A 209,797-nucleotide genomic window follows, 5' to 3' on the forward strand; every position below is an offset into this window, starting at 1 on the left:
TATTTTTTATTTTCCTTCCACTTCACAATTATGTGCCACTTTGTTTTAAGCTATCACATAAAATCCCAATAAAACACATTTACGTTTGTGGTTGTAATAGGACAAATTTTTTAAAAGTTCAAGGGGTACTTTTGCTAGACACTGTATCTAAAAAAAAAAACATTGATGGCATCCAATTAAATCTAATACATAAATATCTACAGGTTTCCACTCCGGTCCTGAATAATCCTTTATTTTATCTCTGTGAGAGACAGATGGTATAAGAGTTGAAGTTTTTTGGTACCCAGTCTGAATTGTCGAATTAACCACATACTGAGCAGAGCAAGTAACACTCTGCAACTTCAACTACAGCATCATGCTGAGTCATCTAGTCATGTATGCAGGCAAAGCTCATAACCAAACCATGTAGTTCCCTTTTCAAGTCCTTAACATGTCAATCACAGACATAATATTCATGGTGTCCTGCAGGAAGTACCATATACACTAAAGTTTATAAGAGCCGGCCTCAAGTAGTTCCTGGAGAAAGGTCGTTGTTTTTGGAATAACACAACGGAGCAGCTTTTGGCCAAAATCTTGTATTGACGGGAGAGTCAAACTATTGCGTAAAGTTTTCTCCAGTACTCCAGCACCAAAGGCTTTTAATGGGATAAAGATCAGGACCCATGTAAAAAGGATTTCTCATGCTTCCAGAATCACTAATTCATAATTTGAGCTAATTAATTTTGGCACTGCTATCCAGAACCTTTCCTGTGCCATCAGGCAGGGAAAAACACATTCATTCAGTACATTCAGGTCATAGCTGACTTAATTTTACTGCCACATGACATCATTGTGACTAGACCTGACCAACTTAAGCATCCCCAGATCATAACCTTGCCTCCAAAGGCTTTTACTCATGTATGATACTCACTGCACAATGCATGATGGGTGCAGTTAGTGAAACTAAGAAGCCGCTTTCTTATGGCCACACTGCTGTTTAGACCTAATCCTGTGTGCTCATCATGTTGTCTGGAAGTGGTCTTATTTTCACGATTAAACTTGGCTATTAATTATTTATTGCAACTTAGCAAAGCGTTTGTGATGTCCATGGATGATTTTTTCCCCCTGAAATTTCTCCACTGATTCTGACTCTTTAGCTCTATATGTCCAGGTTGTAAAGTTGTATTTAAGGATTCTTTAACTAAATTCTAGTATAATTAACTACAATATTCATAGTTGTTTTCTTTGCTTAATACAACGCAATGGTGCACTGTTTTTTTTTTTAAAGGGCTGGCACTGTAAAAACATAAGGTTGGTTGGTTATCTAAGTGTCTATCTAGATTACAAGAAACAGACTGCTTAACCTGTAACATAAGGTTATTTATAACAAGCCAGGTGCAGTCAGATTGAATCAGTCAGAGTTAATACTTGCCAGACTAATCTTTTTATTGGTATGGGCAATGAAGCAAAGAATATATGATTGTATTCATTAACCTGGTAAATGTAAACCTTCAGACATGAGAGAACCTTAGTTCTAAAACTCTAAGAATTAAACCAATGGTTACTAAGAAGCAGTTACACTGGATATGTGACAGGTCTGTCTGTCTGTTCTAGTGCTATTGATTTTTAAGCAAACATCCAAAATTATAATTTTCCAGTTAACTGTCTGTAACAAGCTTGTGATTTTCCAGTTAACTTTCCTTTAATGCATCTTAATTGTATTTAACACCAGTGCATTGTACATGATAGCTACTGTAACCACAAATGCATCTCCTTCTTAATTCAGTATACAAAGTGTTCAACCATAAACATCATAAATGCAGTCACCCCATTAAATGAATTTATATACATAGTCTATTAAAAGTTTAATTAAACTGACCAAAACCTAGCATAGGTTATTTAATATTATGATGGATTGTGTGGTACCACAATAGCTACTTTTTAAGCCTCACAGTAGTCTGCTTAATACCATTATAACCGTAACCCTGTCCTTTGCTGGCAGTGTCCATTCTTGAACTCACATCATGTAAACCATTTCTATTTCAGTCAAACATACCTTGAATGAAGGAATGTAATTTTCCAAAATGCATGAAGGAAGGACTACTACACAGCTCAGTGTAAAGAAAAGTGCATGCTAGTCAATGATCTTTAATCCTGACTCAAGACTATAAAGAAAGTCAGATATTTAACAATACTTATGATTATAATACAGTAATAAAATATAATACATGATACAAGAGAAATAAGAGGTAAAGATAATGTCAGTTCATTGACAAGAAATTAGAGGGACAGGCTCATGATTTGGAAAAGAGTAAAAACGATCAGAAGGCAGTCAAAATAAAAAAAAAGAAAATGGGTCCAGTCCAAAAACATTTTATTAAGAAAGAAACTGGGAAGAGAGCTCTTGAGGCGAAAGCGTCCATTGGTCCAGTCATGAAACCTTCAGTTTTTGTTGCCTCTCACACAAAATATTTTTCAGGCACAGAATTAAATTAGTCCCAACTATAATGTCAACTGAGATTTCCATTCTTTAAACACTCATGATTCTGAGTCTTAAAAAACCTCTCCATCTCTTGGGTGGGCTTTCTATCTGCACTCGCCAGTCTTGTTCATGATATTCTTGAAATATTGCGGAAAAACTGCTGAGAAATGTATGGCTTGTTATGGATGTTTATGGGGTTTCTGGCAATTAGAGGAAAAACTGAAGCTGTCAATATCGTGAACTGGCCCCTAGTTTCTAACAAAGCACAATAAAAAAATATTTTGTTCTTTCTCCAGCACCTCCAACCACCATCTGTAAAAGATCAATATAGTTTTAAATCATGTTTAAGAGCTACAAAATAGTATTAGTCTTCTGAAACACAAGATTTCCATATTAAAAAAGGGGACCGTAAATTTCCAGAAACTCACCTAGTTGCCATTCACTTGAGATGGAGCAGGGCTTCCAGTATTGTTATTGGCAGCCCTCTCTCTACTGCGACTCTCCCTCTCCTCATCCTCTTCATCCCGCTCCTCATTTCCACTGTGATTCTTACAGTACAGTCTATTTGTGGAAACATGCAAGTCATTTAACTGCTTAGATCAGTGTACGCATTATTTATTGAATTCTGACAAAAACCTTTATGAGTACAATAAAGGCAGGATTACTTCAAGTTACAGCATGTTTTCAGTAAACTGTGGTGGCCCATGGTAAATGTACAGTTAGGTCCATAAATCATTGATCATTTAAAATGTATAATTTTTTTTTGGAACATGCATCACTTAAAGTTAAGAATCAATGAGCTCAAGGTGCAAACTTGTAACATTTATTTAAGTGACCTTGCCTTTTTAATGGTTTTAAAAGGGTAATACATCGCTCTCATAGCCAGGTCACATGACCTTCTTGGCAGCACCACCCATATTGGCTAGTGACCACTGAACCCGAATGGCAGGTTTAGGACAGGCACGCAGCCAGGTTGGTGTGGTGCTTCTTTTTTTTTGTGAAAGACTGCTGCTAGACTGAATGCTTGCTGACTTAATTTATTGTGTATAATCATTATTTCTGAAATGTACCTTGTACAGTTCAGGTGAGTTTGTTGCCCAAATTGTAGCTGGTGCAAAACAGGCTTGAACATGCTTGGAACACACATGGATAGAATTCCAATTGGACAGGATGCTATTGATGGTTGCGGCTTAAACTAATCAGCTGGCAAAGAATCCACCTAGCCACGCTAGCTAGCCATTATGAGCTGTAAGGTTAGCGTAGTAACAATATACACAATGTTATGAAGCGCGGTTGACCAAAAAAAGGACAAGAAAAAAAGGGGGAAAAAAGGCAGCATGTTCATGAGCCAAGCTTAAAGCTTTTTACAGCTTCCCAACGATAATGGTGTTCCCAGTATGTTATGACATCATATAAGAACTATGTATTGTACAACTGGCTTATCAACTAAGGGCCTGTCCACACTGAGACGCGTTTCGCTGTATACGTATAAATTTGTTATCATATTGCCGTTTCGTCCACACGGATCCGTCGTTTTAGGAGACTGAAACCGTTTTTTTTTTAAACCGGGTCCCAAAGTGGATAAATCTGAAAACGACACCCTTGCGGTTTCGTGTGTACAGCCAATCCGCATATTTTGTGAAACGATGATGTCATCACATCACATGTCGGCTGCGTCACATGTAACCGCAACAACGATAATGGCAGACAGCATGATTGTGTTCGTGTTGCTACAAAGCTTACTAGCTTTATTACAGCAAAATCTATTGCTTCTATGGAACTGTTATGAGCAACAAGCGATAATGGACACCACCATCTTGGTTCGTATACAGCGCGAAGGTTATGCGCATGCTCAAAGTCTTCTTCTCCGTGTATAGTGTATCTCTATGGCAGAATTACAGCGCCCCATACTGGTCTGGCATACATACTACATCGTTTTCAGTGGTTTCGTGTGTACGCAGATATTTCGTGAGACGACGCCGTGTTTACGAAAAAAAAATTATCGGATAGGGAACGCACCGGCTTCGTGTGGACTAACCCTTAACCATGTTCCCTCATTATTTGACCAACGGGTAAACAGATGAAGGTCTTAACCTTGAATAAGACTTATCTGCTGGATAAATTGGTGTAAGCAAATATTTGTAAGAAATTATTATAATTCTTAAAAGAAAAGAGCATTGGTGAGCTCAGGAACACAAAAGGCAGAAAACTATTGTATTGGTCAAGTAATTCTATTTTTGGTGAAAAAAGTACTTCACCACCATTGACCAGAATAAGAACTTCCTCCATGAGGTAGACGTGTCAAAGTCAACAATCAAGAAAAGGCTTTACCAAATTAATACAATGGGTTTCACACGAGATGTAATCCTCTGGTAAGCCTCAAAATAGGAAGGACAGAATACAGTCTGCTGAAAACAGATCAACCTTCGATCAAAGTTCATTAATGATGGGAGAAGTTTGGAGAAAGGAAAGGAACTGCTCAAGCATAGATCAGCGTGATCTGAAGCATACCACACCACAGCTTTGTGGTTGTGTGGGCATGCCTGATTGTCAAAAGCAGCAGGATACTTTCTTTATATTTTATATCATCTTTAGAAGTTTATATCATCTGCTCAGATTTGTCCAAATGCTTAAAATTTAATCGGGCAGCACTTTACAGTGCAGATGGTCAATAAGCAAGCTGAAGCATGCTTTGAAAGCAACTTTAAAAAAATTTTTTAAGCAAAGTGGAATGTTCTACAAGGACCAAATGAAATCACATGACCCGGAGCCAATTGAGCATGAATTTCCCTTGCTGAAACAAGCAAGAACTGAAGACACTACAGTAACGCCTGGCAAATCACCACAAGAGATGAAACACAGTGTCTGGTGTGATGTCTGTGGGTTTCAAGTATAAAAAAAATTACTTTTGGTATCTTAAAAAGGAATAAAATAAAAACTGTCCACCAAATTCAGATGTAAATCCCATCAAACTAAAGTCAAATAAAAAACGGTTTAGAACACAACTTAAAATATTTATGGACCCAGTTTATATGCTTAAGGCACAATCAACACCAATATGATGAGTCTCACTCTTCTATTCAATAAGTGGAAACAAAGAAAAAAAATATTTACTTGTAAATGCCTCTGGCCATGTTTTCTATGTATTTGGCCTTGTCTTGCAGACCGCAGTGGTAGTGGTAGGTTTTCACACATGCTTTTATCTCGCATCCAATGGTAGCGCCGAGCTGACTGCACAAAGTGCATTTCTAAAAGAAATACATTAAGTTAACATCACAAGATAAATATAACCAACATGCAAGTACCTTATTTAGACAATGGATATCCCTGTATTATACAAAAGACATAAAAAAATCTCTATGAATGTTATAATATACAAGTTACACCTATATTAATTTATTCGAAAGATAAAGAAAAATACAATAGAAGCTGTTGCCTCTCAGTGGTAACTACTGAAAAAAGCTTTAATCACGTGCAAACAATTCTGCATAGAAAATGCTACGTTCTGTTATGCGATTTTGCTTTAAATCTGATTTTACACAGTTATTAATTCATATAAGCCACCAACAGTGCAGCCCAGAAAAATAACCAATCAAGTTTAAAATGCACCTGCAGCATCTGTAGATTAGTTTGATGTGTGGTTAGACACGTTCTCTGCTGATGGCTATTGGCATTTCTGTGCCAGTCAAATAGTCTAAAATAGTGACACTGACACAGAATGTGAAAAGACTAGCCATCAACTATTACTGGCTCATTAGTAAATATTAATAGTGCGTAACACAGGTGCACACAAAGTGTTCACATACACACAAAAACACACATAAATTGGTAATAAAGTCCATGTTTCCAATATGAATTAATTGAGAAATTGTACATGTTTTTTTTATTACATGTACAATTAGTTTCAATTAATTCATATTGGAAACATGGACTTTATTCAGGAAAATTAAACAAAACTTGTCCACACTCTGGCTGTTTTTTTTTTTGTTTTTTTTTTGACAATACAATAAAACACTTCCGTTCTCATCTTTCCAAACGTTTTACATCTCTTTATTTAAAAAAAATGTTTAGGCTAAGATGCTAGCTAAAAATGCACCTCTCTGCTCTTCATCATCAAAAGTGAATCTTCATCCTCATAGAGCTGCTTTCAGACGACCAAAGAGGTGAAAGCCTGGTGTAGCAAAATCAGGACTACAGGTGGGATGCTTTAATACCTCAAAACAAAGTTTTTGGCAGAAGTGTGTCGACATGCATCGTCATTCAAGATTGTTTAATCCAAAGTTTAGGCTTCGGCTTCGGCTTCTAATAAGCATCTTATTACAATGAGCACTGTTGACTGTTAACCCTTTTATTCCTTGAGAATTCCATAAAACGGTACGCATCAGTTTTCCAGGCCACTGTTGACTTTTGAACTGTTTCTTGGTCGACGACTGCGGATGTTTCCATTCCATACTCCACTGTTTACCCTCTGGCTCGTAGTGATGAATCCATGTCTCGTTACCACTCATGACTTTCTTGAAAATAATTTTATCTGTTTGAGGGTATTGTTCCAAATTGTGTTTACAAATAACCGAATGCTTTTAATCATGCACTTCTGCGAGTTGTTTCAGCACCACACCCTGAGACCACAAAAACTCAATCACTGCATGCTGATCTTTTGTGCAAATCATAATACAAATAAAGTGATGCAACATGTTCACACCTGCACACCAGGGACTGGCGAGGCAGTAGACTTGAACGTAAAGAGCTTATAAGTGCGGATAATTTTTGACATACCCTCATCCATACCCAGTACGTTTCAGTAAAATTAAGCTGTACTAACTTTAATTTTTTTATTTTAATAACACTAAGTAAATACTTTTTAGTACATCAATACTAATCTGCCATACTGCTGGCAACAGCCCTGAAATCAATGCATCCTGACTTGGCATTTGCTGCTCTGAATTGGATTTGCCCTGGACAGAAGTACAGCACAACCCAGCCCACAACACTGTCCTACAAGTACCTCTACAAGACAGAGATCTAAACCATGCACAGCGATACATTAGATTCTAATAGCTCTAAAAATGAAAAAAGCTTACCATTCTTTTTCCCCTCTTTATTTCCTGAATGACTGTTTTAATGTCAAAGTTACCAAATTCTGCACGTGACGTGGTAGTAAGCTGGACAGTCCCTGAAGAGAAAAGCTGGCCAAAAAAAAAAAAAAAAAAAAAAAAAAGGTTACCCAGTATAATTATTTTACATTTTTTAAACAATTATAAATCAAAAAATAATGCATCAATACTTCAAAGTAGTTTATCTTTTAGATCTGATTTAAAACATTATTAAGTTTTAAATAATGATGTTTATCTGAAAAGGGAAACATGAGCCACAGTACAAACGATTGTGCTGACAGGACTCACCATGCATTTATAATGGGCGGCGACCTTTTTTGCGTTATCACAATGGAGAACCCCTCGGGTCTGATTCTCCTCGTCACCGGCGTGGCAAAATCCACAGCGAAGGCCTGACTCACTGGGGCTGCCCCTCAAAGGGGACCGGTCCCTCTGCAACCACAACCACCACACATTAGCATGCAAAACACTGCCTTTTCTGGTACATGCTAAATGATTGGTTGATACAGTCAGGAGATCTTTTAAATAAAAACAAGACAATCATTAAGCAATAGATCTGCATGATAGAAACCATTGCTTTATCTCTTTAGGTAAAACACCAAGTAAAGACTCACAAAAAAAAAGAAGAAAAAAAAAAACAAGCTCCTACATTCGAAGAGCTCTCCGTTTCATCTACGCCTTGTGAGGAAGTTGAGCGGGTGTCTTCCGACTGGCCACGAGGTACACCTCTTATCCGGCTCTTCTCAAATCTGCCACGCCCTCTGCTCCGAGGTGGGGATGAATCTGAATCATTGGCCGCGACTCCTTGATCCTCTGACAGAGTGTACACATGATAAATATTTAACATATAATAGCATTTACTTGTAGCAGTTAGTACAAGGGCCATTAAAGTCAAACTGTGACTTTTGCTAACATTTTTCGTAAATGAGGGCGTGACATTTACAGAAGACTTAAAAAGCACAATATGGTGATGAGACCCTAAGGCACAGTAAAACAAACCTGAAGAGACGCATCACGTCATACCATAAAAACCACCCAGTTTTACAGATACCTTGTGGTAATTATGTTTTGTTATACGTGATGCATTTTATTGTATTTTACAGCTAAACCGTTAATATAATAGGTTAGCAAAAAATTGTGACCCATAGGAGCCATCCTGCAATAGTACAACAGTCCAGGTGTGTAAATTCATATATATATATATATATATATATATATATATATATAGTTCAAAAACAATGTTTTGTAGAAAAAAAAGTAAAATTAAATTAAAAAAAAGTATTGGACATGCAGCAGTTGTTGTGATAATATGATTGAATAATACAAATGAAATAATTATAATTGGCTAAAAACATCAGATGAAAAGATACATTTAAAATGTTAAGATAATTATTTTGTGAAAAACTAAAAAAAAAGGATAATTATATTATTATTATTAAAATCCCCAGACTTTTAGTCGACTAAAACTTGACTAAACAATAATAGAAGACGACTCAGCTGGGAGTTACTGCCACATCCCTCATACAGTCCTGACCTCACTCCAAGTCATTTCCACATGTTTGGGTCATTAAAGGAGTTCCTGAGAAGCCAATGATTCAAATGAGCAAACTTTCTACCTTGATGGTATCCAAGCACTAATGAAATGCTGGGATAAGTGCATTACTGTAGCAGGGGTTTATATAGACAAATAAAGAGATTTTACTTTCATAACTGTTATTCTGCACAGTCAAAAATCCTGGTTTGACCTGAATGCCCCACACACTGTTCTTTCACATCAAACCATTTCGATATTGGTACTGACTGTTAAGTTTATAAAATACAATATGAAAGATGTTTCCTTCAATAAATTAAATCTAGTTATTATTACCATCGCTGGCATCTTGGGAGGCATCACGATGTTTACGACAGTAAACGCTGAGGGGGGAAAAAGAAGATTTTTATTTTTTGGAATAAAAACTGCTTTAAAAAAAGAAAGATTGTGAAACATTCCCTTACAGGTAAATGCCTTGTGAAGGGTTCTCCTTGGTCTGGGCTTTGTCCCAAAGGGCGCAGCAGTAGTGATATGTCCTCCGGCATGTCTTAACATCACAGCCTATAGTAGCTCCTGGTCGATGGCAGGACGAGCACGTCTGTTTACACAATGAAAAAAAGATCAGAAACAACATTTACATTCATTTGTTTTAACGTTATCGGACGCCAGATATTTTTATCTAAAGCAGGTTAGATGTGCCTGTCAATTTGCCAAACATATTACGGATAAATCAGTAAAAATTGTAAACAATTATATACTAAAGATGTTAATAGTAATCTTTGTACTTCTAAGTAACATCACCACACTTGGTTATCCCTTACTAGGGACCATGGAAGCCAATGGTGACCATTGTATTTATTACCATTTTATGAATGTGGTAGGACTGCCGGTCCATGTTTGGATTTTACTGTGCCAAAATCAAATATTAATTAGCTAGCTAATGTTAAATACCATATTGTGTGTAAAATACCTTTTTTTTAAGAGATACTGAATTCAGCCAATTACAATATTTCACATCATCATACAGCCAATAACATTGCCTTATTAGCAGGTGCAGAACACAAGCACATCCCGTTCCTTTACTGGCAATATGGAGGTCCTGGCACGAGTGGCTAAATGTGCAGTAGGGCTGGGATTCAAACCTGGGACTTCTGTGTAGCAGACAGGAAGCTGCCACAGCACCACCAGCGCCCAAAGCAGTCAGACGTTTAGAGTAAAACACCCATAATTTTAACCACCAGTTTATTCATGAGTCTCCCACAGAGCTTATGACACTCCATGCTGAGAGTCATGCTGATGTACCAATACATTACTCATTGCATTTGCTACTATAAACTCTACCTAGAACCGTGATTTTATTTTGTAATGTAACCCCAAAACTAAACAATCACAAAAAAATGGGCTGTGTCATAACTACTGTATGCTTGCCTGTGTAATGAATTTTACCAAATACATGTCTGGGTGGTCCTGTTTTTAATTGTCATCTTCTGCACCATTTCTGTGAATTATCTATATTGTTACAATTGGCTATAAATAAAAATTTTGAAAAATGGTGTCTAATAGTGGCTACGTGAAAGCGCACATCGACTTTCCTGAACATCTGAATTCTTAAAACCATGCAAGTATACATGATACCTACAGAAATATGTATAACAGTATTGGATTTTTTTTTATAACTTTGTACACACAAAATCTTAACTGTCTAACAACGTGCATATACCCTTTGTAATATATAAATGAATGTAATTCATTAAAAAAAAAAATAAATAAATAAAAAACTGATGCAACCTGAAAGCATTACATCTGATGTGCAACGGGTGACACTTGCTCGCCACTTACCAATTTGTTTCCTCTTTTGATCTCTTTTTTTACATCCTCGATAGAAAATCCCCCAATGTTTTCACTGTCTGAGTGAGACGTTACTAGGGCTGATGAGAAAAGCTGCAAAATAAATTTAGAAAGGTTATTTTAACATTGGGGGGGGGGGGGGGGGGGTAGTATGTAGTTAAATACTGTAGGTGACACATTGTCAAAAACCTTTTCCATATCATTTCAGGTTATGCACTAGAATCCCTGTAAAACTTTCTAAGTTTAATTCAGTAATCAAATTTTACATTAACTGCAAATTGCTGAAATAAGTTGAATTTATTTATTTTTTGGTACCGTTAAACATAAAATCTCACAGCTTGTAGGCTGTCCACTCACCATGCATTTGTGGTGGGCTGCCACCTTTTGGTTGTCTGATATCAGTAGCTGACCACATTCCTTCTCTCGGTTCGTTCTACAGAAGGCACATTTTGGCAGACGCGCCGAAGCTCCTTTCCTTTGGCCTGACATGGCTAGCAAGTTCCACTTGAGTTGATTCCTCTAATTAGCAACGTTGTAGTCAGTAAACAGACCTATGCAGAAAGGAATGTGAGGGTCAATTATCCTAATTAGAATCTTATTTTACAAAGCTGATTAAATTGAAATGATCTTGTGATTATAAATCTTAATGGTGAGTTACAAATTGGTACTTAAACCAATAGGGCAGGGATTGTGGACATACCTTTTCAAGGTAATCTTTAGTTACTTCAGTTCAGTTACAATTTGTGATTAATCATGATTAACAGATATAATAGTGTGATTAAAAGATAAATGATAAAACACTGTGTTAACTAAATGGACACCAAAGTTTATTAAAGTAGCCATCATTGTAAGTTACAAAACATGTATGGCAGACAAATATTGCAAATTCTATAAATAATAATAAAAATGTATGTTTCAAGAAATTCTTAACATCATCTCCTGACTTTATCTGATATCTAAAAAAAACAAAAAAAAAACACTAAAGTCAGTATTCCATACATACCACCACTCAAATAGTAATTTTATCGTGGTAATTTTAGGAGTGCATAAACTAACTGAGTGAGCGCATGAATAATTATAGGGGAGAGAGAAAGAGAAAAAAAAAAAATCGATTTAGTGATGCATCATTTTTTTGGGTGGCAGTTGATGACTCCATAGATTTCTTTTTTTTAAATATATAAATAAAAAAATATTTCTATGTTTGCATTTGAGGTGTTAAAACATGGCAATTCCCCTACAATCCTGCTGATGGTGTGCTCTAAACTTCACACATTGGCAGGCAGCAGAGCATCCTGTCTGGCAGGAGCTACGTATTAAGTTTATTATTCAGTTTGTTTAAAATTGTAATGAAATCCAAAATAAGAAATCATATCAAACCGAGATATTTACAATTTATGATGCTTATAGAATTGCAATACAGATCTAATCGGCACCTGGGTAATGTGATTTCAACGTATCGGGTCATCCCCAGTGATTACCATCCCTAATATCAGTACAATATAGTTGAATTAGGCTTTTAGTGTATGTGACAACCTCCAGCTCTTTACATTAACTAAGAAACAAGGTCTATAGAGGTGAATTTCTAAAGTGTGTTTTTTTCTGCATGTCTATTTTTTTAACAAATAACTCCCAATATAACAGCTGACAGCCACAGAATTTCCCTATGGGAAAGCAGAATTATTATTATAATTTTTTTTTCTTCTTACACCCCAGGTCAATTTGCGTCAACTTCTCGCCACAGGAAGGAATGCCTCTGACCATTTAAAATGCAGCTTGTTGGAAAGTCACTCAACAACATTCAAAAAGTGGACCAGCTAATGCAGTTCTTCACAATAAAAAAAAAAGCAAAAATTACAAAGACGGTACAAGTACAAAGACAATGCGTGGAGACGAACAGCTAAGTGCTTCCTTATGACAATGGTGTGTTTATACCTTACTCAGTAGTTTTTAATTCCTTTAATGTTACTGTATACAGAGTACCAGTCAAAAGTCTGGACACAAGTTTGGATTTATTTTCTACATTCTAGAGCAATACTGTTTTTTTTTTTTCCTTTTCAAAACTATGACATTATATATATGACATTATGCAATTAAGTAACAACAACGTAAGTAAGTAAGGTGGTCAGCTGTTCAGAAGAAATTCTTGCAAAAAAAGTATTGTTAAGTTCAATTCCAAAACCCATCAAGCACTAGGATAAAACTCTAGTGAAGACCATCCCAGGACAGTAAGACCAAAACTTACCTCCTCTTCAGAAGAGAAAATCATTTAGAGTTACCAGCCTCAGAAATTAACAGAACCTCAGATTCGAGCCGTTATGAAGGCTTTACAGAGCATAAATAAAAGACATCTTAATAGCAACTGTTCAGAGGAGATTACTGCATATTTTGGATACCTTCAGAATTACAGCATAGAAATAAATTTACAGCATAGAAATAGATAGAAATCAAAAAAGTCCATGAAATTAGAAGGTGTGTGTCTGAACTTTTACTAGTAGTGTACTTATATTTTTATCTTTCTATATACCTGTATACAGCAATGTTGGCTTGTTATTTAAATTATTAGGTGGTCAGTCTGAGAGTAGTGTGCAATGATAAGCAATGTACGACATAATGTTAAAGTTTAACATGTATCTGAGAATCATGACACAATAGAGACATCATTTTTTTTTCTGTTAAAACAGAGAGATGCTGCATTTACTGGATTTATACCCTGCATGTTGAGTGTGTTTGCGTGCAGTATAGTTAAGATATAGAGTTGTAGTTAACGAGGTGAAAAGACTGGAACAATGCGAGAGGAGTGAGAAGGAAAAGAGAGAAAGAGAGGGGAGGATGAGATGAGGAGTGGCCAGGCAGGTGGATGAGCCTGAGGAATCTTTTATTTATTTATTTGTAACGCGACTTTTTATAGCCTGGGCTCACACGCTCGCGCCGCGTTTTATTCGCTTTTTCGTGCCGCTTATTTTGCGCCGTCCCCGGAGTATAACGACATGACTTATCGATTTTTTTTTTTTTTTAAGTTATGTGAATACAATAGGCGAGTGAAATGGGCTAACGTACGCACATCGTAGTGATATGACTCATTGAAACTTTAATATTAAAAGAAAATCTCTCGTAACGACAGTGTGAAAACAGGCCTGATAAACTAAACTCACAATCTAAAGTGAACACAACGGGCCCATGTGTGGATTAAAAACATTTCGTCGAAATGTTTAACTTATCAAGCATTTTGTTTGTAGATGGTCTGTATTTAGGCTAAATTAAGGTTATAGTGAAGAGACTTATGAAATCCCCTCCGCAAAAACGCGCGAAAGTGAAACTGAAGCGACCGTCACTGAACTCACGCTATTCCAGCGTACAGAGCAAATTATTAAGGCTTAAACCAACTCCAAGTAAACATTTTATTTCATATTTTCAGACAAAACGTGAAGTGAAAACAGTGGCGCAGCTGGTTAGCTCACTTTGGAACTCAAAGCCAGGACAGAGCTAACACACAACTACTGAACAAAATCTGCCGTTGCGTTGAGGTAACCTTGAGGAGTTTTTTCCGTCTGTTATGGAAACGTTAAAGCTTTTATTGCACAAGTTCAGCTAAAAGCATGACTAGTTTTTCGTTAAATTCTTCCTCGGTTTTGCTTTAGCGCTAGCAGGCCTGCTGCCATGATAAAGCTGAGAAAGGCGAAGCGGCGGCGGCACAAACACAGAAACACAACACAACGTGCAGAAGTAGCGTGTAGTAAACATCCAAGAATAAGATCTCGGAGTCTCAATGAAAAGTAGAGCAGAAAGCACATCACCACCGTGTACACTTCTTGTGTCGATAAAGGTGTGGAAACCTAGGCCCAAACCCTAAAGCTGACATGACGGCTCATATTTAAACTGTTTAATTTCTGTGTATTTTACAGTTTGTTGACTCTGATGCAAATTTCCAACGGAATGACACCTAATCGGTAAAAAGATAGAAGTAAATATCAGACATGGACATGAACACTCCGCTAAGGCCCGAGTTCCACGAGGCCAGTCATTTCCCGAAGTATTCATGTCAACTTACTTTTTGTATATTACTATGGGTCAGACGCGGAACATCTTCACGTTTGATAGGGTTTAGTCGGTTTTCCGCGCGCCCCATGTTCAGCCCGCCATAGGCGTTACATCAAACCAAGCGCGGAGAGACTAGAAACATTACTGTTCCTCACTTCATCACACACTCCCTCTGTAATCTGGCCTCTAAAAAAATGTCATATAATCAGTCCTTACCACGGATCTGTTTCGATCACGTTACTCTAGTATGGATGGGAAGCAGAATGTTGGTGGCGTGAACCTCTTCCGTCTACTGAGCACTGAACGGCTGCAGCTCATTTCCAGCCATTGCAGGGCATTCAAGTTACGTTGCATTGGCTACTGCAAAAAGCACGTTTGTTCACCACGGATGTTGAGGCCACGCCCCCTAAAGGTGGCCGCGTCTCATTACAATATTATTCGGCCTGTTTGTGTTCCCTTTACTACAGGTTCTCTGATTTTTTTAGGAAGTGTGAAGCTGAGTATAAGCGCAAAAAATTAATGAAGCAGTTTAATTTTAACTTATATTTTTTTACACGTACCACACTGCACTTCTCACAATCCTCCATAGGCTGTGTGCCAATATTATCTTATGAACCATAAATTCCCTTCCCTGAACTGGCTTTTCATTACAACTTCCTTCAACTGTGATGGAAAGAAGCACAATTTAAAATGCAATGCGATCAATAGAATTCTTTTTATATACATTTAGAATTTCCTTATTTATTATTATTATTATTATTATTATTATTATTCATACTATATCTTCTTTATTTGGAGGAAACCCACCAAACACAGGAAGAACAAGCTAACTCCACACACACACACACACACACACACACTGACCCGAGGCAGACTCGAAACCTGGCCCCTGAAAATGTGAGGCCACAGTGCCAACCACTACGCCACCAAGCCACCTTTGTTTCTTTCATATGTATGTTTAACAGTCAAGTCCAGAATTGTGGCACCCAAGTGCATGTGTTTAAATAAATAAATTGCCATAAGTAATATTCTGAGCTAACTTACTCATTGTGTATACAATTTGATCCTGTATAAAGGATCTCAGGGGGCCTGGAGCCTATCTTAGGGGACTTAGGACAGACTTAGGACTCCATGCAAACAGGCGGGAATCAAACCCTGACCATGGAGGTGCTAGGTGACAGTGTTAAGCCACCGTGTCACCATTCTGAGCCCAATGGTCTGAAAACATCATTTTTCAAATAATTAATGTTTTCCAGAGCAGGTAAATTTTTAATACAGCATACATGATTGTAGCATCAAACAATATTTGTTACAAATGAACACTACTCAGTGTCACTACTCGCAAAGCATTTTAGGTTTCTGTATATTTGTAGGGTTGTTCATTTCTAGTAGTTTCATTATTTAAGACTGAAGCCAAAATTACCTCTGCAAAACATACATGTTGATTTGGATTGATAATTCAGCTAAATATGTTTTAAAACAAACATACACTCAAGTTCTAACCATCTGTCAACAATGTTTTAAAATGAAATATTTGTTTCTTTACCCCAACACCTAGGGCCATTACCTGGAGACCTGTGCATTACATTTTACTAAGATAGACAAGTTATATAGGGGGGTGACAATACAACCCACTTGGCTTAAAATTTGTTACATGCACACAAGATATCCAGTTGATTCTTGCACTCCTGGTGGTTCTGTGGCATCTAATAAAACAGAGATACATATTTAACTAGCGCTTAAAAATTCAATTGTGTCTTATATAAAAACATGTTTTTATACAGGACATTTATAAAAGCAGAAGTGGTTTAGCTACCAAGCTAGTAACCCTTTGCAAATGGCCTAACAATGATTGCTAGCAAGGTAGCAAATTAACTAGAACTATTCATTTAAAGTGCAAATAGATGACAGTAAAGGTGTTAAAAAGGGGTTTGATTACACCAAGTGGATATTTGTAACAGTGGGTTGAATAGTCCGATTGCCTCAGGGAAGAAGCTGTTCCCATACTAGACAGTAAGACAGCTGGTCAACTGGTTTTACCTGTTCTACAGTCATATTCAATAGTTAGTACCCTCTCTTTTAATTCCATGTGTTTATATGCAAAACATAATAAATCTCCTCATAGTCAGTCTTAGTATTAAGCAAATACAACCTCAGATGAATAATAACATCTAACTTTTTTCACTATGCAAAAAAAAAACAAAAAACCTGCGAGCAGTACTAAATACCCGCATTATTCAATAGCTTGTAGATCCGCAATAACTTGAAATATCAAGTTTCCTGTATGATGTTATCAGTCTCTCACATCATTGTGGAAGAATTTTTGTTCATTCTTCTCCATAACGTTGCTTAAGTTTATTTAGGATTTTGGGAATTCACTTAGCAACCAAGATGCACTAAGTGCGGATGGTTTTTATTATGTTTTTACACAAAAACACATTTTAGTGTCTAAAAGAGGGGATACTAACCCGTATTTGCTATGTAGGCATTGAGTATGACCTTGATAACTTATGTCACAATATCATGAGAAACCAACATAACAGATAGGTGCATAGAGAAGCTCACAATATCTGATGAATTCATTGCTGCCATTTGATCCAATTGGCCATTGCAGACTACAATACATGCAAGACAAGTTTATTACGTAATAATGTAGTTTTCACATTCTTTTTTTTACCAAATTGTTTGCTAAAAAGTCTCCTTTTAAAAAGACTTAAATTTGGGCTCTTGGATACACTTATAGGGAGGATCTCAAGGAATTCCTTTTCAAAGATGAAATCCCACATTGGGCTTTTAAGGGAATGTGGTAGATGAATGAGTGTTGATTCAGGCTGTGACACATGTGCACATGTTTAGAAGTTTCAAGAGCATAGAAACCAAGACTGATGCACTCGGAGCTCTTGCAGTGTGTCGTACATGGCCTAGCTGATGGTGACAAATATTTTTTTTTAATTGGTATAACACACATATTTACGGACAAAGATGACAAATGCATTCTGTTCACTGCTAGGATCACCAATGCAAAAGGAAGCCATTAGGCAAACATAAGCAGGCTTGTGCAATGGGACCGGAATCAGCAGGAGAGGCAGAAATGCCCATAGTGAACAGTGTGGCCAATCAGCAGCTAGTGCATTCAGACCTAGTGGATTATTTAGCCCAGGAAGTTGTTCAATCTACAGTGGGGAAATTTGGCATCAGAAGATTGGGTCCACCTATGGTGTCTGAAAACCAGCAAATAGTATTTCGGGGATAAATAGACCAACATACTGGGAAGACTGTGTGGAAGCGGGCATTCTCAGTAAATCTACCTTAAAAATCTGAAAAATCTTGTGGCTATTACCCCAAGTGCAGTAAAATATGCAAAAAATGGATAAGGTGTCATGGTTGATTTGCTCTATGGTTGGGACACATATACTGTAAGCTAGTTGTATAAATAAGGCTATCCATATCCTTAGTAGGGCCTAATGGGCTAGATAGAATGGAAAAGACAAAAAAAAAAAATCTGCTCTAGCCTTCTGAGACACGAATGTGCCCATATGAGGACATGTAATTTTCTCCCAACTACTGTATATTGAGTGTATATTCTTGTGGAATCCTCATATGGGAAAAATTGGGTAACATTCTTTCGCCAAACTTCTTTCTGTTTAAAGACATCAATTCATTTAGTAATTATCAGGGGCAAGTTAAAAGAAACAGTGAGAAGAAAATGCAATGTACACAACAACAGAGTCTGGGTCTCAGGAGCCTAGGGTAATGGGACCAGTGGTGGCACAGCATGAAGAACATCTGATTACCTTGGAACGGGCTATGCCACCATTCTGCAAATTGTAATTAAACAGACAGTTTGTGTCTTAAAGGACTGAAAAGGTAAAAGAGGACTTATTTAACAGCAGTTAATGCAGGAAATAAAATCATTATACTGTATGAAGAAATTTTGCTTAATGGAACGAAGCTACTGGCAGAGGTGAACAAATGTGATGTATTTTATTTTCATTACATTTATTTTGTGCATATGTTGATAGAAATTTGAATGTGTTGCATACAATTTGTATATTGCATGTATGTTGCATACAATTTGTACATCCAAATACTGTATGTTGTAGTGCAGTGGTCCCCGACCTAGCACACATGACTTAATTAACCAGGTAATAAGCTTTTCTTTCAATGAATACAAGTGAGTGTGGTAGCACTGGAATAAACACTAATGCAGTGGCGTCCGCTAGGAGGAGGGTTAAGAAAAACTGTTGTTGTGGATGATACATCACTGTTGCTTACGTACAATCCCTGATCAGTTTCAGCTGACAAAATGCTCCTTGCATTAAAATCAGGGATATAAACCTTAAACAAGCAAACAAACAAACAAAAACAAATATCTCACCTATCAATGACTTGCTCCCATTGATATACTGTCAGTCATGAGTTGTTGGTGCATATGAGAACACTCTTCAGCTTCCCTGATAGAGCTGTTCTTCGGTTAAGCTTTACAAACTGCATATGTAAAATTATTTACATTTTTTAAAATTATTTATATTTTATGTGCTGTTTTTTATTATAATTTTTATTTATGTTTTAAAATAGAGAATTTTGGTGTACATAATAATATAGACATAATAAACATATACAGTATAACAATTATAATAATTTATACTAATGACAATATGGTGCCTAAGACTTTTGTATAGCATAGTACTGTCATGGTGCTAGATGGGTCATGCAATGCACTTGCCAATACTGTTCATGCAGGAACTTTTTTAGGACAGCTGACCTTTGTGTCTTAAAATAACAACTAATTGTTATTGTTGTTGTTACTTAACCACCTAATATCCTATGTCTTCTTTTTGGAAAATATTGTTTAGCAGTATTGTTCTAGAATGTCAAAAATAAATCCAAACCTGTGTCCAAACTTTTGACAGATCTCTCTCTCTTTCTGTCTCAGCACTGTTGCCTTGCACCTCCAGGGTCAAGGGTTCAATTCCTGCATCAGGGCGGTGTGCATAGAGTTTGCATGTTCTTCCCATGCTTGGTGGGTTACCTCCGCGATCTTTGGTTTTCTCCCACAGTCCAAAGACATGCAGATACAGTGTTCCGTACTGTGTATGTGTGTGTGTGTGTGTGTGTGTGTGTGTGTGTGTGTGTGTGTGTAGAAAGTGAACTCTCTCTTTAGCCCCAGCTCTGCCAGGTTGCCGCTGTTGGGCCCTGAGCAAGGCCCTTAACCCTGTCTGCTCCAGGGGCGCCATATCATGACTTAACCCTGTGCTCTGATCTCAGCTTAATAACAAGATAACAGGGATAACTACAGCCTTGTGAGGCTTGTGAAATGAAGCCCGTTAAAGAATTTAGGTGAGATTTACAAGGAGTGGACTACAGCTGGTATCAGTGCTTCAAGAGCCACCATGCAAAGACGTATCCAGGACATGGGCTACAACTGTCACATTCCTTGTGTCAAGCCAGTCTTGAAGCATACACAACATCAGAGGCATCTTACCTGGGCTAAGGACAAAACGGACTGGACTGTTGATCAGTAGGCCTTTTTTTTTTTTTAGAGGAAAGTAAATTTAGCATTTTATTTAAAAAATCAAGTTCCCAGAGTCTGGAGGAGGAGGATCAGGAGTATAGAGAATCTATGGGGTATTGTGAAGAGGAAGATACAAGACACCAGACCCAACAACTCCTCAGCAGTGCCACAGACATTTTGGGTTTTCATTAGCTGTAAGCCATAATCAAGAAAATTAAAACAATAAACACTTGAAATATATCAGTCTGTGTGTAAATAATCTATATAATATGAGTTATATATAGATATAACCTAATATATATACGCATATATTGTGTACAAAATCAACCCATGGTGTAAAGGAAATTTTGTGCACATAACTATTATCTCTAAATCGGCCTAGACTGGATTCCCCGCAATTTATTACAGTAATTTCTAAATTCCTTCAAAAAGTTGCTACTATATTCCTACTCACCTTTGTGGATCTATTCAAAATAATAGCTGATTAGCCAATGTCGTGCTACTAGGGCCGCACAGTATGCTGATTGGTCACGTTAGTGGTGATGTCATTGTCACGTCGCGCTCACGGAGATGGTACAGGCCTTTATTTGGACCCGCCCCTTTCTGCCCCACCACAAGCTTCGCAGTCATAAGTAAGGGACTACAGTGAGCTACGGTAGATAAAACGGGTAACAGGAAATCTGACAGTTTTCTTCAGCGACAGCAAACATTTTTGGGACGTGACTAGCATGTACAAAATTGAATACGTTGACTTTTTATTTCCTTTTGCTACGAGTTAACGTGTTCTTTCGACCGAGCTAACTTGTCCTGCGAGGTTTTCTAAGTCGCCGTGTGAGCAGTAAATGTGGTGAGTACCCCACTCCAGCTCTCTCACAACTGCCTAACCTGAATCGGGCTCGTGCTAGCCAACGTGGCTGGTCAGAGTAACTGAGACCCAGCCTGCTCTCGTGTTCTTCGCACATCCATATTTATTTCCGTGTTCAGTTAGCTCAGCGAGTTTGTGTTGATGTGCGTGATCAGTTGCGTTAGCTGGCTGTCAGTGGAAAAGTTCACTGCTTGCATGCATTTTGCTTGTGGCAGTGTAAAAAACAAAAACATTGTTCAACCTGACTAAATCCCTTTAAACAAGCGAAAACACGTGTACAATCCCAGATAAATCTCTCGTCTAGCATTTTTGTTTTAGAGCCAGCACCCTTTAGCTTCCTGCTAAAGACAGGAAATCGACTTGAGTTACCTGGTGGGCTAACGCTAGCTAGCGTAGAATGAGTGTAATAGAGCGGAAGTTATATCGCACAGGTTATGAGTACTTTAAAAAGCAACATTACGCTCGAAAGTGAGACTTTTTCAAAATAAATTAAAAGTCGGTCGATACCTCCTGTCTCTGTCAGTCATTTTAACTGGGTGTGTTGATCAATAGCTGTCAGGCATCATTTTGTTTGTCTAATAGCCTAGCCCGTTCAGCTAACTACCCCTGACTCGGTTAGAGAGCACTACACCAGAGCGATTCATTATCATCATCACCTCATGACTTCGTAGCTTGATCACAGAGCTTTTGCAAGACTCCCGTGGACGTCTCAGAAATGCCATACAGTGTAATTTCATAACATTCACACTACATGCATGAAAATCCTATAAACTATTAGTGCAATTGATCACCAATAATTCACTTAAATCTTAACTTTTTTTTGTTAAAACTGTAATTTAACACACCTTGTATTTTTCGTTCTAACTTTGTATGGAAGTGTTAAACATCTTTCACCTTTAAAATCTCGTTACAGACCCTTTAGTTTAATAAATGAAATGTCATCTCGTTTTTGTATACTGTTCATGGTGATTGTGTTTGTACTGTACACCAAAAAAAGTCAGCATTGTTGCTTTTGAGGGTAAAGAATGCTAGAAATGTAGACTGGTGAGGTACTAAAAAAAAACAACTAAGTTTTGTAGGTAAATGGACAAATTGTACACAGATCAGCCATAACATTATAACTGCTTAGGTTTTTTGCCAACTCTTAGGGCATGATGCCGCGAGACCTTTAGAGGTGTGCTGTGGTGTGTGGCACTAGGATGTTGGCATAAGATCCTTTGGGTGTTGTGGATTGCAGGTTGGTGTCTTCCTTTCATGCCCAGCATTGACCTTTTCTGCAATTTGTGATCTGTCGCGGTGGCCATTAGACAAACATGGGTGAGCCTTAGGTATATATGATCCTGACCCCAGTTTTGTGGTGTAGAGTTGGTCAGAGTCAGTCTTGTTCCGATCAACTGGTGGTGGTGTTAATGTTATGGCTGATTGTTTTTCATTCCATATGTAATCAGCCCAAGTGAAATCTATTATATGACTTTCTGGGCTGGTTCATGATTGTCACCATGACTGTAGACAATACTATGGAAGTTAATGTAAATCTAACAAAGGTTTTTAAAATAGTCCGCTAATGAGGAAGCAGCAACAGGATACAGGTCAGAGGACTTTTTGTAATATAATGTTAAAGTAAACGTTTCTCTCGACTCTTGATCCTGTCAAATAAAACATGAGTTCGATTTGGGTAAAAAAACAAAAAAAAAAAAAACGTAGGTTCAGTGGCATGGTGCAAACTGTACATTATTTGGACTGTACTCATCCTGCTATCAGGACAAGGAGAAGTCTCTACTTGCCTGTCTGTTCCCTTCTGTGTTCTAGCATTCGCATGTTCTTGCTCATACGGGCCACGTCTGTGTGTTTTGGAGGTGTGGTTTTGAGTAAAGACAGAAGACTGAGCTTTATCAGGCATGGCAGATCACTAGAGACAAGTTGCTGTGTGAAATATGAATGGGGCTGTGTATAATGGGGCAGTGCCTGAATTACGGGAAATCCTGCCCATCAACTTATCAGTATAAGTATATTCATAATAAAGCTTGTCTTATCAGATTCTTACATTGCAGATATAACAGCTTTTACAACAGTTCTGACTGGTACAAATGTTATGAAAAGCCTTGTAATAGATTTTGCATTAAGTTCATTTGAAATCAGCAGCCAGACCTCATAACTGACCTGTTCGCACAGTATTTGTAATGGTCTATGTCTGTTAAAAAAAAAAAGCGCAACTAAATTTCAGCTCTGTATTTCATGACAAGCAGTCTGTTTAAATAGTAAAATCTTTTTGGGTTAAATTGACTGAATATTAAGGATGGTGTTAGCCTGTTAAGAGAAGTGAGAGTTGGCAAGATTAAGACAGAAAAGGCTGCTGACTCTTGGGCTAGAAAGGTGTCCTGTACTTGGCTGGTAAGTTCATAAGCATGTACAGAGTCAAACACTAAGTTAATCGTTTTAAATCACAGACCTACAGTAATTAGTAATTAAATAAATGGAAGTGCTGCATTTTTTTTCTCATTTGGTCTTTTAAGTAAAAGGGGACAATGCAATAAGTGGGTTGTGAATGTAAATTAATACATAACTTAAGTTATAAAGCACTTTCATGACAGTTACCTTACATTTACTCACATCTAACTGTAGCATTACTGGCAGCATACCTGTAATGCCTTAGTCAGTGAGTCCTCCCCACCCACCTATAGCAAACATGTCTCTGTAGAAACTTAATGTAGGTTTTAAATGCAGTCAAGTATGATGCAATGCCTGGCTTTAAAAAAAGGGGGGGGGGGGGGGGGATCATGAATGATTATGATTATTTACATTTAGGCATTTGGCAGATGCTCTTATCCAGAGCGACTTACAAAAAGTGCTTTAATGTTTTCATCAGAGACATCAGAGATCACTTAAATGTTTAAATATTCATTGTAAAAAATTAACAGTGGAAATTACAACCATGATTAATAGTGAAAGTAAGGGCATTTCCACTCACAGTGTGATGGAATGAGAGCTCACAGGATGGAAAAGACACTTTTTAGTGAGGCAAGGATTGAATTTGAAGAATTGAAGATTAGACTGGAGCAAACTGAAAAAGGTCATGTGATCCTATGAGTCCAGATTGACCATATTCCAGAGTGATGAGCATGTTAGGGTGAGAAGGGAAGTGCATGAAGTGCCCATCATGCATGTACAAGCCTCTGGAGTTGTGTTGAGTGTTATGATCTGGGGTTGCTTCAGTTGGTCAGGTCTTGGCTTAGTTATGTGACGAAAAAAATAAAGTCTGATGATGACCATATAACCTGATCAATCAGTACATTCAGATCATTATACTGTCTTCCCTAATGGCATAAGCCAGGACAAAGAGTGGTTCTAGTAGCATGAGACATCATTTTCATACATGGATTGACAACATTGTGCTTTTTTTTTTTTTTTTTTTTTTGTTCAGACGGGTAAATAAATGTAAAAGAAAAATGCACCAGCCAGTTGTTCCTGAGAAAAAAAATATATACTACCTGCTAAGCACCTCGCAAAAAGAAAAAGTGAAAGGTCCTAGGAAATGGTCCATATAAATTAATTATATAATATAATTATAACTTATTTATAAATTGTATAAACTTGTTTCTACTTACTATTAAGATATTAAAGTAAAACTTTTCAGAAAGTATTAATTATTGAAAAAGTACTGTTTGCATATTACTGTGATTTCTGTAATTGAACCAGCCCAAAGATTTATTCACTTAAAGGATATTATTATTTATGTATAATAAAACATCCATATAAGGAGCTTTTAAAAAAATATATTATTTCTATTTTTGTCTTTGCCCTGAGATTTAAATTTGTACTTGTTTTGCTGCTTAAGGAAGGAAATTCGCTTGGTTAACTCTGATGTGGCTTATGTTTGAAAGACTGCCAGATTTGAAATGAAAATGTGGCTTATGTTTGAGAGACTGCCAGATTTTGAAATTGAAATGTAGCTTACTTCTTTCAGTGAAGCTAAACACCTCTTTGCCATCATTTGTGACGTACTTTGTGATGTCTGCAGACAAAAAGTTGCTAACTTTGAATGGCAAATCAATGATTGAGAGAGCCTTTGACAGTCAAAGGGGAAAAAAAAATTCTGGCATGCGATGGTAGACTCTATCACCTTTCAAGTTTTAATTGCTCCACCCTCTACACGGCACAAATTTAATGAATATTTTTTCTGATCTTTTGACTATCAGTTTAAATGTCTCAGTTTAAACAGGACATTTACTGTTTAACTGTGACAGCTTGAACAAACACATATACATTTGAAAATCTATAATAAATTGCAATAAAGGGTGTTACTTTATGGAGCATCTGGTGGATTTATAATAACTAATAACTAATTAATAGATGAGCGTCAGTAACTATTCCATAATCGATCATCGGTTTGAGGATAATCAAATTGTAGTCCGTTTTACCTGTATGTTACAACACTTTTTGCACGCATTGTGTTTCCTGAAAATCAGTCCCCTTATAATTTACTATTAATACATTTACTATTGTTAGTACATTACACATATGTACATCAAGTAGGATTACTCGCATAAGCCCTTATTATACATTAACGTTACAAACACAAGGCACCTGTCAAAGCAGAAGTACACTGTCATTGTAAGCCAATGTGTTTACCACTGTACACACACTCCTTGTGACAGATTTTGCATATCACATACTTCATGGTAAAATTGTCCTTTGTTGGTGGTTTACCTGTATAATTTCTCCTGAAACAAGTTTACACCCACACCTGGAAGCAGTTTTTTTCCCCCAGGAAAATTGTGTAACAGGTTACTGTGAAAAACATTATCCACCATTTTACACAACAGTGTTGTGAACATGCGGAGTTACCATGTTTCTGCTACACCGGGTGCGCAGAAAAACCATGCAACATAGTGCGTTTTATGAATTTTTAACAATTAAAATCAGTTGCCGTTCTTCATAATTGCAAGAAGTTGACTGATCATTGACTATGATTCATGGTCTTCCCATCAATAATGATAACTGTCTCTAATGTATTGCTTGACACATTTTGGGCCTACATTGTTCAGAAATACATGGCACTGTTTTGTATACATGTATTCACTTCAATATTAGATCCTCCCCCCCCGCCACCTGTTTGGACCTATTTGTAGATCTACATTTGAGATTACTAGTGTTATAACCAGCCGTTGAAGAGTAAAGAGTTTGTAGAAATAGTTAAAAGGTTAAAGCTAAAAATAAGTTGATCAGCATCTGTCACATAACCGCTCATAACTTCCCTTCTACTCAACACTTTGATTTAATCAAAGGTGGCGAAAGGTTCAGTTTCCACAGACATGAGTAAATGCAGACATACTGACAGAAATTTTTCTAAGACTTTCTGGTCCTCCAATGTATGAAATGTAAAGAGATAATTGAATGAGCGAGCTCTGGCCAATGTTTAGACAAAACCTTTCATTTATTTAAATTGATTGTTTTTTCCTATGCACCGTTTGTGTTGATTAATTATCTAATTTTGTGTTACAATGTTCTTTGGGTTGATTGTCTACCCTGCAATGACATTACAGTCTTAAATGTTCTACTCGATTCTGCCTTATCTTATCCACACACACATCTTTACAACTACTAATATCCACTGAATTACAGCTGCCATGTCTAGCATCATGTACTTGGGAATAGTGCAGTTGAATATCTGGTTAGTGCTGGACCCATGGTGGTACGTTTATGTTGTGGTTTTACACACAGCATCGCTGACAAGTTGTACATGGCTAGTGGCATACCCCCAAAGTTTACCTCTATGGTAGACATAACTGTCCAAATTTAGCTACAAAGTAGTTACATAGAACTTTGTTTTTGCATGTTTTTGTATTCGCTAAAATATGGAAGATATAATACTTAAACTGAAGTCATGTATTAACATTTGTGCTTTTATTGTTGGCTCAAATAAATATATATATATATGTTTTTTTTTTATATATATATATATATCGTTTCACAGCAGAATTTGTATTTTTGTTCTACAGAAGGTGAAAGGTTTCTTGCTTCATCCAAAGTCAAGCGCACCATTTAAACAACATGCCATTCCCATTTGGGAAGTCACAGAAGAGTCCAGCAGAGATTGTAAAGAATCTCAAGGAGAACGTGGCATGCTTAGAGAAGCTGGAATCATCTGACAACAAGAAGAGTGAAAAGGTAAACCACTGCAATGTCTGTGTGTGTATGTTGTACAGCGATCTTTGTATTTAAAACAATAATGTAAGTTTTGGGGCTTGAAATCTTATCAATGCATGCAAAGGCTGTAGTGATGTGGGTGGTAAGCTGACATTTTTTTTTTCAACAGGTTGCTGAGGAAGTTTCAAAGAATTTAGCCTCATTGAAAGAGGTGTTGTGTGGTACTGGAGACAAGGAGCCTCAAACAGAAGCAGTGGCCCAACTAGCACAGGAGCTTTACAACACCAACCTCTTCATCGCCCTCATAGCCAACCTGCAGAGGATCGACTTCGAGGTGGTTTTTCAGTTTGGATTTTTTTTCCATTCTTTTTATTTAATTAATTTTTTGTATTTTTATTTAGTGCATTTAATTTTTTTGTGTGGAGATTAGAAATCTAGTTGCTACTGGTGTATTTGCGCTCACATGCTTACAGATCATCTGTTACAGCAAATGAGGGCAAAAAATGTTTTTTTTAATTTTTAAATTTAATTTTTTTATTTACCCGTGAATGGCTGATTTTATGTGGTTATTCTTTACTAATGCTAGGTTAACCTTGTTCATGTGTTTCGTTTTGTTGTATTTGTCATTTGTACTTAATTTGATTTAATTTTGCTCCCTAAAGGGAAAGAAGGATGTGGTTCATCTGTTCAGCAACATAGTGCGGCGTCAGATTGGCACCCGCACACCCACAGTCGAGTACATTTCCTCCCACTCTCAGATCCTCTTTATGCTGCTGAAAGGGTGAGTTTTCCAGGCCTCAGGGCACAGTCATGATCAGCGCTTTCTCCAAAAAGCATTGATTATGCTGTCAGTTCCAGTTGCCATTACTGATGTGCTGTTCTACTATGTTATAGCTACAGAGTGTACATTTCACTAGTTTTGGTCTTAGAGCTGCAAGCACTCCGCAGCTTTTCGTGTGTGTGTAGAACATTAACATTAGTGGTAAACACATTTATTGCTTGGTTATCTAATTCACATGTTCAACTAATGTTCTGGTTTATTTCTCAATCCTGCTTCATTTCAACATTCTCACAAACATATATAATAGTAACCAAATGGCTCCACCGACCCTTAATATGAGTACTTATTTGATTATTTTCAGTTGTTTTAGTGTCTCTTGCCTGTAAATACCTTGCTGGTTAATCACTAATGCTAGTCATTCATAGGTGTGTTGGTGAGGTTATTCACACAGAATTTTGCATTTGGCATTATACTCTAGGCAAATTTAGATGTGCTATGGTTTACATTTGTGGCACCTCAAACTCATGTACTGGCTTTATTTTAAAATTAAAAAATTTTAGCTAATGTTTGGGAAGTGTGTGGGAACTTACTGGTGATCACCATGGAGTAAAAACTTTCTATATAGTCCAAAACTACGAAGTTGATTCCCAATAATTGCATAATTTGGTTTATTACCAAGTCACTGATCAGAATCCTATTTGCAATATATTTTATGTAGACAGTGCAGCTTAGTAGCTGTTTAATATAATATTATATGTCATTAAAATAGATCTACTGACTCAGCTTGTGCACAGTTTATGCAATGTATAGTTTACTTGGTCATGGTTAGAATATCTAGGTCTTGAGCTTTTTTAGACCAGATTCCCTGGTAAGGTAAAATACTGTAGTTATAACCTTTGTATCTCTGGAGTTTTAAACCCATCTGGGGCTGTAGTTATATTGAGGGCCTAGTAAAGCCTAAATACATGTTATGGCAAGAGAAAAACTGCCTGCATCAGCTGAGTCCGCGACCAGCTTCGTGGTCAAGAGAAACATGAGATGAAGTGTGAACTTTACTTACAACAGCATTACTTAACAGGCACACATCAGAAAATCCTGTCCCACCTGAATAGTGCTTTAGGTTTTTGGCTAATACCGGGTATTAAATGAGTTATTTTTAGTTTTTTTCTTCAATACGAGAGAATATGAGAGAGCTGCCTTCAGTCTATAATCTCGTTTTTATTTTAGTCTATATTGATGAATGAAATGTCGCAACTGCTAAAATAAACCAACAGATTTCATTTGTGAATCTAGGTTTTTACTTTTTACCGGACAGTAATTAATTATCCTTCAGAGTCGATCTTCAGCAGTGGCCATTTATTCTCTGATAATTGCAGTTATGAGACTCCAGAAGTGGCTCTGAATTGCGGCATGATGTTGAGAGAGTGTCTGCGTCATGAGCCCTTGGCCCGCACTGTCCTCTTCTCTGAGGACTTCTACCGCTTCTTCCACTATGTGGAACTTTCCACTTTCGACATTGCCTCAGATGCCTTTGCTTCATTTAAAGTAAGTTAGTATCTACAATTGTTAACATGAGTTCAGTTAAAAACAGTTTAACCGACACATGTTTTGTATGGTTTTCTTATTTTTAGGATCTCCTAACAAGACACAAAATCATGTGTGCAGATTTCTTGGAGACAAATTATGACCGGGTAAGCATCACTTTCCTTAGATTTCTATAATCATCTACTTTATTGATATTATAATTCAATCAATTGGTAAAAGGGTGATCCACAAGGTTTTTCAAAGCTTCACAGAAGATATTTTGACATTTGTTAAAACTGAAATATTTTGACAATTTTCCAGGTATTTACAGAGTACGAAAAGCTGCTGCATTCTGATAATTATGTCACCAAACGTCAGTCTCTAAAGGTAGGAATACTTTTTAAACGCTTGTTGTCACATGTTAACCACGACATTAAGACCGATGCTTATCTGTTTAGAGAGAACACAACATGGCTCTGTTAGAATCTCAGGTTGCATTTTGTTTTTCCTTTGTGACTGGAATATCCACATATTTGAAGAATTTTGTTTTAAAATGGAATGTCCTATTGTTCTTTATGTATTTATCATTAAATTATGTTCAAAATAGGTTGCTGTCCATATTTTAGCAGTTCTGTGTTTAGAATAAAGGTTTTTGCATGGGTGTCTTGATCTGCACACAGTAGAGCGCTGTGTTTAGATAATGCTCTAAATTTGGGTAAGCCAATTTAAGCATCAAGTTAGATGAACAACATTTCAAACAAGTATGCCCCTATAGTGTGGACATATGCGGTTAGCATTGACTTTCAGAAAATCACATTTTGTGCATTTGCTTAAAATAGCTTTCTTAAAGACTCTTTCTTTTGTATTTTACACACAGCTCTTGGGAGAACTCTTGCTGGACAGACACAACTTTACAGTCATGACCAAATATATCAGTCGAGCCGAGAACCTGAAACTGATGATGAACATGTTGAGAGACAACAGCCGCAACATCCAGTTTGAAGCTTTTCATGTCTTTAAGGTATGTTCCTGTTAGCACCGTGCTGTCTCTCGTGAGAAGAGACTTTCTACTGTCTAAAATACAGATTTTCAGCTATTTATGACAAATAAGTAACTGAATATTTTAAACTTAGTTTAATTTTAACATATTCTGACATCACTTGTTAGAGGCATGTAGCAAAACGTTCCAATCAGCAAACAGGAGGCCGTTGCTGTCTTTTTATTCAGCCAGCAAAAGGACTGTTGTACTAAATATCAGCACGGCTGATTACTATTCAGCCATAGATGTGAGGCTGCAGGCAGAGTGGCACAGTTAATTACAGCCACATCTCTTACTGATAGCCCATCTGACTGACATTCACTTTAAAGCTGCATCTGGATTTCTTCATCATTGTCTTCTTCTGAGCATTCATGCACTGCCTGGCCAAAAAACAAGTACCAATACTTTGTTTGGCTTCCTTTAGCTTTGATCATGGTGCACAATGTGGTGGACCATTCATGTGTGAAAATGATTCCTTATGCTCCCAGAACTACTCTTTCACAGTACGAGTCCTGGAATATGCCTGTCATCAAGGACGAAAGAGGGGGGCATTGCTTGATGCGCTCTTCTTACCCTGACCTCATAGGGTCAATCTGGACACATCAGACCACATGGCCTTTTTTTTTTATTTCTCTGAAGTCCAATCTTGTATGGAATCTGTATGGTTCTTAGAAAACTGAAGCCCTTTTTTAAGTAGCCCCACTAACAAGTGGTTTTCTTATGGTCACACAGCTGCTTGACCCCAATTCTGTAAGTTCTTGTTACACTGTGTGTGTGTGTGGAAATGTTCTTACTTTGACTGTTAAACATAACTAAAATCTGCTGTCAATTTTTTTATACCCCTACAAGCATTTTTTTCTCTCTTCCCTATAAAAACAAATTAATCTGACCAGATTTCTTCCATAAGTGTGACAGTTTATTACTATCCTTCAATATCTTTGTTTTGCTGCAAATCTGCAAATCATGCTGATCAATCTTTGTTTGCCGCAAAATTTGACCCTTCTAAAACATGACACTTTATTTAGCCAGGCAGTGTATTTAAAGTTATATCCATCGGAAATGTATGGTTTGTTACATCCACTAATGTCATTAAATAAGATATTATCTTTCATAAGATAAAAAATATGCCGGAGTTTCACGCTCTTTGAGTTTGTCTTTTTCGCAGGTTGGAAGCGGCAGTTTATTTATTTATTTATGTATTTTATTTTATTTTTTTCCCCACATGCTGCTGTAGCCACAGATTTTGCACATCTGAATTCAAATTCGCATACTCGTTGAATTAACTTGAAGGGAGAACACAACACTAGGCTACTTACAGGCTTATTTTTGCCATGCTGTAGTGTTGAGAAATAATGTTATGAGAGATACACACATAATCAAGATACAAATGTTCTGGTTACTGTTCAGTTGAGAAAAAAGTAGACTGTATTAAATGAACATCTGCTTTTTATCCTCACCGTTAACATTGACAACTCCTCATAATTTGAAAATTCATGTGTTACCTAACTTGAGTGGCCATTTATATCCCAAGGACAAGAGGGTTAGACTGTGCTTGCACATGCCAGCAGGAACAACCGATTTAAAATGACTCCTTGGTACCATTTACTTGCTACAGTCTATATCTGTCTATTATGTTGCTGTTACTGGTCTTCACTGGGGTCAATTAACAAAACTTACTTGAACTTGTAATGTTATGGCCCTTAAACATGGTGACAAGGATTGTTCCACATTGAAATTACCAATTTTGTAAAGGCACATTTAAAAATCAATATTGGAATGCAGGGTTATCGTGGGTAATGTTATATTCATCTTAGCTGCTGTGTTGCTAGGTTAAATAGCCTCCACTTAAACAAGCTTTTTTGTCTGGTGTGTTCACCAGGTGTTTGTTGCAAACCCAAATAAGACTCAACCTGTTCTGGACATCCTGCTGAAGAACCAATCAAAACTGGTGGAGTTCCTGAGCCAATTCCAAACAGACCGTTCGGAGGACGAGCAATTCTGTGATGAAAAGAACTATCTCATCAAGCAGATACGAGATCTCAGGAGGCCCGCACCACCGGAGGAAGCATAAAGAAGAACAGGACTAAACAGTTGCGGTGGTGACATGTTTTATGCAGTTAAGGAAATAATGAAAGTATGACAACAGGCCTCTCTCGGATCACATTTCTTTGCAGCTGTCCTCCAAAATGTACAATGTTATAGGCAATATTTACAAACTTTTTTGTTTTCTGTTTGCTTAGGAAAGAAAGTGTGAATTTGCATGAGGGACACAAGCACTCTGTTGAAACTCTAGAGCATTTCTCCCTTATGTGTGAAACATTTATTTGATTTTGTTTTTTTGAACCTTCTGCTTTTTTGACATTAGTCTATCTGCAGCTTCTAACTGTGAATAGTGTTGTTGTTTTTTTTTTTTAAATGAAGCAGGAAGTGAAGGAAGTCATTTCACGCTGTCATTTCTACTACATTTCAAGACTTAAGTAGGCTCTCAAAGCTGTTTTAGGGGTGTACTAAAAGCAAATGTTAAAACGTTTGAAGCAGAAGGTGTGTCACAGGTATGTCATGAATTTAGAAAGTAAAGCAAATGTTTTAAAACAAGGCTATCAAAATCATTAATTCATTTCCATTCTTTTTAAAACCAATTGAAATTTTATTTCTTTCATAGAATTTCACGCAACCCTGATTATAAATCATGACTTGCAGATTTTATAGATTTTCTGTCTCATTTATGACCATGTGCTTACTTTCCAGAGTGCTTCCATTATTTACAAATCATTGATTGTTTAAATCTCCCACAACGCGTCGTCTTTATACTATTATTCTGATTTAGTTAGGTCAGCATGTTGTTTAAACTGGATGCGAGACTATTTATGATATAGATTTAAAAACTGGGTGTTGGATTTATTAGCTGGGAAACTAAATCTGGTTTGTTTTCACTGATAGATGCATAACATGTAGAACCATAACCTCTTCACAATCTCTGTAAAATGGTAAAAATGATTGCACATCCATGTTTGATGCTTCTTAGGTGCTGTGTTTTGAATTTCAGCCTACGCACATGAATCTAGAGACCGCTGAAGCCTTTAACAGATGACTCCAAATGCACACAAAAGCAAACACCACATTTAATACATTTTCCATACCATGATCTGTACTGTCAACCTTAAATTAATCAAAACTGTGGAAATATGTTCTATCTCAAGATTGTATTTTTAGGTTCAAATTTATTTTACATTTTTCCATAAATCTTGGTTATTGGAATGCCTCTTTGCAAAACAGGATTCTACAGAAAAGCCTTTCTAGGATTAGCGAGTGTATTTTAACTTCAACCTTCTATTTAATGTACTTGTTTGCACAAAGTCTATTTTATATACCTCATAGGATTTGAGTTGCTTAGGTGTCATGTACTTAAGTGTCCTTTCCCCCCTTGTGACCAGTTTCAGGTTAGATTACCTGAGTGGTCAATTATGCAAGATAATGTTAAATCTTATAACAAATTTTGCCCTTCAGTTGCTGAATAGGATCCACAAGGGAAAACGTTAACTGTGATCTTTGCTGATATGGTACTCTTGAATGTAAGCGTGCTGATATTTTTCTTAGTGTATGTGAATGTTTTAGCTATTTCAGTTCATGGAGTAATCCCTTTTTAAATGATGGTGCCAAAACAAGGAGATTTGAACATCAAGTAGAGTTTAATAATATAAATACACCGTCTTTTTACAAATGAGATAGTGACTGTGAACCTCCATCATATAATGAATAGTCCTATACAGTCAGCACAAGCTTCTATTAGTTTATGTAAAGTTTAAATCTGTAAAATAGTCCACTACATGAACAATGGGTCAAAATTAGTTTAGTTGTTTAGCTAAGTAGTTTATATTAAGGGTGGGCAGTTTTGGACAGGTTGCAAACGCCAGCCTTTGTCACTAAGTTTTAATAGTGAACGTTTAACAAGAAGTTATTGAGAATTATAATGTCCAATGCTTGGAAAAATTACTGTTTGGGGTTTCTGGCTTCAGAATTAGGCTTAAATATGAAGTGCTTTTTACTCCACTTTCAGTTTTCTTTTGGGATTGTATATTTACTTAAAGGTTTATTTAAAAAAATGAATGTGAAGACATATTTGAAATAAAAAACAACTTTACATGGCTAAATAATCATTAAAAAGAGTGAATTGAAAAACAACCACATGTCAGTTTTAAGAGCCACCAGAGATCTGGTTAAGGTATTAACTTGTACTGTACCTCTTTGTCAAACATGTGAACATATTTTTGAACAGTAACTCATAAAAAAAAACTGACCTGGTTCAGAAGAAAAAAAAATATTTATAGAGGACATGGAACTGTAATGCTGGATTGAGTATGCACACACTGTCTCAGTGTTCTTTGCTCTCAGTCCCACAGACCTAAGTTTTTTTTTTTTTTTTTTTAACAGTTTAGACTTGATTTTTATTTTTTCTGTAGACGTGTGGAAGCATATGCTACAGTGATGTGGCTTAAAGTTAAAAGGATTTTCTTGTCCTTTGGCAGGTTACTTGCCCCAACGTGCCACCTTCTTCTTTGACCACAAATAAATGTAGTCAAAGTTACAGCAAATGTTGTGACTTTGGAAAGGAAGTCCAGTTCTTATGGTGCTATAACAAACAGCAAAATATCTTCCTGTTAAAAAATGTCACTTAACCCCTTATGCATACATGCAGTAAACATCGAGTCCTAAGAAATTTCCTGCAAACCAGACTTTTATTTTTAGAAGTAGCAGTTTCACCATATCATCTCTGATGTGATCACATTGCCTGTAGACATGTTTTTATAGAGCTTGCCAGTTTTTTTGGATTCTTCTAAATAACCATGCCTTTGATTGACATGCAATGCTCATATCTACATATGTCGATGCACCTCATATGTTGCAGTGGAAATAAAAAAAAAAGGCACACTCAAGTTTACACCAAGTCAGTTGCGATGTATATGCTCTGTGAGCTTCTGTGCACGGTTCTCCTTCTCTGCCCTGAGTTGTGCTCGAGTCTCATCCAGCTCTATCTGCAGCCTCACCACAGCAGCCTCATGCTCTATCCTGGCTGCCTGCACTTCCATTGCACACACAATCTTCTGTTGCTCCTTTACTCTCTTCAATTCTTCAGTTAAATCTGAGCACTCCTGTCTGACTTGACGATATGCAGCATTGGCTTTTCTTACATCAGCCCTTAACCTGTTTGCCTCTATGTCCTTTTCTTGGCTCTGCACAGCAAGCTCCTTTAACTGAAGACTCATTTTGTGAATTTCCATCTTCAAAGTCTTCACTACCAAGGTTTGAAGTGCTGCCTCTTTCCTTGAGTCCTTCAGCTGCTCATCAAGTTCCTCCAGCAGGCCATGCAGCTGAATCTTCTCCTCTTGCTTTTTGCTCAGGAGTTCCTCAGAAGTTTTGAGCTGCTCCCTCAGCCTCCATCTATCTCTTGCTATCTGGTTCAAGGTCTCTCGGAGGGCTGAGATGTCCTTCTGGTTCCATATGCACCTTGTGGTATTTGCTTTGTCACAAAAATGATTATCCAGTCTATCAGTTTGATGATCATGTATATCCACTGGACTGTTAGGTCTGATCATTCTCTGTACCAGGTTTCTTCTCTTGATCGTCTCTTCCTGTTGTACGCTTCTTAATACATTTTGATAGATTTGCTTCTTAGACTCTGCCCTATCAGAGATCAGGTTTAAAGGTAAACAGTCGAGTTGTGGTTCTTCAGCATTGTAGACTTTGCCTTCTAGCAAGTTTTGAAAAGTGAAGTGAGGAGGAAACAGCTTTTCCACCCAGTGCAGACTGGAGTCAAGTTCCTCGTGCGCTCCTGCAGTGCCTTCAGTCATTTTTTCTCCCTCCAGAACACGTTAATAAAGACTACGAAAAGAAAATCAACGGCAGATCTGAACAGAAACAGCTACGTGTTCGAGAGCGAGAAATGGCACTTTCCTTTGTGTGTGTGTTTACATTAGTAACCATGGAGGACTGGAATACGTATATTCAACGCATATGTAACGGTGATGACTAAGCTCGTTTTGTTAGTAATATTACTGTTTATATTGAAGAAGAAGAAAACAAACACGGAAACAACGGCAACGTTTTGCACCTTTTATGAAACCTTCCCGTTTGTAAAATATTGCCATCTAGTGGTGAAGCTGCTATCTGCGCTTTCTATACCAACAAAATATAGTTGACGTACAGTACATGTTGTTCTCTGTGATCACACTGCTCCCTACTGGCCGAACCTAGGAATAACACTTCCAAATATTGAAACAATAGTCAGGAGGTCTAGATAGAGACCAAAAAGCAGATTTATGGATGTAGTGAGAGAAGAGGATGCAGAGGAGAGGATAGGGTTAGATGGAAGCAGATGATTCCAACAGCCGAAAGACAAAGAAGAAGAAGACCGAGGCGCTGTCAGTATGAATGTTCTTCAGGATAGCTTGCATTAGTGCATTTTTTTTATTTCTTTTTTATATATATCAAAATCATATTAAATTTTTATAATTATATGTATGCTATATTTTATAAAAAATATACAATGAACTAAACTTAGCATGACATCTAATATAGTATCTAGATTACCTTTAGGACCTTTTGTGCATGGACAATGGTGTATGGCTAATCGTATGACAATATTACACATTATTATTATTTCTTACCAAATAAATCAAACCAAATGATCCACCATATTTATAAATACTAAGTACAGATAAGATATACACCTATGTATACCTACAGAATAACCATTAGTTGATAAATAGGAATGCATCTTGTAATTCTTTAGGCGAGTTCTGACAAATAAACACAACACCACTAGCAGTAAATAAGCAGTGGTAGTTGGTGGGGCTGGTGACCAGAGGAAAATCCACACGGGAATGTTTAGGGAAAACTCTGCTTTTGATGCACAGCACAATGGCCCTATAGAGTTGTGGGGGGTAGGGTTTACACAGGGCAGAGGTCATTTCAGCCTTCCTGTGGATTTCCAGCTATTCGATAAGGCGCCTAAACCAAAAGGAAATACTTCAGCAACACACTGTGTTTAGCCAACTCTACAACTAAGAGACATTTTCTTACACAGTGTTGCTCATTTAGGATTCCCCCCTTAACTTGATTTCGTGTTTAAATTATTAATTTTTGGTGCACAGTCTTGTTTCCTTTTGCTCTTGCCCAACCCCCAGGAAAAAAAGATGCTCTTCAATTACATGCTTGACATAACTTTTTGTGGTCAACCGAGAACAGGCGACATGGCTTCAACATGAAACATCTGCGCACTAGCTCTCTGCAAAGAGTCCCAAGATTAGGTTTTGTGTATGATTTTTAAAAATCTCGGCACAATAAGATGATTTTTTTAGGCTATAACTTCAAGTAAGACGACAACACAACGAATAATAATAATTACAAAGACTATTTGAGATTTACTGCTTTATAATCCCAACTATTTTTTGGTTCATTGTTGCTTTATTTTTTCAAACGATCAAAGTGGATTAGTTATCAGGATTTTAGGTAGTTGTTTAAATATTTAAGTTTATTATGATGATAGAAGTTATTTAAGACTATTAAAAGGCGTAACGTGGTGAAGCGTATCAGATTGTGTTCATTTGGCTTAATAAGCAGGAATCAAAGACAGAAAAGCCGCAACAATTATGCAAATTGAATAGTAGCGGATGTTGTCGTGCCCTGGGTGCAGGGAATTTTGTGTGTGTGTGTGTGTGTGTGAGAGAGAGAGAGAGGGAAAGAGCACTTTGGGGAGGCGCTCAAACCCGACACATGACCAGACGTTCGCGCCTCTTTTGGATTCTCGAAGATTCAAAACAAGTTTTCGAAGAGGTAACTGATACATTTAACTTTTATAAATGTTGTATAAATTGTTCTTTCGTTTGATTTCATTTCGACACACTTTCTGCTACTTTTACATTTTGTTTGTGAATGCCCGACTTGAGTATGTGTCTAAAAACTCAGTGTTTTCGTTGGAGAGGCTTTTGTGTGACAACCCACAGCTTCCATTATAGAAAACTTAACCAGAGTTAACATGTAGTTAATATATTGCTAAAATGTTTTCACTGTGTTCATGATTTAAAAAGACTTGTTTTCTCAGTTTTCGAGAAATACGTCAGTTCTATTTTGACTCCTATTTAAAAAAATATATATATTAATAATAATAATAATAATAAAAAAAATCATAATAATAAAATAAAATAAAAAAAAATCAAAACTATTACCTGTTTAAATTAACACCTAAAGCCTGAATTAACCGCTAAATATTAGGAAGTAGAAACAGATAGTGTGGGGCATGACCAGACAGTAACATTTAAATCAAGTTAGCCTTCACAACATATTTGTATTCATTATTATTTTTTCAATAAATTAAAATAAAACGTGTTTTATTGTCCACGTTTTCTCAGTTTTGTTATTCCCACGTATCGGGTCTAATGCGATATCTTTGTTACTGTGTTGATCTCAACTCAGTGTGTTTCATAGGTGAAACCCAACACTTCAAAATCTGGAGTTCCTTCTACAATCCTCATAGACCTATTAGGGACCCGAAGTGGATTTACAGCAATATTTCTTAACTTTGGGCAAATTCATCAGTCAAATTTTGGTTACTTCATGAAGCTTCTTAAAATTGGGTTATTAAATATTTGAACTGTATACCCTACTTAAACGCCCTGGGTGAGTGTAGAATATATGTGGATATTTGAACATTCTGTTTAGTGTGTGTGTATAGTCGACTTTTATATCTTTCTAAATTTTACACCAGCAGTTCTGGAGGTAATTCGAACTCCCCTTCCCCCTTTAAACGTGTTTGCTTTTGGGTTGCAGGTGGCCTAAAACACATCTCAGTCTCGCACAACTTTAGGCTTACCGGTTGTGCTGGTTTATCAGCTTTATATATTCATTTCTAATAACTATGAGACCCAACCACGAAATCCTGCCGAAGTTTCTGAGAAGCTGATCGTCTTCCACGGGTTCTTCATCTACAACAATGAGGAGGCGTTAGGAGGCCTTTCTACTGCTATTTATTTATTTATTTATTACACTGAGGTCACGAGGGAAATGTCATGTTTATAAGTTGTTATAGATGTAGTTTGAAAATAATAAACTAGATCCTATTTTTGGAAATGGTTTAGGTTTTCGGGTTGGTTGTACTTTGTGTTGGTTTTTGGTTGGTTCCTTCCGTTCTACTCAATGGAGATCCTCCATTTTGATGATGAATGGCGCGTGGACAACACGCTGCCTGAAGAACTCAGATAATTAGCTTAAAATTCGGTCTGCTAAATTTAACTTTACATTTCAAATACAAAACCAGAAAATAAAAGTTCCGACACGTAACCTAAAATTTCATATTATGTTTGTAATAAATCTTTAATGGTATCCACTAGGGATTGGGAAGGCCACGTGACTTACCACCAAATTCCTCCCACATTGAAGTAACCCAGGTTTGGATAAGAGTTTATGATGAAGCAATTTTCCGAATTAATCGTGTGTATTAAGAAAGTCTGATATTTAAATGGATATATACAAAAACAGCAGTGCATGTGCTTGGTTCCCGCTTTGTAGTCCTCCATTAATCTGCTGCTCCAACAATATACTTTATTGGGTGATTAAGAAGGCCACGTGATCGGTCATCAGACTCTGTTGTTGTTATAAGTTATATTTAATATATTTTTTTATGTTTTATGCTAAATTATATGAATTACTTATTAACTTTTTGGGTTATGAAATTTATGTTGGAAATTTTAAATTCAACTGGTAACATGCTTTCAGTTAATCCACCAAAGTGATTAATGTTTGTGATAGTGATCGTAATCCATCGAATTTGAAATCATGTGCGTTTATAATTGTTGCAAGTTTTTTTTTTCTCCCCCGTGTCGAGTTAATCAAGTTAATCGGTTTGTTTTGGGGCTTACTTTCCCAAATGATCGACCACGTGTTTCATTCATCATTAATTCTGTCATTTGGGATTATTGTAATTTAATTTGATGTTTTTGTTCTACAGGGTGTTGGAAAATTCCCGCGAATCCTGCTTCCTGGAAAAGCACTTTAAAACCAATTCACACTTTTCTTGCTAAGGTGCATCTTGTGTAGTCAGTGAATTAGTGTAGTATCTACTGCGCTAGATGCTCCTTCCGGCAGGAGACAGTGTATATTAAACGACTGGACTTGGCCTGTGTGAATCGTGTGTAAACCTTATTGAATTATTAACCACGCTTTCTTATTTAACACACTCTCCAGTGGCACTTCGCGCGTGTGGCTTGTCGTCCTGGCAGTTCCAAAGTGCTCACAGTGCAGGTAGTGGCCGCAGATCTACTGCAGTGTGTGCACTTCATGTATTGCCGGTCATCTGCATCAGGATATTTGGAGCAGCTCTGGGAATGCTCTGTTGCACGGCGAGTTTTGCAGGTTTGCATCCAGCCTTAATATAATGTGCTGTGCAAATCCATGCAAAACTGGCGGTTACAGAGGAAAACTTCATAAAAAAAAGGGCTAAAACTAAAATTAGTCATCACAAAGGCAGCTTTTGGGTTATAATTACCCTGCTAAAGCTTGTATGCATGTACCTTTTTGGGAAAGGGTGTGTTCATTAATTTGTTTTACTAGCTGATTTAGGCCACATACCCTGGCTTATTTCTTTATTTATTAAATGTAATTATTTATGTATGTATGTCACTCTTGTTCTAGCTGCATGTAAATTGTCTTGCTGTTTCCGGGTGGATGACTTTGCAATTTTAGCAATACTTGATTTTTTTTTTTTTTTCCAATAAAAAATTGCACGGTATCCATCTGTAATCCGCTAGATCACGCGACCCCCCACACAGACTTTTAAAATATATACTTGTGGCGATTACTTACACTAGTTTTAAATAGTATCATCCTCTTTATGTAAATATTAATAAATCAAAATACTCCTGTATCTGGTGTTAAATCATTTTTTTTTGCCACTTACTAACACGTACAGAAAGACCACGAGATGGCAGTGTAGAGTCGCGTGAATACAATATAATTTTCTGCAATATTTAAATTCTACTGATCTAAAGTTATCTCGGCTAAACGTGCAATTAGTTCATTTGAATGGTAAAACAAAATGCTCTGTGAATGTTAATTGTAATGACTATTTTTTGGATGCATTGCATACAATTCTTTCCCCTGACTTTTTAAATGCCTGTTGAATAATAAACACATTTTACAAAGATAAATAAATTTTATTTTGTTGTCTCTTCCTGCACTACTTTCAAGAGATGGTTATTTTTGTGATAAGTGGCATAGGTCTTACACAGTGAGCAAGGGTAGCGTAACATTTAATAAATAGTTTACAAAGGGGAAGACAAACGGGGTATTAATTATTTGCGTTGTTTGTATTAAAACATTGCCGTTTTAGTGTTTGCATGTTTTTATTTGCACTTATTATTTGTAATGCTTGAAGATGTGTTCGCTTATTTTTATTTTTTTAAATAATTAAAATCAAATGACATTTTAAATACATGTTAAAATATAACATAGTGCACCCTTTGTACAACATGGGACATTTCTTTAAAAAAAAAAAAAAAAAGCAGTAAAAACGGGTAGTTTTTCAATCTTGCGAATATTTCAAGACCTTTTCCCGAACGATGTGGAAAGGCGATCTTAATCACGTGACTATGGATTATACTGCTATTTAAGAAGGGATACTGACTGATAAGATGTATAGGAATAAGATATGCTGCCAAACATACCAAACACTTTTTAATCAGAGGAAAGTTCACAATGTAAATAATTTAGGGAGGTTGACTTTGCATAGCCTAAATCTAAATAAATTAATCTTAATTCTCAATAGTCCTTTGTTTGGTTTGTGCAATAAAGTCTACATGATATTTAGTTTGTACCTTTTACTATGCCAAAACAATCTGCGAGAAAATCGCGCGAAAATCTTAGTGGGTCAAAAATGATGCGATAATCCGAATATGTCTTTAAATGTGAGGTAGTGAGCTGGTGACTGATCCCGAGTGCACACTGGAGGGCGATATTCTAGCGCACATGTGCGCGCCTCTGTACAGACCTGGCAACCCTTCAGCTGTGGATGCCGCCAATGGAAGAAGAGTTTCTAAAAGAACACATCGGCAGCATGAAGGCTGTTCATGTCAACTGCAGATCTGCTGTATAATACTCCTGATAACAAGGATCCCTGCTGATCCGGAGGAGGATCTCCAGGAGGATAGTTTGTGTCCTAAACAGCGGATGCTTTAGATTAAGGTAGACTTGGCGGAATCAGAAACAGGACGCGGTTCATCAATATCTACTTTAATTAAGTACGGCGATCTTTAATTATCACATGAGCCTTTTGTCAGTGACCATGTGCGGAGTGAACTTTATCGGGTGGTGGGTTTTATGCGCTTTGTTTTTGCCGCTTTCTGAGCCGAGCACTCAGCTCCTAAAGTGCCACGAAGTGCGCTCATCCTTCCAGCTCCTGTACCCGGGCACCAAGTGGGCTCCGGAGAGCCCTGTCTCAGGTAACGCGGGAAAAGACATCTGTAGTAGTATTAATATTGTTATTATTGATAACTACAGTCTACTACTAATCTAAACAGCTGTCATAAATATTCCTTCTTAAAGAGTGAAAAAAGTAAAAAATGTCTGCAAATATGAGTTTGCAGACCCACATTCTTTATTATTATTATTATTATTATTATTGATAAGTCAACTAACAAGTCATTATCAAAATGTTTACTTTCTTCTTTCTGAAAATTAATGATTTCCCCAGCCTTTTCAGATTACAATTGCAACTGTGTTTGTGTGTGTGTGTGTGTGTGTAGGGATTTCCAGTATTGCCTGGGGAGAACTCTAAGTGTATTCCTGTCTAGTATACACTCTCGGCTGTAGTAGTAAATTTACTTGGGCAGCCACATTTCCCACTAGAGAAAACTGAGAAGTTTAGATAAACTAACGGACATGGTGGTTGGGTGACCCCCTGTTTAACATCTCCCTCGCTGCTTTATTTCGAAAAACAAAAAACTGAGTGAGTTAAGTATTTGCACCATTTGATGATAATCTGACCTGTGCTATTTAACCCTTTCTTTTTAATGGGCCACATATGACGTTGGTTTATTATGGTGAGAACACATACTTTCTGATAGTGGCATTTGATCAACATAATGTCCTTCAGAATTTTGTAAAAATTCTTTTCATTTGCAATTTAAATCAGGTCCGGCAAATGGGACAAAAATGCTTTCATAGCCTAGCATACTCTATTACCCTATTACCTCAGAGGACTGAATATTAACATATGACCCTCACCGGGGTTAGACTGGAATGAAATGGAATAACTTACAGGAACAGGAAACGAGTATCCGAGTGGTCCTACATGCTTGTCCTAAAAGCTTGTCATGTATTATGCATCATCTTGTTCGAGTGGATCCATCAAATATAAATCCTGATGTCTCTATGCACCTGCAGTACAAACTGATGTTTGACTTGTTACCACAGGGGATCGAATGGCTTAGGGCACAAGTGCGATGACTTTAAAGTTTAAAATATGTCAATACATATTGAAAATGAATTTGATTTCAAACCTGTGGCTACAGTTAACTTTCTGTTTATTATTTGCATTAATTAAGTATTTTACCATCATTGTTCATTAAATTTTGTACATAACATCACTACAACATGACTTATTTTTGGGTCCAGTCTTGTACTAACTGTAGTAGCTATTTTAGCTCCACAATGCCTTTATTACTTTCCACTAAGGGGACTAACCAAATGCAAGCTTTGGAGAGTTGTGTGCCACAGGCAATATAAAATAATACTATTTCTCATGAAGCAAAGTCACAGACTCAGAGTAGTTATTATTTGTCCTTTTACTCGGGTTTGATGTCAGACTATGTAACAGTGTGAAGCTAATAGCACTGCCCGTGTCAATTACGAGTGCAATGACACTATGATATAATACACAAAGTACAAGCTACAGAACTGATAAATAAAGGAATAAAGGTATAATTTTTCCAACTCAACTCCAAGCTCTTATAACTCATACTACCAGGTTTGTGAAACACTAATGGTTGTGTTCATGGTTTTGTGAAACAATTCATTGCCTCCCGCACATAACCAAGAAGCATGGGTCAGAGTGTTTCAGCAGAATAAACCGCCATCGCCAATGAAACATTATGGACGTCTGGCATTGGAGTAGTAAATGACTGCTGTTGCAGACTTTTTAGTGGAGATGTCGCTATCGTAGGCTTCCATTTATTCCTTTGAGACTTTAGCACACATCAAGCGTTTGTCAGGGGTTCATGCATATGCGTAGATTCGTCACTATCTATACTAATTGTTACAGTTTTTATTAGCGAAGTTAACAATCCAATAAAAAAAAGAACACAAAAATGAAAGTAATGTTCAACATGGACCTACTCTTTCCAAGATTGTGTTTCTGATTTTGCTGTTGTGTTTTTTTTTGATAACGTGGTTTGTATTCACACTACTACAAATCTCCTTTATCCAAAAGTACTCAAGCTTAACTCTGTTAACTTTGCATTTGCTTCTTGTCTCAGCCCTTGTACTGACTGGAAGCTGTGTAATCATGATATCATGTTGAGATACACTGTTCTTACATGTCTCTCTGGAATATATATTCGAACTAACTCCATAGCTATTATTCCGGTAAACCTGAACCCATGTTGCTATGTGGGAAGATTAGTCATGGGTATAGACTCACTACTTTGTCAGTACTTTTGCCAGCTGCTGCCTCCAGTGGTGTTTGTGAGCGGAATGAAATGTAGTAGTTTACGAAAACAGGCGTTTAACTCTTCTGGTGGTCATGTTTGAGAGCTCTGTGTGCATGCACGAGATAGAGATACGATGGCTCAGTGCTTGGGCTGTGCAAGAAGAAGAAGAAGGAGGCTGTTGCATAGACACAGCAAGATTGAGCTGAATTTTAATGATGCTGCATCTGGTGCCAAGGGGCACAAAACCCAAAAAGCCAGTGTGGATTTTTTTAACCTTTCCTTTGCGTTACGGAAGCTTCACGCGTTCCAGCCTCCCTGCCCATGAGGAGAGGTTTGCACATATTAATGAGAGTTGGATGTCAGAGCATAAAGGACAAATTGCTGTCCTTTCAGGCTTAACGGCTTGCACCCACACAAATACACATTGGCTTAACAACAGTCACCTTTCTGTCATTTCCTTGCCGGGAGCCCTGGAGACAGTATATAATTTTCCTAAAAACAGTGATCATGGCTGAAACTAAGTTCCCTTACAGACATCTCGGACTAGGTTGCATTGCTTTTTTTTTTTTTTTTTTTTAATGATGTGGCCTCCTAAAAAAAATGATTTCATTACTACTGTACCAAGGTCCTTTCAGTCTTTAGTAATTAATTTGTAATTGAGTAATTAGTAGCAGAGGAGAGGAGGTCAACTCCAGCTGGAGTCCAGCTGTCCTGGGATCCATACAGAGGAAAAGGAGAAGAAGAATCATTTAGCTTCGAGTTGTACTGCACTCTCTCAGAGCAAGCTGTGTCATTAAAAACAAAACAAAAAAAAAACGGTGAGTTATTATCCATCTGCACAAATTGATCAAACCATTAGGACATAACTGACCTCAAACAAGCGGATGTTTTTGTTTTAATGGCTTTAATTGTGGATGGAATTACTACAGCTCATGTTGCTCTCGAACGTAGAAAGTATTCATCATATTTAGAGAAACAGTGTTGTTTTCTAGGACATTGTAGCAACAGTGACGATGCTTTAATATATTTTATGCATGTATTGGATAATTAATTCCCCACTGAGGTTAGTTCCGCACAACAGACAGAAAGAAAACGCTTTATGTCATTGGATGAAAAAGAGAAGAAAAATTGGAGCAAATTGTCATTCTTGTGACGGGGTGCTGGAAACAGCCCCGTGAGTAGCGCAGTAGTGTCAGATCATGCTAAATGTCCCTGGAGGTTCTGTAATTACGTCGTAATGATTTGGGCCAGGCTTTCAGTGAAATCGTTTAGAGATGCCCATGTGAAGGGGATAGATCATAAGCCCTGGCCTGGCTGTTTTTTGTTTTTTTTTCTTTTCTAGTAATGTTTGAAACCAGACTTTCAATTAAACTATAGATCTATATAGATTTTCAGGACTTAATCTGATTATGGTGAGGACTGAAAGAAGAAAAATGTCTAGTCTGTCTCCTGTGCCCTGATTCTTACTCACTGCCTGTTCAGACTGAGGTACATGAACGTAAGACGTTTTTGTTCTAAAAAATTCTAGAATTCAAATTTTAGTTTTGGTCCTTTAGAAATGCAATGTATTTTTTTTTTGACATAACTGATACAACGATCCCCTCATTCCTACTCATTTATTTTTTTTGTATTTTATGGCCTTAATGTTAGCTTTGGAAGCATTGTATACATTTTTATAACATAAAAAAAAAATCGCAACTGCAAATAGTTAATCAGATTTACCATGAAATGTTTCTCAAAAGACTGAAAAAATTGTAGGCTTATTAAGCTTAAACCAGAATTAGATTTATTTTTGCACTGTATCTTTGATTTAGTCCTGTGGGTTTCATATGTTTACGAATTTCAACCAGAGTAAGTGTGGTGAGTGTTTTCTTGATTGGCCTAAAATCTTTCAGGGTAATTTGATATTTCTAAATGGCTCTCATTTTGGTTTGTTAAACTGTGAAAGTCCACCAAGCGCATTTTCATTATAGAAAAGACCCACTAGCCTATTATTGTTGATAAATGATATTATTGTATTAAACTGCTGCAGAAGGGTGTAAATATATAAGTGTGCAAAGCCAGTCAGCTTGCAGGTATTACGCCACTGATGGGCAAAAAGTTGTACAGAAGTATCAGGCATTTTGTCAGCTATGAACAGAGCCTCTGAAACTGAGACAGCAAAATGAGATAAATCAATTTTACAGTTTTTTTTAGATGAAGCAAGAAGTATTGCAACCTGAGAAGAGAATATTTACAAAGAGAATATTTGGTGCACAAATTTCCAAAATATTAAGTCAAAATTGTTTGTGGTTCTTGTGTGATTTTTTTTATGCTATACGCCCACCTCCCACAGTTCTAGCACAACAGATAGATCAGTCTGCAGTTGTGTTTGTGATTAAATTAGTAATTAAGTATGCAATATAATAGCAGTAATATGTTGGTTGATTTTTCATAAACTATTGCAAACTCATGCCTTGACTGTAATTGTGTAATGATTCAGACAGCAAGTAGTACTGTAGCAGCAAATTAAATAGAGGAAAAAAGTGTGGAGTTTTATTGCAGACAAAACCTTTTTAATTACAAAGATTGTTAAAGATCAAGAAGAACTTTATAAGCAATACTAAAACCGCAGTTTACAGCATCATCATTCTCCTCCTTTAACTGGGTTAGTTTTATTTCAGTACATGATATCTCCTTACAGTATGTCAGCTTAATGTACAGCTTCTCACACTCAGTGCATACACCCCATGTCTATTGTACACATAACGCTTGTGTAGATTGAACTTTTAGAAACATTATTTTTTTGCTTCACACTACAGTATTCTACATAACTTGTACTGTATATAACAAGGTGTTCAAACCACATCCAAATTGTATCACAGACGTAAACCTGTCTATCGTATGTCACTTAATATCTGCAAAATGTTCAGTGAATAAGGACAGCATGCAATTTGGATGATGTTTGGACATCATGTTATACTGTATACTTTACGAAGCTATGTGCTATGTTGGATACTACAACAGCAGTAAGAGCGTAAAATTCTTTTACTTGCCTAACATTCTCTAAAAAACCACTGAACACATTTAGTTCGCTCACAACAGCAAATGTGTTGCAAAGGAATTATCTTCACTTTGCTGATTATGTGACAGAAAGAAGCAAGCAGTCTGCCTTGCCATTCTTCTTCTTTGTCTTTCGGCTGTTCCCTTTCAGGGGTCGCCACAGCGAATCATCTGCCTCCATCTAACCCTATCCTCTGCATCCTCTTCTTTTACACCAACCAACTTCATGTCCTCTCTCACTGCATCCATAAATCTCCTCTTTGTTTTTTCTTTAGACCTCCTGCCTGGCAGTTCCAACCTCAGCATCCTTCTACCAATATATTCACAATCTCTCCTCTGAACATTACTCTGTCCAAACCACCTCAATCTGGCCTCTCTGACTTTATCTCCAAAACATCTAACGTGGGTTGTCCCTCTGATTAACTCATTCTTGATCCTATCCATCCTTGTCACTCCCAAAGAGAACCTCAACATCTTCAGCTTTACTACCTCCAACTCTGCCTCCTGTCTTTTCTTCAGTGCCACTGTCTCTAAGCCGTAGAGCATCGCTGGTCTCACCACTGTCTTAAACACCTTTCTTTTCACTCTCGCTGATTTTCTTTTGTCACATAACACACCTGAGACTTTTCTCCACTCGTTCCAACCTGCCTGTACCCACCTGTTCACCTACTTTCCACACTCTCCATCGCTCTGGACCGTTGACCCTAAGTCCTGCACCCTCTTTACCTCTTCTCCCTGTAGCCTCACCGTTCCACTTGGGTTCCTCTCATTCACACACATGTACTCTGTCTTGCTACATCTGAGTTTCGCTCAACATTACACTTTGGCTTTTGCTCAAAACACTGATGGCTTGTGTGATGGTTTGCTCAAAATGTGGAAGTTTCAAGATAATAAAGGGTATCAATAATAAGGGTATACAGAAAGTCCCATAAATATAAACAAGTTACGTTCCAACAGCTCGTTGTAAGCCCAATATGTTTGTAAGTCCAACAACCCTTGTCTTGGTACTAGAATACTAACACAATTGACTAGACACAATATAAAACTAACACTTTCCATGATTTTGTCCTTGTTCTTTAGAACAGATGGTTAAATGATGCACATTAAAAGAATGTGCAATAGCTGGGATTTTAAAATTTTGCTGGAATCTCTCACTGATTTTCACTTTTTCATCTATTATTTTCATTTTCGTCTCTATTATTTTCACTGTTGTCTCTTGACGCCAGCTACGATGCCAGCCACACTGCCCCAAATGGTGCAAAGCACAGTGCTATCCGCTCCTTTCACTTGCGTGAGCTCACAAACACCCATGATTGGCTGTAGAGCCAGGAATGATGTGATAGCACTAAGTGCCTCCCATCCCATCACTGGGGAATCGAACTCGCAATCTCCGGAGGATAGGGTGAGCAATTTAACACTGAAAAAATATGCATGTTTGTATCTTTATTGAGTTTTTTTTGTAAAGTTTACAACTCAAATGTTCACATGTAGGAGACTTACTGTATAGTGGTTTTCAAATTAAAGGTTTTGTTATACAAAACAACTGTCAGTATCAGTAAAATCCAAAAATCATTTATTATCGTGTTTTGCTGTCAAGCTGGTCACATACTGCCAGTTTGTGTTTCCCCTTACGGCTTTAATAGTGGTCGTATTTTAAAGGTCTCAATGTGTTTCAAGTATGTTAATAGTAATGAGCTAGATAAGCAAACACTTGGCCCACAGCCTTATCAGTTTGAGCTCTTGCTGAGGAAGCAGCTGCAGCTCTTGGAGATTTATATGGAGATTGAAGAGAAGTTTTTACTCTGTGAATTTTATAATAAATTATAATACGTGCTCTTTAATAGCAGTTTAGAGTATTTATTACTTTGCCTATAGAAGCTACAGCGATAAATGTCCAAGCATGAAATATAAATCGACTAATAGCGTAGGTTTATTTTTTTTCTCATTAGCAGTCTAAGACAGATAATTATAGCTTAAGCACTATTAATATTGCCTTGATGTTCAAAATATTATCCTGTCTTACTTTACCGTTCATTAGTATTCATAATGCCGTGCCTCGGTTTTCACATGGCTCTATTCCCAGGTAATTATTAATATTTTTTCACAACTAAAAATCTTTTAGGTTTTGTTATTACTCCATGCTGAGAGTTGCCGAAGAAATTGGTTATGGATAAAGTTTGGTGGTATTCCATATCTCCCAGCTGGAAGGGAGGAGTAGCTGGATAAGATGTGTGCACTAGCCTCAGGAACTGGAAGTGCTGTGCTCATCTGGGCTTCGCCGAGGTATTTACTGAAGACAAGATTGCAGATCGCACAGCAGGAGGAAAGGCCACGGAGGATAGAAGTGTGTCTTTTACAGCGAGTGGAAATCATTGGTCAGAAGGAGTTGTAGTGAACTTTGTTAATTAACTTTGACAGCTAGGTTTGCTGATTGGCCAAGGTGGCTTTCTTTAATAATGCATCCACATGCACATGAAGCTGTTTTTATGCAGTGTAGAGACAGGGAGTGCTCACGGGGACAAGTCGCTCACTGTGGAGAAACAGAAGGTGGAGGGTGATTAAAATAAACCAGGGGAAGAGTGCTGTGTCACTTGCACACAGACTGCTACCTGACTGTGTTGGTGTCCGTAGAAGGAGCAATGGAATACTGTACGGTAAACAGAAAGTATAAAAGCTTGTATAACACGGTATACAGTGAACAGCGGGACAGTATGATTTATCTATAAGGCTGACGTTTTCTCCTTGCCGTCTACGTGAAGTTTCATCCTTTACCATCAGTCCCCACGAGCAGGCTTTATTTAGACAGTATGATACAGTCTTTGTTCATGTGTCTCTGTGGGGAATAATCTATCCCCATAGGCCTTCACTTTTCCTCTCTGCTCCAAACTTTTCTAATGAAATACATTTATCATCTCCACACGAAAGACAGGGGAAATTGTCTGTTTTGCTGCAGATAATTACAGAATCTGCCTGCTTTCTTCATCCTCTCATACCTGTGCTTTCTCTGCTTGTGATTTGTTATTGACGGCTTAATAAATTTGCACTGGGATCTGGAATTAACTTGATCGTATCTGTCACCAATCTTTTGCAAGTATTGATTTAGGATATTAAGCCTGTCAGTGTGAGAACAAAACTCAGTAGCTGCCAGCTTCTCCTTTCCTGTGTATGTGTGTGTGTTACCAAATATATTTCAGTAATTTAAAGGTGGGTTTGTAATGATTTGATGGTAATAAATTTATTCACGCATTTAGTTAAAAATTATGTTAGTATCCAAAGTTCCAGGAAGATCTTTTTTTTTTCTTACAATTTTAACCAGGCCACTTTTTATAGCTGCCTGTTCTACACTTAGATTCAGACTTAACCTTTGTTGGGCCCCAAGCAAAAACCTGCTAAGGAGCCCTTCTACCTGTACCATAAGCCCTTTTCTATTGACACACAATAGCACCTGACACTCCCTCTACAATCCCCTCTCCTCTAGGACAGCAAATAGACCAATACAGCATTAACAACATTTTTAAATGCACGGTGGTGTAGTGGTTAGCACTGTCGCCCAGCACCTACAGGGTCAATTCCCGGCCAGGCTCGATTCCTGTCTCTGTGTGCATGGAGTTTTTATCTTCTCCCCGTGCTTGGTGGGTTTCCTCCGGTTACTCCGGTTTCCTCCCACAGTCCAAAGACATGTAGGTTAGGTTGACTGGCGTTCGCAAATTGCTCATAGTGTGTGAATGAGTGTATGTGTGTGCCCTGCGATGAATTGGCACCCTGTCCAGAGTGTACCCCGCCTCGTGCCCTAAGCCTCCTGGGATAGGACGACCCTGAATACAGGATAAAGCAGTATAGAAGATGAGTGAGTGAGTGAGTAAAAATATTCAGTCTGTCTGCACACTCTGATGAGTTTAAATGATGCTCTTGCCTAGTGATGATATGACACTAGAAATACATTATTTATTGTATTTGACCACAGCATAATTCAATCAGTAAACTGAGTCATGCTTTTTTAAAGTTTCCACTATGCTACATAACTAAACCTTTAATGAGCGACAAAAAAGATCTAATCATTGTTTTATTTCAAAATTAAGTTGTTGCTAGAAAGCACATTTTCGGTGCACACACACACACACACACATATATATATATACAATATGTGACGTATTATGTGGTTATTATTTTAGAGCTGCAATCTCAACATTGTTGCCAGTTGGCGTTTATCAAGCATAGTGAAGTATTGTGTGTATTGTCTGGGTAAGGCTAACACGCTACCTAGCAATACTGTATGGAGGCAGATTAAGAGGCAACTACCCAGCTAGGTTAGCAACTAAGAGAGATGCGCACTCCAATTCAACATCTGTTATATCTAACATTAAATTTAAAAAAATACTGCTTTTACCAGACAGCTGTTCCTTTAGTTCGCTCTTATGGAGTTCCTTTTCTCTTTTTTCATGTCTCAGAAAATAATTACGCTTCATTCTCCTGAAATTTGTCCACTGACAGTCTCTTTGACAGTCTCTCTCCACCGACAGTGTCCAGGGGGACGGGCTTGCTTTTTTTCTTTTTTAAATCCGGTATGTATAAAGTCACAGATAGCTTTTTTACAGTGGGGTAATAATTAGACTATTACACATGTAAAATGTGCTTTTTTTTGTTACTTACTCAAAATTATCCTGTTATCAATGGCAAGGATTAAAGAAAAAGAAAGGCATGGGTGCTGAGAATGACGTGTGCTGAATTGTCTGTGAAAGTAAACGCTTTGCCATTGTTCTATAGTCTATATGAACGTTCTCACCACAGACTGTAGGATTCGGGAGGTCCTCTGGGTTTTCTTTTGGAGTCTAGAGCCTGGGGCTGCTTCTGCTACTCTAAAGCCCCATTCAATAACTGATAAATTAGTCCCGCAAAATTAAGCAAATTAACTTCCCCATCTAAATGAAGTAATTTGCCTGATAGACTGGTGCTGGTAATTTTTTTTTTTTTAGAATGTCCTCTTTTGTTTAGCTCTTTCTTTTAACTAGTATGTGAATAAACAGATAACTCAGCTTAAAGTTGTATTGTAAGTGTTTAGCAAATCTGTATATTCCCTTATTCTCCCTTCCATTGGTTTCACTGTTTTTATAATATATAAAATGTATGCCAACTTGAATAACTATCCAATAAGCTTGAATTCAAGCTGTTAAAGGTCATTTTACAGGACTAAATTGTATTCTGTAGCAAGACACTGAAATACCCATTTTTATCATTTAGACCTGTCCATCCATCATTCTTACACTTGTCCATCCATCATCATGCTGCCTGTTGGCATCTGTCAGCATCAGTCAGTTACGGTGATAATCTCGTGTCAATGTGGCCCCGTGTGATCTAACTCTAGATTTAGTTACCTGTGGTGGTTTTCCACATTTCTTCATACAGACTCCTGCATAGTATCTCGTTTATTGTTTGTCTCTCCCTAAACTGTGTCAATGCCCCCCCATCCCTCCAACCAACTGTCTTCTTTCATACCCCTGCTTCATATCGCTATCTTCTTCACCCCCTGTGTGCACTGTGACAAATTTTGACACATCTTATGGTTGTTTATAGCACCATTAATCAGTCTAGTTCCATTCCCTTAGCAGCTCAAAGACACAGAAGTCACCTATCTGCAGTTCAACTCTGCGGGAGAAATATATGCTATGCAAACATTAAAAAGTTTATCAGGATCATAAACATTTTATCATTATACAGTTGAGATTTTAGTCATTTACCCGTTCAGAATTTAAATTCACATTTTGTTATTTGTCCCTGTTTGAAATAAAATCCATCTGGGAGGCTCCTCACCTTTTAAATGGGTATAATATAAGAAACAAAGCTTTTGTTAAAGTGTTGTCTCGTTCCCAAGAACCTTGTAAATCCAATTATGATATTTAAGTAGATATGGCCACTATAATGGCTTCCAATAAATCAGCTATCACTGCTATCAGTGAGGTAATCCATCTGCATTAGATCTTCCTTTCCCGGTTCTCCACTTTCTTTTACTAAGCAGAAGTCAATAGTTTTATTTTCTAGGTTTGTTTGCTTTTTGACGAGTATCTGCAAGGACATGACATTGTTGCCTTTTGTGTATTTGTAACTGACATAATACATTAGGGCAGCCTTCAAGCAATCCTCAGGTTTACAGCAGTGTGTACTGTTCTTTCTGGTCTCATTGAGCTTAGAAAATTTCTCATTTATTTTAGAACAGGTTTGATAATTAATTGACTAGTGGTTATAAAACGAATGGTGAGAAACCAGATCTAATAGGAAAAACACAAAGCCCTGAGCGGGATCACAGCATTTAATGCTGAAAATCTAAGACTTGAGAACAAGCCTTGCAAGAAACTAATTTAGTTAATTTATTTTAACTGGGTGTGGTTCTGGCACAGACCACAATTCTGCTGTAGAAGTGTAGAAGACACTAATTATTTAGAAACAATGCTGTAAAACTAGGCAGTGCTGCATATAGAATTAATGGTCTGTGACTTCCAGCTAAAAGGAAATTAACAGACTAAAAGGTAATTAAAACATTTAAATTCTGCCCATTTTCACTGGGTCTGAGCCATGCAATTACCCAAACTGATTTGAAGAAAGAATAAAGCATGACTGGTCTGTGTGTTTTATTCCTAATACTGCTGTTTGGTATGATTTTTCACTCACTCTTCGTCTGTACTGCTTTATCCTGTATTTAGGGTTGGGGGGCCTCGAGATTGTCCCAGGAGACTTAGGGCTATCCATCGCAGGGCACACACATATAAACACTCATTTATACACTACGGGCAATTTTTATTTATACATTTAATCTCTCTCTCTCTCTCTCTCTCTCTCTCTCTCTCTATATATATATATATATATATATATATATATATATATATATATATACACAACATTATGAGTGACATATCACATTTCAAAAAAGGACAAATTGTTGGTGCGTGTCCTGCTGGCACACCTGTGACCAAGACAGCAAGTTTATGTGATGTATCAAGAGCCACGCTATCCAGGGTAATGTCAGCATACCACCAAGAAGGACGAACCACTTCCAACAGGAGTAACTGTAGATGCAAGAGGAAGCTGTCTGAAAGGGATGTCTGAGTGTTAACCCGGATTGTATCTATGTAGCTGCCCAACTCACTGAATGTGCACCTCAACTCTTCTGTTTCTACCAAAACTGTTTATCAGAAGCTCCACAGGATCAATGAACATGGCTGGGATGCTATAGCCAAAACCTTTGGTCACTCATGCCAATGCCAAACATCAGTTTCAATGGTGCCAGCAGCGAAAATCTTGGGCTGTGGACAAACTGAAACATGTATTGTTCTCTGATGAGTCCACCGGTGTGGAGAAGCCCCAAAGAAGCGTAGCGCCCAGACTGTTGCATGCCCAAAGTGAAGCATGGGGGTGGATCAGTGATAGTTTGGGCTGCAATATCATGGCATTCCCTAGGCCCAATACTTGTGCTAGATGGGCGCGTCACTGTCAAGGACTACCGAACCATTCTGAAGGAACATGTGCACCCAATGGTTCAAATATTGTATCCTGAAGGCGGTGCCATGTATCAGGATTATAATGCACTAATACACACAGCAAGACTGGTGACAAAATGGTTTGATAAACATACAAGTGAAGTTGAACATCTCCGATGGCCTGCACCATCAAGTGACCAGATATTATTGACCCACTTTAGGGGAGCGAGTCAGAAAAGATTTTCCCCCACCAGCATCACACAGTGATCTGGCCACTACTCTACAAGAGTAATGGCTCAAAATCCCTCTGGCCAATGTGCGGGACTTCTATATCTGTCAAGACGAACTGATGCTGTATTGGCTGCAAAAGGAGGCCCTACACCATACTAATGAATTATACACACACACAGTATATTATATAACAATAACTAGGCTCTGGGTAGTCAAGTGTACAATAGCTATAGGGTAGATAATGCTATGAAATTTAAAAATAACACTGTTATAATGGAAAAGCTAATTTATATTAGAGGTATGAGCAAGTATTATTCGTATAGAGTGCACACTTATTATTATGTTTTAGATGTGATCTTTCTTTAACAGTGCTTTAACTTACTATAGCGGTACCCTCTCTAATGGGGAATTATTCTGCAGTAGACTCCATATGGACCCTTTAATAGGAAAATCAATTCGGGGCTCAGATTTAACCATTAAAGTAAGGGTGTACGATATGAGTAGGATATGATCCCATCATCAGCTTCCGACAACAAAGCTAAAGCTACTCTCGTGAAATCAGTTCATCAGTGACTCTACTTTCTGTGGAGGCTACGAAAGTTTGGGTTCTCCCCCAAAAAACTGTGTCCAACATCTACAGATGAAGCACAAAGCGGATCCTGACTGGATACATGAGCGTTGTTTGTCTGCTTCTCTCTCCATAACTGCAATTCCTTCAAAGAGTCATGAGAGCAGCTAACATCATTACTGGTAACAAACTCCCAGCCTTACAGGATATCTTTCATGTCTGAGAAAGGCTTACAAAATCATCAAGGACCGCAATCATCCGGCACACAGACTGTTTACCAGACTGCCATTAGGCAGACGGCACCTCGGCATTCAATCCAGAACCAACAGGCTGAGGAACAGTTTCTACCTGCAGGCCATCAGGATTCTGAATAAACCGTAATCCAGTCATTACTCCTTCTCTCACACATTCACTCACGCCTCAAATACCTCCTACACACACTGGTCACCTCACTGTCAGCTCTGACACACTCATGCACATCTCATCACATGTTTCTGTGACTTTTGGACTCGTAGCACTTTTTCTACGGGCACCATCACCACATAATTGGCACTAAGGATTAAGCCATACAGTATGTGCAATTTGTTTATATATTGATTGTATTTATTAATTATTAAAATCAATCTACACAAACTACTACTTCTAATTTTAAGTTAACTGCAGAGAGCTGTTATTGTTGTATATTATTATTTTATTACCTTTTGTTCACATACTGTGACATCATTTATATATATATGTTTTGTTTGTACTGTATGTATATTGTATTTGTGAATAATCTCTTTGCTCCTCTTTCCACTCTCTCTCCACCCTTTATTTTCTGATGTATATCATTTTGTGCTGCACATCTGTAGATTACCTGACCTTTGAAACAAGCATTTCAGTGTAAGCAATGACATTTTGTGTACGTGACGAAATTTATTTTAAACATGGGCATCAAATAGTGTACTACACTCAGCACATATATTATAAAGCACTAGAATTTACCTCTTTGCAACCCCTATTCCTATTTATTTAATAGTTAGTATTTTTACTGTATATTTTATAATTCCTTGAAGCATCACAATATCCAAACCACAGTCATGGATCCAGATTTTCCAATTGAGAACAAAAATAGAATGTTAACTGTAAGCCAGTTTTTCAAATCTAGATTCAGAGATCACACAATCATTTCATGACATTAATTTATGCCTTGTTTTGCTTTTATGCATAGTAGATTTGCAACTCTAACTGTCTCTCCTTAATTTCCACAGTAAAGTGCTTTTTTTTTGCAAGTTATTGTGGATCTCATGGGACTATCTGCCTACCAGGCATGCATGATTTGGTTTACAATTAGACCTTAGTGGGTTGATGCAAATGATATACAGTGCTATTTTTTAGAAAATTCATATGGATTGAGTATGGATGTGTACTTGGGTGTTTCTGTATCAGTAAAGCTAATGAAGAGACAGTGGTTTAAGCGATATGTGATGCCGTGGTTGGACCTTTTTGCAGAAAGAAAACAAGAGAAATGACCTGCGTACTTAGTCTACTCTTTCAGGAAACCCTTAACATCAATCCCTGCTATCCGTTATCACACAATTGAGGATGGGTTCCCTGTTGAGTCCGGTTCCTCTCAAGGTTTCTTTCTACTGCCATTTCAGGGAGTTTTTCCTTGCCACTGTCGCCCTCGACTTTCTCATCAGGGACAATCTGATCATTTTAATTCATGCACATTCACATTTCATACAAACTTCCATAATTCTTTTGATTGTGTAAAGCGCTATACAAATCAAATTGAATAAAATTGAATTGAACATGCATAATTTGTACATGATATAGGTGTTATGTGTGAGAATGTGGAACTACCTGTATACAGTGTAGAACAAAAGTCTGATTTCATATCTGATACATTATGAAATGTTTCATGTTTTTGTATTTAGCATAAACCCAAGTGCTGCAAAGTCAGAGGCAGACATTTTTGCTCATGGTTCCAGCTCGTATAATTATGTACAGTATATGGGTTTAATTGATGAACTAACATTTAAAATGTTTCCTTTATTTGTTTTGCTGTGCTTTAACGTACACCTTTAAGCATTTGGTTCTTTTAAACAACCTATTTACTGTTGCTCTTCTGCTCGCCCAACTCATTAGACAAACCCATTCTCAGGAGGATTGTACAGAACACTACAGCAGCAGCGTCTATTTACTTTTTTTGAATGATGAAATGCAAACACCAAACATCTCTCTCCCTCTCCCTCTCTGTCTATAACAGGCTCAGACCTGCAAGTGTGTCAGTCGAAAGGCCTCACTTGCTGCTCCCGCAAAATGGAAGAGCGTTACCTCCTCACCGCCAAACAGAACTTGGAGTCGAATCTGCAGGCGAGCAGCGCCCAGCTCAAACTCCTCATCATCCAGAATGCGGCCCTCTTTCAAGGTCAGTCAGCTCGGCACACAATGCAAGCAGCAAGGGATTGCAGAATAGGTTAATGCACACAAGAACACCTTTAATGGATCCAATGACCTGTCACTTAAACAAATTGTCTTGTTTGGTATGAGTCGGTACCCTCAGGTAATTGCTTTATACTAACAGTGTTAGAGGCACTGGTGGTGGCTGGACCCATGTCTACTTAGGAATGTGGTTCAATGCAAATTGGTTCAGTGACAGACCTGGAAAAAAATTCCCGAGCAGGCCGGGGGAATCTCTAAAACAGCTTCTTATCTCTTCTTTTTCGCCCCAGCACCATCCTTTAGGGAATAGCAAGTGAGCCTTGCTTGCAGTCTTCTCTTCTTTCCCTATTGCTTTTTATCTTTTTGTAGTTTTTGCTGTTTAAACAGATCAAAGGGCTTCCCCTTTTCTCCTCAGCATCTTCTTTACTCTCTCGTCCTTCACTCCCATGAGCCCCCGCTGCCCCTCCCCAAGCCAACCTGGCTTTTTTCATGCCGACGCAGAACACGGCTAAAGGTTTATTCCTTTGAAGTCAACTTTGTCAAACAATCATAAAAGTTAAGAGGATCTGTCACTGGGACCTTCCCATGGATCTGATGACAAGTTGCTTGCATCATGGCGCACTTCTGAGCACAGCTAGTTTTCTTAGCTCTTCTCTTTTCCCTCTTGTTGGATTCAGTAACACGGTGTCCTTTATTGTGGATACAACATATAACCCTCAATTCAAGATACAGTTTGGTTTGCATGTTCTATTCTCTTTGTATGGTACTACAGTGGCTTAGCGGTTAGTACTGTCGCCTTGCACCTCCAGGTCCTGGGTTTGATTCTCGTATCGGGTCTGTGTGCATGACAGCTTGTGGCTGTTGGATTTCCTACAGGTTCTTCGGTTTCCTCCACAGTCCAAAAACATGCAGATTAGACTAATTGGTGTTCCTAAATTGCCCGTAGTATGTGAATGTTAGTGTTGACCAGAGGTGGCAGTGGCCTCCACGCTCCCTAGTTGGGCTACAGAAGTACCTGCATGGATGGATTCTCTTTATACAGACATAACACAGGCAATAAAGAAAAAAAAAAAACAGCTGAATATGTAGTCAGACTGCATTCAAAGTAAGTCTTAGCAAATATTTTCTTTTGCTAATTGCATAGTTGTACACATAACACGGTGATTAAACCTTTATAATCAGACTCAAATACTGATAACTGTCTCTGATGGTTTATACATGCATACCACTGTTATAGTGCCCTAAGGCAAGGTTTCAGACTTCAATTGGCCTACTTAATTAGGAGGACCTGGAAAAAGGGAGCTGTGCTCAGAGCTCGTAGAAGCTCAACAAGGACACGCTTTCACAGGATTTTCTGTTTTTCTGTGCTTTATCTTCTTGGGCATATTTAGAGCAAGAGTAAGTATAAAGAAATGGTGCAGTCTGTCATATAAGCTGCCTGTTGTGTTCTTACCATTGAATTCCTAATTGTTCAGCTATTTAATAAATGCATATTTTCTGTACATTTCCAGGTGAATGGTGTTTGTTCACTTACTGGGTTTAGGAACAAAAACATAAAGGTTATTTTAAATCCTACATAAACAGAAAAACATGTTAATTGTTTATATGTTCATGTTATATGTTGAAATTGCAACATGTTCATTAAAATAAGTGACCTGGAAAGAATCTTTAATGGCGAATTTGTCGTACCAGAATTACTCCAATACTAAAGATCAAAATCCTACATGTCATTAATAGTGACTGACAGCTTAATTAATGTGACTGAGTCTGGGAGGATTTTTTAAAGCTACTCTAGGCTTTGTTCAGCTGCTTAAAGACAGGACTAATTAACACCTTTTCTTATTCATTAAAAGAAACAACAAATTAGCATGCAATTCCCTTATAAAGGACCGTAATATAAAGCAAATTTATAAAATATAAAGTATTTTTTTCTGCTGTTAAATGTTCTGTGTTTGCACTGTTTATGCTGAGAATACTTTATTAATACTAGATTTGTCATGATTTCTTGTGGCATGAATGCAAGCGAATTGGGCAGTGGGCGTTCAAGTGAAACCGGGACTTGGGTTAAAATTTCTCATGAATGAAGGAGTAAAAGCAAATGACATTTACGGATTGCCTCAAGCACAGGACAGTGAAGAGACCCTTAACTGCAGTAAAACATTTAAATGGTGCAACTGTTTTAAAGGAGGCTGTATGTCCATGAATGACCATCGCACGCAAGGTAGCTAGGAGCCCACTGCAGTCGTTCCCGTGAACACTTAATTGCATGGTTGCACTCATAAACATGGGGACATCACCTGGAGTGAGGTCAGGACAGTACAGGGGACATCACTTGGAGTGATCTCCCGATGTTTGGGCTATTAAAAGAGTTCCTGGGAGGCCATAATTTCAGACATGAGGCAATCTGATCATGGCACCAGCGTACTGAGAAAACTTTCTACTTTAATGGTATCTGAGCATTAGTGAAACGCTGGAATAAGTGCTTTGGAGTAGCAGGGGATCATGTAGCGTAATAAAGGTAGTTTTTACTCTTGTAATTGTGTTCTTCGGCACAATCAAAAGTCCCGGTTTAAAAGTGGTGCGCCAGATGTGTTCACCCACAGCAGGACTCAAACTAAGAGCTATGTTAGTGGATCACAGTTCCAACAATTACACCGTTTGATCCCAGTTAATTTTTTCACATCTCGTAATTAACTGTAAAGGTGTGCAAAAGACTATATATGGAAGAAATTATTACAGGCCAGAGTGAAAAAGCAAAGAACTGGATGCAACTCATTTTAGAGTATTCCTCAAACATCCTAGCTTAAATCTGACTCTGTGTCATTTCACAAGGTTAGCTTTGTATTAAGGCTTCAATTAAATTGTAATAAATTTTGAAATTCCTATTTCTTTACCTAAAACTTAACTAGTATTTCACACTATATGACAAGGTTTCTAGACACCTGAGCATCACACCCATATGTCATATTTGAAACTTTCCAGGTTTATTTCTCCCTCTGCTCTTTTAAAAACAGTCATTCCTCTGGGAAGGCTTTGTGCTAGAATTCCGAACATAGCTGCCCATAGGCAATTTGCCCATTCATCCACAAGGGCATTAGTGAGTCAGACAGTGATTTTGGGCGAGGAGGCGGTCTGTTGGGTTGAGGTCAGGGCTCTGTGTATGCAATTCAGGTTCTTTCGTTTCCAACCTTGTCAAACCTTGTCTTGATGGACCTCCATGTGTTCACAGTGGCATTGTCAAGCTAGACCAGGCTTGAGCATCTTAGTTCCAGTGGGGGAAATTTGTAATGCTATATACAGTGGTGTGAAAAACTATTTGCCCCCTTCCTGATTTCTTATTCTTTTGCATGTTTGTCACACAAAATGTTTCTGATCATCAAACACATTTAACTATTAGTCAAAGATAACACAAGTAAACACAAAATGCAGTTTTTAAATGATGTTTTTTATTATTTAGGGAGAAAAAAAATCCAAACCTACATGGCCCTGTGTGAAAAAGTAATTGCCCCCTGAACCTAATAACTGGTTGGGCCACCCTTAGCAGCAATAACTGCAATCAAGCGTTTGCGATAACTTGCAACGAGTCTTTTACTGGAGGAATTTTGGCCCACTCATCTTTGCAGAATTGTTGTAATTCAGCTTTATTTGAGGGTTTTCTAGCATGAACCGACATTTTAAGGTCATGCCACAACATCTCAATAGGATTCAGGTCAGGACTTTGACTAGGCCACTCCAAAGTCTTCATTTTGTTTTTCTTCAGCCATTCAGAGGTGGATTTGCTGGTGTGTTTTGGGTCATTGTCCTGCTGCAGCACCCAAGATCGCTTCAGCTTGAGTTGACGAAACAGATGGCCGGACATTCTCCTTCAGGATTTTTTGGTAGACAGTAGAATTTATGGTTCCATCTATCACAGCAAGCCTTCCAGGTCCTGAAGCAGCAGAACAACCCCAGACCATCACACTACCACCACCATGTTTTACTGTTGGTATGATGTTCTTTTTCTGAAATACTGTGTTACTTTTACGCCAGATGTAACGGGACACGCACCTTCCAAAAAGTTCAACTTTTGTCTCGTCGGTCCACAAGGTATTTTTCCAAAAGTCTTGGCAATCATTTAGATGTTTATTAGCAAAATTGAGACGAGCCTTAATGTTCTTTTTGCTTAAAAGTGGTTTGCGCCTTGGAAATCTGCCATGCAGTCCGTTTTTGCCCAGTCTCTTTCTTATGGTGGAGTCGTGAACACAGACCCTAATTGAGGCAAGTGAGGCCTGCAGTTCTTTAGATGTTGTCCTGGGGTCTTTTGTGGCCTCTCGGATGAGTTGTCTCTGCGCTCTTGGGGTAATTTTGGTCGGCCGGCCACTCCTGGGAAGGTTCACCACTGTTCCATGTTTTTGCCATTTGTGGATAATGGCTCTCACTGTGGTTCACTGGAGTCCCAAAGCTTAAGAAATGGCTTTATAACCTTTACCAGACTGATAGATCTCAATTACTTTTGTTTTCATTTGTTCCTGGATTTCTTTGGATCTTGGCATGTAGTCTAGCTATTGAGATGCTTTTGGTCTACTTCTCTGTGTCAGGTAGCTCCTATTTAAGTGATTTCTTGATAAAAACAGGTGTGGCAGTAATCAGGCCTGGGGGTGACTACAGAAATTGAACTCAGGTGTGATAAACCACAGTTAAGTAATTTTTTAACAAGAGGGGCAATCACTTTTTCACACAGGGCCATGTAGATTCGGAGTTTTTTTCTCCCTTAATAACGTAAACCTTCATTTAAAAACTGCATTTTGTGTTCAATTATGTTATCTTTGACTAATAGTTAACGGTTTTTGATGAGCAGAAACATTTAAGTGTGACAAACATGCAAAAGAATAAGAAATCAGGAAGGGGGCAAATAGTTTTTCACACCACTGTATATATATATATATATATATATATATATATATATACACATTCTATACAATAGTGTGCTTCTAACAGTTTGGCAAAGACACACATATGGATATAATGTATGTTATCTGAACTTAAAGATCCAGGCAAACGTTTTGAACCTAAAGAACCAGTAAACTTTCAGGTGAGAATCAGGTAAGAACAAATAAGAATGCTCTCAAATTATATAAGCTACTGCTTGTCTGCCATGACAAAATGCGGGAAATAATTAAGTGAATTAATTTAGCAAGTACATAAGGTTAACCCAGGCCTGAGGCAGAATAATACCCCATACGGTGTGTATACTTATTGTGCCTCTCACCCAGTCTTAGATACTGGATCCACTGACACCATGCAAATGTTACTACAGTAAATGCATAAATTATGTTAACACTACTATCAGATGTGAGCAGGTTGTAAATGCGGCGTAAACAAATCTGTCCATTTCAGAAAACCTTACATTTAAAAAGTTTAGATAGATAGATAGATCCAGAAGGAAATATCCCGCAGCAAGGATAGTAACACAATAGACACCTAGTTTCAACTGGTTCATACTTAAACAGAAGTAAGTAGTAGGAAAACAGAATATAATATATAACATGATATACAGACATATAAATGCATGTAAAGAATCAGTAGTGCCTATCAGTATAGCAGTAATGTCGCATACTGGGTGGCTAAGCAGCAGGGCTGGAAGAAGGAGTATTTGAACAATAGGGAGGTCATGAGAATTCCATAACTTTATTTAGAAAACCTTTAGACTCTGCAGAGGGTATTTGAGTAACCCTTGTGGATATTATTTTATATTGATCTCATTAAAAATTCCCATAACCAGCTAACACCGATGACCCTATGCCCTCTGTCTGAATAGGCTTTAATTACTAGAAGCATTTACTTCATGCGCTCAACATGTAGGCGCAGTAAAGCACACGTCTTCCAATTAGACATCTTCCCTCTCAATGTTAATGAGTTAGTAATGATCGGAACCCTAATGCACAGAATGTTCTATCCTCATTTGTACATGTCCATAAGAATAGTCTTTTCCTTCTTTTTTGGAGTTGTTGCTCTTTAGCAGCTCTGCTCATGTTTGATACTGCCTGTCTCACTCAATCACTTTAGTAATTTACTTCTCTGTGGAAGTTTTGCCATAACCTAATAACAGCCAGACATGCAGCGGTTTCTATGTTGTTGTCTCATCGCCTGGGGCAAATTTAATCGCTTAATGATGGTAAAAGAGGCAGTGTCATCTCACAAACAAGCCTTCCGTGCATCATTTGCCTGATGAGCATGAATAGACTGGTCATTATCGCATCTTTCGCAATCAACTTATAATTAGTTTTCCAACTCTGTCGCTTTATGGTTGTTTTTGTGGCTGGAGACACCTCGACCAGGCTGAAATGTTATCCATATTGCAATAAGCCAAGCTACATAATAAACATAAACATTGTATCGTGATACATTTACTGTAGGTAGGTTCCACCCAGGATTCTAAAGGTTCTTCAGTATGTCCCTCGGGGAACGGCTTTCCTTTTCAGACAAAAGAATTTCTAAATAGAACATTATTGGAGATGTAGAACATTTGATCAGAGAACCAGTGAGGAGCCTTGGTTTCTTAGAGTATAGTTTACTTTATGCTGATGGGGGGAAAAAATCAACAGAACTTGTCCTTGTTCAGATAACTTATAATTTTCTTACTTTATAAATTTCTTATTTGTCCAGATCCAGTTGTAATATACAGAAATTTATTGACATACAGATATATTCATGCATTCATTGAACATCAGTGACATCTTTGTTTTAGTTATGGATGCCATGTATCTTAGGAACACTGGGCCAAAGACAAAATATACCCTGGATGGGATGCCAACCCATATCAAAATATCAGAGCCATATTTCCTGTATATGTTTATTACAATGTTAAATATACACTATACAGTATATACTACTAAGCCGTGTGCACAATCCACAACTCAAAATTGCTAACCTGCTACATGACTTCAATTATTTGTTATCAGTTTTGGAGGACGTGCAGTAGGGGTGTGCATGCTTTAAAGTGGCTCACAGATGGACTGACACATTAGATGAGTTCTGATCACACTTGAGCTTGCTAGGTCATGAAAAGAAACATGAGAGCTATACAGTATACTATATTACTTTGTGCCACGCCACTATTTTGTATGAAACAAGAAAAAGAGAAGAAATAAAGGAAAAATATGAAGAATACTTGTGGGGGGGCGGTTGCAATGAGAAGTGGACCTATAGTCATCAGGAAGCATTTATTCTTGCTGTTCCTAATGACTTTTTAAGTACAGTATGATGTATAAAGGATGGTGCTTCCATTTTGCCCTCACTCCATGCGAATAGATGGATAATAAACTGGATTCAGGAATCCGCTGTGCATTACAGCAAATGAGTTTGATTTTCTCCTTGCAATTCTTTCCCTGCACCGTTCTTTTGCAGATGGGTTTACATTGCATGATTTATTGCCAATGCCTGAAAAGATTCCAGCTTCAGCACTAGCTCATACACTGATAAGTTCACACATAAGTGGCCGCTACAGGTGCATGCAGCAAGTAGTTGTTAAACAGAGGGCATACACTGAGCCCCAAAATGAGTCTGTGACGGGGAAATCGTGGCTAAAATAAAGAGTTCTTCAGGGGTTCTTTTGATTAGGTTCAAATTACAGCCGAGCAGTTGAAGGGTTAAGGATCTCGCTCAAACAGTGGAATGGTGGGAATGATGAAACATGAACCCCTTACCATCATGTAGCCCCAGCTGCTTAATCAATGAGCTTTCACTGCCACCTGTTTTCTGACTTGATTTTAAATAATTTATACCGGAATGGTTGCAACATAGAACATTTAAGTGTTTTTCCAGACATCCAATAACTGAATGATCCTCAGGGTGTCTAGATTGTTCCTGCTTGTTCATGCCTGGGGATATTCCTTTTTTCAGTACAACCTAGGCAATGTGATGACTCGAATTTTATTTCATTTAAAACAACTATATAAACATGACTGAGGACTGTTGTTTTCAGCTGTTTCTATGACTACTAATAATAATAATAATAATAATAATAATAATACGGATTTGGCATTTTTGCAACATCATGACCATATTCCTGTAGCTGTAAAATTGACAGGTTTTGATAATGTGATTTAAAAATGTAACTTAGGGTCTACCTGACATATCTGAAAACCTGTAAAAAGTTTGATGTCCGAAGCTTTCCCTGTCAACACACACCAGTATAAGCAGTTACTTTCCATATAAGCAGTTTATTTTAGATCGGTCATTGCCAATGCTTTGTTGTCAGCATGGATGCAAGTCTCTTAAGTCAGGAGTTGAAGTCATTTTACAATACATACTATATTTAAAGTGTTCACAAGACAAAAAGTCGAACACTTTAATTGTTCTAATTTTATGGGTAAAATAGAGGTAATTTTGGAACAAATAAAGCACCAGTTAAATTTCAGTTTTTTTTAATGCTGGCTGGAAAGTTAATACTGGAGTAAAGGTGGTGGCATACCTCATCTGTCAGTCATGGTGCTCGTCTGTCTGAATAGAATGCTGTTTGAATGTTTGCGGCTGGTGAATGAGAGGGAGCAGTGGAGCAGGGGATTGGAGTCCCGATGAAGCAGATGGTGAGAGTGAGCGATGGAGTAAACCCCAGAGACACAGCCGAGAAATCCTGCGAAGCTGAGGGCAAATGTCCCATGATACAGGAAAATGCTCATTGCTCCTGACTTTATGTAGATTAGCTCCGATACACACCTCTGCTTCAAGGACGGCGCAGGAAATCTTCCCATGGAAACTACCTTACCGTGTTTCTGTTGTTCAGTATGTCCCAGTTCTGTCACTGGATCATGTAGTGGTGGCCATGTTACAAATCCTCCAGCAACACTTGTAAATTCTCCATTAACACTATCTGCTCCTTCCTTCTAAGTTTATCTCACCTGGCTATCATCACATGCTTTATGATGCGTAATATTGCAGTTTGCATGGTGGGGCTGCAAAAAAAAGAAAAAAAGAAAAAGAAAAAAAAACATACCCACTGTTCTGTGCATTTTGTGTGTTCGTGTGTGTAATTGTCCGTCTGTCATTCGATTTGGTCCATTCTCTCTAACTTCAGCAGCTGGCTCTCTGTTGATAGTGCAGCGAGCACTGCATGCGGTACATTAGCATTTCTATTTAAACTGTAGCTCGGGAAAGGTACACCAGCAGCCAAATTATCACACACCAGAAAGGCGAAAGCTGAGCTCCTAACTACAACAATGAAATGGTTTATAGTGATGTCCGAGCTAGTGGAGGAAAAAAAAAAAATCAGACAGGAAAGGGCAAACAGGACACATTAGCTGATGTAGCATGGTACTGTATATGCACAACAGACTCCGACTGCTCACAGTCACACCGTACGGCATTGCAATGTATGTTCTGTGACTGGCTTATCATGTTTCTGAGGGCTGAAACGAAAGGAAATGTGATGCTAATTATTATTATTAACATTTCTTGAGGCACTTATTTTTAATCCTGCTTGTTTATGCTTTATCCCACAGATTTTAAGGAAAAAGTGTTTATATAATGGAGTTGTTTATTAGACTGTAGATGCACTGGATATTGGCTTGTAATCTTGTTTAATCCAAAATCCTTTTCATTTTAATTAAAATGAAGATTTAGCACTCTGTATTTAAGCTTTTCACCAAAATTTTTTCTATTAGTTTTTTAAATCGGTTTTCCAGTATTATCATGGGTAAAATGTTTAACTCTATTATTGAAGTTTAAGGCTATAAAAGTCTCGGGTGTAAGTGGTCTTACACCTATAATGTACATTTTCACACTATAGGTATTGCCACCCTTAATGGTGGATGTTTGTGCTCGTCGTCTTAACCTTGGCACCGAAAGACTTCTCTTGCCCCTGAACTGCCCATGTATTTAAAATCTTGTCGATGTATTTTTCATTCCGTACCTTACATTATTGAGCAGCTTATGCAACAAACATGTAAAGCAGCCAGTGTCCTGAGACAACGGTGGAAGGGAATCTCTTTCCTCTTTTTCATTCGGTTTGAAAAGACGAGTCAGGCTGTTTAATATGTGCTTGTCAGTTTTCCTGCCCACTCTGACATTGAACTAAACCTCAGAACTAACTGGCATGATGAAGGCAGCCGATCGCCATGCCCGATCAACCTCTGTCTTCATGATCCTAGCCCCTGACAGCAGCAGCCAGACACCTTCACTGATGAATGAATACCGCTGCATGTATAAATGGGAAGAGGTTGAATAGTCTGCTGCCTTTTCTGTCCTTGTTTGTGAAAGCCTGCATTGTATTCATGAGATCGAGTCCCATTGAAAAGCAGGCATCCAGCTGTTTGTGACACTGAAAAGGCCGGATAACTGCTTGATGCTATCACAGGGTCTTATAGCTAAAGATGATGATGTGTGTGCGATGTGTGTCTGAGTTTGTGTGCATGTGTGTGGTGAAGCGAGCTGGCAGACAAACACGGTCCCCTGTGCTGGTGCAGTTAACTTGAACCATGTTAGTATTGATTTTGTCCAGATTGAGTGCCCTGTCATTCATAATGCATTTCGTGCTTGATGTACACAGATTATTTTTTGTTAAATATGTATATACAGTAATATGTACACGTCAAGTATATCCTTTGCCTTTTGATACTTTTTATGCATTCTTTGATTCACTAGCTTTCTCATAAACATTGCCAAAGCAAGGTTTTATTTGAGAATTCTGTGATTTAATGATTGAGACACACGCCGAGCAACCATAGCACCAACACCACCGGTAGGTGAACTGAACATCACACCCCCAGATGCCCCCTAGATGCCCTGCAGGGCCACGTCCCCAAGGAATCAGGTGGCAATAGTGAAACAAAGCCTAGGCGTTTTTAATGTTATGGCTGATCAGTGTAGATTCAATGCAATGTCCAATATTTCTATCTTTTTTTTAAAATTATAATTAGGGAAATAAATATATGTTTGCTTTTTGATTTTAAGGTGTGCTACTAAGTTAGTTAAAATGCATATACTGTACTGTAGTATACTGAGTCCGATTGTTTTCAGTTCATGAACAGAATAAATAAATGAATGAAATAATAAATAAAATAATTGCTGTGGTGTAACAAGAATAAAACACTTTGTAATTTTACTTTACATTTACTTTAATTTTTATTTTATATCTACTTTGTAATGTGCTATAATTGGAAAACAAACACCCTTAGGGTATCACAACCTTGCCTTTGATCATTTTCTCTCATAGCTACACAATCTATTATGCTACTGGAACACTAGAGATAAGCATTTAGCATGTTCTCATGGTGAATCCTCATCATTAAATCAAGTCCTCTGCTTTAAAAATGCTTCACATTCTCACTTCAGGTCAATGGTTACTAAGGGCTGTTTACAATAAGGGTGGTCTGAAGGAAGTGTTGATGGTGTTGACTGTGGTCAGAGCTCTGGCCAGCTGGGGGAATCTTCCTTCATTTATTATTAACGATCTCTGGCCACTCTAGCTGTTTACCGAGGCTGAATGTGCTTCTGGGCTCCCCTGAAGAGCTGGGAATGCCGGTGTTCACAGGATCATCCTGTCACTCATTCTCACACATTCTCACACTTGGGAGATGAGGGTGATTGTGTCACTTCGGAGGTCAAGTGAAGTCAGATTTTTAAGGTATTACTTGACAGAGCAGTGTTAATGCAGTGGATGGTGAATAGTGGTTACTCTGGTGTATAGGGTATGATGTCAACCAGCTACCCGCACCGACTTTGCTTTGATATTCGATCCGTTACAATCTTAGCAGTGATAAGAAACAAAACAGGACAATTCCTTGCTACAGCGCTTACTGAGTTCACTATGGTAGCTACTGTAGATGTACTGTATGTATACGATTCTATTTTATTCATCATCCTAGTCGTGTCTGTTTGAGCCACTTTTACCATATCTGCATATTTTTATTATACAGTATTAGGAGTCGCATAAAGGTCACAGGTTCATGTAGTTTTAATGACACTAAGATTTTTTTTAAAAAGGCATGACGTGAGCGAGTCACATGGGAAACTCCAAACTAGACACTTGCACTCTTAACCTGCTGGCTGAATTATTCAAGGCTACTTTGGAGAATGAAATGGCGCTGTGCATTGACTATGGCATGACCCTTTTCCTCTTTTTTTTTTTTTCCTGACATGTTCTTCTATTCCTATCCTGATGTCTTTTTTTATTTTTCTCCCCCTTTACTCCTCTGAATTTCCATTCTTCCTCACACCCTCTGCATCATGTTGAGAGCAGACCTGTTAAAACATTGCCCCATGCATCCCCCCACTCTATTTCCTTTCTGTTAGTGGCTTTGCGATTGGTTGAGAGAGGCCACGGTTCCTGTAGCTGTGAGAAGAAGCTCAGCGTCCTGCCGAGTGGCTTCTGCTCTGTTGTGTCCATGCTGCTCGAGGCTGACTGGCCATCCTGTTACCCGTCATGCTGCTTGGTCTGTGCTGGTTTCCACTTCACCATCTGTTACCTACTCCATTTTCACACGTTATACACTACACACACACACACACACACACGCGCACACACGTCTCACACATACTCCACATTTCACCTGGCTCCTCTAAGGGAATGAAGTTGTTTGAAAGTGTGATGTGTGTAAGTGCCATCTGCACATCATCTTACCTTGATCACCAGGCAAAGGCAGTGAGTCATGTCATTATGTACTTGCTTAACACAATTCAGTGTGTGTGTGTGTGCGTGTGTGTGATTTATGGTATTGGATCTCAAATAAAAGCCCCTAGAGAGCACCATACTGCATTTTTTCAGTGGGTTTGTTTGCACCAACCCTCACACTTTTCATTTCTTTCTATTACTTCATTGTTTTAGTGATATCTCCCACGCTGACAGCTCCAGTGCTTAGCTTTGCCTTTTTGGCCTTTGTTTGTAAAAGCAAGACAACAGCAGGGGGAATTCGGTGCGAAAGCTTGAGTTTTCTGTAAAGATGGAGAGATGTTGACTAAACCCTCTGGCTGTACAAGATGAGTGGTGTTGGTGGAAAAATTTTTTCCCACTGTTTCTCGCCTCATTAGGGGCAGATTTGTGACCTCAGGACCAAACATCTGTGACCATTTGTGCCTCAATCGCCACTCTGCTCCTTTAGTAAGGTGGAAAGGGAAGCCTTGATTGCGAACCTTCAACACTAGGAGACATAATACGAAAAACTTTCAAAAGAAGGAATTGAATGCAGCAATGGGGGCTTGTTCACTATCCAGTACTATAATTTTTGAGTTTGCCGTGACTACCCCTGAGTAGGCTCGGAGAAGCATGCAGAGTCTCGCAGAGTCTGGGAAGAGTTAGGAGCATGCACACTCCTAAGAGCGCATTGTTAATGAAAACCAAAAAAATGCCTCTCAGCATAATTTTTTCTCTGAGTGTTTCTCAGAGAAAAATCTATTAGCATGCCTTATCCGGTGCATGGAGTGAAAAAGGGTTTTTAAATGTAGATTAACAATTAAAAGTAGAGCAAGGAGTAATTCTGCAGCTATATTTCAAATTAGCGTTAAACAGAATGGTTAGCAGGAAATTTGTTGGAAGTAGTAATGAGGTTTTATATCGGCTTTAGCTGGAGACCAGTGGAAGAGCCAATGAATTCTCTACACGAGTAAATTTATGTTGCAGTTTACGCCGATATGAGATGGTCCTGAATGAGCCTCAGCATTTATAAGAAAACAGGAATGTTTAGACTGAACAGATAAATGAAAAGAGAAAGCGAGTGTTGCTAGAGGGACAACTGATTTCCTCTTCATCACTGGTGCTGCTCACTGACTGCCAGGCCTTGAGCTGGTTCCTCCGTTGATGCTCCTTCTTTGGCTACAGGCTGTGTTTTGACTGTATGCTGCACTGTCCGACACGCTCAACCTTCCTCTCAACACTTATCTCGCTGTCCAGCAGCTTCACATCTCTTCAAGCATGACGGTATCTTAATGAAACCTCTGCCTTTTCCCAGCTTTATTTTGCTCACGTTCTACCTCACTCGCACTCCTGCTGTCACTCACTACCTATCTGCTTTTTTTTCTTCCTTTCTTTCTCACTATTTTCTCACATATCTCAGCCATTACACCGCACAACTTTATTATGAATTTCCATCCATCCGTTATCTATATCACTTATCCTGGGTCGGGTTGTGTAGAGCCTGGCGTCTATCCCAGAGAACTTTGGGCGCAGGGCAGGGCACAGCCTGGACACAGGACACAAACAAACACACCCAATCATACAGCAGACTATGGGTAGGGCTGGGCGATATGACCTCATCACGATTAATTAAGTTACCTCGATTATGATTATTCTTGGACCCCCCCCCCCCCCTCCCACTCATCTATCAAAGCTATGAAACAGTTCTCCTCCATGTTGCTTCCATGTTGCAGACTGTATGGGATCATATCATGTGACCCACCCAGTTCATGAACACACATGCACGCTTAGTCACATTATTAAGGCAACTACATCAGACTTACTACGTCCACAACCATCTCAACATCTACTCTGGCTCTCCTCTTCCTCTTTTTCCTTTTTTCCCCCTTTCACTATTTTTGCTGTTACTTTTTTTACAATTCATTTTTTCGTGGAAGACCATGGTTGTCATGGTAAGCTAAAGGAATATTCAAAGACTTGAGCTTTGTGTGACTGCCAGTGTGACATTAATTTGAGTATTAGCCAGCACTGGGTAGCCTTGCTGCCACACTGCCCAAGGGTCTGAGATTGAATCCTGAGGTTTCTCGCTTTCATGTGGGTTTCCTCCAGGTTCCCTCATTTCTTTCCACTGTCCAAAAAACATGCATCTAGACAGATAAGCTGTGGGGTGTCATGTAATAGACAGGTGTTCGAGGGGTTGAATTCTCATACATCGCAATCAGTGTTCCAGGATTAACTCACGAGAATAAAGCAGGTGGTGAAAACGAATGATAAGTGAATGAGTTATTTTTGGCTAGGTTGCACCTAGCTCCATTGATGGTAGATTGACGGTAGCATGTACTTCTGATCAGTGATACTTCTGAATCTTCTGATACTAAATGCATCGCATTCACACATAACTTAAGCAGAAGTCTCCCAGTGTTTAAGCGAATGAGTCAGCTTTACTGCTGTGTTGAGGAGGTGACTTAGTGCCAGACTCCAGCTGATCATTAGACAGCTGGGAGTTCACTCCTCTGATTAATCTGCCACTGCCAGACTGAGCAGGTGCTGCTGGGCCAGATTTCTCTCAGTACATGACTATGTGCTGGTGTGATGATGGAGTACTGGGATTGATTCTTATGACTGTTTGAGTGTGTCTTTTTGTTAGTTGGTGACTAACACAGGATCTGTTTACTATCCTAGACAGTTCCATCTTGTCTAATTAACCTGCCTCAGACAGCTCTGTGTGCCAACAGGTGGTCCGATCAGGGAAGCCGACTGACTGGATCACAGCCATGCCTTATTACACAAGCTATGTTTTTTCGTCTTCCTTCTTTACATGACATCTTCTGTACATCTTCTCAGTTCTCACACCACCACAACAACAACAGCTAATTTTTATGACTAAGCTTTTGCAACAAAGAAACATCTCCTAAACCTGCTCGGTTCTGCAATTGGTGCTCAGAATGACACTGGGTTGTAAGTAAATGATTGCTGAGCTGAGGTAGCGCATTAGGTTGGAGTATCGATCTGTTTCATCGATGTGCTACTCTCTCGATTACTCTATGTGTGTGCACCGTGGTTGAGTGAAATGTCCAGCAGGAGGGATCCGGGGGATTTTGACTTTGATCGTGTTCTGTCTGGGCCAGAGTTGCTTGCTGAGATTAACATTTCTCTGTCCTTATTATTGCTCGGCTGTGAAGGAGGAACAGGGACAAATAAAATAAAGCTCTACAGAGAGCTGATGCTCATCGCCTGTGTATGAATACTGCAGGTAATTTGGAACTGAAATCTTTTGATTTGTGAAGTGTGTCAAATTAGATGTTTACTTGCTGCCCACATCACATCACACCACAGTAAACAATATAACTCTGATTATATTAACGATTTGTATATTCTTTTGATTTGTATGTCACTGGTGATGCACTTTCATGGTGATACAACATGCAAACTTTTTATTTGCTTAAGCAGCATACACTTTATTTTCACTGTGATAGAGACGACAAGCTTTAAAACAGTTAAAGGATACTATTTGTGATATAAACTTCTCTATCAGGTGTTCTACAGAAATAAAGACAGAGGAAGAGTATCAGATTTATGTTTGGAAATGGATACAAATGTCCTACTAGGCTCTGCTGGAAGCTGGAATCATCATTGCAGGATTTATCTATTACCCAGAAATGCGTTCTCTCCTGTTCTTGGCAGTCAGTAGTTTTTTTTATTTATTTTTTTTACCCCAGTTCTCTGTATTTCAACTGCTCTGATTGAGACCTACTGCAGCAGATATTCGCCTCCTTGATGTCTGTCAGCATCCTTCAAACTGATTTTAATCTCCAACTTCTTTCTTATGATTGCGATTTTGGCCTGCTGCTTAAAAGGATTGTTTTAGGTCTCCCATTCTACCTGGTGGTTTAGATCACAATTATGTGCATGTACAAGTACAACCAGATCCCCGCATGCGGGTAGAAACTAACAAGACAAGTTTGTTAACAAGTCTGTTAGATTAAGCCAGGCATGGGCATATTTTCTCTGTCTGTCTCTCCATTGCTTTGGAAATCCCCTTGCAGCTGTCTAATGGTTCACCATGGCACACTGCGATTGAACTGACAGCAAAGGAACAAATTACTTCCAAAATGAGGCTTGTGGATGGAACTGTGGGCATGGAGAGTGCCTGGGAGGTATCCTTGCATAGTTTGTCGGACCTCCTACTGATTCCTGGACTTGGTTGTGGAAGACATAGGGTTTTAATGTAGTGTTCCATCCTGTCTGTGGCATCTGGTTGATGTGTGTGTGTATAGCCTTCATGGCTGGCTATGGCTTCAAATGCATCCTGGCATCCTTGGGGTTTTTAGCTTTAGGTTGCTGCTGTTCAATCTTTGTCTGAGCGACAGGGAGACTGGCAAGTTGTTGCCATGCATGCACACACACACACACACACACACACACACACACACACACACACACACACACACACACATACTCACACCTAAACCCCCTCCCCACCCCACCCCCACTCACACACACATTTGTCAGTCAAATATTTCAGCACTATGGACAGTTCCAGATGTGGTACCCAAGGTCTATCATTTCTGCCTCTCTCCTTTCTCGTTGCTCCTTTCAGTCTTTAAACTTTCTCTCCCTCGTCCTTTTCATCTGCCAAAGATGATACTTTATAGGTGCCTTTGAATTCCTTTGACTTTTACTTTTATATCAGCAGGTCTTTTTCAGCTTCACACCCTCCACCTCTCAGTAACATCAGTGTATTTATATGTGCCAGTTTGACTTTTTCTCTCTTTTCATCAGCTTCCCTCTTTTTTTAATGCATAATATGTACTATAACTTTGCATGAGAACCTCTCTGAAATTATAATTAATATATTTAAAGTTTGTTTTCCCCAAAAGATAAATCCAAAGGATATATGAGATAAAAGGCATCAAGGCTTGCCTCTTTTGTTACAGTGCAATGGTCGTATTGCAGTCTGTATGAAGAAGTTAATCGCCACTGTTTCAATAAATGAATCCCTATAATCTGGGAATACAAAATTTATGTGATATGGACTAAAAAGCTGATTCGTTTCTATTTGGAATCAGTATTAAGTACAACAAGTCTGAAAACGGTGCTTGTTCTTAAACCTGGTGTGATTAGGCTTCTGCTTCACAGTGTGTAGGTTAGATGTAAATATTCAGCTTTCCAGGGTCTCAGTTGAACTTGTCACCAGAGCCACTGCTGATGAAACAAAGAAAGTGTCCAAAGGTTGATACTGAGAAAACAGGAACTAAATCAATGGAGCATTAAGTCGAGGGAAGAGCAGCAAAGAAACCCACAAGGCCTTTGGGCAAGCTTATACCAGTTCTGTCTAGTGTTCTGTTGCTCTATATTTAGCCAATAGAGATGATTGTATTTCCTGTGCTGCAGGAGCCAGAAAACCTGTGGGAAGCTTTTGAGTGTTCTGTTTCAACACCTTCTGGATGAGTTGTGAAGGTTCTGTCGAAGTTCTTTGTAGAAATGGGTCAGGCTGCTACATGCAGGCTTTGCTCTTTAATCAAAACGAATGAAAGTATTCAAAGAGTAGATCTTAGCATTGGCCTTTGTGTTTTTTTTTCCGTTTTTTTTTTTTCCTCGTTAAAAGGATTTGTTGAACATTTTTGTGGTTCGTGAGTAGCAGATCTAAATCGGTACATAGTTGAAGACAGTGTTGAGGTCAGTGAGGCACAATGCTGCAGTGTGAAAAGGGAATTCAGAGCCTACCTACCTGTACACAAAGGAGCCAGAGTGTATGCATATTAAGGTAAATTATAATCCGAAAACTGTTCCTTTTTTAATATATTTTTTTTTATTTGGTAATAACCTTTTTTTGAATCTCACCCCGCCTGAAAGCTTATAGTATAGACTTTTATTTTACAGTATATGTTTTGTTTGTTTACATTAGAAGATAAAAGTTATATCTGGTAGCACACTTTGGCACTTTGCCTGTCAGGTTTTTGAAACCTGTAATAAAAATTCTCTTTTTCTCTTAGTCTTTCTGATTCTCTCTTCAGCTCTGAGGGTTGATGGCACCAGGAAAGAGTTGCAAAAGTGCATTTTTTAGACTATAAGGAGTGGAATACTGGGCTACTTCTCCTGCAGAAGGACACGATGACCTTTCTCCTCCTTTCTTCTCTTCTGTTATTATTCTCTGCTTCTGTATAGCTTGAGGTGCTATTCTGTACAACTCCACCGAAGGAGATGACGGATATAAATGTCGCTGTAAAAGAACGAAAATCTGATGTGAAAAAGCAGGAAAATAATAACAGGACAATAACGTCCATTCATCCAATAACAGGATAATAACATCTGTTGACTGTGTTGGTGTCTGACATGGTCCATTCAGTGCAGTATGTATTTTCTCTCTGATGTTTAAAATTATGGTGTTATCAGTAGAAGGCTACAAAAGTTTGTGGAATATTTAGGATTGAGGCACGGTGTCATGTGGTTTATCAACAGGACATTGACTTTGATAAATATATTATCAGTTAGATTAAGGGGATGTCAGGATTAATTAAATATTTTTTCATGTTGATGCTGTTTAGCATCAAAAAGTACAATGAGTTCACACACTCTTGACGTTGCCACATACACTCTGTGCTTTCCAGGTTTTTTTCTTCCTTGTACTCAGGCTTAAAATGCATGTGCCTTTTTCTTGCTCTTTCTAAAAGATACTGCATGAGGGGCTTAACTTTAAGAAAAGTAAAATATATCATTAGAAAACCCTATTCTCTCTGACTCATACCTCCATCTCTGTTGTTTCCCAACCCTGTTGCTATTCCAGTCTGCTCTATGTGGGTCACTGCACTTGTCTGCTGGGATGGGAGACAAATGGGAATATCCCGGCATCTTTTTTTTTTTTTTTTTTTTGTGTGTGTGTGTGTGTGTGTGTATGTGTGTTATTTTAGCAAGGTTTTTGCCAAGATTGGCTTAACTTCCCGTATGTCCAGCAATGTAAATGCAATGCAAATCTTGTAGATGCAATGCTTGACTTTACTGCCTAGTTTGTAGTGTGTGTATGTATACATAATTGTTTAACATGATGAAAATCCTTTCTAAGGAAGACCAAAACAATCTCAGTTGCCAGTCTTCCTTTAAAGCACACGTTCCACTATTTCACATTTAGAGGAAGACTGCCTTTTACAGAAGGTTGCAGTTGTCATTTTAAAACAAATGACTCTCAGTGAGGTGAACAAAAAGAAAATGTAAAACCAGGGCGGTGATTTTTTTTTTTTTTTTTTCAGGCACGGGACAGCCATTGAGCATGGATAGATGATTCGAGCCCCAGAGTTCCCCTCAATGTAGCAGGATGGGGCTGGGAAGGGCATATTCGGCATGTCTGAAGGACACGGTGGTTGCGAGGGCAGGCGGATCACTTACCGTTTCATCACAGTATTACGATGCTGTACTGATGAAGGGAGTAATGCCATGCCGCGTGTTTAAGAATAGCCCTGTGAACGTTACCCTCCCCCTTAGTTGGGAAAGGCTGATGTTGAGATTTGTGTGTATGTGCTCGGAGGTCAAGGACAAACTGTTATGCCTCGCCTCTGGCTGCTCTTCTGTGTACCTTTGTGGCGTTTATTTAAAGACCTCATCAACCTCATTCCTCACACACATACCAGTATACCCAGAGTGTCCTGCCTCCCAGTCTGTTGGATTAATTAATCTCTTTTTCCGTCCAGATCTAGGAGAGCGGCTGAAAACGGCCTCACGTTTTTTGCCGGTGGGCGTTCAGATGCCAGCTCTCACCCATTCATCATCATGACTTTGGGGAGTGCGCGCGAGAGAAGGAGATACGATGTAAAATGCAACCCAGAAAGGGTTAGGGAGGCTCCGTCCCTCCTGACTGCTGCTATGATTAAAAGGAGAGATGTAGTTATTGTTTGTGCTGAGAGCTTTCATGAAATCTTGTGTATAGTGCTGACGTGAGCACATGAACCAAAGATGTACAGGCAAGTAGGAGCAGTGTGCTTTTAATTAAAGGTATTTCAGATAAGGTATTAATACCTACTATGACTGACTACTTTAGCTTTTACTGATGTTTGTACTGTATGTTGAAGTGCTCATGTTCCATTCACTAGAAGTAAAATATACCATAATATTATGAAGAAGATATAACGTATAATATGAGTACGCATTGTAGTGTAGTTCACATAAGTAAGAAGAAATGAGATGTTTTCATGAAAATGAAAAACATGATGGAGTAGAGTGTGTTGTGGATCTTTGATCAGAATGACAGCTAAAGAGACAGCGAGTTTTAGGGGTGAAGTCATGCGTGGAGCGTCTGCGCTAATGCTATTCCTATCAACCTAACAAGAGGCAAACAAACTAACAGAGAGGTCTGCTACACCAGTGATTTCACAGCTGTGTGGGTGGATCAGATTTTTCTTATCCTGCTCTCTCTCTCTCTCTCTCTTTCTATCTCTCTCTCTGTTTCTGTGCACTTTTTTTACCAGCTACCTTGCAAGTCAGAATTACACACGCATACACACAGCCTCGCAGCCAATATTCCTCTTTTTTGGGATACTCATTCAGGCGCACAGGAATTACAAAGATCTGCCCAGCTTGAGCATTTTTAATCAGACGTGGTGGAAATCAGTTTCCTGGAGGGATATGGGCAAAATAACTGTAAACACTTCTCCAGTTGTGCCTGTAAATAAGTGTGACTCAGAGGGGGGATTTTTCATGACTATGAAGAGCTTGCCAACCGCTAGGTGAAAATTATTCTCCGCTCCTACAGAGCCATTGGCATTCTCTTATGTATGAATGCACAGTACGTTTAAAAACGTGCCCAGCTCGAGCAAAAAATACCTATTTTAAAGGATCACCTCGTAAAAAAAACTTGGTTGAAAGCACGAGTGGCCTCACAGAGGTACTTAAAAGTGACGGCAAACTTTTAATCACACCGAGCAGCTGTCTTTGCCAGGATATAGAGCCTTTAGCAGTTTTATTGTCCCTCTTCATCACCTCCTTCCACATCTGCACTGTCCAATTTTGATGACCAGACCCGAGCTCTGCTAACTGGGATCCACAGTCGGATTGCGGCGCTGCACATACAGCTCAAAGTTGCTGTTATTGAAGCAGGAAATTCGGTCTTTTGATCCAGCCCTACACCCCCAGCGCTTTCTACGCATGCTGCATTTATCACAGCTGACAGTGAGACCTGTCAGAGCGGCGCTGAGATATGGATCTTACCTGACTGGCCATTCGCACTTGAGCAGTGCTCTGCGGCGCGGAACTAATGTCCTAGTCAGCCGGGGGATCAGCTCCCTCCAGGAGCCGGAGGGGCCGCGGATCAGAGCTCATAACGGCAACGCCTGCCTTCCAACTAGACAGAATCTTTCAAAACCGCTGCCCGCTCCATCATCAGAGGCAGGCAGTGGAGCTAAGTCCGATGACAATCTGATTTAAATGCCTACCCCAAGGCACCGTTGTGACTTCTTGCACATTTGATTTTAATGCCGTCTGTTTGTGTAGGGCTGAATATGGCATTTAGAAATCTGATTAAATTTAAAAGGCTTCGCTTTTACTTTTGAATGTCCTGTTTGATGGTGTTTCAACCAGTGCAAGCACCAAAGACAAAGGAGAAATCAAATATAACGGTGCGCCATAGTGAGCCGTTTAAAGTGTGCTTAATAATACTGAAGAACATTCTACATTGTGAAGCTTTTATGGATGGTAAGAGTAGATGGCGCGGCCTCTCCTGAGTACATGTGGAATATAATACATGTCAAAAATGCTGCCCATTATCCTCCGTGCACAAGATAATGGGCAGCATTTCCTCATGTATCATATTGCACATGTACTGTACATGCATGTTTATGGTTCACAACTATGACTTTTGCTTTTCTTTCTTTTGCTGAAATGATGAATTTTCGAATCATACATGTTTTACATTGCACACCTACATCTAGCAACTGTTTGCCAATGAAAGAATGTTAATTAGGATCACACCAGACTGAAAGCTGATAGTCACGCTTCCTTCCACATGGTTGATGTTGATTATCATGCAGGTAAATCTGTCCTACTTGAGTTACATCGCCTCAAACTCATGACTCTGGAAATTGAGGTTAATCATATACAGTACAGTGAAGGCTGAAAAAGTGAACAGTGATACTTTTTTAGTTTTGGCCCCTATATCCTAAAGCCCTATTCCCAGTATATATAATATATATATACTTTATAAAGTGAAGTACAGAATGTTTGCCTCTATTAAACCATTTTTGCCATTTATGCTCAGAGTGACATGTAAGAATAACAGCCCTTTTTTTGTACATTATTATCCTTCTTAGGTGGCGAAACAGAACTGCATAATCAGCTTCTTAGATAGTTCTTGGCCAAATATACAAATTACAATTTTGTCATATTTATATACAAAAGATAAAAAAATTGATGAAATTAAAATGTGAGACTTACATCTGTTTTTTTTTTTTACTGTTCACACCATGACCAAATAAGTGTTCGGTATAAATTTTCACTAAAGCATTCAACTTTAAAAAATAAACTCATTAATGAATTACAATGTTATAAAATTTAACAGAATAAAATATACCCTATACTTTTACATTATATCAACATAATGCACCACAATATATCACAGTAATGAATGACCAAAGAATACATGCGGAAATAAAAAAATAAATGCAATAAAACATTTTCAACCTTTTCTGTTACAAGTGCAGCATAATGTGATCATCACAGACAAGAATTTGTGTTAGTTACTTTGCATGGATAAAATATCCATCATGAACACTAAAATCTCACTAAAAACTCTAACAACACATGAGATCAGGAAACATTTTGGTGACATACATAATTTTGTCGAAAACGTTGACAAATTGAGGATTATATTGTGGGTCAGCAGCTTCACCAGCACTGCCACAGTGGTCACATGGGTCTCCTTGAGGTTCTTTGGCTTCCTTCCTCTGTCCAGAAACACGCAGCTAGGCAGTTTGGCTCGGCTCGATTGGCCCTAGGTGTGAATGTGTGTGTGTGTGTGTGTGTGCTTGTTGGTCTGGAAATGGACTGGTGTCCCATCTGGCATAAATTCTCCTGCCTTGCGCCTTGTGTTACCGAAACAGACTGTATTAGAATAGACAGGAACCCTGATCCGGATAAAGAGGTTATTGATGATAAATGAATTCTTGAGTCAAAGATATTTGCACAAGATTTGCTCAAGTATTAATCCCCAGAAGTACATAATCTGTCCCTTCACTGACAAAACTATGAGAACATTGAGGACAAATCTTTTAAAGAAGGTCACATGTCAGTGAATGACAATCCCAGCCGAGGTGGCTCAGAGCTCACTGCAGTCATGAACATTCATCAAATGGAACACCTTGAAAATCAATGGATAACTTGTCTACAACTTGCAGAGGTCTGTGGGAACTGTACACACAATCATTCATGAACACCACTTGCACATGACACCTCAAAAAATGGTGAACCTTGCAGGTATGAAATTTTGCCTCATCCACCCCCCCCCCCCAACCTTGCACCCAGTGACTTCTTCCTCTTCCATCACTCGAAGAAACCATTTTGTGGCAGGCATTTGATGACAAGGAGGTGATTACTGAGGTGGAACTTTTCCTCAAGAGCCAAAAAGGTAGGCTGCTTCAAAGATGGTCTCCACCAGCTCGTCCTTCGTTTGGAGAAATGTGTCGCCTTATGTGGAGGATATTTAAAGAAAAAACACGCTCAGGACCAATGTTTGTTTTCATCAGAGTATTTTTCCTATAATTAACTTCCTATAAATTGTAATTATTTTCCAATAATAACAATTTTATAAACGTTCCTCATATATAGGGAATTAAAGAAAGGCTTTGCTCTTATGACCATGTATTCTGCACAAACAAAAGTCCTGGTTTGACTTGAACACCCTTCATGTGCGTGAAGGATGAAAAAAAAAATATGCGAGAGCAATTGTAAGAACATTACAATTGTATTTTTGTTTCATTTTAAAGTATTTAGCTAGAGTGTAAAGTTTGTCATTTTAAATTCTCATAATAGTTTTCAGACTCTATTTGCAAACTTTTACAACTGCCCTTAGAATTGAGTGTTTGATAGAGAGAGAGAGAGAGAGAGAGAATATGATCTATGGAATATGCTGTTAGAGATCAAAGTGTGAAAATCTAATTTATTAAATACTAGACTGCATTTAAAAAAAAAGCCTTATGGATTGACAAAATGAAAATAAACTTAACACGATTAAGGGGGAAAAGAATTCTGTGCAATAAGCGATAAGAAAACCAAACCCATTGTTTGAGCAAAATGCCAGCATGTTGTTCTGGTATAATTGTATCGAGCGTCTCATTGAGGTTGTTCTTCTCTCAGTTAATTTTCATGACAATACTGTAAAGAAACCTGATAATAAAATGTTGAAAGAATCCCAGCTCTATGTTATGTTGTGTGAGGAGGTCAGATATATCAGAATACGGAAATAAAAAGCATAAATATTCTGAGCTCTTTACGTCCACATGGACGGACTGAACACCACAAGTGGCTTCTTTTTTTTAATTTATTTATTTTTTATCTGTGTCTCTTCTTGTATTTTTGTCTGTCTTCCTTCTTCACACTTTCTCTCCCACTGTCACTTTCTCGGTGCGCTTACATCTGTGCACAAACACTTCAAAACCTGTCTCGATCCCTTTACTGCTCCGCTTTTAAATTCAACACCATGCTCTTTAATCTGCCTTCAAAGATCTGCTCCAGAAAGGAGGCAAGTTTTCATTCATTATCACTTCATTACTCATACGAAAGCTCTCCATTAACATTAACACACAACACACACTATCCTAATATGTGTGTTGTAGTACTAAATAAGACCCAACCCAAAAATAAGAAACGGTACTGTGTGTAGAGAGAGTATGTGGATGGATGGGAATGATCTTTAGGAATAGCCGAACCAGGAAGAAAGATGAAAAAGGTCTAGGAGATGTGTAGGGTGAGCTTTTCTATTTATTTTATAACAAATGCCATCCTTCGAAAGGTAGGTCAGAGAGCAGATTCAAGTCTTTCTGTCATCTGGTTTCCTTTGTGGCGATATTTCTTTTTGACGGACTCTCTCGTCTTTGTGTGTTCTTTTCAGAGGTGCCGTCTAGCTGCGTGTAAAAGCGTAAACAAAACACAATGCCATTGAACTGCTGCATGTGTTCATCAGACGCATACAGCATGAAACATGGAAGGCATTCATAGAAAAGGACTTTGAAGAAATGGCTGCGACTCAAGTTTTATTGAGTGTTTCATGTGACTGTGAGATTACTATCACTTGGCTCTGGCTGCCTTTGATTAGGGTTTCAAAGGCTCTTTGGACAAGTTCTGGCATGTTTTTGAACCAACATGTCTGGCACGTTTTGAGCCTCCTGGGTGCATTGTAATAATAAAATGCATATGTGAGTAAAAGGAAATGGGAACAGCTATAAATACATTTAAATATACAGTACAAATACAGATATACACATAAACACAGCATACATCTTTACACGCTGATATCCACGTTCATGTATACAAAAAAGTCAATTAAAATCTAACACTAAAATCTGAATGTCTATCTAGCTAAGGTATGTTATTTTCTTGAAGGATAGATCTGTATAGTTAAAGTACCTGCCAGATGGTAGAAGACCAAAGAAAGTGAGGCTATGAAGACCGGGGAGCTTAATAACACTGTGTGCTTTAGTCCCAAAAACGTCCCAGATAGAAGGGAATTTGCTGGCGTGTTTGGACTGAATTGCACACTATACCTCATGTGCACTATGCTCTACTTATGTGTTAAAAAACATTTGCGCTTCGCTGTTTTGCTCTGTTTTGGAGAGAAATACCGTATGAAGAAGTAGGAAGAATCTGCTGCTGTGTTCAGGTCAGCAATCCATCTGTATATAGCAGCCCATTTGTCTGAGCGTGATAGCAGCCGGCAGAGATGAGCGATGGCTTGGGTAAGTGAGTAACTTAATGCCCTCATCTGATGAACCGGCGTTGCGTCGGTCTCTGGCCTGAACGATGGTATTGCGCCCTTACCAGAACTCTGTCTCCTTCCTTACTGGAAGCACCAACCCCCTCTCAGTGTGAGCTGTGTTCCCGCACAAATCTCTGCAGCACCCTGGTGGTCAGATGCAATTCACCTCGCGCTGAACCCGCAGACGGTCCTCCACAGGTGTGTCCGATGTCTTCTCAGGTTACTCTCAAGCTCTAAGTGATTATATGCCTTCCATCATGCTTTCTGCTTTGCATAAGCTCCTTGCTTCTAATCAATAGAACCAGTGGAAATGAACAGAATGTTTAGGTGATATATGAAGCGTGGCTCTCATCTGGCAGGTAGTGACTGTATTAGTGGCGATGGCCAGGTGGCGCCGCTCCTCCTCATCGCTCTCCCTGGCGGCTAGAGGTGACACTCCATCAAGGAAATTGATTGTGCTCGTTGCACGGCTAATTTATTGATGATCCGCCCCTAGCGGGGATAATGAGTTCATGGGCTTCTGATTGATGTCCGAAAGGTCTGTGTAGCAGAGCTGGGATTGCCATTGCATGTCTGTCAGCTGGGACAAGAACCTTGTTTAGATGAGCACCAAGTACATGGGCAAATCCATCTAAATTAATATTCCCGTTCAGGTGTTTATCAAGGCAAAATGAGGTGACTAATAATGAGACAGAAAAAACCCTGAAATGTCTATCTAGCCAAGGTATGTTATTCTCAGTGCCTGCAAATGATCATATTTATCAAACAACATGAAAGTATCAGAGTAGTTGCCAAAGTAAGATCATCAACCTGGATGCTTGGATATTTAACAGTATAGAAGCGGAACACAGCGAACTTATGACCACAACTTGGTAGAGAGTTGTCATACAGTATATACAGCTTTATCCTATATATATATAAGGGGTCGTGGTGGGGGGGTCTATAACAGCTAGGGTACACCCTGGACAGTGTGCAAATCTATTGCAGGACACACACACGCATACACACACGCAGGTGCTCATTTAGACTCTACAGGCAATTTGGGAACAGCAATTAACCTCTGGAATATGGGAGGAAACCAGAGTACCCGGAGGAAACCCACCAAGCATGGGGAAATCACATGCACAGAGAGGTAAGGTGGGAATCAAACCCGGAACCTGGAGGTGCAAGGAGACAAAAAGGTGCTGACTCCTATGCCACCGTCAAAATAATCATGTATGAGTTAGCACAAAAAGAGAACCTGGAACACGAAAACAAAGCTCAGAGTTAGAATAACAAATGCATGATAATACTTTTGTGATGAGACAAAGAAATAGCAGGGTATAAATAGACAACCTAATTAAGGACTAAACACGGAACAGCAGAGCACATTCGTATAGCACGCTTATGACAGAACAGGAGAAGAGACAGGACTGGAACAGAAACAAAAGCAACTGGGATTGTAAACAAAAGTACATCATGTTAACGTGAATCAAAAAAGCAGGGTTCATCGCACATTGAACTTTTCTAAGTGGGGAAATTTGCAACAAATCTGATCCCCCTCCCAATAAAGAACGCTGTGACAGCAAGGTCTAAAATTGGTCCTGGACCACTGGGCAGAACATGTACAATTGACATTGCACCTCAAGGCTGATATTGCTTGGGGAAAAATTTGTGATGCATAATAATGACTCCATACAAACGTGTAAATGTGGCTTTGTCAAAGTGTGTTTCATCACATGATATGAACGACCATAAAACATGCAGAGGGCTAAGTAGATTTTCTTTCTAAAGAATATTACTTTAATGTTCCTTTATTGTATGATAGCATAGCTTGATCCTGTTCCTATTCCTATTTCTTAATATTATTCCTTATTAATCTAGATATTAACTAATATATTACTGTATGAATCATTTCTGAGACACAACAACAGTAGTAGATTTAGATATGGGCAACATGGGCAACTACCCAAGGTGGCATCTTGCTGGGGGGCGGCACAGAGCATGCGGGGAAAAGAAATGTTCAAAATGATAACATCAGTTTTCTATTGCTCGATTGTAAGTCACATTTTTCATGTCATCTTGTGGGTCAATTAATGTTGCTGGTGCTGTGAGCAAGGCGGGGTACTGACTGGCACGGTCTCCCACTCAGTTGTATGAGATGGGGAGGGAGGCAATGAGGTAGACATCATCATGGCTCTCCCTACTGGAAGCTTAACTGTGGGGGGGGCGGGGTTCGGAGCAGGGAAAAAGTCTTACATTTAACTTTTTACAGCAATGCAAGTAATAAAATTAATCACACTACCAACTACAGTGGACCCTTGTTTGCGAGTGTTCCGCAAGACGAGCAAAGATTTTTTATAAATTTTGACTTGGAAAATGAACAAGTCTTGGTTTACGAGTACCAAGTATCATGTATTACGCATGGGCTTCTTGTTTTGATGCTGAGCGTCACGTGATCACAACTAAGTCTCATTAGAGAGGATAAAGATCCATTTTCTTTCTCTGTATTAGCCTGCTCTTTGTGCCACCCACACACACAGACCCCTTCTATTTTCGCCTTTACAGACACACAGACACAAACACACACTTTTTCTCTTTGCTATACAAAGAAACACTGCTCTGTTCGATTCTTTTCAAAGGTAAAGTGCAGGTTTATTTGTTTTATTTTTACTTTACAGCAGTGATTCCATTAGTGTGTCGCTCAATCGATTGTCATTAGAGATATTTCTTGTTAATTTTTCCGATAAAACAGTGTTTCCATTGTGCGTGCACGTGCGTGTGAAAAAAGTGGAGAAAGGGTAACTGTATAAGATGAGAAGTGGAAGGGGGGAAGGGGCTCTTTACTTTAGCTTCACACACACACGCACATACACAGCGCCTGCGCGCACAAATGGAAACACTTATCTGTTGGGATTTTTTTTTTAAAGGTAAAGTGCAGGTCCATTTGTTTTATTTTTATTTTATATTTTGTATTAATTATTTTTTATGTAATTATTTTTTTAAGCTGTGGAACCAATAATTTGAGTTTCCATTATTTCTTAAGGGAAAATTCGATTTGGTTTATGGGTGTTTTGAAATATGAGCCCGCTTCCAGAACAAATTATGCTCATTATCCACGTTTCCACTGTACTACCAAATAAACTGCTGTTATACTGTGAATATACAGACCTACTCTACTCTTGACCTTTGCAGGTATATAAAATTCTACGGGTTTTGTGTGCAAAATCATTTAGCGTAATATACTGTATAACACATCTACAGACCCCCAAGGTGAACTGGTTTAGTCTTGATGGTTTTGTCTTTAGCCATTTCTTCAAAGTCTTGACTAATTGAAGGTGGGTAATGTCATGATGCTTGTTACAGAAAAGAAGAAGAAAAGGTTAAAGCCATTAGGTGCCCCGTTTCGAAAAAAAGAAAAGGAAACTAGGGGAAAAAAGACAAACCATGCAGCCCTGTCCTGTTCCTGTGTTGCAAGGTTGCTAGCTTTTATAACATTGGAATTTCCTTAATAGTAATAAATGCTATGATTGGTGTTCAAGTCATGTTATGGGTTCTCAAGTCAAATGGGGCTTTGGATTGTGCAGAAAAACAAAACACAGTTACGAGAGTTAAAAACGACCTTTATTTCTCAATTTCTCTAAAAGCACTCCAGCTAAATTTTGGTCCCCTGTGAGTTTGTCTCGTAGAAAAAGTTTATATTGATATTCATTTATGGTAAAATCACTGAGCTCAAAAGGTGTTTGTGTATGCCAGCTATTATAGCTCCTGACTGCAAAATAATTTCAATATAATTCTATTTAAACAGTATATAATATATACCAGTGTTTCACTAGTGCTTGGATACCATTCACGTCTGAAATGCTGGCCTCCCAGGAACTCCTTTAATGACCCAAACATGAAAATGGACTGTATGGGTGATGTTACAATATCTTTCAGCTTAATTTCTGTAATGTACAAGTGATGTTCCTGAATGATTATGTGCACAGTTACCTTGATGGATGCATCTCTTCCACAAACGTGTCGACAAGTTATTAGTTTTTAAGCATCAGACGTCCCACTTGCTGAATGACCGCAGTGGGCTCCGAGCCACCTCGGCTGGGAACGTCATTCGCGGACGTGCGGCCTTCTTTAAAACATTCAAATGTTTTACTGTGGCTAAGAATCTCATTACCACACTCTGCTTCAAATCTACTCTAAATGTCAGCCAGGCTTTACGCCTTCATTCATAAGAAATTTCATCACACGTCCCGATTTGACTCGAAAGCCCCCAGTATAATGCCAATGTTTTGGTTAATTTGATGCTCTTCCATAATGCACATGCTCACAGTTTAAAGGTCAAGCTGACCAAGCATTTATCTGCTATGCTAGCAGTTAACTTTAAGTCTAACCATTTTGTCCATAAAAACATTGATCCTTGAGGTTCGCAGTATCACTGAATGAAATGAAACAGAAGATTTGGATAAGCTACTCTCCTTCAGTACATTGTCTCTTCTATGATGCAGGTGTTTTAAGAGCCATGTTTCCCTCTCAATGTAAATCCTCCCCATGCACAGATCAATCGACTGTATATCCTCCGTCCATCATAGAACAGATTTTTCTATTTCTACAAAGAGCATTATTGGACAGAAGCTTTCTGCTCAATGAGGTCAGGGCACAGCAATGCCCTGGTAACGGGGATGTGTAATCCATTAGAAAAGATAAGAGTTCTCTGTTCGCTACATGCCCGTGCTGTGTCAGGCAACTTCGCTTTCTCCATTAGCAGATACCTGATATGGGACCTGCCGGTGGATGCAGACCCCCCGATCTAAGAAACGATAGAAAAGCGCAGAACATTGCACAATTCCCCTGACCTGTGTGACCCTTTTAATAAAATCAAACATTAAATAAAGAGAGACTCTCCTTTTCTCCTCTTTCTGCCCCCCGTCCTCTTCTATTGCTCATCTCCAAGTGATTCAAATACATCATTAGCTTTTAGGTTTCAGACGCATATGTGTACATACAAAAGAAAATGAATTGAGAAATTTCTTTTTGTAATACTCCTGTATCTCGGAAAGTACTAAATATAAACAGGGCTTCGTGGTGTGACTTTTGTCTGTTTTACTGAAATGAAAGTGTGATGAGAAAAAATGCATCAAGATGTGTTGGCACATAATTAACACTGCCAAATATAAAGCGATCAAAATGGGCTGAAAATCATCACAACCGAAAAACTATGGCTATCAAAAAAAGATTTAAAATGCAGAAAATTTAAAGGGAGACCAGAACCGGTGATTTTATTAGCAGCACTTCATTTGGTAAGGGTAATATTAACATTTTGACGGATGATTTATATCGCTCTGTACTATAGTGGCTCTGAAATGCAAAAGATATAAAGTCTTGCGAAAGTGTAAACATAACTAATTTCAAAATAGCAACAAGTGCAAAACAAAACAGCAACAGAGAAAATAAAAAAAACATATATAAAAACACAAAATTAAAAAGTTAAGCGCGAATTTGAAAACAACAGGAAAAACAAACGATAAGAGCAAAAGAAAAAACACAGGAGGATAAAACAACACATTGCAGCAATTTCAAAAACAAAACAGCAACAGAGAAAAAAAAAAATATATATATATAAAAACACAAAATTAAAAAGTTAAGAGCGAATTTGAAAACAACTGGAAAAACAAACGATAAGAGCAAAAGAAAAAACACAGGAGGATAAAACAACACATTGCAGCAATTTCAAAAACAAAACAGAATAAAAAACAGCAACAGGAAAGAACAAAACATTGCAGCAATTTTAAGATCACAACAGCAAAAAGTCAGACACAAGAACAAAAGTGAAAACACAACAGCAAAATCAAACAACACAACGTTTACTCAGAATGGAAAAGGTAAATCCTTATTAAACTTGTTAATCTTGTGCCGGTTGCTGATTGGCTACGGCACGGATACGTCCTGAAAACAGGAATTGTTGCAAACAAGGATCATCAGGCGGATAATAAGCATAAATTAATCGATTTATTCTTTGTGTTTATTTTCATATGATTTAATTTTGGATGTGCCACACACACACACACACACACACAGTTGAAATGACAAATATTTAGGGCCCAAACTGACATCAGTCCTATTATGTCATATTGTGTGAAGTGTGCAAGTGGTGCGGTGCACCCAAGCAGAGATGTTTTTTTGTAGGTTTAACACCGCAAAAGACAAACAGTTTGTGCTGTGCACCTGAGTGTCGATGGCGCAGGGTGCTCTGGCTCGCTCATCGTTCCTTGCAACTATATTTTGCTGTTGTGTTTTCACTTTTGGTGTTGGATTTAGATTTTTTTTTATTTGTTTTGCACCTCAGGGGCATCGTACTGTGGGTAGTGTGGCAACTTCATCAAAAACACAAATTGTTATGTTTTTGCGTTTACTGGTGTATTTTAACTTTTGCTGCTGTGGTTTTGCTTTTGCATTATGTATTCACTTTTGCTGTTATGGTTTCTATTGGTTTGTGTTATGCACTTTAGGGACATCATAATGTACCATTCAGAAACCGCATTGTTTTAATGCACTAAATCAGTAAGGCAAACACTGGCTATAATGGACTGGGTCGAGGGCAGAGATACAGCTGTGAGAACAAATCCAAATTGAGTGATAGACAAAAAGTCAGAATCAGGGTTGAAAAAAAAAACAACGATGATAATATGGCAAAAACTTACCATAAATGCAAGTTTTTGTTTAAAAAACAGACCAAAAAAAGTATGAAAATGTTTGCCTACGACAATCTGCACTCAGATATTCTGCAAAAGTTTCATGAATTATCATTTCCATTGTATTCACATGCACATGTTGGTCAACAAGAAATTGCAAAGCGTGTCACCGATACAGCTCATTCTCCTTTACCGATGCCCACAAAATCTCCATAAAAGGTCAAGCGCTCAGATGGCTGGAAACACGCGATGACTACTAACTGGTGGAAGGAGAGGCAGAAGATGGTGTAATTTTGCAGTGTAACATCACCTGAAAAGGTCAGAACCTAGAGACAAGTTGAACTGGGTGTGAATTTCATAAGAGGTGACAAGAAAATAATGTGAATAGAAAATTGAAAAGAAGAAAAAAGAAAAAAAAAAAAAACAAGTGCTACACTAATACCCAGGTGATCTGGACACCAAGCACATCACAGAGGGAAACTAATATTTTAAAAAGTGGATATACTGGAAGTGTTGCACAGCATTAAAAGACGATAAGGTGACAAACAGAAGCGAATTAAAATCCAGCCTCCATCCCGATGTGCATTGAATCTTTTTGTCAGCTTAGGCGTTTGTTTACAGCTTATGGCTCTCCATAGACAGATCAGCCTTTCCTCGGATTCTACAGTGGCACTTTCTTTGTTTTAACTGAATAGTGCTAGTTTAACTTGTCTTAATTAATGGGTTTGTATTGATTTTTAGGATCTGACCTACATAGCATGGGGGATTTCTTAAATTGAAACTACCAAGACACATAAATGCTTTAAAGGTAATTAACATAACCTATTTAAACTTGACATATATATTTAAGTATAAGTGCAAATTTACTCACGCGATACTCCATGGAGTTTCTTAGACTTTTCATGTTTTCTTCTGCGCTTAAAATAGCTACAAGATTTAGCTTGCGTCTCGATTGTTAACTAGCATGACGTTTGATGAATAATAAATGACTTGATTGATCATGTGACATCCTTTGAACACTATCCAGTAGGAATGCAGACTAGCTTCAGGTCATCTGTATAAGGTCTTTATATGCCCTATACATGACTTCAGTACTGTATGAGGATTTGGAGTGAATATAAATCTTGAAATTAATTTATAACACATCTAAGTGGATTGATTCGTCCTCAAGACGTCCCCAATACTGTAGGTATCTAGTTTGTATGGTCCTGCAGTGCTGTCTCTGCACATTCAATATGTTGTTGTTGTTTTTTTGCAACATGGTCATTAGAAACTTAACCTGTAAAATATTACTCAAGCTTATGGAAACAAAAGATGTGTTTCATAAGCTTCAGCTCTGTATATGAAAATTAATATACAAAATCACAAAGCATATAAAGGCAAAATAGTATTGTGTATTTCAGATCCATCAGTTAAATACACTGTGACATATCTATAACTCCTCCATTTATTAAACAGAAGTATTAATTTGGGTGTGTTGTGTATTTTTTTTAAACGTGGAAATATAAAGTGATTTGTACTCATTATATACTGGATTTTTCTAATGTGTGCATTTTTTTCATAACTGATGTGTTTGCGTGTGGGTGGATGTGTTTAACATTGTGTGAGTACACTTAGTTTTGTGTACAGTGTGTATGTGTGGTCCTTATAAAATGGTCCTTTTGAGCAGTTGCTGCTTTGTGAGCTCGATGTTTGAAGGAAGTGTCAGTCTGTCTGAGGCTCAACGGGTCGACTGAGGCTGAGTCACAAAAACTCCAAACAGACTATTATACCTTTACCTTCATGTTTCATGCGTGTATAATACAGAGCAACGTACTTCCACTCCATTTCCACAATCATCATGGCATTACACTTCAGGAGCTATTATGAGCCAAAAGCTAGCCTTTGGGGCATTTTAGGAACTATTATGTCTAATACAGGTTCTTATAATTTCTTTTAGTTTTTTGGAATACATGAATATTTCGAGCTATTTTTCTGATTACCTACTTTCACAACGTCCTCAGGCTGCAAAGGAAAATTATGCAATTTAGTATCTGCTAAGGTGAGCATAACAGGCTGAAAGTTTTAGGGTCTGACCTGAGGCTTCATGTGCTGTTGTGTTTCAGATGGAACATGTTTCCAATTTTAAAAGTAAGTTTTTTAACCAGGTGAGGAACCTTTCCAAAACTTGGACCAGCCTTTATCTTGCAACCACGGCAACAGGTTTTAGCACCTTTCATAAGCAAAGGAGCACAGACTTGTACTCATACAGCATAAATAACACCAACCTGCAAACTGGCTGGATGAAAAGGCGACCAAACTTGTTTTTTGTTCGTCTTAAGTCGGCTTTAAACCTTTCACCCTTCCACGGCTTAGCGATTTCTGTTACGACTCCATCAGTGAATGTTATAGATTCATCCAGCTTGTGTTGATTTAGTAACAGCCTTGGCCCCTGACAGCGGCACTCGCTGGTCGAGATGGATGGCGTAGTTAATGATTGCGGCTGAAAAAAGTCTGCTTAGCAGCATGCTGATGTCACGGCACTCCAGGAGCGTGGCCTAATTAGAGTCTCCACTCTTTTGGATCACCTTCAGCCTCTCTGACCTGTTCATTAACGATGCCAGACTTTTCATGGATACCTTTCCTGACTTTTCTCTTCTTAGACAAACTCTCCAAATTGTTTCACTCAGTTTAATTCGTATTCATTACGAAGTTTCCTTTTTTGGAATAAATACATTTTTTGTTGTTTAATTTATTAGTGTTGAGAATTGATTGATTGGTTAATATTGCTACATCAGTAAATAGGGAACAGTTTAATTTGTAATCTTACCATATAATTGTCTTTTGTGCAGTTAATGACTTTGGTCCAATCATCCACTAATTGTTAATTTTAGTAGGCCACCGTAAGGCCCTTGACCAGATGGTTTCCAGCATAGCCATGACACGATCATAGTTTGGTACAATTACGGGATGTCACTGTCAAGGTTAGGGATAGCCACCCAACCAAAAATATCCAATTAACAGCAGCTCTGTGCCGAGATACTGTCATGGTGATAGAATAGATCATGATTAACACGCATTGGGCATGGAACTACTCTCAAACTCCCCCTACACGGTGGAATAACAGAGAAGGTGTGTCTCATTTACACCCAATAAAACCTCGCTCATCAATCTTTCCAGATGATGATCTCGAGAAATGCTGATTTTTCTTCTGACGCCCACAAACCTCCATAAAAGCTTGCACAGCGAAAATGACTATTAAAGCACAAAAAAGAGTAATATATTCATGCTAATAGGAATATATAGTATATATTATTTAACAGTGTAACAGCACCTGATAAAAAAGCCTGGAGGCGAGCTAGAGGATAATTAAGGGAGGTGAACAAGTTTTCGCTTAACATAAAAATACAGAAAGACTGTACCTAGGTGAGTTTTGAACCCCAAGCAAATCAGGAAGGGGAAACTTTTTTTCCATTCATAGCATAACCGGGCTGGACGTTCGCCTAGTCTGGCTGTATTTAGACTGTGGGAGGAAATCGGAGTACGGGGAGGAAACCCACCAAGCAGAGGCAAACTCCATGCACACAGACCTTGAGGAGGGAATCGAACCCAAAACAGAATAACAAATTCAAAACCAAATGAACGAAACCGAAAACAAAATAACTAATATCTGACTGGCGGAGAAGGGCAATACAAATTAACAAAACAGAAAACAAATAACAAAACAAAAATACAAATTAACAAAACAGAAAACAAAAAACAAAACAAAAATACAAATTAACAAAACAGAAAACAAATAACAAAACAAAAATACAAATTAACAAAACGGAAAACAAAATAACAAAAACAAAACAACAAATCCCCCCCCCCCCCCCCCCCCCAAAAAAAAAAAAAAAAATTGTTTTGGGTTTTGTTATTTGGTTTTGAATTTGTTAATTTGTTTTCCGTTTTGTTACTTTGAATTGCACTTCTCGGCCAGTCAGATTATTAGTTATTTTTGGGTTTTGTTATTTTGTTTTCAGTTTTGTTCATTTGTTTTGCACTTCAGGGCCACCGTAGTTTCCTCTGCATTAATGGACACGCACTCGGAAGAAATGTTTTTCTAAAGTCATAAAATTTTCATGAATACATAATTTCTTGTGTGGATGCTTCTGTGAATGAGTTATGAATAAATCCGTCTGTGATGAAGAGCTACTGTACATGGTGTTTCGCTGCGAAACTGCTAGACTCGATAAACTCATACTAACACTGTGCCTGCTGTTTTTTTAAGAGACTTATCCACTCCTTTAATATCATATGATCAGTGCTAGTCCATTTAGTATGGAGTCTACAGGCTAGGTGGATTTATCTGGCTAATAAAGAAGCGACTGAGTGCATGTACGTGATAAAGCATACTGTACATGCAGTTATATACTGAACACCAACGAAATACTGCATACATCTTAATAAGTGACTCGCATGCTTGCAGTGATATGCCTCGCTCATCTAACCCAATCTTATTCCCTCTTTTCATGTTCCTAAATCTCAGCGTCTCCTCTCCCCTGCTCGCTGGTGTGGATTTGGAACGGAGCCCTTCTATGCTTCGGCGCTGATAAGACTCCACTGAGAGCTTTCATATGCATCTGATTATTTCTGAGGCTTACAATTTGTGCCGTTTTCTTCTCTCAGCATCTTTGAGGCTCAGCATCTCAAACAGCCTCCAGTGTGGATGAATGCTCTCCTTTTAAGTCTTTAAAACTGTTGAAAAGCTGCCTTTGTTGTTCGGGAAGGTCACTTCTGAAAACTGTGGTTTCCAATTGCTGTGGGAATAAGGGATGCTTCGGATTCTTTCTGGCTGTCTGTCATCTGCAGAGCGTGATGGACTTTACTAGATGTTTTCTGATGTGTAATATACTGGTATTAAATCTGTACATTAATGGGTTGTAAACATTTCAAACAGGATTAATGAGGCATATAACACGAATAACTATATCATTATATTCATATAACTGTTTCTCTCTCTCTCTCTCTCTCTCTCTCAGAGGCCTTTGACATGGTGTTGCGCTTGGGCCGAAACTCTACTCTCACCCTGCTGAGGGAGGAGTTCCCAGGCCTGGGTAGTGGAGCCAACGGTGCCGTCACCCAGCTTTTCCTGGACATGTCTCTCTACATCCTTGGTTCCGATGCCAACGTGGACGACATGGTGACCTCCTTCTTCTCGCGCCTTTTTCCTCTTGCCTACCGCCGCCTCTTGGGCAACGGGGCAGCGTCAGGAATCTCAGATGAATGCTTGCACCGGATGTGGCGTGACGCATCAGCATTTGGCTCTCACCCTAAGCTAATGATGACACGCCTCTCACGTTCACTGCTGGCCACGCGTTTTTTCCTTCAGGCGCTGAACCTGGGCATTGAGGTGGTGAACACCACGCAGCACCTTAAGGCGGGACGGGAGTGCGGTCGGGCCCTGCTCCGTCTGTGGTACTGTCCACTGTGCCAAGGGCTGCTGGAAGTGCGACCATGTAAGCCAATGTGCCTGGTAACGATGGGCACCTGTCTTGGGGGGGCAGCTGAGGTGCAGCCACATTGGAGGACCTACGTGGAGGGACTGGGCACTTTGGCAGCTGCCATGCGAGGAGAACAGGACATTGAGGCGGTGGTGCTCAGGCTCCATGTCACCATCCGGATGGCTCTCAGACACATTGTGGGAGCCAAGAGCAGAGTGAACGCCCAGGTCAGTTATAACCAGGCACCATTCTTCATGTTTTGTACATTAACATTAACATTTTTCCAGTTTCTACTGCTTTTGGTGTGCATAAGAAATTCTCCGAGCCATCCTCATAGTCTTTCTTCTGTTCCCAGTAAGAAAAGGTGTTAAACATAGTTATAGCTTTCATCATTTTAGCTCAATCATGCCTATACACGTCTATAGGTCATTTAAACATAATACATGCATTAATGGAATTATGATCAATCATTTTAACACATTATTTCTCTGTGCTGAAAAAAGAACTGAAATTGGTGCTCCCCGGTGTCTGCCCTTAGACTACAAGTATAAGTGAGTGAATTTCCCGTTATTTTCTCAGTGGAAGGAAACAATCAATTCCTCTCAATTCCTGACTGGTACCAGGACACACACTACTGTAGACAGAGGTGAGGTTTGAAAAGCACTGGATCATTCCATTAACTTCTAAAGCCCCTGAGTGAAAATGAGTGAAAACTGGTTTACACATAGTTTTTATTTAAAAAAAAATATATATATAACTGCTTAGAAAGCTTTCGTTTTTGTTTCGTTAACCCATGCACTACATGCCGTGTGACTCTCCAGCTCGGAATTGTGTATGCAGCACTTTCTACATGTACTGTATAAAGCAGTGCCTGACAAGCTCCCGAGTGCATCTCATCTCCCCGCACAGTGCTGACCCTTTCAGTGAGGCACAAGGAGTTAAACAGCAATAACACACTCCAGTTGCTCCTGTTGTATGAGGGCAAATGCTCATGAAATATTAAAAAATAAGCCCTGGCTTTGTATCCGGTTTCTCCATGGTGGTGTCTTTAACACTTACATGCCACTCTCTCTCTCTCTCTCTCTCTCTCTCTCTCTCACACACACACTCAACACACACAATATTTGTCTATTACTTATATTAAAATCCCTGCTTATCCTCTGCTGTGTGTGTGTGTGTACAAAAGCACTCTGAGAAGTGGCTTCTTGGTCCAGGCTTCAGTTTCTAGAGAGCACTAGATGGAGGCATTTCATACTGTATGTTTCACTTTATTTCAGCTCCATGTTAAAGTGTGAAATGTCAGCAGGAAGCCACTTGCTGCAACAGCATTTTTGATTTCATCTATAAAGTGGTGTGAAACTTGGATGTCAGACTCGAGACTTGAAAGGGCACACACTGCACATTTTCAGGCTTTTTCTGCTTTAAAACACCTGATTCGACACATTAGGTAATTATCAGGACCTACATGAGTTGAAGTGGGAGAGACGAAGCGAGGTTTAGCAACCAAGCAGCAAAGTTTGGATTATTTCCCGCTATAATCAATGCAATCTGATCCAGTCAATAGAGAGGGTAATTAAGTTTGCGATATAAAAAATGAAGTCAACATGGGAATGGTTGGTGTGGTTGGCTTGAATGACATTATTCATCTAATGCTTTATCTTGGTCCTGGTGGATCCTGAGAACCCTGGGCAGAAAGAATAATGGGACACCACACAGATATGTTATACAATTTCTCAATTAAACAGTCTGTAGATGTTCTAAAAGCCTATATCTGTATTCGGATGTAATCAATACAGTCATGTTTGAAAGTTAGTATCCCTCTTATAATTGTATGTGTGTTTTTTTAAATACATTATAACTATCATTTAATTGTATCTAGTCTTAGTATTTGGCAAATACAACCTCAGACGAACAATAACTTTTATCACTGTGCCATAATTTATATTAAAAAAGGCATAAAAAATGGTAAAATATGCTTGACGCGCTGCGATATATGCAAAGTTCGCGAAACGTCACTAAGGTTTTGAAACGGAGGAGGAGCCTGTGCATATGCTTCATTTACCAAATACTGATTTCTTAATGTTATTTAGCCTAAATGAGCATTAACACAAGGCCGTGTGCTTTTCCTCTTCCATGTCACCAGCGATGTCTTCTTTCCACACGCGTTCCACCGGAGAATAACATTACGTCATTAAGCCACGAAGAAGTCACAGTTTTAATGATGTACTGAACACAATGCCTCAGGAAATCCGATCTGTCTGTTTACACGACAATCACATTAGCACATTTCTGATTTATATCTGATTTATTTCCACATATGAAGGAGACCTGAAACCGATCTCAAAATATCGGAATGCATGCGTTTTATTCCTGTTTACATGGACATAGAACATATCCGATATGTGTCACATATGAGCAGAAAAAAAGCGGAATTGGGTCAGATTTACCCGACAGTGTAAACGTAGCTTAGGTCATTCCAAAAACATGCTTATTTCCTTTTTCAGACATTCTGATGTAGATTTACTGGTGTGCTTCAGATCTTTGTCCTGTTGCATGACCCAAGCTTTCAGTCAGGACAGAAGACTTCATACTTAAACACAGGCTGATGATTAGCAGCACCTGGCTACAACCTACCCACTTAAACCCTGTGGAAGCAGTGAGGGGGGTATGTAGTAATGTTGTATTGCCCACTTTTAAAAAATAATAATAATAATTGCGCAGTATTGTTGTTCATCTGATGTTGTATTTGCCTATTATTGAGACCTGCTATGATCAAATTATTTTCATTACACTAATAGGCAAAAGTTTGGACAGACCTTCTGATACCAAGGTCTTTTCTGATTTTTATTACTTTCTACATTTTAAAAACAATGCAGCAATAATCCAGCCGAATTGCAGCTGTTATTGTGAAAAGCAGGATTATGCATTTTCCTGTTTGTACACCAGACTCTGAACATAGGGTGTGACAGAAAAGGAAGTGTCTAGTAGACAGCTGATGAAGTACTGCAGGTTTACTGTGGAAGAAGCAAAATAACTGCAGTTCTGGTTTAATGAGATTGAAAGTAATTTCCCATTTCACAGGACTATTTATTTTAATCACGTTCAGTCCAACGATATTTTATGGCTACTATGAATATGGGAAAGATTGCTTGGTAGTAGAATGTGCTTTAAATGATAAATAAAATTGTTCCATCAATGATTCTACTGACTGGCATCCAGCTAAAATGCATGAGGGCTTTGGAATATAATTGTCCAGTATCCTATGATTTTGCTTAAGTATATGTCTCGTATATGTCATCTCTTGCTTAAAAACTATTTTTGGCTATACCACTTATAGTAATGTAGCCATGTTGTTGGTGGCATGGTGTTTTCATGCAATCCAAGAAATATCCATAGAATATGTTAGTTTTTAAGTACAAAAAAGATACCTAATGCCCAAATAAACTTTGTCACCTTTAGGGATTAGGGAGTAGGCATCAATGTGCCACAGGCTCAGTAGCATTGGCATCACAATAGAGTGCAGTTTCATATTGCAGTGTCCTTGCCCTTGACTGCAATATAGTGCAGATGTGTAACGCAGCCCTACAGTTAAAAGAATCTAAGTGCACGTGTATGTGTGTAACTGTGGTTAGAGAGTTTTGAGTATAAAGATGTGAAGTGTCCCCTATTGATTATGGTGTGTAACCAGAGGAGTGATCCATGATATATATTTAGAAGGTGGAAGACTAAGTGAGCGTGCTCAAGCAGGACGCTGATATTTTTTTCACTGGAAGGCAGTCTGAAGCTGCTCGTCCTAATCAGTCCAAGAAAGAGGGAAAAAAACTCCACACTTTCACCACTTTTAAACGTACCATATTATATCTGAACCCAGATGACATCACCGCTCATCAAATTTGCATTCTTTCTATTATTTTCTTTCTCTCTATTACATCTCTGTGTGTGAGAAAGAGCGAAAGCGGATGCATGATTTATGAAGCACTATTTTTACCAGTTACTAAGGAAGAAGTAGAAAAATAATGATGATGAGTGGACAAGAGAGAGACATGAGAGAGATGTAAGGGAAAGAAGGATTAGGAAGAGTGATTTCAAGAACATGAAAGGTTTGATTTGTGGAGAAGAAGTCTCAGGACAAGAAAATACCCATAGCAAAATTTTGTTGCTCAGAATGGGCTTTTTCTTGTCTCATGAGACTGAATTGAGCTGTCTCATTACAAGCTCGACACTGTCTTTTCTATTTCTCCTAAACCCCACTTAGGAGAAACAAAGAGACATAACTGAGACACAAAGTGGGACATACTTTTGAGATGTACATGAGAAACAGAACTGCATTTGAAGGAGAAACAAATAAGCCATATATAAGACCATAATGAGATTAAAGTCTGATATAATTTAGATGCATAAAACACAAATAAGAAATATTATAGTTTTATTAAACAAAAAAATCCTCAATTAACTGCATACAGAGTAATACATTTACAATTCACACAATATAACAGACACCAGCAAAATCTGGCAAATCAAGACACTAAATGATAAAAAATGTCACCCAACCTGACAAAGATATTAAATGTCACTGCTTAATTTAAAGTATGATTTATACAGGAGTTAAACAGAAGTTAAGGCCACAGCATTGTGACAATCTTCCAGTGAAAAGAATCAGTCAGAAAGATAATGAAAAAAAAAAATAAAATTGGTTGCTTGCTGTATGTAAGGGCTATAAGAAAGGGCAAATGCCAGGAAAAGTTCTCTCATCAGCTACATCAGTCTTCTCTTGTGGTGGATGTCCAACAAGTTTATCCAAAGTCTGCAACTCCTGGAGTTGCTTAGTATCTAATGGAACAAAATATATACAGTGAAACCTCGGATTGCGAGTAACGCGGTTTGCGAGTGTTCCACAAGACGAGCGAAGATTTTAAATAAAGTTTGACTTGGAAAACGAACAAGTCTTATTTTTTACGAGTAACGAGTACCATGCATCACTTATGCGCTTCTTGTTTTGACGCTGAGCATCACGTGATCACAACTGAGCCAACAGTTATTCTCTTTCTTGTGCTGCGGAATTGTGGGTAATCGTCTCCCTTGCTGGGTTTTAGTGCGCGTCTCTTACTGGTATAATCATCATCCGTGCACGCATGTACTGTTTACTATAACACTGTGACCAAGTGTGTGTGGTTGAACATATTTTATTTTGTGTCTGTATGCGTGTGTGTACAGCGCACGAGTAAAGCAAAAGTCTCATTAGAGAAGTTAAAGATCCACTTTCACTTTCACAAGGCTTAGCCTGCTTGTTGTGTCTGTGTGTGAGCGCGTCATTGGACACCGTGCCCCCCATCAGCCGCCACCCCCCCCCCACACACACACACACACACAATCCTCCTACTTTTGCCTTCATAGACACACACCCTCTTTCTCTCTGCTCTACACAGAAACACTGCTCTGTCGCGATTCTTTTCAAAGGTAAAGTGCAGGTTAATTTGTTTTATTTTTACTGTACAGCGGTGATTCCTTTAGTGTGCGCTCAATTGTGTGTCATTAGAGAGATTTCTTGTTTATTTTTTTGATAAAACAGTGTTTGCGTTGTGTGCGCGCTTGTGTATGAAAAGAGTGAAGGAAGGGTAACTGTAAAATGAGAAGGGAGAGAAGGGAGCTTACTTCTAGTACTAGATTCACACACACATCCACAGTGCCTGCGTGCACAAACGGAAACACTTATCTGTCGGGATTTTTTTAAACTTTTTTTAAAGGTAAAGTGCAGGTTAATTGGTTCAAACAAAATTGAGCTCAGGCGCATTCTGTTTCCCCTGATCATCCTTGAGAAGTTTCTACAGCTTAATTGGAGTCCACTTGTGGTAAATTCAGTTGCATGAAGTCAAAGGAATTGTCTGTAGACCTTAGAGACAGGATTCTCTCGAGGCACAAATCTGGGGAAGGTTACAGAAAATTGTCTGCTGCTTTGAAGGTCCCAAGCACAGTGGCCTCCATCATTTATAAGTGGAAGAAGTTCAAAACCACCAAGACTTTTCCTAGAGCTGGCCGGCCATCTAAACTGAGAGATCGTGGGAGAAGAGCCTTAGTCAGAGAGGTGACCAAGAACCCGATGGTCATTCTGTCTGAGCTCCAGAGGTCCTCTGTGGATCCACCAGTCAGACCTATATGGTAGAGTCGCCAGACAGAAGCCACTCCTTAGTAAAAGGCACATGGCACCCCACCTGGAGTTTGCCAAAAGGCACCTGAAGAACTCTAAGACCATGAGAAACAAAATTCTCAGGTCTGTTGAGACTCTCTGGCCACTCTACCATATAGGTATATACCTATGTATACCAAAGACGGATAATTTCTGTCTAGAAGACAAAGAAGATTTTCTATTATTCATTTCTCAGTGGTCCAATTTCATTTAGTTCTTCTGCACCATAAGAAAAAAAGTTTTAACGTGGGCATAAGGGGAACACTTTGTTAGCTGCATCAATAATTTCCATAAAGCATTTCCATGAGGTCATTAATAACTTATTTTGAAGGCGAAATTTTATGCTGCATTCAATAATTTATGCATGAACAAGGACTTTTTTTTCTGTTTTTATTTTTTACCCTGATTTAAATTCACTGCATCTGTAGTGTCAGTGTGATTGCATCACCTGTAACATTTGTAACAAACACATATACAGTACACACACACGGTATTTGTATACACCTGTTTAAAATTTCTATACACCTGCTCTTATGCAGTCACCAAATCTTTTGCCAGCAGCACAGTACATAAAATCATGAAGATACAGGTGAAGAGATTTAATTAATGTTCACATCAAACATCAGAATGGGTAAAAAATGGGTAAAAATAATGGAAGGAATCTTGACTGAAAAGAAGGTTTGCAGGTCCCTGAAACACCCTTCTAATGAAACGTTAGAGGAAAGTGACCAGTTAGTGTATGAGTTTAATAATGTCTGCAAGTTTTCTTTAATTTCTATTATGTCTTCTTTACACTATAAGAGCAGGTTTCAGGTAAGAAGAAGAGTCTAAGGCTATCATGGGCACACACTCTCACAATTCACAAAGCTTCTTAGAGTTCGCTCAGAGAGCTCCTGTCATAGCTTAAACACTCCTAGCTGGGAGTCCTAGACTAAAAGTGATTTAGGAAACTTCTCAGAGCAACTATCTTAGTTAGAAGGTATGGTTGACCCCGTTGCTAGGGATGATGCAGCAATTCAAGGACTGTGATTGGTTGATAAAAAAAAAAACCTCTGACCTCTGCAAAGGTTTGAAATGTGCTCTTTGTAAAAATAGAACAGACAGTGAAATCATAATGTTTGTATATGAAGAAATTGTATAATCATAACTATAGGCTACTTTATGCAAAGTTTCTGTTATATGCTAAATATCTTAAAGTTAATTAAAACAGCCAAATGTTGAAAATTCGTCTACTTTTGAAGCAACCAATTTCCAGACAGTAGTTAAGTTCTTACATTTATTTACCATACTGATTTTATTACTTGTCATCCATTTCAGATTGATGGGAGCAAATTGGCTCGGCTTTTTACCAATTTACATGATTGTAGGACAGTTTATTTAAGTTGCATGTTTGGATGGTATGTAGCCAACAATCTTCTGGAAGGAAGTAAAACAACAAGAAAATGAAATTGGACAAAAGAGCAGTGTTTACTTTTAGCTTTATGTTCAGTGTTTGGAGAATATTTCTTCTTTCTGCTATGTTGTCCTCTACTATAGAAACTTTTAAGCCTCTTAAAAGTCCTCCTCTCTACTTTTACCTTAGGAGCAGTTTTTAGGGCTAAGATGTTACGTGAATCATTTTTACCTTTACTAAGATTTAATCCTAAATTTAAGGGGAAATTCTAAGAAAATGTCATAATTCTAAGATTTTTTTTAGAATTTCATCACTAGGACCAACTTTTAGGCTTAAGAAGCTTTGTGAATATGGGCCCTAATTTTTAATGAAGTTCTTGACCTTTATGTGCTTGATTTTATGGATTGAGCTGCTGCTGTGACTGGCTGATTGGCTAACTGTATATAGATATATATCTTAGACTGTCTACCAGATGCCTAAATGTAAATGTTTTTAATTTATATATGCATCTGTAGTAAGTGGCACAGCATCTGGAGCTCAGGATCTCAGGAGCGCAAGCCATGAATACACCCTGGATGGCATCCCAATTCATTGCAGGGCACCACACACACACACACACACACACACACACACACACTCTTTCTCTCTCTCTTTCCTAATTATTAAAAAAATATATACATACGTTAAATATTGTGTATGGGTGCATGTATGAATGTGTGTATGTTGTGTGTATGTGTGTATATTTTTATGTGTGTATATGTTTTTTTCTCTCTCTCTCTCTCTCTCACACACACACACACACACACACACACACACACACACACACACACACATACACACACATATACATACATACATTCATACACTTATTCACACCCAGGAGCACTTACTCATATCTAATCTGCTTACTAGCATGTTTTTGAGAGGTGAGAGGAACCTTGAGAACCCAGAGGAGACCCAAGGGGACATGGGGAAACAATCCTCAATGTGCTCTATTATAAGGCTGCTCCCTTACACTGTCATTGTGTTATTAAATTGTGGAGATACTTTCAATTCAATTCAATTTTATTTGTATAGCACTTTTAACAATGGACATTGTTGCAAAGCAGCTTTACACAATCAAAAGAATTTTTTAAGTTTGTATAAGATGTGAACGTGTATGAATCAAAATGATAAGATTGTCCCTAATGAGCAACCCGAGGATGACAGCGACAGTGACAAGGAAAAACTCCCTGAGATGGTAATAGGAAGAAACCTTGAAAGAAACCAGACTCAACAGGGAACCCATCCTCATTTGGGTGAAACGGATAGCGTGAGACTGAAAGTTCAGTATAACAGGAGATTTGTTTAAGTTTAAATTGAGTCCAGTTTGTTATTGGAGGCTCAGGTAGACTGTAGGAAACTCCAGTCCTGAACTATTGAGCGACTGAAGTCACAAGTCCTGTGGACCGTCTTCGTGAAGAACTAGAATCGTCCCTAGTCACCACACACATCCCAGGCAGAGGCATCCATGCGACTAACTATGACAGCATAACTAAAAGGGAGAGCCAGAATGAAACACAGACATGAGGGCTTCCTGAGATGTAAAGCGACCAATGACTTCACCGTCAACAAACCTGAGTGATCAATGAGAGTGGGGAAGACAGCATCTAAACATACCAGTTCACTGTAATACTCGTTTAGTGACAAAATATTCCTTAACTTGGCAATATATCTGAGGTGAAAGAATGCTATCCTTGTAATAATATCTACATGAGCTTCAAATGAAAGGCTGGGATCACACCGAGGTCCTTCACTGTTTCACTTGATATACCAGAAAGGTCATTTAAAGTTACAGTGTGATCAATACTAAATACAAAATTAATCAGGATTAAGTAGAAGGAAGTTAATTAACATCCAATCTCTTACATCCTGCACACATTGATCAACTTTAGTAAGCTGGTTTTTCTCATCTGGTTTTGCCGAGACGTATAACTGTGTGTCGTCAGCATAACAATGAAAACTAATACCATGCTTTTAAATTATGTTGCCCAGAGGAAGCGTGTAAAGTAAAAAAGCAGTGGGCCTAAAACTGAACCCTGTGGAACACCAAACTGTTTAGAACAGTTTAGAACATGCAGAATAATCACCATGTAAATTTACAAACTGATAACGATCAGTCAAATTTGATCTAAGCCACGAGAGGGCCGCTCTCTTAATTCCCACTACATTTTCTAATCTGTGAAGAAGAATACTATGATCTGTAGTATCAAAAGCTGCACTGAGGTAGAGTAACACAAGTAAAGTGACGCAACCCTGATCCGAGGTCATTTACTACTTTAACAAGTGCTGTCTCTGTGCTGTGATGAGGCCTAAATCCTGACTGATACAGTTCATGTATGCAATTCCTGTGTAGAAATGAAGATAATTGCTGTGCTATCTTTACCAGAATCTTAGAGATAAAGGTTTGATATCGGCCTGTAATGGGACAGCTGACAAGGGTCAAGGTCAGGCTTCTTAATTAGCGGTTTAATAACTGCTAATTTAAAGGATTTGGGAACATACCCACTGCTAAGTAAAAAGTTAATTTAGTTAGTTCTGTTATTGCTGGTACTATCTGCTTGAGAAAATGTGTTGGTATAGGATCTAATACACAGGTTGACGTAAAGTATTCTAGGTTCTGATGTGGTGTGATTAGTTTATCATCTGTATAACCTAAATTGTCTGGTTTCAAAGCCTCAATTTTATGCCTAATATTTACAAATTTGTTATTGAAAAAGTTTATGAAGTTCTCACTACTGTATGTTTTTGTTGTGGAGATTTCTGCAGTGGTCTTGTTTCTAGTTAATTTAGCTACGGTATTAAATAAAAATCTAGGATTATTTTTGTTATTTTCAATATGAGTGGAAATACTTTAAACCTGATGACTGTATTATTTTGTTGATTCAGAGAAACAAATCTAAATGGTATTTCTACAGCTACATTAGGAAAAGATTAAGTTAACCTATGACTTGGAGTTGTAAAACAAATATCCATCATGCACAATATACATTACAACGTGTGTTTAAGAGTGTGTATAATCTTTACAGGATTCTTTTAACGGCCGTCCTCACTATCCTACTTTCCTCCCCTCTCCATGTTTGTGGAATACAGATACAAGATAGCTGGTAGATAGATTTCAGAAGCCTCATTGAAACGGCTTTTATCTCCTTGGCGGGCTTATTCAGTAGCAAGGCTACCGCTTCTCCATGTTACTAATACTCTTTTAATGAGAGAAACAATCTCACCCACACTTTCCCCTGTGCCACAGGTCCCCCGAGTCCCACACGTGCAGCCGCCAGACTCGGAGGAAAAGCACAAGCCCCACATTAATCAAGGCCAGGGGTGGGAAGGGCCTCTCTACACACACAAAATTACACTGGAAGAGGCTGGCCACTAATGATTTCCCCAGAGCAAGCAAGAGGGAGAGCATTAGAAGTAGAGAGTGTGCCGTGGCTGTGAATTAGTGTGGGTGTGTGTCTGTGTTTGGGAGAGTGGTGCAAGTGTGTGCGGAGCATGAGTGTTGCAGAGAGAATCTGGACTTGCACAAGTATACAGCCTATTGCATCATGATTCAATATAAATCTAAATTGAAATTGTGTTATGAATAGTGTGATCAGCTTCTCCCGCTCTTCCTGTCTCTAAATGCACTCCAGCAAGATTTTGGTCCCCTGTGGGTTTGTCTTGTAGAAAGAGTTTATATTGATCTTCATTGATGGTAAAATCACTGAGCCTAAAAAGGTGTGTGTGCGTTAGTCCCTGTGTATTGGGCTGTAGGCACCCCTGTGTAGATGTAATAAATATTCTAGTACATAGTTCTGTAATATAATCCGTTATTATATTATATGACATAATATTACCGCAGCACTGATACTGTATGTCCTACAATATAACTGGACAGAAGGCATTAATTAATTTTTTTTTTGTATCCTGAGCAATGATAGCTGTCCTAACTGCAGATTAATGTTATCATTATAATACAAGCCAATTTCTGGGATTTCTGATTGTCCAGAATAACAGAATATAGTTATGAGAGGGGAAAGTATATATTCCCTTTATTTATGTTTTTGTACCGTTCAGATATTTCTCATCACTGTACTGTGCTTGAGGTCTTCTGTAAATGTCAATAGGTTTTATGCCTTCATTTATGAGAAATTTCATATAGTTCAGAGTAAATTGAACTTCCCTCGTATGTGATGTCTACGGTGGACGCTCCATGCAGAATGGCCTTGCTCTTAGAATTTCTTACTCCAAGAAATTGTTGGGATCTGTGAGCAGAACATGGCAGATAGCCCTTTCCTCCATATGTGTTACACTGTCTTTAGAGGCAACAGATGCAGAGGTTTAAGAAAAAGCATTTATTTGCCCCAACTTCCCCTGTTTGTTGTTGTTGTTGTTGTTGTTGTATGAGAGTAGGTAGTTAAGAGAATTGCCAAGATTAACTTGGGGTGAAATTGTGGGGTGGGAGCATGAGTTATTTGTTTACCGTTTTTAGAAGAAGTCTCCAGTGTCAGCAATTTGTAACCGTAAGCGGTAAAACTGTATCTTTTATTTTTTTTATGTGGGAAAGTCTTTGCACAGGGCTTTGCACTTTTTTTATATGACAAAATATGTTATCAATAGAAAGAGAGAGAGAGATAAAAAGAAAAAAAACATTGGCTAGGAAGTGATTGTTTAGAGCTGTTGTAAGCGTCAACAGAAACAAGCCTGTCTCAAAGATAAATCATTTAATATAATGTTTATTTCATTAAAATAAATGGTTACAGTAATGGTTAATAATTTTTTGCTATTTTGAGATCTGAGATGGAATGCTGTACATCATCTTTGTTAAGTATTTTCCTATACTCCTAAAGTGCTTTATTCCTTGCTTGATTTGCTATAATTCCTATTGGCTATACTACTGGATGCCACATACATGCTAAGATGTACAGTACGGTGTGATTTATTACCAATCATTAACAATATATAATATATATATAATAATATTGTTTAAAAAATATGAGAAAATTCAGGACAACAAGACAAACATTTAACAAAATTTAACGCAAACACTAATAACTCCAGAAAGTGTAGGATGCTTATGCTTGGAATGATAGATGGCAAGAACAAGAGAGAGATCGCACTAAGAGAATGGTTAGATAATGGAAAGGCATGATGAGGATCAGATTCCTTGCAAGAACTGACCAATAGGTAGAAGAGAAAAACAGCTGAAGAGACATAGTGAGACATTTGATGGTTCTTGATAATGATGATGATGATGAAACACAAACAACAATATGTGATTTAAAGTAATTCTAGTGCATTTCATAGCTTAGATACATGACATCATGCAACATGTTCTGTGCTCAGAAAGGTACATAAAACCAATTTTCTTAAGAAATGTATTTGTAAGGGTAGCTGAAAGGCATCTCTGTGAATGTAACCTTTTTGTTTATTGCCAGTTGAAGTCACCTTGGTGTAGTGGTTTTCATCTTCTCCCTGTGCTTGGTGGGTTTCCTCCGGGATCTCCGGTTTCCTCCCACAGTCCAAAGACATGTAGGTTAGGCTGATTGGCATTCTCAAATTGCCTGTAGTGTGTGTATGAGTGTGTGAGTGTATGTGTGTGTGCCTTGTGATGGATTGGCACCCTGTCCAGGGTGTACCCTGCCTCGTGGCCTGATTCTCCTGGGATACGCGACCCTGAATACAGGAAAAAGAGTGAGAGTGAAGTCACCTTATCCAAATATGCTTAAACTTAGTTTTTCATAATACTTGACGAATAATCCTAGTAAACAGTCCCTGTCTTGGGTCAATTAGGATCACTATTTTTGATTAAATACGTGAAGATTAATTTAAGCTTTTATTACTTTCATCAAACTCCCAGTGGGTCAAAAGTTTAATTTGTTTATCTTTGGTATAACCTTTCAGGTAGCCTTCTACAAACTTCTCACAATAAGTTGCTGGAATTCACGCCCTTTCCTCCTGACAGAACTGGTGTAACTAAGAGGTTTGTAGGCCTCTTTACTCCCACATGTTTTTTTTTTTTTTTTTTTGCTCATTTTGGAAGTTTGCTTGAGGTCATTGTCCATTTGGAAGACCCATTTTCCACCAAGCTTTAATTTCCTAGCTGATGTATTGAGATGTTGCTTCAATATATCCACATTATCTTCCTTTCTCATGATGCCATTGTGAAATGCACCAATCCTTCCTACAGAAAAACACCCCCACCACATGATGATTGCACCCCAGTGCCTCACGATTTAGATGGTGTTCTTCAGCTTCTCCCCCTTTTTCCTCCAGGCATAACAAAAGTCATTATGGCCAACAGTTCAATTTTTGTTCCATCAGTCCAGAGACTATTGCTCCAAAAATTAAGATCTTGTCCCTGTGTGTTGCGGCAAACCATAGCCTGGCTTCTTTTTTGTTAGTTTTGAAGCAGTTGCTTCTTCTTTGATTGAACCTTTCAGGTTACGTCTGTACTGGTCTCGTTTTTTTGGAGATATACATACGCTAACATTACAAGGTCCTTTGCTGTTGTTCTCAGATTGATTTGTGATTTTTGTACCAAATCTCTAGGAGATGGAACATACTGTATCTCCTTTCTAAATGGCATGATGGCTGCGTGGTCTCGTGGTGTTTAGAGCTATGTAATATTGTATTTACTGATGAACATGGTACCTTCAGCCATTTGAAAATTGTTCACAAGTTATGAACAATTTCCAAATGGATTGTTTAAAATCTGTTTTAACTTGTACTTAAGTTTATGTAAACTTTCCACTTCAACTGTAAAATTCGGTCAATTCAAAATTAAGTGTATTAGGTTAGGATGGAAGAAACATGACAAATTGAAGTACTGTAAATAGCTGTTTTTTACAGGACTTTATGCAACGCTTTCATGACAGCTCTTTTGAAAGTTTTTTTTTCTATACAGACATAATAACACAACTATGCTGTAAATACATAACCACAAACTAAATGTAGAATTGAAAGACATAACTGCTGTCCAGTTACATATTGACGAAATACAGCAAATTTGATTTAGAACTCTATTATATCTGAGTTCTGGGAAGCACTTTCTGTTTTTTTTCTGGTAGTAAAGAAATGCGTTGAAATAGTTCACACATATGTGGCTTGGTGGTTAAGTGGTTAGCACTGTCACCTTACACTTCCAGATTCTGGGTTCAATTCCCGCAATGGGTCTGTATGCATGGAGTTTGCATGTTTCCCCGTGGGTTCTGCCAGGTTCTCCGGTGTCCTCCCACAGTCTAAAGACATGCAGATTAGGCTAATTATCGTTTCCAAATTGACCGTAGTGTGTGCATGTGAATGCTGACTGGAGATCTTACCACGGTTGTACAAATGTGAGTAAATAAAATGGTCACCAATGGCCTCCACAATCCCTAGTTGAACTATGGAGATTCCTGAATGGATGGATAGAGTTCACACATACAGTATGCTACAGATGTGGCAGACAAAGGTTAGGTTGGATTGTGCTGTGTGTGTTTGTGATCTTTATTTTTACACATTGCTATTTTCACAATTGCTATGCTAATATAGACGTGTGTGAGTCTATGTCTTTTTCACCCCCCACCTTTTGATAAAGATATCTATACAATGCTTGGTCCCATTGGTATTCTACAGCTGGTGCACTGCACATCTTCACTTATAGCCAGCCGGGCACAATTAGCCGCTAACATTACACTGCAGAATTCAGTCCAGAATTAAGAATTAAGTTCCCGACCCCCCTGGGAAATTAATCCAAAGCAATTCATTAAAGCACGAGCTAAACAGTAACATGCATTTGCATTTTTATTGCACCTGAATACAATAGACACTTTCTATTATCATCCCGGCACAGAGAAGAGCCTCTGTGTTTAATATGATGATGTTGTTCCATATAAAAACAATAGCGTTTATCAGAGAGAACAAGAGGCTGCGCACGGATGATGATTAGGGGAAAGAACAAGGTGCAAGTGGCTGACTAGCTTGACAGCGTTGTAGCTTTGTTATGTAAATCCTATTGTCATAAGTCGCCCAAATAAACAAACTGGAGAAGGAGGCTGTGCGGCAAGCCAAGTGATTAGCTGAATAAGGGGAAAAAAGTTTCAGGGCGTTCTGGCTCATTAATGTCTTCCCTCTTGCCCTGCATTCCAGAGTTGTTTGCACCAAGCACTTGTACACTCGGAAGGCCCTTAAGATGCCAGCGGGAATTCCCCCAAGGGAAACTGCAAGTTGACAGGGGCAATTTAAAAGGTTTTTTCGAGAGCCTCGTCTCGGAATGAAATGCTTAGGCACTGTTTAAAGCTGCACAAAAACAATGTATTAAATAGCACAGTGTGTCACCACAGGTTTAGTCATTTGGTCATGTAATCTTGATCATGTTTTTCAGGTGAGCAGCATGTGTTCTCACACACCCCAGCGCAAGGCTCGTGCAGTGATATCACCGGTGAAGCAGGCGCTAGTCATTCAGCCCGTCAACTTTGATCCAGACGAGACTCTCTCTGGACAGCGCAGGTAATGGATGAACGAATATGTGTGTGTGTGTGTGTGTGTGTGTGTGTGTGTGTGTGTGTGTGTGTTTAATACAAAAGTAGCCAAGTGTTTGATACAGTAGTGCGGAGGTGTTGTCCTGCACCCGAGCCGTAACACTGCAGAGTTTTGTGTTCTAACCATATTAAAGTATTAAACCATATCATAGTATTTTCCAACTGCAGAATTGTTGAAGATCATGAGAAACAGTACATGCAATACAAAAACGTCATCATCAGCCTGCTCCTACAGGTTAGGTTAATTTCGGATATAGCCGACAGTGCCTTATCATAGTAAAGGTGTATCGTCCGTTTGTAAATCAATTAACTGCGTATCTATCAGTCGTGCTCTAAGGTTTAGAACTTACAGTAATAGCAGCCAAAACCAGACAAAGTGAATGACACACACAGCATGTGCATCTTATAATATGTCTCTAGTACACAAGTTTTGTAACATTGTTCTGCTTACACTACAGTTTCGTCCTGTCAAGTCTTTGGTACATCCAAATCACATAATGTTTTTTGGCAGTGGCAAAATGTAAATGTCAAATGTCATTTTCTTGGCTTCAACATTATCCAAAAACTTTCTGAACACATTTAAACCACTCACAGCAGCTACTGTGCAGCACAAGAAATATCTTTCCTTCACTGATGACGTGTCAGAAAGGCGTGATGTGATTGGCTTGCCACAATCTGGCAGTTACGTTCCATGCTCAGCTCAGAACAGCACTGTTACAATGGATATGGTGTTTTAATGAATATTATGAATAATTTGTTAATACATGTTGATTTATGTCTTCATATTAATGGTAAAATGTGTTTGGTTTTTATTTAATACTAATCAGATAATGTTGTAACTCTGAGAAACCAAACATGCTTGCACATGTGTAAGGTCAGACAATGACGTTGGACGAGAAGGCCTGGCTTGTGGTCTTCGCTCTAATTCATCTCAAAGGTGTTTTATTGAGGTCAGGACTGTCAAGTTCTAATTAAGTGCTTTGTGCATTGTGTAAATTAGTTATTCTTTTTTGTTACATAAAACATTATGCTTATAAAACATGTTTTTTTTGTTTTATTTTTATTATTTAACACCAACCGGCCGTTTGTGTAAAAGTAATGGTTCCCTTAGTTTCTCAATCATCCAATTAAAGGAGGAGTGAGAGACATGGGAGAAAGGTTGTTGATATTTAAACCCATCGGTATAACAGACTCCTTCCTGCATCCATTGCTCTGTCAGAACGTCTGGCCCACAAATATATGGCCCGGGTTAGCTGACCAATATAAGTATAAAATGTCACCGAGCACGAATGCACCCTTTTTCTGATTGGCTAGAGCAGTGTTGCGTAGAGCAGTTAGTGCCACTTTTTGATTTTTCCATTTATAGACTCAGGTCCAAGCTTGAATTCTTTTTCAGCATACACACACACACACACACACAGAATGAAAATCTCTCGGTAAATAAGGAGGCATATTTACTAAAGTTGATGGAAGTGTATTGACCAACTGTAAATGATAATTGGGTTCAATTAGGCTAGACAGACCCAGATGATTTCCGCTCTATTAAATTACATCATTGCATAAATAGAACATTTCCACATATATACAGTATAGTGTGCTGAGAGCTCTCAAAAAGCTAAAATTCTGGAAAAGATAGGAAATAAAGATATTTTAAAAATATCAGTTTAAAAGGAGGTAAAAAGCCAGTTCTAGAGAAATTGACAGTTAAATGAGAGCGAGTATTCAGTGTGAGACATTATGAGTGAGAGGAAACTTAATTCACAGTAGTGAATCTTTTCAGACATGGCAGACTTCCTAAGAATGCAGCGCTCATGGTTCCACATTTAGAAAGAGACTGGGGAAGGTTGTTATCTGTGGAGGAGTTGGAAGGCTAAAACTTCTGCTGACCAAAATAAACAATGGCATGTCTCATGTTTTCCCCGCGAGGACCATAATGGGCCCAAAACCCACTGAATCTGTCATGAAGTTAACCCATCATTCCACTATATAAAAAAAACATCATGTCAACAGCATTGTGGGTGATAGTTTGATGTGTGGGTAAGTTTCATGCTTCAGGGTCTGTCTATAATTGATGGAAACATACATTCTGCTTTCTACCTGAAAAATCCTGAAGGAGTACGTCCATTCATCAGGCTGTGACGTGACGCTCGAGCAAAGCTGAATTATGCGGCAAGACCGCAATCTGAAAAAAGTTAGGGTTTGAAATAGGTTTGGCCTTGACCTGATTTAAACTCCACTGAGATGCAGTGGCAGGACCTTAAACAGGCGCTTCGTGCCCAAAGCCTCCCAGTGTGGCTGAAATAAAGCAACTCTGCAAAGAAGAATTGGCCAGAATTCCACATTGATTGACAAAGACAGATCTCTAGTTATCTAAAGCATTCCGTTGCAGTTGTTTTGTCCTTTAATAAATGATCAACATTTTCTAGACTCTGTATCTCCCACGACCCTGTCCAAGATAAAACATTTACCGAAAGTGCATGAGTGCCTGACTGACTGAGTGAGCAAAGCAGTTGAGAGCCAAATATTTCATTTGATTACAGTACTTTTAAAAAACGTCTTTGCTTTCTACAATTACTTTGTGTGTCTCATGTGAAGTACAAAACGTTAAAACGCCTAGGCTAGTTGCCATCAAATATATTTGGGATATTATGAATTAATTAAAAGATGATATTAAAGTTAATGTGCAGGAAATTAGATTATTGATTTAAGCATAATTTGTAATAAAAAGTCACAAGACTTAAGTAAAGTAAAGCTTCTGGATATCCAACAGAATGCTTTGTCGAAAGATGTGTAAAATAGAAGATTTCCTGGACTTGGCTATACTGTGCACAGTCTGACTTCTTCAGATAGCTGTAGTACATTACCATGTTGAATGACTTATTGCTCCACTTTGGAAAGAAAAAAAAAAAGAAGCAAAAATGACAGGAAATCAATAGTGTATCTAATGGCTGAATAATGATTGGAGCTACTCACGGTGCATTTGTGTCTTATCTACAACTCAAACAATCCACTGGTGTCTCGTACAGCGGCAGTCTCGAGAGCTGGCTGGCGTGCTGTAATAGATAGCTCTCCAGCACAGCACTCCACACACACTTTCAGTGTGCTCTCAGCAAGTATAATGTTTAGGGCTGTCCTCTGATTCTGCCCTTAACCTTCACCTGGCTGTCCAGAGGCCTTGTGTTCAGCTCTGACTCGAGTCACCTCTTAATGATGGCTTTAGCAATGCTGGCCTGTGTGGGAGTGTGTGTGTGTCTCTGTGTGTCTGTGTGTGTGGGAGTGTTTGTGTATGTGTGTGTGTGTGTGTGTGTGTCTGTGTGTGGGAGTGTGTGTATGTGTATGTGTTTGTATGAGTCTGAGTGTGTCTGTGTGTTTGTGTATGTGGGAGTGTGTGTGTGTGTATATGTGTGTAATAATGTGTGTATGTGTCTGTGTGTGTGTGTGTGTGTGTGGTAGTGTGTGTATATGTGTGCCATAGAGCGTGTATGTGTCTAAGTGTGTATGCGTGTGTATGCGTGTGTGGGAGTGTGTGTGTAGTCCTGTGTTACTGTGTACTTCTGTATGAGACGAATATGACCAAAAATACATCTAAATTCCAACACTAAAAGGCAAGTTTTTATGCGTATGTGTAATGCATAATATTGATACATAAAATACTTGATAAACAGATAGATAGATAGATAGATAGATCGATAGATAGATAGATACTTATTGATCCTGAATTAAACTTCAAACTTCTAATTTCTATTAAATGAAAACATTTGACATTTTATTTTGTTTACAGATAAAATGAAATAGTTATTCTTTATGTATTTCAGTAATGTATTTTCAGCAATGCTATTTGATCTTTACAGGTGTGTGCAGGTCAGAATGTACTGTCTGTGTGTGTGTGTGTGTGTGTGTGTGTCTGTGTGTGTGTGTCTGTGTGTGTGTGTGTGTGTGAGGTGATGCTGACGGAGAGCGGCTCATTAACACTGGCTTTGTCTCCTGCCGTGACAGTGACATTGAGCTGCCTTCTGCCTTTTCCATCTTGCGAGCTTCCTCCCTCCTGCTCACTGATGAACAGATGAGTGCATGTGAACCAGCGCAGCAGGCTGTGAAGTCTGATCCTCAGTGTCCATTTACTATCAAAACACTGCAAATTAACTTATTTTTACACCCCGAGCACGAGGAAATGGAGGGGATCCGATTTCCCCATCTCCCCTCCCCCTTCATTTCAACTAATCCACATTTTTTTTTTCAAAGATGACCCATTTCATACACTCTGCTCTTTTTTCTATGTATTTATAGAGAGTTCATTCAGAGTCTGAGGGGCTTCAGTTTCTTCTATGGCAATCTTGGGGAGACGCTGTGCAGCCGAGAGCCAGCGGCACTCCCCAACGGCTCCCTCTGCTGGAATGGGCAGGAGATGACAGACAAGTGAGTAAACAACAGCAGTGCCACAATACACATGGACTCTATTGTATATGAATGCCCTATTCATTTTAGTATACGTTTTCATGCATCATTTCTCTCGTGTAGCACTATGAACTATAGAGCAGAATGTTATGCATTTATCTTCCCACATTCCTTCCTAGGATATTGGCATTTCATAATCTCCCCAGGAAACATATTATATGCTGCCGTTTGTAATGTAATGCTGAGGAATATTTTGTATGGGAGGCAATTGACTTTAGTTGTGTGGTGTGCCTGAGGCAGAGAGCGCGGAGGTAGGTGAACTGAAGGTTGTGTTTGTCGAGAAGTGATGAGCTCTGCACACTCCATCCCTCGCTTGACAGGCGTTGGGGTGTAAATCTTGACTCAGGCTGCGTGAAGGGTTATTAATGTCGTCGAAGCTGTTGCTTCTCTCCGCTTGCTTAATTGCTCCTTCGAACGCGTTCACCGCCTCTGTGTGGCTCTCCGCTCACCCAGTGGAACCCAATTTGGAGTTTGCTGTATTTCACTTCGCCTTGTGCCTCAGCACCTCCACCTTTCAGAACCTTCTCTCACTTTTGATCTGAGCCTGGATAACACAGGCATGAAAGGCAATGCAGTCTAGCATCATGTAAAACTCTATCTGTAATGAGTGCAAATGACATCGCACTCAATAGCATTAGGTCATTATAATTTTATAATTATAACAATTAGTTTAGTATATATTTATTTCTCCGTGTCTATCTACATCACCGCGACTGGGTTCATGCGGATGTCATGCTGCTGTACCCGTGATGGACGTAGTATATATATATATATATATATATATATGTCACTGTTGTATATTTTTTTTGCGTGTCAGCATATCGGAGGTAAGCTGCTCACTCAGGTGCTTTAGATTTGAGACATGACAGTGAGGAGAATAGAAAGCAGCAGCTAAGCTCAATCACTGTAAGCTGATGGGCAGCGAGCTTTAGGAATGTCAGCAGCTAGAGAATGTCAGTGGCCACTCTCCCACCTTCCAGAGATAATGAGAACCAGACATGGGGGGAGACAAATAGCGCAAAGCTGTAGACAATGTGCAGATACAAGGAAATAACATTTGTGATGAGATTATAGTTTGCCTGGAATAAAGTGAAATTATATACAGAATTATAGAGCAAAACATATACATATATAGTTTTACATTACTTCTTTCAGGGGTCTTTTTTAGTGCCAGCTGATCAACCCTCCTACATTTCCTACAGAGTATATTTAACTCTAAATGAGTAATTCTCATAAGACTGCCACTGAATAGTATTTTCTCTCAAAAATAGTGAAAAAAAGTAGATCGGCACCACTAAGGAATATATAAGATTCGTTTTATATCAGATTATCTAAAGTGCTCAGTTTTCAGGATCTCAGTTGTTGCATTTGTCCAAAAATGACTTTACACAGCTGACATTATGGAGAAAACGTACATAAGTGTTGTATACATAAAATACCAAAATGCTAAAACAACTCACTTAAGCTATTAATGTTTTGAGACATGACTTTTAGTCTTTAGATTTTAATTTTGTTGAAAATCTGTTGAATAAATCATACAAATATATATTTTTATATTTTGCATGGGAATGTGTATATTATACGCTATAACTATCTGCTAGGCTCAGTGCAGTGTGTAAACCCGGTATGCTGATGAATGATTCATAAGTCTCTGTGTGGCCTAAAAAAAAAACATTCCTCAGAAACTGATCACCACGGATAAGGGCCAAAAACGTCCTTTGCTTTGGTGAGCCTGGAGAGCTACTCCTTAAGACTATATTAAAACTACAAGAAAGTCTTTTGTGTGTGAGTGTTTGTTAGATTGTTGTAACTTTTGCAAAATGCAAACCATGGGAAAGAAATGTCTTACTTTCATGCGAGAATTTCTATTCATATTAAAGGCAGAGTGCAGTCTGAAATTAGCCTATAAACATGCGTTCTCATCACTTGGAGGTCATCACAGGGCATCTTTTGCACAACACTGTCTGGGGAAATATAGGAGAAAGAAAGAAACACATTGAGCTTTTGTGTTTCTCATTCCTGCTTTCTTATCTACGCATCTCTGCACAAATTCTGACAAATCCTTTTTTCTGTACTACTTTGGTTAGTAATCTGAGCAAACCCCTATACCATTCTCTTATACTGTACATCTAAGTCCACAATAAAGGTTTGGAATATCTCAGTATATTTAAGACTGGAAACTGATATACATTTAAGGGTCTGGATGGTTTGGCTTCTGGCAAGAATCTGTGAACGTTGCTTTCTTTAAAGGAGTGCTAAAGAGGCTGCCATCATACTGAAATTACTGATGAAACAACAGTAGGTATTTACAAAACCCAAACAGTGCTGTAGTTCCTTTGGGAAAGCAGATCAAATTTATTTGGCAGTGGTTTTGTTAAGCCCCAGATAATCAATGCAGGGTCTAAGTCCACTCTTCTTTTTCTATACAAAAAAATAACACAGCCAATGTTGGTGAGTGGGTTGACCAACATACTGTAACAAATATCTTGCTGTCTGACCAAGAGATTTGTGGATTTGCGTACACAGAAATCCCAGGACGATTCGGAACTGCATAGTGACAATGATTAGTAGTGAGATCTCTTCAAAGTGCAGTGCTCCAATTTGCAAGTTCTTTGCAGTCTGTGAGAGTGTGACTGCTGATAGGAATAAGCAATACAGATCGTTGCAGCTCCGTGATCAATTAATGCTTTAAAGACAAAATTCTTAGTTGAGTGTAAAGTATGTTCTGCACAAGATCGTGATGAGTAACTAGAAGGGAACTTGAGTGGCTTGCTGAGATTTGACCTACAGTAACAGAGTGCTGCGATATGCTGAGGGCTGCAACGGTAGAAGTACAGCTGTTTACACCATTGTTGCAGACGATCATTTTCCCTTGCCGTTCTTACATAGATCATACTGCATTGGCTCTGGTCGGAAAACTACTTGGTTAGACGGATAGGGGTCTTCTTTTCAGCAGGGCATGGAGGGGAATGGACATGGTAATCAATTCAACCACTGATACCATGTTATCCCTGTAGGCCAGGTCCATCAGCAGTCCTGCCTTGAGCCACTATTAAAATGCTGCATTGAGGGCAGGCTTATTCCATCCACTGCTAGCTGCCATGGTACAGAAGCTCGGTGCATATTGTTCAGCGCCTTTGGTTACTCTGCTTAAAGATGAGTAGGCGTTCGCCTACCTCCTTTCTTTCAGGAGGGAAGACGCACAGGAATCTCTCTAGGAAATAATCGTAGGAGGTAATGCTTTCTCTACCTTTATTCTAAACCTCCGTAGCCCACCGAGATCCTTTCCGGTCAGGAGGCAGATGAATTGGGCAATCTTGGTCTGCTCACTGACCTCCTCTTGGCTAGTGGAGAATAGTGAGCACCAGAGCTATTGCACCCCCTGGGCTCCACAACAAATTTATCCATACAAGCAGTGAGTGAGCTGCACAATTTGTTTATGTACTTGCTCGAGCTCTAAGTTCAGCTTGTTGGTGTACTGCCCTTGGTTCCCTAAGAGATGAAGATGGCGTGGTATTCTCTCATGCAATGATGGACAAAAATAATTGCAGGTCAAGCAAACTTTACTGAAAAATTCTCAAAAAAACATCTATGAATATCAAGCCCAAAATGGTTAGTAATCTCAGAATCAATTAACCAGGCAAAGGCCATTGGATCAGTAAACACTGCTACCTGGAGAAGGGGCGAAATCTGAAAAGTAGAACTGGCATAGGAAATGTCACATAACTACTAGATTTAAGACCTATATCGGGTCAATACTGCAATTCCTAGATTTCATGGTGAAATACAAACGCCCATCACAGCTCTCCACCTGCAAGCTGTTGCTCTCTGGAATTCTGCCTAGACTTTTGCTCACTTGTTTGTATCCAACCACCTCCTATTTAAGCAAGTCTTCTGTTTTTTTTTTGTTTTGTTTTGTTTTTTTACCACATTCTTACTTTCTGTTTTGGATTATTTGCCCTGGTCTTTGCTCATTTAACGTTTCAACTGCTTATTTGAGAGAAGACTTAGCGTAATCCTTGTGGACGCAGTAGAGGAGGCTCACTGGTATACTGTTTTAGCTGCTTCTGGAAGGTTAATGGCAGACGACGCTTAACATATAACCAAGTTACATATAACTCGCTCCAAGTTACGCAGCTATCACCTACACCGAGAAATACACAGGTGATGCAGAAACTGCCCAGGGCTGCTGCTTCAGTGCTGCCTTTCTATAATGTTCTCTAACCAGATGGGATGGACTGAGCAACACAAAAAGAGTCACCAGTTTTATCTGGCTACTTCCCAGTACACTTAACTTTGATGGTCTGAAAACAAGGTTCTATGTTCAATGTCTTTCTCTGAACACTTTGTCAAGCTCTTTAAACTTGGCTTCAATTTCAACACAGCTTCTCGCTGTGACCTTAGGAAAAAGAGGCACCTCTGATATGCTCTGGAATTCTGGGTGCTCGCTGCGGGCAGTGGATGGAATGAGACAGTGATGAAAGCTGCATTCCGGTAGTTCCTGAATCAGGAAGTGCTCATTGAAATGGCATGTTTATTTCTCCACTGATGGACAATCTGTATAACAGACATAAACAAGGATAACACAGAGTAATAAAAACGGCTTGGCAAGAACCTCGCAGAGAAAACACAGGACATTACTTTGCAGTTTGGTGAGTGAATTGAGAGCCACTATATATGGTGTGCTTAGTGGTTAGCACTGTTGTCCTTCACCTCCAGATCCTGCGTTCGGTTCCTGCCTCTGGTCTGTGTGCAGGGAGTTGTTCAAAGACATGCAGATTAGGCTAGTTGGCGTTCCCAATGGTCACCACAATGGTTCCTAAGTGGACGACAGAGGTTCCAAGATGGGTAGATGGATGGATATATACGGTGTGAGTTGTGTGATGAGTTTCAGAATAAAGTAATCAGTAATGTGGAGAACTAGTGTGTGTGTGCTGGAAGGTGTGTTCTGAGTAGTGTAGTCTGGCACTAGTTCTAACACATTTGTGACACATTATCTTTATCCTTACAATCATATGTGCATTCGCAAGATAGTGTCTGGTGTGGATTGGTGGATTTGACTATTTCTTAAAACTAAACCGTACCATTTTCAGCTGTATTTCGTCTTCCTCCTTTTTCTGGTATTTACGCTTCTTAACAAATCAAAATAACTACTTTAAATACAACATCTTTCATTTCACAAAGTCATTGTGGAGGTTTTAAAACAGTTTTGTTAATCCTGGTTTGCTGATTGGCATGGTAATTGATATTTAGCGTCAACTTATATAACTTCATTACCTTTTCCCACTTCTGTAACTTAACTTAAACAATTACAGAGAAGTTACTTGAATTGATATATTTCATGTCATGTGGGTGAACACAAAAGCCTAACCAGAATAAAGATTTAAAGCAAAATTTAACATGCAATACAAATATTAACCTCGTACTTGTATAGTGATTATATAGTTATTAGAGAGTTAATATATAGCTATTAAACAAATTAAACAAAATGATATTTTATAGACATATTTTAATACATGTTTTAATACATTTAATTTAGGAGTGCTGACTGAGTCAGCAGTTTGCATGCAAGTAATTAAGTAAAGGTTAAGTAAAGTAAAGTAAATAGCGTTCTGTGTTTTCGTTGCTGTCTTTGTTCTGCCTTAGTTAACACACAGTTAGCAGAAATATATGCAGATATCCTGCCAGCAAATATATGCGCCCGCAAAGTGATTGTGAGCAGGGTTTCATCAGCAGGGTTTCCCAGTGTGCACAGCAAAATCCCCCGTGTTGAAGTAACACCCAGAGTGTTGTTTCACCACTTTCAGGGTTCATTTTTGTCAAATTTAACATTTAAAATGAATCAAAGATGCCTGGATACTAGAATTGGACCTTAACTGGGACAGCCATATGTTCATCCTGTATACTGAAGAGGCGCTTCTTAACTAATCTTTACATAAATGTCATATTTAAGCAATTAAAATTGATTAATCTTGATCTTTATATGATATACATTCAGCTTTGCCATTGAAAAAGTAGTTTAGGTACCCATACTCTCTCTCTCCATCTCTCATTTCTGTTCATCTTTTTTTTATGTTCATATCTCTTTGTTCTTGAATATGTGTATGTATTATTAATGTAATGATTAAGGCCGGAAGGTGGCCTGTCATCAAGGCTAACAAGGAGTATAAATAAGTATGCAAATGTAATTTGGTTTAATGAAGAAACTCGGCATCGGGTCGATGAGACTGTGAATGATGATGGGTTAATTCATTGCTAAGAATGGCCCATGATCTCATATACTTGTTTCTCTGCCTCTCTGTCTCTCTCTCTCTCTTCTTTCTCTTTCTGTTGTTTTTTTATGAGTCGTTTATTTTGGTGTGATGTGATAGTAAGTCTCATTTACCTTCTTTGTGGCTGGTGCTGATGAAAAGTCACATTTTATGGGTAATGCTTCCACTCTGCCACAACCAAACAGGTTATGAACCGTTTTATTGACTGTAGTGGAGTTGTGAGATTGACAGTGTAGTGTTAGTGCAAGTGGAAGTTGTGTGTCAGCGTAGGATTTGTGGCAGTTGCTCAGTGCTTCTGTGTCCCTCAGCCTCCGACAGAGTAAGTCTCTAGTACACTAATTACATTGTAACTGGAGTAATGTACTGGAACATCAGTTTCATTGGTCTTCTGAGAAAAAGAGAGAGCGCTAGAGGGAAGCACATATTAAACACATATAAAGACACACACGCACACAGAAATACCTAGATGCACATAAACATGCCTCCCTAGAATGTTTTCAAGCATGTCCTATGCAAAGACAATTCTGAACTATTTTTAGACTGTACTGTGTAAAAGGTTTGAGCCACTCCTCATTTCTTCATATTAAATGGTATTCAATTAGATTAAATGAAAGAAAGAGGAACAAATGTTTTACTGTGTCAAATATGTGTATTATATATGCGTAAACTCATAAGCAGTAACCTCATTTCCTCTCTTTCTGCTTTAATCATTCAGCATCAGCAGTATATTAATCACCGGCCTGATCATCAGCACCTGTTTCTCACTGGTCCATGCCTTAAGTTAGATGTTTTTTTTAATGTTTCAATGTTACATGCATTACTGTGTGGCTTAACAAACTAGTATATTAATGTGAAACTGCTCAGGTACAGAACTGGACTGAAAATCAGATCCAAAAACTTGCCAAAAACTAGAGCCAAAAAAGAAGCCTGAAGAACTATTTGTCAAGACTGCATTAAAAATAGAATAAATTCCGGCTCCCTGGAAGCAAAATGTGAAAAAAATGAGGGGAGGCTCACAGCGTTTGTACAGTCTTGTATATTGTGCACAGTTTATGATTCGTGTGTAAATGGATGTGATAGTCAATTGACGATTTATGGAGCTTCACTGCAAAACCCCAATCTTTTTCATTTGTGAAGTAGATGATATAAAATTTTATCTCCACATAAAGTGCATCCATTCTCTTGGGAGTGTAAGCTGTTACTTCCTGTCTGAATTTTTTTTTTTTAATAGTACTTAAATATAGTTATGTATTAAATTCATGGAGCCTCTTTGTTCCCTTCACCTCTAGATGGCACTATAGTCCACATTTACTCTCATAACTCAGCTTCAATTGACAGGCTCTTACCAGATTTCAGTTATACTGTATATTTTGTAATTTGAGAAATAAAATAACTGGAGAGCACGGCCCATGATTTTGATGATCGCATAGCTTAATGTCTTTGTTGTGTTTGAATAGGTTTTCAGGGCCGGGCCCGAGGAAGAGCCACCCTCACGGATCAGACACCAAACACAAGCACCCTGAGCCTGTTGTCAGCCAGATCATTGACAAACTCAAACACATCAACCAGGTGAGTTTAAATCTGTACATGCACTCACGAACACACACACGCAAACCCACACGCAGATTCTCTCTGTTTTACTATTTTCACAACTCAACACACACATTGGGCTTTGTAGAAGTGCTTTATCAGGAGGAACCCAGTCATGAGGGCTGCAGGTATCTTCAAAATAGACCAGTGCTGGAGACACAGCAAAAGCCTGCCTTGATCCCTTGACAATACAGCAGGTGATCAACAAATCAGCTTTTCTCTCTCCATGTGTACAGATGAGAGTTTTAAAATCACTTGGGCTTGTTAAAGTTTGTCCAGTTTAAATACAATTTAGGATCACACAGATCACCAACTGCCATCTTTAAATCTGATATCCTGAGTAAACTCTGCTTTGATTGGAAAAAATGTCTGGCCATATTTCCTCCTCAAATATTATGATTCATAGTCACATGACTATAAATACAGTGTTCATAAATGTTCGTGAAAATTATAAAAAAAACTTGTAACATGCTTGTCTTTTTATTGTTTTAAAATCAACATTTAATAACTATTTAAACTTTCAGTATTTAAAATGATTACACATTTAATGTGTATGAAAAATATACATTGTTGCAAAAATGACATCTTTGCTTTCCTGAATTGTCCCCACACAGAACACAATGCATAATTAAAAAAATGTCTGAGCTTTAGATTGAGATATGATATATATAACATATTAGCATGGTATAATCTAAATGACTGATTACTTTGTATTATAATTGTATTGGTGTACAAGCAATAAGTACAGTTTAATATTAAATATATGGCATGTAAACATACTGAAGATTGAAATAATAAGATCTCTTGATTTAATGCATGTTTAATGCACCAATAATAAGCATTTTCAGAATGGATGACTTTCAGTTGATTAAAACATTCAAGATGATAAAAGGAAGATAACAGAAACTTAGTAGTGACATAAAACATAAGCAGCTGACTTTCTGTCCAGTAATGATGAGTGGGTTAGGGTTATCAGCAGTGCTGTGTAAGCTTTGGTTCGCATCCTAATTTACTCTCCAGATAACAAATTATAACTAAAGTAGCCAGACTAGAACGACCAGAGTGCATATTAATCTTTAGAAGCATATAACTGTCCGGAATGGTCATGTACAAGACTTATATACAAAGATTTAACAAATGAGTTGTAGTTTCACATTTATTAATTTCTGGTGGAAAACAACATTTAGTCAAGACCTATTTAGTCTACATACTTGGATTGTTTACCAGGTAGACACACAGTAAACGTCTGGTCATTTCACAGGAGGCAACCCTGTCAGATCCTCCATCACTTGAGTGAGAGTTTAGAGGTCAGCGAATCTAAAGAAGTGAGAGAGAGAGAGAGAGAGAGATTATACATATCCAGATAAATTTGTATGTTTTTCCTTTTTTTAAGTAGAAATGTAATTGTCTTGCAGTGTTTTCACACACTTGCTCGTGTACCACGTGTGCACTTTATGTTGCAGTATAATTTATGTATACCTTGTTATATACAGTACACATTGTGTTGTCTTATGTAGCAGTACATTCCTAAAGCCTTATTATATCATCACTCTATGTACAGTATCTACTCGACTTGAACAAGCCAACAACACTTCAGGGAATCATTTTGCTTTCTTCTACACTTTACCCACAAAAAGTCACAAACCCACAAAAAAGTCTATTATTCTCACACGATGCAGTCACAAATATTTGAGATTTCCCTTTTCTTTATTATTTGTTGCATATGCAGTTTATTAAGAAAAAGAAAAAAGTTTGAAAAGTCTCTACCAGTAAGCACGAGGTTTGCATATCTGTAAATAGCCTGACTTTACTGGGACATGTCGGTAACCAGGGACCCGGAAGGTGTTTTAGGTTGGCGTGCTGGAATTTTAAGCAGCATCTTTGATGTCACACTTTGATTTATCGTCAAAAACAGAATACCTCGTCAAAAACAGAATATCTATCTGTATATATATATATATATATATATATATATATATATATATATATATATACAGATAGATAGATAGGAAAATGACACAAACGTTGTTTCTGCTTTACATCACCATTCCTCTATATTCAAGCTAAGGAGACCTAAAGCACAGCTTGTGGGTGTTACTGAGAAACCAGACTGCATCAATTTCGAGTATTGTGGACATTCTGTAGCATTTAACAGGCCTAAATCACAGAATGTCATTCATTAATACATTATAATTTTTTTTAAACATTTGTAATATTAGAGTCATCGTTATACAAAAATGATTCTGAATTCTTCATTTCACTCCAAGTTTGTTTAGTGTAAATTACAGTATCTTAGTGGAGTCTCAGTGTAGCAGAAAGCTGTGGTTTTTGACTCAGTTCCACTTAGTTGTGTCTTGTTCATCGCGAAAATTATGTGGTGTTGAAACCTTGATGTGCAGAGCCATAAGTCAGGATTACCCCTGCTTCCTTTTGTGTGTGTGTGTGTGTGAGTGAGAACTGAAGTTTATGGACATGTTATATGTGTGTTGCGCTGTGTGTGTATACTGTGTTTATATGTGCATGAGAATTTATGTATGTTTGTGTGTGTTAACAAGAGAGAGAGAGAGAGAGAGAGAGAGAACCTATTGCGGCGCGGCGCTCACCAGGCATGTCTGAGTGGATTAAGATGGTGCTCTTGTTTAAACAGGATGGAGCGGCAGATCTGAGCAGGAGGTGGGGGAAGTCCAGGGGTCTGGCCTAGGTTCACTCCTCCTCTGGGACAAGGCGTCATTTTCTCAATTACTCCACTGCATTACCTCATGCCAGCAGGCTTCTTCTTTCCAGCACTCGATGTGGAGCGGAGAGCCTGGGTTTGGCTTGAGAACGCGTGCTTGATAAATGTAGATAGACATTCTAGACATGCTGGTATGGCCACAAATTGCCAAGCAAACACACACACAGTGATCACGTGATCATGGATCAGGTCTATGGAGGCTGTGAGGGCAGATCAGCATTGCTGACATCCTTAAGGCACTCTGAGATGAGTTTCTGTTTGCGAAGGGCAAACACATCTGTTATTCTTATAAACACACATACACACAGTTTGTAAAAAGTTTAGAGATGCCGGTTAGGAATTTCGAGATTATTTGTGTGTATGCGTGAGGATATAGTACAGACAGCTCCATCACAAACACCAACAAGTCTGTGAGCTATCATACTACATGTACCACAAACCTACCCTCATTACACTCCACTCGGAGAGGCGGATTCGAACAAGTTGCAACAGCAGCCACATAAACGCTGCAAAATAAATCGAAATGTCTTTATTCTGTTTTCCTACGACGAACAATACAAATGATTTAGCTAGATTACAGTATTGCTGTTTAAACAGCTCAGGCACTGAATTAACATCCGGTGTGTCTGTTGCGTAGGGTTTATCTGAGTTTAATCTGTCACAGTTTGTTTCTGGTTAGGCCTGCATGCTATTTTTGTTTTTCAAATAAACCAGATCTCCGTTAGTTTTCTTCAGGCAGGAAATCAGGAGATATATATTTTTTTCGTTTGGGAAACTTGATCTGATTTTTTCAGACCCCCCAGCTGTGTGTATGAAGGGCAAAGTGGCTTTATAGTCATTTCAAGTACAGCATATAGTGAAAAGAAACAGCGTTACCATAGTGCTGCATTAAACAACACGGCACGACACGCGACTACACATATCTAATGTCTTTTCTGTATCAAGTGCTTCCCACACATTTAGTTCTCGAAGCCCACAGAAACCACATTTATCCAAAACATTAGGATTATAACAACTGCACATCCATTCCCAGCCACAGCACTATGCAGAATTCATTCCCCAGAGATCACTGATGTATTCTCAATGGCGGTTTGCTAGAAAGTCCTCTAAACTAGTGAGCTATCTTATTTTGGTATCGGAAAAAGATCGGATCATTGTGACCCTGCTCTTACCAGGCATGTCTAAGTGGATTAACATTGTGCTTTGTTTAAACCAGACAGAGAGACAGATCTAAACTAAAAGGTGTGGGAAGCCCAGGGGTCTGGGTTAGGTTCACTCCTTCCCTGGGACGGGTCGACACATGGGTCAATGGGTCAATCATTTTAAATCACCTTATAATCAAATAAGAACTGATACATGACCTGGATACCACAGCACAGCTGAGAAAGACGAAGTAGAATGGCAGTAAAATGTCAGTCTCTCTCAACATCTTGAACTCAGAGGCAAAAAACAAAAACAGGCTGAAACACACAAAGCTGGGAAACCAGATGCCATCCTAAGATGAAATAATCAACAACACAACAACAAAAGCTGAATTATTCAATTAGCCAGTGTTAAACTATTCAGCATGACTCCGAGTGTAGGCACTTTCCCTACTTTATTGGCATTTGATTGCAAGCTACTAACTTTAAATCTAAAGAAAAAGCAGACAAGTTGCGCAATAGCAGAGCACATGATCTCATCCAGCCATCAATAACAAAGAGGACAGACTGCTTTAATGAAGTGATGTTACTCGTAAAAACAGTAATATGGACAAATCGGGAAGAGTTTCTGTGAACAAGATAATAGATACCACATCATGCCGCACCATCCAATCACTTACTGTGCAATCCGCTTGAATGTAGCCAGGTCGCATCCCTTTTTTTAGCAGAAAGTGATTTGTGAAAAGACTTTTAACACTCTTTTAGGCACGTCGCAGTGCTTGTAACATATCAGATCTGTCAGATTTTATTTTTTTTTACTCTCGCATGAGAAGCATGATTTCTTACAGTGTTGTGCATTTATATTTTATATTTCATCTAGTTTTAGGAGGCCTGCAGGATTTTCTTTCAGTTTGCATCCATGGAACAACATCAGTAAATAGGATGAATTAAAAAATCTTACGATAAAGAGAGAGATGAAAGAGAGCGGGGTGAAGCAGAAAGAGAGAGAGAGAGAGCATGAGAGAAAGAGATTAAAGTTTTTTTATTTCTAATATCTGTCATGTCGTTCGGTCCTATAAATTATACATGGAATATCTGTTTAAATATATATTAAACATACTAGTACATGACAGCCCAGGCTCCGGTCCCCTAACCCAAGTATATTTCAGAACTGTTGGAAACACTGATACGGCTCTATAACTATAAAACAACTCTGGGTGTTGACCGAGTCATTTTTATGGAACAGTTAAATAGCGGCCCGTCTTTAGAGACATTGTTTCAGACGCCTAGCGTGACTGGCTTCTCTCTAATGGCTTATGGGTGTCTAGCACTGGTGAAGCTCAATGGTTCAGTGAAGAAGTATTTGGTTTTAGATTAACTACCTCTCCTGACACCATAACAGCAGGGACTGTGCTAAACACCCAGAAACAGTTTATGGAATTGGAAAATAAGGAAACCTTAGCCTGCTTCGACGCTTCACGATCGGCTTTCTCACGCCCAAACACGGCTGATGTCATGCCCGAGTCGGGTCAAGTTCAAAGCAAACACACTTCCATAAACTGAGGGAATGAAATGACTGTGTGCTGAAGATATTTAATGTCCGCAATCATTCAAAGTACGTACAGTTGGAGATCTTATCTGCGTGCCGAACTATAGTTTCTCTACATTTATATAAAAGGTCGCTGTGGATTCCTCGGGCTGTAAATATTGTTGGAAGGTATCGGCGCATGCCCCGTATGAAAGTAATTATCAGGTGTTTAATAGCTGTTGCTTAGGAATTAGAAAGACATGTTTGTGGACATAATGTTACACACATGTTTATATGGCTCACAGCATATGCATGTGTGCTGGTTGAGTTGTTGTATAGCTGTAAATGGGTACATTGGTGAGTTGTTAACTATATTGTATAATAAATTTGATTCTTCAAAAGGATATTTTAATCTAATGTGTCGAGGTCAGATGGTGTCGTGGTTAGCACTGTCGCCTTGCATCTCCTGGGTGGATTCCCGTCTCTGTGTGCATTTTCTCTTCGTGTTTGGTGGGTTTCCTCCGAGTACTCTGTTTCCTCCCACAGTCCAAAGACCTACAGATAAGGGTAATTGTAATTCCCAAATGTGTATGTGTATGTGCCCTGCGATGGATTGGCACCCTATCCAGGGTGTACGGGATAGGCTCCCGGCCCCCCCGTGACCCTGAATCTAGGAAACGGTTGTATCGATGAGGGTGAGTGAGGGTGTCAGAAATGTAAAAAGACAGTGAACAGACAAATAAGCAATCAAATAAGGGTCATAATTGTAATCACGTGATAATCAAAAAATTTTTGGGATCTTCTGTGTGCCGACATCAAGGCAGATTTCCGAAATATGTGCTGTCTACTGTGATTATGTCTCATTTACTCAAAATAGTACAAATCAGATCTGGTCAGGATAAGAACACACAAAACAAACAAACAGTCTGTCGGTGCTTTCCATTACATGCTGTCACAATCACATAGTGTATATATAAAGATATGTCAATATTTATGTAGGAAAAGCTTTTCATATTTGGCTCCTTAAGTGAAAAAAATTTTGTGCTTCAATTTTAGCAAATTCTTAAAAAAAAGTTATTTATTTGTCTTTAATAACTGTTTTATTGCGGTCAGAGCTGTGGTATCCATGCTGGGACCACTGGGTGCAAGGCAAGAAAACACCCCGGGGATGCTGTTGGTAGCGAGTCCATTTCGTTCGGATTTTTAAAGTGATGCATGACCAACATTTCTGAGGTTAACAGATGTTTATTGAACTTCTTAGATAGAAGAGTTTTTCCAGTCGTACACACTGTAGACCATTGGCTTTAAAAATAGGCACTTTTCTTAAATGGGATAGTTTGGATTTTTCTGTCTTAAATCTAAATTGAGACGCAGATAAAGATCTTGCAATAGGCCTTGGTTGTTGTAATTTTTCCTGTTTTGACCACGCAATGCGTGTAGTTTCATTAGATGCAAAATTGTGTTCTAAAGTTCAGCTGAGACTCATTTGAGGCTAGTTTTGGTTATATTTACATTTCGGCATTTGGCAGACGCTCATGTCCAGAGCCACTTAAAACAAAAGTGTTTTGACGTCTCCATCATTGAATATTTCCCTACATTGGGTTACTAGGTTACTAGCTAGGAGTTCCAGCAGTCAAATGCTTTTGGGAAGTCGTGGTGGTGAGGGGAGCTACAGTAACCCATACGGCTAGTTCCAGTGAAGCCAACTTTCAGTTTATCTGAGTGGGACTGCACAGGCTGCATGTGAGTCTCAGCTGAACTCTGATTACTTACATTGGACAAACTTCACAGTCTGTTTTCAGAGCAGGAAAATTTATAACGACCAGAACCCTGTTGAATGTACTTATATGCACATCAATTTTGATTTAAGATGGATTTGAAAAAGAAAAAAAACGATCCCTTTAAGGCCTATAGGACTGCGGGATAGAAAAAGCAGACTGAGGGAGCAGAATCATATCAAATGTCATATAGCTGTCTAACTTCGAATTTGAGACGTCGCAGCCTAAAAACATGGTCACCAAGGACTTCCACCTTAACTGTTTAGAGGCTTGTAAAATAGAACTATTTACCATATACTTATATACCATAAGCAGTCAAGGCAAAAATCGTTAAAAAATATTATACATATGGTATATTATTAGTATTATTGAAAGCATTAGGTAAAGAAGGGTGCTTTCTCCTTTTCCCTTTTTCCTTAACTATGACCTTGAACTTTTGTCCTCTAAATGCAGCGAAAAGATATTAAACATTTTAAGAAAACATATATTATACAAATATACCCACGTTCGGGAACCGGTAATGCTGATGGTATGCTATAACACAAACAGCCTTACATGGTGTGGTCATGAATGAAGCTCAGTGTTGCACTTTGTTTTGGAAAAGGAAGAGTGCTGGAGAAGGATTTTCTTCTCATTTGTAGAAGACTAATCCCTGTGTTTTTTGTTTATATAAGCGTGTTGCTTGCAAGCACTCTGGGGAGAAACGGGAGAAAGACTCGTGGATTGTCGTCATGCTCTCATGTGATCTGTGATCTCTGTGGCAATGCGTGTAGTTTCACTTACACTGATTGTTGAATTAGATTTTAATATTTGTGTAACATGTCTTGCTGTCTCTACCTTCATTGAAACCATCTGTTGAAATTCCCAGAGTATTGGATTACTGCAGAGGGCAGCCTCTCTCCCAGCGAGCACTGCAGTGCGAATTAAAATGCTGCAATTATCTGATTGGCCTTTGATTCCAGGACCAAACTCTGAGAAGCGTTTGAGCACGGCTGGAGAGGTGCGGAGGCGCACGGTGTGTCAATACGATTTTTTTTTTTTTTTTGGAATTAAAAAATAAAACAGATTTTGTGCTTTTGCACTGAACAAGTCCATATATATTTGCAGCTTGTATTCTCTGATTGCATCATTCAGTAACCACCCCTGCATTTCTGTTTCTTTTCACTCTCTCTTCATCAGAACTTCATGACTTCTTAATTTGTCCTGTGGTGCCATTTTCCTTTATTACGGCTCTGGGTCTGCAATTCTGTTCACTCCCTTTTCTTTTTCACGTTCCATTCTTTTCTCGTTCCCTCCCAAGAGTTTTTCTGCTCTCACCTCTTTTGTTATATGACACACTACAGTCCTGATCTCTTTTCTTTACTATTTCCCTTTTAAACACACACACACACACACACACACACACACACACATACACACATGCATACTCGTACACATGCACACACAAAGCATGCTCATTGTTAGCAGTCTATGCTGCTAGTCTGTAATCCTCTTTATGTTATGCTTCTAGATGGAGAATATACCATTTATTCCTCACATGGAAAAGTCAGAGATCAACTGACCAGAAATGTGGGAAGTCCCACAGAAGTGAATTATATTAGTAAGGAGTCTTAAGCGCTAAAGATATGCCAGTGGTACCGTATATGCATATTACATCCATATTGCATAGCATAAGGCTTTAAACAAAAGAAATCTCATAATCTAATGAAAACAATCTAAAGGAATTTTTTCTCTTGATCTATACATGCGTTTTCACTCAGACAAGTAATGAAAAAAAATTTATTATAATTTTCTTCAAAAATTGAAAAGTGTTTAAAGTATTCTCCTTAAATGTATAAATTGATTGTCCTTTGTGAATTAACACAAGCAGACACATTACGTAGCCCTTAAAGAGCAGAGCATTTCAGCCATTTTTGTTATGCCTTTTTTTTATTAACATATATAGGGTTCAGGATTCTGCACTACAGAGTGATACATATCTTGACTCAGCGAAAAAATTAAAAATGGGTTACATAGGCAAAGAAATAGCATGAATACACACGATCACAAGTTTTTATGGTTGTTTTAGGTTGTTTCTATTTTCAAAAACATTTTTTGCAACTTCATTTCCATATTCAGGTAGGGGTAAAATTGACTTTTTATAATAGTAATAATAATTTTTGTTCTTCTTGACATATCCAAGAATCTAAATACACATTTAATGTCAGAAGCCTCCCCATTAACTCCGCCATGTACATGTACAAGTTTTTTTCTGGTTGTTTTAGGTATTTATTTCGACCGCTTAAAGGAAGTTATGCATTAATGAAGTAATACATTAGCATTAGCGACTTAGTTAAGTTCCAGTAAAACGGCTGTTTTTGCTTCTCTGACCACTGATTCATTTCCCCTGTTTAAGTTTGTTTTTTTTATTTCAGTAATAACCTTCAAAATCCCTATTATTGAAACCTTGTTTTAATAACTGGAGGACACACTGACTCAGCGATTACCAGTCTCACACCTCCAGGGTTGGGGGTTTGAATCTCATCTCCATTCTGTGTATGTGGAGTTTTTCCTGTGCTTTGTGGATTTCCTCTTGGTACGCCGGTTTCCTCCCACAGTCCAAAAATATGCATTGTAGGCAGATTTGTGTTTCTAAATTGGCCATAGAGTATGATGTGGTGTGTGCGTGTGTATGTGTGTGTGTGCGCCCTGAAACAAGTTGGCCACCCCCATCTAGGGTGTACCACCACTTTGTGCTCTGAGTTATTTGGGAAAGGCTTCAGGTCCCATGACCCTACACAGGATATGTGATGTAAAAAATTACTAAATACAATTAACAGATTTGACATGGTGATAACTTAATTCCGAGCCAATGTGATTGCCAATTCCACTGGATTTTAGATTCAGACTATCAGATTTTTTTTTTTTTCTGGTTGAATTTTCTGTGATAGAAATTCATAGAATGGTATGGGATTAGGCATAAGTATCAGCATGTTAGCAGGCTAAAATGCTAAGGCATGCATTATGTTGGTTATTAGATGTGCCGGCGACTTTGTTCACGTGGAATTTAATTGCGCATTCATGAGTGCTTTTTTTTAAAAAGATTACATCATCTGTTGAATTTTGGAATGAACTAAAATTGAAGGTGTAGGATAATGTTTATTAGGTAGATTTCAACTGCACACACATAAGCATGTATTGAAAAAATGTACAGCGCCATCTGTTGAATTATTTATTTATTTATTTTGTGGTATAAGGGCGTTTTCCATTTAATTTCTTCCCATGGGCCGATTGCGATGAAACAAAGCCTATATGTTACCTCAAGCTCGGCCAAATACATCTGTGAAAACCTCATTAAAATTTGTCCAGTAGCTTTTATGTGATGCGAGCACAAACAAACAGACAACAAAACAAAAATTTGAAAAACCATGTAGATTTGCTCTATTTCTCATCTTACATCTCCCAAATTATGTTGTTGCTAATATCTTCATTGTACAGACATGGCAACTTTACAGTTTTAATATATGTATAGATATTCTATATACTTTATATCGAACTTGCAAATTCACAGATGATAAAGCTAATGCTTTTCTGTTGCACCACTTTTTATAAAGAGAACTTTGTTGCATCAGAAACATTTGTCCACGAAATCAACTTCAATATATTGTTTAAAAGAAATTGAAACAGCAATTAAAAATGTTTTCTAACAGAAAACTGGATAGAAGAAACACTTTAATGGCAACATGGTGGCTAAGTGGTTAGCCCTCTGGCCTCGCACCTTCAGGTTCGATTCCCACCTCTGGTCTGTGGGTGTGGAGTTGGGAAGGATTCCTCTGGGTACTCTGGTTTTCTTCTTCTGTCCAGTGACATGCAAATTTTACTAACTGGTCTTTCCAAATTCTCTACAATGTGTGAGTATGTGTTTGCTTGTGTGCCCTGCGATGGACTGGCACACTTGTCCATGGTTAGTCGAGGCCCAGGTACCCTGTCTCACCCCACAATTCCACTGTGAGTGAGAAACTTTATTGCTTTCATGTCATTCTGATCACAGGGAATGGTTTTGGTTTGATGCCAGTGTATGATGTAAACCAGTACATCTAAACATAAAATGCAGCAATTGAGAGTGCACCAAGGGAACAGCGCAGCAGGAACTGACAGGTCAATAGACACCATTTTTACAATGAATAGACTAAGGAAAATAGCCGTTGCAACAGCCTTTATGATAACCCAGAGGCTTGACATTAGACAAGAGACATGAGGCAAGAGTTTCAGTGTGTACAAAGCGCAATGCAAAAAAACCTGAGGTGGTTCAGTAGGATGGCTATGGAGAGGGGTGGATAGTGTGTAGTTTGGGTGGTGGTGGATCCGTAGCACCTCTGTGATGGCAGCTTGACAAACAAGTGGTTGCTTGTATGTTTGGTGTCAGCAGCAATTTTCACTGCGGTTCTCTTTCGCCCTGATGGTGTCGAGGTGCTTGTTTCGGTGAGCTCATAGTCTATGAACTTCTCAGCTGAGTGGATCACTTGCTGGTGTTACAGATGGAAGAGACACTTTTATCAACCTGTATAACACGATCCAGTATATAATGGGATACAAGTGTTAGATTTCCTTCAGTAAAGGGTGTCACTTGACAGGGGAAGATTTGACATTTCACAACTTTGCACTGCCTCATTGCTGTCTTTAATCATTCACTCACCTCTCTGTATAGTTGCCTTTTTATATTCAGTAGGTGGAACCCAGTATGTTTCCCACACTGTTCTTTCCCCCATGCTAACCTAGCTTTTTCCCCCCTTCAGCTTTTTACTATCTGTCTCTCATGAATTATGTCTTATGTTTTTTTTTTTCACTTTCTACCCCTGAATTCTCTGCTTTGTTTTACCAATCTGCCTCACTTCCTCTCCATACATCTGCTGTACAACTCAAGCTTGCATTCTTGTTCTCTCTTATTCATCTTCCTCTCATACTGCTTCTATCATTCACTCTCTCCCCTGCTGGCTAGGAGGTTAGGTGGAGAATGTAAGAGGTCTTTTCCTTCCAATTAGTTGGCTGCTAATGAGGCTGAACCTCTTCTTTCCTCCCTCTCTTGCTCCGTATCTGCCCCCTTAGCCCGGAAGCCCGAGGTTGATCTACCCCTCCTCTTCCACCCTTTACCTCCCATCTTCTACTTAATCCCCCCCGGCACACTGCAATTACCCCACTGTAGGTCGACAACAGCCTCCCGGCAAGGATGCAGTAGGAGAGCTGACTCAAAGTAAATTATAATACGTTCATAGACGTCAAGGTCGGAGCACCATTCTCATTCCCAGAGGCGTCGTAAAGCCGAGATCAGCATAATTGTTACAAATAGCATTATGATTATTTTAAGACATTTATTAAGCAGGAAGTCAATTAATGCCAGTGAAATGATGATGTTATATTCAAGTCCATATTATTGTAGATCCTCCAGCTTTTAAGTTAACTGGAGCAAATGGTGTCATGTTTAAAAATGGTAAAAATTCGAAGATTTAGTCGTCTTCTTCTTCATGCATCAATAGTTCACTATACATGCAGCTCAGGTCATTTCTGCTTTCCAAGTCTGTAGTTCCTGCGAAAGAAAGAGGCCTACAGGTGGCAGCGTTCTTGCATTCTTTCTCACACTGCAGTTGTAATCAAAGCCTCCCCCGGGTTGCATGGGAGAGTTCGGCCGCGCCGGTCCGTTCTCATGGCTCAGTACTGCGGCGCTCACGCGGACCTCCGTCAGCAATTTTCACTCCAGGAAGCACAAAGGGAGCCTCTCGTAAAGGTCAGAGGTCCCACTTCCTGTTTCCTGTCTACGCCAGGTCATCAGAGGGTCTACTTGCGAGGGTCGTGTACCCCTCCGCCCCTCTTCCCTTTTGTTATGGGGGCCTCTCGACCCTGGCCTGCATTTTTACAATGAGAGAGAAGGCGAGGGAGCACGGTCTCACACATAGCGAGTGTGAAAGGACTGCTGAGTGTCACTGGCTATCGGTGATAAGCCTGAAGTTAGGAATGAGGACATGACCTCTTACAAATGCATTATGTCATATAGTCAAAAAATATATATTTAAGCTAAACTTAAAATACATTCCGATTTCACATGGAATACAGGATGTAAGGCATAAAACACAACAGGGGATGATGGTATCAGTGGTATGATGTGATGAAGGCTGATGTGTTATTTTCCTACAACACATCATGAAGTGTTTTATTTCTCTTACAACACAGTGATTCGCCAATGCTTGCTTTTTCTATTTATTAATAAATAGCACATTTAGCTTTTTTACCATTTAAATTTACCCATAATGTCGAGGAACATCTGTGAAGCAAGTTTGTTTCTGTTATCACTTCCAGACATTCCTTTATCCCCCTCCTTTTTTTCCTCTCTGTATTGAAGTTAATAAGACAAAAAATGTAGCTTGTCATCTTATCAAGATACCACAAAGTGTAAACTTCTCTCTCTCACGGTGGAAAACTCCCCTGCTTTTACAGTCGTCCATGTCAATGATATCTTGTTTTTCCTTGGTCACATATGTTTATTATTTACAGAATAGATCACATAAATTCTCTAAAGAAGCTATTAATGTATGGACAAATACTTGTAGACACCTGACCAATCACAGCATATTGAGATGTTGAGGATTTTGAAATTCATACAGTCAATATACTATGTTTACATTATTAATATATTCGATGGTCAAATTAGACTTCAGCTTAACTGTTTGCTTGGACACCAAGGCGATAAGATGTGGGTTTACATACAGAGGTCAGAATATATGTTTTTTGACATGGACACAATAGTTCTTTCTACTGACCTTTCATCTGCTGGAAATTTAATAGCAGAGGAAGAATAGCTTCTCATGTCTTCTGACAAAAATCCTGGTTTCTGCATTATGACTGGCTGCAAGAATACAGTATCATCTCTGATTGGTTAGATGCTTCTCCACATGTGCTATATGAGCCAATCAGTGCCCCATCCTTCACTAAAGACGAGGAGTCAGTGGATGAAGGTCTGAAGTAAAGACTCACAACATCACCTAATGTTACAGACAGAAAGAATATATATATTTATCCCAACATGGAAAAAACAATCAGAATAACTTTTTACATAGCTAATATTTTCCTGCTGAAAGGATTATCCAGAGTTTGCACCACCACTGTCATTTAGATCAGGCCGGATCGGGCAGAATGTTCTGATTGAGGTGGTTTAGTAATGCATTTTTTATTCTAATTATTATGATTAGGTTATGATTATTAGTGGACTATTTGGATCCATGCATATACATCTAGTCTATCTGTTATTATTGTTAGTGCTATAATAAAAGGAATATAGAAAAAGAAATTCACTTTACCAAGTATTGCGTAACCTTCACTTGTGCTGCCTGGGCCTTTGGGTGCTGTGGGATGTGGGATGGGTCCTGTGTGGATCAGGTTTGGTGTGCTTAGTTAGATTGGGGAGTTTAGAGGCAGGATCAGCAACATTGGGCTTTTTGCCGCTAAGCCTCATTCATGGCGGGCTACGTTGCACTGATGCCTTTCTATCACAGCCAGCAGACTTTTTTTTAACGAGTTGGGCTGCTTTGACTGGAGGAGCTAGTCATCAATTTGCTGCTATATAATTGATAATCAATGTTATGCGGTCTTAATGTTATGGCTGATCAGTGTATAATAGTATTATACCATATTACAATACGGTATAGTTTAATACTAATATAGAACCATACTGTATACTATACTGCATTGTAATGTGGTATAATAGTATATAATACTATATTACAATAACATACTTGCCTCCATTCCAGTCAAAAAATTTCCTTAACTAATCAGCGTTAATCTTCTGTTAAGCTTATTAATGACAGCTAATAAAAAATAATAATGGTAGCAGGGATTCAGTGCTGCATTGCAAATCTTCTCCTGAACCAGGATCTCATGACTTTCAGTATTATAGTGATTATATTTTAAAGCCAGAGCCGATCTCAGATCAGTGTAAGTAATAAATATGATGTCCTTTTTTTTCCCCAAAGCATGTGTATTTAGAGAACATAAATGTATAATCAAGTTCTTTTGTTGGAAATGCGTCATTAGTTGAGGCCGGAGGAGGAGCTGGGAGAAATATTAGGATCCTGAAAACATGTTTTAGATTTGAACATGACCTAGAAAGAGAATAGTAATTCATTGTAAAAGTGGCACACACCCAGTTTTAAATGCCCAATGGAGCAGACGTTCTCTCTCAGTGTCTCATTCTGTCTCTCCCTCCCTCCCTCTCTCTCTCACTCTCTCTCTCTGTTTTTCTTCCTGTCTCTCTCACTCAAGCACAGAATGACTGATATTAAAAAAAAAAAAAATCTACCTGCAGGTTCTTCTACTTCACGTGATTGCTCTCAATACATATTGTAAAACCATGAACTTGTGGCAAGAGTTAAATATATAGAGCAACGTTGTAGTCTAAACCCTTTTTTTTTCACTTTTCAAATAACGTGTAAAGGTTGTTTGTATTTGTAATTCCTGGTTATTCATCTGTGAACGTGTGCCATGAGTCACACCTTGGCTCATTTTCCTCCATCTGCGCTCTGGTAGATCTGAGCCTTCAGATATCCCTAACCTCCTTAAACACTTAAACACATTACAGACACTAATCCTGTGTTTGTGTGTTGGGGGGGTATGCTGTCTTGTTGGCGACCAAATATTGCCACAAGGACAGGAATAACAGACAGGTTTTTTTTATTGTTTGTCTTTTTAATAAAACCTTCGGCTTTGTTTTTTTCTTATCAGAAAAGATGTCAGGACATGTTTATTGAGGTTATTATAAAGGTTAGACGTAAATTATGTCATTATGCAGATTATGTCATTGTAAGGTCCTCTGAAGGGTAGGTATACAAATGTGTGTGTCTGTGTGTGTGTGAGATTTAGAGAGAGAATTCAAATGGATTCCCTGTAGATCCTAGTTAATAATTGAACAATGTGAAGAATGCAGGAAATTGAGATTAAAATGAAATCAAATACGTATTTAAGCCCTAAGCTTATTTGGATATTCGGCCCCTTTAACTTTAATAATAAATGCCAGGTTTACACTGACGTGCCCTGAATCGATCTGAGCGCTCATACCGCTCTTAATTAAAGCATACAGTGGTATAGTATCTAGGGTTTTTAGTCACGAATCCTGGCGCTAGTCACAACGTTACTGTATCTAAGCTCCAGTCCACAGGCTCTACGAGACTTTACCTGTCTCTGCATGTCCACGCTCGTCCAAAGAGAGGATGTGCGCAGCCTGATGCTTATCGAAAAAAGTGTGTTAGAGGAAACCCGCTTTCTTCGGTCCCTCATCTATAACCGTACACAAAGGTCATGTTTTTATGAACCCGAGGATGCCGCCACTTTGTGCTGGATACACACCAAATAACATGCTGCTGCATGACGCATAAGACCAAACCACAGGCATTATCTGGGCTCCCTCTGGGGTCCATCACCCCTGGCCCTTAACAACGTTCTGTCTCTCACTCACCACCTCCATGCTGTGTGTGTTGTGGTTACAAAAGACGGCAGGACAAAAAAGCATGTCTGCTCTTGCTAGAGAACAAGGAGTCTGCTAGGCTCCCGCTGCAGATGTTACTGTAAACAGGAGTTACGGTTGAGGTGGAGACACTTGAATTATTAGCCGAAGAGGGGAAAAGATCTGCAAATCTGGGAGTGGTTACGTTTACCGATGGAAGAGTGATAGCGTCAAAGAGGAAATCAGGTGGATATTAGGACAGGGAGTTTCTGCAAATAGTGCTGTTTTTTTCAGTGGTTAGGTTTATCAATGCACACCATCAGGATATCACAACATCAGTCATAAGCTCATTAGGAAATACCTGCGAGTGCAAGCTGGGGTCAAATTCCTGGGAAGACTAATGCAATAGTTCAGTATTTGAGCAGTTACTAAATCGGTGCCAAATCTTAACAGAAAAGATGAGTCACTTATCTATTTTATCTCTTTCGCATATCTTTCTTATGACAAACTGCTGGTGATCTAGTTCTAATTTAAAGTCACCCACTTTGAGAAATGTCTGGAAAATAACAGCGGCAGTAACGCAAAGCCTGACGCTACAGATGAAGGTATGTTGATCATTTGAAACGCACTATTAGACAGGACGGTGCTGCAGTTCAACGCTAACACAGCTGTCCTGTGGTCCTGTCTCTTTCCATAGTGCGTTGAACAATCCACCATATGCCGGCCCTCAAGCGGACCTGTTTCCCTTTCTGTTTTCTATTGTGACTCGCTGCTATGGGAGAGGAGGCTCGCAGACATTCTGATTGCATGTTTCGTGTTGTTCAGCTCTGCAACATTCCAGAGGATCTGTGCAGCTCTTGCCTGCAAACCACAAAGGGAAAGGGGGGAAGGGGGCTTGATTTGGTTCCTAATATACAAGGCATGTTCTTGATTTTTCAGATGTTTTCATTTGTTTTTCCTCGATGATTCCTTTTTGCGTCGTGTGTTTGCATCGTGTGCGCGCGAGTGTTAGAGAATGTTTTTAATGAATTCTGAATGGAGGGTGCTTTTTCCTCTTGTGGTGTTCCCTGAGACCCAGCTGCCTAGAGCGAAACGTCACTTTCTGCGCAACCATTCTATGCCACCGCAGCAGGGTGCGGTATGTTTGTGTGTACACCCGTATGCGTGTGTGCACGTGTTAGTGGGTGAGGGGAAGTTCACGGGCTCTGTCGGCGTATCCAGTTCTCCGCAAACCTCACGTCAAACAAGGCACCGAGCGAGCAGAGCTTTTTTCGTCCTAGTTCTACCTCATCCTGCTTTATTGGGGGTTTGTTTTGAAATCCCCTCAACCGCCACTCATGCTCCCTCTTTATGACTGTTTGCCTTTAGTTTCATTTGTTCTGCGGGACAGCGTGGCTCCCGCTGTTTCCAGGCAACCATTTTTGGGAAGGAATTCCGAGCAACTCGCATTGAGGCCTCTGGCACATGCGGCACACGCAAACCCGCTGCTTAAAGAAGAGAGAACCGGATGCATTTACAAAAAAAACCCAAAAAAAACAGTTGGTGCCAAAAATCAAACATAGTGAAAGAGAGGAACATGTGTGGTATACTTGCTTACTGGAAAAGCCCCAAGAGAAGACAGGGCCAGATGCATTAACATCTCATTCGTTACTGAAAGTCGAGTGTGGGGGGAAAAAGAGCGCACTTGTGTTAGGTTCGCTTACACTCATTGGAACAGTTTGTACCCAGTGGAAAGGAGTTTCAGCAGCTGGCATTCAGTAAAGCCGCTTTGCTGCTGGATTTCACTCTGCTTGGGCCTTCAACATACAGAACGATGCTGTTTCAGTGTGAGTGAAATCTGGTGAGCAGTCTGTTTAAAGGAATCAGTGTTTACCACAAGTTCCTTTGGCCAAAAGCAGTAGCAGTGCTTTTAGAGAGAGAGAGAGAGAGAGAGAGAGAAACTCATGTATGCCTCCAGTATCTGGCCCTGAATGGAGGCTTGTTTGGTACTCTGGTGGAAAATGTTGTATGTGCGTCCTCACTGACCTCCCGAATTAAGCCAGCATTAAAATCGCAGATGTGTAGTGCGCAGGATAAGTTGCTGCGGCTGTTCGCCCCTTGTTTGATGCAATTTGATGATTATCGCACTCGCCTTATTAAGGTCCCTGTCATGGACCATGGTTTGCAGATTTGTTTTTTTGAGAAAAGCAATCCGGAGCATGACCCACCTGATCTCAATTTTCTCTGGTGGAAAAGGGAAAAAAACAACAAAAAAAATCACAAAAACAACAACAACCACATGCTTGCGTCTGCACATCGGAAGGAAATCAATAAAAAAAAAAAGAAAGAGTCAGAAGACAGAAGGCAAAGATGAAAGGAAAAGGCAGAAGGCGTGGAACGTAGTGTAATTTACTTTGGCAAACCATTGAACTTGTTTGTTGTGGAAAACTTATTGAACATCCTTGTTGTTTCCGTTGATGTTTTGCCACGTTAGATTCTCCATACATTTAAAATAAACCTTTCTTTTTTCGTTTTGGCATGACTTAAAAGCTTTTTGTGTAATCCAGTAAGAATTATAGCAATTTTACATGTATTATACATATGATGTCAGATATCAACTAATGTTTTAATTGGAAATGTTGGTTTGTGACTAGGAAATATCAGGTGAAAGGCTTTTCGAATTGTGTTTTTGCGTGTTCCGTAGAGCAATCGTCTATATAAAAAAAAATAAAAAAAAGAAGTTTTGTCTGTATGTTGGTCAGAACTCACTCTTTCAATGGTATCTTTTGAAGTTTACCCTGCACCTTAAGTGAAAACTGATGTAAAAGTGATGTTATGAACAGTTGTGTGCCAGATTTAATAATTTACTTTAAAATAAGCTATCTTAATGTAAAATAAGCTACTTGCTTAATGTAACCAAACACCTACAGTAATAGATATTAATTATAAAATATAAACTGAATATTTTTATTAGGATTACTTAGTACTGTATGTTTACCGCTAAGATAACAGCGCTGAAGTGTTATAGGTGAATTTTAACGCGCTGGAGTAGTTTCAAGACAAAACTTAATCTTTATCTGAGAACTTTTTCGATTTCTCATTTGTGTTAATTCTCCCCGATGACCGAACAGGAAGTGTATTTGACTGATGATGAAAGAAGTACATTGATTTTATTTCCTTATATTAATAAGTTAGGCAGAGAGTACTGCCGTACAGAAAGACTGGCAGACATCTACGTGGGTTTTAACCTGAAATTATAACATCACTGATATTATAGCTGATCAGCTAGTTTTTTGTTTTATCCTTATGATTCTTTTCCCATTAACGACGGGTACTATTATTAAATATAATAAATAACATAAAATAACATGGTGTACAGATGAACATTTTAAGTCAGAATAGATGCTGCTATCCCCAAGTACTTACTGATGATTTCAGTAAGGCGGTAGTGTGTAGGAGTTGCTAGTGGGTCTGTATTTCCTCAACAGGACACAAGATGCATCTGATTTGACAAATTCAAAATAGAAGTAGGAGATGCAAAAACCCTAAACAGTTCTGAGAACATATTAGAATCTTAAAACTGGTTCAATCTAATAGGCCCTGATTCTAGAACTGTACGACTTCTGGGTGTAGAATTTGTTTAGTCAAATGAAGTTACCCTGAGTCACATTTAAAAAGTTTAAAGAAATTTGAATTTATTTGTGTTACATAATTTTAATGTGTTAAGAATTTGACATCAGTTAAGTTCAGCCTTTATTTGTCACATATACATCACTGCACAGTACAAGACAAGAACATCTTCTTTATTCTTCATATCCCAGCTTTGTTAGTAGTCTGAGGTCAGAGCACAGGCTCAGCCATTATACAGCACCCCTGGAGCAGACAGGGTTAAGGGTCTTCCTCAAGGGCCCAACAGCAGGAAACTGCCGGAGGCTGGGGTTCGAACCAGTGACCTTCCGATCAGTAATTCAAAGCCTTAACACACTGATCCACCATCGCCCCGATGCGTTAATGTGCTAATACTGACAGCCCTACTTTAGATTTATCTCACTTTAAATGCTAAGATGCTTATGTGCTTAGTTGCACAGACACCATCAGCAATGTAACTGGGACAACACACGTTTGGGCAGACAACAAATTACATATCCTCTCTAACGGCACCTAAATTATAGTTATTTGTCACCAGTGAATATATAATGTAGAGAAATAAAATACCTGGTTTCAAAATAACAGCTCTATGGTGCTATGATTACTCGGGTTGTTGATTTGTTTGTTTATTTATTTATTTTTAAAGAAAGCTCTTTTGGAAGGCTCATTAGAAAATTTTTTTTAGATGGATGTAGTGTCAGCGATATCTAGGTTGATACTTGCTACAGTATAACTTTCAGCAGTTCATCACAGTATAAACACATCAATTAAGGAACGGCATATCCGGATCACACCGAAGGCCTTTTTACCTCTTATTTGTCTCCTCAGCTGTTACGCATGGTGACGTCGCCGGAGAAGCGATGGAGGGCTCGTCCAGGAGGGGGCGCATCACGGAAAGATCCAGATCGACTGAACCAAGAGTTGGAGGATGACGAAGGTCTGGAAAGCGGTGACTGTGACGATGAAGACGAATGCACTGGCGTTTCAGGACTCGGGCCACCGACACGACGTAAACGTTTACGTGTTTTCGCCGGTCAGTTGAACTTCTTCTACTGCTTCAGATTAAGACGTTTAAATGTGACTTACGTAACATATTTAAATACAGCTTCAGTGCTAATCCAACCCTTCTCATTTTCACAGAATGATTAGAGAACTCACCCAAGTGAAACGTTAAACACGCAGACCCCTTGCAGGGCAGACAGTCTTTTCACTCCTTTAGCATTTAATTAACTGTCACGTCCTCTTTTCTATTCATGAATATCCAGACTACTTTTATTGTGGTGGCCCAGGAGTTGAACAGGTAATGCGTCTTTTTTGGTTTAATCAGTTACTTCTTGATCTTATTGCTGATAAAGAGCACAGAACGGTGGAAAACACAAACGGTTTCTGTTGATGCAAAGCAAAGCTTTAAAGAGCCAACAAACCGTACAAATGTAAAGAAACCAAACACAAGCAAAGAATAACAGGAGAGAGGTAGGAACAAGGAGTTTGATACTGGTTGACAAAACTCGCCCAGCTGAACAAACACGGCCTGGCCATGTTGTTGTAGCACTTTGTGTAGCACCTTCAGAAGCCGAGACATGAGGCTAAAAAGCTGCTGTGTCCACTGCATGTGAAATGGTTGGATAAAGCTGATAATTAACACTCACACTGAGTTCACACGCAGTCCATTCAGTCAGAATCGTGTCACAGTCCAGTGCTTGAAAAGTTTGCTGAAACTGAGGAACTTTGAGTGAATTTACTGCTTTAATTACTGAGAATGAGAGGAATTCGGCCAATTGTTGTAGGTGTCCTTGCATGGAGCTGTGTTAAATACGTCGAGACCTTGTGTTTGTGTGTGTGTGTTTGTGTGTGAGACTGTTTGTGCTCCGGTCCTGTTTGAAGTCCTTGTGGGTGTCTCTGTGAGCCAGGCATACAGATAGCAGCTGATAACTTGGTAGCTGCTGATGACCTAGTAAAATATGGTTGACCTCTGAGTTTCTTCATCCCGTTTTGGACGAATGGGCCTGAGGGAGTGAGAGGTCAGTGTGCCAAAGGTCATCGGCAGGCAGATTCTGTAATGGGAGGCCTGTCTGTGCCTGGTGCCAGGAGATAGACGACGTGGATCTGGTTTCACAAAGCTCTGCGAGGGGGAGAGAGAGCACAAGGAGGGGAGCCTATAGCAAGTCAGCAACAAGGTGCAGACAGCTTAAGGCCAGGACTCAGACGCTGCTAAGTCAAACCTGTCAGTCACCTGACCACATTAGGGATGGACTGAAGTGATTGATCGATGGTGTTTAACTCTGGCATGGGATTCCAGCCATCTTAACCCCCCCCCCCAACCCCCCTGCCCCCCTTCTAGTCTCTCCCTATTCTCTCTCTGGCCATGGAATTAACCCCGATGCATTCTGTGAAGCATTCCAGGGCAACAGAGCTATTCCAGGCCAGGCAGTCTGTGTGCGTCCAGTCCAGACAGCCAGTGAGTACAGAGTTAGGACTAGTGTCCCCTGATAACATGACTCTACAATGTCAGGTGCATTTTTGTTCTCCAATATACAGTCAATATAAGACACAATTAACCCAGTGTAAAAGATTGTATTTCTTTATTTTATGAATTATGAGTGTTGTGTACTGCTGCTTCTTGTTGGACTTGGATAGCAGTCATCCGGTAATAGGTGTTTGATCCATAACATATCAGTGGCAACAGGAGAAAACCTCTCCATATTATTTGCCTCTGTGTGCTAACTTGTCAATGTGCAACTTGGATTAGCTTTGATTACTTTCAAATTGATCTCAGGTACAGGCTCAGTGTCTCATTATGTTCTATAGAGACAAGTGCAGTCTCACTCGAAATAGTCACCTCTGTAATGAGCTCGCAGTTGGTGTTGATTGGATGGCTGGGAGGTTTAAAGCTCATATGTTTTACTTTTTTTTAACACGTTAGTAACAGTCATAGAGGTCCTATAAAGCCTGTTCACACTCCATTGACATACCCCTCACATAATTAGGGCCCAAGCACTATAGGGTGCGTGTTTAAAAACTGGTTGGAATCTTCTGCAATTAGGATGCTTGAGATTAGGATCTGGGTCCCGGGTGTGGTATGAGTCCCTCAGGGGCTCCCACACAAGATTTTGCTGCATAGCTCATACACACTTGCACATATGCACGCAAAACCCGGTACACATTTAGAGCTCATTGAGCTGAATTTCACACTACATGTCATGGGCTCAACTCAACAGGAAGTCAGTTATTTTAGGTTGTTCACATTTGATATACTCCTCCTAGGGCATTCATACAATCGCCAACATCGTACAGGTATTGTGGTGCGTCTGGGTGGCAATGGCACAGGGTGCTTGAGCCTGCTCATCATTGCTTGCAACTATATTGTTTTTTTGTATCTTAATTTCCCTCTCTTTCACTGCTTGTCAGAATTGTGGATTCTATGTAAATTAGCTACTGTCAAACCATGCACTGTTACCATCAAACTAGAGCGCACTACTACTAAACCATACACTGTTACCACCAAGGTAGAGCCCACTACTACTGAACCATGCCGAGTTACCACCGAGCTAGAGGCCACTACTGCTAAACCATGCCCAGTTACCACCAAGCTAGAGCCCACTACTGCTAAACCATGCCCAGTTACCACCAAGCTAGAGCTCACTACTGCTGAACCATGCCCAGTTACCACCAAGCTAGAACCCAGTACTGCTGAACCATGCCTAGTTACCACCAAGCTAGAGCCCACTACTGCCAAACCATGCCCAGTTACCACCAAGCTAGAGCCCACTACTGCTGAACCATGCCCAGTTACCACCGAGCTAGAGCTTACTACTGCTGAACCATGCCCAGTTACCACCGAGCTAGAGCCCACTACTGCTGAACCATGCCCAGTTACCACAGAGCTAGAGCCCACTACTGCTGAACCATGCCCAGTTACCACAGAGCTAGAGCCCACTACTGCTGAACCATGCCTAGTTACCACCAAGCTAGAGCCCACTACTGCTGAACCATGCCCAGTTACCACCAAGCTAGAGCCCACTACTGCTGAACCATGCCCAGTTACCACCAAGCTAGAGCCCACTACTGCCAAACCATGCCCAGTTACCACCAAGCTAGAGCCCACTACTGCTGAACCATGCCCAGTTACCACCAAGCTAGAGCCCACTACTGCTGAACCATGCCCAGTTACCACCGAGCTAGAGCTTACTACTGCTGAACCATGCTCAGTTACCACCGAGCTAGAGCCCACTACTGCTGAACCATGCCCAGTTACAACCGAGCTAGAGCCCACTACTGCTGAACCATGCCCAGTTACCACCGAGCTAGAGCCCACTACTGCTGAACCATGCCCAGTTACCACCGAGCTAGAGCCCACTACTGCTGAACCATGCCTAGTTACCACCAAGCTAGAGCCCACTACTGCCAAACCATGCCCAGTTACCACCAAGCTAGAGCCCACTACTGCTGAACCATGCCCAGTTACCACCAAGCTAGAGCCCACTACTGCTGAACCATGCCCAGTTACCACCGAGCTAGAGCTTACAACTGCTGAATCATGCCCAGTTACCACCAAGCTAGAGCCCACTACTGCTGAACCATGCCCAGTTACCACCAAGCTAGAGCCCACTACTGCTGAACCATGCCCAGTTACCACCGAGCTAGAGCTTACTACTGCTGAACCATGCCCAGTTACCACCGAGCTAGAGCCCACTACTGCTGAACCATGCCCAGTTACCACCAAGCGAGAGCCCACTACTGCTGAACCATGCCCAGTTACCACCAAGTTGAGCTCACTACTGCTGAACCATGCCCAGTTACCACCAAGCTAGAGCCCACTACTGCCAAACCATGCCCAGTTACCACCAAGCTAGAGCCCACTACTGCTGAACCATGCAGAGTTACCACCAAGCTAAAGCTCACTACTGCTGAACCATGCCCAGTTACCACCAAGCTAGAGCCCACTACTGCTGAACCATGCCCAGTTACCACCAAGCTAGAGCCCACTACTGCTGAACCATGCCCAGTTACCACCAAGCTAGAGCCCACTACTGCCAAACCATGCCCAGTTACCACCAAGCTAGAGCCCACTACTGCTAAACCATGCAGAGTTACCACCAAGCTAGAGCTCACTACTGCCAAACCATGCCCAGTAACTGCCGAGCCAGAACACACTACTGCTGGACCACACCCCATTACCGACAAGAGAGAACCCACTAATGCTGATCCACATCCTGTTACTGCCAAGCCAGACTCCACTACTGCCAAACCACAACCAGTCACTGCCGAGCCAGAATCCACTACTGTCGAACCACGCCCTGTCGCTGCCAAGCTAGATCCCACTGCTGCCGAACCATGTCCTGTTACCACCGAGACAGACACTACTACTGTGGAACCATTGCCCATTACCTCAAAGTTTTAAGTTTTTTTTTTTAATCTAACAAATCTCTTGGTTTGATGGGTTAGAACTGCATAAAATCAGGAATACAAGAGGTATGAGAGTTGTAATTGCTTGTCATGATAATTAGATGCATTTATTAACAGATTGACAAATCAAACTATTAGGGTTGGGTGAGGCAGTATATTCCAAGCTCGAATAACAAAGCATCATAGCAATGATTTGAGCTTAATAATGAATTGCATAGGCTCACGCAGACAGTTAGATGAGCAGCAGCATTCATGATTTCAACATTGATTTATTTATTTACTTGATTTATTTTTATTTATTTTAAGTCTGTACTTGATTTTAACATCATTCTAAAAGTCACAACAGTGACTGTGTGTCATGTGTTACAAATGTGTGGAAACACATCTGGCAGACAAAATGTGTAATTTTCTGACAGGTTTGTCACTGATAAACTGAATTAAACTACATTGTGTTAGAAAGAATCAGCACTGAAGTCGCTTCTTCGACTATAAATGGTGGTGCTGTTGTACCTGGCTGCGTCTGGGGGCTTAGACCTTCTAGTCCATTAACACCAGATGCCTTTGTATGAAATATTAATTTGCAGTTTGTCAATGCATGGTAATTTTTTTTTCTCTTGAACCTAAAGATCAATAATGCTCATGAAACAGAAGAGCATAAAGATGATAGTGAAAATGGCTTTTATGCATGACAACTGCTGGATATTAAACTAAAGTAAATCTGTGTTGCCTTTAAAGGTCTTGATGTGTTTTATTGCCTCTCTGTCCTATTCCGCCTCTCATGTTTAACCTGGATGCTTCCTTCCCAGCATTCTCTCTAGCTCTTTCTTTCTCTCTCTCTCTCTCGCTCTCATCTCTTCTCATTTCTTCCCTTTGCTCCATTTATATTATTTATAATATTTCTCATGGTTTGGAATATTCTGCAATGTGTTGTGCCTCATCTTTGCATACTTTAAAGAAGTATTTGCTTTGCATTCCATACCCCTATTTAATTATTGTTACAGCAGTGAAACCCAGGAAAAGTTGACAAATGTAGCTGTCACTATAGGCCCTAAGCCATGTAGTAGAGGTTTCTCTGCAGGACTGGAAGTGCCTTAGCTCTGCGCCACACAGTGAGCTCTGTGTCAGATGAGCTCTTGTTATTTTCCAGCGCTCAGCAGACACTCAGTCACTGTACGTGCGGTGAAGGGCGCTCTTTTTTTTTCCTTCAGTGATCTTTGGCCCTTTATCAGCAGGCAGAGGTTAGCAAAATAGAGTGTGGAAATATGCCTGCAATGTGAAACACGCAGCTCGCCGCAAGAGTCTGGGCCTTTCCCGAACCTTAGGTCTGCTACAAATTTACTCAAACACGGTAAGTGGCAAGTAGAGGGATGGAGTGGAACTCCAGAGACAGTGATAGACACCAGAAGTATGTTTCACTCACACTAATGAAGGTGCACGCACACACACACACGCACAGTTCCCTCTTTCCAAAATACACAGACTTTATCCCATGCTTTCTCCATTTTGAAGGCTGGAATGCTAATGAGCTCCATGTGGCACCTTTGACCCGTAAGCACCTGATAGGTGAGGAGCAAAGAGCCCGGTTTCTATTAAAGCCAACAAACCCCATGACTATTGCTTTACTTATGCCAAAAGGTGTTTTCTAGCCTGTAACTAAAAGTAATTCTAAGGTCATATCAGTTTATTATTCATGTATTTAGCTTAAAGCATATTATTCAGTAACCATTATAATTATTTAGTAACTACAGTGAAACTAAATCCCTCTCGAGGGCTTGTGAGGTTATGTTCTTACTAATCTTTCACTTGATTAGATGTTCTGCTCTGTTAAGTAGATTAAATAAACTAAAGTTGTTTTTTCAATCTACAATAAGAATCATGTTTTTTTTTAGATTGCCTTACTTTTCATAGAGCTTGTAAAATGACTATATATATATACAAATACAACACTGAGTATTTTAAGCATTAAACTGCATTTTAAATGAAAAGGATAAGTTTGGGTTTTTTCTCATTACATTTTGATAAAGTTGAGCATTTATGCAAGGGATTGTGAGCTTTTGCTTTTCAATGTACAGCTTAAATTAGATTTGCTTTTAAAAACCATTTACTCTTTATGTAGTACACTGCATGGCAAAAAAAAGTTACCACCTGGATTTATTAAACTATCTAAATACCTGAGAGCCTTCCATTGGATAATGATGGCAGTGATTATTGGCGACTAATTATTTAACCCTAACTGATGAAGTAAGTAGCTTATCATTTCTTAAACCACCATGTTAGGAGACATATCCTTTCATCATGAATGGAAGGATTTTACTCTGGTTCAGAAGGGTCAAATTATTGGCCTCCATCAAGCAAAGACAACACCTAAGGAGATTCATGCAAATATAGTGGAACCTTGAATTACGAGCATCGTTCCGGAAGCGGGCTCGTATTTCAAAACACTTGTAAAACAAATTGAATTTTCCCATAAGAAATAATAGAAACTCAAATTATTCATTCCACAGCCCAAAAAAGTTAATAAAATAATTAACACAGAATATTAAGTAAAAATAAAACAAATTAACCTGCGCTTTACCGTTTAAAAAAAAAAAGTAAAAATAAATCCCGAAAGATAAGTGTTTCCGTTTGTGAGCGCAGACGCTGTGTATGTGTGTGTGTGTGTGTCCTTTTACACAGTTACCCTTCCTCCACTCTTTTCACACACACACGCGAAACACACAACGGAAACACTATTTTATCCGAAAATAAACAAGAAATCTCTCTAATACCACTCGATTTAGCGACACACTAACGAAATCACTAATAAATTAAACAAATTAACCTGCACTGAAAAGAATCGCGGCAGAGCAGTGTTTCTGTGTAGACCCGAGAGTGTGTGTGTGTGTGTGTCTGTGAAGGCGAAAGTACTGTGTGTGTAAGTACTGTGTGTGTGTGTGTGTGTGTGTGTGTGTGTGTGTGTGTGTGTGGCACGGTGTCCAATGACACGCTCGCACACAGACACAAAGAGCGGGCTGATATAGAAAGAGAAAATAAATCTTTAACCTCTCAAATGAGACTTGCTTTTGCTTTTTTTTGTACATGCGCGCTGTACAAGCACACATACAGACACACAATTACGTGACGCTTGGCGTCAAAACAAGAAGCGCATGCGTGCTATGTAATATTCGGTACTCATAAACCAAGACTTGGTTTGTTTTCCCAGTCAAAATTCATTAAAAATCTTTGCTCGTCTTGCGGAACATTTGCAAACCACGTTACTCGCAATTCAAGGTTTCACTGTACTACAATTTTGTTTAGAACAGTCCAACACATTATAAAAACCTGGAAGGATAGTGCTGAACTATCATCTTGGAGGAAGAAATGTAGGACGTACGAATTTTTTGAATGATTGTGAGCAGAGATCACTTTCCAGAGATCATTTGATCATAAAAAACTAACAAGGGAATTCACAGCTGTCTTTAATAGTGGATAGTCTTTAAAGAGGATTTTCACACACACACACACACACACACACACACACACACACACACACACACAATGTGAAGAAAACTTGGAGGATCAAGGATCCTTTAAGGATTTGAACTAAAAGGCTGTTTATCTTTAAGGAAACCACGTATCAGCGAGACTAATCTAAAAAAAGGGCCTCAGTTTGCTAAAGAGCATAAAGAATGGACTGTGGAGCTTTAGAAAAAGGTAATGTAGGCTGATGAGTCCAGATTTACCCTGTTTCAAAGTAATGGCGCATTAGGGTAAGAAAAGAGGTGGATGGAGTGACGCACACATCATGTCTAGTGCCTTCTGTACAAGCCCGTGGAGGCAGTGTTATGATCTGCAGTTGCTTCTGTTGATCAGATCTAGGTTAAGCAATGTCATGTGCCCAAAAAATGAGGTCAGGTGTTTCCATCAATGGATTCTTTCTTCCCTGATATCACAGGAATTTTCCAATATGACAATGACAAGATTTATCAGGTTCAAATTGTGAATGAGTGGTTCAGGGAGCATACAACATCCAGGCAGTCTGGACCTTAACCCCATCGAGGATCTTTGGGATATGCTGGAGAAGACTTTTCTCAGAGGTCAAACTCTCCCATCATCAATACTCAATCTTGGAAGAAAGTGAATGCAGCACTGGATAAATTTTGTGACATTGCATAAGCTTATCGACACAATGTCATGGCAAGTGCGTACTGTAATCAAAGCAAAAGGCAGACCAACTAAATATTAGGGTGTGTGACATTTTTGGCCGGGTAGTGTATATAAGGGGAACATATATTAAGCAGAATACACTTCATGTTGTTGCTGCTGATATAACTGTAGTTGACAGTAACATCAGTAAAACTTGGTCATTATTGACCTTTATACACCTGGCCAAAAAAAAAACAATACATTTCTGGAGTTTGTGTTTATAGGTGAAGAAAACAACCAGGAATATTGCTAAAACTATTGGAATTGTGTTAAGAACTGTCCAGCCATTTATTAAAATATGGAAGGATCATGACATGAACTGTCAGAAAAAAATTATGGATGACTCAGAGATCATTTAAATGATTGGTGAAATTGCATCATAAGCAATCGACGGGAGAAATTCACTGGAATTACGACAAAATAGTTTTGTGGCCAAAAGAAAACTATTTGTTAGCGAAGCTACTTGAAAAAGAAAAGCCTTTTTTTAGTTTGCTAGGGAACTATAAAAAGGGTATCACACTTTAACTAAAGAACTTATTCTTGCAGAGCTTGAGCAGCAGAGTGTCAGGGATTTCCTTCCTCATTTTTCTATATGACTATGTGTCTATAATAATTTCTATCTTTCTGTATTACTCAGAATTTGTTGATATTCTAGCAAAAGCTTCAGATCTGTCATCTAGATTATACTCCATTTGCTGTGAATAGAGCACACTAATTAGATCTCTGAACCACAACTGAAACATGGGTAGAGCTTTAAATTTACATAATTGTAAAATTAATCTTCCGCAAAGAAGACACCAAGAGAGATGACCTGATTCTGATCTTCGGTTCAGAATTGAGGGTTTTGATCTTAATATAGCTCATACTGGATTTGTAGAGGTAACTAAAAAAAAAACTAAAAACAAGATGGATGTTTGAGTACAATGGATATGCTTGAATTCCTTCTTAAATACTACACTTTGCACACATTGGGATTGTGTGATGCCTTTTAGTAACTGAGAGTTTATTAATGTTCCTAAAAATCATCAGCCCACAGCTCATTAGCGCTCCCCACACCAGTGGTTAAGTCTTAAGCCATGTCCACCCTTAAGCCGGGAATTTTTATATACAGAGATTTTTCTACTTGGTTTTTTTAAATTCTGTCCACACGACCATAAAAACGCAAAACTTCCTGTTCATGTCCTGAGCGTCCCTAATCAACAGGGTCCAAAACCGCCGTTGCTGTCTGTGTGGTCTGTGTCATTGGAGTTTTGTATGTAGCAACAGTGAGCTTCGTAGTACATTCCTCTGTTTGTTAACATAATGTGTGAGTAACTGCGCGTGTATGTACACGCATGTTAAAAAGTCCAGTAGCCAACGTTAACACAGTCACTGGTTTACTGTACACAAGTTCACTATTGCACAAATATTCTCATAAACAAAGCTGACGTCAAATCAAGGAGACCAGCACACAGACATTGCCATCATCGGCACACTAGGTGACTTCACAAGAAGCCAAAATCTGTGTTTTGAGTTTTGGAAAATCTTCACTTTGGACTAAGTTCTCCAAAAGCTCCGTTTTCAATGACCAAAACTGCGTTTGCGTTTAGATGGAAGACCAAAACCTTGTAATTGTTTTATACAGCAGTTAAATGCGAGCATTATATGCTAGCAGTAGTGTTTGTCGTTTAAAAATCAGCATTTTCCATTTGCCAGTTGATACTGTAAGGAGTTGCACTTGGATACAAATACAGGGTTGAGGTCAGGGCAAACCAACCAAAAGGGCAGGGCCGTAATCAGAGTCAAGATCATTTAAAGAGTCGGATCAGGATCAAAAGTGAAGCCAAAGTCAAGCCAGGATGTACAGAATAATAAGCTTGTAACTTCACATGCAGAATGCAGGTGTGAGGGTTCAGAAAGATCTCTCTTGAGACTTTGGGTTGATTAAGATGGGTGTGTATAATTATAAACAGGTGTGCTGGACTGAAATTTAGTGCCTGTTCGTGGACATGTGTCATGTGATTGTTTACATGATGTAAATTGGTGACTAAGGATCCTGGGAAGTGTAGTTTCATGGTTTGAACTACCGGTGTGACACGTTCAACCAATTGGCCGGTTAGATTAAGGGATTTAATTAAAACACTTTCACTCTGTTGGAATAAGCAATGCGGTTATAGAGACGTGATGATCCAGTGCTGGTTTTTGTCTTTGAATGCAACATGGGAACGTTTTGAGCTCTGATCAGTCAAAGTACAACGAGACTTTAGTACAAATAAGTACAAATAAGACTTTGAAGGCAGGCAGCTAAGCAGAAACTTGATCACACTCACATGCAACAAACGACCCAGTAATCTGATAAGGTGAATGGATTAGAGCTATAGTGATCACGGTGCAGCACAGTCTACCTATAGCACTGTTGACTCAGATTTTAATTGGTTAATGGCCGGTTTGGAAAATAAGCTCATTAAACCGAAATGAGGCAGGGGGAAGACATGTTTCCCTCGCGGGAGGAAGCTGCAGTGGCGGCACCATCTCATCTGCAAATCATCCTGATCGTAGTGAGCGGAAGTTTGCCTTGAGGAACGGAGCAGCAGATCTGGAGGATTGTGCATCATTCCCTCCCCTCTTCCTTGGCTTATAAACACCAGTCCTTCCTCGCTCTCGCACAGCTCATGCATAAATGTCCGACTACACACACTCACAAAAATAATGAGACTTAACCACCATCTGTGTAAACAGCATCTGGCCTGATGTGCACACGGTTGTGATGGATGGCCTCTATGGATGTTTTATGGTTCTTGCTGGTTCCCACTATAAGACAATTTGATCAGTGGGAATTTAAACCTGTCACATCGCATTGTTTCGTATAATAGAGCACTTGAGGAGGCCGATCATGAAGATGGTGGGAAAATGGCATGAAGTTTGACTTCAGCTGTGTGGAGAGAAAATCCTAAAGAAATCCAAACAATATTTACCATAATCTACAGGGAGCCTCGTCCATTCACATGAGTCCTGCCTTTCTCCTTCGAAAAATCGTGCTTGTTTGTTTAAGAGTTTTATTTACACGAGCAAGAGCTTTTGACGTAACAAATTGACTCCAGACGGTTTCTTGTGGCATGTCTGTCAACATGACTACATTCTCTAGAGACTCAAGCCAGGGGAAAGCATCAGGACTCATCTATTCATGTCTGTGGTGACCACACAGCCCGGAAACTAAGAGGTAATGCTGAAACAAAGTGACTTGAAGAATGTACTCTGAAGCTGTACTTTTTAAATAATATTAACAATAATAATGAATAGTAGAAAAGAGCACAGCATCAATTCATTGATAAACAACATGGTTTTGGGAGATCTTAGTACAATCACGCATGATCTCTTCATTCTCTCCTGCTGAAGTCTCCCCGGGCTGAACTCTCGTATCTCTTAAACAGCTGGTCCCTTGGCTGCTTCAGTGGCGCTTATAATGCATATAATCACCATTATATCCCAAATATTTAACACTATAGGGCTTGAGAATGTTCTGTCAGCCCACTGTGACCTGTGGAAAATCCTCTGTATTGTATGACTATGAACGGTATTCAGCAATTAAATCTAGCTGGCTAGCAGGTCTAAAGCCAGCCAGGTGGGTTACAGTTGCTTTTCACATTAGGTAAGAGAAAAAAACAAAGCCTGCTGCAGCATTGTGAAAGTTTCAGAGAAGAATCATACTACGAGTTGAAATGCTTTGCAGATTTAATGAAATATTTTAACAAGATTATTAGACTAAGGCGGCATGGTGGTGTGGTGGTTAGCACTGTCACCTTGGACCGTCAGGGTCCGGGGTTGATTGTGTGTGCATGGAGTTTGCATCTTCTTCCCGTGCTTGGTGGGTTTCCTCCAGGTACACCGGTTTCCTTTCACAGTCCAAAGACATGTAGGTTAGATTATTTGGTGTTTCCAAATTGCCCGTAGAGTGTGTATACGTGTGTATGATTGGCTCCCTGTCCAGGGTGTACCCCACCTCGTGCCCTAAGTCTCCTAGGCTCTAGGCCTCCTGCATAAAGATGATGACGATTATTAGACTTGTATTCTTCATTCATTTCTGTAATAATGGACGTGTGGAAAGTGTCAACATATAAGCTACAATCGTCGTTTCAAGAGTTCATAATATTAATAACAGTGATGATGTAGATGATCAGAAGGAGATGACTGAAGATCTTTGTTGCATTCTGCATCTGTGACTACAGCAGTATCTCCTGCTAGTTTTGTAAATGCTAGTGCTTTTCCAGACCAACTGTTCAGGCCATGTTCAGCTTTCCAAGTTACCCATAATCCTCCACATTAGTTATCAATGTGGTTAATATTTCCACCTCCATGTGAGCCATGCCATGCTTTATTTATGTATGGAATCATATCTCTATAAAACATTTTCAAGTAGCAATCCAGTGTAATGACTCTTATTTCATATATGTATTTATTTAATTTGTTTATTTATTTAGCTTGATCTTTTTTTGTCCATTTTTTTATATCTACAAATATGCTACTTGCCTTATTTCTTTCTGTCTTCGGCTTCAACATTTGATTTGCCTCTACCAGAAGTTTATATATATATATATACACACACACACAAGGGCAAATCTAATTGTGTCAGGCTTTATTGAGAGCGTTATTATGACTGCAGTGTGTTGGTCATCTCTCTGCAGACACCAGTGTGTCGAATTAATAGCTGTTGACTTGGAGTTGGCTGAACAAGGGGCCCGTTGGAGAGCAGTGGGGAATGTTGGCCATGGGTTGCTGCAGTCCAGCTTTAGGGGAAAGGAATCAATTATCTCCTAACTTGTAGTCATATTTCCTGCATTAGTCTGCTTGAGTCATTAGGAGAGACATAGGGGCTTGGCCTTTTGCACATCTCTTTTGTTTTCCGCCTTCATCCTCCTGGCTGATTTTTTTAAACTGCTATAGTCTTTGCCGCACTTTTTTTCCACTTGTCTTTTTTGATAAATGTTTTTACTCCTTCAGGTCATTGGAAATGTTTTGTAGCATTCAAGATGATGACTCAGGCTATAACCTTAAAAGCATTTCACCACTTTTTTAAAGATGCTTTGTCAGTTTAAAAGTGATGAAGTCCCTCATATGAGCAATTAATTTCGACTCACCGTTATGCCACATATTCACATATTTTAATTTATTTCTACAGTACAAGAACCTTCTGTCTGGGAGGCCTGCACTGAGAGAGCAGTGAGCATGAGTGAATGTTGTTTAAGACACTGTGCTGAGTGCTTTAGGTGGGGTTCAGCCTTCTCAGGGTTGGAGGATTTTTCTTGGCAGGCCTTTTGGGTTGACCCTTTGGTCAGAAAGATGGGTGTGGAAGCTGACATTCACATTCCCTTCCCCACATGTCCACAGTCTGACCTGACCAGGCCACCGATGCCTATAATTCCAGCACAGACTTAATTGGTGTGTTAATCTTCACCTACCTTATTTAAAAGCCGCTACTATTTCTGTGAAATAACTGTCAATGAAATGAATAATAAACACATTTTAAAAAAAATTCTCATTTTGTCTAATTGGACTTTTTTCTGGAACATTTATTGTACAAATTTACATTCATGGCATTTGCCAGACACCTTTATGCAGAGCGACAGTAGCAGCTTGGAAGTGCTGGGGTTTAAATCTGGGACCTTCCTCTCAGTAATCCAACACCTTAACCACTGAGCTACCCCTGCCTAAGCAAAAGAACCTGCATGTTTCAGCTTAAACCTAAATCTTTAATTGATGATCTTGTACAACATGCTGTATTTATCTCCTCATAAAATGTTTGCCTTTTTCAAAGGATCTCTAGATGCCTGCTTCATTCATCCTTATGTTTTTCTTTTTAATAATGTCAAAAAATGTGATAAAATTATCTTACAGCCTTTGTGCCATTTCTGACAAACTGAAAAGAGGCTGGACTACATGGGGGGACATACGTATGGTCTGATGTCAGTCCTCCCTGTCTTAACTTCAAAACCATAACTTGATATATGCAAAAGTACATAAAATTCTGCCCTTTATGTCTAAACATACGTACACTGCCAGACTTTATAAAGCTACTTATTTGCAAGCAATGTTGTAAAAAGCCCAGCTAAGCTGGCGGAATTCACAATAAAATTGCTAAATTCATGTGTATTTTCATAAGTATGAACTCAGCAAATGCAGCTGCAATATGAACCAATTCCTATTTCATTAGAAGCACCTGTGTTTAGAAATTCACATTCCATAGACCATGCAGTTCTGAGGCACACCTGTACAGGGCTCAGGCCCGCAGAATAAACACTGTAAATGTACAGGTGGATGTTCATCTTTTGTCTGGAACATCTGAGAAAGGTTTTTATAATGTATACTGTTCAAGCATCGCTGGAGAGCTTTTATGATTCAAGGAATGTAGTGCAATAAACTGACATATGGGTAACAGTAGAGTCTGCTGGGAGTATACGGATTTCATTTATTTATTTATTTATTTATTTATTTATTATCGTCAATGCATGGATATTGTGTTCTCAAAATAAGATACATATTGAGTAGGTTGAATAGGTTAGTTCATTGGTATGTTATAATGTTTTTCTTAATCTTTAACCTCTTAGGCTGCATTTGGTTAGATTTTGATTTATGTTTTGTTAATCAGCATAATTTCGTATTATTATTTGTGGATACGGTATGAAGATGGTCTCAGCCAAAACACAATGACCTTTACAACATTAACAAGAAAACCATCACCATCACTAAATCACTCTGAAGACTTGCTATAAATCTGGCGACTGTGCCAGCAGCGTTTTGTATGTGTGATATAATGCCTTACTAGAATTGCGCCATCTATGTCCCACCATTAACAATCAGTAACTTCCTTTTGACCTTTCACCCTGAGTGGTAACAAGATCCACAGACTTTCTGATACTGCAAGCCAGACCACGGTGGCACAGCACTGACCCCTGGGGCGTTATCCTCTGGGAAAGTGATAGCCATGGTGGGGGATTTCAGGCTGTTCCAGCACCAGGAAGACCCTGCTATACTGTGTGTCAAAATGTTCCACTCAGGATGCTGGTTATATTAGTATTGGACCTGCATTCCTTTAGTTAACGATTCAATCTTTGCTAGTATACACATGCTTCTCATTGTAGCCTTGAGAAAGGAAGAACATTTACATCTTTTTTTTCTCATGACTGTTTCTCCTTTCTCACACACAAACACATATGTTTCTGGCCCATGACAATAGCACATTAGTTCCATTACTAAGGAGAAGGGACGCACTAGTGGACTCAGTGTTTCTATAATACTCAGCCCCTGTTGGCTTGTTCTGAAAATCCTGCATCACAAGGCCTTTTTCAAACACCACTTGTGTGGAGTGTATAGTTTCACCAGTTACCCACCCCTTTCACATTTTTTCTACACAGTGAATGCCTCTGAAGGCCAAGATTTTTACTAAATGATTCATACCCTTTTGCAGCTCACCATACTTCCCCCTGAACAATGCTCTTACACACTTGTATGCCTGCTGCACTGCTTTATACACTCTTCCCAAGCAGGGTAGAGTGTATATAAAAGCTGTATCAAATTACATGTCTGCTTTAATAGGAGTGGCCGTACAGTGTGCCGCTGTCATAATGACAAATCAACCTTTCAGGCTAGAGGTGTGCCCTAACCACTGGCCCGGCCACGGAGGCAGGGGAAGAAAAAGTTAATTGTCCTCTGGCAGGGTTTCAAGCTTTGTCGTAATTGCAAAGAAATTTCCAGCAGTTTGCACTACCCAAGCTTTATTTGTTCACCCCCTTCCCCTGTTTTAAAGGTGGCAGCACTGAAATGGGCCCCTTGGCATGTAGACACCTCCCCGAGATTAGGCCTCAATCTCTTTGCCTGTCCTGCACTCGGCCTGGTTCTCGCTGCCAGCCGATTGAGTCCCAGAATTAATTACGTTTCAGACTTTCCTGCCGTTCCCAGCACCACGCAACCACTCGCGCAAATGGTGGACTTCCTCCCTGTGGAGCAATAGCTGTAAAATGGAAGCAGTGACATTACAGTGCAGAAGTGAGTGACATTAAGGCCTGGGGCCTCATTTATAACGATGTGCAGAGAATTAACTTCAATGCAGACATCTGTTTATTTACTGAAAGTTCTGATTTATTCAATGCCCTTGGGCGCAATAATGTTTTCTTACCCTGTGTCCTTTTTCCTGTCATATACACACAGGAAAAAGCACATCCACTCCTCATTAAGAACATCCTCAAATATCCTTATAAGGTGGGACACCGGCACTGTTGCCAGATGGTTGAAGAGTTAATCATGGCCGTTTTCCTCTCAGCTCCTTAAACTCAGAGGATTAGCAGTACTTCCAGTTTTCAGTTGTAAACATTAGGAAGTTTTACTGCTTTATTTATACACTTAATAGTAAATTAATAAATACTGACCTGAGAGGGTGTGGCTGCACACAGAAAGATGCTTAATGTCATTTATTCACCTGTAAAATTCGTATTGAGGTGTGTCGCACATCAATCAAACACACTAGTAATGGAACAAAGTCAGAAAGAATAAAAATAACAGATAGTGCCATTAACAATCATTACAGTATTCATGAATTTTGCTGGAGTTGCCAAGCACTAAACTGGGTTGATGGTTTGGCTCTTACGCAGACACAATTAAGAGATTTTCGAAAACACAGCAAGCCAGTGGTATTTATGTATTTGGATAAAAGTTAATATCCTAGCCCTCAGATTCTCATGATTATATGCGGTTTGTTATGACTCAGCTAAAAAGTTGGACTTGTACAAGCATAGTGAATATGATATGCGGTTTGGTGTGCCGTTTGAGTGTGTGTCGTGTGGTTGTTGTATCTAGGATAATACGGAATGAGCGTATAGGAAAGCTATGTTAGAAATGAAATACTTGACTGGGTGCATGTGTGTAGGGTATTGTATGTATGGTGTGTGTCTGCGCACATGTTCTTGTATGTGTGTGTGTCTTTAGGCTCTGAAAGAATGAGGGTCTGCACAGCTGGCTTGATAGGAGCCGCTTCCACACATAGCTGAAGTGCCTCTCTTTAGTGGGCTTTTATTACTGATATCCTCTTGCCCGCTCTCATAACTCACTACTAATACTGTATCTACAGTAGTCACTACAGTGTCTCTCTTCTACATTTCTCAGACCACGTGCACTAATAAGAGACGCTGACATCAATGAAAAGCTTCTTCTTTTTTCCGTTTCTATTGGGGTGATGATATGCCTGGGGGGCAAGTTGTTGCAGACAGAAACTATTTGTTTTAAATCGTGATGGTAACAGTAATCTTAAAGGATGTTCAGTAAAGCCTGACAATAGTAGATAATGTAAAGTAAGATAGTCTTTGCTTTCAACTTCAACAGTTTCCAATAGAATGTCATGTACTACGGTTATATGATCATATTTATGATCAGATTTTCTTGCTGTGTAAAAATGTTAGAACAGTATAGCATTTTAAAGTGTTACACCAGGTTACTGTAACATTGAAAGGTGTGATAGAGCTTTTCCAACATTTAAGGTAAGAGGCCAAGCGTTTACCTTTTTTCTCACTTCAAATGAAACTGATTTTCTTTTTCCTGTTTCTTACGTTTTCTTTTAGATCTGGCGGATAATCTGGCAATGGATGACTTGACCTTTCACGAGTTGCTTCTGACCCCGAGACTCTCCACAGACACGCACGGCGGAGCGTCTGTACCCGGAGCAGCAGACGGCCTGTACGTCCCTGCTCGTGTCTTCATCCTGTCCATCCTCCTCCTTCTTTTTGGATTTCAGTGAATCCTCCAGGCTGTTTTACACAAACTCCACTTCAGAATCCCTCTTCATCAACTCCTGACTGTCCTATAAACTGGCCAGTGAATTTGAAAGGACATCACAGCTGATCCTTTGTACATACAGTGAAAGATGAGCTAGGCTGAGGACAGAAGACTCTTTCTCCCTTTATGTGTGTTATCTCTGCTTTTACTTAATGAACGTCTTTTTTTGTACTTCCACAAGAACCTGTTCGGTTGCCAAACCATTAAAGAGGTACTCTCCCAGAGCATGATAAATACAACGTATCCTAACTGTATTCCTTTGTGCTTTTATCTCACAGTACAGTCATCTGTTTTACATGGGATATTATTTGCTTTCTGGTGTTTCACACATGGCTTTACACAAAGACTAGAGTTTCCAGTAGGTAAAGGACTTAACCCTCTTTTTTTTTTTTTTTTTCTTTAGAGGACATGCTTTTGTAATTTATTGGACATTCTAGAAGACAAAGACTGTGGACTAATGGGGATTTAGGGAAAAAAGTGTTCTTCTCTAGTGGACATGGGGTCTGTCTAATTTTTGGACAAGCACACACACACACACACACACACACACACTCACACCCACTTTGCATCCTAATTCTGCCACTCATTTCCTCTGCAGTAAATGATCCTTGTAGGAGATCAAGGGATTGGTATGTCGTTGTGAAAATCTTCTTGCTGCAGGGTGACACCAGCTCAAATTTATTTGGAGAGATAACTGTTCATTAGAAAAGTAGCTTTTGCTTCAAATTAGCGATGTATATTTATTTCTCTTTCCCTGAATCCTATTCTTTCTTTCACAGTGACAGGCCGTGTCATATTTAGGTGTCTGAAAGAGCTGAATAATTGAAGATATGACCCATGTTGTCAAGTTGCCATGACAATGGTGTCCAAGAAAGGGGTGCTGTGTTGATGGCTCAAGTGTTTTTTTTATTCTTATAAAATTGGCACACAAAAGGATATAAATATATAGCTGCTTTGCGACAATAACCATCGTTAAAAGCACTGTACAAATAAAGTTGAATATCCTATAGACCACTGTAATAATTCAGTGTCTAATTCACTGTCAAGTCATTACATTTTTACAGTATATCACTGTATACTTTTAGTAATGGCCTGTCAATTGTAAATGAGATATAATCTACTAGATTTCCATTTACTAATTTGGCTGATGCTTTTATGCTACGTTATATGGAACTTAATAACTAAGCTGTTGAAGGTAAGGCTTCAACCCTGGCAGTTTGGCAATGCTGGGACTAGAATTTTACGACGTTCTGATCTGTAGCTTTAAGGTTTAAGCTCTGAGCTACCATTTCCTTCAACTAAATTGCGTCCCGTCAACCAACTTTACCACTGAAATACCTCACAATTAAAGAAGAAAGCTTGTCCTTTACTAACCTGAAGTTTTTACATCAAAGACATACATGAAAGAGGGAATGGGTTGCGTTTAATGAGTTGATAAAAAATAAAGTTATGCTAATTTTCATATGTAGATACAAAGAGAATCTTAACAAAAAATTTTAATGTTCCCCTATACATTGTGTTTTCTGGTATTGTACTGCAAACAAATGTACTGTTCTAATTATACAACTGTTTACAGTAGAATCCTTTTTTTTTTTTACCCCCATCCACATTGTGTGTTCTCTTCTGTTCTTTCTGGTGATTTTCACGGGTCGAGGTTGCTAGCCCAATGTCTAACCTTCCTTCTTTCTTATCTGGGTTTTGGGATGGCAATGGTGGAGTGATTATGCATAGGAACATAGGGTTAAGGACCTTGCCCAACAAGAGCCCACACGTGGCTACCCAGTGGTGGCAAGAAGCTCAAACCCCTGACCCTCCAATCAGCAGCCCAGGGCATCAATTAAAGCCCTGTAGAACCCTGTCAATATACAGTATTTTTTTTACTTTGTCAAGTAATAAATATTCTCATACATGTACTTCTAAGCTGTGTTTGAAGAAGCGAGTCAATATCTACAGTCATGTGTTGCCCAGACATATAGCAGGCTTGGAGGCTCTGAAGTAAAAGTGTCTCATTCCATTCTCATCTGAAAGCAATAGGCATATAAGTTCAAGTAAACAATCTAGGACTCAGGAATTAACTTACATTTACAAGCCAGTGGGTATTAAATTGGTTAATACACATTGGCCTGTAGAGAATTGTGTTAAGAAGTCCTGTAATTAAGCACCAAATTCCCTCATTGCTGTTTATATTAAAGCTGATTGAGTTGGAGGGGGGAGTGTAATCTAAGGCCATTTGGCAGCTCGAAGACTTTTATTCTCACCAGTTACCCTGTTCAACATTTAGTGATGAGTTTCTTTTTGTATTTGCAGCACTTCGCCTCGGTTGACCAGTATTTGTGATTTGTGGAAGCCATTATTGATGCTTTTTGGAGTATGTGTTAACAGGGTGTGTCACAACCAAACCAGATACAGATGTTTTCTGGCCTTTGGGACCGCATTCTGATTTCACAGTTTTCATATTTATTAAAGTCAGTAAACATGTTCACGTTGTGCTGTGAGTTTCCTCTGTGGTTTTATACTTATGCTTGCGGTTTTCTTTTTAGTTGATGAAACACAATGGATCTGTTGAGAAGTTTGAGTTCTTGCTTTTCAACTCACAGATGCCTTTTTGATATCCAGTTTCACGAGTGTGTGTCAAAAACGCAGACTAATTAAGGTTTGAGGAGCCACACAAGGCCAACTACATAAACAAAATGCAATCTTATTCATTCATCAACTTCTTTGATCTGTAAAAAAAAAAAGTGTCAGACACAGCTATAGAGTTTCACACCAATAGCACCAAACAAACCTCATTTTGCCCGAGTGTTTACCTTCTAATGCCCCCCACCAATGTATTTAGCAGGCTCTAATTTATTTCCCATTACCCGCCTAATCTGGCCACCTAACTGACCGTGGGGCCACACACCCTGAGGCAGCGTGTTTTGCATTCTCACACTTGCTCCTTTCTCCCTCAAAGCCAGATAAAGCTTGTCCGTCTCTAGCTGTGCCTTTCTCTCAGAACTTGCGAAGAACCTTTAGAATGGTAACGAAAGCCTGGTTATCAGGCCTGGGCCAGTGGGGGCTTGAGAGAGGGAGGCAGCAGCTGAGCTGACCCCAGCTCCTGCCTACACTCTGAATGTTAATAGGGATGGGCGAATGGGCAAACAGACCCATTGAGATGCGTAGGATGAATGTTTTCTTAGGGTAATAAAGTGGCAATACAAGGACGACCCAATTTTAGGGTCAACTGGTCCATATTATGTGGGGGTGAATGGGCCCTAGGGAGCTGAGGGTAGACTGATTTATCTATTACTGAGAACATCAATTAGGCTAATTTTTTTTTTTTACAGATATTATCAGCTCATTGTTAGATCACTGTGAGATAATGATTCTGCCACAAAACTCATTATGTATACAGCATTTGAAAAGTTACATATTGGTTAATTGTGAATTAATCACCCATGTGATATCAAGCTGTAACAAAATGCTTCACTCGAGCCATTTCCTATTGAGATGTTAATGAAACTGATGTTGCTCTGAGAGCCATTCCTGAAACAAACATAATTCTTTTTCTTCTCTCTCTCTCTCTCTCTCTCTCTCTCTCTTTTTTGATACACTCAATCCTATTCATGTTCTGTGGAATTCCAGGGTCACAAATTTGTCCATTAGTGAGAGTTCTGAGACAAATAGTGCTCACCTTTTGTTGTCCACTGAAAGTAACACCAGCCCACTTTCACATCCATAGTCAACAGATCCCCAGAACTCCTCATTGGCTTTCCATTGGGCATCCGCTTTCCAAGCCACAGTCACACAGAATGAATGGGGCCGGCTAAGGAATGCGGGGCACAATAGTCGGAATGCGATGTTGCTGAAAGCCTCCCCCAAACCATGCAGACACACACATAGCCGCAGTAGTACATACACATGCTTTCACGAATCCAGACATGTTGAGGCCCCAAGTGTGCTCTTGATGAAGTTTGGTGTGGGAAAATATACTTTAGGCCAAGAGTGCATAAATACACGATTACCAGTGTGACATTAAGTGATAAATCATGGGTCTAATTTAAAGAAGCTATAAATTGCATTTCTAGCTTTTGCCATCAGTCATAAATTATTGCCTCTCTCTTGGTCACAGAGTGAACCAAATGGCTTGTCAAAACATCAGCATAGGAAATAACATACATTTTTTTTAACTGGCTACTGATGAGTCAGCCAACTAGTAATTTAAATTACTACTTTAATTGTGTGTGCATGAGAGAATGTCATTAAATAGCGAAGAATAAAGTATACTTTCTACATTTGATTTTTACATTTTTAACCATAAATATGTTTTTACTTTTTTATTTCTTGTTTATTAATAGAGCTTAAAACAATGTTTTTTCCTAACTATCAGGTGATTTAACTTATATTAATACTGCACAAAAAACTTTAAAAATTCAGCACATGACAAATCATCTGTTAATTTTTAGGAGTGTTTTGAAAAACAGTGTGTTTCTGACAATCAAAAGCAATTTCTAAAGTTTCAGTGATTTTATCATAAACAAGAATTTACTGTATATACTTTCTGCACAGGAATGAAGTACTAAAAAAAGGGAAACATAAATCAAGTGATTTAGACGGTAATCCATAAGCCTATGTTCTCCTGTTTTGTGAATTATTTTAAAGCTAAGTTGGCAAAGTAAAATTGGCGTTCTCCATTTGTCCCCCATTCTCACTTGCAAGCCTAACCCCAGGAATCTCACAGCAACCACACACACACTCACAAATGTATGTCAGAGACAGCATCAAGAGAATCTCCTTAAAATTTATGACCTGTCACGACTTCTGCAGTATGTTACATTTTACCACAGGGTTGGAGGAAAACATGTTATCACTTAGAGCCATTTGTGTTCAACATTTAACTTTTTTTGTTATCCGACATAAACTTATTAAACTTGTGTAGTCCGGTGCAAATTTAACGAGTTGACTCGTGCTTATAGTGCATTAAGTCGTGCATTAAAGGATCTCTATTGGTAGAAAGTGAATGAGAGTGAGCAGCTTTCTGCCATCATGATACAGAAACATGACTCGGATTGCATCGCCTCTAGCAAAACACTGCTACTCAGCGTGTTCATATGACTGTGTCACATTTCATGACATGCAGACATATCAGAAGGCTGCATGTGCTTGTGGCTTAGGGCCATATAATGTTTTACTATTTGTGCTTCTCTATAGTATAAAGCAAAATGTTAATGGACACATTTGGTATTGTGTCCATGTTTCTCCAGTGTATTGTTAACTATTATTGTGCCACTTTTTATTGTTATCCAATGTCAATTTCAATGTTTATTTTTCAAATAATAATAGAAGTGTAAAAAATAATTGGAAAAATCACGAGATAAAAAAATCATGAATAATAATGCCACTGCTGATGAGTGATGTTTCTCTTGACAACAGGAACTGTTTTGGTCTGTCATTATTGCTGCCTTAAGTGTGTTTATAAAGCCTTGACATTTCCCGTCTGATTCACCTCACTCCACCTTGAAGAAAAATTTCCCTTTTCCATCCACTGCTTTTTTCATTTTGCCACTCTTTTTCCATAGCAAAAAAAAAGGAAAAGAAATGCATGTGTCACACATTACCTGAATAATGCTGTTCTACATTATCTAACATCTTAAAGTGACTGACTAATAAATATTCTAATTATATATATATACATACATGTGTATATATATATATATATATATATACATGTGGATATCCCATTCCATCAAGTGACAGAGTACTCTATTGGATTGAGATCTGGTAATCAGCTCATTTGAGAACAGTGACCTCATTTTCATGTTCAAGAAACCAGTGTGCGTTGACCTTAGTTTTGTAACATGTCCCATTATCCAGTTATCACAAAGGGATGGACATGCTTAGGTAAGCTGTGGCATTAAAACAATGCTCAATCGGTACTAAGGGGCCAAATTGTGCCAAAAGAATGTCCCCATATCATTAATCCACCATCAGTCTGAACCATTTAAACAAGACTGGATGGATCTATGCTTTCATGTTATTTACTCCAAATTCTGACTCTACCATGCAAATGTTGTAGCAGAAATCAAGACTCATCAGGCCAGGCAAAGTTTTTTCAATCTTCTACTGTCCAATTTTGGTGAGCCTATATGAATTGTAGCCTCATTTTTCAGTTCTTAGCTGACAGGAGAGGCACCTGGTGTGGTCTTGTGCTGCTGTAGCCCATCTACTTCCATGTTTGGTATCTTCGGCATACCTCAGTTGTGAGAAGATGATATTTGAGTTACTGCTGCCTTTCTAACAGCTTGAACCAGTCTGGCCATTCTCCTCTGGCCTCTGGCATCAACAAGGCATTTTTGCCCAGAGAACTGCCACTCATTGGATATTTTCTCTTTTCCAGACCATTTTATGTAAACCGTAGAGATGGTTGTGTGTGAAAAACCCAGTAGATCAGCAGTTTTAGGAATATTCAGACCAGCCCTTCTGGCACCGACATCCATGCCACATTCAAAGTCACTTAAACCACCTTTCTTCCCCATTTTTCAGCAGATCGTCTTGACCATGTCTACATGCCCAAATGCATTGAGTTGTCACCATGTGAATAACTGATTAGATATTTATATTAAGAAGCAATAATATAGTTTAAATATGAAATACAGCTTACTGTATATTGTTTTTGCATTTCAACTAATTCAGATCCATGATTATTTGAGAAAAAGGTAAAAAAATACCTTAAAGGTAAATAAAATTTCCTTAATGTGTCAAGTGTTCCTGATATTACCTGAATTTGTATTATATAATTAAGTACAGAATTACTGTACAAAAAAATTGCAAAAAAAAAAATTTTTTATGGGGTTAGAAAGTCTTATGGGGAAAACGTCTTTGTGCCTAAGCAGCTTACTCAGTGAAATACACCAAATGCATAAGGGAAAATCCAATCTTTTTAACTGATAAAAGAAAATACAAAGCCCTTACTTTATATATTTTATTAGGTGATATACTAATAACACAATCATAATTATTAGCACGTTTCACATGCAGGTTTACTTTAATTAAAGTTAAAACGTTTAGGAACTCATAAGCCATCATTAATGACTTCCTGTTTCAGTAGGATATACACATGAGGTGAGGCAGAGGTCTTTAGTAATTTGTCAATGTGTGAAAGATACACAATGCCCAAAAGTCATAAATCAAGCAATGGCCACAAAACTAGATACATGAATCTAAAAATAGCAATAATTAAGAATTCTAAAACAACCAGAGCTGTAATAAACCTGTCTGGAGGAGGACACACACATAGAAAGAGCATAGTTAGAGAGCCAACTATTTCTCTGAGGATCACAGCTGGAGAGATGACTGTAGCCTTTCGAGGTCACCAAAGTCTCCAAATATACAATTAGACACCTCAATGCCAACAAACTGTATGGAAGCCATGCCTTTTCATTTGTCTAACCACAAAGACACTAGTGAAATTTAAACTGAAATGCTGTGGTCGGTTCTATGGTCAGATGAGACAAAAATAGAAGCTTTTGGCATCAACCGCTCAAGGTGGGTATTTGCCGTATGGTAGAGAGTCTGTGATGTAATGTTGCAGTGCTTTTTTCCTTTAAAGGTCAAACGTGTCAGGGTACATGGCATCATAGATGCAGAAGTACCAGAAAATTCTTTTTTTTATCTGGTTATCAGTGTCAAGCAATGGATCAATTTTGTATTTACATGTATGTTACAGTATTTAAGTCTCTGCAAAGTTTTACCTGGTGACCACAAACCCAAGTTTTTACATGGTCATCTCAGTCCCCTGATCTACACCTTATTGGAAACTTGGAAACATCTCAGACTCATTGGGTTTATACTGGCAAAGGGAGGTTGCAAAATATACCACATGTGGTGGCACCAGTAATTGTTATACATTCAATTTTGTTAAAATATTATTTATAAGAAGGATTATTTCAAACTTTTTTATTGGAATAAATCTAGTTAATTACAGATTATTTTTTCTCTTATATACCGTGTTCGTGTGAGGTTACACTATTTAACCACAAAGATATTCTTGAACTAACTGTCTTTTACCTAAAAGGTTATATGGATACGTTAAGTGTAATCAAATGTGTCCCATGTAAATAAGTCAAAGTTGAATTAATAATATTTTATATCACAAATATAAACGTGGTGAGTTTAAAAATTACAGAGGTTTTCGCTCCAGAAAGAATTCTTCTTTCTCTATAGTTTAGTTTTTAAACTGGTTTAATTTTTAACTTGTCCTTTACCCCGCTCTCAATGTTTTCAGATACCTGACTCAGATAGCTCCAGGTGAACGCGTTTTGCGCGTGCACGCTGCTTTGTCTGGAAGCTCTGTTCACGTGAGCGCGCAAGCCTGCCCGCCGAAGACGTCGTACCGCGCGCGCGCAGCCAACGCTCGAGCACACGGCGAGTTGACTCCAACCTTAAAGCGTCCCGTCTTGAAAACTACCCCGCGCTGGGTCGAAGGAACAAACTTCACACAAACTTTCATTCTCTCCAGACGGAATCACAGTGCGAGTGGATATCTTCCGGCGAAAACATCGGTCGAAGCCGTTTTAATACAAGTTGTGTGTGTTTTTAACGTGTTAACGCGAGGCTCCCCGGCAACTGGCTTTCTTTTTCACGCAAAAGTTTGACCTCGCGAGACTGCCGACAGAAGTCTTTCATAAAACAGAATTTCATATTTTCAACGTTTTGGGATTTTAAACCAAGTTTTAACCAGAAACGGAGGGTGAAAACGACCGTGTGTGAACAAGTCCACGGAGTCGCTAAAACTTTATCTGTTTTTAAAGTAAAATCTGCGAGACGGCGCATCTCCCTGTGGAGCTCCGACGCGCTGCTCAGACGCATTGTAACCGGGGCGAAAGTCTGGTTTGTGAGCGGTTGTGTGTACTTTTAAAAGCTTTTGGCAGTCGGGCACAACGATGAAGGCGGTTGTTGCGATTGCACTTTATGTGTCCGTGGTGATTTTTGCCTCTGCCAGCCCGAGTGAACAGAAGTCAAAGAACTGCAATGAGGTCCGGACGGCGTACAGCTCGAAGGGCTTCAACAGCAACGACGTCCCCAACAAAGGAGTGTATGGTAAGAGTTACACTCGGCCTTTCTCATTCAACTTTCCGGCCTCTCAAAGAAAACTGACTCTGAACACTTTTATTACTCTTGCCACAGAGCTGTCTGCCCTGACTACAATGAACGGGGGGGTATATAGCTCGAGCTTCTGCTCCTTATAACCTGCACGACGCGGCTGGAGTGGAAAAGTTTGCTAAGCTCGAATAGCTTTTCAGTTTAGATTTATGATAACAATGCTAAGTCCATTATATATAGGCCAGGCATTAGGCGATGTTGTAGTTTCGTTTAAACCGCTTAGACTAGGCGCCTTGCTGTGATTTCACGTTGGGAAACCGGTGACTCTTGTTTCTTTTTGTACGAGGAAGCAAATCAGCACTGATGTGGAGAGATTCTGCGGTTTCCTTAACTGGGGTTTTGCTCTTAATTTATATTCTTAACGACGCGCACACTTTGGCTGTACTGCACTTAAACGCAAAAGTAATTAAAATCTCCTGTTCTAAATCCAACCCTTATCGTAGTAGACCATAATGGCCATGTAAATGTAGTGATTTTTATCTGGTGGCTGAGTGGGGGTGGGGTGGGTCTGAGAGCCCTTCTGCGTGGTTCAGGATGAGCAATGCTGGCTCGAGGATCCACTCTGTTTATATCGTTCCACATGTTTCCCTGGGGTAAAGGAAACCCGAATCGAAAGTTTTAGCAATGATTTAGCCTGCGATCCAGAGGACTTCATGTTAATCTAACACTGAACACAGTTCCACAACTCCACAGGATTTGTCTGTCTGAGACCTCTTTCACCTAAAGTTAAAATAACAGTTCTAGGCTAACAAGCTGCCACGTGCATTAATAGTGCACATTTAGCTCATTTATACAACTGAGCATTGGAAAGTTACAGGTCATGTCATATCAGATAAGTTTGGTTTTTATCAGCTAACATTTATATCTATGATGGTCGCATATAGTATCTTGAAAATGCTTTTGATGTACAGGGTAAAACTTTTTGCTTTACACAAGTAAAAATTGGTACTATGTATGAATTGTTTGAAATCCGTAAAGTACAAATTCCAAGACAGAGAAACGGTCTATAGGTTCCATAGCTGCATTTATATTTTGGTGTTTGTTTATGTAAAATGAGCCTACTTGATCCGTTTCCATGTGTTTGGGCTTAATGTGTAGTCTATGATAAACAGATAATTTTTGCAGTTACTGAAGCCCTTTTTTGGTGGAATTATTTTATCTAATGATGTGAAGTACTCTGTTACTTTCATCACAATCAAATTAAACATAATGATAACTTATGAGCTGTACCTTTGCTTTTGCAAATGGAAATATTACATAATTATTTATACTGACTAAAAAATAACCTCCGGACATAAGCCTATGTAATTGAATATGTCCTCTCCTGTCCTAGAGACTTGTAGCATTTTTTTAAATAGCTCCTTCAGCTTATTGATTAATTGATTTGTGTTAAATGAGCCTATATTAATCAGAAGTTAGCAGGTGAAATTTTCTAAGGTTTAGTCATTGTGAGCTGCATTACAAGGAAAAATATAACAGCTGTCCTAAAGCTTGGACACAATTTGCTTGTAATTTGCCTTGTACTTTACACCAGGCCAATAGCCCATTGTTTTCTTCTGTGTTTCATTGTAATGTAAAATTTGGCAGATTGTCTTCAAGCTCACCTGCATTGATAATCTCTTATTGTAGTGCAACTCCGGTTTTTCGTGATGGTTAACAGGAACATGTTATAATGGCTTGTTGAACATTCTGGATGCCATGCACATGTGCGTCTCACAAAAGACCCTGATATGCATCAGACTCTTTTCTTTGTCAATAATAGAGCCTGAGATAATTGATCCAGTGAGAGTAACAAGGTCTACTGTCACTGAAGGGTGGAGGCTTCTTAGAAAGCGGAAAGAGAACACACAAAGCTCTGCTTTTGGATAACAATGTCTCCTGTGGCTAGGGTGAAAACGGTCCACAGTAGAACGTAATTGAACTGTCAGTGTTCCTTCTGATTTTGGCTTTCAGCACTGGCCCTTTTCACCTGGTAGTCAAAACATCTATTCTCCATATTTCCATGATCCTGAATCCACATTATATCTAGAATTGGGCCAAGTACATCGAACACAGCACTGATGGCCAAAATTATATCCTTTCCATGCCAGCATTTCTGCTTTTCTGTGATTAATCAGCAGGGGTATTATTATTTTTTGCCCTCTGCAGTTTTTTTTTTCAGATGGTATGTTCCAGGCAAGCTGGCCAAAAAAAAAATCATCAAAATGTTAGTCTTAATTTCAAAGTTTTTGGCCTGTTGGTATTTTAAATCATATAATATAATAATAGACTCATTGTAAACTTGGTGCTAAAAAGCTCTGCCATTCCATCTTCACCCAGCTAGAACCCGAACAAGAAGAGTAAATTTTTTTAGGCATAGATTCTCCAGCCACAAGGATCTTTTGTTTTCATTATTATAGTATTTGCCTGCTGAATCTTTTAAATTAAGACCTAGTGCTTATGGTGTTTTACACATAATCCAGGGCAAGAAAAGGATTGAGAGTTTCCTGTCATGTTATAAATGTTTACCTTAATTCTCTTTTTTAACTCCACTATGACGAGCTAAAAAGATTTTGCACAAGTTCATACCTAGACCAACATTAACATATGTAACTTTTTATATTACTGTCATTGGTCTTGTTTCGTTTTTTTTTTTTTGTCATACAAGGGTTGTGCACCATTGTTGGAAGTTGTGTTAATTGTAAATAAGCATGTTCAGGGTTTGACGTAAAGGTTGAAGTGAAGGACGAGCCGTGTATGTGTAAGAAGCAGTGAAATAAATTTTCCACATTCTGGAGAACTTTTTTTTTTTTTTTTTTTTAGCTTCTCTTTACTGTTGCAGCTTTAGGTGTTTATTCGCCAACCAGTTGGTCTCCTTAGATTCTTTCTGTTTATGAGACACGAAGGATTATAATATCTTAAGGGACCTGATAGTTACTTAAGCCCTGAAGTACACAGTTCCCCACTAAGGTCTGAAGATTTCACACCCTCTCATTTCTAACCAAAGCAGAGAGGGTCTTGGCCTTTTAAAGAAAAGCCCCACTGTTTGTGATGGTTGATGATTGGCCTAGATGTTGTAAAACGTGGGCGTTGAGTTCCTGCTGCGCAATGGCTCTTCAAAAGCAGAGTGGTTAGCACTGACCAGATTGGTATCTCTTTGTGTCAACAGTTTCTTATTGGGAGACAGCAGACCACTTTTTCCTGCGCTAGAGCAGTCTGTTTTGCTTCATATTGGCAGCTGGGTCTTATGTCATGCCTCAGGTATGGACGGTGATGAAGATCAAAAGCTCTTCCTTCTTTACACTTGAAGGATTATTTCTGTTCTAATTACTTTAGTGTGTTATAACCAAAGAAACACACGACCACATTTTCCCGACTTCCTCATATAGTATACATCCATACATGCTCTTATATGGGCATGCTTAATGCTTGAAATATTTTTGACATTTTTATTTAGAGGTCATGCCTTATGTTCACCATATGCCTCACAGTTGCATTATGGTAAATAATTGACTAACAGCCATATCACTGCCAAGATAAGACATTGGTCATGTAAGGGCTCTGCCATGCCATACTACCAAAAAAAAAAAAATATATATATATATATTTTTTTTGGTGGTGTGTGTAAGTTGAATTAATATTTCTTGTTCAGTGTCATCTAGACTTTAATCCCAGAAAGCTAATTATTAGATAGCAGAATAGTTATTTCTGCAGCAGAGCAGCCTCTGGCTTCGTTCATGCTTCCATTTTTTCAGTAGGTAAAACCTTGCCTGAAACAAGTGCTGACATTAAAAAGCTATGCTGAGGGATAGTTAGGCATAATATCTTAATCTTATATTTACACAAATAAAAATGTCTTCTTTTTTTCAACATTAAAGTTAGCTATGTTAATAAGGGTGTTTTCATGCATTAGTGCACACAGGAGTTTTACATATTAACATATTTTCAGAATGCAGTAATTACCCTGGTCTAAACAAATCTAAACTCAGGAATTACAATTAAATAGTTTTTTGGGCCTTTGACAACATATTTAATATTACGTAGCATATTTGAGAAAACTAGCTGCATTTTGGCAGCTTTTTTTGGGGACATGCAGTGGCAGTTAAACTTAAACACATGACTGGTGTGAACACAGCCTGGTGTTCTTTGTATGGGTAGATGGGTAAGAGCAAACGCATCAGGAATTATATTTCTCTTTGTCAGTGACTAAGGATTTATTCTTTTGTCAGGAAACAGGCCACTAGAATATCAACAGTATCAATGAAGGAAATTGATCCTGGCTTAACAGAGACTGTCCCTCCCTGTTGTCAGGAAGATTACAAGCCTAAGCACACGTGGTGTAAAAAAAGTATTTTGCTGTCATAACCTGCTAACCTCCCTGACCTGACAGAAGTGTTGCTTAAAGATATGTGCAGAGTAACCTGCTCTGATGGCATTCAATTGATGTATTTTTTTTTGTGTGTGTGCAGTTCACCATCTTAAAATTGATGTAAAAATCAGCAGTTAAGCAGTTTCAAGTAGTAGTAAAGTAGTCAAATCTGTAAAGTTGTAGTTTATTTTTCCTGATCTTTGTAAGCAATAACCGACATGTCTTTGCATTACTTTATAAATTGCACTGCTTTTACATGATTTGCTGTCTAAATGAATGATATGCTTACACAATTTTAAATGGACTATTTTTTTTATGTTCGAGACAATATATTTTGTCACAACTTTGCTATTTTAGTACAAACAGATTTAGACTAACTTGTCATCAGTCTGCCAATGGAAAAATTCATTTCAATCAAAAAATATATATAAATTTCTACTTTAGGGCATTGGCAGCATTTTTGAGATACTGTTATTGAGCTGGACGAAGAGATCAGTAAGGGTAATTAAAGAATCGGCCCATGGGCAAGGCTGAAATGACCTTGCTGCAGCCTGTTCTGTGTCATGGCCAGGCCCTGTGGCTGGCTGGCTTGCTAGTGGCTGACTATTTGGCTATCAGAAAGAAGATATGTAACATATTGACACACATTATGCAAAGTGTAAGTGGGTGTTTGAGGATGTAGAACTCTTAGAACTGTCAGCGTTGCATTTTTGAAAGTTGTTTCACTTTTTAATATGGTGAGCTTTCCCAGATTTGGTGCACATGTTGGGATTCAGGCATGAATGTTACAGTGCCTTAGGTTCATTCCTACGTTGAAACACATGGCCTAGGTAACGGGCAAATCACGAGTTACTGTTATCTTAGATACTTCCTTATGTGTGGACTAATCAGTGACTTTGAGACATAAATATTTTTAGGTGGTTAAATACAGGAAGCTATAAATCAGTTACTAATTCAGCTGGTCTAGTCAACTTGCTTGGAGCAAAATGCAATGTCCTTTCCATTAATCTGACAGCATCAGAATGTGTATGTTTCATATCTAAATGAGAGCCCTGGTCGGTTGTCCGTGAAAAAATTGTCATGGCAATCTAGTCAGGCCACTAGTAATATTAATGTACTATCCCTTTTAACAAGGCCTTTTATCAAGTCCCAATTATGGGAAGTCACATATTAATAGATAGTGCAAAGTAACCTTGTGTGTGCGCCTAATATATAAAGTTATGTATATTAAACCTTACCATAACAGCAGTCTAGGAAGTGGTGTTTTAAAAGCTGCAAGCTTATTCTAGACATTATATAAGAGCTATGGTTTGACTATAGGAAAGAACTATTTGTAGGACTCAAAAACATTTGCGAATTGCCCAAGATTTTGATCAAGGAGCTGCTCTCCCTTCATGCGGCAGATGAAATCTTACATGTGTCTTATGTCTTTCTGAGGTGCCCAGGTTACTCAAAAACAATGTTTTTGTTTTGGAGAATCGCTGTAACAACAATGACACAAGTGGAACAAATTCTCACTCATTTTTGTCTCTGTCTCTGTCATGGGTATGCCTGGATAAATCCTTCAGAAACATTACTATAGAAGTGACCTATGTTTGAAAGTGCTGTCACCAGTGTTGCATAGCCCATGTCTGAAATGGGCTGCATTAGCATTTTGTCCATGTCTGTGGTTTCTGAATGTAACTCAAGTTTTGAGTCTTGTGTCCCGTTTTGCTCCATTATTTTTCTGGAAACCACAGAAGTTTGTTACCAAGTTGTAACAGTAACATTAATGCTGTGCAAGTTTCTCTCTACAAAGATTTGTGACACTGCACAGTCTCCAGTGAGTGACGGCCCAGCATGGGGTGGATTCAGTGTGTAGGAACAATTGGGTGACCTCCTCCCCCACCTCCACCACCCACCAATCCGGGTCTGAAAAAATACATACCACACGAGACCACCAAGACCTGCACATTGGGAGCCCAATGAGAGTCCCAAGCAACAGAAAAGACTCTGCCAACTGAGGATTGACTGGCTGCACCACTGAGTGAAGGGGACCCTAGTCTGAGTATGAGAACAAAACTCAGGAATTACAAAAAGTAGTAGGCATTATGTGTGATTTAAGCAAGCTTGAGTGTTGCACTTTAGGGGGCTTGCTGGACATCTCTGGAGCCTTGCCCAAGCCCTGATGTGTTTGCTTTTACCCATATACACATACTCTCCATATGGATGAGGCATATTCTTACTGACCTTTTTTATCCCCCTACACTCAAACAGCTTTGAAGCTTGTCTCTCTGGTGACATTGTTTAAACCTGTTTGTTCTTCTCTGAGGGAATCAGGCTGTGCAGTACAGTGCAGTGCCACTTTTGATTGACACTTCTGTAAAAACTGCTTGCACATTTGTGCCTTTTCCTCACCACAAGACAGATAGGGGCCGCCACCGAAGCTCCTTGTTAACACTTCCAATTTGCATGTGGAGTTCCCTGGGGCCCATTCACTTGGCTCATGCACCTTGTTTTAAAGAGCATGCTTTGTAGAAAGTGTTGATGCAGACATTCTTTTTTATCTGGCCTTAACATCTAGAAGCTTTTCTTTCTTTTGTCCTCATTCTGTTGGGCCATTTTATCCGTTCTGGCTTGCTCCAAGGCCTCATCCAAGGTCTGGTCTCTTTTATTATCCTTTATTGTTTTTTATTTCTGCTCTCTTCTCTTTTTCAGTTGAATTTAATACCAGAACCCGTTGTTTTGTATGTTTGCCTTGACAGACATTGTTGTTACGAGGTCATGTTCAATCGTGCTCTTTGGATCTGTTGTAAAGACTAACTGCTCAAGAGAGGAAATTTCGAGAGGAAAGAAAAAAAAAAAGTTTTTTTTTGAAAGAAGACACTGTGCTGTCATGTTTAATCTGTGCATGTAATAGAGCACTAGCACAAGTCCTCCAGATCCCAGAGTCTCTAGCATGTGTTCCCATATGTTACCCTTCTCTTACCAGGCACCATTCCATATGAAACTCCCTTGGTGGAGAGGCATTGCAAATTAAGCCACGAGACAGTTGCCGTCCACTAGTAATGATGTTAATGGGAATAATAGTACTGACAGTGCCAATAACTGTGGTCTTTTTATGGTCCCAGAGAAACATTTTGTGGCTGTAGAGACAGAGGAAGGACATGCGCCAGAGATTTGGCGTGGGTTTCGGGCAAAATCCCCAGCTTTGCTAACGTTCCAAAACCTCTGTAATCTTTGCTAATTATTCCCATAAGTTTCATCAAGACTAGCCTTGATGAGCCTAAAGCCAGCTCTCAACTCTCACTGGTAATTCACACACACTTTCCTACTACCTATGTGCTTCCCTCATTCTACTTTTACAGACCTTTGGAACACGTCATAAAGTCTTTTGAAAAGGATAAAAAGGCAGTGTTGATTTGATGTGTGCTGTGGTAAAAGGGAGGGGGAGTTAAATGACTTCTGGTTCTCACAGACCCCTTTTTAATTTAAATAGGCTTTTCTTAAAACTGGCCATACAATAGCTGTAATTGACAAAAGCATTTTGAACAGGCCATCTTCTTTAAATGTATTATTTTTTTTTCTTTCCTGATACCTTGTAATTGAACCATGGTCCAGATTTTTTGCTCACTCCCAGCTCCCTGAACACCTGCAACCAGTATTTAGTGTCCATCAATGAGGGTTGGTCAGGTGTGTGATGGCTGTCGACTGTCTGGTAGGCTTGTCGCATTGTTTGTCTGAGCCCAGTCCATAATAGGAAATATACACAGTAGTCTGGTTAAGTATTATGGACTAGAATTCTATCCAGGGTGTTTACTCACATTTTTTCCAAAGGTAGGTTCTATAAAACACTGATCAGGATAAAGCAACTACTTAAGATGAACAAACGATGATTCGAGCTGAAAATTAGCTTTTCTATTCGGAATCATTTAACACTTTTTAAAATTAGGTCTACTTGCAATAAAAAATATATAAAAATGTGTATGTATGTGTGTATATGTATTATTATATTCTTAACTATTTTAATATATATAACGTGTAGCAATAAATTTAATAAGTTCTTTTTTTCCTGAAGTGTGCATATACTGACATACTAATAGACATTGTAAAATAAAAGTAGGTCCTGAATAATTTTGGAGGAACGGGAATCACCAGGACCTTCCGTTAAGGTATTGCAATACCTAGATGCTGGTTCGATTTGTATTGCAATTCTGTATCAGATTTTTCTTATTATTTTTTTTATTTTGTTACATTTCTGAACAAGCTTGGTAATTAATTCTCTCCTTCTATCACAAAAGATGCTGTGCTGCCTGCCAATGTGTGAGGAGTTTAGAGCACACCACCTGCAGGATTATAGAGGAATGGCAAAATTTTACCCCTTCAAATGTAAACGTATATAAATTTAATTTTATAAATATATTTTATCCATGAAATGGTAAAACATTTTTATGACTAAAATAGAATATTTAAATTTGCGAATTAAACTACTTTTGGAGTCAGTATGGTGGTACATGCATGGTCACACAAAATGATCACAATATTTACCTGATTTTATTTATTTATTTCCCCCTGGCCATCTTCATAAGCTACAAGAAGCGAAGCTCACTACCCAGCTTTTTTTAAGTAACTAAGGTCGTTATTACTGCGTGACCTACATTGCATTGCTTTGTGACTGTTCTATTTTAATAGAATCTGATCAGATTCTTTTAACTTCTACACATAGGCCTCAATGATTTATTGACATAGATGCATATCACCTGTATTACATTGGAGATGGTCTAACGGATGTCCATGACTAAAGCATAGTACCTTGGTGTAAGTTTTCATTTTTTGCACTTGGCTAATAGTGCTGCTCTTCCCACCGACTTCACTGCTATCCAGTTTCCTGAGCCCAACAGCAATATCAGAATCATTGTGGCTGTGTTGTCGCATTGAGGGCTTGGAAACATGATCATGGGTTTGACCTCATCCTGCCAGTGGGCCCCTTCTCACTCTATTCACACACAGTTCTACTGTTTATCGTTCAGGTTTGACATCTGGCAGGTTTAATCAAGTCTTACGTACACATTTGTCAATGTTTAACTGTTCGTACTAGGATTTTTTTAGATATGTATTTTTCTGCCTTTTGTTACAATAAGTTGCTTTTGTGGTGTTCCTGCAACGCTAAATCACTTTCTCAGCGAGGGAGGGAAATTTGTTTTTAAGCCGAAAGTCTTAGCTTGTCTCCTTTCATTTAAGCACGATAGAACAGGGTATAGAGACGAGGTCTTTTGGGACAAGGGATGAGCCAGTCTTTTGCTCAGATGTTTTCTCTAAGAAAGTGGTGCTGTGACGTTATGTCTGGAGATTCACCTTTTTTTCCATCGCAAATCTTAAACACAAGTGTTGTTAAATTCTAATGGAAATAGGTATTACAATTTTAATGTACACCTCCCACCCCATCCCCAGGCAACACACACTATTAAGCCTAATATTAATTAATACTTAGGCACTGCCTGTAAATTTTAGGTGGTACATGCATGGTTAATGCTCATATGGCCCCGCAAGGTCTTGCATTCCTTTTCTCTACCCCACACGAATTCCACTAAATTTATCCACTTCACATCCTGAAAGACTGTGCTTTTGTGTGCTCACATGGACACACATACATTTGTTTGTATGTGTTTGTAAACAGTCGTGTACTTTTGCTTTGGGAGATATACCAAATGAATTCTTAATACCACTGATGTCATCAGCTCAATTAACTCTTTTTTTTTTTTTTACCCTCCTTAGATTTATGTCTCCTTTTCTGGATTCATGCTTTAAAGGCGTTTTCACATTATGGCTTGAGATTGTTTCCGAGAACACTTGACCCCCCAAGTCTGGTTCATGCTTTGCCACTGTAAAAGGTGGTCTCCAGAATGATGCTGTGTACTTGGGCACGGATTGAATCAGATATGGAAACCAATCATACCTAAAAATGGAAGTGAACGCAATGTCATCAGTGACTGCTTGTCTCCTCTGTAATCTTCTTGTGCGTGTAGCACCTACCAACCTCATCCTCTGACTTACGGATGGCACAATGTTTTTGAGAAATATCAACAATATTAGGGATAGAATGAAGATTGATGTCACCTTGTGTTAATGGCAGCTTGAAAACCAACTAGGTGCATACTGTTGTATTAGAGGATAAAAATGTGCAAGTGTACAGAGTAAAATTATATAAACACTGGACAGTGTCAGAGAGGGATGAGGGGAGTAATCATTCATGGGCACGGTATAAATCAGTCGTGCCCAATGTGAAAGTTTCCTAACTGTCTTAGTCCTCATGCTACATTCCGAGTTGGCAATGTCCTTCAATTATTTGCCAGATAATTAGCCTTATTCTCTCACTTTCTTTGGTTGTATGGTTCGTGAAAATGGAATTGCTAGGCCACAGGCTCTGCTCGGTTAGACTGTCTGTATGCTGTACAGTCGGTTTAAGTTCATCGATCACACACAACTCTTGCTGGTTCACTTGTGACCTGATTGTTCTTCCCTTGTTGGAATGAGGCCTTGCATTCCAATGTTCCTACGTACCCCAAATCTCTTAATACATAACAGAAAGCCCCTGCTCTTTCCAGCTAAATGCTCGTTTGTCAGCTGTATGAAAGTGAATTCATAGAGTTTCTATAACAATTTTGAAACAAGTTAAACGTTTTACAATGAGCTGACCTAGGAAGTGGTGTAGGCAGGGAGCTTTTGTGGACAGAGACAAAGCAGGAGACGACACACTGGGGAGGGAGATGGAGCCAGGCGGAGAATGAGAGGCCAGGTTCATGTTGTAGAATCTTCCCGGGGCTTCTGGGTGAATGTTCATGGATGACAATCTTTTGGAATGTTCACCAGTGGGGAGTTTTAATTTGCCAGACTCACTGCCTGGTTTTGTAATCAGGGGTGAACTAGAAGCAAAAGAGCATTTTTTTTTTTTTTTTTTTTTTTTTGCCTTGCTGAACACAAAATATTCAGATTTTAACACCTTTTATATGAGCGGCTATTACCCAGGATTTCCCACAATGCCTTCTGTTTCATCACAAGTTGTCTAGTTTATGTTGTCTCACTGCCATGTGCTCTGATTAATACATTTTGGAACTGTACTGTGTGTTAATGAGAAAATGAGAGAAGCTGTAGCCTTTGCTATGCTACAATATCATCCTGGTTAATGATCACACGGCTGTCTAGACTGTGAGGTCTGTGATTAAACACGTGCTGCTCTAATGCTGACTTTTTGAAAAAGCGCTAGATGGACTCATTGTTTCTGCTTCTGTAGCTTTTTTTTTCTTTTCTCTCAACTACGTGCCATCTGAAAAAAATCAGGTTGCTTAGTGTTTTGACAGCTGTGTTTGGCAAGAGATTTTAATTTGTGATTTATTTAAGGAAACATTTTACACACATGCTTTCCAAGGACTTGTGGCTGTGCGCTCTACTGTAAAACATTTTGTTGCAAATCGTAGTTGCTGCAAGTGTAATTTCTGATTCCCAAACTATTTATAAGTGAATGTTAATGTTTTTTTGTTTTTAAATATTCATTAATCTTTAGTCTCTTTCACTACTAATCTAAACATTTATTCTAGTCTATATTTTACTTATTTTTTTTAAAGTACTTAATTTTACTAAAAGTACTACATGTACTGGATGTACCACTGTTAGTTCTACACTTTTTACACTATAAAATACTTCTCCACTTGGAATTTTTAGTCATCCAAATATTTTATATTAAATAACATAGACTGAATGGGAAAAGGTTGAATCATGATCATATAAAAATAATGCACTTTCTTCTTGTCCATATTGTGAGTACAGGGAGACTTGTTGGTGCCTTTCTCAAAGTGCCTGACCAGTGCAAAATTGTTTGGTTTTTGGAAATCCGTCTTGTTAATTTGCTTCACTAAAACAGCACCTACCCCATGGGGTATTACTGAAACTTTACAAATCCCCCCTCGTGCTTTTTTGATTTGGAAGTGGTAATTCTTTAAGGACAGCCAGATGCCGAAAATGTACTCCAGTGAAGAGGATTCTGGGTATCCGCAATGTGCTGTGTGAACCTGTACTTAATGGAGAAGTGACAGATGGGGTGTATGTAAAATTGCATTGGGAATGGAAGGTGGATTTGGGAAATGGAAGAGCTTTGGTAATAATGCTGCTCTTCTAGAGTTAGGTTCTCAGCTCATTATTTTTCATAGTGTCAGACTTTAGGAATGTGGCCAGTTCTATTGGAGTTGCTTTTAAAGGATTGTATTTTTTTTTTTTTTTTTTTTTTTTTTTTTAGCCAGAAGAGTTTGTACTCTTTTTCAGTTTCTTATGTTCATTAGCTTCTCCTTAAGATAGCCAATGCTAACCAACATATCTGAAACAACTCTATTTCTTGGGTGAAATTGAATAAAAATGTTTTGCTTGATATTATGAACTATTGCTAAATCCAGTCTTTGTCATGCTTTTTATTGCAAGCCATGAGAATTATTATAGTGTGGGGGAAAAATCGTCTAAACTTGTTTTTGCTAGTATTTTTAAGATATTGGACAGAAATAAGGGGAGAAAAAACAATGCCCATACTAATCGGCTCCATATGAGCTCTTGGGCTCTAATATTGGTTTCAGGTTACAATCATCCCTTTTTAATACACTTCTACTGAGGTGGAAAGTCCACATTGAACATGCTGTAAATGTGGTATAGATTTTTAACAAAACCATCAGTTTGCTGAGGAAAAAAAAAATTATTTTTGCCTTATCAGGATTTTAAACAAAGGGCACAAATTTGTCTAGAAAATGAAGAACCAGAACCATAATAAATGGTTGAATAATGGAATATCTATTTTACTTTTTATGTTGTCTTATGATAAACATTAACATTACACCCATATGTGCACCTTTCCCCAAACTGGTGGCACACTTTACGAATCACACAATCATGTATAGAATGTCTTTGTATCCTGGCGCATCCCAAAGTTCCTTCACTAGAACGAAGAGGCTCAAACCTGTTCCAGCATCAAACTTCCCCGAGCGCTATAGGGACATGGTTTGCTAAGGTTGGAGTAGAAGACCTGAAGTGGCCTACACAAAGCTCTGACCTCAACCCCACAGAACATTTTTGGGATCATTTGGAATGCCGACAGCTCATCAGGCCTCTTCATTTGACATCAGTCCCTGACTGAACGCCTGTTAGAACAGTACAAGGGGAAGGGGTGGATTTAGGGCTTGGGGGATGTTTAGAAAACATATATGGTTACGATGCTCTGGTGTCTACAATCTTTTAGCTGTACAGTGTGTTTAATAATTCCCAGAGATTACAGACTATCTTTGTATGTGGATAAATGAAAGGTTTGGGAGAAGGAGTTTGTTCTGAGGAGCCTATAGCTCGTAGTGCAGTGCTTTGGTGGAATGCAAGTGACTGATGTACACACTCAAAATGCCTTAAGGCCACACAGCGAGGACGAAAGAGATGGAGGACAGATAGAAATATTGCTCCAGCAGCTGGAGCTGAGAGAGAGAGCGAGTGAGAGAAGCACTGAAGGCAAACAGTGTTGTCTTGTCCTGACACGAAAGCCAGATTTTGGAAGGTACAACTAGAGCAGCATAATATCTATGATTTACAAATCAAATATCCAGCTTTTATCTCCTGTTAATGTTCCTGCAATGTTTCACTCTTATGCTTATCCCTCTAATCTAAATTCTTCAGTCTGCACCTAGCGCAACAGGAATGTATGTGAAGCTTCTCTGCTTTCAGGAGGGTGTGTTTATCATTACTGTACGGGGGGGGGGGGATGTTCCTTGACAAATAGGAGTTTCACTCCCTCAGTAGTAATTGTAGCTTACGCTAAGTCAAAATGAGAAGTAAGATATGGCTGTGGGGGGGTTGCTCTTGAGTTTGTTTTTGTAGGTGTACGTCTTAGGAGTGCTCTCCTAAAGCATGGGCTGAGATCATAATTTTTTTGTTGGGTATTTAGGTTTCTGCTGATAAAAGAATTTTTAGTGCGATTTTAGGAGAAACCTTGTATTCATAGCATTTGTGTTGGTATATAGGATCTGCTACATAAGATTTGGTTAAGCATATGAAGCCAATTCTAACCAAACAAAATCCAAGTCAGATTTCACCTGTTTTAGATGATCTTGTTCAGTTGAATATCAGGTGTGGCCTTTGCTTGATTGAAATAAAAACCTGCAGCCACTCTGGCTCTTTGCAGACAATAATGAACGTCCCGTAGACAGACAACAAGGGGAGCTCGTTACTCCGTCTTTCTCGTAACAGCACGTTGATGTGGCGACTGTCACAGTTTTATAGCGGCTGGCAACCTGAAATAATCCCCTTGAGAATTTATGACTTCTGACTCAGTAGGCCCAGGGCTGGTGGAAGAATGTGTATGTTGGTGTGTGTGCATGCAGGCGGTGGGTCTGCGGGCCAATGCCCGTCAGGGTCAGAGTGCACGGCCTTTCTCAGAGGAGTGGCTGTTAACCTCTGACCCTAATGGTTAAGCTTGGAAGCTGGTTTCTTTGAGGGATGGGCATTGAAGTCTGTCTGAGTTCTGGAGAAAGGCTGGGGGCATAAAAAGCATGAGGTTAGGTTGTAAGGGCATGAGAGCTAATTTAGGTTTCACCCACATTCCTTATTCCACCAAAATGGACTCTAGCTGAAAAATGCAGGATATAAACAGGAACTGACTTTGTTGTTAATGAAGAACTGATACAACTCATTAAGATTCATTGTGAGAACACTTGCCACAATAGAAAAATTCAGAGTCTTATTTAAAAAGTTACACTTTTTTATAATCATTGTTTGTTTTTATTTTCTGTTGCTAGTGCTGATTATTATTATTATTATTATTATAGAGGGAAACAAAGTTTTAAGGTCTAGATAAGGTGAAGTACATTTCAACATTGTTTAGAACAGGGTACAAAATGAAAAAGCATGGTAAGTATTGCAGTGAAGGATGGAGATGATGACCTCTTGTCAACGATAGGGTTGATCAGTTATAAAGGAGTGGGTTTTTTTTTGTTGTTTTTTTTGTTTTTTTTTAATAGCCACACTTGGGCCAGTTAACATTTGAACCACTAGGAAATGACAGAGGAAATGTTTGAGGCCAGACTTATTTTTGTTTACCTGTGAACAGTGATAAATTATTCAGACCTATATTTTCCTGCTTTGTAAGGATGCCTCTATACTGCTTTTTAAGATGGGCTGTGGTAAAAAGGGGTCGATTACAGCATGTTATTAAATGATGACCTGAAGAAAACACTAATCAGATAATCTTCTGTGTGATCTACTTAAGTTTAAAATTAAAGTAAGCATACAGGGACAGTACAGGGAGAAAATAATTCACCACATTCCTTAAAACCCTTTAAAACTTTGCTTCAGTTTACCTTTTTTTTGTGAATTTTTTTTATTATTTTACCTCATCTCTTATTCAGTCATATGGAAAGATATAATTTAATCATTATTAAATGTTGTATTTATTTCATTTATTTATTTATTTATTAAAAAAAAACTTTAACATATGTAGGAAATTGTTTACATGTTAATTTGCAGCCCAGGTTTGTATTTCTTGAGCCAATACTATATTTTTAGAAATAGGCTAATAAGTAACAGTATGAGTTAGATTACATGAGTAAGTATCACATTAAATTACATTGCATCATTACTGTACTTTCTAGCGTGGCATATAACTTAACAAAGAAAAATATATTTGAGCATTCTCACAGGTCCAGATCAACAGATGAGATGATGGTCCTGAAACATATGTCACTTTTTTTAAGTCATTTGCCAATTTACCAGGATTTAGTGAAAAATAAGAGTTGTTACTGGGTTCCTTGGTTACTAGCTCTCTTTGACAATATATCTTGCACTATTAATTAAACTTAGTCTAAATTTACCCAATGGTCGCACATACTGGAATGTATCTAGTGGATCGGTAAAAACAGTCAATTGTGATCAGGAGTTTTAATGGCGCAGAAGATAAAGTCGGACCAGCTTGGCTTTCATAGCAGGAACATTGCCAGCAATATCACAGGTAATACCAAAATGGCCAGAAGCTTATAGCATTGCATGTGGACAGCTATTGAGCATGATAAAATATGAGACTGATGGGAAGAGGGTATGCAGTATATTATAACATGGGTATAATGAAATGAGAAGTCTGTTATTAGGCTAACACAGGATTGAGTTACAGTTGTACATTCTCATGGAGCAAATAATGCCTGAGCCGGGGTTCCTTAGGGTTTCTCATTTTTAACAATATTATCCAGCGCACAAATTTCTTCATTCTTGCTTCTTAACTTTTTTTAGACTGTGGCCTACCACCACTCGTCATTAATAGTTAACAGAAGTGTTTTTGGCTGTTCAAAGTTTTTGAAGTCCTACACACACTTACACACAAGTTATAGTGGGAGATGGTGATTGTAACGGTGCCAGATGGTGATTGTAACATCGCCTGATGTTTTTATTTTGTAACTAGTTTTTATCCAGACTGTCACCAGTGGTGGGCACCCCGCCCAAAAAAAATCTAAAAGGCATGCTGCAATCTGAGAGACGTTCTCTACTCCTACATCTGGCTGCCCAGCATGATCGCACAGCAGGGCTGCATTCAGTAGCGAGAGTGGAGACAATTCATCAGACTGTTTATCTGTTGTTCGTTCATGAATGTTTCACAAGCAGTCTTTATTGCAATCAGCTCTGCAGTACTGTCAACAGTCAATGTACATGGATGCGCACACCAATATGCAGATGGTGAAGTCAATTGCAGATTGATTTTTGATCAGCGTTAAATGTATTAGTTTAAAATTAAGTATTTCCTGTTTTACAACTCGTCCCCTTTCATGCTAACTAACATGTGTGACGCAAGTTTGACGAAGACAAGGAAAAACTCCCTGAGATGGCAATAGGAAGAAACCTTGAGAAAAAACAGACTCAACAGAGAACCCATTCTCATTTGGGTGAAACGGATAGCAGGGACTGATCTGCATTCATACTGTGTGTTAGAAGGCTGGAAGATGTTTTTAAGTTAGTATGGAGTCCAGTTCATTATTGGATAACAGGTGAGTCTTTTGACTCTAGTAATGGGCTACAAAAATTACTATATAAAGCAGTAGGTAAGCATGTTTTTAGAAATGTTTTAGGGCAGTTTGAATACTGTACCATGTATTTATATAGGAATCTTTATAAAGATGTCCAATGTCTGAAATTTTATGTGGGTTGGAATTGTTAAAACAGTTTAAAAGTAAGCAAAATCCCAGTGGTGTTTTTTTTTTTTTTTTTTTTTTTTTTCCCCTGTGGACAGCTCGAAGCACAACCATTTACTAGACCCAAGGTTCTTTTCCACCTTTAAAAAAAAAAAAAGATCCTGTGTGTTTTACTTGTTTTACTCAGGTTTTTCTGCCCAGCCCCTCACACTCACTTTGCCCCATACAAAGAGCTAAGTGTTGGGGCAAAATATGAAGGTGGAAGGGATTTTATGGTGCGTGTGTCTGTAGGTAGGGCATTGGGGAGGGGGCTCATGTGCTTGAGCATGAACAGGAAAGTATGCAAATCATTTGTGTGCTGCTGCAATGTGGTTTAATGGGATTGTATACTTTTTTCCTGTATGATATTTAATCAATTCAAATCAGCTAAAAATGATTTAACTCCATTCTCCCTTCTTGTATTTTTATATTTAAAAGTTGACCAGTAGCTGGTGAAGTCTAATACATTTTAAAAGAGATTAAAAGTAAAGGTGCCGTATGTGCATCCTTCTGCAAACCTATAGGGCGTCCAGTTTCTCATTTCAGTATTAAGCTCACATCACTGTTGGTTCAACAGCAGTGTCTTACTTGAAGGACAGAACATTATTTAAATGGGAAATAAAATCATTGAGGGTTTGACAACCAAATGCCACACATTCAGGAGGCTAAACATTTCTCATTTTACACACTAGGTCCTTACTATACCGCAAGGCTTAAAACTCCATTTGAGACAGGGCTGTGGATGTTGTGAGCTGTGGAACTGTGACTTTGAGCATCATGATAATCCCTTGGTGTTTGCTGTTGTGGCGTTAGTACTTGATTATCACTTGCTTTATAGTTCTGTCACTTTTATGCGTTAATGCCTCCTCACTGCAAATGTTTGAATGACCAGACAAGCTAAAATCAATGTCTGCTCAAAAAACATAATTTCTACTACTGTCATAAAAGCAAGCGAAAACTGTTGCTTTATTATACATGCACGCTTTCAATCGCATCCATTTACGCCTGTTTTTTCTGCAAGCCAGGGTCACTTGAGCAGAGTTGTAAATATTGTACAGCAGCCTGTTTGGCTCTCAGTAGCAGCCGTTGCTGTGAATGAGTGGAAGTGTCTGTCTGTAGACTGGAGTAGCAACAACTCCAGCAGGCTGGCAGGGAAAACCAAACAGCCTGTCAACTGAAAGGCCCCTTGTGTTGTCCTCAAATTCCAGCAACCACATTAAAAAGTTAGAAAAACAAAACATTATTGCAGCTGTGACTACGCCGTGACTCCCACTCCCCCTGTACAGTGACAGTCAGCGCGTTTGCACCCTCCTGCACTCGTAGATCGGCTGAAATGTTGGACTCTGATCTGTGAATGTCCATGCCATGTTTAAAACTCTTAGTACTTCAACACTTCTCCACTGAACAGTACTACTCACCACGTCTTGGCAATGACAACAAATCCAAATGCAGGCCTGTCACAGTATCCTGGCCGAACGACTGTGCCACATTTAAATCACATAAATCTCCCTGTGAAAGTAAGTATATTTTTATTTGATGAGATTTAGCAAGTTATTTCATTATTGCTGTCCATTCAAATTCCAGCCTGAAAATGCTGAAAACATTGAGTGGTAAACCTGTCTTTAATGTCTGCAGACTTTCCAAACATAGCTACATTCAAGTAAGATACAATGAGATTAGGTGCAAACCATACCAAGGTTAGGCCATTTGGCTCCATAATGATAATAATAATAATAATAATAATAAATCAAATGGCAGTCACAGACTGATATCACTGTGTCAACAGATTGAAATTCCAACACATTTTAGAGATTAATTATATTTGGAGCAGAAGTTTTGCCGCATAGAACTTTGATAGAAAGATGAGTTGGTAAAACAAGTGAACATATTTTCAGTGCTTATTGGACTTTCACTCATTTGTGGCAGTTGGTGCGGCGATGTGCATGTCTTCTCGAATGACACACGAGTTCAATAGGTCCTGCTAAACCGGTCTTGTTTCATAATACCTTTTTAGGAGTTGAACAAATCAGTAGCCTATATGGCTCGAACAGTACGATTACTTGTCCAGGCTATTTGCTTTTATTCCTAGCTGTGTGTGTTTTCAGGCTTGCAAACACCTATGCATGTATTTGTGTATGTGTTTTTGTTTATATTAAAGAAAATACTCCCTGCTGATGTTCACTAATCAAAGGTTATTATTTGACAATTATTAATTTTTCAACTATATGTGCCTTACAGATGTAAGAGTCATTTCAGGCTTTAATTGTAGCATGTACTACTCATTCTGGATCCCATCTCTGGTTCCAACACGCATCTACTATGCAGATCAGTTAGTTCTGACACAGGCATGTGCTACGTAATGTGCAATCTCATTGTCTGATGCTGTCGTGCAATGCATTAACTTGATGAATACAAGTGAAAAGTGAAAACTGGTTTAGACACTTTGCATTGTGCAGAGTCAACTAGAAATGATTTCAGGACAAGACTTTTAACTAGAACTCCTTGTAATTAAAACTCTCTTGTAATCCTGTGCCATTAAAAGCGTCATTTATTTATTGATTTATTTTTATTATTTTTTGGAACATCAGAAGTAATAATAAAAAAAAAAAATCCAAGGCATCTCTGCTTTTTTTTTTTCCAGTTCTGTCGCCATCTTTCCAACCAATAGTTCTTGTACATTTTCTGTACAAGAAGTCACATGATGGTCAGCTTCTGTGTTTAAGTCAACCCGGAGAAAGCATGCTTGAAAGCTTGAGGATCAGACATGCTTCTGTGGGGATCTCCAGCTAAAAAATTATGTAGCGTGTCAGCCTTGTCTGTAGTGCAGTGTACACACCCATACCTCCACCGAACAACTCATTGCACGTGATTTAAGTTTTGTATTATGTGGTTTGGCATTTCTACGTTCTGTTTTCATGAAAGTCACATAGCGTGCACCTCATGACATTATCTAAAAATTCATCTACTGCTTTATATCTTGCTGCTAAACCATGTTACCTGCCTAACTGCTTGCTCTTGGCTAGATTCCAACTGCTTGTGTTCGCAGAATATTCGCAGTATTGCACAGTTTTGTTTTTTACCTAGGGGATTAAAGTAGGCGTGCTTATCATGTTAAAGTAACCTATGTTCTTTTTTTTTTTTTTTGTCATTTACATGTAGTGGTGTAAAGGGCACTTCTGTAAGAGGCTCTGTCCTGCTTTCTGTCTGTTACAGAAGCCCATCTGAAGGTGTGCCCTCAAGGCTTCTCGTGCTGCACTCTGGAGATGGAGGAGAAGTTGAGTCAGCAGAGCCGCTCGGATCTGAAGGCCCCAGTTTCCCAACTGAGCACCAGCCTGCAGAACACCTTCACACAGAGACACGAACATTTTGACAGTAAGTCCTATGCTCGCTTTGTTTTACACACACACACACACACACACACACACACACACACACACACACACACACACACACACACACACACGTAAACAGAGAGTGAGACAGACACAAATTATAGTGTTCCTTTACAACGACAGCGAAAACACTAGGACACATCTTTGCAAATACAGGAACTAGAACGGAACACATCTGTGTAACTCCATTACCTGCATTTAGGTGTATTTTTTTATTTTTTATTTTTTTTTTTTGGAGTCACCCTCGTTCCTGTTGTTTTGTCAGCCACCTTCTCAGCTCTGTCCAGCGATTTTTTACTGTCACCTAAATTCCCAGATGGTTCCAGCAGAGGGTGTTGTGAAGCTGAATGGTGTGTTACATTGTGCCTCTTTTTCAGCTTGTATATAAATTTATATCTTATACAGATTTTAAAAGTCGAGACAATCTTTATTTATTATAGGCTACATGCTTTTGACATTTTAAATAACATGGATAACGAGAGAAGTAAGTAAATCATGCATGCCAGAGCATTAGCTTATGTCTTATTGGTAATATTTTATAAAATGTAGACAGTCAACATACAATACAGCCAGTAGATCCTGAGGTCTAAATAAGTGATTTGTGAAGAAAATCAGAAAAAAGAAACAAAAGTGTGGAAACATTACAGGAAGAGCTTCAGTGCTGTTATTCTCTCCAGGATCTACTTCTCCAAATATCTGTACTGATGGGGTACTGATTATTTATTTGGGTTGGTTTCCAGCGTTTCTAAGCTCAAAAATATTTATAGATCTATTCATGTTCATAAAAAATGTCTACAACAAACCCGCCAGGATCTGATCTGAGATAAGCATGGAACGGTAATTCGAACACCGCTGTCCAGAGACCTAGTGTGTTCTTTCCACCTGTCCCACAGAACACACATTCTCTCACACACGTACAGAAAAGCTTGTCAGACAGACCACACACACACACTCCCGAGCCAGGCTTCCTTTCTCCTGCGCATGTGGCTGTAAATATCAAGCTGTGGGGAGGGAGATCAGATTTCTTGTCTTCTGAGGGTAATGGGATGCATGGGAACATGTGACAGGATCTGCTGATTCACCCAAGCAGGGGAAAACCCCACACACATGCCTGTGTGGCACAGAGAGACAGGGTACCTATCGTCACATTCAGGTCATAAAGTCTTGCAGGTGTAAACTCAGGTGTAATTTACAAAAGAAATGTGCAAGATGAAGTGGTTTGGGATGAAAGCTTTCCAATGAGCTGCCCGTAACTGTAAATGCCAGTTCGGGTGTTTTAAAGTTGAAATTACCGGAGCTGTTGCACTTATTAGCTGATTCACCTCGGTCAGGAGAGTGATGCTTAGATAAACTTTGATGTCAGATGCGTTCTAGTGATCAGTTGTTATGCCCCGTCATGCTACTAGGCACATGTTCATTGTAAATCTATTGCTATCCACTTATCTACTCAGGGAGTAACTTAAAACTTGAAATTTGCATCCTTGTCTGAACATCTGATTATCTTTTTAGAAAGCCAGTATTCAAATAATGGAATCTGTATAACCAGTGACAAAACACGAAAAGCTAAGCAGCCTTCGCTCATGCAGCAGGGTGTGGGCACCCAAGTACCAAGCTCTCAGGACAAAAGACAATTTAAAATGTTTTCATTTTCCAACTCTATTATACGGCTTAAACGACAATGCATGAAGCTCGGGTACCTTGTATTTTGATTGAATTTGTTTCGCACCAGACACAAAGCTACACGTGCATGCACACACAGCATAGCATGCCTCAACAGCTTTGTCATACCGTTGCTTCTCTTGCGTGTAGCTTTTATTTTCACTTTCCTTTTTCATTTTAGTAAATATGACAGAAATCTGTAAGAGGTATAAAATTGCCTCCACAAACATAGACTATTTATTAAGCCAGTGAGAATTCCCAGCATGCTTTTCTGAGTATCCAAGTTGTTGCAGCATTTTAAACTACATTTTAAACTTAGTAGTTATAATATACTTGAGGTTTGCATTTTAAGCTACACCAGAGTGCACATTGCCAAAGGAAAATACTGTATACTGAGGTATTAAGCTGAGATTCATCAAAGCTTTTTCTGTCTGCACGTGTACCATAAGTGGTAAATGATACTTGATTGCATCCTATTAAATACACTTTTACTCTTTTCTATTGGTTAACCAAATATCTCTTCATTAACTTAACTTTAATTAGCATTAAAGATATCTAAATAATGAAATTGCACATACATGCTTAAATTAAGAATTTAACTAATTACATGGATTTTGTGTGTATTTGGCAGAAAATTACTGGGAGTGAAATAAAATCTTACAATCTGACTTGTATTATGGTGGCATATGACACTTTATGAATATGCATTTTTGTGGAAGAGAAAGTGTAGAACGAATATCATGTGATCATAGCAGGGGAAGAGCAATTCATTAAGGAGGTTTTATGGAGTGAGACACAAACACCCCACACAAAGTCACCAGGTTTTGCATGTAATGAAAGTGAATGTGAGACATAGTTTTTCTAGCAAATCTTTGTTGGTCAAAGAAAATTTTTAAGGAGTGATGCTGATAAATATATGCACTCCACCCAGATGTGATTAGGAATGTGACGTTTCGGAATGCAGTGGCAGCCCTATTCCTCCTCCCTTATTCCTCCTCCTTGCTCCCATTCTCTGCCCTTTGTTCCTTTTCTCTCCTTTGCTCAGCCTTTCATGCCTGTGCCAGCTCCAGGTTCTCAGTTCTTTTGAACTATTACCGTGGGAATAAGCTTAGAAGTGCTCGTCAGTGAAAACGGTGCAGACACTTTGTTTAACGAGCTAAACAACCATATAACTGTAAAATGCTAGACTTTCTTGGTCTAACAATGAAGACTAAATAAATATCACCACATGACAGCGTAGTTTTACCCTGATTTTGAAACTTTTAAAACCATAAAAGAGCTGTTAAAATTTACTTGAAGTAGGTGAATTTCTCCCATGGAGTAAAGTGTTGCCACTGACATCAAACAAGTGCGCGGGCCCACAGGAACCAGCACTGATTGTATACAGTGGACTTGAGATGTGGATGATAATAACACACCCACAATTGAGCAACCAGAACTACAAAGTAGAACATTTACCGTAAGCACTGAAGATAAATAGTCATTAAGATAAAATGAACATAAGTATGCATGTTTGTTTGTGGGATGTGGTGAGAGTAGTCTCAAGGTTTCACTCATGGCTCATAATAGATCCCCTTCAGTCTGTCTGGTCTGGGTAGCTGTGGCCAGGTCAGGATTGGCTACAGGATTAAAACCCCCCTACCCAAACTCTCATGTCTTGCACCACAGCGGCGTGGCAGGGTGCCTGCAATCCCACAAGAAAAGAAAGGAACTCACCAACTAATTGGTACAAATGGGAAGCAATTACTGGTTGGGACAAGAAAGGTCAAGAAAGATGGAATAAATTGAAGGATGAATAGAAGAGAGCATCGAGCTGTGGTGACCAGAAACCTCTTCTTTTTTTTAACTTCTTTTTTTTATGGACAGTTCAGGCACATGTATAAATGTTACAGAGGTTTTCCTGGGTAATAGTACAAGCATGCAGACCCCTGGAAGAAAAAGAAAAAGTCTGGCCTATTCTCATGCCAAAGTTTGATGTACTTTTATTCTCTAAATGGGTAGTCTTGCATGTAACTACTGGCTAATGGATAGCTCACTTTAATTAACATACCAGTGGGAGGTCTCAGACTTGTTTAATACTAATCCATTAGCTTTCATTTGATGATGAAAAACTGGTTACATTAACGTGACTTGGACAGTAGCTTTTTTTTGCTGGTTTACAAAGAAAAAAAAATAGTATGCAAAAACTTGGAGTGAAAAAAAATATAGTGATGGTTTCTCGCTTTGCTGAATAGTGACTTACCTTTTCTATTTCATGCATGTCTGTTTTCAACATCCTTCTATTTAGTGCTCTCTTCTTCTTTTCCACCCATTTCCTTATCTCTTACTTCTCCAATCCATAACTCATGGATCTGCTGTACGACTATCAACTTTTGGCCTTGTTTACCATGTAGCTGGATTGGGAATTCGGTAAAATCGCACTAAAGAGCTCATATGCTTAAAAAGGAGCGGGCTAGACTCCCTCCCTGTACACGCACCACCTACTGTTTTCTGAGTCTATGCCAGAGTGAAGTGGAAGTGATGGTGCCTGGCTAGCTCGGGTATATGTGCCTGTCAAGGTCTTTGGAAGCAGTGCTGTGGTATGCTAGTTCTGGTACAGTTTAGTGTTGGCATAATCCCACATAGTTATTTCTGGTATTACTTGGACTGATGTAACAGTTGAAACAAAAACAACTGTTTAACACCCAGACATTTAAGTGCATCAAATTGTTGTAAATGAGCAGGAAGGACGAAGTTAATACAAAGAAAAAGACTGTATGTATTGATACTTATTTCTGTGCATGCGTGAGGATGAGGGGGGAATGTTGAAGCATTTCAGTGGAATTCTCATTTTGTTCAGATTAAGGAAGCCTGGGCCATTGGGAGAGTTTCATGGGAGAGGGGCTGGATTATTTGTGGTGAGGAGGGGGGTTGACATTCCACAGGATGAAGTAGGTCATTGTTCCCTGTCTCCACTGAAGAGGGCTTTCTGAAGGAACTGATGAACTGAAAGCAGAGCATAGGGAATGAGGGAGGCTCGAGGCAGGGTACAGGTCCCTTTTTGGTAAAGGGGGTCTGCATTATTCAGTAATCCTATTGAAAGTTCCTCTCTGAAGGACAGAGCAGGAACAGCGCCGAGACAAAGGAAAAAACGAATGGAATGTGACAACAGAAAAATGCCATTTATGGTGGTCAGTCTCAACTGGCTTGATGGGTGAGATGTTACCATTTGAACAGTAGGCTGCCCTTCGTTCTTCCTTTCACTTTTCCCGTCAGCACTTTTCCCTCATAATAAAAATATATTTTCCTAGCGGTTGCAAGAAAGTGTTGGGAAACCAATGTTGGGTTGAATGGAAAAGCTTTAATGACTTTGAGAATAACCCACACTTATCTAGCCTTACTGGCAACACCAGTGGCTTTTCTTGGACGTGAAAAAACCTTTTTGGAGTATGAAACTTGTATATGCAAGTTTATGTATATATTTATTATATGAGAACATATGTGTGTTTGAGTGAGTAAAACGGGTAAAATATCTCTAGGTTTTTAAAAGGTAAAAAAATTGTGATGAACTTGCTGTTTATAGTTGAGATGTGTTACTGGTTATGAATTCCCTTCTGTTCATCTGACAAACATAGTTACATATTTTGTCCCAGTAAATAATGAACAGACTTTTATATCAAGGTTTGCTTTGTTTGGAATGTCCTTTCTAATCTAACCTCTTTTGTTTTACTGTTCCCTGTTCCTTGTAGAGTTCTTCAAAGAGTTGCTCAACAATGCTGAGAAATCACTGCACGACATGTTTGTCCTCACCTACGGGATGATGTACATGAAGAACGCGGAACTCTTTAAACACTTTTTCCGTGACTTGCGGCTCTACTACATATCAGGAAGCTCTGCCGTGCATCTTGACAACATGCTGTCAGACTTCTGGTCCGAGCTACTTGAGCGGATGTTCCGGCTTCTCAATGCACAGCATGAGTTCAGCGATGCATACATGGAGTGCGTAAGCCGGCATACAGAGGAGCTAATGCCATTCGGTGATGTGCCACGCAAGCTGAAACTGCAGCTGAGCAGATCCTTCATCGCTGCCCGCACCTTCACTCTCGGCCTGGCGCTCATACCTGAGGTGGTCAGCAAAGTGTCCACGGTGAGCATGATGATTCATTCACAAGGATAAAGATCCTGAAATAGAATGTCACCTTATTGTGATTTTTTTTTTTACCTTTTGGTTTATTATTGATTAAAAGCTCTCTACTGTAATTGAGTGGTCTGGTTACTCATCAACCTCTGCTGTGGACCTTTGCACTTTTTTTTCCTTCAGCTGAATCGGATTAACGGTCCTTCGCTTGCTCAGTATTTTTCTTTGTCATTCCTTCACAGGTGAGTGCCTCTCCAAGCTGCGTGCGTGCTGCTATGAAGATGCTGTATTGCCCATACTGTACAGGTCAAGTGGCCCTGAAGCCATGTAAAAACTACTGCCTCAATGTGATGCGTGGCTGCCTGGCTAACCAAGCTGACCTTGACACTGAGTGGAACAACTTCCTGGGTAAGGAACGGGTGTGGGGGAACAAGGTGTGAAATTGGGTATTTCCTGCCACTTTTTTTGTGACAACATATAATTTAAGGGCTGTGCATAATGACTTCTAAAGGCTAAGGCTTAGCCTGTTGCTAGACTTTTAGCGTATCCCTGTTAGATGCTGTGACTCTGCTGTGATTCTTGACGATAAAATACCATGGACTTACCCTGACACACAATGTGACTGACTAGGGGTGGCTTTGCTTACCCAATACAGCAGCTCTGTGCCGCCTTGTTAAACCCACTTGCTGTTTAACAGTTTTTAAGCACAGCAGCCTGTGTTGTCCTATTAGCCAGCTCTGTGGTTCCCCCAAGTGGTAAACATCAGTTAATGCAGCCATCACAAACTATGCATATATACATTGTTCAGCTCCAGGAATCAAGTGCCACCACTCTCTTGTTTACCATTTCCCACCAAACGTAAACAATGACTAGTGAAGCAAAGTTCAAGCAGAGTTAAACCAGATTGCTTTCAGAAAATGTTACAATGTGCAGTGCTTCAGATCTTTCTAGTCTTTCATACTTTCCTACTTAGTCCACTCATGTGTTTTTCTTTTAGATGCTATGCTGAGTCTGGTTGATAGACTGGAGGGGCCGTTTAACTTCGAGTCAGTAATAGATCCCATAGATGTAAAGATCTCCGAGGCCATCATGAATATGCAGGAGAGCAGCATGCAGATCTCACAGAAGGTTAGTCATTACCAGGTTTTCAACAACGTTATATTTTACCATTGAACCAATTTTGGTAACTATTTGAGCATGTAATGATGCTGATTTTAAATCCTTGCAAAGATTAAAATATAATGTTAAAGGAAAGTATATAAAATATTTACTTAAGCCTCATTACATATTGCACATGGTTTGTTTTCTTTGCTTCATAATTTCAGTTTTTAATTTTTATAATTTCTATTAATTGCATTTTACTTTAACATGAATTCTGATTCTAGAAATTTTTCCGTGCAAAACTGAATTGGGCAAAATAAAATAAAAAAATCAAATTTCTTACTTTTCGTACACTTAATACTAGGCACATGGTAAATGTGGAAAGAAAGACAGGTCACTTGGCTTGTGATTGTAGAGTTTTCAACCTGTTTGGGTCCCTCAGGTATTCCAGGGTTGTGGCCAGCCAAGGATAGCATCACGTTCCCGGCGTTCTACTAAAGACTCTGGATTCCCTGGTCGCTTCCGACCATACAGCCCAGATGCCAGACCCACCACTGCAGCTGGCACCAACATGGATAGACTTGTAAAAACATATATTTTTTTACTTCTTGGTTATTACTTCTAGTTACTTCTATTGTTTAACTTGCCACTGTTGGCAATTTGATTGTAAGGTAATTTTATGGAAGATGAAAAAGAGTCTTTTTCACTCAACTCTTCCCCCAGGTGGCAGATGTAAAGAAGAAGCTCAAGCATGCCAAGAAGTTTTGGTCTACTTTACCAGAGACGGTCTGTGTTGGAGACAGGGTCACACAGGGTGACGAGTGCTGGAACGGCACAGCCAAGAGCAGGTAAGTGGGAACAGTTCCTCACTGTCGGCAGTCTATTTATTGCAATGTTTCTTTGAACCTTTTTTTTTTTTTAATTCATTCATTTTTTTTTTTTTTTTTTTGCTATCTTAGGTACGAGTCTGTGGTCTTGGGCAATGGCTTAGCCAATCAGGTCTCTAATCCTCATGTTGAAGTGGACATCACCAAGCCGGACGTGGTGATTCGCAGACAGATTGCTGTGCTAAAAGAAATGACCACATGGCTGAAAGCAGCTCATAATGGAAACGACATCACGTATGAAAACGGTAAGAACTGGTCGCAGTGGCCCAGACTCCTATTAAACATAACATCATTACTGCATATCATCAGTGCTTCAGCTGGGCTCAACAGGTTTAGTCTTCATGTACATTGGGCCCATTGTACTTACAGTACAAACTGCTGAATCTATCTAGGATGCCTTTTGGTAAATTGTGTACATCGTCAGGCAAAATTGTTTTAACTCATTTGTTCTCTCCTCTCTTTTTGTTAAAGAGGATGGCAGCGGAGAGGGTAGCGGCAGTGGCTGTGACTCATCCTCCTGCGATAGTGACAAGGATATGTATTTCTCCACACCAACGCCCGTCAATCCCGACATCAGGGTGAAAAAAATAGAGTCCTCCAGTGGTGTGCGGCTGGCACCGTACAGCCTGGTGCTGACCCTGGCAGGTGTTGCTCTGACCCTTCTGACCTCCCACACCAGATAAGAGTGCTTCTGAGGAAAAGGACGAGCATAAGCGTGGAGAAGAAACTGTCAGTGGGCTTTAAAAAACAAAAACAAAAAAAAAACATACAAACAAAAGAAAGAGACCACCTTTAAGACTATGGTCTGTTTGCCATCTAGGAAAGACTCCCAAGTTATTAATACTCAAATAACTTCACCCTAATATTTTTTTTTTTCTTTTAATACAAATGGACTCTTATGTACATGGGATTCTGAAATGGAAACACGTCCCTTTCCTACCATTTTCACCTGGACCTTGCTTCACAAAGTTATCAGTGTTTACAGTACCACATGGATATATGTATATTCTTTTTTTTCCCCTCAAAAAGAGCTTTAAAGGCTGAACTATGCTCTATATTTAGGTGTTTGTAAAAGTGTGAAAGTTAGCGTGAATGACTTATTGTTTAAGAGAGCCTTTCCTAAGATAGCTTATTAATGAATTCCTATACCATGTTTGGACTGAGTAAAACGAAAATGTAGCAGTACACAATCACCGGAGTTAAACACCTTTTAAGTGCCATACAATCTGATTGCCAAATTGTATGGCATAGATTTTGGCAAGCCTTAAGAAGAAAGTCCCCGTATAAAGCTTTTCTGTTTGTCATGGTAAAAAAAGTGGGCCAAGCCCCAGAAGATGGTACAGAGAAAAAATAAATGGCTAGCATGGGCAGATTTGAGGGCTTTTTTTAAAAAAGATTCTTCGATTAGGGAGATCTTGTCCTATAAATTGTATGGAGTGATTTTAGAAAATGGAGCTGAAAACTTTGGTAAGTTGCCCAAGTTTTCAGCTGATCTGAGAGCTGATTCGTTCATAAAAGGCCAGCATATACAAGGTGACCTGATAACAGCGCCTTTTAAGTGAGGATTCTGCTCAGACATAATCATTCAACTTAATTCATTTAGCTACAGCACGCACACTGCGATTGAAACAACCTGAGTGCGCGCTGGCTCTTCTGTGCACGGGTGCGCTTCACAAGGAAGGAAGTCGCACACACCTGCACAAAGTGTACATGTGAATTAGTTAGAACAGATTTTAAGACATGGAAGTATAATAATGAAAATAACACAGGGTTTTATTTGATTGTTTTTAAATTTTGCTAGAAATGTATTCTAAGGTGTAAATCTATATATTGGGTACGACAGCAAATTTGCCTTGTCCAGAATGACTGATGGTGCTGACATGAGTGAGATGGAGTGGTTTCTGTATGTGTGTAAATGTTTTCGTTCTTTTCATTTATTTCTCACTGGTTTAATGTAGACCTATGAGATTACCCTATTTAAATCCATTCTTTCCATCTGATAACCATTTCTGCATTACGTTCGAGGCTTATTTTCTCCTAACCCGTAACCTTGGTACGTTATTTTTAATGTGTCTTTACATTGGGAGAAAAAGGCATCTCTGACAACAGTTTTTGTATTGTGTGTTTCGCAGCTTGTAGACTGCTCTACAGGCTTAAATACTGGTAGGTTTCTTTTTGTTGACTGACAAGTACAGTGTTGCGTTAAAAAACGGCAAAGGTCCTAATGTTACACCTTCTAAAATTAACCCATCTGTCTCTCAGCAAACTGCTCCCTCCTTGCTCTTGTACAGTAAGTTATTTAACTGCATGTCTAAGTTCTTTTACAACCATGACATAATGTCCATAAAGTGCAGTATTGGATAAAAATATATATTTATATCTGTAGATGGTTGCATTTTAACAGTTTCATAATTGATCTGAATTTGTATTGGCTTCAAATTTTATGTAATGTAAAGCTTTTTGTTTATAAACCATTGTCATTCCTTTTTTCCCCTCCACTAGTTAAGTAAGGATGATATAAAAGGTCTACAGAGTGAATGATGGTGTTGCCCATAAACTCATGAGTGTCTTAGTGTCATATGCACTTTTTAAATTGCTATTGAAAAAGCCCAATACTTGGAGTGCTAATAAGAATCTCGTCAGTGTCTGTTGATTGGAGGCCAGTTCAGCACTCAGAGAACCCAGTACAGTGGTCGAGCATTTTTAATGGTCTTTTAAGTCCATTCACATTTATATGCAGGAAAATAACCCATTAGTAACGTATCCGTTGTTGTGCGTGAAGAGAATAAATGGAGAGCATGTTAACTTGTCTCCATAACAAACCTCCCTTCTGTTGCGAACAAAAACGGAACAGCCGTTTGAGGTGAGACGAAGGGTTAGACTGGGAATACTGCTTTTTCTTTTTTGATCCAACAGTCTTAAGCAGGAATACTGAACTACAGAATAAAGATTGTGTAGTCGTTGGCCCCGAACAATGAAACGGCGTCATCTTAGAAAAGGAGTTACGAGAGACTCGAGTTACTGAGAGTAAATGATGTAAATATGGAGCTGTTGGTTTAGAGAGGTTGGTCTCTGAGAGGTTATAACAGTACAAGTCTTACTCTTTCAGAGGATAGACTTAACATGGGGAGGGGGGAACATGTTAAAAAAATGTAAAAACAAAAAAAAAAAAAAAGATGTATTAAACACATCGAAGTCTTGCCAAAATAAAGACTGCAGATGTTTCAATTTGTTGTGCTTTTTGTCATTTCTCCAACGCCGATTTAGGCCAAACAGATTACTTGATTGTTTCATCATTTGTATGCTTCCCACTACTGCAGTACTGTTCAGAGAACTTTTATTATTTAAATGTTTATTGCTAAGGAAGTAAAGTATTTGCTGTTTACATCCTTCAAAAGAAATAAATGATAAAATAATACTTCTATTTCATACATACAGATTTAAAGAATCCAGAAAATGCATATCATGTCTTTATTTTGAGGTGGATTTTTTATCCTGAAATATGTTCTGTGGTGAAGGGAAGGATAAGTATACAATTAAAACATGAGGATGCACAGTAAGATAAGTAATTAATTTGAATTTTAAGGGAACTGCGTGTGTTTTCAAACATAAGAGCCCTTAATGACTTTAATCGTGTATTTATCGTGGCTTTGATTCCTGCTAGTTCTGAGTTTAAGCCAAGTTTAGCAATCATCCAAACAACCACCATGCAATGGTAGCACTATTTATGTTATCACACACAGATCTAATGTTCACATTAAACATCAAACACATCATTGTAGGGATTTAACTGATTTTTTGAGCTTATGTAATTTGTATACACAAATGTATTTTACATAGAACGGTGTATTAAAAATTTATGAATTAATATTTTGGGGCTAATCAATTTGATAAGCTAAGCTGTACATTAAAATAAATGTATCATTTACATTACAGTATATTCAGAGACCACCCCTGCTATAGGACATTAATCAACATGCTCGGACCAATCAGATCAGCAATGTTGTATTACAGACAGTAATTACATGGCCTGGCCCAAAATAATAGAAGTCAGACACTAATATTTACTTGATCGTCTTTAACTATTGAGGTGGAAATCCTGAAAACTATTAAAAACAAATCCTGTAAGTCATTTACTGGGTAGGATCAAAGTTACAACAGATTCTTCAAACTTCTTCAAAAGGACAAGTCTTATACAGCAAACAGTTTCAGCCTGGAAAAGGAGATTTATTTCTCCCAGCCATTCCATTTTAAACTTCCCTGCCAACATAATCTACGCCCCGTACATTGTGTTCTCGCATACAAGGAGTTGATTTCTCTATCTGTCTCTTTCTATTCTATCTTAGGCTTTGTCCCACTACAATCTAACAAGCTTCTACAGTCTCATAGCGCAAGGACAAAGTATTTTTTTAATGCATTGTTTCGGCAAATTTATGCAATGTCACAATTATTTTTTATCCAGAGTTGCCTACATTTTTGGTAAAAATCTTTTTTATTGATAACAGGAAAGCTGAATCACTCTAAAGCACATAGCAATGATCTTCAGTTGGCTTAGGGTCAGGACAGTTTGGGCCAATTTATGTGAAAATAATTCTTCATGCTCCATGAATCACTATTACACAATTTGAATCTGGAATATACCCATGCTTTTAGGGGAGTATTAACTCACTGAAGTGATAACCTGGTCATTCCGTATATGCAAGTCATAATCTGACTTCATTTTATTGCCACATAAAATTGAGTTTTAGACTGACTCTAGACCAGACCAACTGAATCAACCCTAGATCATAACGCTGCCTCCAGAGGGTTTTACAGTGGGCACTTTGCATGATGGGTACTTCACTTCCATTTTAACCCCGCACACACACACTGCTCTGGAATAGGGTCATTCTTAATTAATCAGACCTCATAGATTTTCTTTGCTTGCAATAAATTACATCATTCTTCCTTTTTTTATAAAAATGTGAAATAGTGTTTATTTCTGCCAGAATTAATTTAATATTACATACTAAAGCCATAACTTAGGATGAATAAATTGATGTAAAACATGAACACAATTTTTTTTAATGAAAATGTCTGTCCTAGTTAATTTACGGAACGTTGTTTACATTCTTTTAGAATGACCTGACATGTAGAGAATAGAGGTAAAAGTGAAAAATATATTTGTGTTTAATAACAAGTTGAATATTTCATTCCACAAAACCAAAAACAAACTTAAAAATCCAAAGATTTGTATTTTTTTTGGTTTGTAATTTTGTTTTTGGTTTTAATTTGTTTTTGATTTTGTAATTTTGTTTTTATATTTATTTGGTTTTTGTTTTCAGATTTTTGTTTTTGGATTTATTTTGTTTTTGGATTTATTTTGTTTTTAATTTTTTTAATTTTGTTTTTTGACTTGTAAGTTTTTCTTCTTAAATGTATTTTGTTTTCGGTTTTGCAATTATGTTTTTAGTTATGCAAAACCTATTTTATTTTCAGTTTTGTTATTTTGTTTGGCACTTCTCAGCCATCGTAACTATTAAGAACATTCTGAACAAGCCACCAAAAACCTGACGGCTTGCAAGTAAAGTATAGAAATGTGTACAATAGTTTAAAGCTAAAAGACCTAAACACTAATTAAAAGTGAGCAAGTTGTAATTTGAATTTGCAGAATGATGTTAATGTTAGCAATACCTTAAGCATAAGTGTTCTTTTAATGATTGTTCTTTTCATAATTGTCCTCTACATTGCTGTAGCAACACTGTCTCAGCCTTGTTAAATAAGACATTGTATTTATAACCTTGCACAAAAACAGCTGCTAGCATCATAAAGACAGTTCTCTGTTCATCCCAAGAACATTTTGTGCAATACACT

The 209,797-nt window shown here is 38.8% G+C and overlaps 5 protein-coding genes across 5 annotated transcripts; 3 read left to right on the forward strand and 2 right to left on the reverse strand.

Annotated features, from left to right (window-relative positions):
• Positions 1 to 2,097: 2,097 nt before the first annotated feature.
• Positions 2,098 to 15,339, reverse strand: phf6 (PHD finger protein 6). The gene is made up of 11 exons (XM_053506628.1): positions 15,209 to 15,339; positions 11,312 to 11,505; positions 10,946 to 11,047; positions 9,571 to 9,704; positions 9,443 to 9,489; positions 8,225 to 8,388; positions 7,864 to 8,007; positions 7,543 to 7,647; positions 5,576 to 5,709; positions 2,890 to 3,022; positions 2,098 to 2,773 (listed from the first exon to the last, which is right to left on the reverse strand). Exons 2-10 carry the CDS (start codon positions 11,441 to 11,443, stop codon positions 2,890 to 2,892), a joined length of 1,095 nt encoding a protein of 364 aa, XP_053362603.1. The 5' UTR covers positions 11,444 to 11,505; positions 15,209 to 15,339; the 3' UTR covers positions 2,098 to 2,773.
• A 5,763-nt stretch (positions 15,340 to 21,102) lies between these two features.
• On the forward strand, positions 21,103 to 35,045 carry cab39l1 (calcium binding protein 39, like 1). The gene is made up of 9 exons (XM_053506174.1): positions 21,103 to 21,354; positions 27,372 to 27,540; positions 27,689 to 27,853; positions 28,182 to 28,300; positions 29,677 to 29,845; positions 29,932 to 29,991; positions 30,146 to 30,211; positions 30,702 to 30,845; positions 32,743 to 35,045. Exons 2-9 carry the CDS (start codon positions 27,424 to 27,426, stop codon positions 32,932 to 32,934), a joined length of 1,032 nt encoding a protein of 343 aa, XP_053362149.1. The 5' UTR covers positions 21,103 to 21,354; positions 27,372 to 27,423; the 3' UTR covers positions 32,935 to 35,045.
• Positions 35,046 to 35,580: 535 nt separating this feature from the next.
• Positions 35,581 to 36,973, reverse strand: ccdc160 (coiled-coil domain containing 160). Its single transcript, XM_053506175.1, has one exon. The coding sequence runs from the start codon at positions 36,710 to 36,712 to the stop codon at positions 35,810 to 35,812; it is 903 nt and encodes a 300-aa protein (XP_053362150.1). The 5' UTR covers positions 36,713 to 36,973; the 3' UTR covers positions 35,581 to 35,809.
• Positions 36,974 to 42,996: 6,023 nt separating this feature from the next.
• Positions 42,997 to 167,963, forward strand: gpc3 (glypican 3). The gene is made up of 8 exons (XM_053506141.1): positions 42,997 to 43,354; positions 59,124 to 59,285; positions 97,529 to 98,217; positions 113,954 to 114,078; positions 118,398 to 118,526; positions 126,295 to 126,406; positions 147,531 to 147,735; positions 165,878 to 167,963. Exons 1-8 carry the CDS (start codon positions 43,177 to 43,179, stop codon positions 166,051 to 166,053), a joined length of 1,776 nt encoding a protein of 591 aa, XP_053362116.1. The 5' UTR covers positions 42,997 to 43,176; the 3' UTR covers positions 166,054 to 167,963.
• Positions 167,964 to 174,470: 6,507 nt separating this feature from the next.
• Positions 174,471 to 207,172, forward strand: gpc4 (glypican 4). Its single transcript, XM_053505885.1, has 9 exons — positions 174,471 to 175,169; positions 196,002 to 196,160; positions 201,568 to 201,965; positions 202,199 to 202,364; positions 202,954 to 203,084; positions 203,500 to 203,640; positions 203,781 to 203,905; positions 204,017 to 204,189; positions 204,416 to 207,172. The coding sequence occupies exons 1-9, from the start codon at positions 175,013 to 175,015 to the stop codon at positions 204,625 to 204,627; spliced, it is 1,662 nt and encodes a 553-aa protein (XP_053361860.1). The 5' UTR covers positions 174,471 to 175,012; the 3' UTR covers positions 204,628 to 207,172.
• The last annotated feature ends 2,625 nt before the right edge of the window (positions 207,173 to 209,797 follow it).

Source organism: Clarias gariepinus, chromosome 10 (assembly GCF_024256425.1).
Source record: "Clarias gariepinus isolate MV-2021 ecotype Netherlands chromosome 10, CGAR_prim_01v2, whole genome shotgun sequence".
Classification (NCBI taxonomy): domain Eukaryota; kingdom Metazoa; phylum Chordata; class Actinopteri; order Siluriformes; family Clariidae; genus Clarias; species Clarias gariepinus.

Bases quoted from the DNA above. Each gene is read 5' to 3' on its own strand.
- gpc4 (XM_053505885.1), top strand. From the start codon at position 175,013: ATGAAGGCGGTTGTTGCGATTGCACTTTATGTGTCCGTGGTGATTTTT. The intron at 196,161-201,567 runs GTAAGTCCTATG...TGTTCCTTGTAG, and splicing joins GAGACACGAACATTTTGACA to AGTTCTTCAAAGAGTTGCTC. The intron at 202,365-202,953 runs GTAAGGAACGGG...TTTTTCTTTTAG, and splicing joins TGAGTGGAACAACTTCCTGG to ATGCTATGCTGAGTCTGGTT.
- cab39l1 (XM_053506174.1), top strand. From the start codon at position 27,424: ATGCCATTCCCATTTGGGAAGTCACAGAAGAGTCCAGCAGAGATTGTA. The intron at 27,854-28,181 runs GTGGTTTTTCAG...TGCTCCCTAAAG, and splicing joins TGCAGAGGATCGACTTCGAG to GGAAAGAAGGATGTGGTTCA. The intron at 29,992-30,145 runs GTAAGCATCACT...ACAATTTTCCAG, and splicing joins TGGAGACAAATTATGACCGG to GTATTTACAGAGTACGAAAA.
- phf6 (XM_053506628.1), bottom strand. From the start codon at position 11,443: ATGTCAGGCCAAAGGAAAGGAGCTTCGGCGCGTCTGCCAAAATGTGCC. The intron at 11,048-11,311 runs GTGAGTGGACAG...TTTATTTTGCAG, and splicing joins CAGCCCACCACAAATGCATG to CTTTTCTCATCAGCCCTAGT. The intron at 5,710-7,542 runs GTAAGCTTTTTT...TATTTCTTTTAG, and splicing joins TAAAGAGGGGAAAAAGAATG to AAATGCACTTTGTGCAGTCA.
- ccdc160 (XM_053506175.1), bottom strand. From the start codon at position 36,712: ATGACTGAAGGCACTGCAGGAGCGCACGAGGAACTTGACTCCAGTCTG.
- gpc3 (XM_053506141.1), top strand. From the start codon at position 43,177: ATGAGCCTTTTGTCAGTGACCATGTGCGGAGTGAACTTTATCGGGTGG. The intron at 59,286-97,528 runs GTCAGTCAGCTC...TCTCTCTCTCAG, and splicing joins GAATGCGGCCCTCTTTCAAG to AGGCCTTTGACATGGTGTTG. The intron at 126,407-147,530 runs GTGAGTTTAAAT...TTGTCTCCTCAG, and splicing joins AACTCAAACACATCAACCAG to CTGTTACGCATGGTGACGTC.